At 45.2% G+C, this 263,092-nt stretch overlaps 1 protein-coding gene across 1 annotated transcript; it reads right to left on the bottom strand.

The window, feature by feature from the left end:
* Positions 1 to 36,129: 36,129 nt before the first annotated feature.
* Positions 36,130 to 231,262, bottom strand: Prkch (protein kinase C eta). Its single transcript, XM_021178757.3, has 14 exons — positions 230,431 to 231,262; positions 164,625 to 164,688; positions 122,655 to 122,805; positions 121,379 to 121,413; positions 118,081 to 118,169; positions 116,347 to 116,476; positions 114,106 to 114,233; positions 111,801 to 111,944; positions 111,470 to 111,643; positions 92,888 to 93,042; positions 55,356 to 55,494; positions 54,665 to 54,853; positions 38,023 to 38,166; positions 36,130 to 36,642 (listed from the first exon to the last, which is right to left on the bottom strand). The coding sequence occupies exons 1-14, from the start codon at positions 230,791 to 230,793 to the stop codon at positions 36,496 to 36,498; spliced, it is 2,052 nt and encodes a 683-aa protein (XP_021034416.1). The 5' UTR covers positions 230,794 to 231,262; the 3' UTR covers positions 36,130 to 36,495.
* Between the last annotated feature and the right edge of the window lie 31,830 nt (positions 231,263 to 263,092).

The following is a 263,092-nucleotide window of genomic DNA, read 5'->3' as shown; positions in this document are numbered from 1 at the left end:
TGCTCAGTCTGGTGTTTGGCTGCATGCATCTGCATCTGTATTGGCCAGGCTCTGGTGGAGCCTCTCAGGAGACAGCTATATCAGGCTCCTGTCAGCAGGCGCTTCTTGGCATCAGCAATAGTGTCTGGGTTTGGTGTCTGCAGATGGGATGGATCCCTAGGTGGGGCCGTCTCCGGCAGCTTTAAGGGACCTGGGAGATAAAGTTAAGGCAGTGGTTGCCAGGATGAAGGTCTGAGTTCAACCCTCAGCAACCACATTTAATCTGGGCACGATGGCACAAACCAACTGGGAGACAGGGACGGGGGATCCTTAGGCTCACTGGCTGGCCAGACTACTAGTCAGTCAATGAGCCACAGGCCAAGGAGAGACCCTGCTTGAAGAAAACAAAATAATCATTACAAAAGACACCTGATACTGATATCTGACATCTCTACATATGTGAGCTCATATATAAACATCTGGACACATACACAGCAGCCTTGAGAGGCCCCTTCCTCATCTGTTTCTACTCTCCCATCAGCTTCCTTTCCTACTCGTATTTCTTGTATTCTTCCTTGGACCCTCCTTCCTTTACAATCTGGTCCTCCCATTGGCCCTTTTCTCTACCCCATTCAACTCTCCACCTCAGCCTGAACCTTTGGCCCCTCGGCCTATTTCCTCCTTCAATTCCCTGCTTGATGACTAACTAAGCTTCCCCAGTGTCTTAGTGGAACCCAGTTGGCTCCTCAACCTTGGAGCAGCTGTTCTCAGCATTTATCAGGGGATTTCTGGTTACAGTTACATCTCGATCGATTTATGATGTTTGGGAGTATGTTTGATTGTGGTGGGCATATGGCTCATGCCCTTCATCTTCCCTACCACAGGATAAGCTACCCGGGGTATAGGCCACACCTACAGGGCGTGGTTTTGACTACTTTCTTAGGACCCGGAACTTGGATCCAGAGGGTGACTTCCCAGAATCCCATAGGCTACCATGATATATGCAAGGCTTAATCACCTGAGGAGAATCTCAGGAGAGCCTCGGGTGATCTTTTCACTGTGCTCCTCCCTCAAGATAGCAGCAACCTCAGCCCTCAGAAAGGGTCAGGAGCCAGTCTCTGGCAGCACAGCTACCACCTTATGCTTAGCCGCTTGGTCCCGACTCTAAGCTCCTTAGCCACAAAACACTGATCCTAGAATATTTTTCTTTCCACAGCTGGATGTTTTCCAGCCTCTCTGACTGCTTGAGCGCTCAGCTCATTCTCAGTGAGGGGTGAGAGTTAATCTCTAATGCTCTCATCAGACACCCCTGACTCTCCACAGAGCAAAGCCAAAGTCATGGCAAAACACACTTTTATTTTTAAGGGAAGGATATTGGAATAAGTATCATGCTACCACCTTGAATAGAACCAGATTAACAGATATGTACAGATTTGGGGTAATATCCAAGATAGGAACTTGAGGGAGGAAAAACAAGGTTTTCAAAACCTGCAAGGATATAAAGCAAGAGGCTGCTCGGACAACCTTACATGCTGAACATACTTGCTGTGAATAGCAGGGTGAAAAGGCTATTTACTGTGCTCTTCTGGGAAAGAGTTCTCAATATTTAACCTTTATAAACTGTTTCAATTAGTCCAACTAGTTACAAAGTTACACTTGGTTTTTATTACAGTCAGTAAACAATATTTTTGCAAAAGGAATTTGAGATCGCCATTTCCTGCCATTTAATAATGTCTTTCCTGTCTCCTTGAAGAGAAAAAAAAAATGCTCCCACTTCACTCTCAAAAACACGGTCTTTAAATGCAGCTTAATGTATGGGTTCTCTCTTTCCATTTTAACCTGTCATTTTCAATTTTTTTTTTTTTTAAATCGGACAGCACTTTAGATCTCTCACAAGCTCTGTACTGATGCCACCCTGGGGAAAGGAGAGATGTGAAGATCCTTCAATCGATGGGAAACAGTTCCCCGAGGAATGGTTGAGGAACAGTCAGTCAGTCAACGTGTTCCATCTGTGTATAGAGAGGGCTCCCAACCAGGTCGTGCGTTGGATGTCAGCACCAGACACTAAGAAGACTATGATTCTAGACAAATACTCAAGGGCAGGCAGTTGCTCTAGGACCCCTGGTTTGCTCCCATTGCCCTGGGAAGTGGAGACGCATGCGTGTGGGAATTAGATTTCTAGAGCTTATGCTTAGCAGGGATACCAGCTAGGGCTTGGGTCAGATGCTAATCATCTGACAATAGCCATCAGCAAACACAGGCGTAAATACGATAATTTATTTTTCTTTCATTTAATCAAGTAAAACTGTAGGCAAGCATTCCAAAGCTATCGAGCATTCGCTGTCTTTGCTTCACAGATGTTAGCTTGTAGCTTTGGGGGTGAGGGTGGTGGTGGTTGCAATTTGGTGCCAGAAACCTAGCCATTCTGACAGCACTCCAAGCAGGAAGCAGGAAGCAAGAACAAGGGGGGAAAGATGGAGGAAAAACCCCACACACGCAGTCTAAACCCCTCTTAAGCATCTCTCAAGTTTAATCTTGTGCCTTGTGCTTCCACCTTCTGAGCCACAGTTGCCTGAGAGAACACAAGGAAAAGAGAATGTTGTAGTTATTCATCTCCCTTCACCACATCAACTCAGGGTTACCTTAGGAAGATAGCAGAGAACAGGTGGGCAACCTGCCGGGGGCTCCCAACCCTGCACATTTCACCAGTACTTAGGAATTAAATAGCATAGTATTTGTAACCCTCAAATACATCTTTTCTTTGAAAGGCTTCCTGAGGTAAAGTTGGAAGTTAGCCTTTTTTTTTTTTTAATGTAGGAATCACATAATATACACTTCACACCTAAATTCTAACAACGGGCAGGAATGTGTGCCTAAGTGTGTGTGTGTGTGTGTGTGTGTGTGTGTGTGTGTGTGTGTGTGTGTGTGTGTGTGTGCATGTGTGAGATGTGAGATACCGATTCTTCAGCAATCCCTGGTTAGAGGACAAAGGCAGAGCTGTGTTACTATGACCCCAGCTCATGCTTCTAGCCTCAGAGTGTCTGCCATCATCTCTCCCTTCCTTCACTCACTGGTGACTTCTTGCATCTCTCTGGAAATAGAACAGGAGGATTCTGGGTGACAGTTGTCTGTGTTTAACCTCCCATGGCATCCTAGTAGCTAGTCATACTCCGTAGAAAGCTTTGGAAAAGTTCCTCTTTGGAGCCTGAGAACATCTGTGATCTTAGAATAGTTGTCATTATAAGAGAGACCCCCTCTCCCCGATCTTATGAGAATCAGCCCTATGCAAAATTCAGACTAACAAAGATCAATGTGCTGGAGAGGATGCTGTCTATTGCATCAAGATAATTCCCTTGATAAAGCAAGTCATGCCAGGCTGCCTTAATACAGCTGCACTTAGAATGATTTAAATTCTTACACATTCCATTTACATGAAATTTATAGGGATCCATTTATTAAACGAAGTGCAGATACTCCCATGCAATTCTGGGATCCTCGTGTTGCCAGGAAATTATTGCTGAGCTGACCCTCTCCTTTGTATTTCCTTCTTCCAAATTTTCCTCCCTAAGGAGGAAATTTTTTGAACCCTATTATAGGAAGAACATTACTGAACACCATTCAATTATCACAATAAAAACAAGTGAACTTTAACGTTACTGGAAGCTTCCACGAACTACTAGCATCCCTTTTTCTGTGCTGGAAAAGTACAAGTCTCCCTCTCCCCATCACCAAAGCATTTTTAAAACTTACAGAGAGCTGAGAATCCCCAGTTAAGGCATTGGCCACCTGCCAGGGCCGAATGCTAATGATATCATGGAACTTAGAGCTGAAGGAAGAGGCAGCGCTGGGCGTCAGCCATTCATGGCTGGCCTTGGCGGTTCCTGGACAAGTTATCCCAGTGGCTATGATTAATGATGTGCTTCTGACCAGGCTGCCAGTGACAGGACATAAAATTGCTGGCAAAAAACTGGGCAGAAATCAGGGAGGGAGAAGACAGCGGTGGGGGTGGTGTGTGTGGGGGGTGGGGGCTGAGAGTCCCAGAAAACCCTGGAGAGAAGAAAGTGAGATGAATATGTCCGAGCCACTTTGCAGAAACTTAAAACCATGTGTGGCTATGCAACGGAACATCTAAGGATGCTAGGGACCAAAGATACACAGCATGCTGGACTGAAGCAGAGTGGGGAATCCAAGCATTTCAACAAGGTTGGGAGTGGTTTTTGAGAGGATACTGGAGCCTGCTGGAAGTTTACATTGCAGGAGCCCGGCCTGGTGAGGTCTGTCCTGACTCACCCTCACAAGGCTGGAGTTCACGGTCACTGCTTGGAAATGTTGACATTTCCTTTTAAAGGAATAGAATGTAGAGTCCGGATTCAGGAATGCCCAGAGATCCTGTCTGAGCTCTTCTATACAGTCTTTCTTCCCCTTTATCTTTCAACAGGACTGAGCTGGGACAGCCATGTGGCAGTTGTAGAGATAGAAGACAAGACCCCAAGTCTCAGAGTGGGTCAAGTGCAGGGCTGGCATCTGTGTGTAGCCATCTACTGGTCTCGCCTTCCTTCCCAATTCCCTGTTCAGTTATCTCTATCCTATATCTGTTAGCTGGGGATATATTATGAGCATTTTTCAAAGCTCCTTATGTGATTTTAAACTGTGGATAAAGATTGGTTGCATTTAGGAAGGACACCAAATGCTGGCGCTCAAACTTCACTATCTTTTGCTAGTATGTTACCTGGGGTGGGGGTGGGAGGATGCCTTCTCCAGTTCACTGTGGTTCAGGCCACTCACTGTAAGTTATAGATGGTCCTGTGGAGTTACAGTTGCCAGGTGAAGAACCAGCCAAATATGAATTTCAGGAAAGGGACCATAACTTTTAGACTTATCTGGATTTAACCTGGCGTATATAGGAGTGAAATAATTAGAGACTCTGTCTCAAACAAGACAGAAGGTGAGGCTTCCACACTCCTGCCAATGCACACACATGCACAGACTTAAACACAGAGATATATACACACAGACATACACAGACACACATATACTACATACACACAGACACATACTCACAGACACACATAGATACATATTTATATATATATACACACAGACACATACAGCACATACACACAGACATACAAACACACACATAGTCACACATATATACAGACAGACACACACACACACACACACACATACACAGAAAGGAAAGAAAAGCATGAAGCCCAGACTGGAGGCTGTATTATTTCACTAGGGCTGTCATAGCCAAGAATCATAGGCTAAGTAGCTTAGACAACATTGGGTTGTTTATTATTTTGGTGCTAGGGATAGACCTTAGGGACCTGCACAAGCCAGATGAGAGCTTTACCACTGACCTATGTACCCAGCCTCCCAAAACTTTTCCTCACAATTCTGAAAGCTGGATGCCAGTGGGAGTGAGGTAGGACAGACCTCTCTTCTAGGTCTGCAGACAGCAGCCTCTCTCATCCACCTCTCCCCCTGCCTCACAGTTTTTGTTCTGTAGGTATCTAGGTCCCAACTGCATCTTCCTATAAGGACAGTAACCTTGGGACCATCTATGTGGCCCCATTTTACCTTCATTACTTCCCTCAAGACCCCATCGCCAAATTCCATGCCGCCTTCAGAGACATGGGAGGTATAGGTGTCCACACATGAACACCAGAAAGAAGCAATGCACCCTGTGATTGAAGCTGTTACAATTCCAAAAGATGCTGTGCCTGTGAGTAAGAGCATTGGCAAAGAAACCGGGGAAGAGGAAATCCTAGATCACTAAAGAGCCAGAATTGGAAGGACAGGGAACTGTACTAGGCATGGCAAATAAAGAAAGGAAAAAATGGGTTCTGAGCATAGAGTGGCTCGCTAATATCTCTGTTCCCATCTCTGAGTCCTTCCTATAGCATAAGTACCTACTCACAATGTAGAGTTGAATTAAACTCTTTTCAGAGATAGAAGCACAAACAGCACAGTTATTACATATTTCCCATTTCATTAGCAGAATGTCTGCTGGGCTATGTATTGGGATGAGTGGCTGTGTTTGCTTCACTGATCTTCATATTTGGAGGGAGATACTGGGTCTTACGGGAATAAAGGGCTTGTCTGTTTCATCTCCACGCTGGTTCCAGAGGGCAGAGATCTGGTAGTTTCCAAGAACAAAGGTTCGTGAACAGTCTCATTCTGGAGAAGTGGCTTGAATAGACTTGGCTCTTTAAGAGGCTGTGGTCTTCAGGACCTATAAAGACACATTAAAAATCATTTCATTAAAGATATTCCAGGACCAGTGAAATGGCTCAGGAGTAAAGCCACCTGTTCTGCAAGTCTGATGATCCAGGTTTTATTACCAGACAACATGATAAGAGAGAACCAATTCCTGAAAGTTGTCCTCAGACATCTACAGGGGTTCTATAGCATGGGTGTGTCTGTGCGCATGTGTGCGCTTGCACACAGCAACAGTAACAGTAATAATGACCAACCCCAGTCACAGCCAAGACAGCCAGATTAGCCAATACTGTCTGGGAATTAGAATCCTAGTCAAATTTGGTCTGCATGAAAAAATTCACTAAGTGGTATAAGTAGAAGAAAAATGTAACCAAAGAACTTCATGATCAACTGCTTTTAGTCCTATAGACTCTAGAAAGCAGATAACTGTACAAAGAGAAACGTCCATGACTGCCGGAGTTGGGACTCAGGACCTCTCAGCTATTTTCAGTCTGCAACTGGACAGCCATGGTATAAAGAGGGTGTTGTGGTAACTCCCTAAAATTCTGCCCAAACTATCACATGCAAGGACCCATCTTTGCTGAAGTGTGCAGAATTCTTGTTGATACAAGTGTGCCTTCAGTGCTAAAAGCAATAAATTCCTTCTGGTCTAGCTACAAAAGAAAATCATTTGAGAGAACTTGGATCCTGTTCCCTTTGTCTCCCAAGGGTTGATGCATTGCTCAAGCCCTTGGCTTCTCCATCAGTTAAGGATGCTGGCCAAAATGCAAGCATTGTCTGCCATTTTTTACCCCGTTTGTGTTTTTAATCTCTTCCATAGCTTCTTTCCACTCACACTTACAGTATAGCTCTTTCTAGTGACCTCTTTCCCCTACTCATCAATTCAAAATTCTTAATATTCAGCTTCATTGTACAGACAGAGGTTTTGCTAGGGTTCTCTGTTCAAGTAATAGCCTTTAAAAAGCAGAACAGAAGTGGATTCCCTGGGACTCCTACCATGTTCTCTGGTTATAGCAGCTGGTGAGGAACTGGTCCTAAATTATACATAGAACCAGCTGCCACTGGACCTAGTATTAAAACAATTTTTTAGGCAATGTTCCAAGCTTACTAATGTGCTCTGGAGTTGACATCTTTTCTCCTGGTATTGAATATATCCCACTACAGTTGGAGTCCTTGTCATACACCTCTTAAAACACCTTCTTGACAAAAATGTCCCACATCATTCCTTCCTTATGTCCACGACCCTTTGCTATGTCGCTATAGGGAGCCTGGCCATGTGGCCTGCTCTGCTCTCTAGATGTTATCAGAAGGGATACCGTGCCATTTCCAAACCCTAGTGTTAAGAAGTCTCGTGAATTGATGTTCTCTCTCCAAGGAGAGTTCAGATGCCACGTGGACACACACAAGCCTGCCTGCCAGATGATGAAAGACAACCTGTGAACCTCATTGCCTCAGTGGACAGCCAGTCATTGCCTCCATGAAGGGCTCTGGAGCTGACTCATAGCTAGCCACGCATGAAAAACACCTGACGTCCAGAAGAAGTGGACCTACACTCAATTGAATGGAAGAACCACAAGCTCAATACACGGCTACCATTTTAAGCAACCAAGTTCTGGGATGGCTTGTTCCACAGACATTGGACCATTGAAAATGTTCAGATGCTTGAAGAATGTAAGGGATTTCTAATCAATCAATAACTTCTCCAATTGTTTTTTGGATACAATTTGATGTTGTAAAAACCATAGCACTAGGAGATAAAACAGAAATCTAAGGCTGGGTGACTGGATCATAGAGGCACGTCCTCACAAGTGACAAATCCACTGTTCACAGCGTGAGCAGCGCATAGGGGCTCAGGGAGCTGGGACTTACAGGAGACTTAACAAGCTCTGATTGAGGCTGCACATGAAAGCTCACCTCTGCTTGAGGCTGATGGTGGGAGTGGCTGGCCTTACTGCTGCTTCTTGCAGTGGTGTGGTAAAGGGGTTTTCATGTTCTTAAGTCAGGCACTCTCCTTTATTGCACTACTGACCCTCAGTCTTCACTTCTTAATCAACTAGGCAGAATCCGGTGGTGTGGCGCCTACTGCGCTTTCTTCTTTTCTGTGTAAGACAAACTCTTGCCTGGTTTCCCACAGAGCACCTCAGCTCATTTCTTTTCTTTTTTTTCCTCTTAAATGATCCTAACTCTTCTCAACCCTTAGTGCTAGAGACAACCTTAGATTTGGTTAGGAACTCTTCCTTCTTCACCCCTGCAGCGACACCCATTAAACAACATCTGCAATCAAGTGTGCCTAACATGCAGCCCACAGGCTGCCTGCTCTCAAGATTGCTATAAAAGTTGCCAACTACGTTTAAAGATAAAAGGTCATACTGCAAAGCCAAAAGCTGGTATGCCAATGACGTCCAACTGCAGTTTTGAGCTCAGAAGTGCTTCTAAATTCCAAATTTCCAATTTTAAAACAAGTAGTGACACATTAAATACAGACATTAAATGAGATTGTTGAGTGTAAAACAAAGTAAAACTTGAGATATTTGAAATAAAATTAGAGTTATTTAAATAAAAAGTTTCAGTAGATAGGATAAACTATATTCAATCATACACGACTTTAATGACATTGAAAGTAAGAGCTGGGGGATTTGCCTCAAAATAGCCCAAGAAAGATACAGAGCAGTTAAAATATGAAAAGCTAAGGGATATAAGTTGATTGCTCATATATGGAAAAATAACATTTCTGAAGTGGAAAATTATGAGGAATCATATTTGAAGCAAGAAAGAACAGAGGCTTTCGTGATTGTAAGGATATAATCTCTGGGCCGAAGCAACACTTTGATCTGTAAGCAGACTTAGTAAGGAGAACGGGCCTGCCCAGCTGCAGAGAGTGCCAAACTGCAGAGCAGCAACACGGAAAAGAACAAAGCCATGCGTTCTCCAAGAAGTAGGGATGAGAAGAGACTTCTCATCACCATAGTGGAGTGTCAAGACTCCCTCCAAGATGCTATAGGCTGGTATTTACCCAGTAGAAAAATGGGCTGAAGGCAGGAGCCACAAAAACACAATAATGAATTACTGTGCTGTAACGGTCGCAGACATATGGGTGTAATGCTGACTGCATGCCTTGTAATTTGTTTGTAGTTGAAAATTTACAAAGAGGCTGTAGACACAGCTCAGGGGTAGAGCATGAGCCATGGGTTAGGAGCTTAAAAAGAAGATAAAAATTGAAGCTCTCTGCAGCAGCTGTCATATGACAAGGGAACCATTTGCACAATTAGAGGCAGAAATTCTGAATAACTTATATCTTTGTTAGACAAGTTTGTGATTATATGTGTTAAAAGGAAACATTACAAAAATCAATGATTAAAGTGCAGATTAAAATTCTATGGCTATAAGAAAGCCCACAATAAAGCAAGCATTTAAGCTACAATTACTACAATAATCAGCCGGTTAATGTTTATTTGCTAAAAGCCGCTCTTGGAGAGATCCTAGAAAGACCCAGCTCTGTGTTCCTCACAGGCTCAAACAAACTAAAGAGGACACTCAGTAGAAAGAGATATAAAAAATGAATCAGGTAAATAATACAAAAAGCAAGCTTGGAATGGCAATATTTTTAGCAGACCAAGTAGAATTCAAGGCAAAAAACAAAAACAAAAACAAAAACAAAAACAAAAAATGCTGCAAAGACACAGAGAAACCATCACACAGAGATGTAGTATTCAAGAACCATACATACAGAAGAGCCTAATTGTGAAAACTAATAGTCAAAGCCAAGGGGATTCTAAGGAAATCCAACCAAGCCACACTTCATGAATGCATGACCAAGAATAGGTAAAATGACATTTTATTAAGAATTTGGAAGGTTTGACTGACAAGTCTATATCTGTCGATCGATAATCTTTCTTCTGAAGTCACAGAGGTTTCAGTAAGGGTGAAAGAGCTGACTGGGGGAAAATGCAAGTAAATCTAAACTAATAATGAAACCTTGTCTCAAAAAAACTGTTAAAAAATAGTAACAAAAGCAATAATATTTGGGGGGGTGGCAGGAAGCAATGAAATAATGAGTTTGATAGTTCATGTGTTAAGGACTAATTCCCAACAGAACTGATGAAGTCTTCAGATGTGGGGTTGCTGAGACAACTCCCTCTGTCAAGTGCTTGCTTTTCAAGCACAAACACCTGAGTTCTATCAGCAGCGCTCACTCACCTGACTGCTTAACCTTAAGGAGGACACGCAGGTTGAAGAACCCCAGAGATAGCTGGATAACTGGTCTAGCCTGGGAACGTTCCGGACCAGTGACATACTGCTTCTAAAAAATGGTGAACAGCTCCTAGGGTATGACATCTGAGGTTATTCTCTGGGCTCTAATACACACACACACACACACACACACACACACACACACACTTTAAATGACAACAGAATTGCCTCCTGTCATAAACTTCAAGAACATATTAGGAAGAACATAGGATACTTTTTGGATAACTGATAAAGTCTGAACTGAAGTATGCCCAGGAAGTGAACATTTGCATTGTTAGAAAACACGCTAAAATATGATCCCCTCAGAGGATGCTCAAATGATATCAGAAGGGGAGGAAGAGGGGTCATGGGAGAGGAAGAGGAGGGGCAGAAAGGAAGCAATCTGGAGAGACATAAGGAAAATATGGAAAACTGTTATTCCAGAAATGGTAAATCTGGGTAAAGGGTATACAAGAGATTTCTAAAAAAAAAAAGAATATTCTTGAAATTTTGTAGATCTGAAGGCTTTATTTTTCCTTCTCAAAATAAGAAGTTTGAAAAAAGACAATACACTGTAAGCAGCAGGTAAAGCTGAAAGAGGGTGCATTTAAAGCTGAAAGGAGGCTCATTTTCCAAGTTCCCTTGCCCTACCGGAGCCCTTGTTAGCAAGGATTAGAGAAACCAGAAGTCCATTGTTCGAGAAAATGCTTGCTCTCCAGAACAGCATTGCTGACCACCTTGCCCGCCACACCTTGTTTGACACAGCACCTGGCTGGAGCCAGGACCATTTGTTACAGATTGCCGAGGGGATAAACATAGACCAGTGACTACTGAATGATGTCATGCAATTGTTTTAAATAACCGAACCCAGAACAGCCGTGTGGACTGCATTCCAAATAGGTCATAAAGCCATATTTAAGGCACTCTGGCCTTGGGATTTTGTAACACACTGTTTTAGCGTCTCTCCCCATGCACCATAATTCAAAACAGAGACACCTAATCTCCTTTTAAATGTTTCCTGAGAAAGCTACCTCTTGACTTTAGTGCTAAAGCATCAACACGGCCCTGAGATTGTTTCCAGACCTCCCATGCTCTATGCAGCAAGGTCCCTGGTAAAGGACAAGGGCCGGAATGCACATGAACTAGGGTGGCATTGCCAGGGATAGATTGTGCATGGGGTGTTGTTAATGAATGGAGAGAGCATCTGAAAGGGTGGGTTGGATATTATATGGGGACCTGGCTCATTATGCATCAGATTCACTTTGGAGGCCCTTTCCTGGCTTCTCAGACGTATAGTCTTGTGTCTGGCAAAGTCGCAGCAACCTTGAGTTGATGGCATAAATAACATATTGACAGTGAAAAGGAGACAAGAAAATTCGGCTGCTTCTAGAAGATAGCATAGCTGAGATTCTTAGTGACATCTCTGTGTCTTCACTCGTGACAAAGTCTATTTTACTTAAAATTGCGCAGGAAGAGACTGGGGAGATAAAGCCGATAAAAGTTTTGCTCTGCAAGCACGAGGCCTGTATTCACCTGCTGGCTGCTGCATAAAAAGCTGGGCATGATGTCAAAGTTTGTAATTTCAGCCCCTGGGTGTTCCGGTGGATCCCTGGCAATCATGGGCCTGCCAGCCTAATCTACTCGGAGAGACCTAAGCCTGTGAGAAATGGAAATTCTATCTCAAAATACAAGGTGAATGGCTCCTGAGGAGTACCACTCCCAAGGTTGATCTCTGGGCTCCACATACAGGTATGCACACACCTGCACACATACACACACACACACACACACATGTAAACACACACACGTAAACACACACACAAATGCTCACATGCAGTTTATAAGGAAGACGAAATCCAACTAATTCTGAAAGCTCATTTGCCATAGAGGGACTCAGGAGCTGCCTGTACATCCCTAAATCACCCACACTCTCTAGAAAGATAATCACTCGATGAGGGGTCCAGGCTTGATCCCCTTTCATGTGACCAAACCCCTATCATCATCTCTTCCCAAAGAAAGCCTTTCTTGACTGGAAGAATGAGGTTGGGAGTTCCTAATTTACCAGACACCACTGCGATTACGTTTTCCAGTTATTGGTGTTTCTTGATTACCAACTTTGAAAGAAAAAGAAGATACCAGACATGATGGTGTATGACCTTAATCACAGCACTCAGGTGGCTGAGGCAGGAGGATTGTGAAATCCTGTCTCAAATGAAAAAGAGAAAAAATCTCCACTGGACAGAGTATCTCGTGAGAGCAGAGGGAGCCATAGATGGGGAGGTTTTTCAGGCAATGGAAGATTGATCTTTGTTTGCTTTCAGTTCTGTCTTTTTAGGTTACCTCAGACATGCCAGTCAGCTCGTGAGAGTGCCAGGAGCACAGAAGAATTTATTGTCAGGAAGGTCCTCGTGCCTTGAAACAGGACCCAAAGGGCCTGGCTTCTGTCCCTGATGACTTTTGGTGGCAGAGAGCCACAGTCACAGTCAGAGCACACTTGCTCATAGGTGTTTTTCGGGTCTTCCAAAGCTGGGTAGGTAGGCAGGCTAATGCTCTTAGCGGAGCTGGTGTTAGTGTGCATTGCAGCATGATCCCAGAAGTCAGAACAGACTTCTCCCGACTCCAGCAGGAAGTGCAGGCTGTGAAGACAACTAAGGAAGCAAATAAGGCCAGAATGTCTGCAGAAACTCATGGGTGGGCCCCACCACACAGCTGGCTTTCTCCATTCCCTTGGCCTACTCAGACCAGCCCGCACACACGCTTAGTTTGGCCTATAACTTTTGTTTGTTTCCTTCAGGGAGGGTAGAGAAAATGGTAGGGAAACACTATTTTACTTAATAACACGGTCATTATGCTTTATCCTATTTTAAAACTGCACAGTTCATCCACGTACCGCACAGTAAATACGTTTCACAGTAACCGTGTCCTGTGAGAGCGTAGTGTTAATACTGTCCTTATTCTACAAACAAGGGAAAGGAGGACAGAGAAGTCCGGTGGTCACTCTGTCAGCTGTTGACAGATGGTTGGCCAGCCAGTGACCAAAATAAAAGAAGATACATTCTTTTATTTTCCATTACACTTGAGATTAGATATAGACTCTGCTTTTTAATGAACATGTCCTCGGACCCAAACAAGCAGTCTGGGCTAATGCGCAGGTGCAGAACAGAGTAGGCAGTCTGTTGGTGCACAGAAAGGAAGAAAGCTACAGAGTACAGCAAGATGACTCTAGTAACAGCTCATCATTCACAGTCGCTAACGGAACGGATTTCAAAATGATACATACAGGAGTGATGCACATGGCTGATGAGTCTGATATAATCCTACACAATGTCTATACACATGGAAGTGCCACCTTGTACCCAGAGGCACAAGCCTGTCACCTAAAATGAGATTACATTTTAAATCAAGGCAGCACATTAATGCTTGATCTGTGCATTCTCCGTAGTATATGTGTATATATAATTTCTGTTCAAATGTAGATTTATATTCGTGTAGGTAAGTTCTGGAAGCATTTATTTACATATTCATTGGAATCTCTTTGCTGGTGGGAGGCTAACCTTTCCTAGGAAGAATTTTAAGCCAGTATAGCTCACCTCTCAAGGCTGGGCAGCATTTTGCATGAAGAGCAGATTTAATGGGAGTACCACACTGAAGCCCTGGAATGAGAGGGCGAGTTTGGCAGCTGTCAGGAAAGATCAACTCGGAGTGGGAAGTGGGTTGAAGGGAGGAGCTCTGTCTGAAAGGACAAAGCTGGACATGTAGGTCCCATTTGCTGACCTGCTTCTCTCCCAGGGAGTGCCCATAAAGCCTCCCGTGCCCGGTCATGTCATCCTCAGAAAGAAGGACTGTGCTACCTCTGGCACAGTCTCATTTCTGACTCAAGTACAACACCAAGGCCTGAAATATCCCTGCTCAGATGTGTGCTTCCAGCAGCTTGCCTGAGCACTCCAGGAATTCCCTTCAAATTCACAAGGATCAGGAAGCCTGTCTCTCATTTCTCTAGAGGGCTGAGGAAAACCCAGGCACCCCTGGTCAATGGTGCAAAATTCTATAAAGCAAGTCAAACTAACAAGCCACTGTTTCTTAGAGAAAAAGCTGTTGAGGACTAATGTATCTTTAGGGGCTACCTTGGAGAGGGTCATATCCATACCTGTTTCAAGTCTCCAAGTCGTTCCAGGAAAAAGCAAGGTGGGGAAATGTGTAGGAAAGTTGTTACCATCTACCAGGGACGTTGATGGCTCCGAGGAACCAAATTTGTCTAGACATGCTATTCAAATAAGGACTCACTTTCTCCTCAGAGAGTTTCTGACCAACTCGGAAGCCGATGCTGGGAACTTCACCAAGAGAATAAACACGAATCCTCAGGAAGAGGACAGTACACTGCCCTTCTCTTCCCTTCATGGCCCATATAGAGGCCCCTGACTCCATTCTAAAAAAAAGCACCTGTGTTCAGAAGACCCGAAAGCTATCCTAGCTACAACAGCTGACGAGCCCAATGACCTTGGGCTAATTATTTGATTTAGGATCGGGTTCCTATGACCTAATTGATGTAAGTCTGTCTGGGCATGGGGCTATGTGGGCTGTAACCTGAAGGAGATTTTTTTTTCATTAAGAGAGGAGGCAAGATGCTGAGAGCCCAGACCTGAATGTCTGAGTGGTGAGTCTGCTTTCAGTGGCTCTTGGGAAACAACACCTACTTGGCCTGAATGATAAAAGCTGAGTTTGAGTGGCCATTAGATCATGCAATGGGAGAATGGGGGGACATTTTAGTAACAACGCCTTTGTTCATCATTTTCTCACCATGACAGTCTTCTGGAAAGAAACTTAGTATTCTCATTGTCGTCTCTTATTAAAATGGCATTCCATGGTCCTAACAGAAAAGCCCCAACCCTCAGCTCTGCCCCTGCGTTCCCATGACGCCCACCACGGCCCCTTCCCCAGATGCTTGCTTGGCTTTCTCCTTGTCATGTAGCCACACGGACTTCATTGTCACATGTCCTCCAGTGAACAAGCTCTTTGTATCTCAAGCACATCTTGACTCTTTCCTTTTTAGTTCCCCTTCAATGCTCATCTTAAACCCGACTCCCTCTGAGAAGGCCCTACATTCCTCTCTTCAACCCTACTGGATCAGATATGGACTCATTTCATTCTTGCAGAGCATTCTGCTCCTTTTCTTTATGGCTTTGGTTGATAGTCACATATTTACTAATACCCGTTGGGTTAATACCAGTCTTTCCCACTGGGTTATAGGCAGTCGATATTGTATCTAAGGCCCGTTACAGTGCCTGGCACACAGCAGACGATGATCTCGGGGACCTCAGAAGGAGGAAGCTGAGGTGAAGCAGATAGTTCCGGCATCTAGAACACTGTTCCCCTTCATACTTACAAGCCCTATTTGTCAGTGACCATGGACATTGCAGGGAGCCAGACTGCTTTAGAGAAGCATTCACATCTGTGAACCAGAGGCGTGCATTCTTTCCGTTACTTTTGGTTGACAACATTGGGAGAATTTGAGAAGAGATGAGCCCCTGGACTGTCCTGGTTTCTTTTGCTAAGAACAGAATGCATTTGGTTTGAATGCATTCCACTGGCCGCACCGTCTCTGAGAACTGCGCAGAGGAAATTGAGAGAGTTCATGTGTGGGGATTCGGGTCTGGCAGTGGCATCCAACCAATGCAAGCAGATACTTAAGAAATATGCTGACACTGGGGCTTTGTCTCCTCAGTGCACTAGAGACACACACACACAATTCTCTGCTTTGAAAAACAAAGCATTCATATGGAGCCAAGAATGTTCTGGAATCAACAGTCCTAAGCCTTCTGCACTCAGTTGAAGAGGTCCTTGGGCTCAGATGGATGAACAGGGGTTACTGCCCAGGTCAAGCCAGCTGGCCTGGGCCAAGCACCTACTGTGTGTGACAGGAACTTGGGAGACGCCTGCAGAAGCTGAATGTATTGAGCCTCTGATTAACTGTGCAGACAGCAAGTCTGAACCTTAGTGAGCAGTTCCAGGTGTCACGAAGAGAAAGAGTGTGAAGTCGGGGTGGGTGGGCAGTTCCCAAGTGATAATCTCCTCTGCATTAAGAGTGATGCCTTTGAGCAGGGACTATTCGAGAAATCTTCCTAATGTTATGAGTCTTAGCCGAGTTGAAGCTTGGGATGCCTCAACTACCAAGTGACTGCACTTGGGCAAATATGGAGCCCTGTATGAATATACTGCTCAAGCTCCGAATAAGGAGATCCGGTTAGGTTTTCCATTCTAACTGCACGTTGCTTCACTGTACAGAATCTATGACTCTCAGATGATCTCACTAATCTAGGATGCTAATGGAATGGTCAATAAAATGGTCACTTTATTTTACCCACTGAATCTAGCCCCCATTCCAATATTATAATTTATATTTGACTTCTCATGTAATTATCTTTTCTGATGTCTGAATCAGTCTTCACTGAAACACAAGCTCTCCTGAATTTTAAGCAGCTCTGTCCATTTAGCTGCTGTTCACCTAAGTAAAACTTCCAGGATGAAAGGCACAGGACACGTATGTGCCAGCTTAGAGACTAGGAAGGAAGCAGAACGGACTTCAGCTAATAACGGGCTCTCTTTTAAGGTCAACCATTTCCCCCAGGAAAGCCTGTTTCTCTGAGCAAAGGCAAAACTACAAAAGATCAAGGGTATCTTCCCAAGGCTACAAACAGAGCAGCAAACACCTTGAAGTTTGTCTGCCTTCCAACCTCTTGAAAGCAACAAAGTGCCCACATTGTGTCTTCTATATGAAAGCCAAGTATCTCTATTCTCATCCACAGAAATCCCAGTATTTGTAGACATCGGGTCCCCATCTCAGCAGGTGTCACCCAGCTTTTCTTCCCCGGAAGGGTTTTCCCGTGCATCTCCTGTCTTTTGCCTGTTCCCTCTGGAAGTCACTATTTTGAGCTTGCCTCCTCTGTAGTCACCAAACCTTCACTTGCACATGCTGGTGCAGACAGGTGAGACTGTGCACAGGGCAGACGGACTCAGAGGCCTCAGCCTTCCTCTATTTTGTCCTTGGGAACTGATCCCAGCAGCACTGAGGTCAGTCACCTCTAAAGCTAAACTGTGCTGTGTTCTAGGAGTAGACACGTCTTCCTAGGAGCTGAAGTAACCGAAGAGTAACATTCAATAGAGCTAACTTGGAACAAATGGCTGGGGCTTCTAGCTGAAGGGAGTGCTGGTCCTGATTGTGATCACAGCCGCCATCTTTGAAAGCACACTGGTGGAGGGAATTTGGTCCCTGCTCTGCTTTTCCCAGAGGCTAGCAGAGGACATCTGAGACTAGTATTAACCAGGATCCGCAGATTTGGGAGAGACCTTCCAAATCATAACTTAATCAGCATTTTTAAAGATCATGTTGAGGTTTAGATCTTTCATATTTCTTTTTACTTACCATTTATTATTATTACTATTATTATTATTGATAAGGTCTTGTTGTATAGCCTAGACTGTCCCTAAATTCCCAAGATTAGGACCGGTATCTCCACCAATATCCTGGTAATGCTGATGCCCAACCCCTTTCTGAAAAGGTTGAAAAGTAATGACTGCTTTATGATCTCCCACTGAGCAATCACTTTATTAAATCAAGGTGGGCCAGTTAGTGTCCTTTGTTAACATTGTTTCTTGCATGAACACTCACCAGGGCCTCTCTGTAGTTGTCCATTGCCCATTGTTCAAGAAGTTCATTTCATCAAGACTGCACTAGTGAGCCTCTGCAGCTCCTGTGCTCCAGCCAGGTAGCTATGAGCGGACTGGAGTGGAGAATTCCCTCTGGTGGAGGGGTATCTGAAGAGGGTAGGAAGTATTGCAGTAGCAGCAGCAGCAGCAGCTTTGCTTCCTACTTTAGTCCATCCTGGCCAAGCTTTGTGGGAAAGCTATGGAAAAAGAGCAGCATCAAAGAGCATTCCACTTTGCTCTTTCCCTGTTGAGGGACACCCCATACTGGTACAAGTCTTTACAGGATCATTTCCCTCTTGAGAATAAGGGGGAGACTGGTTAACGGAAAAAAGGAGAGGAACGGCTAACACTGGCGTGTGAGGACTGGAAAATGGAGACACCTTGGAGACGTGTTGCAGGCCCACAAGGATCTCCTCCCCCACAAGGGGAGCTGGAGAGGTGGTGGACACTAACACAAGGGTCTGTGGTGTAAGCCAGTGATCTCCACAGTTGTGATTTTTCTTAGAGGAGCCAACGGATTTCAAAAGATTCTCACAGAATCCATAATTCATATTTATTCTGTCTCTGTCTTTCTCCCTCCCTCTTTCTCTCTGTCTTCCTGTCTCTGTCTCTCTTTTCGTCTCTCTCCCTCCCCCCCCATCTCCCTCTCTCCCACCCTCTCCCCGCTACTCTGACTTTCTAGGGTCGTTTGTAACCTAGGCTGACTTTATATTTACAAAGTACCTGAGGATGATCTTACACCTCTGATCGCCCTGCCTCCTCTCTTCTGAGAGGTAGGATTGCAGATATATGCTACCATGTCCAGTTTACATGATTCTGAGGATCCAACCTGGGACTTCCTGCATGCTGGGCAAGCACTCTACCAAAAGGAGTGACACCATCAGCCTCAGCGCCGTTTTCAATTAGGATGGTCTTCAAGTCGTTCCCAGAGTGGATCTTCAGAGTTCTAAGCTTCTAGATAGTATATATCAAGTGCAAGCTACACAATTCAGAGGGACAGCAATCACTTAGAAAGTCACTTTCTACAAGAGGCAAAAGGGACTCAGCTCCCAACAGGTCCCTTCTACACACAAGCTGAGCTGTTTTAAATCACATGATTCGCCTTAAAGCCCAGCAGTTAGAAAGCTGGATCCATCTGAGACCCCAGGCCTCCTGATACTCGAAGGGAGGGCAGGTCTGCACGGGGAGAAGCCACTTCCACCCAGCAATTGCCTGGGAAAAGTAAGACATTTGTAGCTACAGCGCCAGGAGCTCAGCTGGTTATTTCTAGCTTGCTGAATGTCAAAAATTCAGGCTGCTTCTCTCAGCAGCCTCCACTTGTCAGACCAAATCAAGGCATCAGCTTGTCAAACAGCCAAATCAGCTGCCCCAAGCACCAGCCTGGAGGCGCCCGTCTAGCCTCTTGCAGTGCACCTGACCCTGGCCCTCACAGTGCACCTGACCCAGTGGAGCTCAGCGCTCTGCTTGCTGTAAGGCCTCTGCCCACGCTCCTGGGGCGCGGCTACCACCTGCAGCCCGGTGCTTGAGCACAGTCTGAAGCGAAGTCTTCAAGTCTTCGCTGGCTTGTGCAACGGTCTGGGTTTTCCCCGTGCTGGGGCCAGCTGGCAGTCTGCCCCGAGAGAATGTGACCATGGGAGCTGGGCTCTGATACTGAGCTCTGACCCCGGTGAACAGATTAATCTATCTTTCCTTCTCTGGTCTCTTTTGGAATCGCTTGGAACCTTCCTTTTTGCTTTCCCTTGTTTTCTGAGAATGGCTCTCACACCCCAACTCCAGTTCTTCCCCAGATCCAAATCACCCAGCAGGTTTGTTTCTCTGTACAAACAGAAGCAATCCCAAGGGCTACTGAAACTGGAACACTATAAGCTGACAGCCCCCTCAGGAGGCTGATGGGTGGAGAACAGACCACGTTTTTCCTGTGTTAATTCGGTAATTCGATGGTCATGGGGGACTTTGCTAGGTACTATGGGGCTTCCCAGCTGGGGAGAGGGCGGAGGCTGGGCTGTCAGGGAATGAATTTTGCAGGCAGAGGGTTTGAGGGTTCTAGGAGAAACAAAAACAAACAAACAAACAAAACCAGCATCTTGTAAGGCCTGGGAAGAAGTCCGGTGCAAGAGATGAGCTGGGGAGGAGGCCAAAGGGGAGCTCTTGAGCCAGAGGGAGTGTTGACTGATCTGAAGTGATGCAGGGCTTTGAAGGGAAGTGACCGGTGGGCTTCTAGAGGTGTGCTTTTCTAGAAGGGACTGGAGGGAGGATTCCAGGAGGTCCCAGCAGAGAGGCATCCACTCACTTGAAGGCAGCAACCTTCTCAAGGGCATGTGCCCTGTTGTCCAGTGACGATTCAAACCATCCGGTTCCCTTCCGTTCACTCTCGCCCTTGCCCTGATGCCGGATTAGGACTCTTCACCTGACTGCTCTTGGTTTGGCCCCTGGCATTGCATTGATCTTTGCAAGCTTGCAGGTAACAGGCGAGGTTGACTGCACTTTCAAGAATTCATTTGCCCATTGACTCAATAAATATTTATGAAGTGTTTGTGTAGGGCCAGGTGCTGTGCTAGTCATCGCAGGCTACAAAAGAGAGAGAGCACACGTGTTTACCGATTCCAGTATTTGTTTGGCAGTTCCCAACTTAAAATTGCATGAGGATTACCTGGAAATATATATATATATATACATATATATATGTATGTATGTATATATATACACACACATATGTGTGTATACACACACACATATATATGTATATATGTGTGTGTGTATATATATATATATATATATATATATAATTTTTTAAACAATATAGCTGACTGGGCTACTCCCCAGTTTGACTGAATCTGAACGTTTGACAGTATGCTATTGGAAACTTACACTGCATCATTAAAACTCTGCTTCAGGTAATTTTATTGGGTCAGAACCACCCATGCTTAGAGGAATGCTATTTACTTTCCTTTTGCAGAGCAGTTAAGAGAGAACAAACCTGGAGTCTGGCCACCCTCTGAGGGACCCCAGGCAGGGTCAATCCTGTTGAATCACACCTGGAGGTCTTCCTGGAGCTGGAGGATTTCCATTCCTTGTTTAAGACTAATTCTCCAAACTGATTAAGTATTTCTCAGATGAGAATGAGCTGAGCTGTGGACCAGTACTGTGAACACACACACACACACACACACACACACACACACACACACACATTCAGGCAGTATCTGATCTGGAGGAGCCCAGCTCAGATCGACCTGTGTAGTTGAGCATAACCAGCGAGGAGAACAATTAGGCAGCCTGAGCTACATGAAGCCTCCAGACTAGGGCTAACCAACCTCAGAGGCTTAACAATGTTTTTCAGACTGCTCCCCTCATAGAGTAGGAAGCAGAGAGCCCATGAGGCAAGTGACTTGTCCCTCTGATTTCCTGGCTCGGCTCGTGGAGCTTAGGAGAGAGTCAAGATTCTGTCAAGTTCACAGCCTGACTGGGAGAGGGGGTTTCTCAAACTTTAGCTGTCAACCCAATTGCTTGGCGGGGTAGGCAAGCACAGATTGGCTGGTCCCAGTCGGGAGACACAGCCTGAGTAGGTTGGAATGGAGTCTGACAGTTTACCTGTCTAATGTTTCCACGTGTGGTGATGAGGGATGCCGGGTGGGCCACACCTCAACAACCAAAAGTGGATGAGGATGCACAGTGAGCACAGGCAGGCTGGGGAGAGGACAAGGTTAAGGGCAGCGGTTCTCAACCTTCCTAATGCTGTGACTCTTTAATACAGCTCCTCCTGCCGGGATGACCCCCAGCCATAAAAGTATCTTTACTGATACTTCATAGCTGTCATTTTGCTACTCTTAAGAATCATAATATCTGTGTTTTCTGGTGGTCTTAGGTGACCCCTGCAAAAGGATCGGTCGACCCCAAAGGAGTCACAATCCACGGGTTGAGAACAGCTGGTTAAGGAGACACTGGTGTCGTCTTTTCAGAGGTTCTCTGTCTCCTCAAATCTGTGCTTGCCTACCCCGCCAAGCAACTGGGTTGGCAGCTAAGGTTTGAGAAACCCCCTCTCCCAGTCAGGCTGTGGACTTGACAGAATCCTGACTTTCTCCTAAGCTCCGAGCCAGGAAATCAGAGGGAGACTCGGGGAGGCAGCGGCATCGTCGTCTCTGCGCATGCACCCCTGCCAAGACACTTGCTGCACGGGCTCTCTGCTTCCTACTCTATAAGGGGAGCAGTCTGAAAAACATTGTTAAGCCTCCGAGGTTGCTTCCATCTCTCTCCTCTGACCTTGGACTTCTTAGATGTTTCCTCATAGCATATATAAAATGTGGGCTCTGGCCCATAACCGAGGCCAAAGTTAGCGCTTGCAGGGACTTCTTTGGAGTTGGCATTAAGAGGAAGTCAGAGTCAGTCCCTCAGCTCGCACTCTTTGTCTTTATGTCCCCTGTTCAAACTGCAGCAGGACAGGTAGAGCAGACCAGCAGTTCCAGGGGAGCACAAACGGCTGCCTCATCACGAGATCAACCTACAAGCTCCTCAGACCTTTCTGGCTCTGCAGGTACAGGGTGGAGTCGCAGTGAACCAAGCGCCAACGTTGCCGTCCCATCTGTGGAGATTTCCACCTACTTTTACTGTTTTGAACTCCAGACAAGAGAGTTACCAGCCACATGATTTTCTATACTAAAAGCTGGAAAATATTTCCAAGAGCCCCAGGTAGAGCCTGGGGCCTAGAGGCTCCTCCTCCCCAGCCCTTATCTACTCCCGTGTGTGCTTAGAATATCTGCAAGTCATCTCTGCATCCCTTCCAGTAAAGCCTGTACGTGGCTGGCACAGGGAACTCTCCCTGGAGAGGAGATGGGTGAGGCAGTGGACACACTTCCTGAAGCCGCAAGAAAGAGGAGGCTGCTGATTCACCAGCAGCTGCTTCCTGGACTTACAATGCCGGGCTGCACTGAAGAGTATTTTTCCAAGGTGATATGAACTGTTACAACATTCCTGCTGGTCCCCATCGGACTTTCCTGTAAGTCAAACCAGAAAGTTGCCCAAACCAGCATTCCTGAGCAGCTGAGCCAGGATTCCAGACACAATGTTCCCAGCATGCCTTTAGATCCCTCTTGGAAGCAGGAGTTCATCTCTTTCTGAGCCTCTGCATGTCATCAGCCAGGGCCAGGGGGTTGTTGGGCAGGCCACAAGAGTCATTAGGAATCGGTATGTGGCATTAAGTCAGCTGGGAAACACAGGCCTTTACAGATTCCCTTAACAGGAGGGTCAGCTGAGAAAGGAGCAAGTCCCACGTGTCACTAAGATGCTTTCTCTGTTCCTACTCTGCCCTTGACTCTTGTCTGACATAAAAAGCTGCTGTGACCTATACCTGACCTTCTCGGAGCTATGGCACTGGTTTGGAAGTGCCTGTGTTTTATCTAGGTATCTATGTGTCTCCGTGCAGAGAGTATGCTGTCTCTGTAGGATAGTGGTTTTCCTTTAGAATGGAAAACCTCATGGAAGGCAGTGAGAAATGTGCAGGGGAGCAAGGACAAATTCCAGATTTTTCCCGTTCAGTGATGCCCTACCCCATAAAAAATGAACATTGAAAAATAAACAGACTCATAAAAGCAGTTCTAAAATGCTTTTGTTCTTGAGACATGGTCTCATGTAGCCCAGGTTAGCCTTGAGCAGACTATGTGGACAAAGGTGCTCTTGAACTTCTGATCATCCTGCCTCCACTCCTGCAGGGCTGGGATTCTAGGCATGCATTTTAATAGCCAGTTTTATTCAGTGCTAGGGATCAAACCCAAGGTCTTTGTTCATGATAGACAACTAGGCTACACCACAGTTCCTGGTTCTAGGACATTATTATTTCCTAGCAAATAAAAAACTAGTGGGAGTGGAGGATTCTGGGAATAAAGCAAGAGATAGGGGCCTGCTCTTAGACACATTACTTGGACTCTACACTACTCTACTATAAAGTGGAAAATGACCTCTTTCATCTCTCTCTCCTCTCTCTCTCCCTCTCCTTCCTTCCTTCCCTCCCCCCGGCCCCCTGTCCTTGATTGATGCTTTTGGTATCTTCAGCCAGAGAAATCCTAAGCTAAGAGGCCCTACTTTGGGAGATGTCAAGAAGACTCATCGGGTAAAGGTGCCTGTTTTCAAGCCTGAAGACCTGAGTTCGATACTGGTGTCCACATGGTATAAGGAGACAACAGATTCCTGGAAGATGCTCTCTGACTTTTACACCTGAGGGAGATATGGTACACACACACACACACACACACACACACACACACACACTTTTTTTTTTTAAAGAAATGAAACTTCTAAAAAAAAAGACCCTACTTATAAAATGAATTCCTTAGTCATGCTAAAAACAACTGAAATTTGTAATGAGAGTTAGAGGTTTACAAGTCGTTCTATTTTTCTCTTCACAGTCTTATCAGGTGGGTGATAATATCCCCACTCCTCAGATATTAAGCACTGTTGGTCTCAAGTGTTTTGTAGAAGAGACATTCGATATATTGTACCATTTAACTGATGAGGGTGAAGGTTGGGAACAGTGCAGGGTGAATATCCATGTCTCCTGGCCCCCAAGTTCACAGTCTTTATAGCCCATAGCGTGCACTTGGCAGCTGCTGCTGGCGGTCCCTGAAATCAAGGCCATCTCCAGAAGCACGTCGTGGGAATTCTAGCTGGGTGCTAACACTCTGAGAAGGCAGCAGGGAGGTTGGTTGAGCCCGTGACTCTGCAGAGCTTATCCACAGCACATGGTGCTCCTCATAGGGCCTGGTCTGGTGCTTTAATGGGGTGCAAGATGAACAGAGAAGCCCCCTTAGGCCATGTCTTACCTTGAGGAGGGTGGTAAAAACTTTAACTCTCTCCTCCCCACCCTTTCCTACCGGGCCATTTCCTCAATGCTTCATCTGAGACTTCATTCCAAACAGATGTGTATCTTACCTCTGAGAACGCTTCCCCTTTAACTGTAATTGTGTTGAGAATTGCATCTGTAAGCATTATATTTACATCATCCTACCTTTCCCTCTCCTCCTGGCAACTCTTCCCATGTACGTGCACACACACATACCTACCTCACTGAGTCCATTTAGTGTTCCTCTTATGTAGGTGGATGTTTGGGGTTGACCACTTGGAACTGGAAAACCCATGTCCAGGAGTTTTATCCCTGGAGAAAACTTAGAAGTTTTCTCTTAGAAGACATTGATCACCGGTAACTCTTCATCCGCCTTGTGAAATCTGCCTCAGCCTCACTAGCATCTCAACGGGTGTTGTCAATATGCAGGTATTAAAGGCAGCCATTATTGTTGAGATTTATGGATGTAGCAACACTGTCATGTTCAAAAGACCCAGTCTAGCAGCAGACATCCTGGTCCCTCCGGTTCTTACACTCTTTCTGTTCCCTCTTCTGCAATGTTTCTTGAGTCTTAGGTATAAGATTGCATTGTAGATATACTTACTGGGCAAGGCACCGCTAAAGCCACTAATGCCCTGTACTTGACCGTGGTGCATCTCTGTAATGGTCCCCATTGGCTGCAGAAGGAAGCGTCTCCAGTACAGGCTGGGAACCACACATACAATACCCAATACCTTGCTAATTTTCTTCACCAACTCTTTGCATCGGGTCTAAGTTGTAGCTGCAAATGTAGACCACGGGCAACGCTCCCGACGCTGCTCCCCACTTCTCTTCACACTCTGCCATCTTTGACTTTGTTTCATCCTTGTTCTCTGGGAGATCAAGAAAACTCTGTGATTCAAAGGTATGCTCTTTGTTTCTGGTACTTGTTGAAATGTGCACCCAAGAGAGGGAGTTTAGTTTAGTAAGTGACTAGGGCATTATCTCATTTGGTCCTCAACAGTGTTCTCACAGGTGGTTAGTACTTTTACTTTATACACAAGGAAACTAAGGTCCCCAGTGGTTTCAGTATCCAGTCTCCCCCAGGCCCCACTGGCAACAGCTGGTAGAAAGCAGAGCCTGGCTAAACCCATTTCTGCTTGGAATGTAAATGGATTTTACTGGACCGTAGCTCCTCTGTTCACTGCTAGTCATCCGAGCAAAATTTTCTCACTACTTGATGACTTCCAGAGATGTGCTGTTGGGCTTTCTGAAGTAATCACGATAATAAAGGGCCTCATTTTTAGTACTTGCCCATTTCTGTAGTACAAATATTCCCACCGCCACCGACTTTAAACTAGCATTGAATTCACTAGACATCGACGATGGAGAAGATGTGGAACTAACCCATGTGGACCAGCCCAGAAAACCACTGGAAAATGGAGCAAGTGCACACATCGAACCTTTAATACTAAAAACCATGCTTCCCTTCAATCCCAGAAAAGGACTTTCTTTTAACACACGCCTCCCCAAACAGATCTTTACCCTGGAGTTCTGCACGGGTAGGAAGGTGCTTAACTTTTATTCCTAGAAGTCAAACACCACAAGTAACAAACAAATGGGCGTGGACCTCCGGAGTTTCCTAGCATCCATAGAAGGCTAATTCTGTAAACAGAATCCCAAACGACATCTCCTTCACCCTGGGGGCTGAGAGCCCTGGCCGTGTACTTGATTTCCTTGCTGAGAATTAAGTATATACTTGCTGAGCTCCTTCTCAGAGCTGAGCCCAGACTCATGACTGTGTGGTACAGTGTAGCAGCAGGGTTTGGGCATGCGGCCAGTGGAAACATGATGTGGAGCCAACTCCAGGCTCGCCTGGGTCGACAGTGCAATTGTGGTATGTGCTTGCAAAAGCCTATTTCAGACTGTGGCATGCTAGTTTCTAAAGGTTGGGAAAGGGTTCCTATCCACCATTCTCACCCAGAATACAGACGGCACATGCCTTCCGATGACAAACTCCTTGTGTCAGAAGGATGCCCATCAGACATTTGGGTATCTCTGTGAAAATACTCAATTTTTGAATGAACACAAGTTCCATTACCCTTATTGTATCCTGATGTGTCCCAGTTCTAAATCCAGGATTTGTATAATTAAGCTAGCGTCTTTTTATATAGCAGGCAGTACAGTATAGTGTGTTGAGCAGCTTTCTATTAACAGGATGAGCACCCCGAGATCAATCAAGTCCTAAGAGGAAAAGCTTATTTTTATTCATATTTTCAGAAGCTCCAGCCCATATTTTCTTGGCCAGCTGCTTTGTGTTGTATATCACAGCCAAAGCACATGATAGAGGAATCCTGGAAGCAAGGAGCAATGAGAGATGGGAAGGAACTAGAATCCCGATGTCCCCATAAGAGCATCTTATTAATGATCTAGCTTCCTCTCATGGGTCTCACCTCCTTACCTCCCAATGGCACCAACTTGGGGACAAACTCATTGACACATGGGTCTGTGGGGGAGCATTCAAAATTCAAACCACAACGCCAGGCCGAGTGGTCCAGGAATGTAGTAGCAGCATCTCAAGAGGAAAGGTGGGAGGACCACAAGCTTGGGCCATATCGTAAGACTCTGTCTCCATGATGACGACAACAGAAAGGTCCAAAACACAGCAGCCAGATAATGTTACAGGAACAAAAGTTGGTCAGGGTCTCTGTAGCATTAAAAAATAATAATAACAACAATAGCAATGATTCCTAGCTCATTGAAAATACACTCCAAGGGGTGTCTGTGGGCTCCTGTTAATCACTCAGGAGTCCAGTGTCATCTCTCGTCATTACTACTCACTAAGGAAAAAGACCCTCTGCCAGCATGGAATTATTCCCTTTTGCAGCCATTTTTAACACCATTCTGCTCTCTAGATGTCACCTAAGGACTATCCTGAAACTTCCCCCACACAGATGACCCTGAGACACCAGAGGGGCCACTTGCTATTTTAGACTTTAAGGTGGTAGGAATGTGATGCACACTCAATGGAAACTGTAATTGGAATTTTGGATTTTGATCTTTTCACAAGCTAGCAGTGTGTAGCATGACATTGTCTTTTGATGCTGAGCCATGGCAGTGAGCAGCACTTGTTAGCCATGTGGCCCGCCAGTCAGTGCTTTACAGAGTATGAGCTGTGATGGCCAATAGGTTAGGTGGCTTAAAGGCTCTTTAGACTTAGGATATTTTCATTCTACAATGGACTTACTGGTGACCAGCCCCTTCCTAAGTCAAGCATTTTTAGGTGGTTGTGACATCAGCTGGCTTCTCCTCTGTGGCTCTCCCTAGGTACCGCTCACTTACATTTTGTGCCTTTTGCTCCTGCCGTCAACCAGATCACTTTCCTGGATCATGATGCATCGTTGTCTTCCTCCACTGTGGTACCTAGCATGGAATTCACTTTTCTAGACATAGTCAAACCAAAGCAATGTTCAGCGGGCTCTGCCGTGGGGCTCACGTGAGACACGATACTTGCCCCTCGGGGGATGGTGTGCTTGTTTTTACTGGGTACCCACAGATTCCTATTGCGTTTTCATTACATCTCACATTTGTAGCAACAATGACTATCTTCTGCTTGTTGTATACGTATAATTTAGAAACAGACAAATATTAGTGATATTTACTGATTATATTTTTGCTCTAATTATCTTGTTTGTGCTCTCAAGTCTTAAGGTTACCATCTTCTTGGAACACAGGGCCCCCAATGGGGAAGCTAGAGAAAGCACCCAAGGAGCTGAAGGGGTCTGCAACCCTATAGGAGGAACAACAATATGAACCAACCAGTACCCCCGAGCTCGTGTCTCTAGTTGCATATGTAGCAGAAGATGGCCCAGTCGGGCATCACAGGGAAGAGAGGCCCCTTGGTATTGCAACTTTATATGCCCCAGTACAGAGGAATGCCAGGGCCAAGAAGCGGGAGTGGGTGGGTAGGGGAGCAGGGCAGAGGGAGGGTATAGGGAACTTTTGGGATAGCATTTGAAATATATATAAAGAAAATATCTAATAAAAAGAAATAAATAAAAAATAAGTGAATATATATATATATATATATATATATAAAGAAAAAAGGTTACCATATTAGTTTTTTTCCAGCGCAGACTATAATCTGCATTTGTATCTGAAAAAGCTAGTTAAGTTAGGACAAGATGGAAGCAGTAATGTAAATGAAGCTGCCTTGCTGTCGAGTAGGTTTAGGTAAAGAATTTAAGTTGGAGGCTGAAGGTGTGACTCGGTGGTGAAGAGCACTCGCTGCTCTTACAGAACATTGTTCAGTTCCCAGCATCCATATGGGGTGGCTCACAGGTAACTCCAGCTCCTGGGAAAGGCATTGCTCTCTTCTGGCCTCTGTAGACAGCTGCACACATATGGAAATAAATACATGCAGACACATGCCCATAAATAAAAAGAACATATAAGCTTAAAAAATATGTTTAATGAATGGCTCTCTAGGCTCACTGGCTCTTATATCAGAATCTCCTGGAAGAATATGTGTAGTTTGGAAACAAAGTAGTACTTTATTATGCCGCTTCCTTTTTGTGTTTAGTTATTGTTATAACTTAAAGCAGCAAGTGTCTGGAAAGGGGCTGGCATGAGCTTGCTCTCCCGAGGTGCTTTACTAGAATAAAGGGCCAGATGACACTGACCTGGGCAAGCATGAAAAGACACAGGGCATCATGCCATAGGCAGCATTCTCAGGCCTTCAATGATAAGAGAGTGCATCCTTTTCAAATCCCTAAACGGAGCCTCCTCACCATGGGCATCCTGAAGGGAAAGGTTTTCAAATCCCTGCGACAAAGTGGGTTTCTTATTCTTAGAGGTTTCCCAAGTGAGTGACAGACAGGCTGCTAAGGGCATGGACGGTAAACTTGTCTAAAAGGGGAAAGGATGTAAACCATTGTTCAACATGTTTTCTTGGCATCAACTCTGTGTTAGAGAGAGAGAGAGAGAGAGAGAGAGAGAGAGAGAGAGAGAGAGAGAGAGAGAGAGAGAGAGAATGGAGAAGATTGTAATCTAACAGTTATGATACTGAAGGCTTGAAGTCTCAAGTAAGATTAAAGGAAGGATTAAAATTGTCTTAATCCAAGGAGAGCAGGGCTGTGTTGGGCCTGAAGGATCACTGTCTCGGACTGATCTTTACCTGTTAACTGACACACCCTGACACACCCTGGGTACCGTTGCTCTTTTAACCCACATATGCCACAAGGAAACGAGCTGAGACTTGATTACTTAAGTTATTAGAATTCAACTAGAGAAAATATACCACCTCTCCTTGATCAACCAGTCCAGGAATCATCAAAGAAGGGAGAAATGAGCTAGGGTCAGTGACATGTCCCAGTGGGATCAGGTGTCTGGTGCCAGGCCTGATGGCCGGAGTCTGAGCCTCCAAACCCACATGGTGGAAGGAGAAAACCAACCTCCCCAAGCCATTCTGTGACTGCCACACTTGCACCATGGAATGCATCATACCCACCTCCCCACCACAATGACAGAATACATGAATGTAACTTCTGGAAGCCTCGATAGCCTTCCTCCCCCTGATCAACATCCTTCCAGTGTTTCAGTAACTAACACTGCTGAAACAATTCTCATCTCACAAATTCTTACCAACATTCGTCTGAATGCCTCCTAGCACCCTGTCTCCGGGCTACAGTTCAGCTTATCAGCGAATACCTCACCTTTTTCTTTTTCTTTTTTTTTTTCCTTAGCTTTTTAATTATTTTATTTAAAGATATATACTCAAAATTTGGTCTCTTAAAACTTTTGTTCTATCTGAAGCCATGGGATATAATTTGATTGAAAGAGAGTAAGCCTTATTTTTTTTTCCATTTTTTTATTAGGTATTTAGCTCATTTACATTTCCAATGCTATACCAAAAGTCCCCCATACCCCTCCACACTCCCCTACCCACCCACTCCCCCTTTTTGGCCCTGGCGTTCCCCTGTACTAGGGCATATAAAGTTTGCAAGTCCAATGGGTCTTTCTTTCAAGTGATGGCCTATTAGGCCATCTTTTGATACATATGCAGCTAGAGACAAGAGCTCTGGGGTACTGGTTAGTTCATCATGTTGTTCCAACTATAGAGTTGCAGTTCCCTTTAGTTCCTTGGGTGCTTTCTCTAGCTCCTCCATTGGGGGCCCTGTGATCCATTCCATAGCTGACTGTGAGCATCCACTTCTGTGTTTGCTAGGCCCTGGCATAGTCTCACAAGAGACAGCTATATCTGGGTCCTTTCAGCAAAATCTTGCTAGTGTATGCAATGGTGTCTATGCCAGGGCCTAGCAAACACCATTGCATACACCTCACCTTTTTCAATGGCAAGAGCCTTCTCTTAGAGCAGTGAGTCTCAACCTTCCTAATGCTGCAACCCTTTAACACAGTTCTTCAAGGTGCGGTGACTTCCAATCATGACGTTATTTTTGTTGCAACTTCATAATTGTAATTTTGCTACTGTTATGAATTGTAATATAAACATCTGATCTTCAGGATATCTTATATGTGACCCCTGTCAAAGGGCTGTTTGACACACCCCCCCCCAAAGAGGTTGTGACCCACAAGTTGAGAACTGCTGCCATAGAGGAAGGGCGAGCACCCTGGAGTCCTTTCTCTTCTGGCAACAGCTCTGCTTGCATCTGCTGCTGAGGGAGCCTGTCACCCTCTTCCCTTTAGCGCATGGGTAAGCACGAGGAATAGGAAAAGCAGCTGGCTAAGGGGTGCTGGTGAGTACGTGGCTATGGGAATGAGTGATTCGTGTGTGTCTAAAAAAGAATCTTGAGTCCGAGAGAGCACAGGGCTCATGTGGAGATGAGATAAAGCATAAAGATTGCCCAGAGGTGGACAAAGAGCAAATCTGACTGGGGTTTCAATGGATGACAGGGACGTTATCAGTCAGGGTAGAGAGGCCCATTGAGCACAGCCACCCACTTACTCTTAGCCAGCAGAGCACAAGGCTGGAAAACCTTGAGAGCTTATTCAGGGTATTTTTGGCACTGTCCGGTCAAATGACTGCTAGACTGTCCCTGGTTTCTAAATTTGAAATGTCTCTATAAAGTTTGTCTCACTTCTGGCAACCCACTTGAACACGTCCACACTTGGTCCTAACACAACCTTCCCTTTGTCTCACCCAAATTCTTCTAGCTGCGGTTCAAGCCACTGGAAGAATGAAGTCTCTGTCGGGTAATAACCACTTTGGTGGCATAAGACAGACAACTGTGGGGATCTGGAAGAGCTATGACATGTGGCAGGGGACATCTAGGGCTGTTTTTTCAGAAGAATCTATAGGCCTGTGGAGGCTCTTTTTACCACAATACATCTCCAGAGAGCTTGCTTTAAAGAGAAGAGAGTAGAGGTTCTGCCATGGCTTTAGGTCCTTGAGCATAGCCTAACCATAGGAGTTACTGACATCCTGGGTATCTTGGCTTCTGGTGGCACAGCATGCTGCATGTGCCCAGGATGTGTGTGGTCCTTGTGCTAATTGGTCAGAAGTGAACTAAATGAATCTTGTAGCTAAACCTAAAAGGACAACAGAATTCCTATCATGTTGGAGAGAAAAGCCACTTAGGAAGACCATGGGGAATTCTTGGCCTGGTTGTTTTAGATCAAGTTGTATTTTACACTTAAAACTCATCCATATTTGGCTTCTGGGCTTGACTTGAAACTCCCCAGAAGGTTTAGTCAACTGAGGAGGTTCTGGGGCCAAGCAGAAGAGTTGAATCCTCTTAAGTTGTTGCTGGCTTAGCATCTGTATGAGATGGGCATGAAGTATGTGGGGGTCTGTCCTGCCCACTGTCTGATGGACCTCCTAAGCTCCACAGAGCGGCTGGTAGTGATGATAGCTAACACAGAGCACATCCCATGTCCTGTACTAACTAGATGCTTTCCATCTGCCCCTGAGGCAGTAACACAAGGCAGGCAGCCACTGTCACTTGTGTCATTTGTACTTCACTGACAAGAACACTAAAACTGAGGAACAACTTCCTCTGCTTAAGAACACTGGGTGAGTGTGGGCTCCTCCCATATGTGTGTACCCCACTAAGCATGCTCTCTCAACTTGGGGGCCTCTTGCCTCACACAGCTGAGAGAAGTGGCTTTCCTAGATAGTCTATGCTGGGGCAGGAGCCCATAGGGTGATAACAGAGGCAGACATACATGGGAAAGGTGGCTGACTTTTCTGAGCTCCAGAGGAATCTTCAGAATAAGCACACAAATGATTTTAAGTCATGTTGATTGGAAAACTGGCTCTGAAAGCCAAGTGTGGGGGAGAAGAGAGGAGGAGACAGGAGAAGAGAAAGACAACTGACCAGGACTAGGGGTGGGGTGGATATAGGATGAAGCCCAGGGGCACCCTCAGCTTTGGTTTGAATCCAATACAGGGAGAAAGGAAGACAACGGAGTTCTGTTCACAGCTGTGCTCTGGTTTGTTCCCGCCAACCTGCAACCCAGCCCAGAGGAACCTGTGACCACAGGGCTCATTTCCAGGAGAACCTGTGACGAGCAGACTCATTTCCTGAAATGTCTGACTTGGATCAGACTCTTATCTTCAGATGATATGAAAGGAAGAATTATATGACCCAGCGTGCCCACAAAGCCAGGGCATCACAGCCTCTGCTTGCTGTAAGTCAACACTGCCAGATGAAGCAATCCGGATAGCCAAGACTAAATAAAGGGAAAGGTCTTGGCTGCTGGCTTGGGAAATGGTGAAGGATAAATGTGTGTCTGGAATATTGAAGTCACTGCACACCCGATGAAAACCAACACGTGGCAGACACAGTGTTTCCTGCTCTTCTCCTTGCAAGCAAGTCACACGGGATTCGTGGCTATAAATGTGCAGCTGCCACCACCATATGCCTGGTGGCTGTACACACCTACCTGCTTCTCACAGCAGCTGTGGCTTTTGCTCCAGCCCAGTCAGTGAGAAGGAGGCTTGGAGTTACCAAAAGACAGACAGACCTTGGGAGGAGGAAGAAAGGATTGTAAACTCTTAGGCTCAGAGGTTAGCCTAGGGGATGCGAGTGGAGTTTATGGGACCCAGTGGGACCCAGACTATTTCCTCTCTCTCTCCTTTTCTGGACGATGAGGAAACTGAAGTCACTATTGCGTCACCTGGGTCTGCCCCAGTTCCCTGAATCGGGTGAGAAGCACCGCCCTTGATTGCAGATTGAGCCATCTCCCCATCAGATCTATAGTTCTGCACAGGGGCGAGGATGACAGGGCTGAGGATGACTAAGGCCTTCCTGCAGACTGGCAGCTTATTTCCTGCTCCTGTGAACCCCAGACTACACCCTTTTAACTACTCTCAGAACCCCACAAAGGTTAGGGAAATAGGATTGATTTTAAATGGAAAGCCTTATGCATTTGGGCTAAAAGCAAGGATTCTGGAAATAAAATGGCTTGGGTCCTATCTTGGCCCTAATGCTTTTGTTGTGTGACTTTGGACAAGCTATTTAAAAAAAAAAAAAAAAAAAAACTCCGTGCCTCAGTTTCTCCATCTGTATAATGAAAATGGGAGTACACAATTCATAGGAGCATTGAATAAGTAAATGTGCTTAAAATTTGTGCGACTGATTTTAAAACAAGCATAATGATCAAGAATTCCCAAGTCAGAAAGAATTCCAATCTTTCCCAGCAGACTGAGGGGTTAGAATGTAAAGCTCCAGGCTTTATATCTAGGTCCACCCCTTATCAAGACCAAGACTTTTGCAAACCAATAACCGCAAGTTCTTGCAGGCTGTAAGATGCACCGTATTTACTCCTGCCTGCCACACAGACACGGCATCACGAGCTTCTGACCTATGCCAGACAAATCTTCAGGAAGGCCGATAGCTTTCCTATTAATGCAGAAATATCATTTTCACCCTGGAATGCCCAAAAGAACTGATGATGGAGACTGTGGTACTGCTCAGCTATCTCCTAATTCCTCTAGGCCACTGGCATCTTTAGGGATACCACAATCTGGCCAATCAAATGGCAAGAGAGGTTGCATATGTTCCTCTGAGGAGGTGGTTAAGAAGCAAACGAGGACCTCCCCCATCTTTTCTTCTTGCTCCGTGGACCTTAGGAATTCTACTTTCTTGGTGGCACAGTTAGAAGATAGAGAGGGCCATGGGCATGTACTGTATGTGAAGGATAGTGAATGTTTTGAAGAGCTACTAAGATTCCGAGGATCAGCCTGCTGCAGCAATACCCAGAAGTCACTGCTCCGATTCAGAGTATAGACATGGATGAATGAGACTGACCACGCCCTCCTCAGGGATACAAAATGCTCTGCCAATGCATCCTCTCAGGAGTTTGCCTACAGTCCTGAGTTCTAATAACTGTGAAAAGCTTTTTAGTTTGATTAGAAACCTATCCACCAAGTCAGGGAGAGGACAAATCACTCTTCTCACAAAATTTCCTTTTGCTACAAAATGCCTTTATTTTCAGCCAGATAAAAGTTTTCAACTGTATATATGGTTACACACGAAAAGGTACACCTTTGTCATCAGCCTTGTTTGCAAGGCCCCTTGTTAATTATTAATGTGTCTAACAAACAACCTTCTTTGTCTCCGAAAACGTAACTTAAATAAACTGACTGCCAATGGATCCGCCACACACACATGTTCATGGATGGGAACCAATGAGTCAGCCTGAGATGAAGTATGTGCGGGTGATTCGATTCTACCAGTCAGCGGGTGGCATGCAACGGAAGCCTGCCTGCTGACCGCATGACTGTGGTGGTGGCCCTTCTATGAACAGGAGACAAAGAAGACAGACCTATGCAATGTGGAGAGGCCTTTCACAAAACGTGAACACCATTGGGTGGACCCCAGGATTGGTAAAAGCGTCATGACTCTACTGTGTACGCTACTGAAGATTATGGCACCTTTTTATTTGACACTCAATAAATATCTAGTTACTGAAAGGAAGTGGAAGAGACTCAAGACACTGATGGTTGCCGTGGTGTCCAACCTCCGCTCTCAACTCTGGGTTTAGGTTGGGAGCTTAAAGAACGCCCATCTGCAGTTTCTTCAAAGCGCATACTTCTACTTAGAATGGCGTTCTTTTCCCTAGAGAGACTTCTTCATCAGCATTTAATCTTTTGCAGACTGAAATATTGGCTTAAAGAAGAGTGTAGAGTGCTCCACAGAAAGTAGCCTTGTCTCTTGAAGTTTAAAAAAAAAAAAAAAAGAAGCCTGTTTGGCTTATAATCCCTAGGATCTCCTGTATCCTTCCCAGCATCTCTTCCTTTGGCTTCTGGTCTTTCCTCCTAGCCTGAAAGAGCCCTGGGGACTCATGGGTTGAGCAGTGCACATCTTTGTAACATCTTATCTCAGTATCGATTACTGAAATGTACCATGGCTCCCAGGGACTTGAGAGAGCAGCTCTCTTGAGGCTCCGCCCTTCGCAGAGTTGTGAACATTTGCTCCATGAAGGTGAAGCTGGTGTTCTAAGGCAGATGCTAGGGAATTCCCACAGAAGAAATTACTGGAGAAATCCACCTTCCCCTTTGGTTCTGAGTCCCCATAAGGCTACAGTTGCAATTCCGGTGACACATAGGAAAAGTTTCTAAACTCATCCTGGTTAATCATAGGAAGATGTCCCTCATCAATCGGAGTTAAGACGGGCTCTTCTTTTATAAAGTCTGGGTCAAAATTGCTGACATCTTCTCGGGATTTCTGTTAAAGAAAAATGAAAACTGTGGTCAGCTTGCATGTGCTTGGGGCTTTGCTCTCTTGCATGGATGGGACTCAGCCCATTCTCAAGAGTTCGGAGATCTGGCCTGCATCCTTGGTCAAGAGCAGTATTTCTGACTCTGATATCCGTGATTGAGCGATGCTTCATGGCCACTCCACCACGTGTATTACTATGGCCTTTGCTAACTGCCAAGTTACTCATCCCATGCCCTGCCCTCTAGTCACTGTGCCCTGGAAGTGGGACAGCCTTGAACTGTGAGGCTCAAGAGTTAACGTGGCCACCCAGACTTGCTTATTACCCTCTTGCCCATTAGCCTCCATTTCACTGAGGTGTGGTTTCCCAGCAGACCTTGCTGAGGGGCACACCCACTCAACATCTGGCCAGAGGTTGAGTAAACTCATGCTCAGCCCACTTAGTGTTTGCACACATTTTGCACATGTGAGAAGAGGTTCTCGGGTTGTTTTACGACGGTGATGCCAGGCTTAGAGCAAAAGTGCATAACCTGTTACTGGTCAGAAACAATACACCCCACTGGGCTGGAGCTGGTGGGATCCCTCTGGCTGCTGGACATCCAAGGTTTAATAAGCTGGCACAGACTAAGCTCACTCTGTTTAAAAGAACTGGGTAAATGAAATCTTTATAAGCATACTAAGGAGGTCTGTTTCTTTCTTTTTCATCTTTGTGAGAGATCCCACTTCTCTTATCGGATTCAAGGACGCTTCTCCTCCACCTTGTCTCAGACCTTGTCTCCTCCCAATAGTCTTGATCTATTTTTAGCCTGCCTTCTCTGGAACCCTTGATGCTTATAAGTACAGCTTGGTTCGAAGACTGTGAGGTGGGCCTCTCTCAAGCTTGGTGGCTTAGATTGCTACCATTGTTGTCCTCTGCATTTCTCCAAAGGGGCTCGGCCTGTCTGGCCTGAGTCCTCTATCACTGTAGAAGTGACAAGCTGTGCAGGTCAAGAAGCCAGGCTCAGTGAAGGAGCACCTAGCATCTTCTCTACTATCTTAGGGCTTGGGAGAGGCACAAATGGTGCCCCAAGAACAGGAGAAAACTGGCTAGGAATAATGACATTAATTAGTTAAATTCTTCTAGGGATTCTTAAAGCAGCTTACGTGTATTAGCTACTGGGAAATTTTAATTTGGTTTCAGGGAGGGTAGAGCTAGCACAAGTGAGAGGTGAAAACTTTGTGATAAATAGTCAACACATGGAGAGACATTGTCTCAGGGACAACCAGCCCATCTCTCTGTGCAGCAAGGGCCAGCCAACCTTGACTCTGTCATTCCATAGGCGACACCAGCTTTTCCTTGGACTTTGGTCATCTGAAGAAAAGGGGAGGATCTATTACAGTGGCACTCACGATTCTAGGTCGGAAAGGCGGCTCTAGCTGGCGATGGTTCAACTGGGCCCAGTCGATTTCCTTAAAGAAAGGGTGTCTCAGGATCTCATGCTCGCCTCCCTGAGTCAGGCTGCCCAAGCGCATAGTGGGGTTCTTGGTCATGAACTATGAGGGTGTAAGAGAGAGAGAGAGACCGTTATTCATTCATTCATTCATTCATTCATTCATTCATTCATATGCAGCCGTCTCACAGGACAGCAGGCACCAGCCCTGGCAAAGGACCTCCTGGGAGGTTTTCTGGCTGCTCTTGCTTCCCTAGCTGGATTTTCCATCCTGGGCAGTATGAATCATGCCTTAATGTCGAGACTGCCTGAGTGGATTTTTGGCCTTCCCCACTGCCATTTCAGGCATGGCCACTAAAAGAAGGCTGGAGGGTCCAATTTTCTTTTCTGTAAATACTCAGTATTTTTCTTTCCTCTCTAGAGAAAGGCAACTCCTTGTGAACCAGTGCGCCTTTCCCTGGCAAGGCAGCTGTGGACAGCAGGTAGAGTCTGACTAGGGCTGCTTTTAGGAACAGCTGGGACATTGTTCTGTCCGCTGCACAGCTGGCCAGGGTTCCTGCCTGCTCCTGAAACCACAGAGAAGAGTGGAAGCCATTGTTGTTGACATCTCTATAAAACGTCAGCAGGGGCGAAACACCCTAGAAACTTCTGTGCCCAGCTTTAGGAGGAATGAAAGTTGGTTGCTTGTCTTTCTGTGGCTGAGCTATTAGAGTTTGAGATGAACCTTTTCTGCTATCAAGATGCCCCTCTTGCAGCTTGGAATCCGTTTCTGGAGTGAGAACGTGTGACTGACTACACAGGCCAAAGCTAAAACAAAATCCCAATATTCAAGTGCTGTTCATATACAAATATTCCATCTTCATGTAGATTGGAAGACACTGCTTGTGCTCAGCTCCTAAGGCATTTTGAGCTAACTCCCCATTTTATAAGCAGACTCCATGTTTTGATCATTTCCCAATGAAGGGCTCAGGATAATTCACTTTTTAGGGCCAGAATAATCACTTTAATTTCAAATGATTTTCCATTAAAAAAAAAAAAGCTAAATGTGAATAAAGAGATGTGTTTGGGTTGGGCATGGTGGTATCACCTGTCTGTGATCCCTTTTGGAGGCTGAGGCAGGAGAATGGTGAATGCTAAGTCAGCCTGGGCTGTGATGTAAGGCCTTGTCTCAAAAAACAAAGCAATAAAACCAGGTAACAGCATCGTGGCTATGGTTTAGTGGGAGAGTGCTTACCTAGCACAGAGAGGTGCTGAATTCTATCCCAGAATCATGGGAAACCAACAAAGCAAAAAGGTTACTGTGGTTATAAGTAAATCAAGTTACTTTAAGTTTCTTTGTGCTTCTTCCAAGCTGAAACCCAGGGCCATGTGTGACAGAGATGAGTACCCTACCTCTAAGCCACACCTCCGGACTCGAAATCAAGTTATCGGTAAAGAGACTAATGACAACTTTTGACAGTCACCAAATATCCTTTCCAAGTTTGACTTGTGAACACAAAACCAAAGTAATTCTGTGTTTATGGAAACTGTTTGGAGCTGAATTTACTGTGAACTTTTAATGATTTTTTTTTTCAAAGTCAATCTCGTTGCTGATGAAGACACAGAAGACAGTGACACCTGGGTCACGCCAGGAAGCCAGAGCTATGAAGGCCTAAGGGTTGGGTCATCCGAGAAGGGTCATGCCAAAGGAAAAGACAGTGACACGTCTCAGCAAACAGCAATCCCATGGTATCTACTTTACAAAACGTTTAAAAAATGTCAAAGGGGAATCAGGAAGAATGAAGACTCTGAAGGGATTTAATGGCTTCTTCCTTTCTACAAGTGACAAACAAGTAGTCTCTAGCATCCTGGATTTGAGAGTAGGACTCAAAATAAAATAAGCATTCAAACAGACACAGGTCCAATCACAGCTGTTTATACCCCAGCTATTAACTGTAAGGTATAATCCCTGATGGATGGGGATCTGCAATTTTAAGAACATTAACAACTAATAATGAAATTGGAAAAAAAAGAAAAGAAAACTTGAGAAAAAAAAAGGACCATAGAAAAGACCCAGATGGCTTGTGGGAAACTCCGAGATCTGCCAGGGATGGGAGCAGAGGATTTCTTGTGAATGTGTGGTTGTAACTTGTTCCTGTAGGAAAGAGGGACAGCACCGGACTCCAGATGCCTGTGTGGCAGAAACATTGTTGTCTGACGCTGCTCATTTTTCCCTGCCCCTGCCCCTGCCCCTGAGCATCACGGGGCAGAAGCATTGCCTTAGGTGGAACAGACAAATCACAGTGATGACTTTTCAGAAGAGCACACTTCTAGAACTGGACCAGGATGAGTCACGATTGGTAGACACTTCCTCTTGAGGTTCTGGTCAAACTCTTTGAGTAACCTTGATTTAATGTTTTTAAAGATCTATTTCATCTCTAATTATGTGCATGTGTGTTTATCTCTGCGTGGTTAAGTGTTCATGAGTTCAGGAGCCAGCGGAGGTCAGAGGCATCAGATACCCCGGAGCTACAGTTACAGGTGGTTGTGGGCAGCCTACATAGGTGCTGTGAACACGGGTACACACTCTTAACTGCTGAGCCATCTCTCCAGCGCCAGAACCTTGGTTTTTTAACACCTAGGCTTGAGCTTTTTAGATACAATCACCTTCCACATAATAAGAAGATCTGGACAACCCAGTCTGATAAGAGTAACTCTCACCTATCATCCAAGAAGTTTCTCTTTTGCAATGATAGAGACTATTCTAAAGGTCCACAACTGGTCAAAATATAGAGATCGACTATCCATGCCCAGTATCCAACCCCAGTGCATCCACAATACAACCCCTGAACAGAAGGCTCAGGGACAATCATGGAAGAGGAGACAGAAAGAGTGTAAGAATCCGACGAGTAGGATGCCTGCTACAAGACAGTTTCTTCTAGACAGGCATTGTCTAAACCAGACAGGCATAGTAACAATACCACCTGACATGCCAAAGGGGTGGAAATTCACAAGGCCTCACCTATAGATGAGAGATATAGGCAGACAATGGCTGCACAGGGAGGAAAAATGATTATTCACCAGAGATGAGAATCCCTTATACAACCCTAACCCTAACCCTAACCTAACCCTACCCTAACCCTAACCCTAACCCTAACCCTAACCCTAACCCTAACCCTAACCCAATACACATGTACATGAGACAGAACTAAATGGACCAAATAGGCACTTTGTGTGTATGTGTGTGTAACAATATTAATTTTAAAAAGTCATAAATGTGAGTGGGAATGTGGGGGCTATGGGAGGATTTGGAGGTGGAAAGGAAGGGATTAAAATGATGCAAACATGACACTTAAAAATTATTAAAAAACAATTCCAATTAAGTTAAAAGAGGACAAGCCTCTATTCCACTTACAAAGTCTATATAGGATCTAGTGAATGCAAGGCAGTGCACTAAACTTGGGAGTGTGCAGGTAACAAAGGTATTACCATTGCATCAAGGGGTAAGTCTTTGATGCAAACTATGACACACAACAGGATGTGCTGGAAAGAAACATGTAAATCACTGTGAGAGTCTGGAGGATGATCGAGTAAACAGCACTGGGGCAGGCCAGTGAGTGTCATGGAGGAGCTGGCGTTTGATGAAATGAAGTAGGATCCATGTAGGAAGAAGACAATCATGCCTGTCCCATCGTCAGTACACAAGCTCGGATACATATGAGCACCTGGGGTACCAAACAGAAGGACAGAAGGACATATAGTTGGGACAGCTGCCACATGAAGATGGTAGGGCAAGTGTGTGGACAGTGAGCCTGACCTACCCAACGTGTGTGAGGAGGCAGGAAGAGCGGCCACAGTACCATGAATAAGTAAGGAACTGAGGAAGGGAGCACAGTCAGATGGGAGTAGGGAGCACAGTCAGAGGCTGAGACAGCTGAAATGACAGGCAACTTCAGAAACTACAGTGCTGTAATGAAGAGGAAGGGAGAGTTGGAAACAAGTGCCAGAAGGTTTTAAAGAATAAATAAGCCTAGGACTAAGTGAACTGGTAGAGTCTAAGGTCAGAGCATCTTCTCAGGCTGTCTGATGGAGACGTGCAAGGGAGTACCAGAGTCAGGTCTTCCAGCATGAACGGCAGCATTAACAGTAGTAGCCAGGGCAACAAATACAAAAACAAGTATTCCTTAAGATTATGCAAACAGTCAGAATCAAAATGGAGTCACTTGTGTCAAACCTTAACAAAGCTGGGAGATTGTGAAGGATGGGAGGCACACATGGACATCTGATGTCAAGAACTGTGACAGAAGACTCTGCTAGAAGCACATCTCTTTGCGCACAGGCCACCACGACCTTATACAGAAAACACTTCTGCAAGGCTGTCTGCCCAACAAGTGCTTCTAGTTTTGTTAACATCCTTGCTATTGATTATAAAGCCTGTGGTTGCGGTTTATGTAATGCTCCTCATTTGGCCTTCAAGAATTCCCCCTTAGTGTCACCCTCCCACAATATGCTCATGGTTTACATATTGGCATGCATAACATCACTGCCATGCCAGATCCTGACTAAGCATATGAATCTTTGGAGAACCTCTGTTTATTGTTTGGTTTAATTAAGGGTTTTAACATCTTGCCAAATCTGAATGATTGACATGCTCGGTTTTGTATCTGAGATATAAAGCACCCACACAGAGACAACTAAGCCTGTCTCCATGGGGTGCAGGCTGGGGTTAGATCTCTTAGTGATATGTGGGGGTAAAGGGTGGAAGCTGGGAAGGCAGGCAAGAAAATAATTTCAATTATTTATCATTTAGAGATGATAATTCATTTAACATACTCATTTAAATGCGGAATTATGTGAAGGCCACATTTGGATATGGGATACCTTCAACACTAAGTTTTTACTCCTTCAGAGGAGTGGCCTTGGTTTGATCAGTGATGGGCTCGGGATTCCCATGTGGCCATGGCATCCCCGGGTGGCCATATATATGGCCACCCCCTATTGTCTCGCGTGGGGCTGGCATTACTTGTCAACTTTCATGGCTTCTGAACTCTGGAATAGAGGAAGAAGAAATTTCTACCTGGGCATGATGACTTGTACCAATTCCTAGCACTCAGGAGGCCTAGGCAGGAGGACAGTCCCAAGTTTGAGGCTAACCTGGGCTACCAAATACCAATAAGGCTCTGAGAGAGAGAGAGTGGGGGGAAGGTATATGTATGTGTGTGTGTGGAATCTAAGGACAGGAGACAGAAACTAGACACAAAAAAGCCAGAAGCTCTAGAGGGTTGACTGTGAAGACAGGAACCACTGTAAGGAGGAGGTGATGGGGTGGCATTAAGGGATAAGACTTTGGGGGGGGGAGTGGATCACAGCCCCTATGTAACTACTCTCTCCAAACATGCAGAGCTGGAGAGTTAAGAAGATGCTATCAGTCCTGGGTCTACCATGGGTCACAGCACACATTCTGCAGGAGGAATAGCTGGAGACTGGAGGGGTTGCTATCCTGGCCTGCAAACAGTTGTCACTGGAAACCCTGGTCCTCTGCTGTGACAGCCCAAATGCTTTTTGCAGAATATGTCCTCAATTTGTCCATGTCTCTAATGGACTCAAATGTTAACTCAAGTGAACAGTCCACATCTAAGGTCATTCTTAAAATATACCTTACCTCCACTGACCTCTCTGACAAAGGTCCAAACAGAAAAGCTTGCCAAGAAGGCAAAGCATGTGGCTGTGGGAGACTCTCTGATCAGGCACATCTACCGAAGGAAGTAGATGGTTCATAGGGCCAACAAAAGCACTTGATAAGCTGGGGAGAGGAAGGGAGGGGCCTAGGAGACCTGGTTGCATCCCAAATGTGAGTCTCACTACAGAGGGAGAGCAGGAAGGAGAGAGGTGGGTGGCTCAGACCCAGCCTGCACCCCACAAGGAAAGCTGATGTAGAGGAAAGCTGAAGGAACCAGAAGCCCACCTGGCTCTGAGACTGGGAGGCTCCCAGGCCATGGACAAATCCACAGGGAGGGCGGCACCATAGTGAGGTGTATTGGATGATGCTGGTCAGGTTTGTTAAAGCATGTCCCGAGAGAACACCCGCAGAGCAGGAAGGCTACCTAAAGCAGGCTGAATACACACACGTATGTGGAGGTGTGAGTGTGCAAGCTGTTCTACACGACAGAGCTTAAACTCCCCTGTATGATGATGAGTCCCGAGACAACAGGATCCACTTTGAAATCTAAGCAGTGTCAAGAATTATTCATCCTCTTTCAAAATGCCTGACTTCTTAGGAAGAGGACTAGTTACATAAACGGAGCAATTAGACAATAAGGTTTTCTCCCAGGAGTCAGAAAACACTGTGCCTTCTGGTTAATAGTTGGATCTGGCTGTTGGGCAAACAGAATGACCTTCTCCTTTCATTTCATTTCAGACCTTAAACAAAAGGCAGACAGACTTGGCAGCTCTTGCTGCCAGGCCAGAAAGGAAGGAAATCGAGCCACAAGACTCTCCTATCAGTATTCCAGGGAGCCACTCCAAAACGGGACGAAGGCATCTCATGGCTCTAAAGAGAGTTCTAGGGAAGGAAGACAGAGAAAGAACACAGGATTCAAAACAGAGGCTGGCTCTCTGCTGAGACGGCCAACCTCATTATGGTTACATAGCCTGAAGGCCACCCAGAGGCTGACAAAATGTGCCCTGTGGGTGTACACTGCAGGCACATGCCTTCTGCTTCTGGCCCTAGAAGAGTCTGACCCAGTTGGGAAGTATGGCTGCCAACTTTGTCATTTCACTTCCCTTCATGGTGGTGAAGCGGCATGGGGACATACAATGTGGAATGACCTGTGCCCAAACCACTCTCCACCTCAGAGCTGTGGTCACAGAGGAACAGGCTGCGTGTGCGAGTTTGCAGACAAGGAGTCAGGAGAGAGCACAGACACTAAGGTGACCTGGTGTTGATGTTAGCTTTGCACAGGACAAGGCAGAGGCAGATGTCTGCCTGAGATGAAGCTGATGACAATCCACAGAGAAGGATGAGAGACAGAAGGATGGAGAGGACACAGAATGGACTCTCAGGATGTCTCTGGGGAAGCCGGCTCCAGCGCTTAAAGAGTAGGCTTTCACGCTGGCTGCAGGTGCTGCTATAGAATACCGGGTGAGCCAGAAGGGAGTCACTCTGGCTTGCTCACATTGGACCTGCACGGGTTTTACTAGCAAGACTGGGACTACCAATTCACAGATATATGGTGAAGGACAGCCCTGCCAGGTGTCCATACTTGTTTAGGAAAGGGCAGCTGCAGGAGGGGAGAGCATGGAGAAAAGAAAGCAGAGTTGCTGCATTGCTATTGCTTAGAGAGTGGCAGACATTTTTATACAGGCGTACTAGCATTTTTACTACACCTGGCAATGAGTTAAATGCTTCAAGTTCATAACACCATAACCCCTAGAACACCTGTAGTTATTATCCCTATCTTATGGATTATTGTAGAGGAAATCTCTTATATACCGAATGGCTGCATCACTTGTCAATTAAAAACAAACAAACAAACAACAAGCTTGTGGCCTATAGGAAAGGGTAGAATAGAAGGTGGGACATCTGGTGGGCAGAAGGATTCTGGGATAGAGTCAGGCCTGGGAGGAGTTACCAGGGTACACAGTGGAGGACAGAAGCAGGGGACTGAGCGAAGGTAACCAGCCACGTGGCAGAGCTTAGAATAGAATAACAGGATGATCAATTTATGAGCCCGTCGAGGAACAGCCAAAGCTTATGACCAAGGTATTTGTAAATATAACTTGAGTCTCAAAGTCATTATTTGGGGAGCTTGGGTATGGGAAGGAAAACTCTCACTTTTACCGTTGTAAAACCGAGGAAGAGGCCCATTTGTAATCTGTCCATATGGTCTGGGAGTGGTAGAGTGGGGAATTCATAACCAGGCACACGTGACACCAGAAACCTTTGCTCTTGATACTGTTGCACCTCTTCTGGAGGCAACCAGAGGTCTCCCATGGATTCCGGATTGGAGAGGAGTGTGTGGATTGGTAGGAATCATGGCCTAACCCTTGAACATCACCAATGACAATTGACAAGACTTGGTATGTGACCTCTCTGGGTCCACATGGCACTCTCTCACTGCTACTGATGAAGTAGCTGAGGTGTGTACCATGAGTAGGTAGGATGAGAGAGGAAAGCAAAGCCATTGCTTTTCTACGAACCTGACGCATCTTTGAGTCTGAACACCTGATTTTATTACAAGCTACAGAAGGCTGATGTGTTAGAAGTGAAAAAGTTTGTGCTCATGCTTTCAAACACTGAAGGCTGTTGCCCAGTCAGGCAGCTTAGGTGGGAGACGTAAACACATTCAGGGGGATGGAGGAGGGAACTTATCATAAGGAAAGGCAAAATAAGTTCTTAAAGACAGATACACCCCCTTTCTCTTTTCTTCCTCCCCTTCCCTTCCTTCTTTGCCATTAAATGATGGAAGAGCTTTTGCTGGGAACGGAACTTTCACTAGAGATGTCTGAAGCAGAACTGGATGGGAAGCAAGGCTTGTATCCTATGGTTGGTGTCAATATTAAAGTCCATAACCTTCACCTTTCTTCCTACATTTGTCACTGGCATTCTGGAAGAAAGGAGCTGGCACTGTGAACCTGAGTATATATCCTCAGCTGCAAATGCTATTTTCTCTTTGGGTGAGACCTTTATTTTATCAAGAAAGAAAGAAAGAAAGAAAGAAAGAAAGAAAGAAAGAAGGAAGGAAGGAAGGAAGGAAGGAAGGAAGGAAGGAAGGAAGGAAGGAAGGGAAGGAAGGAAGAGAAAAAAAGAGCAAGCACTCTGATACAGCAAAATTCCCCAACCTTGCGGCTGAAGGAATGGGTCCCCGAGGTAACGCCTTGCCTGGCTGGTTACAACTGACTGGCCTACCAGGATTTTCGGTGAACAATCCCCAGAGGCACAGTGCACTCTGTTTCATTTTTCTGTTATCAAAATCCAGTACAATCAGTGCCCTGTGTCCTTCCTGTCCCAACTACAGGGCAGGAACTGTGCTTGATCTGCAGCAGAATGTTGGCTGTGCCCCCAGCCTGCGATGGCCATCGGAACCCAGCAGCCTCTGCATGCACACTGCTGATCCCTCGGGGTGGCCAGCCCTCTGCCTGGCCTGTGTTTCATAAACACAGCTTTTCCTGAACCCCAGGCCACCTTGGGAACTTCACTCAGGCCATGTGTAGGGTGGGACAAATATAGGTCAGAGGTGTCTCAAATGGAATCCCAAGTCATGTGTTTGTACTTAAGTCTACTATCCATGTTGGCCAATGCTCCAGGAGCCAGGGTCAAACATGGTGACCCCTGAGGCAGATTCTACCGCTCCCGGGTAGCTTTCTTATATTTTTATTAGAATTTTTTCATTCAACATATTTGATCATATTCTTCTCCTCCCCCAACTCTTCTCAGCCACCTCCCCATCTCCTACCCACTCACTTTCAGGTTCTTTATCTTTCAAGTGTGCAAGAAAGAGGAGGCTCCCTGATGCTGCTATCCCAAGTCACACAAACGTTTCTGTTTGGATGTCATCCTTAAGAGTTGCTACTGTAAAGAAGACAGTGTTTGAGGAGGCTTTTCTGTCAGTACTCTCCTTGATTGTGTGTGTGTGTGTGTGTGTGTGTGTGTGTAAAATCTTTGGTATCCAAACCACAGCTAACAATCAACTGCAAAAAAAAAAAAAAAAAAAAAAAAAAATGAGCTCTTTGGTAGCTGGCAAAGAATGTGTACAAGAGAAGATTCCTGCTTCCGTTCAGGATTTTCCCATCTTAGAAAGTGCTTCTGAGTGGAGAGGCCGGCTCAGGAAAGTCACATAGAGTCTGCACTCTCATGTCCCGGAACCTTTGATAGGTTTAGTTTCCTAGTTGGACACCTGGAGGTGGAGATTAAAGAGACCAGTGGTGTGAAAAATCCAGCTGAAAACAAGAGGGAGACAGGAAATCCTTCACACAACTTCCTGCAAATACAATCCAAGAAGCCCTGTTCTCAGGAAATGAACGTTCTAGGAAGAAGAAGGAAGATCCCACCAGAAGCTGCCCTGAGAGGCTGCAGACAGATCATTTCCTCCTTTAGAAACTCCAGTCCTGAAGAAGGGCTTGTCTGTCTGCACACTAACCACCTCTCTTTGTGGGTAGCCATTTTTAGGATGTTCTGTTCCCCATAACAGTATTTGAAAACTCACCCTGGTGGCCTGGGACTGGAATCCCTGTAAGCTGTTAGCCCCACCTTCCCTCCTTCTCCTCTCCTGGCTGATCTCCTTTTAGCCACCCCCTTGAGCTGTCCAACCTCCATCAAGAGAGGCGTGGGAAAGGGAGATGGTAACTGTCCCTGCTCTCCAGACAGCTTCCTGTCCATAGACAGGGCCTCAATCATGGCTGGGGAGGGCACCAGAATTCACAGTGGTTCTCCTCTTTGTAGCAGGGGCCAGCAGGGATTCAGCACACAAAGCATGGGTGGTGAAATCTGATCATTTTCAGTGACAGATAAACCCACATGTGTACATACGCTGTCATTTCTGCAAAGCTCAGGAACAAAAGCTCTTGATAAGCTCCTGCCGATGCCAAGACTATAATGCTTCCAGAACTGGTAAGAGGTGACTCAGGAGAAGCTAAGTCCTTTCAGCACTTAGCTAACACCTGTGTGAGCTCAGCGGCAAGATGCTGACCTCATCGGAGTTAGTTAGCATGCAGCCAGGAGATCCCTCACAGGTGCTGACTCTGTACCTCTGAGCTGGGCAACCTCCCTTCTAAGTTCTGGGGCTCCTTGAGGACATCCTCCAGCCTTCCTTTGTGGAGGTAAATAAGAAAATCTCAGGTACACCTTCAAAGTTCAAGGCAAACTATGCATTTTTGCATATATATCATGATTATTGGCATTTTAGCACAGATCAGAGCAAGCGTAGGTAACGTGGTGACCATGGAAGACAATATTTGTTTCAAACGCAAGGACAAACTTCAACAACAGCAGCACTCTGGAAAGCCTCTATCTGTTTTGTTTTGTTTTGTTTTTATAAAAATGAGTATTGTTGGACATCTCCTGTTAACTTTGTAAGCTGCCATCTGTTTTAATAATCTATTTGTTGAGGGAGGGGGTGGAAGAAGATGTTAGGGGCATGCATGTGTATTTAACAGATATGTTTTTAATTTATTACATTCACTTGTGTGTGTGTGTGTGTGTGTGCGTTGGTGTGTGTGTATGTGTAAGCACATGTGTATACCACAGTGGTGTGTGTAGAGGTCAGAGAATAACTAATGAGACTTGGTTCTCTCTTCCCAATGTGTAGGTCCTGGGGTGTTGACCTCAGGTCATCAGGCTTGAAGGCAAGCGTCTTTACTGGTTAAGCCATCTCACAAGCCCAATGGATACAGTTTAAACAAAACAATACGAAATGAGGAGGCCAAAGGGGCGAGAGGCAACTGTGTTCCCATCGTTGCTTTTACCGCAGGGATCAGTGGTCATTTTTGGTTTATTCTCAAGTAGATTTTCTGGCTACAGTCTGTGTCTTCTATTTCTCCAGCATGGATTCTGTGCTTCCCAAGAGATGTTCCTACAGGGAAGTCCACTGCCCTAGTCCCATATCTGTATTAAACATTGAGATGACATACACGAGGGTCTCAAATGCCTACCATTTGAGGGTGGCCAAGGTTGGAAGGGAGTAAAAGAGACAGCAATGAGAAGAGACAGGGCAGGAATTGATGTTGGGTTGCAAGCCAGGAGAGGCTGAGACCTGTTCTGCCAACCATTCACTCTCAAAGAAACGATGAGCAAGGACTGTCCCTTCTCCACCCTGAAGTCATGAGAGTCACTGACTCTAATATGAAACACTGGCTGAGGTCTTTAACAATTCCCTGGTACTCACACAAATGAGATGTGAAGTTTCCACACATGGAGAATAATACTAATAATAACTCCCATTTTTAAAAGAGGGGATTCAAACTACCTTTTATTTTGAAGTAAATATGGCAAGTAAAAATATTTAGTGGACACTAATTCCAGGAACGCCCTTGAAAGAAAGGAAGAAAGAAAGAAAGAAAGAAAGAAAGAAAGAAAGAAAGAAAGAAAGAAAGAAAGAAAGGAAGGAAGGAAGGAAGGAAGGAAGGAAGGAAGGAAGGAAGGAAGAAAGAAAGATCATCAGGGAATCCCAGGAAGCCATAAGAAGATTGACCCTCAATAGAATGGGAGATGTTCTAAAGAGACTCACGTGTCTGTCTCACAATCTGACTATCAGACTATAGAAACAATGCACTCCCAAAGAAATGGGAATTTCCCCAGCAATCTCATGCTGGGAGAAAGAAAGGGCACCAGCCAGAGCAGGGTTGTAACTGCTTGTCAGACCACCTTAGAGAATGAAGCCAGTACAGTGGTGGGTCAGTGGTTGGCAGGACCATACCTTGAGCTGGGACTATTTAGAGGTTCTTGACCCTCTAAATAGTTTGGGGCTTACGATAGGAAACCAGTCACAGAAACAGAACAGGACCTAAGACTCTAAGGCTAGAGTGCACTCACATCCTTCTAACACATGACATCCTTGGTCAGCCTCATTATTCTTCTACAAACCAGAGATTTAGAGAAACTTGCTCTTTAGGATTTTCATCCCTGAACTTCTGTGTTTATTTTTCAACAGGATCACTCTATGAAGCTCTGGCTAGCCTAGAACTCATATAAATCAGTCTGGCCTTGACCTTACAGTGGTCCTCCTGTCTCTGCCTCCAGAATGCTAGGATGCTAGGATTACAGGTATGGACACCAATCCCAGCCTTCCTGATTAGCATTTCCTAATTCTTCACAGTTTTTGGTTTTTGTTTTTGATACCTTCCCCATGCAAACACTTCAGCCCTCTGTAAAGTCTAGCCCAGTGTGGTGGTTTGGATGTGCTTGGCCTAGGGAGTGGCACTATTTGGAGATATGGCCTTGTTGGAGGAGGTGTGGCCTTGGTGGAAGAAGTGTGTTACTGTTAGGGTAGGCTTTGAGATGCTCCTCCTTGCTGCCTAAGGACAGTCTGCTCCTGGCTTCCTTTGAACGAAGATGTAAAACTCTCAGCTCTTCCTGCATCATGTCTGCCTGGATGCTGTCACGCTCCCATCTTGATGACAATGGACTGAACCTCTGAACCTTTAAGCCAGCCCCAATTAAATGTTGTCCTTATAAGAGTTGCCTTGGTCATGGTGTCTGTTCACAGCAGTAACACCCTAACTAAGACACCCAGTATTCTCAATTGTAGCATTTACATTTCTCACTTTCAGGCATGAAGACTAAAATATGCAAAATTGCCTCAGAAATTCTCCCGGTGAATTTTTTTATAGTAATTTTTGTCTGGCAACTTTCAAGTGCTTTTGCGGTTACTTTGACGTCAGATTCTTTGAAGGTGTGACTAGGAGTACGCTTGCTGTGTGCCTGGTGTGACTAGGAGTACGCTTGCTGTGTGCCTGGAAGGTTTCCATATTGTACTGAATTCAGCCCCAGCAGGAACCCTGTGGGCTCCATTTCACTGGCTCTATTTTACACTTGTGGGATCAGAGACTCACAAAGGGAAAGAGATTCCCCAAGGCCACCTCATCCAAAGGAACAGCAGGGAAGCAGGCCTGGTCTCCTGCTTCTTCCTACAGAGATGACATCCCAAGGAGGGAATAGATTTGATCTAAGGTGCTGCCTACAGCCAAATGAGGAGCTGGTGTTAGAGAGAAGCCAGAGAGGGAGTGACAGTGATGGGATGCACAGGCCTTCTGCAGGCCATGGATCTGCATGGAGAAGGGACAGCCCAGTCTGCACTGAAGCTGGTCACAAGATCACTGGGGTCTCTTTCCTGTCAGAAGGAGTCTGTGGAGATGTCCCTGCATGACAAAGGCTGGTTACTGAAAACACTTGCAGTCTACTTACACTGAGTTTTTCTTCTGAAGGAGAAACTGTCTTAATAATTCCACGAGACTCTCGGCCTCGCTCAGTGTGTGTGTGTGTGGGGGGGGGGGGGGGTGTCCAGATGCCCCCCCCCCGTCATGTGACTTTTGTCTCCTGCCTTTGGTGGTAGCATAGTGGTCTTTATAGTTTGAACTAGCAATTTGTTGCACTACAAATGCTGAGGTATTTCTTTTATTAAGTAATAAAAATGTCAAAGCAGCTGCAGTAATCAGACATGACACCTACGCCACAAAAAGCCATTAGTATGTGGATGGTGGCTGCTGTAGGTCACCAGGCCCAGAATGCCTTGGGAATCACAAGGATTCTGGGTCACAGCATTGGGAAAGTAACAGTGCAAAGCAGGCTTAGCTGTGCAGCACGGCAAAGCTGTCTCCCCACAGCTTGTTATCAAGGTTAGCTGCCTCCTGCCTCCGTGTGACCATTTCCTCCCAGGAAGTTAAGGAACTCCATGCAGTGCCAGGTGGGGGGATACCCAGGGGGACCCCCATCTGCTCAGAGGAGAAGGGGAAGGGAAGGAGAGAAGAACTATGGGAGGGGGTGTCAAGGAGGGGGACAGTGAGCAGGATGTAAAGTGAATAAGTAAATAAATTTTTTAAAAAAGAAGCTGAAAATGAGTGGCAATAAGGTATCTAAATAACAAGGAAGGAAGGAAGGAAGGAAGGAAGGAAGGAAGGAAGGAAGGAAGGAAGGAAGGAACTTCATGGCATAGGCTGCAGACATAAGCTCTTCTCGCTCACATTTTACTGATAAAATTACAAAAGCCACATTCTTTCTTCCCTCACTCTAAATTTTCTAACTATTTAAATAAATTGTTTTCATGAAAATTAAGCTGGCCTGGAGACATCTGGTAGAAACTCAAAGCATTTTATTTTTACTTCTCTGTGACGTTAGTGTTTTCTCGATTTTGGTGACTATTGACTCCTGAGCTCCTAGACGCAGGAGCTGTGATGCACATGGACAATATGTGATTGGGTGAGAAGTGAGAGGCTTTCTAGGAGGCGTCTGCTAGGGGTGGTGCAGCAGATTTTCAAGGACAATCATATCTTCAGGACCAGTATAGAGGCCCTGCATAGTAATGCTTATAAGTCTGGAGAGTCATGGAGGGGACAAGACTTTCCTATGGCAGATAATATTTATCAAACCCATACAAAGGGCATCTATGTCACAAAAGAAAAGGGCAGAGGGATTGCAGCAACCAGACCCAGGATTCAGTGGACGCCAGGCCTTCAGGAGATGGGAAGTTCCAAAAGTGGACGACTGTGGTGGTGCCTTCTGGGAAGAGCAGACATACGCATGCCAGGTACCACAAGGGGCTACCTTGAGCCCCTCAACCTGAGATGGGAGCCTCCTCAGCCCAGCATCCCTGTTGTGCCAATCGCTACTGATTGGTTCCAGGAGCTCTGCTTACGGGAGCAGTGGTGACTTTTCTGATATGGAAGCGGAAGACCAGAGGACCAGACTGAACTTAACAGCATAGGTCCTGCTTTCTCCTTCTCCTGTTGTTGCTTCACGCACTAATGACTTCCCTTCCTGCAGCTCACTGTGAATCTACGTCTGTGTCCTGTGTGCAGAGTGTAAGCAGGTGATGTGTTCAGCCTGGCATAGCAGCAGTAAGCCACCTCTCCACACTGATGGTTGTCCCTTCCTCATCATCCCTTCCTCGGTCATCTCTCTGTTCAATCCTGCAGCCTGGGGGGAAATTCCCATCCACTATTTAATACTAAGCTACAACCTCATTCTTCTGTCTTTTCATTAAGCATTTGCATGCTGGAGTGTAATTTCTTGCACAACTGTGTAATTGATCAGTATCCTAAAGATGAGTGAAAAGTAATGGAGAAAATAAAGTCCTGGAACCTTAAAAAAAAACAAAGAAAGAAAATGAAAGGAATAGAAGTTGAGGATTATACTCATGTAAGAGAAGTTCACATACACCTCATAGATGTTATTCAACAGAGGGTGGCGTGTCCTAATTTTCGCTAAAGCATATACTTTAAATTCATTTTTATATCTCCTCTGCATACAGTAGATACCAATGTGAATTTTGAACTCAACCAATGTGGTTACAGAACCATACCGACTGTTTTATTTTCAATCTAAGAACATTAAATCCATGTTCTTTCTTACTTCAAAGTAAGGTATGGGACATGGTAACTTGACTGTATTAACAACAGAAGACAACTTTCTCACAGTGACACCTTATTGAGTTATACCAAAAACATAAGCTTGACATTTGGTCCTGCATAAAAAGCTGACATGGTAGCCTAGGGAGGTTTTGATGAGCCCTCTCCTCTTTCAGCACTGAGAGGAAGTCCTCTCTTTTGGACATTGTCAACAGAAACAAAACTGATATCACAAGCGGTGACTGACTCTCCCTTGACCCGTATGTGGCCTGACTACATGATGGGGGTTTCTCATCTCACTTAGACTCAATCTATAAGTCTAGAAATACTTGACTTTTCCCAATGACTCCCTTTCTGCCAGTTGATGCTGCAGACATCCCAGAAATAACAATGGTGTAAGAGGAAAACAGCCTAAGAGAAATTCTTGATTCTTCAGACAAATTTTAGTTGGTGGTGGCCCACCATACTAACAGAAGACATTTAAGAAAGACACAGGAGGCCTACGAGGCGAGCTCATCTGTAACAGGCTGGAAGCGGAAGTGGGTTGGGTAGGTCAGACTCACAGACTTGAGGATCCCTGTGGCATCTTCGTGGAGCCAGGTGGGGTAAACGACTTCATCATTCAGTATGGCCTCAAAAAGGTCATCTTCATTCTCAGCCTCAAAGGGCGCATGTCCGCAGAGCATCTCATAAAGCAACACGCCCATGGCCCACCAGTCTACTGCAGGTCCATACAGCATCTCCTGAAGGATCTGTACAGAGAGGGCGGTGTGAGAGGTGCCAAAGCACAAGTCCCGCTTGCTGACATGCGTGTTTTGTTCATCTCTACAGTGTGTGTGCTAGGTGACTTCTCTGCTAAGTGCCCAGCATGACACATATATATTGAAACAGCAATGCCTTGGAAATATCTGATGTGGAGGGGAGAGCACACTAGGTGTATTCGTCCGTAGGGAAGAGATACAACCACTTTCTTTAGATTTGCTACAGGGGCTAGAATTAAATCACCAAGTAGAGATTAAAGGACAGTGAGCCGTGAACGAACCAATCACACAATTTGTGCGATTCACACTATCTCTCAAACTCTGATTTAGACCAATTCTCGACGTTTTCAGTTGCCATTCGTTCAATGAGCTGTATGTGAGCCTGGAAGTAGTAGTGTAGGTGCAGCCCATGGAGCTATGGCACATGATAACCCCTGGCCATATTTCTATTCAGGGCTAAGCAGAGCTAGCCACACCTAGCAGGTACACTCACCTCCGGGGCAATGTAGTCAGGTGTGCCGCAGAAGGTGGCTGTGGTGACCCCATTACAAATCCCCTCCTTGCACATTCCAAAGTCGGCCAGTTTACAGTGACCTTCGTGGTCCAATAGCACATTGTCCAGTTTCAAGTCTCTGAAAGAAACCAGGTACAGCATGTGATAGGCAGTCAGACCACAGTGGTCACGTGGGCTTCCTAAACATATTCAAATGTTTCTGCGCAAACTTCTTTGGGCTATTGGGATTAAAACACAAAAAGTGTACACCAGCTCTCAGAACTTGCTTCAAGGGACCCTAGAAGATGAGTCTCCATGAATAGTCTAACCACATAGAAGAAAGAGGTCCTTGGTTCGAGGGCAAACTGTGACTTTTCTAGGCTTTCCAGGTACTTTGTATGCATACGAAATCCACCTACCAACACTCCATTTTCCATGTTAGTAGCCATTTATGCCCATCAGAGTTCATTCAGAGAGCATTCGAGGAACAAGCGGCAGCTGTGTGTCAGGGACTGTGACAACCATTCAGAGTTTGCCGGATCATAGCCAGGTGTGGTGCACACCTGTAATGCCCATTCTCAGAAGGAAAAGGCAGAACAGTTCTGAGATGGAAGCTAGACTAGGTGATACAGCGAATTCACTGCAGCCGGGGCTACAGAGTAAGATCATGTATGTCTCAAAGGAATCTCCTCAAGGATCTCAGACAGTAACCGGAGCACGGATAATGTGATAGACCCTCAGCTCCATGCAGACAGGAATCTGCTTATCTTGGTTCACTAGTATGCCTAGCATTGGGTCCTTAATACACATACCAGAGTAGGGGAGAGAGGGAAGGAGAGAGGAAGGGACAGAGAGAGCATGTCCATTGCTCTGTAATATCAGGGACACACCAGAATTCAAAACTCAGTATTGTGAGAGAAACAAGTCAGAAAATGAATTTCTTCCAACAGGAGGGAGGGAAAGCTTCGTGGTGGAAGGCACGGAGCCAGAGTATCCCTGGCCCAGAGGAGGATGTGAGAAGGTTGTGGTGGCAGGCAAGGATGGATTGAATCAAACAGGTGCCCAGTGGCAGGCAAGGAGGTATGGATGTGCAAGTGGACTCAGACCATACACCAGAGTGGAGCCCGCACAGGAACACAGAGCTGTGAAAAAAAAAAAAAAACACCACAGGGCTCTGAAGCTATGGCAGCCTAGTGCCACTTTCAAAGGAATTTTGATATTTAATTCCTATCTCCGAGGAAAGCAGCAGCCTAGCAAGATACACAAGGCTCCCTGCAGAACAGGGATATCAGCGAGGGGCACTGCAATGTCTGGGAGAGGCTGACACCTTAACTGGGTGGCAGTGGAGGAGCAGCCATTGGGGGGGTCGGTGGAGGAAGGGCAGAGAAAGCAGAGGTGTGAAGTGCAATCAGCAAGGGCCAAACAGCAAGGGCCTCAGATGAGGTGACCTGGAGAGACAGCAGGAAGACACCTCTCAGGTTCTGTCTTAGAGGTAGTGGGTCAGGAAAATGAGACAGGAGTGGAAACAAGGTCTGTGTGAGTCTGAAAGGTCTAGGTACTGGGCATCTCAGACAAAGGCTCTTTCCACCCCTCCCCCAACATCTTAGAGAAGTTAATGGAAGGAAGTGGATTGTTTGGCAAAACCAAACCAAAACCACTTTAGTATAGTCAGGCACACACATCTCATCTGCATCTCACCTGCTGATTGACAACGGTTATCAGCAAGCCAAAGGCAATAGTGTCCTAACACAACTTCTGGTATGGGCTCTAACATCCAGCTGCCAATCACTAGACACAGCCTGGACACTGTTACCAAGGAAGGCTGAAATGAGCTCAGGGTGGGAAGGAGTCCTATCAATCATCACAGGTTCCACCCACCCAGGCATAGCCAAGAGCATGCAGGAGATGTCTGCTTCCGTTTTTAAGGGAATGATGTGCTCAGAGGCAAACCACAGTTCTATCATAGGAAGAAGGTAGCATATTACGTGGGGATGCTGGGTGACCTGGAGATTCCCAACAGCTGGAGATAGGTAGCTAACTGCCAATTAGAGCGACTTCTCTAGCTTTGGGACACGTGGTTGGGAGCCGAGAAGCTCCCCTCACCATAGTGTCTTTAAGTATATAACTCTAATCGCTGGTCAAAATGCATGGCTCTGTTTCCCTATCCTTGGTCTGAGTACAAAAGGCTACTGGGCTGTGAGGACCAAGGGAAAGGCTGGTTTCTATCCAGCTCAGCTCATGTTGTGGTTGAGGAGGGAGGAGAATACAGAACCGCCACAGCCACCTGTGGTTGGTTCCCTGTGAGTTGGCACAACCCGTTGTTACATCTTACAACGAAGCTGTTGTGTCTTACAACAGTGGTTACTGGATATTGCCCAGAAATGAAAAATGAAGGCCCATTTTCCAAGAATGTTTTGTGGGCAGTGTAGTAGAACTTTCTTGGCACAGGCCTTCCTTCTGCTCCTGGGTTCTTGACGGCTGTCTCCAGGGTCAGGGACATGAGACCCAAGTATGCTGAGTGCCTTGTGCCACATAGAAAGATGAGCTTCCTCTGTCTCTAAGCCTGTTCCACCTAGCAATCTCCTTCCACAGAAGCCACTCTTTTCAGTGGGTTGTGATTATGGATGTCACCTCCTCCTGGTCCTCCAATTCCTGAGACATGAGCACAAAAACTGCATACTGGACTCCCAGGAGCACTATGGGGTATGGGGAGTGAGGACTGGTGTAATTTTGTCACACAAGGAGGCCATGGTCTACAATGGTTTCTGGCACAGGAGGCCCCCTCTAATACCTGTGACCTGGCTCCTGTGGGATCCATGATGAAATTCTAGGGAAACATCCACTGGCTGACAAGAGATCTGAGAGGCTGTCAGTAGAGGAGTCAGCAAGACTACAGGAACTGGCCTGCAGGGCCGGCCTTATCCATACTATGCCCCAGCCCAGCAGTGCAGGCCTGTGTGGGCCTGAGCTCAGAACACTCTTACATTTCCAAACAAGGTTATTGGGTTTCTGAGCTTTGCTGAAGCCGTTATGCCTGCCCAAGTCTCAGAAAGGATCTTGGGCAACAGCGACAAGTGCTGACAGAGCCCCGCAACGAACGGTCTTTCCAGTCTTGCTGATTGCTCAAAAGGGCAAGTGACTAACACCCCAGGTAGGAGGCTTCTTGCTCATTACTCAGCAGCTGTCATGGGCAGCAGGATTGTTTAAGGAGAGAAAAGTGCTAGGTCATCAGTTTGCCAGCCCTCTATGGCAATCTCCTCTGCACGGCAGAGTCTTGGGACAGCTCTTGGGCGGCACACCTGAGCAGCACAGGAGACATGACTCATTCTGGTCATACGATGCCTGAGGCCACAGAGGCACGTTACACAGCTTGAACTTGACTTTTCAGTCTAATTTTAGGCCTTCTCAGGACAGTGTGTGTCCTGGAAAAAAAAAAGGCTGGAGTGGCTTTCTATATGCTAATAACTCAAAAAAAAAAAATCTCACACTGGGATTCCAAGACCATTCAATTAGTAGCATAATATAAAATCAGGCTATTAGCTCTGCCTTGAGCTCAAACATCTCATGCCTCCACTAGGAAGTCTGCCTTGGTACCCTAAAGCAGGCACACTCGTGTTGACTCTGCCTTTAGAATACTCAGTGCAGACTTTCATGGTAGCACCCCTGCACTGCCTTCTAGAAGACTCTGGCGTGCACCTTCCTTTTCTTTTGCAAGGCCTGCACCTTATTCCTTTCCAGGTTTAGTTCAGTCTCGGCAGCAGGTACCCAAGAGAGAAACGGATAGATTTCAGATACCTCATGCTGGTGGTGGCCCTGCACAACTCAGAGCCTGACTTATTTTTAGAAGAAGGAACGATGTTCCACAGAATTCACCGAGACCCTTGTTCTGACGTGAGCCAGCTACACGGCCGTGCATCACACACTTTGACACAAAGTCCAGAGGGAAAATAAGAAACCTGAAACGCAAGTTCAAATTCTTCTCTTTGAAACCGGAGAAAGGAAACTGATCTGGAAGGGGAATCTCAGGGCCAGGAGGGCCAAGCAAAGCCAGTGTCTCTCCGCTGGCTCCCATCCAGAAGGAAGAGTTGAGCATAAGAAAGCAGATAAACAGACCACCATGGCCAGTCTCCACACCAGGGGAGGGTCCACCATGAGAGGACCATGTAAAAACTATCATGCTATGCTCTCTGACTTGGCGCTTGCAAACTGCAGAGGTCAGGTTTGGGGCTCTGGAGTTTTTCCTCCGCTTCGGAAGCCGGCCTATGACACAACAGCCAAACACAACACGGCTACCTGATGAAGATTACAAGTTCACACAGGACAGAGGCTGAGATCCTAAGATGCCAAACACAAGGCCAGCTCAGCAGTCATTAGCTCAGTGAGCACTGGTATTTAATAGCTAAGGCCTTTGTCTGGCAAGCAAAGGCAGAGTTATTTTATCCCCTCAGCTCGCCTGAAAGGTGCATTGTTCTTGCTGGGTGCGCAGGGTTACTTAAAATGCCCACAGGAGTTTCAGAGAGAATTCCCAAGCTGTTGAGGACAAAGAAGATTCAGAACTTGGATTTATTTTGTTTCCACCCTGAGCTGCCCCCTGAGAAATAAAACGGAATGGAGTGGAGCCCTGCTTTAGTGCACCAAACTCAGCCGTTCCTCCAAAAGAAATAAAGGGAGGGAGATGGGAACGGGCTCGGTGAATTAGAAAGGATCCAGGAGGCTAGTCACAGGCAGGGTGTATTCACTGTCTACAGCGTGCTGTCTCCATTTATGGATGAAATTGTCAACTACAGTCAGAAGTATCGGTGATTGCACAAGCCCAGGCCCCTCACTTATCAGCAGACCCATCCCGTCCTGGCTACACATCTTCCCACTCCCCCGCTGACCCATCTCTTTTCATATTATTTGGAAACAAATCCAACACAGGAATGCAATTCATCTGTGCTCTATTATCTGAATCAAAAGAAGATCATTTAATTAAAAAAAAAAAAAAACATTGGGCCAGTTATCTTAAAATAGCTGATAGTCAATTATCCATCAACGCTCTGCCTTTTGTTGCCTCTGTGTGTGTGTGTGTGTGTGTGTGTGTGTGAGAGAGAGAGAGAGAGAGAGAGAGAGAGAGAGAGAGAGAGAGAGAGAGATATCTTGGGCCTGAAAAGGTGTTTTGTGGATAATCAAAATAAAAGTGTTGTCCGTAACAACACAAATTAAATGCTCTGTGTTTTATACATGCTGACTAATTTTATACTCAATACTACCTTTTGAAGCCAGATTGCTACATCGTAGTTTTACCCCATGATCCTCTAGCTAGCCAGGGACAAGAACAGAACTGGACCTCAGGATCACTTCCTTCTATGCAATGGGGTTGCTGGCCTCCTCCCAGGTGATGGTCCTCGAGAAGACTTCACTTATTGAAATTATGAGCCTTCTGAGAGACTAGATCAATATCCTGAGATAACGAAGTTTTATTTACACCAGTGTAAAATGTGCCATTAACATTCTGCAGACACACCTCGGTCTTTGGCTTGTGCACTGGGAAAGAGTTCAATGGATTTCAGGTCACCCAAGCTCGAGGGCACACAGCAGTATTCTCTTACTGTTCAATATTCAGAGGATGATTTGGTGCCCTCTTCTGAGGAGGAGAGGCTGACATGCAGATGTTAACAGCTGGCGTTGCCAAGAGCATGATTTTGCATTATTATCTTAATTTCAAAACAAAGCTAGTTAGGGTTGGCTGAGTTTTGAGTGTCTGGCTTTATATTTGAAAAAAAAAATTAAAGTTAGATGATCGTGTTAACTTGGCGAGTGCTTTTTAAAACATCACTGAAATATCAAAAGAGCAAAACTTTAGTTTCATCCTGTATTAGATAGGAGGGCCTGTCATGTCTCATCCAATATCAGATGCTGGTTCCTTCAGCCACTCAACAAATCTCTGAGCACTGACCAGTGGCCAAGCAACATGCAAGGGGCTCTGAAGACAAGAACAAGCAAAGAGCCCGACTCTCCCCAAGTCTGATGAGAGGCAGACAATCAGATAACCAGTAGCTAAGGCTCTAATTGCAAAGTGTGATGTGAGCTGAAAACCCGGAAGTGTGGGAGAGAAGGAGTGGGACGAGGGACTCTGCTGAGCTGCGAAGGTTATTAACCAAGTGAGGAGAGACACACGACCAGCCATCAGGGAAGTGCTCAGCTGCTTCATATAATTAAATAAAGACTCGTATGCCTGGGGTCTTGGGAAGAGACTGGGCAAGAAGGAACCAAGAGATCCAGAAAACAGATGAGGTAGGGTCCAGAGAAGATTTGAATTCTTGCCCAAGGGAGAAGAGAGACTATACAAAGCCTGACACAGAACTTGGGGTCATGGCATTGGTGATTTTGTAATCTCATATTTGGATTAGTCTCACGCTTGGGTTGGGAGAGGGGAGGGGGGTAGGGGGAGAAAACCTGAAGAGATCAGTAAGAAAAGGTTTGGGGTGTTGAAAGGAAAGGAAGTAATGATGGTGTGGGTTACGGTTGGGGTGGTAGGCACAGAGAGCTGAGTAAGCTTCGAACCCTGCATACTGAGATGAGAAATGGCTTTTGTACCAGAGAGATATGAGTTAAATGCAGAGAGATGGCATAAGGTTCTGACTCACAGAATTTGTTTCTGGAAATGTGTTTGTTTGTTTGTTTTAGACCCCAAAGTAGAAATGTTTAATGGCATCGAAATACACATGGGTAATAGCTGGAGGAAAGAGTTTGCCACTATCTCCGATGGAGCGGATGAACTCAGCCAGAGAGAGGCATGAAGTAAGAGAATCTAGGAGAGCTACAGAACGCACTCTTATTGGGGGGAATGCCTGGGTTTTCACACTGAGATCACTGATAGTGAGAGGTTAGAGCTAGCAGGAGGAGGGCCTTGGAGGGCACATTAGGATGCCATCAGTGGTGGTGGCACACATCGATAATCCTCTCACTTGGGATGCTGTAACAGGAAGAATGTCTGGAATTTGAGGCCAGCCTCAAAAAACAAAAGCAACACATCACACACACACACACACACACAAATGAACAAACTAATTCAAAACAACAAACAGATTTACAGATCTACATTCACAGGCACTCAGTCGGTCTCCAGCTGGGCTCTCAGACTCGCTGCACGCTGTTCCTGTTCAGAGTTACCCTAAACCAACAGACTTGACTTCACAAAGATGTTTGCTACTCCATCTTGTTCAATAACAATGCTTGGAAGCAAGCTAATTTATTGTGTAGCATTTTTTTTACATAATTTTGTGAAAAATCAACAAAGTGTTACAAGACTTAAAATGTAGAGAAATACTTATAGTGGAATTTTTATGCCCTTTGAAAATAATGTTTGTGATTATGAAATAGTTCTATTGCTGAAAAGTCCTGGGGAAAGGCTGATGGTGTCCTATTCCTGCAGTCTCTTCCCTCTCAGGCTTCCTTAATGTAGTACCATGAAGTGGCCTGGTTTTCCCATCATCAAATGTCTGGGAGGGATTCACACAGCCCTGGGTCTGCCTCATGATCTACAGAGAAACCACAGTGGAACTTGTCTCTTCTCTCTAGGCATTTCAACTATTCAAATTTTATTTTATTTATCTTTGCTTCTTAAAACTGTGGTGCCAAGGACACCATTTAAACACTTGCAGAGTATTCTAAATAATACTCTCAGACATGATATGTTCAAGTAGAAAAGTTTAAATGTGTATCTAAGGGCTGCTTGTAGTTTTCTTGCTTATCCACATTTTACTCATTTTAGAACTTGAGCTGTTTAACCTTTGGGATTATTTTAAGATGTTCTTTACATGTTGTGGAGAGCGATACATGGTTACACAGCCTTATACTTCTGTCTAGTTTGTCTTTACGTTTGTGCATGATAACTTTCCCATTTTTATGCAGTCTATGAGCATCTCATTCGTAGCTTCTGGGCTGTGTAAAATATTTACAGCCTGATGTAAGTGTGAGAACAGGATATAAAATTACACTTTCAACAATCTCTTAATTATGTTAGGATGTGGGCGTCAAAGGAAGGAAGAAAGGACCTGAGAGGCAGGGGACAATAAGAGAGAAGGGTTAAGACCTATTCCCTACTCTCAAGAAGGTGTGCTTCCCTTTATTCTAAGTTTCTTACAGGGCTCTGTATTACTGCCTCAGCACATCCTGTCCCTCATCTTCTTCTCTCCCTTCTGAGCTATTGAGCTCTGTGTTTCTAGTACAGGAGTAAAGGAAGTACAACTACCATCAGGGATGTTAAAGGCCTCTCTGGGAAAAGACTGCAAAGGAATATTAAGAAAGTTGTTATTTCTTTAGAGGACGTGAAGTTTTGTGGTTCATGGAATTCCAAACCTCTTATCATACACTCATTCTTTTACCACCGGCATTGCCTGGTGCCCACAGTACACAACCTCATTGGGTGCTGACTTTTAATAACTCCACAATGTGTCCTGCAGCCTGAACCAAATACAATGTCATGACTGAGGCCCCCCAGGATCAACAGTCCTAGTCACAAGGTCCCGTGCTCATCCTGGTGTTTTTAGGTTCCGTCTATGTGAACATCTCCTGAGAGCGAGAACCTGAGACCTGGACAAGCATCACCATGAGCGCACAGCTCCTTCTCTAGTGGATGACATTAGACACTCGCACCAGCCCTGGTTCTCTTCCTCCTGCCCCTTCCGACCTCTTTCTAACAGCTGCATGGGATGGGAACTTATGAAAATGACTTCTCTGTGAGTCCGGTTTCTACGCCTTCTTTTAAACAGGGCCAGGGATTCAGAAATGAATTCCTACAGATCCAGTGTTGGTCTCCGTCCAGTCCTGAGAGTCTGACATCGCTGACAGGCAGGCAACGTGTCACCACCTTTACCACTGGGTACACAGGGAACCGACTTAAGCTTGATCATACGATGGGGAAGTTTCCCCCACACCCTGTCTCAGAGTAGGAAAAGGCAATCATAAAAACAAATACAAAAGGACATGAGCTTTATAAACATCTATTATCTATTAGGATAGATAATAAAGGAGCCGTCGGGTGGACAGTTGAGACTTATAAAATGTTTTTAGCATTTGACATTCCTCCACCCCCAAGTCCCCTAGGGCCGAACCAACACAAAATTATTTAGTAGCTCTTTACAGTACTAGTATTCTGTACTTGCCAGGAAAACCTCCTTCTCCACTCTCTTTGCCAAGATGCCTCTTACATGACACCTGGCAGTGTTTAAGTTGTAGATATGCTCAGTGAGATGCAGAGTGGCAGGTCAGGGGCTCAGGCAGATCTGGAAGGTAACTCACCATGAATGGCAATGGGCCTCCTGGCTGCTAGGCCTAGCTCTAACAACATAGAAGAGCAGGACTGTTATCGTGCTTGGGTTTGCTAGGCTAGGGAGGATCCAGAGGCTCCCAAGCCCCAATTCCTCGCGCTTTCCTTGCATGGAAAGCCAAGCGCAGCTGATTCACAGAAACCCACATTTGTATGGCTCTACCTCCTGGCCACAGAAATTCAAGAAAGAAAGAAAAACTCTTACAGTGAATTTCCCAAAAGACAGGACACAAACAGAATGGAAAAACCTGGGGTGCAGGGATTCTGAGAGTCTAAGGAGAGGACAGTACGGAGAGGACCTGTTACCAGGAGAGTATGGAAGGCTGCTTGCAAGGCTGGTACACAAAGATGGCTGAAAGAATGATTTCTATTGAGGTAGAATCAGAACTAGGCTCCTCTAGTTAATAAAACGCTCCTAATTCTAAATCAAAGCCTTTAGCATAGGGATGAGCAGGGGCAGGGATACGGGGCTTGTCCAGTTCACACTGGAAACCCAGCATCTATACTGAGAAAAGCATCCATAGAGTGAACTCTATGGCTAGGCATGGTTGGAAGACTGAAACCAGAGGATCATAACTTCAAAGCTTGTCAGCACTACAAAGCAAATTCAAGGTCAGCCTAGGCACCTTAATAAGACCCTGCCTCCAATAGAAAAGCAGAAGAAGGTCAGAGATGCAGCTCAGTGGTAGAGTGCTTACCTAGCATGTGCAGGACCCTGAGGGATTCCATCCCCAGTACTGAAAATAAGACAAGATAATGTGTGTACGTGTGTGTGCTCCTGTTCACATGAGTGGATATGTGTGGAGGCCAGCCATTGTCATCCTCAGTGTCAACCTCTCTCCAGGAGCTTTGTTCTATTGAGACAAGGTCTCTCACTGGTGCCTCCTGACTCTACCTCTCCCTGAACAGATATTACAAGCACAAGCCAACAATACATCTGGCTATTTCTGTGGGAATGGGAGGAATTGAACCCAGGCACACATGCTTGCACAGCAGACCCATTACCAACTGAGCTCAGGCCTAACAAAAACTACAAGTGTCGGAGAGTATACCAGCTCTATAGGCAAATGCTAGCATTAGCAGTACTACCAATTTTATTACCAAGGGGGCAGACCCTGTGGCTTTCCTGGCAGTTGGAAGGAGCCACATAATTGGGCTGCTGATAAAAGAACATAGATATATACGTAGGATGTACAACATGAGATCTACAGCTAATGAAAATGTATTGGACTGGGTAGGGCATTGTTCAAGAACCAGATGTTGCTGGAGAGATGGCTCAGCGGTTAAGAGCACTGACTGTTCTTCCAGAGGTCCTGGGTTCAATTCCCAGCAACCACATGGTGGCTCACAACCATCTGTCATGGGATCCAATGTCCTCTTCTGGTATGTCTGAAGATAGCTACAGTGTATTCATATAAATAAAATTAAAAAAAAATCTTAAAAAAAAAAAAGAACTAGATGTTAGCTGCTCTTATTTTTAAAAGTTAATTTCTGGATACTGTATGATAATATGACCCACTGCAAGTATTTTACTGTCTATCGGCATCCTACAACAGCCTGTTGTTAAGTATCAAATACACACAATCAAATTTACTTAAAAATAGATAAGTGAAGGGCGAGGTGATATCTTGGCCTGCCCCCCACCCCCAGCTTGTTCCTTCCAACAGACGCATGGGGCTTGTCCTAGAGGACATTCAGCTGATGGAAATGGCCAGGGTAAGGAGTCTCTTCAGCTAAGAAAAAGCAAACAGAGAAAGCACAGCCTTTTTCTGTCTAGTCATGTTGCCTTTTATGGTGTGAAAAGGGATGAATGTCTCGTGAGAAGAGAGGAAAGTCTACAGGGCTAGTTCTCGGGGGGAATGTACTGGCTGCGGCTGGCAATGGGTTAAACACAGCCCTTTGTCAGCATTGGTACTGGCTTATATAACAGAGGGAAGGAAGGAAGGGCATCCTTCCAACCTGCACCACACTTAACTTGGCTTCAACAGGTCTCTTCTGGTTCTAGGTTATCCCCATCAAACTAAGCCTGCAGCATCCAAACAGAAGTCTGAAACACCCAAGAGGAAATATGTCGTTCAGGGCCATTCCCACATCCTGGGAATTAATCACCTCACAGTTTAATTCTGGATTATAGTCAGTATTCCTTTGTCCTCTGTGTTTTGCCTAAAAATAAAAAGTCTTCCTTACTCTAAGTAGATTATACACTCCAAGGACACCTTGGAGTGTCTCTTTTTCTCAGGTCATCTATAGAATATGGATACACTCGGGGGTGGGGGGAGACACATTTAAGACGTTGACTAACGGTGGTTCCCCCATCAAAAGCAAAATGCATAGAAGACATTGAATTTTCCCCCAAGAAATTCCCTCCAGGAAACATTTTCTGAGTCACTCTGTTTCCAGCACTTGCTTTTGCAAAGAGCCCAGTTTTCCCAAAAGAGCCAGTTAGTTCTTTAAATATCTGAATTTTTATATGTGGGGATACTACTCAAAGAATGTGTCCAGTTCTGTCAAAAACACTCTTGTCAAAACAATGTGGTCAATGCCTATACTTGAGCTGTCCTGATTTCCCCGATCTCAGAAGCACGAAAATCAGAGACCAGGGGAAGTTTTACTTCTTAGCTTACATCTTAGCTTTGGTGCAGAGTACACTGCCTGCCTCTAGGCGGGCAAAGAGATCTTTTGAAAAAAGAAGTAATGCCTTTCTTTCCTGTACGTTGGAAAAACCTTCACCCAGCAACGACAGGTATTTGAGCCTGGTCAGTCTCCTCAGTAGTTCAATTTCTCTTTAAAATACCAAGGCTGCGAGGCTGTAATCTAAATAGTCAATCCCCAGAGTGCCAGCAAGTCACCTATACAGAGACACGACTGGTCCATGTGTATAATGAGAAAGGCGACACCTTTGCACAACACAAGGTTCAATCGACCATTACCACAGGGAGCATTCGTCTTTGACATCTTCTCCCTGTGTGCAGTGAGTTTTGGTTGTTTACACCCCACTTCATGTTTTAGTGCATAACACAATGGGCTTTATCATATTTTCACACTTAAATCTTTGGCCTTGCTCCTTCTGTCCTCTCCCTTCCCAGCAGTTCCCTTCCACCCCCTGAAATAGTCTCCCCTTCTTGCATACCATACATACATATGCCATACATATACACACATGGTTAAGTCTAGATTCCACATGTAAGAGAAAATGTGGCAGTTGTCTCTTCTACCCTGTTATCTTCTTTTCTTCCTTCTTCCCACAAGATGTCTCTCTCACCAATAACCCCTCTTATACTCTCACATATTAATGTTTATATTTAAATCTAGATTCTGCACATGAGAGGAACCATGATACTTATTTTTCTGAGTCAGGCTTATTTAGGTTAATGTGTCCATTTCCGGCTTCGCCGATTCTTCTGTAAATGGCAGCATTTCACTCCCCGCCCACCACACCTGAGTAATACTCTACTGTGTGGACGGGCCGTGTTTTCTTCAACTGCTCATCCATCCATGACTACCCAGGCTGGCTCGTTGTCTGGGCCATGTGAGTCACATACTGACTTAGTGTCCCGCAGATGTTTACCAGGAGACGTACAGCTGGGTCACATGGCAGCTCTATTTTAAGTTTAGCTGAAAGATTTTCTGATTGCCATCGTGGCTATACCAGCCCATTTTTCTACCAGCTATGGCTCCTCTCTCCCCGTGTTCTCACCACCATTTGTTGACATTTATTTTCTTGATGGTGGCTGTTCTGACTGCTGGATGATGGGATCAGCTCAATGTCATGTTATTTGCATTTCCCTGATGACAAAGATTTTTTTCAAGTAATATTTATTTTCCCCTTCTCTTCCCCGACCCTCCCTTCCTCTCTACTAACTTCCTTCCTCCCCTCTCTCCCTCCCTCCCTCCCTCTCTCCCTCTCTCTCTCCCTCCCTCCCTCCCTCCCTCCCTCCCTCCCTCCCTCCCTCCCTCAGGGTTTCATGTGACCCAGGCTAGCCTCAAATCCACTATACACAGCTGAGAATGACTTTGCAGCCCAGAGCTTCTTGCATACTAGACAAACACTCTATCAACTGAGCTACCTCACTCAACTCATTAGCTCTCTTATTGACTGAATGATATGAAGGCTTGGTGTGCTTAATTTTTTAGAGTGTTTTGTAGATCCCAGACATTAATCTCTTACCATGTTACAGGCAAAGATAATCTTCCACTTTGTAAGATGTTTCTTGTTCTCCTGACAGTTTCTTTCTATACAAAAGTTTTTAATTTCATGGGATCCCACATGTCAATTCTTGTAATTATTTCTCAAGCTATTTGAGCAGGGATATATTTTACATTCCCTGGGAAGCAGGGTCCAAGTTGATGATGTGTGTATCTGACTAAAGATGGAATCCTGTGCCAGGCAGACAGGACAAGGGCAAAATCTCACAGCTGGAAGTTGTAAGGTTTGGAGGGAAGTGAGTGGGCATTCTGCAGGAGTAAAGCGACTGTAACTAAGGAGTAAAGCGACTGTGCTAATGGGAGTATCGAAGCAGTGCTGAGTCTAGCCTGAAGAAGAGAACTTGGTCTCATCATCCAGATGTGGGTTGATTATTATATACAGAGGTGCTATAGGGGATTTGCATCGTCCTCACACAATGTGTACACCCTGAACCACAGTTCCTCCGACATGCCTCGAGATCCCTCTCTTTACACGTCGACTCATTGTGGTCCCAGCTGCTCTTAGCTTGGTTCCTCTTGCAAATTCAAGTTTTCGTTTTCCTATAAACTCAAATCTATCTCCTCTTGGAAGACTTCCAAAATGGCCAAACTCAGTGGCATCACTCTTAACGCAGAGGAGATTACTGCGTAGGAACTGCCCACTCACCCCAGCTTCACACTCTTTCTCTTCACGACACCGGGAACTGCTTGCTACATGGGCCTTGTCTGTCTGCAAACACGGTGAGTGACTTCCTATGCTCTGCTACTGCAGGTGTCCCCCAAGTTCCTGCCACACACAGTAGGTGCTTGGCCTAGGCCAGATGGCTGGACCTGGAGAGTGATCTCTAAGTAGCAGATCTCCACTTATCCATCTGAGCCCAAAGATCTCTTCAGTCCAGGGAGGGAGGCTGAGGACTGTTGACCCAGGACATTCTTGGCTCTGTGTGAATGCCTTGTTTTTAAAAAGAAAGTTTCGTTTTGTTTTTGTGTGCAGTGCATTAAGGAGACAAAGCCCCAATGTCAGCGTATTTCAGAAATGGTTGAACGCCATTAGCCAGCCACAATACCGTTGTCCACATGAACACTGAGACAGAATTATGAAGCATTAAAAAAGGAATTAAAGTCTCCATTCCGGTTGGTGTGGTGCCCAGATTGCACTTGGCTCATCCTGAGCTGTTGGATGTCAGCTGGTTAGCACCAGGTGACCTCTCCTTTTAGGTGGAGTAAGAGGCCCAAGGACAAGGCAGGACTTCGCTGGCTTCTCTGACTGAGACTGGAGAGCTTTATTCCCACTCTACAGAAATAATAGTCTCCAAAGTTCAAGCACACACTTTTCGGGGAGTGTACTGCACGATACTTCTAGTATTTGCACATCCCACAGTGACCAAATCAAGTTAACCTCTAACACCTAATCCTTATCACCTGCCCTCTGTGCCTAATTGATTTAGGACACAAATCACTTTAGGACAGCAGATACCACCAGGACAAACTCAAAGGAACAATGAACCCCAGGCCTTTCAAAGGCTACCTCCTTTGTTATGTGTCGCTTGGTCTTTGCTGTTTAGACACCCAGGTACGTCCTAACATGTTAGTGTTTTCAATTGTGTGCTCTCACACAACTGATGTTTGTGTTTCTTTACCAGGAAAAGCCAAAAGAAGGCATGGGGTCTGAAGAGGGGGCAGAAGTTCCAAAATTCCATCTTAGGCTGTTCTTATGAGATTTCTCTTTTTAATCTCCCTAATGAGACTGCCTCTCTCTCTTATTTCTGTCTTTTTCATTTGGGGGTCCCTCTGGTGCCTAATACATGTAGGCTCCCATCAATAGCCATTCTTCTCTCTCAGGAATGATTTAACTTAAGACGCCAGGTGAGGCTGGATTAGGGGAGGTGTGGAAACTGCTAGAAAGCTGGGTGGACTCACACTGTTAAGTCACCTGACAGCAAGTATATTGTCAAGCTGCCATTGCTTTCTGGGGTCTCTTCCTTTGGTGATGGTCTACGAGACGGACACCATCCCAGGAATCTTCTAAGGCCATATCCTCAAGCCTTTCTCACTCCAGACATCAATACTTCATTACCAGTGTCTACAGCCAACTCAGTATCAAGAGACCAGATCTTTGTTCTTTTAAAAGAAGGGTATTAAAATTCCATCACACTGCCTAAACAGGATTAATGTGAATTTAACTGGTTCTTGCTGGATGCAGTGAACTCTTGGAGTGGCTCCTATTACTGAGACATGGACCATGGCAGAGGGCAGAGAGAAGCCAGACAGGCCATAGAGGGCAGCACCAGGGGAGACCAATCAGAGTGGGTGGGTTTTATGTAGTGTAAAGTTTCATGATAGCCAAGGGACAAAACATTTGCCCTGAGGTAGAAATCAGAGGATCTGGCCAAAGCTCTGCCACATCTCTGGGCCAGTTCCTCACCTGGAAAATGAAGGATGGTCTCCCCTCCCACTTCTCATCTCCAGCTAATCATTAAGGATTGAGTTATCCTCAGCTACACTTAGAATCAGATACTCTCTCTCCACTGAGTCTCCATGCCCCCATTTAGCCCCATCATGTCTCTTCTGCCTCACTCCTTCTTTATGCTCTGCCAGTTGTTTGTTTGTTTGTTTGTTTAAAATACAGTTCTGACCTTCTCCTCAAACATCTGAGACTAAAAGCAGCTCCCAGATGGCTTTGGAGTTCACAGTCCCCTACCACCAGCCACAGCAGTCACTCTGGCCTTGTCTTTATCTCTAAGGCTCTATGATCTGATCTCAGTGACCTTGAAGAGGAGCACGCCCAGCCTCCTGGGAGCCCTCTGTCCTATCATGTGTTGTCCTCGACAAGGAGCCTTACTCAAACATGTGGGCCATGGATTGTCTGCAAGCTTTCTGGCCAGTGGTGAGATAAGGGCAACAAGGAGAGTATAGGGACTTTTGCAACTATTTGCCAGTGATAGATAGCTATTTGACCTAATATTTTATTATTTTAAATCTCTCTCTCTCTTCCCCCCCCCCCCGCTGTGTGTGTGTGTGTGTGTGTGTGTGTGTGTGTGTGGCTGTGTGCAGAGGAGGGCAGGCACCCACAGAAACCAGATGAGTCAGATTCCCCTGGAGCTGGAATTACAGACAACTGTGAGCCTTCTGACATGGGTTCTGGGAATCAAACTTACATCCTCTGGAAGAGCAGTGTGTGCTCTTAACTGTCAAGTCATCTCTCCAGCCCTTAGCTTCTGTTTAATTCATCATTTTGAGGTTTCATTTTCCTAGGAATTTACTTATATCTTACAAAAAGTACTAACGTGAGCCGGGCGTGGTGGCGCACGCCTTTAATCCCAGCACTCGGGAGGCAGAGGCAGGCGGATTTCTGAGTTCGAGGCCAGCCTGGTCTACAAAGTGAGTTCCAGGACACAGGACAGCCAGGGCTACACAGAGAAACCCTGTCTCAAAAAACCAAAAAAAAAAAAGTACTAACGCTAAATGGCTTGCAGGAAAAAAAAAGCCCACCGTAAAAGGGTTCTGGCTTAGCCTCCTTTCCGTTTCTCTCCTGGATGACAAATTCCATCTTCACAGTTGCTACTGCTTCTGAGGCCTCTTGTACCCTTCGTACTACAAGCCTCTCCTCTTAGCACTAACATGTCTGCTGCATTTCTTCTCCTTTCTCAAACTTACTTTTCAGCGCTCTAGTCCCCAAACAAGTCGCTGGCTTAGGCAAGCTGAACAGGTGTTAATTTTCTTATTCCCAAATTCGTTCGCACTCCCTTTCCATGCCCCTAAAGTGTGAAGTCCTTACAGCCTCCCTTTCCATGCCCCTAAAGTGTGAAGTCCTTACAGCCTCCCTTTCCATGCCCCGTAAGTGTGAAGTCCTTACAGCCTGGATACTTTCCCTAGCATCCCACTAGTGTTCTCTGCACAGTGGTACTGAGGGGAAGAAATGGTCTGAGCACTCTCTGTATCTGCTGGCAAATATCCCTTCTGCACCCATCCAGACGCACTGTTCTCTCTCTGGCTCAGGCTGGTTCTCCAGTTAATGTAAGAAAAATCGAGCTTGTACATACAACCACCAGTGACGAATGTGTGTGCCCGGTGATTAACCATCCTCTCGGCAATGCGCTATTAGGACCAGACAAGACAAATTGCCCCTGTGCATCCTGCATAAAATTAAAAGGTCAGTTCAGGAAGAAAAGGAGTAATGAGAGCCCTGGGTCCTTCATCAAGATGAAAGGCTCATTTGATGAAATTCGCTATTGCATTTCATGGAAAACTCCAGAGTGATGGAACAGTACATCGAAAACCATTTAGAAGCACAGAAAATCCTTTAAGCCCAAACCAAAGAACACGATTCCCAGCATATGGAATTAATTTCTGGTTCAAAGTTAATAAATTAATTCCCTTGGGAATCAGCTAGTTTCCTAACTTTTCCAGAGAAGCCCTCTGGGGAACAAAACTGCAGAAGGTTGGCCTTGGATTCCTCTCTAGATTCCCCTACGAGATGACAGGAAAATGACTTGTGCTTTAGAATTCTGTCTTTAAGAAGAGGCCATGGGGGTCTGAGGAGATGACTCGGTCATCGGTCAAGGGTCTGTGCGTAAGCATACGCCCCTGAGCTTGGATCCTTAGTGCCCAGTTTATAAAAGCTGGGCAGATGTCTGTGACCCCAGTGCTGTCAGGCTGGAGCAGAGATAGATAGGTGGATCTCTGGTGCTCACTGGCTGTACAGCTAAGCAGAATCAGAGAGCTTCGGGTTCAGATAAGGGAGTGAGATCTTATCTCAAACAAAATAAAATAAAATATAAAATATAAAATAAAATAAAATAAAATAAAATAAAGGGCTAGCAAGATTGTTCAGAGGATAAACGTGCTCAAGCCTAATGATAGGAGTCCAGTCCCCGAACCCATGTAAAGATGGAAGGAGAGCATTGCCCTCTGACCCCCACACATACTCTATGGCACGCGCGCCTACATATGCACACTCCATGTTCATACACAATGATACTTTTGATTTTAAAAATAAGGTCATGCCGGGCGTGGTGGCGCACGCCTTTGGTCCCAGCGCTCGGGAGGCAGAGGCAGGCGGATTTCTGGGTTCGAGGCCAGCCTGGTCTACGGAGTGAGTTCCAGGACAGCCAGGGCTGCGCAGGGAGACCCTGTCTCGAAAAACCAAAAAAAAAAAAAAAATAAGGTCATGCTCACACATAATAACATTTTTTAATTTAAAAAATAAGATGGAGAGTTATTTAGGAAGCTACACTCGCCCCCACCCCCCAGCTACCTGTTAACTTCTGGCATCTAAACACACACACACACACACCACAAAAAAACACACGGCACCAGATCACCAGCCCACAGACAGAATAAATTCTAGGAGATCCTCTCTCAGAGCTCTTGCAAGGCTTCCTGCCCATAGTCAGGAAGGTCAGAACACTTACACTTCACAGATAGTCAAGACCAAAAACAAACCCAAACAAAACAAACAAAAAACCCAAAACCCACCCCACCCCACCCCACCCCACCCCACCCCAAAAAGGAAAGAGACTCAGTTTCTTACTCAAGCCAACTCTGAATCTCTCATTCTGAACTATTTCACAGGCAAAGAGCACTGCCTGGCTGGCTTAGGAAACCAACATGGTGGTGCCCCACCCACACAGTTTGCTGTGTTTCACTGAGGTGCGTTGTCATTCTGATGTCCCTGGACTGGCCTGGATCCTGCTGACACAAGGTGATCTGGGTCAGGTGGCACATTCCTGGCCAGAAAGGTGTTGCTGTCACCGGTCCTCACCCCTGTAACTTTCCACCCATGCAAAGAAGGTCAGAAATGCCAGATGAAGCCGGGCCAGGTCTGTATGGGCAGATGATCATGTGCCAGGACAGGGACATGCCTTCTTTTCTGTAAGAAACATTTCTAGCGTCTCAACCAACACATACAGGGGAGGCAGTGAGCCTCTGTAGCTAAGCCACGAGGAATCCAGGCCAGCTTCCAAGCCATTGTTCTGGGGAAATCCTTTCTTCTCTATGCAGTCACCAGGGCAAGAAGTTTCCCCAACCCTGCCCGGCCCAAAGAAGGAAGGACCTGAGGGTACCCAAGGTTCCTCCTGCTCTGGGTTGCTGTGGCTTGTTCCTGCTTGAATCTTGGCTGCCTAGAACCTGGTTGTGATTGGATGAACCACAAGGGCAGAGAGCACCACTTTCTCTGCTCTACCAGCAGGCACAACGATGAACAATTGCTGAACAAAGACAGCTATTCGCAAGGATGATGGTCACCTGCCTAGCATTGGCTTTCAGGAGCACATGGCAGCCACAAGTGTGACAGTTCCGAATCTTAACCCAACAGAGATAGATCACCAGCAAACCCAGCTGGTCTGGGGAAGGGGGTGATGCTATGACCTGGCAGGACTGGGGGGTATAGGTCCACCTGAGTCACGAAACCAAGGGCAGATGAGAGATCCCTGTGGTGACTAAGGAAGCAACCAAGCAAAATAATCCTATGTAAGTCTCTAACCACTTCTAAGTGTCTTTTAAGCAGGTCCACCTCCCTGCCCTCCCTGGAAGGGTGGGCGGTTCCCTAGGAGGCTCTGTTCTTGGTTCTTGCCTACATCAACTTCCATCATCCCTGCTAGACCACACGGTGCCTTTGTGAAAATCTGAGAAAGGCACCTCTGTCTCTCTCAAGTCATGCAGCAGTCGCCTGCTGGAAGACTGGAAGCCATTTTGCACATATAAGCTGAGCATGCAGAGGTGACAGTCCCCAGGCTGTCCTGTTCAGGATCCTCCCTCCCACGCATACTCACCTTTGCCCTCTACCTGTGGAATTCAATCCCATGAGTTTAAACATCACTTGGACAGATGGCTCTTGAACCTCTACCCTGGCTCCTCTCTTGGGAGATGCCAGTCTGTATTTCTAACTGCATTCTGGGCATAGCTACTAGGGCTGTCTTGACTTCTTAGACTTTGAAAGACTGAAAGTAAAAAGTCACCCCTTTGCTGTGGTGACTTGGGGGGTGGGGAAAGTTAAAAGCTCATCTCATCACTGGAAATCTTGGGCCATCTTTCATGTCTATGGGGTCTACCATCCATGTTCTGTCCACTTTTGCTTCACTGCGTTACCAATTCCATCCCTCTTCTCTTCCCACTGGCTTGCTTGGAGAATTGTTTCCTGCCTGGCCCATGACCAAAAATTCTGAAATCTTGGTTTCTGGGCTGGCCCCTGTTGGTCTGTTCCTCAAACATCTGATGGCTTCCACTGACAGAAAAGGAAAACTGAAACCTTGTAGCTTCATCTCAAAACTGCCCTTGCCCCCACCTCAGCTTCCCTCAGATGTCACTTCATCCCAGCCATTTCCCAGGCTCCGATCCTGGTCACATGGAATCTTCACAATTTCTTAGTTTCCATGCCTCTATCCTTCCTGTTCTAACCTATCTGGCAGGTGCGTCCTACATTGACACAGGTTCAAGAGGTGTTCCTTCCTCAAGGCCTCCCCATCAAAATGACTGCCTTTTCTGTGCTCCTGTTGTGTTGCCTACATTAAGCCTTTAAGGCATCATCGTGTATGTGTGCGCGTGTGCGTGCACACACACACACATACGGTTCAAAGCCCCAACAGACAAATTCTTGTGAAAATGTCTCCTATCTCATTTGTTTTGAGTTTCAAAAGCAAACACAGTAGACAGCAGGTGCTCAGGGCTTATTCGTCCTCATAATGGAATGGTGGAGAAACTTCCTTCATGGTTAAACTAGACCATGACTGACTAGACCATAGCCTAGTCTGCATCTGTGTGAGGCATCGGCCAAGCAGGGGCAAATGAGTACAGTGTCGTGTGCACAGCCTGGGGTGACGGGTCCAAACCAAGCATACACTTAAACCACAAACAATGTATTTATTCCATAACTCACAGCCCACCTCAAATACAGTAAGTGGAAACTCTATGTCCTGGTCCCTCGGAAGAGGACCAGTCAGGGGGCATCTTTCTAGAGTCTCTTCTGTCTCTACATGGCTCTGCAGACCGTGCATTGGCACAGCCTACGTCCCATGCTATAAAGGTCCTCATTTGTAATAATATATCCATACGGTAACCTTTAAGCAAGACAAGTTAACTGTTACCAGTATTTTCATCTTTACCTCTGTAACATGGGAAAAACTAAGCCCGCTTTTATCTTAGATCAAATACCCCAGTTCCTGGGAAGGAAATGACCCTGAATACAAAACAAGCCCACCAAGCAGAAGCAGGGGGGGTGGGGGACTCAGGCAGAGTGGCTTCCCAGAGGCAACAACAGAGGCTGCCAGACGCAGCTAGCAGCTTCCAGCTTCCTCCTGCACACACAAGACTGATGTCTCACAGAAAGAAGTGTGCACATCCACCGATCAGACACGCTACTGACTAGAGTCTACCCTCTCTTTCTCTTCCACTGTTGCTTGGGTCTTGATGATGTCAGTGGCCAGTCTACTCTCCATCACTGTATCCCGAGAGGAGACATTGCTACCTAGGTAGACTTGTATTGCTACCTAGGAAACATGACTCCAACCTGAGCTGCTCTTGCCCTTCTGCTTCACCCCTCTCCTTTAGTGCCTCAGAAATAGGGAAGTTCAAAAGGTTGTGTCAGCTGTCAGTGCTGTTATACGGAATAAGTTAAAAACCATCAGCACTGGCGATTCTTGGAACCAGAGACACTGGTGTTTCAACACATTCCTCTTTCCAATAACTGTTAAAAGACGAAGAACCAAAGAGGAGACTTCTTTTTTTAAGTTATTGGGGTATGATTGACCCCAAAAGATGCAAATACTTAGCACATACAATTTGGTATGCTTGGTTATGTACCCATCCATGTAGTCATCACTACAACTGATGTATTAAACACCCATTATCTCCAAAATTGCTACACTTCCCCTCCTTCTGTGCTCAGAGTACTCAACACAAAATGAGTCCTCGTAAGCAAACTAAGAAACCATCACACCTTGTTTGTTAGAAATCCTCGTGCTGTAGGGTGGACTTCTGGAATTTATTTCTCTCTCATTACTTGAACTCTGAGCACTTTGTTCAGCACCTCCCTCTAGATGCTGGCACCCACAAGGCTACTCTGCTTCTATGGGCCTGACTCTTTGGGATCACACAGTTAAATGAAATCATGCTCTTTGTCCTCCTTTGTCCAGCTTGCCTGAATTAGTGCCATATCCCTTAGGACCATCTTTACCGCTATAAAGGACAGCACTTCCCTCCTCTTAAAAAGCTAAGTCATGTTCCAAGGCAAATTCCCTTCATCCATTGGTTGATGGACATTTAGGTTATTTCAATATTTTGGTTGACATGAATGCTGCTATGATACACGGAAGGGTCCAAATGTTTTAGTCTGTCCTTTGTTGTTATAACAGAACACCCAAGGCTAGGACAATGTATAAAAGAAAAGCATTTATTCAGCTTGTGATTATGAAGCTGAAAGTCTAAGACTGGACAGACACATGTGGCAAGGTCCCTGTGCTACCAGGGCACAGCAGAAAGGCCAAGGCAGATGCCAGGTGCAGAAGACACAGAGAACAAGGGACCACTGTGTGTCCCTGCAACAACGAATTCAGTCTGTTAAGAACTCTATCAACCTCTCTTTATGTCCTAACGGCCTCCCCTGTCTCTTTGAGACAAGGTCTTACTGTGTAACCCTGGCCAGACTAGCGCTCACTGCGTAGATCAGCCACCTTAGAACTCATTCACCTCTGTCTCCTGAGTGCCAGGATTCAAGGTGTGTGTGCCACACCTAGCCTAATCATTTCTTAGAGTCTTTCAACACTGTTACATCAGACACTGAATTCCAAGACAGGTTTTGGAGGGGGACAAATTACATCCACATAGCAGGAGGGTGACTGTTTCTTATGCTGTGCAGAGCCCATTAGTCGGTTGTAGTCTTTTCTCTATTTGTTTGTTTATTTCTGGTGTAACAGGAAAGAAGACCTTAGCAGGGAAATGTAGGCAGTGCACAGGAGGGAGAGAGAGAGAGAGAGAGAGAGAGAGAGAAAGAGAGAGAGAGAGAGGATGTGTGTGATCTCCAAAAAGAACAGAGGCAGTAGTTCCACTTGAACACCAGTACTTTGTAAGAGGCCTCTCAGAAAGCCTCCACCAGTAGGAACTGTGTTACTACTATTTCATCAACTGCCTATTGAGGAAGAGCCACTGTGTGAAGGATGGAAGGATTCCCCTTATATCTTCTTTCCTCTTAGTCTGGGAATAGGGGATGTCAGCCAGTTAACAAAGCCTTCTCTCTTCTTCATAGGGGCTGTGAAGAAGATGGAATCCACATCTCTGTGAGTTTGCTGACAGTGAAAATAAGCTTCCTGGGAGGGTGGTGGGGGCACAGACTGGCTAGGGAGACATGGAAGAAGAGCTTTCCTGGAGAAGGTTCACCTAGGAATTGCAAACTTAGCTGGAGCAGGGGTAGCACTTCGGGCTAGCAAACCAAGTGGACAGGGACAATGCTCCCCTTGGCCTAGGCTGGGGTATATGAAGCCACTCCCACGCATAGAAATGCCGTGAGGAAAGACAGGATCCTACTGTTTCCCCAAGTGCTCAGATTACCCACTGGTTCTCCTTGAGCAGTCTTTCTGCCCAGACATAGAGGGAAAGAGAGTTCAATGTTTCCAACCAGGTGGAAAACACTCAGTACACTGGAAAATTCTAGCACTGCCCCAGTTTCTCCCTCAGAGATCTACTGAAATTCAAAAAATTATTACATTTATTTATTTATTTATTTATTTATTTATTTATTTATTTATTGTGTGTGCCTATGCATATACCCATGTGCACTGGGCATGCCCCCTCGTAGATAGTGTCCTTATCAAGGGCACTGCAGAAGGAGTGCTCACAGGCTGCTTCATTCCTATACACCAGAAAAAAACTCCAAGACATCAATAGACCCGCATCTTGATCCTAAACTTCCCGCACTTTAGACTTGTGAGAAGGAAGCGTCCGTTGTGTATACATCAGACCATGGTATTTTATTATAGCAGTCTGAGCCGGCTAAGAAATACTTTAGACGTTAAATAATGAAAAGCATGGAGGGTTTTTTTTTTTTTTTTTTGTCTTTCTCTTCTTCTCTTTTAGCTCGAGGAAACAAAGTTGCAAACAAGAAAGTTTCTTTCTACTTTAGTCATTACTTTACTTCTTTATGGTTTTATACAAGGATTTATATCCTTGGGGAGATGACCTATCTTGGTCACGGGTATATTCCCAAGTACACAGTAGGTTTCAGTGAATACTGTTGAATGGATGGGTGGATGAATAGATAAATAAATGAATTCAAAGTTACAAGCACAGATAAATGTATACCTCGTGCAAATAAAGACAAGCCTCTGCACCTGTGGATTTATAGCCATGGGTCATAACACTCAGGAACAAGAGTTCTGTCTGGAATGAACACGGATAGACTTTTCCCCTGGTATTTCTCTTAGAAATACCATGTAGAGATGGATTTAAAGTAAATGGGAGGATCTGTATGGGTTAGATGCAAATACTCTATGCATGGGACTTAATACTGATCTCCCCCAGAAAGGGACTGAACCTACCACTCATGGACTGGGGAAGGACAGTCTAAGAGAGAGATACCGAGGGGAGTTTCCCCGGGATCCCCCATCCCACATCTGAAAGAATCCTTTTCCCTTTGGCTTTGTATCTTGGGGAGGAGAGTAGAAGACAGGCACCTCTTCATAGGTGGTGGCAAATGTTCTATCTAAACCCTCTGAGAGTGAACTGGGGACTCCCGAGATAAACAACAGCACAGGGACTGAGCTGTCCCTGCCCTGGATAAGCTCTGCCACACTCTTCCAAAACTAGAAGCACTGCTCAATTCTTCTATTGAATAGACTGGTGTGTTAGCTATGCCTTATCTTGAGCTCTGACACATTTTTATCCTTACAAAACACAGTACTGTGAGCCTCTAACAGTAAGTCTTATGTTTCAGAATTAAGAAAGCCAAGGTCATAGGCTAAGGTATAGTTCAGAGGGGGAGCACACTCTTAGTACTCGTGAGGTCTCAGGTTTGAATCCCAGCACCTGAACTACAGAGATAAAGCCACAAAGTCTAGCACGGGACGCCCCTCCTGGCCGATGACTCTGACAATATCCCTGACGCTGAGCCCAACTTTCCCTCTTTCTTGTTATAAAACCAGAATATCAACACAGACAGTCACCGTGGCAGACTGAAGGAAGCTGGGCAGCCCTCAGACACACTGGGCGGCAAACACACAGCCATCATGCCTCACACTCAGCCTCCCGGCCATAAAACATTCCAGTTTTCCCAAGCCTGCTGCCAGGGCTGAGATGCCAGGAAATGCTGGGAACCTGGCCTGTGAGGACAAACTTCCTAGTTTACAGGAATAAGCTGTGGAGAACAGGGTTTTACTTCTTAAATGCTGCTGGAACCCAACAGCACACGCAGGCTTCTTGGGGTGGCCAGGGATCTGCAGGGGGAGAAACAAAGACCTCACAGAGGTCTCCAGCCTGTGGGCACCTTCCTGGCAGAGGTGGAGGACCTCAGCTAACGTCTCTGACTTATTTCTGCTCTGTTATTTTTTAGCCTTCTGAATTACACAACCTGATTCTCGCAGAGGGGAAAGAAGAGCTGTGAACACGCCCATCCGTAAACCAGTCAGAAGGGAACTCGGACAGCCTTTGGCAGGTTTGAACCTGTTCACAGAGGAGACAGTAAACCCTCAGTGCTCCTTAGGCCAACCCTGTGTTCCCTAGATTCAGTATCTCAAGGAAGTGAAGGACCCCACAGCACTCTCAGGTACAATTCATGCTTGTCAACATTTTCCTAGCTTTGGAAGCTGACTCCACGCCAGTGTCTCTCTCAACCCCAGCTGGGTACGACTTTTTCTTTAAATAAAGGCCTGCTTTTCTGCCCGTGTGTTGTCTCCTTTCCTGATTTCTGACTGTCTCTTGTCTGTCTCTCTTCTTTTAATCAATATAAGAGCTCTGGGTCCCTCGGGAAGGACTCCATAGCAGGACCTGACTCTCTAAAGAAAGAATTTTGTGGTCCAGTGTCACCTGCCTCCTCCACTCCTCGCTCCCATTTCTTTGTCAAGAGAGTGCTAAAATCTTCACCGGGTGACTTGGGAGGGGCAAATATCTTACTCTGGAATCATGTGGAATTGTTATCCCCTTCCTTGCTTCACTGAAAACTCTGGGGCAGGGCTGGGCCTCCAGACTGCCCCCACCTTTCCTCAGAAAACAGGAGCTAGCTCTTGATTATCTTCCCTTGACAGGATTTGGTTTTGCTGTCTCATCAACAGAGGTGTTCCACTGCTGCACGCCACTGCCCACCACGGGGAAGTGCATACTATTCTGAAGCCCAGTTAGTGACAGCGATCGATGCGTCTCCTCCCCACGTGGAAGACAGCTTTGTTGCTATGCTGCTAAGATAAGATTTTTTATAACCCTGCTGCAGAATCTGAAAACCCCTGCAGTTTCTCCAACACAAACAGCAAAATTCTTCCAGTGCTCCAATACTGTGAGACCCTTCGGAGAAAAGGAGGGGGGCTTGCCTCACATTTTTGTAAAGGTTTAGGTTGCATCTCTCTAGAGACAGAGGAACAATTCTGTACACGTAGGACAGGCCACCGTTTGCTTTTCAACAACATTCAGACACAGCCTGTACAAGCACAGAACACTACTGGGAGCACTCGCAGGCACGAGGAAAAGGGACTAAGGGGCCCGACAGGAATACGAAGGAGTATTAGCTCTCACAGTATTCCCAGTGCAGCAGCTAACAATTGCTCTTTTTTGGCCATGTCTGTGCATAATGTACTTATAACGTTATACTAAAACAGTTAATTTTTTAAGGGTGGGGACAGGACTGACACATGCTTGGCAATGGTTCTACCTCTGAGACAGACTCCTAATCCTTAAAAAAAAAAAAATCTCTTTTAATTGTAAGGCAGGGCCTCCTTCTGTTATCTAGGCTAGCTTTGAACTCACCCTGTAGCCAGGGGCTAGCCTCACATTTGCACCCTTCCTGTTTCAGCCTCCTGGGCAGCTGGGTTTACCAGCCTGCACCTCTAGGCCTGGCTGAAGCCCGCTCTCTCTGGCTCTCTGATCAATAGAGACACCGTGGTGCTATCAATCTTACACACACACACACATTGAGTTCTGATGGACGAATGCAGACAGAGGTAAAACAGAAATGAAGAAATGTCACTATGTCCCGTGCCAACAACTAAAGAATACATGATACTGAATGAAAATGAGCAGGTAAGAAACAGGCAAGGATGCAGCCTTCAATCATCAAGACAGTGGGAAGCAATGTGAGGGCTTTCTGTCTGCCTTCCCTGGACACGCCCAAACCATGCCCAGCTCCTCCTTCCCTGGCTTTATCCCGAATGTGCTCCAAGAGACATTCACATAAAACCTCCTTCTTAGACCGGCTCTTCTTTTTTGCTCAAAGGCCCCTATTTGGAGAAGTTTTTTTCTTGATTCTCCCTGTGAAATCAACGCCGTCAATTTTACCCTCAGTTATCCAACATCTTCTTCATAGAATTTGTCATTCCATACTTTTGGCTTGTCTGCTTGAGCTAGAGTGTAAGCTCCCTGAGAGGAAGAGGGACTTGTTTATTTTATTTCTTATATTTCTCCAGGGCTTAGAGCCTTAATGTGGAACACCGGAGATACTTCAGAAGCATCAGGCATGAGCAAGCACCCATCTTGAGGCCAGGGCTCATCTTTATCCTCCTTTGATCCCCAGGAATCAGACACAAAGCTGAGTAGAGGGGGCCATTCAGACATTTGTTGAGCTGTCCAGCTCAATTGCCTTTGACAAATGGTGGCATTCAGCCAGTACAGAAAGGTCAACCTGCTGCATTTTTATTGCTCAGCAGATAAATCCAAGTTGTCGCTAACTACAATGAAAAACAGGTTTTGTGGTCAATTTGGTAGGAAAAAAGAGCCAAACTGGTGGTCTGATTTCATTAGCCAGGGAAACCGATTAGCACATTTATCAATGAATTACAAATAACCACAGCTTTCGTTGACACTAAAGCCAGGCACAGACGTGGCATGCCAGGACGGCCACTCTGATGTGATGACTGAATGAAGTGTACAAAACAATTAGGTATCCTGGGGCTTGGGTTTTGCTCTGACACTAAGTTGGATCCTTTGTGAAAAAAAGGCATTACTGGGGTTAAGTCTTCAGGATTCTCAGTCTACCTAAGGTCTAGAAAGACCCCTGCATCTCCCCTCAAATTAACCACTTCAAATTTTGTTTCACTTCACTAGAGGGGGTAAACAAAGAAACAAACCAAGAGTCCAACTCTTCTTTCTGAGACAAGATTAGAGAGTCAGGGTCTCTCACAACCTGACCCGAGGCCCAACAGCCTTGCCCAAAAACTCACCTCAAAGGTTTGTAACAAATATAGGATAAGAAGAGAAATAATCATTGCTCCAAAGGAAAACTGAAATACAAATAATTCGGGAGAAAGAAAACAAAAACCAAAAACCACACCTGCTCTTCAAAGGGCTGAATTTAATAAGATAAGACCCCATCTGTCCGAAGAACCTCATCTCAGCTGCAGTGTCCTAAGCCTAATTCCAACCTCCTAAGTTGAAGGAATTGAGATCACCTGATGACTGACTGGAATGTGAAAAGGAATGTCCTCATGATGAGGCTGCCAGACTACAGGCTTCCATTTCACCCTACAGAAACACTGGCTCTAAGTGTGTGGATAGTGGGTTAAAAAAGGCTTGGAGCCTTCAACAATTTGCCCAGGTATCCAGAACCAGGATTGGATCCGCTGGCCAGGTTCACAGAAAATCACTCAAATTATTAGCAGAAAGAATACAGAAAGAAGGCCCACAAAAACCTTCCAATTGGAATTTGTCCTGCCTAAAGGAGGTCCAGGGAAATTGGAATTTGTCCTGCCTAAAGGAGGTCCAGGGAAATTGGAATTTGTCCTGCCTAAAGGAGGTCCAGGGAAATTGGAATTTGTCCTGCCTAAAGGAGGTTCAGAGACAGGGATGGAGAAGAGTCTGAGGGAGTAGCCAGCTAATAGCTGGCCCAACTTGAGACCTATCCCATGAGCACGAACCAATCCCTGACACTATTGTTGGTGCTTTGTTGTGCTTTCATACAGGAGCCCAGCATACGTATCCTCTGAGAGACTAACAGACTAACAGACACAGGTGCAGACACCCACAGTTAAGACATTGGACAGAGCTCAAGGAATCTTGTGGAGGAGTGGGGGGAAGAAGGATTGAAGGACCCAGAGGGGATAGGAACTCTGAAGAAAGACCAAGAATCAACTAACCTGGACCCTTGGGGTCTCTCAGAGTCTGAACCACCAACCAAAGGGCATATATAGGCTGGACCGAGGCCCTTTGCACATATGAAGCAGAAGTGCAATTTGATTTTCATGTGTGGTCCCTGACTCTATTGCATGCTTATGGATCCTGTTTTCCTAACTGGGTGCCTAATCTCCTCTCAGAGGAGAAGGGGAGGAGTAGAGGGGACGGGGAGCTGTGAGCTGGGGGAGGGGGACTGGAAGGCGAGGGGACTGCAGTAGGGATATAAAGTGAATAAATTAATTAATGGTGAAAAAGAATACATGGACTGTCTCAACGTTACAATAAAAGTTAGGTCAGCATTAAGCTCTCAGCAGGAAGAGTGTAACTGCCTCAGATAGAAACCTACTTAGGTCACAAGACTGTAACTGGCTCAGACAGAAACCCCGTGAGTTGCCACCCACCGTGCACATGTCCACATAGGCCACTACCTCCTGACACGATGCAAGATGAAAATGTACTCCTGTCACACAGACTGCTCAGTGTAAACCCCCTGGGAGAGACAGTGTCCATACTTTTTCTCACCTCATAACTATGGTCTCCCTTCTTGACAACAAGAGGCTGGAGTTTAGCTGGAGCTGATCCCTTGAAACATTACACTGCATTTCTCAGTCTTTATTGCAGCTGGGGCAGTCATATAGCCAACTTCCAGCAAACTCCATGATATACATTATGTATACCTCCAAGAAGGGAGCATACCCAGTTTAGAACAGCACCCTTCAGCCCTTCTGACTACCTGGATTTGAATTCAGAGCAGTCCCAGGACTCTTAGCTAGTATTGTAGACTAAGAGATGGCCATGAAGGTGTCAGAACTGGATAGTCAGAGCTCCGGGTCCCACAGGAGTCTGTGGAACTTCTGGGGCAGAGCTGGGCTGACCCTGAGTTTTTACAAGACAATCATGTTTCTATATGGCTTAAGTAATTGGCATTTTTAGGCTTCCTATGACTGGTAATGGTGCCAAATCCTAAATGATGCAGAAGCCAAACATTCCAAGCCGTTTACAGTTTCATTCCTGCTGTCTCCAAGGGACCCTGTCTTCCCCTGCATCTCAACCTTTAGGTTTTGGTACTACCACAATTCATGTACATTAGTTTCTACCTATCTGGTCACCATCTATCTTTTTGCTTCTTTGCTTGGCTCTCTTGTGGTCCCTTTCCACAGCCACAAAGCTATCCTTATCCTTGTTCAGTTGTAACGGTCCACACTCACCTCAGATGTCGCTTCCTCCATGAAGTCTGCCTGAATGTCTCACGTTGAATGGCCATTCCCTATATTCTCAAGATACCTTGGGTATTCTGTGAAGGCAAATGCAACTGCCCCCCAACAGACACATGCCAGTGCATGGACCACTTGGTCTCTAGCTGGTAGCATTATCTTGAGGGACTGTGGGACCTTTGGGAAAATGGCCTAGCTTACAAAAGTGGCTCACCAGAGGTGAGTATCGATGGCCACAGCTCTCTGCTCCCTAATCTGCCTGCCACAACATGAACAAGCCATGGGGCAAGCTACCACCACCCAGATGAAGCTGCCATGAATTCCACCATGCCTCCTCCACCACGATGGCCAAAAATTAACCATGAACTAGACAAATTCTTCCCCTCTCTGAGTTCTTTTTGTGAGGTATTTTGAGAGTGTAATATGAAATGGAACTGACATACTGGGCATGTTCCAGTTTTGGGTTCCACCTGCTACTAGTGGTCTGTGGATTGTCTATCTCACCCTACAGACAAAGCTGCAAAGGAGAGAACCCTACCACACTCATGGCAGAGCCAACCCTTCTCACACGGTGCATGGCACACTGTGTTCCTGACCTGCTCTTGCTGTGACTAGATTTTCCCTTGATGAAATGGAGCCCCAATGAATGCCTCAGAGCACCTGATTAACTCATCAATGAGCAGGAAGTTAAAAATTAATCCTGTTTTCAGTTTCTGGACATGGGGCTACAAACTGCAGACAAACCATCCTGACAGAGCCTCTGCTATGTGAAGCAATTTGCTGGTTGCATGTTTGAGACCTGAGTTTCCTCACCTGTAAAAACAAAGCTGGCCTTAGGTAATCTTTGGGGTGTCTCCCGTTTCTAAAATGGAAAAATCCTATTGTTGGGTATCATGGATGCAAGAAACACACAGTGACTGGTTGGTTCCTCCAGGGATTGGCAACATGACCAGCTTACCTAACTCTCAAATAAATTATTTATGAGGTATGTCTAATAAAATTTTAAAGTCATCAGATGACTCTGGGATAATGGAGTGTTAACTGTGAGAAAATATGCCTCACTGGTTCCAACCATACATCCCTTAAAAGCCTTAGAACTCACCACTCTTCCTGATACTGGGCATCTACAGTTGCTGTTCTTTTGGCCTTAAAGATACTTTTCTTCTCTCCTCACTAGTGACATAAGCCTAAGAGTTACTTCCTAAGAAGCTCTTCCATCTCTCCCTAGCCAGACCCTTCGCCCTGGGGAAATTCTCGACCATGACACTACATTTCCCTGCGTCCCGGCATTGGACAGACTTGATTGGCAACTGCCTCCATCACTGTACTGTGTTCTCCACCAGGGGATATTATTGGTTTTGTTCAACGTTACATCTGTCCTTGGCTATGAGACGATGGTTACTGAACACAAAGTGGTCTCTAAGGGTTGCTCAGGGGAAGTGAAAAGGCCAGGTGTTTTCTTGTGGGAAAGGGGAGACTGAGTACAGGCAGTATGTCAGGTAAGTCCACTTAGCTGGAAACCTTGAGTTCTCCATACGTTTTTGGAAAAAGAATACGGAACATTGGTCACTGTCTGGTGACAATGGAGGAGTAGTCTCTGAATGAGCAAAGTAGGGCAAGAAGGGAGTCAGGATTATGACTAAAATGTTCTGGGGAGGGCTCAGAGCCAAAATTTCCCGTGGAAGTTACTCACACTCTGAGCACCTCTGTGTCTGGTCCTTTCTGAATGACAGATGGCAACAGGTGGCCATCCTTGCTGTGTAGCAAGTGAAGAAGGAATGAAACTGCTTCTCAGTGGAAAGAATGACGCCATTGGAAGACAAAGTGTTAATTAACAGGGCTACTGAGTTTGACTCTTACCTTTCTTCAAAGAGATTCTTCTGATTGAAGGCAGAGGAAAAAATGCAAATATGGAAATGCAGCCTAAAACAGGTGAGGTAAGACTACAAAACTCCAGGGCTCAAATGAGAGATATCTGGGGAGTTTGCAAGTTGGCTCATAAAGGATGGTGAGGAGAAAGGGAGGCCCAGGAGATGGGAACCAGAGACATTGACCCAGTTTTCCAGAAGGAGAACTGCAGAGCAGAATGACTCAGGCATGAAACATCTGCCATAGATCCAACACAGAACTGATTTGCAAGCAAATTCCTAGTGAATCTCTAGCCAAGGAAGCAACATTCCTCAGAGTGATCTCACCAAGGGTTTGCTGAGCAAAGCCACACCCAACTAAGTTCAGAGCACATAAGTATCTGAACCAACCAGGCTGCAATACCCCTGATCCTGCTCTTGAGAAAAGAGGTAAGCAATGTGTGAGAAGTTTATCTTCACGGAGAGTCAGCTGCTGTATTCAGGGTCTAGTTTAACATAACCGTCCCTATAGGGATAGAGTTAACCTCACTGAACTGTAAGTTTAGGAACAAGTTGGGAATAACAAGCTCTGTTAGAGTGCTTGTCCAGGGACAGATGTTCACACTCTTATGAGCTAAAAATAAAAAAGACAAACAAGGCAGAAGCAGGTTTTTCTGAAGAGAAATCAAAGGTGATTTTCAGGAAAGGTCAAAATTTAATACCATACTCTGTGAGTGTAAGAGAAGTCAGCATGCCAGGTCTGGATGTTGGCCTCTGTAGGCTGGTTCACATCTGGAAAATGGGACAGTGAAGTACCAGCCCTTCAGGAGTGAACACTGATTGCAGTCTACCAAGGGCTGCAAAAGACTTGATACAATCAGGCTCTCACATGGTAGAATGGGTGTTGAGATATACTCGGTGTTTGAGTGAAACTTGGTCAGCAGGCATCAGGATCTAAACTGCTGTAATTCCTCTTTACCCAATAGATCACAAATACATTCCATACTTGGTTAGAGACATCAAAGCAAGTGTGTGACATAGGGCTGAGTGGTTTGCAGTTGAAATGTTAAGAGATGGCTGAATTCTCCTTTAATGCAGTTTATGGAGCAGGATAGAAAAAGGTTCCTGTGCTGCTTGCTAGAAGTGCTCTGTATGCCTTTTTATTTTTCTGGCTTTTCTGTTTGATTTTGGAAAAGCATCCATGTTACATAGAGAGTATTAATGCACCATCTGGGTCCCTGGTAACCAGAATGTTTTTCTCCTCTGTCAAAGCTGACTCCATGACTGTCTGCTGACTCCATGACTGCCTGCTGATTCCATGACTGCCTGCTGATTCCATGACTGCCTGCTGACTCCATGACTGCCTGCTGATTCCATGACTGCCTGCTGACTCCATGACTGCCTGCTGATTCCATGACTGCCTGCTGATTCCATGACTGCCTGCTGATTCCATGACTGCCTGCTGATTCCATGACTGCCTGCTGATTCCATGACTGCCTGCTGATTCCATGACTGCCTGCTGATTCCATGACTGCCTGCTGATTCCATGACTGCCTGCTGATTCCATGACTGCCTGCTGATTCCATGACTGCCTTCTCTCTAGCTCACTTTGGTTTTGATGTCAGGGCTCTGGCCAGCAACAGTCTCTACACCAAAAGCACAAGAGCAGAGCCTTCTGCAGCTGAGTCTCCCAGGACATAGGCTTTGTTCTCTCTGCACAAAAGCTATAAAACACAGAAGTATGGCCAGCCTGTCTTCTGATCTCCCCCATGGATTTAGTCAATGGAAAGAGAGAAATTCATGCTGGAGAGAGTTCTTCCCCTTTTCTCTGAGATCCTACTTGGTGAGGACTTGCCAATGGTATCATCTTTATGACTTGCTGAACAAGAAGCCACACACACCTAGGAGGTTAAAGCCTCCTAAACCAACCAACTATCCAACCAACAATTTTATTTAGACAGCTCAGAGGAATCTTCTAGAGAGAGCATTTTAGTTCTTATAAAGGCCATCTTGGGACACACATGATAAACAGAGCTGTCTCAAGTTCCTCAGTTGATTATTAGATTCCTGCATGCATCTAATCCACACTCTCTGTAACTCAGATACGCCCTCGACTGTGGATGAATTCCAAGCACTTGGCTTTCAGAGCCTCACCCTTAAGACTCTGGTCCCAGTCAGGAGCCTGATGGAATTAAAAGTGTCCCATTAAACAAATCCACAGAACAAAAATAGCACTTTAATCTATCCTGATTAAGAGTTCTCCCTTCAAAGTCAGATATATATCAGTTAGACTACGAACATGGGGAATGTGAATTCAAGAGTAAGTGAAATAAATGAAAATCAGAATTGAATTGAAAATTAGAATTGTGCCACAGGTAGAAGAAACTGAAAGGAAGCTTCAGGAAGTGGATCAATGCCGCCTCACCGGAAACACCATCGACTGCAATGACGATGTTCTGTAGAACAACATTCACAGAGCAGACGGAAGTATGGCGTTCAACCTAGAGGAGCAAGCTTGCCCTTGCATCAGTGCAGGGTTCTGAGGAGAAAGAGGCCCGAAGGAGTCAGGCCACGTGAGCCTTTAAGACTCACTCCTCATCCCCCTCTGCCTTCATTTTCATGGTTAAAAGTTATCTCAACACCATAAGGAGAATAAGATACCAGCCCTCCAGTTTTCAAGTTTCTCCTGAACAGAGAAGGCAGCAGAACCGTTCGTTAGACAGGGTTTGAGCTTTCAGTTCTCTAGCTATTAGCAGCCTGGATAGTACATCTCCCTAAGAATTATTTATCTAATCAATGGCGATAACCATGATGTTAAGGAGAATTCGGAGGGCAAATGTAGGTAAAGTGTTGATCTTGGAACGTGTATACAATTCAGTTATTGTGGGGCTGATAATAATTAGCTTGATTTATAATGGAAGTCATTCCAAGTAGTGAGGTCACTGTTCTTAAAATGTTAATGTGGTAAGAGTCTCTCTTTGGGGTATGCAGGGTAGAGACGGGCAACTCACAGATAGTAAATTTCAGACAGAAAATTCTTTGTTTTAGTACTTAGGATTGTACCATAAAACAGAGACTTATGTTTTACAGTGTAGGGTAATACAGCAAGAACTGTATTACCAGAGAAAAACAAGTGTATTGCTGGGTTCACTTCTGTTGCTGTGATAAAATGAACAAACACCAACTTAGGGGAGAAAGGATTATTTTAGCACACAAGGTTAGGTTTCAGTTCATCTCTTACTGTTCTGTTGCTGTGAAGAGATTCTGTAGAAAGCATTCAATTGGGGACTTGCTTACAGTTTCAGGGGGTGAATTCATAGCAGGAAGCCCGGTAGATATGTCCCTAGAGCAGTAGCTGAGAACTTACATCCTGATCCAGACAAGAGGAAGAGAGACAGACAGAGAGACAGAGACACAGAGAGAGGCAGAGAAAGACACAAAGAGACACAGTGACAGAGAGAGAGACTGGCCAGGTGTGGGTTTCTAAATGGTCAAAGCTTATCCCCACAGACACACATTCTCCAAGGCCACACCTAAGCAATTCCATCAACCAACCAGGAACCATTCGAATACCTGAGCCCACAGGGGCTATTCTCCTTCAAAGCACCACAGGCTCACCAGAGCAGGGAAGATGAGGTAACAGGAACTTGAAACTTCTAATCCCTCACACCCACAGTCAAGAGCAAGGGAAATGGATGCATACAGGCTAATCTCACTTTCATACAAGCTTAGCTCACCTTCTCCTCTTTTGTAACATCTGGGGCCCAAATTCAGAGAATAGCACCACACACATTCAAGCCAGGCCTTCCCACATCAATTAACATGACTGAGACAATTCCCCACAGACATGCCCAACACTAACCTGATCTACACAATATTTCATTGACAGTCCCTTTTAAGGTGGCTCTTGTGATTGTGTCAGGCTGATCATAAAAACTAGTCATCACATGTGGCAACTAGGGTATTAATATAATTTACAGAGTGGGAGGACTATGGCTACAGGTGAACAGAAAATGTCATCAAGAGGACACCAGGACACTTGCTAGCCATTCTGTTCACACACGGTCCACCATCTCTCTGATTAATGCTTCACCAGATATCCCTTGAGAACACCAATCGGATTTTGAGTCCACTCAAATTACAGCCTATTGAGATCAAAGGATTGTGTCGTGACATGTAACCAAATACTGTTGAGGCTACACATGAGAAACATTGTCTGCCCCATTCCTAGGCGTAGCTGTGGCCAGGCAAACCCACCTCATCTGACCTTGGTGTCATTACAGCTACTATCAGCAACAGTTAAGACACAGACCTTGGCTCAGTCGCCAGCTCTTAAAATAGAATGAGTCCACCACATTAGCCAACTCACTTCAAATGTTAGACTGGGAAGAGGAGAACATTAATGACTCCAGCACTTTCCAGGGCTTGGCTACTGCAGCAAATGCTGGCTGAACCAATCCATAAATATTAATCTCTCTGGAATCCAGACTGCACATTTTAGTTTGGAGACAAGAGTTCATCTCTGTGATAACTCTAATGAATTCTTGGGCTTTCTGTGAATTTCAATGCTAAACACTTGAGTCAATGATCACGAGAAATGAAAGGCTGGGCTAAGTGAGGAGCCAGGTTGGGGGGGGGGGTGACTCAAAAGAGGCGCCCGGGGTGAAAACTCACCTATAGATGATACCTTTCTCATGTAGGAACATGAGTGCAGAAATGATCTCCGCGGCGTAGAAACGAGCACGGGCTTCATCGAAACGACGGGACTTTTGGATGTGGAACATCAGGTCGCCTCCGTTCACAAACTCCATGACAAAGAATAGACGGTCCTAAATGAAACGTGTGGGAATGGATTAGACTCTCATTGCTCACCAGCATCATTCTCCTTGAAGAGACGTAGTCCAAGAAGCATGCAGAGTGCTATGTGGGAGCAGAGGTTAGCCCCGTGTGGGGTCAGGTCTGTGATCTCTTAGGGAGGGTGGCATGGAAATCTCTTTAAGGTAGTTCCATACAACCTTGACTTTCTACGTCTCTAACCATCAAGAGACCTTGGTTCTCATTCCAGCCTGACATGTTAAGGGAGGAGAGCATGGGCATTAAGTCCTAGGCAAGTGTCTTCAGTGGTACACACGGGGTTAATCCCAGAGGAGAGGGCACTTGAGAGGGCTCTCCATTCCTCCCAAATGAGCAGAAAACATAGAACAGGTAAACCACTTTAGACAACTCAGACAAATGGAAGTCCAACTGACAGTGTCTGGTAGAAAGTCCTCTGGTCCATCAAAAGACCATGAGTTAGAAGTGGATGCAAAACACACCGGTGGCTTCCACCTGCAGTGACTCTCACCAGGCAGGGAAATGAACTCCTAACAAGCTCCCTCTGCAGAAACCCAGGGACCATGAACACAGTGCATCAAGAACTCACAGATGGTCAGACTGTTTAATGACAGAAAGGTCCATTCAGCAAGCCACTGCCCTGAGACACACAGGGTAAAGGCTTATGCTTACAGACATCTAGCATCAGTGGATTTCCTCACTTCTTTCACTGAGCACTGAATGGGGTGCTGGGGACCCAACAAAGAGCCCCCCACACACACACACACACAGAGCAGATCGGTTCCATCCTAGAAAGGCTGGCACAAGGAACATGGGTCCTTAAAATATAAACAGCAAGTCTAAACCTTCTGGTAAAGCAATAAGGAAGCAGTAGAGGGAATGGGATATCTGACACCTGCATGAGGTTTAGGGAGGTGCCTGATCTCAAGACCTGCAGGTGAGGACCATCCTTCACTGTCAGCGCTGCCCTTTCTGGGGGAGGGAATGTGTGTGGTCACTGTGTGGGCAAACTGGTATTTTGTCAAAGGATGCATACAAGCAAGAACCCACCTTAGAGTTTGAAATGTTACCAGTTTTGCTAGGGGGAGTGGGGGCGCAGATGGACTGAACTATGCTGGGGAGTCTGGCTTTGACTCACTTTCAGGTGCACCACTGCTGCATTATAAAGTTGATCTCTATCAGGGCAGTGCAACCCATAACCCCTCCTACTTCCTGTAGTAAGTAAAACCTCAACAGAAGGGGAGGGAATCAACCCTGTATGTATGTATGTGTATATATATCTCCTTCAGAGTCGATGCTGTTCTTTCTGGGGATGGGAATGTGGGAATGTGGGTGGTCACTATGTGGGCAAGCTGACATTTTATCAAAGGATGTATGTAAGCAAGAATCCACCTTTTCTTGGAGTTTGAAATTGTATATATATAATATGTGCTAGAAGCATGAATTGATTTCAGAGAGAAAACATAATGGCAAAGTTCATAATAACAAAAGACTATCACCAACTCAACTTTTCAGGTCACCCCATAGCCCAAGGGAAAACAATACAAATATAGCAGGCTTTGTGACTAAGCAAAAGGCCCTCATTTGAGTTCAACTGGCAAAGGGAGGGGTAGAATTGGGTGAATGGCTTCACATGAGCAATGGCTGACCTATATTCTATGGGCTGGAGTCTGGTGGGTGGGGCACATTAGCAAATGGCTCCGATGGCAGGTGAGCACTCCAGAGACAGCTAGCAGAGCAATACAGGCTTGGGAAGTTGTTATGCTAATGTAGAACTCAACTGGAGGGGTAGCTCCAGGGTGTGAGGAAGGTGTGATAGAAAAGCCACCCTGCAGCATCCCTGAATAAGTAGCACAGCCTCACACTTCATGATCCAGACTGTCACCTTCATGGAAGCAGTCAGCCACTCAAATCCCCATTTAAGTGAACACCCCTTACTGGAAGTCAGCCCATAGGTAAGTGGCCATTCTGAAGCTGCTGTCAGCGTCCTTGGCAAGAGTTTCCACGGCAGCAGTGGTCATGAGAGGATAAGGACATTTAGAAGGAATTCTCTTTCACATACAATATCTTTTTCATATCCCAAATTCTGAAAGGCCAGACCCTGGTCTAAACTGCAGGTGTGAAGCTAGAATATGCTGCCTTCAGGTCTTCTCTTTCCCCTCCATCTTAGCTCTTGCTATAGCCCTGGTGTGTGTGGGGGGGGTTGGGGGGGCAGATCTCGACCTACAGAATCTAGCACTTTCTCCTCTGCTCTATCTGGAGAGAAATGGGATATTCAGACTTAAAACTAAGGATGTTTTGTTCAATGTTCTTCCTTCTTTCCATCCAGAGTCTCACTTCTACTATGGGCCTGGCACCAAACTAGAATACTGGGTACCATTCACAGCCCCTCAGCTGCTACCAGCACTTAAGTCAAAGAGAAAGGAAAATCAAGATAGAGGAGAGGCAACCGGGATGAAATGAAGACAAGATCTAGCTTATGAAAGTCATGTGACCAGGTACAAGCTAGAATTATGTTTATAAATCAGCAACATGTTTTTATTTTTATTTTTAATTGCAAAGAAACTTCTAGAGACCTGAACGTTTATTGACCCTGTTCTAAAATGTCGGCTAAAAGGGTGTCTTAGTTTGGGTTTTATTGCTGGGAAGAGACACCATGACCAAGGCAACTGTCTGGCTTACAGTTTCAGAGGTTCAGTCCATTATCATTATGGTGTGAAGCATGGCAATGTCTAGGCAGGCAGACTCGGTGCTGGAGAAGGAGCTGAGAGTGCTACATCTTGGCAGCTAGGAGGAGAGCCCCAAAGCCCCCCTTCTGACGGTTACTTGCCCAGTCCACACTACTGTGAAATAAGATGAAACCCTTTGGGGGAATCCTGTGTTATTAGGGAGGGACTGTATAATGGATTAAGGTGGCTGTGATCTACTTTTAGGGCAGGGAGGGCTCCGCTAATCCTACCTTGGCAGAGTCAGCCAGGGGATTCTCTCTGTACTTAAAATCTGTATACACAACCATTTCAGGACTCCTAACATCCAGTTTCCTAGAAGCGGAGCCCAAGTATCTGCTGAGCGTCACCTGTGGCTTTGGCTCTTTGAAGGCAGATTTGCCCTGGCCTGTGTAGTAGGAAACCCAATGTCCAGGAGACTGGTTGAGCTTCAGTTTCAAAGCCAAGCCCTTTGTCTGTCTGGTGTGCCTCTCTCTGGTCTCTGATTCAACTAACCACAAATGCCAGCCGTCAGCAAGGAACGATGAACACCTGGGGGAATAAAAGCAACTCAGAAATCCCTCGGTCCCCACGCCCTGTATTAGTTACAGGCACAGAGTTCAAGGAGCTGGTGCATGGCAATAATACAATTCCTGTCGTCACATGCCTTGGTTCCTGTCACCCACTGCCTGTGTCAGCTTTCTGCCCTGGCTCTCTGGCAACAGGAGATAAACATAGCCCCTGAGCGGGAGACACTTCTCAACATTCTCATTCTAGGTGGCTCCTGGGAGTTGAAACTGACACCCAGCTAGATGAGGCAAGGCCTGGCTATGTAGCAGAGCTCCACTAAGATGGGACAAGTGACAAAATGATTCTATGACTGCAGGAAGACCACCTTCGGAGGTATCTGTTCAGGGCCACGCAGACAACTGCTGTGTCTCCAGCCCACGACTGACTGGAACAAGGCTACGTTTCCTGAGTCTCTTTCCCAGAACATTCAAACTGAGATAAAGAATTTTAATCCAGTCTGAGCTGTGAGTTAGAACATGACTCTGAGAGCTGAAGCTGTCTCTGGCAGGAATACATGAAATTCTTTAGTGTAACAGAATGGTGCATGGATGGATGGATGGATAGATAGATGGACAGACAGATAGGTAAATGCAAGGTTAAGAATGAAGCAGGAAATATAGAGTGGAGCAGAAATAAGACCAGGGAGTGGGTTTAGAAGACCTCACCAAGGTACCTTGTGTCAATTCCTAGCTTCTGGTACCACCATGCCTCTCATATTTGTGAATCTTTATCATTAGTTCCTTTCTTGTATAGCCTCAGGTAAGTTTTCTGTTACTTCCAGGAAATTTTTAAGTAAAATACATACAATTTTTTAAGGAGGGAGGAGCTTCCTGATTTAAAATCTAGGGCAAACTGCCTACAGGAACAGTGATCGTGGGATCATAAACAGAAGCAAGGGGCCGCAGAGTGCCAGGCCCTTTCAATAGAATCCTAACAAACAGAACTTATTAGGAGATGATAAAGAAGACATTGTGCCCAGTCCCAAGTCCTTGGTATCTCTGTGATAATGCCTGACCTTTGGACCCAAAATTCTCAATAGGTACAGGCAGCTTCTGTTGAACTTTATTCAAATTTTCTCTCTCTTCCTTTCTCTTTTTCCCTTCATCTCTTCCCTTCCCTTCTTTCAACTCACCTTGCAAAATGGAGGCGTCAAAATGACTAAATTCAAGTACTAACTCTGTTAAGCCAAGAGTTTTGACCAGTATTTGGCCTACAGAAAGTGCTCAAAACGAGATAGCAACTATCATTATTATCACCCCCTTTGCATAATTCTCAGCCAACATGGCCCCAGGACTAGAACTGCAGCCCATCCAACAGTAACCCATTATATACAACACACAAGGGCCGGCAGACACACACACACACACACACACACACACACACACACACACACACACACATGGGGAGGAGGACAAGGAGAGAGACAGACACACATACACACAGAGACGCACACATAACACACGCATACATAGGGAGAGACGGAGAGACAGACGTAGACAGATAGACACACATATATGCACAGACACAGACACACAGACAGACAGCCCTGGCTACATAGCCAGTTTAAAGCCAACCCAAAGTCTAGCAGGTCCAAGGAAATAAAAGTCCCCCTAGCTCCACGCCCAGCTGTTGAGCGACAGAAGCATTTCCTAATGCCACATGGCAATGACCTTGACCAGGTAAGGACTTTTCATTCTAGGAAGTATTTTTTAAGAGTCACAAAACTGTTGATAACCAAAATTATACCAAGCCAGCACTCAGTTCCAGTCAGCTTCCCAGTTCTCTAACACTGAATAAAGAGTCTGATTCTCAGCCTTCTGGATTTTTAAACATTATTCTTGCAAAACAAACGGGCTGCCTGGCTGACCGCAACACGCCAGCGTGGTAGGTCTCTTTCCCTCTGTAGCACTTACTCACCCTTACAGCCACACTAAGAAGGAGTTTTCTTTGTTTAAAACTAGACTACATCATCATTTTGATTTACAAATAATGTTTCATTGGCAGACATGTTGTTTTGGGAATGAAACGTTTTTGAATAAGAAACAGTCACGGCACATTGGCCACAGCGAAGATGGAGAAAAACAAAATCAAAGAACAGCAATTACATTTACGGTTATGAATAATTTAGATAGTGACTCGAGGCGCTGTTGAACTGGAAGGCCTATCTATGCTCATCAGACTCCAAGAGCTGCAGGGAAGTGTTTCTGTATGAATAACAAGCCCCATATTGAAAGCTGCAGAGTGCTATTAAGAGCCTCTGGAAACAGACAGCACAGCGCTGAATGTCTCCTAGGCCTCGCTCTTTCGTTATTTTTCGCTGACCACGTTGTCAGCTGGGTTAACAGACAGAGAGTTCGCATCAACAGGAAGCAGTTACTGACGTCAAAGAGGTCATGGTGGAAAGCACCCTTGTGAGGAAATTTGATTGCACCATGCCTGAACTGGAAACCACTTGAATTTAACCACATTAAGAATGATTGCAAAGGTTTCACAGCAGAAACAGTGAGATGGAGTCTAATGGTTTTGTTTTTCATCATTCTGCACACCCCATAAGATGTTCATTCAGTCACCTAGCAACCCTTGGGTCAAGCCTGGGGTCGAGGTATACCTGGTGTGGACAGACTCATCTTTGGTAAGGTTCTTAGGTCTCCAACGTTGCAAACAAAGGTTTAGGAACTTGGACTCTGAACCTGGAGGAATTCACAACCCCCCAAGGCAAGTGTGCACTGGTGGCCAGAGCTTGTTACAGCCTTGTCTTATAATGAATCCTGACCAGCCTATGTACCAGACAAGGGAAACAACTTGACAGGATCTAGGATCACCTAGATGACAAATTTGTGAGCAAATTTCTAGAATAAGTTAATTGGCATGGAAAGACCCTAAACATGGGTGCCACCATCCTGTGGGGTGGGGTTCCCCAACTGTATAAAAAAGGAGGGAGCAAGCTGAGTCCTAGTGTTCATCTCTGTCCCCTGATCATGGATGTGACCTAACCAGCTGCTTCTAGCTCCAAAACAAACCCTTCCCTAAGTCACCTTCATCAGGTTGTTCATCACAGCAAGTGAGGGAGACAATAATGTCCCTCACGTGATGAAGGGTTGGTAGAAACATATTAGAAAAGCTCTTCTGGGAGAGGACACTGTTAATTCTGTAGTAAAACTCCAGATGGTGGTTGGAGCAGAGAGATTGGCCCTGTAGTCGCTGCCAAAAACCCCACCACTTTCTGCCCAATCCAAGACAAGTTCTTTGGTGACCTGACTCCCTAGTAGTTGAGTCTCCTCTTGTGAATGCGCTTCTATGTCTTTTGTCTACCTGCTCGCCACCCACCCATCTCTGCCCTCCTGCGGACCTCCCTTTGTAGCCCTCCTCTTCTCTGTCTCCACAGACAGGCATCGAAGGATTTTGTATTCCAGCTTCTATCAGATCAAAAGGCCATGGAGCCCCACTCTCCTACCTGATCTGTTTTCTGGATTGCCCCCAATGAAGGCCTTTACAGTCCACGCCAATCCACTCCTGAGATCACGGCCCTGGACCAGGAGGTCAAAAGTTGCTGACTCAGCCTTCTCACCTACTCATCTGCCTCCTTCCTCTCCAGACAGTAACCTGAAGGCTTTCTAGAGTGAATGTCTTAGGCTGTTCTCCAGTTGGAGGGCTTTTACTGACACCTTGAACATCCACAGTTATGGCTAAACTCCTTAGCAAAGGTGTGAGACTGCTTCTTCAGCCTCTGCGTTTCCTCTCCTATCTCCTGCTGCATCTGGCCGTCTAGGTTTTCAGTGTCCCAGTGATTTGTTCTGTGATCTGGCACTGCCGTCTTGTGTCATAGACCACGGCCTCTCCCATAACCAAAGACCTCCTTTTAGCCCCGCAGGTCAGGGTGGAGACAGCCCTTCCTCTGTGAAGACTGTTCAAGCCCCTTCAAGATCATCTCCTGCCTTTTCCTATCACACTGTGATACTTTTAACTTCAGGTAGTTAAGATGTGGGCCCGCTATTTTCTTTTTGTATAGATTTTTAGTTCCTAGTCGTTAATTAGCCCCCATACACTAAACTGAAAACAGAAAGCGAGCTCAAAAATAACATTCTGTCTTGAAGCAACATGTCTGTCTGGGCTGATGGGATCTGCTCTCACATTCAGAGACCTCTTGGTCTTGAAGATATGGTTTACAATACCACAATTTGTTAAAAGGCAGGGTCTTACTGTGTAGACCTAGCTGGCCTTGAACAGACAGCACAAAGATCCACCTGCCTTTGCCTAAAGCCTGTATGCTCAGCCTCCATGTATGGCTGTTTTAAAGTGAGATGATGTTCCCATATATGGAAAACAAAAAGAAAAACTACAAGCTTTCTCAAAGCACACTCATGTTATCACTTGCAGATATTTCCATACCAGTTGGGAAATGCTTCCAAAGGTTTGATCATCCATTTCTGAAATCTAACCTTGTATACCCTGTACAGGAAAGTTGGGGTTCCAACTCGCAGCGGGCCTCCCTGAGGCTTTCCAACAGTGGAGGCAGTGGCTTTCATAAAAAAAAAACAAAAACAAAAACAAACAAACAAACAAACACCAGTTCGATGTGTTGTTGATTAAGTGAAAAGATGATTATTAAATATCAAAACAAGAGAAGCTATACATGCCTCCTACTCTGTGTTTGACACAATCCACTTAAAATACATTTAGTGAACTCATACTTGGCTCCTTGGAGCCCTCTGCCTTGTTGTGCAGCAGAACTCCAGGCTAAAGAGAGCCAGCGGGGTATGAGCCAGGTCCTCACCCACACTGAACAAACCCTACACCCTTGCTGTCACCCAGTTCAGGAGCCATGTAAGTCCCAGTAAGTGCCACAGAGCAGACACTGACAGTACTGACAGCCTTTCCAGATCATACACATGCTTTTTATATTTTATAAAACATTTTATATATTTTTGTGTATGTTCACATGTGTGTGGGCAGGCGCATGCCGCGGAGCACATGTGGAGGTCAAAGGGTAACTTTGGAGTCAGGTCTCCCCTTCTACCATGTGGGTTCCAGGACTCAGGTAGCTGGGCTTAGTGGTCAGTACCTTTACCCACTGAGCCATCTTGCTGGTTCATATACACTCTTACAAGGGCCCACTTCACTTTCCCTGTGAGAAACAGTCCTCTAGCCTGTGAGGCTAGACACTGAGGACATCACTGGACAGTCACACAGGGCCACAGCTTCCAGCCAAGGCAGATTCCTCAGGGAATACATGGTAAGTCAAGAGCACAACAGATACTGAATGAGTCGATACCTAGGATGCTGCTACAATGCACAGGGCAGTCCTCTAAGAGAGGTGTATCCCACCGTGTGTTAAAAGAGGGCCTATGACATGGCGCTGTGCGAGCATTTTATTTATGGTTCACTACAACCATAACAGCTCACCGGCCCTGAGATGGGTGATGCAATAGGGGTGATATTCTGTGCCGTGTGGAAAGGAACTTTCTCTGCAGATCTGTCCTAAAGCCCTAATAAAGAGGAGTTAGTCGGGTGAATGGCAGGCCCACATTTTATAGGCTTCCAGAAGAGAAATGTAGGCCAACTCTGCCTTATGGGCTGCCTGCATCTCCTGACCTAACCCTAAGCAGCTTTCACCAGCAGTAGATGGATGTTGGCTTAGACGGTGTGGACAGTGGCTCATCCCTACTCCATGTCTCCTCAGAGAAAACCAAAGAGAGCATAGTTCTGTGTTCCCCAGGGAGGGAGGGAGTTGACAGGGCAGCAAAATGCCACAGTAGCTTTCCAAGGAGCGCTGCAAAGAAAGGGAAGGGAAGGTGGCTGATTGGCACTCCTGTTTTGACGGGGAATTATATTCTACATCATTTTAACATTTAAGATGTCATACACCTTGAGGATGAAATGAAGAGACGCTGGGAAGAGTTCCAACACCCCCTTCCCAGGTCCTGAGAGATCCACGCAGAGCTGGGGAGGGATGAGTTCACAATATAGTGGGCTCTTCTGTTGAAGAGCAGGAAGAGTCCTGCAAGCAGGAAGCCTCCCATAGATCAGAGGCAGAAACACCCTGGGTGGCCCTCCAGGGACCAGGGGCGGTACTGACTGACAGCAGAAAGCAGGAAAGGGAGTCTAACAAAAGAGCAGTACAACAGGGTCTTGATGGCTCATGAGGTTACTTGGGAGTGTGCAGGGAGGTAGACAAATGTCCCTGTTTCCTGGAACAGGAGATGCTAGTGCGAGGGGAACACACAAACATGGAGGTGAGCAGGCAAGCAAGCTAGGGCTGCTACGCCTCCTATTCGGCCTCCTGACTTAGGCCTGTCAATTACTCAATCAATACAGCACCAATCACCAGCTGGAAGTGATGTGGGGTTTGGATCATGCCTTCCTAATAATCTTCGGCAGATACCAAATTCATTCTACCCTACATAAATAAGAGTGCATTGGACACACAGATATAGCTTTAAGACCAGCTCCCTATACGCCTTCCCAAGCATGTGGCTTTTCTGAGCCTGACCTAAGTAGAAATCCAAGAACAACCTCTGAGGAATGACTGGTCACTTGCTGAGTCTACCCACATAGGACAGCTTCAGGCCTACAGATTCCTAGAGCAGCTACACAGGGTAGAGCCTGCTCTTCTTTGTCCCCTGCTGTCTTCTCAGGGCGGGCTTCATGTCACAGACACTCCATATTACATGGGCTGAGTGAATGAATGCTTTCCTGCCTTCTAATGTAAGCTAAGCCTTGCAACAAGGCTGTTTCTACTTATGACCGGCACTGGCTATTTCTGGGGCCCATGAGAAACAGTCATAACCCAGTTCTAACCAGTGATGAAGTATTAACAAGAAACTCAAGTATTTCAAAACTAGAACACATGAGAACCCATGGTTGCTACCCAAGAAAGTCTGGTTTTTACAACTGCATAACTGTCTACAGGGTGGGGTCAACTCACTCCACCTACAGACTTACAGCCTCAGATCCTCCCTGGATAACCATGTCTGTCAAGGTGAGTGCTTACCCAACCTCCCAGAGACTACCTGCAGGCACTGCAAAAACTACAGTGTTAGTTGGTTGGGGACTGAAGTTCTGCAGAAAGCCCAGCACATGGATTGGAGCTTCCACAGGATCCGGACTTCACACACTTAGTACATGAATTCAACTTCTCACTGTCACTTCATGAGTGCCAGTCTTCCTTTAGAACAAGAAGGACAGGGATTTCACCAGACTCCCCCCTTTTCAGCTAAAGTAGTGGAAGTCTTGGTATTTGAACTTGAAAGGGCAGAGGATTGGCAACTTGACCCACTGTAGTGAACAAACTGTAACTACGCAATCACCAGCTCCAACACTACCAGTCACTGTGAGCACACATGGCTGAGGCTAACCCTGGTGAAGACTGGGGACTTCAAAGGAAATGACACCCGGTGCCACAAAACATCTGTCCAGATGTAAAAGTACAGGGGCTGCTTACCCTCCAGGATGTCAGCGGTGGTGACAGCTGTAAACAAGCCAATTATAGTTAAACAACCTCGAGGACAACAGTTTTAACTCTAGACACACCTAGTAGCCTATGGACCAATCCAGACACCGGGGCACAGGAACAGTTTCACCTTCTGACTCCCCCACCCACCCAACCCCATTCATAATCAAGACCCTGTGGCCCAGTAGCCCAAGAGATCAGAACCCAAATCCTGTGCCTGGAGATGGTCCTCTGAACACCATCCCCAGGGATTGTGGGTTGAAGAAGTAAGCCCACACAACTTGGTCCAGACATCTGAATCTCACCCGCAGACCTATGTCCATAGCTACCAGCCTGAGAGAAAGATGGAGCATGCTGACAGGCTGGAAGCAAACAGAGCTGGAGAACACCAATGCCATGTTCTAGTCTGTTTTCTATTTCCATCTGAGCCAAAGGCAAACGAGAACAAATGACCCAGAAGCAGACCACATGGCATGAGAAGTAGTCGTTGCTCAAGGAAAGGAGGAAACCTAGTTCCAGAGAGGGCAGAGGAAAATATCCTTGGGTGTTTCAGAAAGGGACAGAAAACACATATGGTGCACAAGAACAATTCTTTCTAACAACCCCTTTCTTTTCAGATGTATATACTGCACAGAGGGGAGATTGCTTGCTACAATGTAACAGACATGGCATAGAACGGCATAACCCAGGCAAGAAGCCACATCCTTTCAGGTAGCCCCTTGCTGTGTGATCCAGGATAGATTGTTTACCCTCTCTGGAGCTCAGCTGTGCAAACTGCTCCAAGGAGGATGCAAATATCTTCACCTTCTGGGATTGTTTGGAGTACTGCAAGACATTTTGCCCAACAGGTATTTATCAGATAGCAGTGTGCACTTTCTGGGGCAGCAAGAACGAGTAAAGCATCCAGAGTGCACTTCGGTGAACTTCCAGCTTCTGCACCTGCCCAGACTGCAGAACGGACACATTCAGACTCCAACAATGATCAACCAGGCACACTGATGCTAGCAGAGGCCTCTGCAGACAGACCATCATCTCCTTTGTCTTCTCCTCTTCTCTCCTAGCCTGCAGCCTTGGGGGTCTCTTCTCCTTGACCAGGATGGCAGAGTATCAGAGCACAGGGAGCAGATGGCATGATAGGAGCCGAGTGTGCCTCCTTCCCAATCCAGCTGATGGTAGCACCTCAAGATGCACTTGGGACTGGCCATGCTGCCTGAAACTCAGTATATTGTGGACTGTGGGCTGTGGCTAATCTGCCCCTGCCCTGTGTATGCAGCCCCCTCCCCACGAGGAACTCCTTCTAGAGGCTCTTTGCTCAGTAGGGAGAAAGGAGGGTTTTTTTTTTGTTTTGTTTTGTTTTTGTTTTTTTGTTTTTTGTTTTGGACTGGAGATGCCTAACTAGGCAAAATAAGAAATAAGGAACTTCTTAAAGACACCAAGTGCTGGGAAAGCCAGAGCCCGAACTTTAACTCAAGGTTCCCTTTTTATTACCTGCCCCAAAGTGGGTGGTGGTGGTGGAATAATAACTCCTTTCTCACCTCTACATATTCTGCTTTACTAATAACTAATATGATAACAAGGGAGAGAAAAATACAGAGGAAGCAACACTCTCTTGCCCTTGTGTTACCAAGTGATTTCCCTGACATCCTTAGTGTCTGCTGAGAGCATCCTGTGCCTGTGTGCACAGATTCTGAACAATCTCGCCTTCCGAAATTGAGGCTGGGCTTTGCTGCTGCTCCTCCGCCAGGCCAGCGAGGAGCAGCAGATCCCTCCAGCCTGTCTCGAGCTCCATCTTCAGGACTGACCTAGGAAGTCTAGCAGCCCAGGCTCTGAGGAAACCTACGGCAAGGGGCCAGTCCTGTCCTTCCTGTCCCCGGGAGCCTCTGTGGTCTAAGCAGAGGTAAACAGAGTTGAATCCCTAAGGAGTGAGGAGGGACCTCGGTGCAGCCCTCTTCTAGGTTTTGGACACAGGATGTCCTGTGTTTTTGAAGCGGAAAGCTTGCTCAGGTAAACTGGGTCTCTGAACAAAGACTGGGGCATCTGACCAATATTGACTCTGCCACTCCCCCCACCCCTTCCCAGGAGGCTGCTTTCTGTCTTTGCTCCTTTCTCCCTCCTCCAGCCTCTCCCTCTGGCCAGCCTCTTACCCCCACCTATCTGCCTCTCTGAAGCTCAGTTCTCTCTGCCTGGCCTCAGCTGAAAGCTCTTCCCACTCAAGCGGGAAGCCCGTGGAAGGGAAATGGCAGGCCTCCATTCCAGGCCATAAATGCCAAAAGGCAGATAGCCCCTACTGAAGATGAAAGGACCCGGAAGCAAAGTCAGCTTCAAAGCACCGAGGAGAACAGCATGTACTAGATTTGTGACACGGGTCCCTTGTAGCCAAGTGTTCCTTAGCTAAATAACGCCTTATTCTCGCTACCTCTGTTGTTTAAAACAACAAAACAAAACACGCATTTGAAAACTGTGTACCAGCCCAGCGACTCAGCTACTGTCCTGATGAGATCTTTATCATCATTTCTGGCTGGTGCATTTGTGGGGAATGGAGAGCCAGTTTGTCGTCTTGGCCAGAACTTGATATGGATACAAAGTATTCATCTTTGTAAGTACTGTATCCTTTCCTGGAACCTTCTAGTTGTACGGTTTCTTAAAAGTGCTGGGCTTGAGGGAGTGTTTTATTATTTCCATGTTTCTCTGAACTACAGACAAAGCAAAGATAATAACCGAGTCTATCTTACCGAGTGACAACATGCCATTAATCATACATGCCAGGTGCTCATGACACTGTCTGATATCCAATACTTTTGAGTTTTGTTTTTATTTTTAAAATGAGCCAGTGGGTCTGGACCTCCTGGACTCTACCTCTCATGGCCTGTCTGGGACTCCAGGTCTGTGCCGTTACACCTGAAAGAACACCCTCTTCAATTAGTACATTAAGTGTTTTTTTTCCCTTTGCTGAAATGAAAGCTCGGGTTGTTTCAACTTAACTCAGATGATAAGAAAATAAATAACTCCAAAATTTAAAACAAAGAAAAAGATCTAAATAGATATTTCTCAAAACAAGAAGTATAAATGGTCAATAGATACATTTAAGAGAAATGATGGCCACTAAGCATCAGAGAAATGCAAACTGAAGCCACCCCAAGGTACTGGCTTTTTTCCTGCTAGAGCTGCTATTGAAAGGATGAAAGGAATTGATCTCCGGCAACACAGGAAGGAAAGAAGGCCCATCCATCTGTGTGCACAGACACTGGGCCTGTGAGTCCGTCAACCACCGCCCCAATCCGTATGGAGACGCCTCAAAAGTTAAGATGGAATATGCGTATGATCCAACCAACAGTTCCACAAGCTCAGTTTATATCCAAGAAGTCTGAAGTCAGAAGCAAGATGACTGAAAAGAGAACTGCACGCCCTGTTCACTGCAACATTATCATGGGATGGCTGAATGGCCAGAGACATGGATGGATGGACCCAGAAAATGTGGGGTGGATACACAATGAGCCATCGTTCAACCTTAAGTCGGGAGGAAATTTTGTCATGTGTGGCAACACAGATGGATCTGGAGAAGATTAAGTGAAATAAACCAGGCATAGAAAATCAAATCTAAAGAACTCCCAGGAGCAGAGAGAACAAGGATGGGTGCCAGGGCTGAGGGTAGGAGCTAGGGAGCTGTCAATCAAAGACTATCAGCAATGGACCAACAATATATATCTTTAAGATTTAAGCATTTTTAAAAAACATTTATTTATTCATTTATTTGTGTGTGTGTGTGCCTTTATATGTGAATGCATGCATGCCACAGCAGATACATGGCAATCAAAGGACAACTTTAGGGACTCGGTTCTTTTCTTCCACTCTGTAGGTCCCAGGGATCAAATTCATCAGGCCATTAGGCTCCGAGGCAAGTGCCATTACCCACCACCCCTCACCAGCCCAAATCAAGCATCTTTACATACAACATCTACCGTATTATTGTATTGTGTCTGTTGGCTACACAATGAAAATAAAACCAGCAGACCTAACAGCTTTTACAGGTGAAGATAAAGACTATTACTCACAAAGTGTTGGAATTCCTGACGCTATCAGAAGGTTTGCGATTTCTCACTTATTTCTAACAGTAACATTTAAGGAGAGACGTGGGCCGAAGAGTTTAGGGATTCTTAAACCTATGCAGAAAACTTGATAAAGTATCTAGTATTTGAAAATTGCTTATTGTTTTTTTTTTTTTTTTTTTTTGGTAGGAACAGAAGGAGCTCCTGAACTCCCACTTTATGGTTTGTGGGGGAGGGGAGGGGCTCTGGAACGCTTGCCCTTGCTTGGTGTGGGGAAGTGGGTTCATCACGAAACAGCCTTAGTTTTTAAAAAAGAATTGTTATTCCTTGAAAATTCCATAGACGTGTGCAATGCATTTTAACAATATCTGTTTCCCATTCCCTCTTACCAGGCCCCTCAATATATTTTTCTTCTAGCTTCAAATCCCCCTCCCCAATAATCCATTAACTCCAGCAGTGTGCCCATATGGACATGGCTGTGGTGTCATCCGCCGAGGCTCGGGCAGCAAGGCTGCGGACCTGACCTGTGAGTGGCCTCTTTACCTTCCCACTGGATCCTCACAGAGGTGACCAGGACTTGGAGAAAAGCAGAAAGGGCTTTTACAACAGACTCAGCATTCAGACCTAGGGCCACCGAAGAGAACTTGAGTGGACAGTCCCAAGGGCAATGTTTTTCCATCTCTCCAGGCAGATGCTTCAGTAGCTGATGTGAGACTGCATATGACCCATGGCTCAGAGTCAGCCTGGCCTATACCAGAACCCTGTCTCCAACACTACCAAGCCAAGAGGACCTTAGTGAACTCCTCCCATCTCTGGGCTTCAGCAATAGGGATTCCACAGGGCCAGACATGAGGGAGTTCACGTTACTGAACAAGAACTCTCCCAGTGAAATGTCATTTGCCAGGCCATTTGGGGAAAACTCCAGTGCCCTAACTAGATGAGCTACTCAGAGGACAGAAGGCCACAGTTAGCACCCGACTCCTCACTTGAGGGGCCATGGCTTGCAGAGTCAAGTAGCTAGAGCCATCCAAGTTTACCATTCCTCGTAGTGACTAGCATTTCCAGTCCTTTATAGCCAGCTTTACAGTGGACAGAGGTAGACACGGAGGATATTTCCAGATGGAAGGATAACGCTTGAGTCCCATAATCCACAGAGTGAAATGAAGACCCTGTCTCCACCTGGCCATGTGAAGAACTCATTTGCTTCTTGGTCCCCATCACTCCTTTCACCCTCTAACCTGAAGGTCGGAGCATTCCCCTCCCCTCCTTCTTTGTTTGGGAGACAGCACTGTAACCCACAACCTTTAAAAATGCTCCAGACCGCCACTGCTCTGGTGGTGAGAAATCAAGGCCACTTTGCAGTCACGACTGCCACCCTGTGGCCAAACATCAGACCTTCAATAGAAGGGGGGGGGGGGACAAAAACAAAAACAAAAACAAAAAAAACAAAAAACAAAAACAACCACCAGGGATGCTAATGAAAACTTCAGCTGCTAAGTCCTAGGAATCTCTATGCCCACTGAAACTTTATTACTGCACAGGGTCACTGCGCAGATTAAATAGGACAGTACACAAAAAGCTGTCAGAACAGTGCCTAGAAGGCAGACCATAAAATGTCAGCCTCCATGTTAACTACCACAGAGGTAAGCACCATTGGACTCGGTCCAAATCTTAAATGCTCCAGTTTCCTGAGCAATACTACCTCCAACAATACGCCACGTAGAAATGCTCTATAAACATGCAAAGATGAAAGTACACGGGGACTTGTGGCAAGATGGGTTGAAATAAAAAAACAGGTAATTAACCACATACCCACCCCCACACACATACACACACACACGTATGTACACACAGAGACAAGGGATAGATGGATAGATAGATAGATAGATAGATAGATAGATAGATAGAGTCTAAATATACAGCCTTGGCTGCCTGATTGGCCTTGAAACCACAGAGGTTTGCTTGCCTGCCCCTGAAGCCCAAGAACTGGGATTAATAGCATAATCCACTGTGCTTGGCACAATATGTTCTTAATACAGAATACTCTACAGCTATTAAAAATCAAGCAGCTAAATGTATACCAATATGAGAAAACCTCCAAGATTTAACTGTTACTATGTTTTTTAATATGAGTGCCATCATAGTCGAAGTGCAGTCTTGTTTGCGTTTTTATTTCTCTAATTATTTTGTGTGTATGGGTGTTCTACTTCCATTTATATCTGTGCACTACATGCATGCCTGGTACCTGGCAGAAGCCACAAGAGGGCATCGGCATCCCTGGGAGTGGAGTTACAGACCATGTTAGGCACCGTGTGGCTACTGAGAATTGAACCTGAGTCCTCTGGGAGAGCAACCAGTGCTCTCAACTGCTGAGCAATCTCTGCAGGACTTCCCAGATTTTGTGTTTTTTTAAAGGGTGGTGTGCATCACCCTTTTATGCATCAAAAAACTCCTTGAAAGGCTTCCTGTGACAGAGAGAACAGACACGTGGAGGATGCACATGCTGTCAACTAAAGAAGCTGGCTTTCTGTGATTAAACCTGGCCCGTCATTTCTCTACATCAGTTTCTTCCCAGGTTTTCTGCTGCATTCCACAGCCTGGTCTTTGAAGTTACAGTCCTGTGCAGTCACAGTCAAGACCGCCTCAGCTTTAGCATCTCACTGAGCTTCATTCACAATGGATGCTCCGCCTCAGCCCAGCTCTGTGGAGCTGTTTACCCACTGTGGGAAGCATTCTCTTTGCCAGCAATATCGAAGTCTCACCTTCGCCTCAGCTTAGCTCCATCTTGGTGAGCTATCTCCTCTCCCAGCTCCTGCTGCTAAAAAAGATGACCTAATAGACCACGGAAGAAGAGAGGCCCATGATATCCCATGACCTCTGTTTTGGATGCTATCCTGTGAAAGTGTGAATGTGTAAAAGTTCATCAAATACTGTGAGCCACCAAGTAGAAGACACGTCTAGTGGCCCTGGGCCACAGATCCAACCCCAGTGATCACCACCAGACTTTACACTTGTCCTATTGAACCAAGAGCGCCATGATTTTTGTTTAAACTCTCATTAGCTCAGCATTCTACAGACTGCAACAAAAGGCATCCTAGATTGCTACTCTTAACCCATTGAATCCCAAGACTAGTGAAGGCACCAGGCAGAGGAACTTTATGGACAGGAACAAGATCTTGGGATGAATCAAACCAAGGTGCTCTTTCTGGGTCCTTCTAGATCCACTTCTCGACTCCCTTCATTCAGGTTCAAGGTGGTCCAGAACTTATGACAAGAACCATAGCCAAATTCGCCAAGATAACTTATGACATGGACTCTACCCTCAGACTTCTGTAACCTCTCCACTGCAGGAAACTTATATATGAAGACCTTTTCAATATCGGGGACTACAGCCCTCGAGGTGAGCCTTTCATGGGACAGCATGAAGGAAGGGGTTAATGTATTAGCTCCTATCACGTGTGCCCAGGTTGTCAGACACGGCAATGCCTTGAGGGCCGATTCCAGGCAACTCCGTGACATCTTCAACACCTCACTAATATCTCCTCTCTCTGTGAGACAAGAGGCTGTGAGGTGGGGAGCACCATCATAGTCACTGGGGTAGAGGGGGGAGCACCTGTCATACTCATAGTGGGGAGTACCCAGCCATACTCACTGGAGTCTGAAAGCAGCAGAAGAGCTGGGTGAGGAAGGGGTGGTTGCGGGCCAAGGACAGGATCCTCTTCTCAGTCATGGTGCACTCTACATCATCATCCTGCAGAATCACGTCCTTCTTCAGCACCTTCACGGCGTACAGTTCTCCTGTCTCCTTTATCCTGGCAAGCATCACCTAGAGCAAAGCAGGAGGGAGCATGAGGGAGACCTGAGGCTTGAGAGCGTGGGTACACGTGAGAAGGTCTGGTGTCCACCCACATACATGTACGCCAACAGCACGCATACACAGCATGCTTGTTACTTCAATCCAGCCGGCCAAAGCCCAGACTCACCTTCCCGAAGCTCCCCTTCCCCAACACTCGGATGAACTCAAAGTTGTCGATGCCGAATCTGCTGGAAGAGTTAACACCGATCCCATTTCCTTCTTTGGAGCCCTCCTTTCCCTGCCGTCTTAGTGTCGACCTGGAAATGAGTTTCTGCAAGGAGGAGGAATGTAGAAATGACGCTGTGAGCTCAAGGTGGGTATGGATGGGGAGACCTCCCTCTGCAAGCAGCCTGTCTCCACCCAGCATGTGGAGAGGCCAGTCCTGGGCAGATGTCCCGCTTCTTTAACTGAAAACTATCTCGCCATCCACTTCTGGTCTGTATGCACGGCCGTGTGGAGAATATGCCCAAGCTTGTGCATAAATGAAGATGCCAAGGCCTTAGGCTTGTCACTGTGGTTTCTGCTGCAATGGCTTCACCACAGAGAAGTCAATTCTAGGGGAGTCACCTAGTGACCACTTCACGCAAAAGGTGGTTTTCATGCTTGCTCAGAGTCTCGGCAGCAGGACCAGAATATGTTTTTTAATATAAAAATTTAAATTATACAAATAAAATCAATGTGAAATAGAAAAGACAGTAATTATAAGTAAATGTTAAGTACCTAAAATCCCAGCAGCCTTCTCTTAGTGTATATATATATATATATATATATTTAAAACAATGTACAAAGATAAACATTTTCATACTAAATTTTAAAATATGACTAAATTATTGTCTTACTGTACACAGTATTATTTTTAAATGGTCACAATGACTTTTTACATCTTTAAATTTTTTTGAGAATGTGAGGCTACTTCTAAAAATATTTGTTTTTATTATTTTTAAGTGTGTGTGTGTGCTTGTGTGTGTGTGTGTGTGTGTGTGTGTGTGTGTGTGCATTTTGTATGTGCATCTGCAGATGTGTGCCAGAGTCATGGAGGCCAGAAGAAGGTTTTAGATCCCCTGGAGTTGAAGGTAGGTGGCTGTGAACTGCCTGACATAGATGCTAAAAACTGGACTCTCAAGAGCAGAATGCTCTCCTAACTGCTGAGCCATCTTTCCAGTCCCCAGGAGGCTGTCATTGTTTAACTGTGTTTGCCTTTGAGGTGCTGTGACTGGACCCCATGCTTCACTCATGCCAGACAAGCACTATACCACCAAGCTGCTCCCCAACTCTAAGAAGATGAATTCTGGAGTTCTTGATGTATCTGGTTAAAAATGATGTGTCTAGACTTTAGGCCCTAGAGAGACTTACAAGCAATGCTGAAAACAAGCCAAAACTACTCCACAACCTGAGCCTCCAAGGATCTTATATATTTATGCCACAAAACAGGCATAACATAAAATGGCTTATATTTAAAAATACAGCAGTTTTTATAGCTCTCCCTCCAAATCTACTGTAGACTTTTCAAAGACAGAAAAGTGGTCCCAGCTCGAATTTTACTTCCTTAACCTGCACTCTTGGTTAGAGCTAAAACCTCAAAGCCAGAGTCCCCCAATCCTTTTTTTAACCCATTTTCCCCTTTGATTACTTATAATTCTATCTTTTTAATGATGTGCTGTCAGCAGGTAGATCTGTTTCCCCCACTATTAAATACCATAACACTAAAGATACTTGATGTTAAAGAGAAGGAGGCACTGCCCATTCTGGGACTGTCACATAGCCTGGCTCCAGATGTCACAGCCATCCAGACATGGCTGCTTCCCAGCCTCCAACCAAGGATGTGGGCGAGAAAGACAACACTAAGAACTAGGAAGCAGCAGCCAAGGCTCTGATGGACAGCATCAGCTGGACGTCACTTGGGGAAGTTGCAGGACAAAACACAGCCAGGGCAAGAAAACCACTCCACCCACTCCCAAGCATCCCGAGGAATGGGGGTATCTGCTGCAGAAAGCAGGAGATGAACTCACAACCCTGGACACATGCTTCAGTCTAGGGAAGTGGAGAACTCCAGGCACTGGCACCTTCAATCCCATTGGAGATAAAGAAGCGGAGGCCGGTGGCTTCTGACCAGCTGTCCCGATTGGCCACCAGCCAGGGGCGTACCCTAGGCATCTGGATTCTGAGATTGTTGCCAGACCAGATTGATAGGAAGCTGATTTTAAGGGGAGGTGGGGGTGAGTCCTTTCTCTTGCTTCATGATATACATGCATGCTCACTGTTTCGAGCCCTAACTGTGTAGACTCTAGTTTGGGAGACAAATGCCTTTTTTAAAGCACAGCAGACTTGTTCACTGTATTTGCTGAGATTATGTCCCCCTAGACTCTCATTTGAGCTCATTGCACTGGAATAACTTGCAACCTTCAATACACAGCCAGAGGCAAAGGGCTCACCGAGGTTGGAGAAATATTTCCAGGTTGGAGACCCATCCCTGCCAGGGTCTTGGCAAGCTCCACGGCATTCACCCCGCAGTTTGGGGCCACGTTCGCCTGACACCGAATATGTACATTCATCTTACATACTAGAGGGAAGAGAACAGAATCCAGGTTCACAAACGTGCTTGCAGGGAACATCGGTAGCCTAAGGACTATGACAGAAGAACGATACGGGCAGCTGGCAGTGTGATCTCACAAGATTAAACTCGCACTTAGAACAAGTCCTGGCATTTTCCCTGCTTCTGATTAGTGCAGAGGCAGAAATGCTAGAGCATGAAAGAAAAGCAGGCTTCAAATAATAGATTTTGACTCTCTTCACCGTGGCTTGAGAGGATAGACTCATCTAAATCACACGTAACAGTTGCCTTGGCAGCAAGACACGATACAGAGATGAAGATGCTCATCACAGAGACCATCACGGGGCGGTTAGATAACAAAGGATCATGCTAACTGACTGCACTCCCTCTTGCCATAAATAAAGGCAGCAGTCTCCAGGCTGCAGCTTGGTCATTGTTCAAACAAGGTGGAAATGGGTTTCTGAAGGGTTTGTGCACCTTCTTTCCGGGTACTGCTGTGGTTGGGTGGTACTCCTAGCCCACAAAGAACATCCGGTAGGGCTGTGGTTCTAACTGTTTTATAGGGAAGAAAAAAAAATAGCAAAGTTTGAAGTGTTTGAAGGTCAGGGTAAATGACATTTGGAGAAGGGAGCAAAGCAAGCTACATTTCTTGTTATCTGTGAAGCTCCTGGGACAATGACAGCTCCCAGGCTTAATCGGCAGACATAAGTTACTATCATGTTTCTTGAAGTGGGTCCTGCTGACGGAAGGCCTGGCTGAAGCCTTGTGCAATAAATGTCTCTTCGATGGAGCCACTCCTCTTCAGAGGCACAGAACAACCTAGACGTTATGGGGATTGCATTTGTCCTTTGGAAAGCTTTCTTTATGAAAAAGGACACCGCGTGAAGCAGAGAGAGGCCCTGATGCTTAAGCTCCTTTAGCTTCATGGGAAATCGACTGGTACAGAGAGATGCAAACGACAAAGGCCTTTTAGAAAAGCCCTGTGGCAATAAAACCAAAAGTTAGAGGAGTCAAGTCACTGCAGGTCTGCTGCTCTGGGGTACCCGGGAACAGAGGACTGCAGGTGATCCCTATGTATGGATCTGTACCCTAGCCAGAAATACAGGAAAACGGAAGTGGCTCACTCCCCATGAGAGCCTGAGACCAGTAGCAAGCAACACCTCAGGCAAAGCCGCTGCTTCACTTAAGCTTGCTGCTGCTTCAGGTGAATGAAAAATGGTGCCACAGGGCCAGAGAGATGGGCTGTTTGTGCTGGTTTTCTTCTTACTCGGTACCCCAGGCTGCTCTGGGCCTCACTATGTAGACCGACCCTTGGTGCTGGAATTAGAGACATGAGTCACTACACCTTGCCAGGATTTGGTCCCTTTTGCTGACAGACAGTTTGACTGTCCCAGACAGCCAACTAAAGTTGTCATCCTAGTGTATGTCTCATAAGGCTTCAGGTGCACCCCAGATAATCACATACTCATGGAAAATGACTCCCGGCCAATAGCTCCACAACCCCTAACAAACCAGGTGCTGGCCTTCACCCCCTCAGAGCCTTTGAAAAGGCAAGAGCTCCAAACAGCACCGTGTGCAGTTGGTGAGGTGCCAGCCACCATCAAAGCTTCAACTCTCGCTCTTTGCCCTACCAGCTTCTTCAGTCACACCACAGGACTCTTGCAGACAACCCACGCAGCTCCTGCTAATGTGACAGCTCAACTGCTCCCTACTTCTGATGAGAGCCAGTTCTCACTTAGAACCCAAACCTTCTCTTCTGGTCATTCAGCTATACCTCCTCCCACCTGTGCTCTCTCTCTCTCTCTCTCTTTTTCTCTCTCTCTCTGAGAACCCATTTTCAAAGCCCTCTTTTCAAATGCCTCTTAAAAACATACTCAGCAACAAGTAGCTAACAACTAGCACAGTAGATCTTTAGATGTAACTTCTAATTTAATCTATATTATTATAGGGAACTGACACACTTCTCTTTACCTGTACTCCAGCCCAACCAGTGATGCTTAAATAACACAACTCAGGTATTGATATGTAAACCATCAGCCCCAGGTCACATAAGCCCACAGAGCTTCAAAGGCTTATAGTACAATGCTGTCACAGAGAGAAGGAGGAAGCCAGCGATCCTTACTTTTACACTGAAGTCCTTGTCGCATTATCCCCCAGAGCAGAGAGCCACAGTGGTCACAGAACGTGGGCACCTTGTAATTGTGAACGTTGAACTTGTGTGGGATGTTGATGCCAAACCGCTGTTCTGCAATCTGGGGGAAGAGGAGGATAGGTCAACTCTCTCAGCAATGTCTTTTGTGATGACCGGAGTGGGAAATGACAAGGGTTATGGTGACACCCGTGCTGGGTATATTATTATACCATGCAGAACTGTCCTGCTATTTGGATCTTAGCACACTTTGTTGATGAATAAGACAGGACTAAGATACAAGATATAGGTATATGATGGACCATTCACCATTTGGAGAAAGAAGGAGAAGTTATCATTTCCTTCATCTTTTATATTCGGATCAAAATGCTCTCTGCGTCATGCCATGGTGACCCTGCAGTGGCCACCTCACTCAGCCCCTCTAGCCTCTGGCATTTGCTTATAGACAATGTGAGTGCCAATGTAATGGTCTCTTATGTGTCATCTCTCATGTACCCCCTTGCCATATGCTCTCTGGTCAGCCTTACAAATTGAAGCAAAAACTACAGGTGCAGCATGAGAAAGGGTAAGACAATGACTGCTCCTCTCTGGACTTTCCTGGCCTCTTTCCTTTACGAGCTCTAGTTCATATCTCTCTGTGTGTTTCACTATCATGCATGCTTATGTCATGAGTCCCCAAGTTGGGCTTTCCCAAGCATCTGCAAGTCCACTAAGTTTCAACAACACCCCCCTTGTTTTCTCACTCTTGAGTTTAGAACATCTGCCCATCCCAGGGAAACGCAACGGAAGCTTAAACACATTTCCCTGGAGTCCCTACAAGGCTGAAGGAGGCCCAGTGTCTCTTTGCTTAGCAAGCATTATGTACAGTTGACATACTTGTCAATTCAATTTAACTGCTGCTAATACACACGAGTGAGGCCCAGATGTTTCAGACTGATACACAGGGGCTGTGGATCAGGCCTGGGCTGACAAGGATCACTAGTGGAGGCAGGCCTCAGCATTGGAAAAGCCAGATGCTGTATAACAAGCCCAGGCCTCTTTACCCCAACTAGAGTCCTCTCACTAGAACAATGCAAGTGGTGTCTACAGCTTTGATCAGCTGAACACTGACTGCGTCCTTGCAAGGTGTTATGCTCTGAATGCTAAATAAGTCTCACAAGCTTGTGTTCAGAATTCAGGGGTCCCCAGTCAGTAGTGCCACTGAGCATGGCTACAGAGTCACTGAGAGGTGGGATCTAGCTTTTTAAAAGTCCATTCTTAGTGGCCAAATTTTGCAGGTCATACCCCACCCTAAGTCTTGGGCTCAGCTTCTTCTTCGCCCTGCTATGAACTGTTCTGCTCTGTACAGCTCTCTCCATTCTGACAGTCTGAAGCATCTAAAACCATGAGACAAAGTAACCCTTTTCTCCTGTTAGTACAGGTTACTATGGATAGTTATGGGTTACTATGGGTAGTTATGGGTTACTATCCATATACTATGTTAGTATGGGTAGTTATGGGGAGGCATTCTGTGGAAGTGAGGCAAAGTTACCATTAGGCAAAGTGAGGTCAGACTGCCAAAGAACAGAAATACAAATTCCAGCAGCACTGTTGTGGGTCCTAAGGACTATGGGAGGGCTGTGGGGAGAGGTGAGTAGGGAAGAGTAGGGAGAGAGAGAGCGCACACAGAGGGAATTGTGCTTAGTCAGCAAACCAGCACTCACTTACCTTGGCATCCACTTTGTTAATATTGTTTTGGCAAGTGCAGGCTGTAACAATTAGATGATGGCAGCGTTTATGGACGACGCAGGTGCACACTGGGAAATTAAATCCAGCAATTACACATTTATCAGAGCCTTCCAGGACAGCCAGTTGCAGCAGTCAATGAAAGCTGCCCATGCCAGAAACTTGGCTTGGATGTCTGGCCACATCCTGGCAGCCAGTGCCCTCATCCTTCCTGCATCTACTGACACCATCCTAACAAGACCTTTGTTTACATCCAAGCTGTCTGACATCTTGTCCTAAGCTGTCCTCCCCTTCCTGACTGCGTCCCATCCTTCAGAGGAATCTTTTCACAGTATGACCCTGGTCATATCTGTCCATGCCTGAACACTTCCAGTGGTTTCTCATGTCCATCAACAGTGTTCAAACCCAGCACGATTCCAAATGTATGGCCTTTCTCTGCCTCTCTGACATAGGCTACTCACCTGGTAACTGCATGCTTATGACAAGATAAAACTTAGTATATCTTAGTATATAAGAATATCTCACCCCAAACTGCCTCTCCTTCTCTGATTTCCTACAGCCCCTCAGACCGACTCCTACTTCAAATCTTCCACATGTGGCTGGGGCCTGCCCGGAATTCCCTGAATGATGCTGGGGGCTGAGGGGGCAGTTGAATAAACACTTGCAGAACGGTTCAACCAGATTTATTTAGAATATTTAGAACTCTGACAATATGCTTTCCCGTTTGCAGCCCTATAAGGGTGTCGTAGTGTATATGGAATGAGCAAGAAGCTGGATGTGGTGGCACGTGAATTTAATCCCAGCACTCGGGAGGCAGAGGCAGGTGGAGATCTGTGAGTTCAAGGTGTGTGTGTGTGTGTGTGTGTGTGTGTGTGTGTGTGTGTGTGTGTGTGTGTGTTGCGCGCGCGCAAGACAACGCTGACTCTCCCCTGCCACCTAGTGGGATCCAGGATTCAGCCTCAGGTTCTCGGGCTGCACAGGAACGGCCTCCTGCCTGCTGAGCCACTGGCCGGCCAGACAGCATGAGTCTTGTGCTTTCTGTATGTTTCTTGTTTGTTACAGTAGGTTTAAGGTCCAGCGGGTGTTCTCTGCTGGTGAATGTTCCACGTGAGCTTAGGAGGAATGTGTTGTCTGTTGCTGCAGGCTGGTGCTTCCCATGAACGTCAGCTTGATCACACTGTGACAGCTCTGTTTAGATCAACCAAAGCCTAACTGCTCCTCTGCCTGGCCTGGCCGAGGCCAGCAATGATCGACAGAGCAGCTATGACAGTAGGCCTGTCTACTTCCCTTGTGGTCCAAGGGCCTTGTTCTCACGTGCTTCCCTGCCCACTGTTAGGTATGTACATGCCATCCACATTCATGTCTGTCTGAAGAACTGGCCCGGTTACTACTACACACACAGTGGCCTTCTTAGCTCTGGCCGTTTCCTCTGCCTCATGCCTGATTAGTCGGAAACACCACCCTGTGCTTCTGATGAGGGTGGGCCCGCATACTTCTCTCCTACCAGACATTTGGTTTTATGTTCTTCGGTGAAATGTAAACAAAGCTTTCTCATGCCTCCTAGCTCATGTCCTTTCCTGTTCTTTAAAGAACAGGTGCCCCACCAGAAGTCAGCCATCAGATGTCTCAGCGACATGCTGAGAGGAAAAACAACACAACAGACTTACCCTTAAGTCATACATTTGAATCTGTCAATCGGACCCTTGTGTATCTAGAGCTTCTCAATCTATATAAGAATGTATACGATGGATATATCACTAGAGAGCATACCCCTATATTAATTAGACAGGTCCAGGCTGAAACTGTTATCAACCTACCTTGTGAGCTAGCTTCTCACTTGGGACTGAATTCACATTGATAGGCCCATTACAATTGCTATGCTTGCTCTCTCTAACTTTGAGAATTCAGTGGAAATTTTCATACATAAAAGTAAAGCTTAGACTCAAGCATATGTCTCAGTCAGTTCTCCTAAGTATGTGGGGGGGGGGACCCACATTGCATTGCTTCCTCCAAAACAGAAAGAGGATTTTCCTTATTTACATGTGGACCGGCTCTGTAGAATACATGGCACTGCTACCAGTCATCTGCAGAGTGAAAGTCAAGATGCCCAGTACTACAGGTACAGACTGACCAAACTCAGGGCAACAGGAAGAGAACCCCACGGAAGGCCATGGGGACCCAGCCCACACCCCTACATAGAAGGAGGCTGCTTTCACACTTTGAATTTATTTAATTTTAAGTCCTCAAGAATGATACTAAGTTGATTTTACCTTAGAATTCTGAAAATGTATTTAATTGTAGATTTTTTTCTTACATTCATTCATTCATTGAGTTAGGGATCAAGACCATGGCCTGGTACATGCTACTAACTCATTTTAAAAATGAATTTAATTAAAAAAAACACACTGAGGACTTTTTACTTTATTTTTTTTAAATATTATTTATCCAATATATAGGAGTACATTGTAGCTGTCTTCAGACACACCAGAAGAGGGCATCAGATCCCATTAAAGATGGTTGTGAGCTGTCATGTGGTCGCTGGGAATTGAACTCAGGACCTCTAGAAGAACAGTCAGTTCTTGCTCTTAACAGTCAGTAATTGCTCTTAACCGCTGAGCCATTTATTTTATGTTTATGGTGCTTGGCCTGTGTGTATTTTTTGCCATAAGCATATAGTACCCCTGGAGGCCAGAAGAGGGCATCATATCCTCTAAACTTGCACAGTATAAGCAGCCATGTGGGTGCTCACGACTGAACCCCTACAACCTATGCAAAAACAAGTGCTCTTAACCAGGGAACCAACTCTCCAGACCCTCGGTTTTTTGTTTTGTTTTATTTCTGAAACCAGAAAGCTAAAAAGATAAAGCTAATTTGGAGAAGAGCATCCATTCCCTATGCAGGTGACATGAACACAGCATGTGACATCTCATCTTGTCAACAGTGCAATGTAAAAACCAAGACTTTTATCTCCAAGACTCAAGGGTGTGCTCACCCTTGTATACCTTGGACTCCTTCTTAGCTCTCTCAAGTTACTGAAGAGCGAACTTTAAGCTGCAAGGCTCTTCTGGGTGTTCTGACTTTAGAAATGAACAGATTCCCTCTATACTGTCAAATATGTCCAGGGTCTGGTAAGAACTAGAGTCTGCCATACGGGCGCCATGCGTCTTACGGAGAGTTATCATGGTATTGATAGGAGGCAGCCTGGCCTGTCTTCTGTTGGTATTGTCATATTTTCACAAAGAAGCACAATTAAACACGGTTGTAAACATGTTTTTCTTACCTTGGCATTGATAACCCTGTTTCCCAAATACTCCCCTGTTCAAGACAAAAGGGAGAAAAATTACTGTCAGTCAAATGGTTCAGTAATAACATCTATAATTATAGTTCTCTAGAAGAAGTATGTTCCCTGGTCCCTTATGAAAAACATCTCTTCGGGGAAGAGGCAAGGACAGTGTGATGTTCTGAGCCCTTGTTTATTACCAGGAGGCACAAAGAACACCAGCTGATGGATTAGACCGCTCCTGGTGATATAAACAGGAGGTGATGAGGGTTCCCGTTCCTCCTACCTTCAGCTGTCTCCTAAATCCTTAGTGAAAAGCAACTCAGCGCCTCCATTCACACACACACACACACACACACACACACACACACACACACACACTGCAGCTACCTGGCTCCAGCACTCTCCCTTGTCTTATCTCTACATCTCCCGCTGAAATCCACAGGGGGGCAGACGTGGTGCCACCATCTCCTTTCTGCTCATGGCTTGATTTATGACTCACCCTGATGTGTTCTATGGTAGTGTGTGTGTGTGTGTGTGTGTGTGTGTGTGTGTGTGTGTGTGTGTGTTGGGGGTCGGGAGTTGTAATTCTGTCTACAAATGCCATAAGTATGCTTAACCTTGACTCTCTTTGAAAGTAATTATTGCTTACATTTATTTTCTGCTATAGACTTGCCACTGCTTGTTCAGGCTTACTTCTTGTAAGACATTGCCCCAAGTCTTTAGAATTTCTCAACCTTTAATTACATTAGTTCCTAACTGCTGAAGGTGAGATGGTGGTAGAGGACCACTGGACGCCATGGCCTTCCTCCGGATGCCATATGTCTGGACACCACTGAGAACTAGGCTTTCTCACCACGATTATTCCTCATAACCGATCACACGATCCATGCCTTCCTCAAAGCATTAATAACTTCCTCAAAATTAATTTTCCTTTCTCCTCAGCCAGGTTTTCTAATTTATCAATTGATTGGCTCCTCTCTCTCTCTGATTCATGCTCTTTCATCTATTAGCATCTTCAATAAAGTAACTAGTATATGAAATAATATCTAACATTTGGGTCAGTGAATTGTTTAGTTTTGCTATTATTTTAGTAGGGGGTTTAAACCTGTTAAAAGAGGATCAATGTATCGAATAGGAGGCAAAAGTCAGATCTGAAGAATCGTATCCATTATGTTTTCTCCTGAAACCACACATAAGCCAAAGAAGCCTCTAACAGCAAGACCAGGGATGGAGGTGGGAGTGGCGTGGGGTGAGGGTAAACAGGCCGTCTCACCAGATGAACTCTCGGCAATGAGAGCAGTAGGTGGGCTGCCTCAGGTACGTGGCCATGAACTTATGTCCGTTCACTTGATGGACTCGTCTTCGCATAGCCCTTTGGCGCTTCCTGGTAAAATGCTTGAAGATGCGGTCTCTCTGGAGAGTGGCTGCGTGTTACAAGAGAGGAAAACATGGGCTGAGGATATGACTCAAAAAGTCCTCACCACACGATCATCAGGACCAGAGTTCAAATCCCCTTAAATAGCTTGGATGTAACACAGGGCTGTAGTCTGAGCTCTGGAGGAACTTGTGTAGAGACAGGAGGAACTTTGGGGTTCCTGGCAAACCAATTTAGTCTTCACTTCTGCCAACCTTACAACCTGGATGATGGGGTTGCCCAAACACAGTCGGCACAGACCCTCCCATGTTAGTCTGGATTAGGTAAACGTGGGTGGGTTCTGATTTATAAAAACAGTGGCTCCTAACTGAAGTCCTTGCAAACTGTGCAGCATCTAAGGACAGTGGATGTTTTCCATGCCATTATACTAGGCTTTCCCCAGCACGTGCAGAAATGTGACGATTAAAGCCAGCTTACGTTCCCAGGATGCTTCTGAAATAAATCACTGGTATAAAGAACATGTAAGAACCTATGTGAGAATAAATTAATAATTTTATAATCTAGACTAGAGTCAGTAAAAAAATTAATAATTTTATAATCTAGACTGACAGACAGTAACTGAGCAGCTGTATAGAGTGCAGAGCCATGCTTCAATATATCTGTCTATTCCTGAGGAGCTGCTCAACATAGCATGAACAGATCACCCATCATCTTGAACAGTTATCATTTCTTCATGATGGGAACATTCCAAACCCTTTCTTACAGCTACGTGATTAATATCATACAAGATTATTAACTACATCACCCTCTGTGTAGCAAAACACAAGAGTTTGCTATCTGGCTGTAACTGTTCTCAGTATCTAAAATGATTTTACTTAGGGTGTCTATTAGTGTGATAAAACACCATGACAAAGAAAGCAACTTGGGAAGAAAATGGTTTACTTCAGCTAACAACTCTATCCCTGAGGGGAGCCAGGACGGGAACTCAAACACTAGAAAAACCTGGAGGCAGGAGCTGAAGCGGAGGCCATGGAGGGATGATGCTTACTGGCTTGCTTCTCATGACTTGCTCGGTCTGCTTTCTTATACCATCTAAAACCACTTGTCTAGGAATGGCCCTACCCACAATGGGCTGGGCCCTCCCACATCAATCATTAATCAAAAAAAAAAAAATGCTCTAGAAACTTGCCTTACGGAGGCATTGTTTTTTTTTCAATTATGATTCCCTCTTCTTCAATATGTCTAGGTTTGTGTCAGTGACAAAACCCAATTGAGTCAATCACAAATAAATGTTATTGAGGAATTATAGAAACATAAGAAAGCATAGAAAATATTATACTCCTATGATGGAAGAAGGGTAGCCAACCCCTCAGGCTTTAAAAAATGAACAGATTCACAATTAGATATATAAAGTTCTGCTTGGCAAAGCACACAAAGAGTTGATAGAAACAAACTGAAGAGAAAGGGGGTTTGCAATACAAGGGAGAGGGTTACTACATAAGACATGTAGAAATCAGCCTGTCATAGTGGAACAGGCCTGAAATCTAGCTAATTGGGAGCTTGAGCCAGGAAGGTCACAAGTTCAAGACCAGCCTAGGGTATTTGGTGAATTCAAACCTAATCTGGGCTGTTTAGTGAGATCCTGTTTCCAGATAAAAAGTTTAAAAGAGATACAACTTGATGGGAAAGCACCTGGATAGAACACCCTAGACCCTAGGGAATGAAGAGGCGGGGAGGGAGGAGAGGAGGGAGGGAGGGAGGAACTCGAAGGACCCAATAAGGAAAACAAGTGAACAATCTCATAAAAATAAGGCTGAGATTATAAAAGACAATTTTAAAACTTCGCAGATAGCCAGTAAACATGTCAAGGTATCAAATCCTATGTTAAGACAGTCACTTAAGAACAAAACTAAATCATACTCTAACTCCTAAATTCATAAATATGAAGAGACTTGTGTGTGCACGCAGACAGTGGTTGGTGGGAGGATAAACTGGGATCCTGAATGTCCAGGACTTATGGTATGTTCTCAGTACAAAGCCTCAGCACTCCCATGTACCGAGCAGGCAGCACTGCCTTCCTAGCTCTGTCCAGGAAGGGGCAACAAAGAGCACATTCAAAACACTCAGCAAGAAGCATCAATCCATAGCACTAAAGATGGAAGCTATTTCAGAGATATTTGGCAGTGAGGACTAATATCTTTCAAAGTGTAAATGTGTATTTTCTTACATTCAGCAATGCACTTGAAGGATCTTTGGTTTTATATAAAAATATGCCAGTAAGCAAGAACATACAGTCTATCCAGGTATACGTACTGCAATCTGTTCCAGGAGAAGCTGGGTCAGCTAAGTACTATGTACACCCATGGCTCCAGTGTGCAGGAGGCTGAAGCAGGAGGATGAGCCCAGAGCACTGAGGACTATCTGGGTAACAAAGCGAGACCCTCAATTTTAAAAGTTCTTACATTGACAATAATCTAGATGCACTTGGAAGCAAAGGGGACACTACTACCCATGAGTGTGGGTCAGCACATCCAAGTTTCTTATATTCACGCATGGAAATGGCATAAGGAAACCCCGTTTCATACGCTAACATGCACTAATAAAAGGCAGAGGGGAAGTAGGGTCTATATTAGGAAGCCCAAAGAATATGCAAGAAGAGCCCAAGTGAATCTGGATAAAAAGCCATTGAACCCAGAGGCCCAGACACAGGTAAAAATTACAGCTGTTTTTGGTGTTGTAATACCTAATTCACTTCTCTCTCGTGTCTTCTGTCTCAAGGAGATAAAACAGAGTGCTGTCCTGCGCCCTGTGAGGACAATGCGTTATAGACTCAATATTTCTGCCAGGTTCTGCATCTCCATCTACAATGTTGGGCAATGGCTACACGAGGACAGAGTCACCCCACTGCCCTTCCCTTCCCCATGACGCTACCAAAAGTCTCTCAGGAACCCCTAGTGAACAGGCTCCAAGGTTCCCCGGGTGGCAGATGATAACTGTGAGGCTTAGGCACCGCCACTTGTGTGATCATCAGCCTGAGACACTGCTCAGGGGTGGCCAAAGCAGGATGAGCATTGAATTGCTAAACACTTACCATACCTACACACAAATTAAATTCTCTGTAGGAGTCTAATTACCGAGAACCTATTCATTTACTCCTTTAATACTACAAAGATGGGCTAAAAGGTCAGCTTGCCTGCATTTTTAATATTTCATGAATTAAATCCTTTTTGCTTGCTCAGTGGCAGTCTGCAGAGCGGTAGCATGAACTCTGAACTTTCTAGATTCCTTCTAAACCAGGAAATCCAAATCTGTTGCTGTCCTCTATGCTGCTCCGGTCTCCCATCCTCCCCAGAATACCTCTGTGTTTTCCAGCTAGACTCATCTTTATCCTACCTGCTTCAGAACTCAGCAGCCTTCACCAAATCCTCAGGCAGGTAAAATGCTCTCTAGCTGCATCACAGCAGCCTCATCTAAGCGTCAGCCCCGTGAGCCAGGCTTCTCTGCAGGTCCTGAACACACAGGGACTCTGCCTGCAGGCCACTCACCCTTTCCTGTATCCTTTCCTATGTGCACCTTTCTGTTTCAAAAGCAAATGTGCATGTGTACACACACAGACACACACACACATGCATGCCCCACATACACACCCGGGAATCCGCAAGACATCTGGACACAAAACTTTGGGGTTTGTGTTACCCTCAGTGACATCCTCTTGACTGATGCTATGAACAGGAAGGGGAGAGGGAACTCTCCCACTGCAGACCTGCAGAGCTTCCTCATTGCTTGGCCTGGTTTTCTGTTTACTTAGGTCAGAATTTAAAGGGCTATAAAAGACTACCTAATCATGACTGCGGCTCACGCCACCTGGGCTTTGAGAAATCTTTCAAATCATATTTCAGTCAGACACGTTGGGCAACCCCAACATGCTTTGCAGCTAAAACTTGCATCACAAGCTCTGCTTGGCTCCCAAGTGCCCAGGGCCTCTTAAATAAATAGGAAGTTGGCTCCAAGCCCCTGGCTAGGAAATGCACATTCCAGTCTCCAGGGGTCAGCAGCCTTGCAGCCCTGATATGTCCCTCCAGGAGCTGACCGAGAGCAGCCATTACCTGGATAGGGTGCAGGGCAAGTCTGTCAATGTCATGAAAAGGAACCTTGACAAGATTTCAGTGTCGCAAACCTGACTGCTAATCTGCATACGGCTTTGAGAACTGCCCGGTGCTCATGCCTAGGAACTACCATGTAATCCCCACGGTTAGGGATCATTTGCAAAAAGCTGTTGTGCACTAAAATTTATGTCACGTGAGGCTCCACCGAGGCAACGTGGAGCTCTGATCTCTCTTTAAATCAGCTTTAACTTTACCTCAAAAAAGGTAACGTCGGCGCCCTCAGAAGTTGTTTGTCTCACTAAGCTGATGTGAGGTTTTATTTGAAAAATGCTTTGGGCGCGTTCTGCCAAGGGGCGAGAGCAATGCTCACGGTTCCTAACTTTCTTTCTCTGTGTGCTCTTCGTTCTCGGAGTTTCCTGATATCTCTGGGAAGTAATACATTTTCTGGAAACTCAGAAACTAACAGGAAGGTTAAGTGGGGTCAAGCAGTCAGTGACATCAGAGAAGAGGCCAGATTCTGGTTTCTGCTGTCAAACTACAGAGTGACACCAACCCATGAACCCATGTCTGTCTCTCTCTCTCTCTTTCTCTCTCTCTCTCTCATTCTATTGAGAAAGTTGTTTTTACCACTTGTAGTAGATGGGAGAAAACAATCATGAGCAAAATAAACCAGGAAACCCTAAGGTTGGCCAATTAACCAAGTTACTAATCCTGACAAAATCAAATGCCCCATATGCTCCCACGACACATCTCAGGAAGGGGATGGGACAAAACAGGAGCATTTTCCTCCATGTCACTACACTCACAGAATAAGCCACTGTCTGATTACAAGGCTCTTTACAGGAAACATGATGCACACGAAGATGGGTGATCCTTGCTTAAAGCAATGCTGGTATGAACAGAGACAGGCTAGATGTGTGCAAAGCACACACTTAAGTGAGTCTTTACAAGTATACACCACCCGTGGGTGGGAGCCTTCGGCAGGAGGTGAGTAAAGAAGGAATCATGGGAGATGCATATATTGTCCTCCCGTGTGCTGTATAAAGGTGCTGCTGAGTCTAACAATTGCTTGGAGGAGAGAGATGCGAATTTGCTGAATTAAGATAGTGTCCAAGTTCCAGGAACTTCCGTCACTGCCAATGCCCAACATGGCACGGAAGTCTATGCCTTTTTAAACGGCAGCAAAGCCCCAGCAGAGGTACTGAAAAGCACAGAATCTTCTAAGTCATCCAAAGGAGTTTAACTGTAAGACCCACAGCAACTTCCAGATTCAGATGACACCATTCGACTCCTTGTCTAACGCTGGCTCTCTGGAAGCTGCATCCAGGTCTCCAAAGGATCCGCCTCCCTCCGAGGAAGACTGATCGATCCATACAAAGACCCACCAGGCTGAGAGCCGGACAGGTCAGCTACCAGTGCAAAGGAAGGGTGGAGAAGCAGCTAGCTTGTTACTGGACTGTCTCTCCTGAGTTGCACTGGTGAGGGGACTCGCTGTCATCGAAGCATTCCTTGGTAGCAGGAGGTAGGTCAGAACTTAACTAACTGTGGCAATCCGAAACGGCACCAAAGTTCTATTAAGAGCCATGAGGGTAACCTCTCACCAGGGTTGAGAAGACACCCTTACCTCCTATCTCCTCCTCCTCATCTCCTTTCCTTCCTCACTTCAGGGATCTAACACAACTCCAAAGTACATGCCTCTCAGGACTTGTAGAAGAAGCTCTGCTCCACCCTCACCCCCGGTTACTCTCATTGTACAGGTCTCAGTCTCCTTCATGGGAGATCAGACTTCTGGGCTTTCTGGATGGCCATTCATCTCTGTAGCAACTCATACTTGCTCCGTTCCCTTGGCTTCTCACAGTTGCTTAGAGACTGATGATCCCCAAATGTACACTCTAGCTACATCTTCTCTGTGGCTACTTAGCATCCCTCACTATATCTCTAAGTTGCATAAAACTTGACATTTATCAGACTGAACTTCCCTCAACACTGTCACTGTCCTCAGCAGTAACAGTTCCTTTATCCTTGGAGTCATCCAAAGATTCCGGGTGATATCTTGAGAGCCTTTGTTGGCTGTTTGCTTGTTCTTGCTCTGTTCTGTCAGTATCTACCATCATAGGCACAAAGCTGGAGACCAGGACTTAAATGGCAAGTGCCATCAGCCCTGTACTTTCCAAACACTCAAATTCAAGCAACCTCAGATCAAGAAGGCTTTCTTGCATGCATCTCTATTGAACAAGCACACACTCTTGCAACATAGCGTAACAAGTACATCGTATTTGCATTGTATTTAATATTATGATTAATCTAGAGATTATTTAAAATATACATGAGATGCAAATACTATGCATTTCATATACAGAGACTTAGTTGTTACCTCGACTTTGATATCTGTGAGGAATCCTAAAGCCAATAACCTCTTGCAAGTATCAAGAGGCAACTGGAGGTCACTTGGGAAAGAATTCCCAGAACAAGAGAAGATGGCAGGAACAAGATACAGAAGGAAAGGAAACCCACAAAGTATGCACTACTAACAGGTTTCCATGCTGGGCATCTGAGACTCCACACGTTGTGGGGAATCACAATGTAAAAGCAAAGCTTGAGGAGGGGTGAAGAAATTAGGTTTCTGTCCTCTGGCTGGCACATGCCATTGGAAGTTCACTAACTTACCAGCAGTTCCAGTTTCTTTCTGGTAAAAGGGAATATATCCAGAAAATCCAGGAACAAATTGCTAGCTTACTCTTCATTTCTTTATATTTTTCTATTACATAAATTATATATTCATATAGATGTTCATGTATGTTCATATATATATTCATATATATATATATATATATATATCACAGGTATATGATATATGGTCATATATTCACACATACATATATGTGGTATATTATATATACATATGGTATATGTGCATATATTATATATATAATTTATGTGCATATTCTATATGCTTCTTTAAACTCTTTGTGAAATGGACTTTAACTAGAATATTTTCCCAATGATAACTTTCAATGACTATGATACACAACACATTTGTGCTTCTGCACAAATGATTGAACCATATACATTACCTTCTGTCTTTTATTACCAAGTGTAAGAATCCTACGGTTCTTGTCATAAAAAAATGTTGAAATTTCCTACCTTCTTATTGTGATTCTATAAATACTTCATTTTCCCTGAATTGATTTCACCCATAAGTAAATGTGCCATGACCCCTTCTCTGGCCTTCCTATTTGAAAAAGAAAATTATTCACTGGATTACCACTAGGTTTCCGAATGACATGGGAAAGTTTCTCTTCCATCAAGCCTGGAATTTAGGGGCACTTCTCACTGTTACTCTCAGTATTATTTTATCTAGAAAGTTCTCAAAATAGCCTAGTACGTCATCTTGGACTCAAGTTAGATTACCCTTTGCTGGTTTTATTTGCTCAAAATGTAAACATTTTTCAATTATCTGGGTATTTTTCTTGTCTTTTGTTACAAAACTTCACTGAGAGAAGATGACCCTTCACAAACTCCTGTCCTGACAACTTTTTAAACATCGTAGAGAAGTGAAGCACGCTTTGTTCACTGTTGCTGTTCTGGTTTAGAAAGCTATCACTACGGGAAATGCACACAATTCAGAGACTATATTAAAAAAATTACCCTAAAGCCAGGCTTGGTGGCACACATCTTTAATCCCCGCACTAGGGAGGCAGAGGCAGGCCAGCCTGATCTACATAGTGAATTCCAGGACAGCCAGAGCTACATAGTGAGATACTGTCTTAAAAGTGGGGTGGGAGGTTGTCTAAACAACACCTGTAAGGTTGGAGATTCCCAGCACCCACACAGTGGCTTCCAGCCTCCTGTAAGCCCTATTACAAGGGATCTCATGTCCCCTTCTGCCTATACAGAGATCAGGCACACTCTAGACAGACACATGTGTAGGCAAACATAAAATGAAAACAGATAAAGATATAAAATTAAAAAAGAAATGAAGTCATCCTAATCCTTACTATACAAACAGCCACCAAATGCCTTCGCAAACATGCCAAATACATACATGACATAGACACAGTCTTAAATTAATGTTGTCATGCATGCCCTGAAGTGCTGCTCTAACTGCTTTTTAGCCCTCGCCCCAATCTCCACATTTTTCTTTAATGGCTAGTATTAATACTGAAGCTACCACAGACCCATCATCTCTTATACAACAAATACATATCGCAATTGACATGACTGAGAGTCTGAGCACAGCTCTCCCCATGGAAGCTAGGCTTCTCTTGCCTAGAATCTGTTTTTCTCTTTTACTTGAAGCTTGGGGACTTGCTCCACCCCCACCTCAGCCTCTAACCCCAGGTTGGTCTTCCTTCCTCACACACAAAAAAGATTCTTACACAAACAAAGTATCCAACCCAAATCTTTTCCAGATAAACATGTGTTTCCTGCCCGTTCGTTTGGCTTATTCCATTTCCCTTTCAGTCCCCCCCCACCCCCTCCCGCACCCCTCTCCTTTTCCACTGGTGGCTTCCTAAGGTCCTTTCTGAGCTCCCAAGTTTTGGGCAGAGGATTTAGATAACCCTACTGGGCATGAGCCATGGAGACAGCTGCCAAGTCACTTCCTTCTCCAGTTCCACTGCTGGAAATTCCACTTCCCCAACTTCACTGCCTCCCATGGCTGACCCACCATGACTTAAAAAAAAAAAGAAAAAAAAAAACCTACCCTGTTCACTGGAATCAAACTGATACAAAGCCTTACATTGAAAGTAAGGTGATAGTGATCACAGTCAACTCCCTGCAACACTCGTGAGAGATTTAAACATGAGTTACTGTCTTCTTCTTTTCTTCTTCTTCTTCTTCTTCTTCTTCTTCTTCTTCTTCTTCTTCTTCTTCTTCTTCTTCTTCTTCTTCTTCTTCGTAATTAAAAAAAAAGAATAGGCAAAGAGACGCTTCCTTTAATCCAATGTCATTTATATTATTTGGTCACTCCCTCTCAGAGGCTAAAAAAAATACCTTAGGAAGCCACCAGTGGAAAAGGAGAGGGGTGCGGGAGGGGGTGGGGGGGGACTGAAAGGGAAAGCATACATCTTGGCTGCCAAACTGGGGCTTTTGCTTTCACTTAACAATTAGATTATTCCTTGAATTAAACAATAACTAAATTAAGTTTAAAAGATTTTAAGAATTAAGCATGCTTGTATTTTGGGTTTGTGGTATAAGTAAAGGTTTGACGGGGACATTTAACTTCTAATGAAAATAGGTGTTTGGATGAAATTCCCTCCTCTGTGTTCTTTATTCGGTGCTACCAGAAATGGATCCAACTCAAGTTCATTGAAAAGGGTCTTTCTCTATTATTACCTTAACTTAATCTATGGCACTGAGTAGGAGCTTTGAGAACTTCAGCTCTCATGGCATCTGAAGGGGCTGCACAAGCTGACAAAGGAGAAAAGCAGTCAGTCGTCCTACTTACCTGTAAAGCCTATGACAGTGCAGCAAGATAGACCCAGAGGTGCAGTAGTAGCACCTTGGGCTCAAGCAACAGCTGCCTAAATTGAACTTAAGTAAGGTCCAAGGGAACTCATGCCTAGTCCTCAACCTAGCCAGCTACCCAAGGCTGGAGAGGTCATTGACCCCAGAGCAGAGCGGGGATATACTACATCCTATTTGGAAAAACAACCAATGCAAGAGACATGAAGCACCTTATATGCTCAAAGCTCAAGACCACCTACAAGTGTAAGAAGAGGTTAGTGTGGGTGGGCCCAACTCACTGGCAGCAGGGCTACCCTTGGGCAGGCTGTACAGGATAGTATAAGAAAGCAGACTGGGCAAGCCTTGAGGACCAAGCCAGTAAGCAACACTCCTTCATGGCCTCTGCTTCAGTCCCTGTCTCTGGGTTACTGCTTTGAGTTCCTGCCCTGACTTCCCTGGATGAAATAATCCTTTCCTCCCCAAGTTGCTTTTGGTCATGGTGTTTTATCATAGCAAGAGAAACCCTAATCCCATTGGATAAAAGGACAAACGTTGAGAGACCTGGTATGAAGTTACAACGTTGAACAGAGGCAATACTCTGGACAAAGCTATCTTGTGGGCATAAGGAACCCTATACAAGTCCCTTGTTGCCTCTGAGCTGAGTTACCAGTAGAGTTCCCTAGAAACCGAAAAGGCTGAGCTAAGTGATTGGTGGGGTTTTTTTTTTGGTGTTCTTTTTTTCCTCATTCCTACGAGTCTGTGTAACTAGTGAAACTAGCTTCAAAGAATGAGGGTGAAGTAAAGATGACCTTCACTCTGTAAACACTTCAAAATGAGGAAGAGGGTCCTCAAAGATCCATGCGCCTTAAAAATGGTAATCCAAAATGATAAATATGTAGGTAGATATAAACAAAGATAGAGAAAGGAAGCAATGATAGCTAACAAGACTTCAAAAGACAAAATATTTACAACCAAACACTTGCATATAAGCCAGGAGAAAGAGGCAGGCTAACTAAGCCCATTCCACTGCTCTACGTGGGGCCTGCAGTACTGAACTTTAGACTTCATTGCAGACATGTCAGGATTCCATGCATGACCTCTTACAGAGAGCTTCTCTTCTACAAACCAGCAGAGACAAGGGGAATGGAATTAGTAAAACATACTGGCAGGAAGATTCTTGATCTAACTCAAAGCAAAACACTAAGCACAAGACATGCAGAGCACCTGAATACCTGAAAATACTACTATGATGGACCGGATGTGACCGCATAATGGACACAGGCGGTTTCACCAGAAGGATATATTGGTATGGTATCTGTATTTACTGCATAGCAGGGGACAACATTTACTTATCATGTAAATAGTGTTTAGTGCAGAGGGTCTGAGAAGAGAGGGGTCGAGTACTGTCTCGGCGCCCACCTGGAACTCCCTGAAGAAGATGCTACGGATGCTGAGCTCACACGCTTTTTAGTTCCGAAGCGCACCACAGCTTGGCAGTTTCTAATTCAAGGAGATTTCCTTTCATTCCTCTAAGACAAGAATTGCCAGTTCATGGGGCAGATCTCTGCTTGCTCCCAGAGAAACCATGGCACTATCTTTCAGTGGCTTTACCTTTTTTTTTTTTTTTTCAACTTCGCTGTGATAAAGTCTAGCACGTCCCAGTCTCAGGAAGATTCGGTGTTGTGAATATCGTCATCGTCTTGTGTTACGGCACTGTCATAGCATGTTCTTAATTAGTACTTCCCTAATTCCTAGGCACATTGAGCATGTATTTAGTAGTTCTTCATCAGACAAAAATGTCTATTCAAGTCTAAAGAAGCAGTTCTCTTTCATTTGAACCGTAACTTCCGTGGGAACTTTTTTTTTTTTCTTAAAGAATCTAGTGGGTTTTTTTTTTCCTATTGAGAGAAGAAATATGTCATTACATTGGTTCCATAGAATTCAACTGAATACTCCCTGGCTAAGACACACAGACTGAACATAAAGGTAGCAGAAAAGGTATTTGAGCCAAAATATATAGAATAAGGTTGTTGGTTTTTTGTTTTTTGTTTTTTTTTTTTATAAAACTTCTCATTAAACAAGATAGCACAGCGTAAGATGTGACATTTCAATGTCTTAAAAAATAATCCAAATGACACCGATTCTTTCTCCATTCATAGTTCCAGCACACAAGCACAGCCTTTTCATTTTCCTGGCCTCTTTCGGATGAATCTTGTTAGCCTCATTATCAAGTTCCTAATTAATGGACACAGCCCTGACTGTAGCAACTGTCACTGTAGCTAGTCAACTGTGGCAGAGTCCAGGGGACACACATTCCAGGACCCCAGAGGCTCTGCAAGGAACAATTCTGGGTGTGACCACTTGCCTTTGTTCTGGAAGGAGGCACTAAGCTATTGTACAGACCGCCTTGAAAAAATATTCAACTTCATCTTTGATGACAGAGATCAAAACCAACAGAGGAACTCGAGCCCTCTGAATGTCAAGCATTTACAAACAGCCACCGTGTGCCGTGAGAAATGGAGTTGACTCGGTTCTCCAAGCTTCTATCTGAGCTGTCACTCAAAGCTTACAGACTTAATGTAAACAGAGTCACCCGATGCAAGGACACAGAGACGACGGTGCTCTTCCTGGCCCTCACTCTTGCCTTCAGTCTAGTATTTGTACTGAACAAGAAAATAGGAGCGGCTTCATGTGACCCACAAGGAATAGAGCTTTTTGTGTTTCCATCAATTCCCCAGACTAACTGGAAACTCCTGTAAAACTGGAGGGGTGGGTTCTAAAATAATTAAGAGATAATTCCATCTTGCTTTAGCTCTGCTCCCTTAAGAACCTTGTTTTAGTCAAATTTGGTGGCACAGACCTCCTTGAATCCCAGTTCCTAGGGCTGCTGGGGCAGGCGACCATGCCTGCCCCAAACTCTTGCACACATTCAGCTGCCTGTATATTTTGTGTGCCTTTTGTTCTTAAAGATTTTTTTTAAATGTCTTGCAGGTCAGAACTAAATTTTATGGTTTTGTATCCTCTCAATCTGCTATAATAAGCAAAAGTTCAAGGCCTGCCTGAGCAGTAGAGGGAGTTCAAGGCTAGCAGAGGCAGTTTAGCCAGACCTTATGTCCAAAAAGGTAAAAAGAAGGCTGGGAACACAGCTCGGTGGGAGAGAGCTCGCTTAGCCGGCATGAGACCCTGTGTTTAAAAGTAAAAAGAGAACAGTTTCAACCTTTGGCCTTGAATACCACAATGGGACATGAACCACCCCATTCAGGGTCCCTTGAAATATCTAAGCAATAAAAGGATGAAACCAGAGCTTCTGAAAGCTGGTCTGCCTCCTTCTCCAAAGAGGTTTAAAGGCACATAGAAAAAGCAAGGTAGAAAAGTGGGGGGGGGGGGGGGAGAGACATTTTTAACAACAATTTAGTCATGTAAGTAACCACTGACTCCCAGAACCACACCAGTAGGGACTGGACTATCTTCCATGAAATGTCTCCCTTATCCAAACTGAGACCTGCCTCTGAAAGAAAGACTTAGTGTGTCAGGGCCAACTTAGAGATGAACACAGATGTCAAAATTGCACTGATCATATATCAATCAACCTTTGGGAAGAGTCCGTCATAAACAGCACTGTCTGCTCAAATCAGAGCAAAGGTGGGTTCTGAGGTCCGGCGATAAAATGAGACTTCCAGAGGGAAGCTGCCTCTGCTCTCCACAAGGACCCGCACGTCCCCAACAAGGGCCTGCACGTCCCCACTTCCTCATCCACTTCCATCAGGATCGTGCCCTGACTCACCAGAAGGGAAAGAGTCCAATACTGTAACACAACAACTTTCCATGTTTTCTTCTGATAAAATTCCTCTGTTAACAAAGGTATGGATTGCTTCACACGACCACTGAAGAGAAGATATTCTGAACAGAAACGACTTTAAAATAAGCTACAGACTCTCCACCTAACAGGATGAGCGACAGGGGACTGTCACCCTTCCCTATCTGCAGCAAACACAAAACACAACTGGGCTCCACACAGAATAAACTGCTATGTGAAACAAAAGAGGCTTTCCCCGGTTGAAGGGCTATTCAGAGGAGACCCCTCATGCAAGGCAGTGTGGGTGAAGGGATCTGTCCAGTCTTGCTTCTACAGCTTCGGGTTGGTGCAATCTGTAAGCTTTATCTCAGCCATGCGCCTGGCAGCTTGAGAACTGTCATTAGAATCAGTAACTAAGGCGATTACAGTTTCGTCTGTTTGGATGTTTTCATGGAAGGTGCTGGCACAGACCGGCACAACAGGGACTGTGTCAGAGTGGCAGTGTGGGTGCATGCAGAGGCAGGGATATGTAAACCTTCCCTGAACAACAACTACAACAACACACAAATGAAACTATCCCAGTTGCTCCAAGGGCTGCTTTCTATTGGCCTGGGGGTCAAGGGTAGCCTCTCCAGAAAGAGGAGGACATGGGACTGCCTTAGATGAAAAAAAAAAATCACTCAGTTTTGCTAAGTTCCTGGACCTGGGATCAAGAATAATAGGCTTAAATTCCTAAATGTGGCATGTGTGGCCTTTCATTTAAGACCTGTGCCAGCTCCAATGAGAAGTCAAGGGGCTTAATGATTATTTGGTTCCCAGATGTTAGAAGCTGTTTGGGAAGGATTAGAAGGTGTGACCTTGTTGAAAGAGGTATGTCAGTGGGTGTGGGCTTTGATATCTCACTCTCCCATGCACATGTGTGCCTCTCTCTCTCTCTCTCTCTCTCTCTCTCTCTCTCTCTCTCTCTCTCTCTCTCTCTCTCTCTGCCTCATGGTCATGTCTTAACTCTCCCAGCTACTGCTCCAGCACCATGCCTACCTGCCTGCTGCCATGCTCCCCACCATAATGATCAAGGACTCTGTCATGGTTTATATATGCTTGGCCCAGGGAGAGGTACTATTAGAAGACATGGCCTTGTTGGAATAGGTATGTCACCATGGGCATGGAATTTAAGACCCTCATCTTAGCTGCCTGGGAGCCAGTATTCTGCTATTAGCCTTCATAGAAAGATGTAGATCTCTCAGCTCCTTCTGCACCATGTCTGCCGGTATACTGCCACATTGCTGCCTAACTAAGACAGACTCTAAGCCTCTGAAGCTGTAAGCCCCAAATAAACTGTTCTCTAAGTTGCTTCAATAACAGCATCTTATCACAGCGATAGAAAATTAACTAAGACAAGGAAGCTGTTTAGCTTCCAAACCTAGCCCAGCATCCCCTTCTAAAAGACAGCCTCAGACTTGTGGTGTGCACATTGCTTAATGCCCATCTCCTGCTGGGCTTCTACTTACCACACACTCACCTGCCATGGCTTCTCACCTTCCCAAAACTAAACCTCACAAAGCACTCCCTCACCCTCAGGCCTCTGCAGAGCTTCACAGCCCACCACACTCTCTCCAGCTCTTCCTGTGTCTCTCCTCAGTTCTAATGCTCTCCCGTGCTGAGGGAGTGCTCTGTGCAGCCTTTGCACTCTGTGTGTGTGCATTCAGTTACCTGTGTATTTCTGCCTTTAGCCCTGCAAGATGACAACACTCTTGCAGGCAAGACCTAAACGCTATGGGTTTGCATCCTCCCGACGACATCTGTGTCAGAGACTGTCCGACTACCATGAATAGTGTCTCTGTAGATTATACGTAAGTGCTATTAAAAACTATAAAATGCAATTTCAAGAGCTCTTATCTCATTCCTGTGTCCCTGGATGCTACACTCCAAAGGGACTTCTTGTTTCCTAAGGGCCATCCTGACAGGCCACAATGACGCTGAGAAGGAGCCTGCCACTGGAGCCATCTGTGAACCTTATACTCTAACACACTTTCACCCAGAGATGCAGGTACCTTCACACCAACACCCTTTGTAGCCTGGAAAACAAATGCTTGGTGCACACACACCTTGTCCATCAGAAATGTGTATGGAGTGTGAATAAGAGAAAGCACAGGAGCTCCTGTGAGTGTGTGCACATGCTCATGTGTGCACACACTTGTAAAGAGCAGGGCCTTCAATAAGCTCCCAGCTTACTGCAATGTGTCTGCCAGTGACCAGAGATTCTGAGACTCCACCTCTCAGTGAGCCCATTTGAGGTGTGACCAAGAATCTGCATGCTACGTCCTGAGAACCGGCGGTCCAGCAGGAAGGACACACAAGCCAGTAAACAGAAAAAGGACAAAAGCAACTGTCGTCTTATCTCCGGTCTATGTGGCCATTGTGCTAGGAGACATGAGAAGAAGCCCAAGAACTGTCCAGGAATCTTCAACATATTTGGAGTAGGTGATGCCTGAATTGGATCTAAAGTTTTGGGGTGTCAGTAGGAACAGGGTTTTTCAGCAACCTGCATCCTGCCAAACTCCTACAGCAAATGACTGCTTTTCAGGCCTTGGACAAAAATCTTCAAAACTGTGTATCTGCAGCAGGCCGTGTTATAATCAGACCTTATTGCTCACCCAGCCTGGCCAGCCCTGTAGTCCATATCAGCTCTGACCACTGCCATCCTTACCTCTCCTTACTCTCCCACCCTGCTTGCTAATTCAAGTGACCAACTTCAGAGAGGCCTCGGGGCTTGAGAACTTTCAGTCTGAGTGTGACTGACTGCCCTCCTCACAGCTCCCACAGAAGCAAGGCCACCACCCTCCTTAAGCAGCAGCAGCACACTGTCCTGTTCAGCCTAGAAGGGGGGGGGCAGAAAGATGCATGCCTGGTGTCCACAGTACACTCAGGCGGGAGTGAATGGGTGAGTGAATGAATCCATGTTTGTGTGAGGCAGTAAATGGGAGTGAGAGTGTAAAAGAGCCTAACACACTTAGGTCCTTACACGCCTTGTGCTCTGACCAGACTGGAGCATGTATGATAGACATGTAGGTATGAAGTTTTACAAGGAGCCAGCTTCTGGTTGGGACCAGAGAGAGAAGTGTAAGGCTTCCCAGGTCACAGGGAGGCCTGACAGATCTCTACAGCAAACTCCCCTATTGTCCAAGTGCTGGCAAGGTGAGGCCAAGGAAAGACCATTATGAAAAGGCTGGATAGGAATGACTAGGCAAGATCATGTGTAATTGTTTCCGTGTGTATTAGGTTAAGAAAAAAATGTAGGACTACCCTCTGCAACTACAACCAAATCCATTCACTCCTTGCTGCATTTTTGTTTGTGTGTTTGTGTTGTTATGTTTTGCTGTCTTTTAAGGTTTCACTATGTGGCACTGGCTGTCCTGGAACTTACAGTATAGACCAGGCTAGTCTCAAACACAAAGATCTACCTGCTTCCCCAGGGGTGGGGTTAATGGTGTGTCCCACCAAACCCAGCTGGATCTTTGATTTTTATACAAAGCCTCATTATGTAGCCTAGGCTGGGTTTAAACTTCCAGTCCTTCTGCCGAAGCCTCTCAAATTACGGGGTTATCCGCTACGCTCAGCTTCCAATTAACTTAGTAATGTCCAATCGTTGTGCTTCTATCAGTATCACCTAAAACTAACTACACATTTTGATAAGAAGTGACCGGTATGCAAAGCTCAGGAAATGGCATCCCTTACAGGGAACCATGGGAGAGAGATGTACCCTCAGAACGCTACTCCTTACACAGAAGACAGAGGTACCCCCTGGAACTCCACTCTTTCAACCGCTAGATGATGATGACTAAAAACTAACAGGAGCAGCGATAACCTTTGCTGAGTCTCCTTCAGTCCTCCTGGTTAGGTAACTCAACTCATAGCAACGATCCACACCCGAGATGTAAGCCAATCAAATGCCTTCAAAACTCAGACCAGGTTTGGTTTTATACCTGCAACCATCTCCCTCCATCAAGGGCCAGAAGGAAATGCAGTTGAAGGTGAGAGAGGTCAGGTCTTTTGCCTGTGTTCCAACCTAAGCTATGCATGTGAGCTTCTTTCTGGCAATCTAAGACAGCAGGAAGGGACTGCCAACACCGGCGGCATGCTATCTCTGGCTCTTCCAGGAATGGGAAGCCTGCCTCTGCGGGACCCAAGGGAGTGGGTTTCTCAGTAGAGCCACAGATGGCCACAGAGAGTCAGTCCTTGGTTCTCCATCTGCAGGCTAACTGCTGTGGTCATGTGGTCTTTCAGAACACCGAAACGCTGCCATCCGAACACGAGACCTTCACCTGCAGCCGGACCAATCATTAGCATGAGGGGCACATCCTTAAGACCCGCAGCAGCTGGCCACTGATTTAAGGTCGAGTTCATGCTGCCAAGTAGGGTTGGATTGAGTTTGCTTGGGAGACAGATTGACAGAGATGCTCTAAGCAGCCAATCCCCCCTCCCTTCCTCCTGTTCCCAGTCTGTCTTTTCCCAGTGACAAGTGGCTCACTTAGTGGAATTGGCTTTGGACTTTGCAAGGTCCAGTTTCTGTCTGGAGAAGAGACCATGACAATGTGCAGAGCAGGGGTGGAGAGGTGTGTGCCAAATTCCCAGAGTTCCCCCCTGAGACCCATGCTCAAAGGGGCTGGGAGAAAACAGCACCTAGCTTCACGAGCAGCAAGCAGTTCTCAACCTGTGGGTCACAACCCCCACAGGGGCTGCACATCAGATACCCTGCATATCAGATATTTATACCATGATTCATAACGCTACCAAAATTACAGTTATGAAGCAGCAATGAAATCGTTTTATGGTTGGGAGTCACCACAACTTGAGGAACTGTATTAAAGGGTTGAGAACCACTGCTCTAGACCTATCCCATACACACAAGGACGTGTTACTTGGTACAAAAACCCATGTTATGACTTTGGAACAACTCTGGTCCGATCTGAAATCTGGTGAGACTAATCAAAAGAGGCCACAAAAGACAGACCATCCATGGAACCCCGTGAGCAGAACTAGTTCTGCTAAGCCTCATAGGAGCTGGAGTTTGATGCCTCTAAGGGCCAACTGTATTCACATGTGTGTGGGAGCCATGTGTTTGAGGCTAGCATTCCTGGCAAAGCAGGGCAAACTGGGGGCTGGGGAGGGGGTTCGATGGGCAAGAGCACTAGCTGAGCAAGCGCAAGGACCTGAGTTTAAATACCTGGTACCCATTTAGTGACAAAAAGCAAGCTAGGGCCATGAACACCTGGAAGCCCAGGGCTGGGGAGGAGGGGAAGACAGGAGGCTCTCTGGAGCTTGCTGGCTGACAGCGTAACAGGAAAGCAGTTAAGTTCCAAGTTCAGCAAAACACAGGGTCTCAAGGGAATAAGGTGGAACACGATAGAGGCAGAAGCCCAAAGTCTTCATCTGGCCTTTGACGTGCACACGAGCTCACACAAATACCAAACACACACACACACACACACACACACACACACACACTGCATGCACAAGATGGGAAAGCAGGGTCAAGGCAAACTATGGTAGCTAAACCATAATGCTATGGAGCCTGGCAGACATCACCCAGCCACCTCCTTTTCCTTTATTAAGTCCACCCAGGTACACACACAAGCGTCTAATGTACAGAGGTTCAAGACCCCTATGCATCTTCCTAGTTCAGTTATTTTGCTTTGTTAGCAATAGGGTCTCTGGGTCCAGGTTTTAACAGTTGTAATCTTCTCTGCTCTGGGACACTCAGAGATCTCTAAACCACCCATCAGGGAACCCTGGGCAGAGCTCTCAGATGGGGGCCTAATCCCACCACTAATGCCTGGATTCCTTCCTTTTGAAAATCAGTCTCATGAACCATATTGTATTGGGCCTCAAGCAAGAACGACTTTGTAATTCCTCTGGGGACTTTTATCATATTTAGAGACATTTTTCTGATTGCCACAATAATAGCAGAGCATGCACAATAATAGCAGAGCATGCATGTGGCTGGCATCTAGTGGGCAGAGGCCAGGGAAGCTGGCAGGCAGCCCACTGTGCAGAGCACAGTCCCACCGGCAGTGAGCATAGAGAATGCGAGAAACCCCACAGCACTTGTGCTCTGGAGACCTTCCTTTGAGGGAAAAGGTATTTGTTGCTTAAAAATAAATGAAAACTTCTGCTCTAGGACCCCTGCATGAACTCCAAACTATTCAGCAAAGGGTTGGTCCTTTGTGAGGGGCTTTAAAGTGCAGAAATAGCACGGATTTTCACATCAGACGCTTGCTTTTAAAGACGAATCAAAAGCTGTTATAAAGAGCTAAGGGTCTGTCTTTTGTCCCGCTCAATTCACCACTGGTTGGGAGAATCAAGGGCCCTGCAGCCACCATGGAGCACACAGCAGCAAACCTCCAGCTGAGACCCCTTGAAAATCAGCCAGCGCAGAGAAAGCAGACAGGGGCAGCCTGTTTGTGCGGGTGGGAAGCCATGGGTGTGGCCTTCACAGAGCTCAATTCTCTGTCAGTCTGGCAGAGAGTCAGAAGTTAAATATATTGCTTCTTTTAGGAAGGAAGGTGAACAATGGCTTCTTCATTTGAAACCACAATGGGAAGTTAGGAAGGGGCGGAGCCTAATTCTCAAGATGGAACACTGCCTGAGCTGCAGTGTTAATGTCCTTGCTCTTCGGTCTCCAAGACACTTTTCCAGCCACTGCTATTTACTGTTTACTAACTCTAGTTAATCCCAGGGGTTAACTGGCACCTTTTGGTACCAAAAATAAACACACAAGAGGAATTTTGATTCTGGGGTCAAGGGGAGGGAATACAGCCAGCCTTCACCTTCACAAATGCTTCTTGCTGTCCTGAGGTTCTCTGAGGTACATCTTGGCACAAGGAAGTAACACTCAGCCACGGATAGGCTGGCCCTTCCAGATTGCACAGCTCCACAGCACATTCCTGTAAGCCCCCTTCATCTTCCATCCCTGGATTCTTCCATGGATCTCCAAGATCTGCATGTGCCGTCATTACCCATCACACTGAAACGTATTTAATGAACTCCCTCTGGAGACTGTGAGCGTTTGTGAGACAGGAATGCTGACACATCTGACTCTCTGTCATGAGGATAGAAGCTCATGCCCAGATCATGGGGAATAAAAGCCTGATCTGTCAGAGTATGATCTACTAAATCTATACTGCAGCCCGAGTCCTCTCCCACACTGTACGTGAAGGCTGCATTGTAAGAACACAAGCCCAGAAGTCACTTCAGTAAACAACAGTCAAAGAACAGGACAGACCTGTGCGGCTGTTAGGTCTTCCTCCAGGAAGCTTTCCATACGCGAAACAATCACAGGGTGGAGAAATTCAACAAACAGCTGCCTTTGAGGTGGCAGAAGGCACACTCTCCCTTTTCAAGTTTAATCAGCCCGTCAAACGGCCTTGACTTTACACATCCAGCCAAGAAGCACAGCTTCCACATCAGTCCTTAGAGGCGTGTATATGAAACTCACATACACACACTGCAGCCACAAAGCCCTTCCAACTAGATGCCAGCCACTGTGTCTGTCAAAACTGTGGTCCCTCTCCAGGCAGAGTAAGCATCACATGGCACACACAGAAGTAATTCACGTGGCTTTCTGCTTGAGTCCGTGAACTGTCTGAAAATACAAATACTGTCCCATTCATTGTTTTATTACCAGGACACAACTGGTGCCATAATATTGGCATATGGGAGTAGAATATTGAGTGGAAAATGATCTTGGCCTATAAGACACAAGATAACTGTTCACTTCCTCCTCAGCCTTTTTCCCCACTGGCCCCATTTTTTTTCCTTCCCTCCTCCCCTCCTCCAGAACTTGTGAGGCAGAGGGAGACCTTCTTATAAAAGTATCTGACTATCCCAGTCAATCAAGCATCAACGCATCTATTGCTTACACACTTTCCTAATTTCACACAACAACAACAACAACAACACCATCATGTGCATGAGTGTTTTGCTTGCATGCATTATCTCTGCACCATATGCATGCCTGGAGCACATGGAGACTGAAAGATGGCACCAGATCGCCTAGAGCTAGAGTTACAGACGATTGTGAGCTATGACGTGGGTGCTGGGAATCAACCCCAAGTCCTCTGGAAGAGCAGCCAGAGCTCTTATTCACTGAACCACCTCTCCAGCCTCACTCGGACCTCATTAATTTCCTTCCTCAATCCTCTGAATTCTGTTACTAGGTTGGGTATATTATTGGTAACAAAGAAAGATGCAAAGCAAAGTTCAATGCTTCTGTGGGGCTCTGGGGAATTTAGTGGTGGTCATCCTAATCAGAGAGTTCAAAGCCGAGAAGCCACTTTGTGTGGATTTGTTCCCTCGGCCTTAGGAATGAGGCACTTCCTATCCACTGAGAATGAGACATCAGGGAAGGCTGCCCAAGGGGGGAGTAATAAAGATTCTATTTGCTAAAGCACTGTGGGGTTCAGAGAGCCTGACGAAAACCCTTTCAAAGAAGCCCATGTATAAGGAAGAGGCTGGCTCCTGTAGAGGGTGAAGCCACCTGCAGAGATTAATAAAGGGTTTTAAATTCCAACACCTCATGTCCAACTATGATAGACATGAGAAGGGGAAAATGGAAGGAAGACAGAATTTCTGGGCAAACCCTAAACAGGGCATAGGAAGCTACTAGGTCCTTTTTAGTTTAAATGTAGTAGGATATTGGGTGGACTTTTCCTCTTGTCCCAGAATTTTAGGGCCCAGTACCCCACAATAAAGCTCTCAGAGCCTTCTCTTATGGGAACTTCTTAGAGATGAGAACACTTCCATTTCTGCTCCATGTCTTCAGAGTCAGAATACGCCAGAGGACAGAAGGGCTGTCAGTCCTAGAGGTAGGCAGAGCTTTGGAGGAGAAATTACTCTAAGAGGGAAACTCTAAGAGAATTCTTCCGGGGCAAGTGGGGAGGGAACAGAAGAAAAAAAATGTGGAGAGATGGTAAGGGGAACCGGATCTCAGGACAAGACCTCGTCCTCTTCTTCACTCCAAGCAGCTGAGCCAAGTTAGAGGCGGTGAGCTAAGAAAGTATCCACTTAATCTGAGGCAAATTTTCAAAATGCACAAGATTCAAGCTTAATAGTACGAACATATTTTAAAACTAAAGGTGAGTAACAGTGTGTGCTGGCAGAAGACTAGGTAAGCAAAATTATGGAGAGATAGTAGATATCTTTGGGTAAAGTTACAATTCTGGCACATAATACAATGTAGCTGACTTTTGGGTATACTATGTGGCGGGAAAAGAAGGCTGGAAAGAATGGAAAGATACTGTAAGATGGCGAGTATGTGAGGTGCTTAGCATAGTGAAAGTCTAAGACAAAAGGTTACATGGTGGCTGTCAGGGGACAGAGGAACTGGTGTTGAGCTGACACTCAGGTTCAATTTTGCAGTAGGACAAGGTCTCAGAATATGGACAGAGTGGTTGCATGCAGAGCGAATGAGCTCAATACCACTGAGCCCTACATTCATGAGGTGGTACCTTTCATGTTATGTGCATCCTACTGCAATCAGAATCATTTTTATTTTAAAGGAGGGTGATAGGAAAGTTATAAAGCTGACCCAGTATGGCGGTTAAGGGATCTGGTAGCCAAAGAGAAAGAAAGAGTTCGCACAGCACAGTCTAAAGCAAGTACTGTCAATAGAGCCATACAAACACCCTGAGTCTTTCCTGACTGATTCGAGATTACACACCCTCACTCCAGACCAACTCTCTTCCTCAGCATTTACCTGGCTGAAAATGGATGGATGAATGAAATCCCCAAATTCATAACCTCTGAGAGGACAATACAGCATGAACAGGGAGGAGAGCAGCGACTGCAGCAGCTTATTAAAGGGGAAATGACAGGAGCCATTGCTCCCTCGCCTTCTCTTGGTCTCCTTTAGACACATATCACCGTGTTAGGGAGGGGAGGGGTACAGGCACTCAACCAGCACCAACCTCAGCTTGCTATTAACTTTGCTGGGAATACAAAACATTGGGTGGGGAAATACTTGTGCTCAGTGTTGAAGCTTTGGCATCCCGGAAGGAAGCAATGACAGAAACAGGGCGACTAGGCGGAGTCTGAGGTGATGAAACCAAGGGTCACGGGGAGAACAGAATTGGAATGTGGTACCACAGAAGTTCCCTGAGCAAGGAGGCGGGGCAAGTCGTAAGACAGAGATGGGCAGAAATTGGGGAAGGAAACAGAAAAACTAGACAAGGACACAAAACAGTGTTTTGGGAGGGCAGAAGAGGGAGGAAGTTGGTAGGAGAGGGGGTCTGGGAGTGTGGGGGGATACTTTCATCCACCACATGCTGCATGTTATACTCAAATAAACATAGGGATGGGAAGATGTGTGCTTGCTAAGTGAAAGGATGAATGCAGGTAGGAGTGCGCAGTGCCTGACTAGAGCTAGGACTCAGGAGACCCAGGCCACAGGCACAGATGAAGGAGTGGAGAATAGAGTACATACAATCCATGGTCAGAGGAGAGCCGGTGGACTCTGAATGACAGGGGCGGGAGCTGAGATCTGACCCTTGAAGAACACTGACCAAAGGCGTAGACACCCGGAGATCTAAGCAAGAGAGAGCTATGGGGCTCCAGAAGGGCCCTCAAAATTCAGAGTGTAGATGTCAGAGGGCAGGACTCTGAGAGAGCAGGCGTGAAGAGCATCAGTGTCGTAAGATGGTGGGTGACGAGTGCTTCCTGGATCAGGCAGTAGCACTGTCCTCAGTGACCTCTTCAAGAGCTCCCAAGGGGATGGTTTGAGATGCAATTGGGGACTTTAAAAAAAAATCTTCCACATTTGCAAGTAACATTTTAAACATGGGGAATACAGTTATAAATGCGTTAACCATCCTGTCTGTCAATTCTATGGTCTGCATTCTGAGTCAGTTTCAAATTAATTGCTCTCAGTGTGGGTAATACCTTCTTGCTTCTTGGCCTGTTGAATTTTGATTGGATGCCAGACAATGTGAATTTTTGCCGACTGAGTGCTAGATGGCTTCAGCGTACATTTTCAGTTTCATCTGTGACCCAGTTAAGGTACTTGGAAATAGCTTGATACCATCAGATCTTGCTTTTAAGATTTGCTAGGTAGACTGGTGCAGATTCACTCAGGGCTAGTTATCCTCCACCAGGAAGGCAAGACCTGTCTACTTTCTGCATGCCCAGCCCTGTGCCCCAAAGCCTCTTTCCTCTGGTTTACAGTCTTAGTGGTAGGCATAGGTATTATTTCTGGTCCTGTGTGGGCACCAACAAAATCATTTCTGATCCTTTTAGATGAGTCCCCTGCCCCACCACCACCACCACCACCACCACCACCGCTCCTTGTCTCTGGCAGTTCTTCACTCTGCTCAATACTCAGAAACTCCAGGGGGTACTTCGTGAATCTCCACCTTCTGTGCAGGGATGTAGTTCAGCCCAGAAAGCAAAGTCTAGCATGCTCCAAGCTCAGCTTCAATGCCTAGGATTGCAAAAAGCTAGGTGTGGTGGCATACTCTGGTAATCCCAGCACTCGGGAGGTAGAAGTAATTCATTCTCATACTAAGCTGCATGGTGAATTAGAGGTCAGCTGCGGCTATGTGTGGGAATCTCTCAATAGATGGGAGTGGAAGGAGGGAGAGAAGGAGAGGGGATGGGTGGGAAGAGAAGAGGAGAGGTCTCTGGCATTCTCTCTCTCTCTCTCCCCTCCCCCAAAGTCTTACCCTTGTGTCCCTGAACAGAGGCACCCAGGTGCCACACCTTTCTTCTTCCTACAATCTGAAAACTCTCTCAGTGCAGGTTCATGGCCCCCGCTGGATAATGAATCAAGGCCCTACATCTGAATTTCTTTCCTTTTGTTCTGTTTGTGCTTCTGGGGCATCAAACCTACACCTAACACATTCCAGGCAAGCTGTGTGTCAACACCAACACAACTGCACACCTAGCTCAGGGAGGTTTCTTGGTTCTGTTTTCAGTTTTTCCAAACAGGGTTTTTCTCTGTGTAGGCCTGGCTGTGCTGGAACTCACTCTGTAGACCAGGCTGGCCTCAAATTCAGAGATCCACCTGCCTCTGCCTCCTGAATACTGGGATTAAAGGCCTGTCTCACCATCACAGTTCAAGGCATTTTTAATACATAAATTTCATATGTTTCCCATTTCTCTTGTCTGGTATCTAGTGTATTGAAAACCCATCTTTCATTTATTTTATCCATATTTTGTTATGTTCGAGCTGAGTAAATTCTATCCTTGTTACAAAATCTTGAGTAACTGTAAAAGCCCCCTTGAGTATTCCGAGGACTACCTATCCCACCAGCTTTAAAGGCCTGATAAATCCATGTGTTTTATTAGCTGGGAGTGGCCTCCTGAATTGATAACTCTCTAGTTTGACCCACTGATCATTCTGAAGTAAGAGATTCCACAAGATGTCTGTCTGTCTGTCTCTGTCTCTCTGTTTCTCTGTGGTGGGGGGGGGGGGGAGAAAGAAAGAGAAAATACTTACTCTATTTCCTACTACACAACCATTGACACCTGCAATGTTAGCTACTTGAGGTAGCACCGGATATGAGCAGAGCAATCCGTAAACCATGGGCATGAGGAAGGCAGCCCCGAGGGTGGCTCAGCTCCCTGCCCAGGAACGATACCCTCTGTCACATGGTTCTACATGTGTCTGAGAGGTCACTAGGATGCTGTCCCTGATGGGCTCTGCTGCTCTTTGCTTCAGGAGAGTTAGCTACCCAACTGACAGAAGAACGGAGAGATGGCACCCATCACATCCCATTTTCTTCCCTGTATCTTTGCTATCACTCTCCACTAAAATGTATCTATGTGGTCACGCAAGCTTCAGGACGCCACGTGGGTTAGAATTAGCCAAGTACACCAGTCATTGTCACAAGTGCAAGCTGGCAGAAGTAGTGAGGGTGAGGGTGACCACTAAGAGAGCCGGCCCTGATGGCTGCCCTCATCTGTGTCTTCCACAGCCAGAAGAAAAAGTCAGGCACACGGGCCACAGATGACTCTTTTCTTTGAACTAGCAAACAGAAACTCTTGGATAAAGAAAACATGGCCCCCAAGAATCCAATGGGGAGATGAAAGTCAACCTCCCCATACTCCACAAGCCAGAAATGGTGCTGTAAACAAGAAACCAATACCCTGAGATAGACTCCATTCTCTCCTGGCAGCAGGACTTCCCAGCAGCCCTTAATGAAAAGGGCCTTGAATACACATTTGTGAGATTTGTACACTGCAGCAAACGAGCCTCCATAGACCCACATATATTACCCTACACCCACATACCCACAAAGCACAGAGCAGATTAGAAAGAAACACACTTGTCAGGCATCTTTCCCCTTTTGCATGTAATAAAATTATAATTTTGCCTACAAAATTTGCATAGTGTATATTAATCAATTAGGCAAGTTCCGGATTCCTCAATGCGTTTTCACTTGAGCTTGTTACCACCTTTAATTTACAAAGGACCTGGGTGGTGGTTAAGCCCTAAACAAAACAAGCCAGCAAGCACACAAAACCAGCTTGAGGACTCAAGCTAAAGATGTTATCTGGTAATTCAAAGACAACAAAGCCTGTCAGGTTAAAACCACAAACACTCGGCATATTTTACCTTAAAAATGAGAATTAATTTAATAAAGGAGGACAAATATTTGGGGGAAAGACCAAAGGCCATAAAAAAAAAAAAAAAACTACAAAGAATGAGTCAATCTCATCTACTTGTGACCTAATAACCAAGTCAATGGCCACTCCCTTGGTCAGGTCTTATTCAATCTCTTAAGTCTTGTTTCTGGGACTTAGAAATGTCCTGTAAATATTGATGAATGTATTCATCTTAGGAGAGCAGGGAGAAGGTACACACTGTATTCCTTTATACTGACGGATGCAGCTAGTGTGGGGATGCTTTGCAGAGACCCCAAACAGCAACTCCCTGGGATGACAACTCTCTGGTTCTCTGATCACCTTAAAGCTAAAGTCTAAACACTCCCCTTCAGAACAGCACTGGGGATACCTACAGCTAGGGTTAGTCTATACCATTCAAAGTAGAGTTGCTCCCCAGAAGCCGGTCAGCAGCCCCTGGCATTAGCCAGACCTTAGGGCAGTGCCTCAAGAGAAGGAGAGATTCAAGTCTAATGGGTGGATCTAGAGGCAATATATATTCCAACTGTAGGGCTGAAAGCTGGCGAGGCAGCTGGAGAATGAACCTGCCTGCACCTTCCCCACCCCGCTCTGACATACATCCTGTGACATTCAGTTGCTGCCTAGAATTTGAAACAATGGCTGAGAAACAGGGTTTATGTCATCATATTATTTTCCAGTGCCTTTTTCATGATTCACCAAGAACCTAGAAGTAAATGGGTTATGGATTTCCTTACAAGTGGGTGGGGTCCACAGGCTGCATCAGACCCTAATGTAACACTGTGGGTGTGTGCTCCTGTGCATAATCTCCCGAAACCTTCGCAGCAATCCTAGGGGTGGGGATCATTAGGCCCCTTGTCCATACACAAGGTAACCATTGCTCAAAGTCACTCAGCTACCTGCGTGTGGCAGAACTGGTTTATCTGATCTAAAGCTAATGGCTTCTAGCCACCCACCCCACATATCTAGCGTAGTAGAGACACCCCCCACAACAGCCATCCATGGGTAGGGGGTTGTCATCATTATTAAGTAAAAGGCTGATAATTAGCTTGCTTGACCTGTTATACTGTGAGGATTGTTAATATGTCTAAAAGCAAACCCATTTTAAAAGGTCCACCTGAAAGCAGGACTTATTTTCTGCAAAAGAATGAAAGAGATTCCTTTATCACTTTTTCCCACCCAAAGCCCCTCAAAAGAGTAAAACTATATCCCGAGCTGTACGGGAGGCCACTTCTGTGCACCAAGCCAGCAAAGAGCAAGAATGTAGAAATGGAACGTTTCAAAGAACACGTGGGAGAGAGGTGTAGAAAAGACTGACAAACCAGATACTCCTGACTGTGACCCTTCTACAACACAGGCTGGGTGTCCCCTCAGCTCTCCCTACAGAGGGGAAGCTATCATCCCTACTAAGTTGTTTACAAAATGTTTTTGTTAAATAGTATGGCTCCCTTCCACTGTAAACTGCAGTCTTTATGAATCCTTCAAAAAGCCCAAGATGAGAGAGGATATTATCTGCTCTAGGCACTGCTGTATGCTCCTTTGGCTCAAGCATCCAGGAGATGAGATGAGGGTACCTAGCCAGTTATTTCCTCCCACAGAATAGACACTATCCACTTACATCTTAGTTAGAGTCAGAATGTTATCATAGACACCTAAACTCATGATCTAAGTACTCATTACCAAAATGTCTCCAACAGGGAGATTTAAATATGCAAATTACACAATCAGAGCCTAAAAAGGGGTCACTGAAGAACATGCTCTCAGTCTCCCTATCCTGGCCCACCATGTAAACTTCACCATTCCCCCTTTCTCAGTATGAGAGATATACCATAATAGTCTCTACCCAATAGGTGAGATCTTGTACTCGGTGCAGGAGGTCAGAAAACTGACAGAAAAGCACTCAGATCATAGCCAAGCCTAGACATGGCAAATCTGGGGCACTGGGCCCATCAACATGAAGGAAAAGATCAACACTGGAGCCAGAAACACTGACCTCCTGAGACAATCTTACAAACCTAACCTTCCCCAGGACAGTGACATTATCATGCTTTCAGATCAGGCCAGGAGGTACACGCTGAGATATTTGATCCATTCTGGCTTCTAAGAATTAGTACCTGGGTGCCATTGTAAACAGATCACTGACAAATACAGGGTGGAAAAAAAAACACTGTTGTTTTCAAGACAGAGTACCAATCGAGCCTGTTTTTAGAGGACGTACTATAAAAAGTGTGAGAGCAATTTTGACTGGAATCACTTAACGTTACCTTTTCCTGCCTGGTTCTGTTCCTTGTAGACTGTCTCTGGTCTAACCTTGGATAGAATCTGAGCCAGAACTCACACTCACATTTGGATTGCATCACTTTCAAGGCTGGACTGAGTCCCCACATCAGCACTGAGAGCTTGCAGGCATTTCCAGGGCTGTAAGCCAGCACAGTCAGTTCTTTCCCTCCACCATATGGGTCTCGGGGATTGAACTCAGGTCTTCAGGATTTACCCACTGAACCATCTGGCCAGTCCATGGTCAACTCTTAAAGGACCACACCAAAGCAATCCACTCCTCTCTGCATTTTCTCCTATGTGGTTTTTCAGCTGGCAACTCTCCCCATCGTCAACACCTTCCCTTGATCAAATGAGATGACATAGTTTACAATGGAGGCAGACAAAAAAGGCCAAGAATCAGCCAAGCAGATGCCTTGTTTGAACTGGGCTGCTTCTGTGTCTTCTTCAAAGATTAGGATTCAGTCTGAGGCCTGAGAGCCTATCCCCCCCCCCCAAATTTAAACAGAACCCATCACTTTGGAACAAGTTTTCCTCTTGTCCTCTTGACCATTTCATATTTTGGAAGTTCCTGTTTTCAGTGCTTGGTAAACTCTAAATTCTGTGCCAGAGGACTCAGAGGGTGATGGATACATTCATAGGTAAACTGTAAGCTTCATCAGAATGCAGGAAGAATTAAGCTGCTCAAAGGTACTGAGTCTCCCCACACCAGGCTCCTGCCTGTTTACAGCTGCAGAGCTTCAGGGGAAAGATGCGCCACCGGCATCTATTAAAGCTACACAACAAACGACGGCTCGCTCGGAGGTAAGAACGGAGGCTCCAGCCTCAATCTTCTGACCCGTGTTTTCGAACAGTGAGGTGCATAAATAAGTCATTTTTAATGAGCCATAACTCAAAACTAAATTACAGCTAATTACCCTGGGCAGTGCACAGACTTGTTACCTATCAGATTCACGCTCCATGCAAAGTGAACTTTGAGGGGTTAGGAAGCTGTAATAAAGTTAGTAGCTCGGAATGGTTAGACGGCTTCCGGTGTAGCTTGGAACAATGAAAAACCAGAACAGAATTTTCCGAACTTGAGAAAACTCTTGTTTTAGCAGCGTACGTGAAATCACGGTAAGCGGGGACACGTTCTGCCCTCTGGACCTCTACCCAAAGTTACAAGTGGATGTTCACGTGGCCCCATGGGAAGTTGCACCAACCATGCTGTAGTGAGCTACATTTAAGTGATATGGGAATTTTCTGGAAGATGGACGTAGGCATTAACAGAGTGCTGATCATGTGCCAACAACCAGGACACCCAAAGCATCGCAGGCCTCAGGCCTCCCCACATCCCCTCCCTACTGCAAGTCCCACTCAGTCGCCATATCCCTTCTAAGGACTTACACTTCTCATTCTCTGGCTCCCGTGTCACAGACCACTCCCTTCCTCCTTCCTTCAGTGGCTCAAATGATGCTCTGTGCCCTCCCTAGACACCTGAACAGAGAACCACATACACACAATCCCATCGCTGCTTCCAATGCCTTTCCACACAGTAAGGAAATTGCAGTATCTTAAAAAGTCTAATTGCTAGAGTCTGCCCACACACCAAAGTCTGAATGCTCTAAGAACAAAACAAGGCTATTATAAAGTATATTATGTATGTAAACACATATATCAATTACATAATTTTCTATGTAAGTACTCTGTGTATGGATGGATAGGTGGGAGGTGGGTAGACAGATGAACAGACCTACTCTTGATGAGTGGGATAGAGTAGTAGTCATTTAGAAGTATTGCTCAATCCCATGTACTATGCAGACAGCCAAATATAAATTCATAGAGGCAGCAACTGTATTCTCCTAAGTAAAATGAGCACTGAGGAGACATATATACATATATGCTATCTAAGGAAATCTACAGCACACGCACATACACACAGAGAGAGAGAGAGAGAGAAAGAGAGAGAGAGAGAGAGAGTTTTACAACCCTAGGCCACTACACCAATGTCCTGCTAGAGTCATCCAGCACTCAGTTGAGACCCCGAACACAAGTCTCAGAACCCATAAGGCAGTTATGATGCTGACGATCAGGATTAGAGGAGGAGGGGAGAGAGGGACATGGACTGTGTCCTTCTGCCCTCTGCCTGCCACTTGACACAAGGTGTTGCTTGGGAAACCTCAGAAAGAGAACATCGCATCCACACAACGAGCAGAGAAAAATGAAGAGCCTTCCGTTCCGTCTCGTTTCTTTGAACAAAATGAACAGAAAGCAAAGAACTCCTGGAGAGAACACTGAAATATAATTAGAAAAAAACGAAGAAATAATTTTTTTCTATCAAAAAAATTAAATAACTTTTGTTCTACTCAACTCTTTCTTTTCCACTGGAAGAATCTGACATTGGTGTAATTTCAGTATAGAAAGATTAGCCTGAAAACCCTCCTGAAACTAGCTGGACCTTTTTTTTTTTTTTCAAAGAGCTCTGTTTCCAAAGCAGTGTGCGGTTAACAGGCAGGTGGCCCATGCACACGCAGAGCAGGGTTCCGAGGTTTCGCAGGGCAGCTTGTTGCACTCACAGCCCTGACCACCTGCTCAGAAGTAACCAGGCTGTCTCCATCAGCCCTAGCTAGACAGTCAGCACTCTCCCTGTGACCAACCACCTGAAGCTTGGCATTGTTTTGGTATCATCACTTCCTGAGCTTATTTTTCTGAGAGCAGGCTTGTAAGGAACAACTGGTTGAAAATATGTATCTTATAGTAATAACAATAACAAAATGTTATAGTTTTTAAAAACGCAACAAGTTCGAGCCCACTCAAGGACACTGAAAGCAAACAAACAAACAAACACATACCAGGCAGAGAAACAAACATGACTAAATTAGCTTGTTGCTTACAGTATCTAAAATTTTAATAGTCCTCAATTGAACCTAAATGAACATCTGCCAAGGTCTTCTCCCACTAAATGGTGAGCTTTGGGGACAATAACCTAGAAATTATAAAAAAGTTTTTCTCTTTTCCGTTTGAGGACTCGTTTATACACTTTAAAGCTACTGGTGCTCTGAGAGTTTTGGGTTATAGAGATTTTACTAATATGACCACACTAGGGATTGAAACGTCAAAGTGTAAACATTTCTTCCTTGACTCAAGACTGTAATGAAGAAGCCATTCCATAGTAACATGGCATTTCAAAGGCAACTATGTACTGCAAAATGAAACAAATGATCACATTGTTTCATAATTTAAAAACTTAAATGATGCCTGACTTGAAAGCAGCAGCTTCCTTCTTCCCTCTCTTCCTGTACTTTATCCATGACGTTTTTTTCTAGTCAAAGAGTAGACAAAATCCAGCCTCACACAGAGAGGAGCTTAAAGAGGAAGCACTTTAACAGCCTCCACCAATTACGGCTATTCTTCTTTGATCCATCAAAACTCAACAAATGCTCCAATGTGGGAGATAAAGCCCTGGATACTTTTACACGAAAAAACCCACTGGTCAGTCTAACAATTTCAGCATGATTATGGTATTGGAATATCTTGTATTGGTCATTTTGAAAACTATGTGTTTACTGAATCCTGTAACTCTTCCAAAAGTTGATACATTTCATTACACAATTTCAAAATTCATGATTTTGAATTACTATAAACAACACATTCACAAAAAAAAAAAGGGCAGAGATAAATTTTCTAAAAGCCTAATTGTGGTGTAAAGGTTTTGTTTTGATGGCGGGCACCAAACATCTGCAATAGTCGCTTTGAAGTAACTGACTCAATCCACTCTTTATTTTTTTAGGAAAATATCTCACAAATTGCCAAGTTCCATTACTACAGTTTGCCTGTCACTCTTCCAAGGTAGAAAGCTGTTTCAGGCACAAAATGGCATGTTCATTAGGCCCCCAAGGGAATGTTGATCTTCATGTCAAAGGAGGAGCCCATAGGAAACCTTGCAAAAAGAAAGTATCACAAGATGGGAGACTGCAGAAGGTGGACCTATGCCACCACCAAAGCCAGTTCTCCTCGGGGTGGAGTAGAGAAAGAACACTATGGAATGCTGTGCTGGGGTGTTGATGTGCTCACTGAAGCTCATATGTGGAAAATGTAACCCTTGATGCAAGTGTTGGCATGTGGAGCTCAATAATAAGGTAACGGGAGCTCTGTCTTTCAATCAACTGTCATTATCAAGGCTGTTATCAAAGTAAGTCCCCTACCTCCTTGTATGATAATACTACCCTATTACAAAGCAGCAAGATGTCCCATTAGATGGAACCCCTCAACCTAGGCTTCCCTGTTCTGGACAGATGGATATTCTGAAAAGATCTTGGACTTGCTCTGACTGGAGTTCAGCTCTGACATTTATCTTACATTGGGTCAGAGGAAATGACTGTCCACAGACTGCCTCACCTTTTGCACACTGAGAACCACACTGGCCACACAAGTTTGTTGGAAGCAAATGGGCTAATGTTCAGGATGGCAGGGACTCCATGATTAAGAGGCCATCCTGACAGCAGAAGGAACGAGGCAGATCTGTGTTCTAATGTGAGTGTGGCACTTCCCGGTCCCCAGAAGATGCTCCACAAATATGCTAGATGCCATGGAGGAGAGATGCAAGTATCATCTCTTCCTTTCCTAGTTCCTCTACCCTGTTTTCACTTACCAGCCATTTCCAATGCCAATCACAAGGATTGCTCAGGCCTGCAAGAATTCTAAAGTATTCACTCATTCCTAAGACTAACGCAATACACAAGATGAATAAATTTTAAAGCTGATTAAAAAAAAAAAAAAGCTAAGTCAAGACATTCTCACAGGGCTTCAAAGGTGACAAAGAAACATTATAAATCAACTGCCAGCAGAGGTGACTGCTTTTCTTTTTAAAATGGCAGGTGCGAGAAGCATTAGCCAGAGTGTGAAACTGTGGGCTGCAGTTTTGCAACAGCCTCGTCTCGACTGCTTCTCTGTCCACATGGATGTGGCTGCAGGGTCTGAGCCCAGCTTCACAATCATGCAGCCGTGGTCTGAGACAGGAAGCATGAGGGGAACACTGAGGCAAACGCGCAGAAAGAAACAGGTCAAACCCTTACCGTGCACTCTAACTCGCTGCCTGCTGCAGAGGTTACTAACATCCAGGGTCTTCTCTGCATTGCCCCAGAGAAACAGATCAAGGAGACAGATGACACAAGATAAAACCACCACCCACCACCCGTTTCCCTAAGCAAGCTTCAAACTCACAGCTAACGAGTGTGTGTGTGTGTGTGTGTGTTGTCTTCTGGAGACATTCTGTCTTTATAAAGAACTATTATTATTATTATTTATTTTTATTGACTTGATTAGCTCAGAAAACTCTCTTAACAAGGAACTTCACAACCACAGAATGTTATGTAACTGTTAGGAGCTGATCCACCCATCACTCATGATGTATGAGAGTTTCCTGACAGATAGAAAGGAATTATCTTCCTCACTCTGTCCTACCTGCAGCTTTTGACTCACAACTTACGTGGGCATATTAAAAAACCTTTCTTGAGTCCTTTAGACATTTAAATTTTTAATATGCCTCTTTAGAATACATAAAAATCGAGAATTAAGAATAAAATAGCCTCCCCCAAAATACCATTCCCTAGCTTCAATTTTTAAAGCAAGAACAGTACATGTATTCATAGTTACAGCATGATTTTGGTGTCATAAAAGCAACCCAGATTCTGGCTTTTTGTTTAAAAGATAAATACTTTCTTTTTTTTTTTTCTTTTCATTTTTTCTTTTAGCTTTCTTACTAAAGACAACACCAAGAACATGCAAAATCAGACAAGGCAGCCTAAGAAACCCACGTCCAACATATAATTATTATGTAAATTCAACAGTCAATTCATGGAGACTGGGGAGTTGGCTCTGTTGATAAAGTGCTCATGGGTCATGATGAAGCCCTGAGTTCAGATCCCAGGCTCCAACCCACAAAGCCAGGTGTGGTGATGCACACACCAATCATCAGGAAGAGGTAGAAACAAGAACACGGGTGTTCACTGCCTAGGTGTAGTCTCACTGAATTGGTGAGCTCTAGGTTTGGTGAGACTCTAACTCAAAAAAGAAAGCAATAAAGGAAGACACTCAACACTAACCTCTAAACTCTACGAGTGTACACACACACACATGCACACACACACGCTCACACAAACACACACACACATGCTCACACACACACACAAACACACACACACATGCACACACACACACAAACACACACATAAACACACACACACACATGCTCACACAAAAATCAATCATTCGGCCAACCAATTCATAATTAACCCTATCCATAAAACACAGATGTTATATCATTTTGTTGGTAAATAGATGCTCACTTTATCTTAAACAGCCACCATGCCACAATCACACCTAAATAATGTTAACAATTCCATATAATCACCACCTATAAGAATGATCTATACCTTATACCTGGTTAAAATGTCTATTTTCTTGGCTCTTCTTTTCCTTCAAATTGGTCAAAGGATTCAAACCTCTCTTGCTATAAAACGTGCCCACTATGGATTTTGCTGATGTTATTACATGGTGGCATTTGAGATATTCTCCCATCCTCTGATCCCCATGGTTGGCTCTGGAAGCCTGGCTAGATTCAGACAAGCCTCCCTCCTCACTGGGCTTCCATCAGGTGACGCGCCGCGTGAAATGTTCACGCTATGGGCCAAACACCTGAGCCTGAGGAACCCTGAGTCCAGACAAATCCACATTCTCTCCAAATCATGTGACATCACTCTGTATTTTCCATTAACATTATAATATAGCAACATCTGCTTGACTTGTTCTCAAGTGAAAAGATAGCATACTTTATTTCTGGTTCCCTTCCAAATCAAGTGAGTATGCTTTTAATTTGATACCTTTCTGACCCTTCAACATTTTTTCCCTTGTCTCTGAGTGAGACTCAGCCCAACACAGTGATAATAACTAAGGTAGCCACAATGCCAGTGTCTAAGTCTATTAAGATCCAGGTCTGTTTCACCGCTGTCATAAATCCCAACTGGATTAGACCATGGACCCCAGGAATACTTGGCCAAAGAGGAGCAGAATGACATAAAACAGTCTTTTCAAAATAACCATGGGCCAGCCATGCCCCTGCCTCAGCACTTGGGAGTTCTGCTCCTGACCTTTCTCAATCGTGAGCTGTTTCTGCCCCAGGCCTGGGCTAGTGACTTCCACAAAGCAATGGTTTTTAGAGTTTTTCTGAATCTATCTTAACGAAGAGATCACTTTTACACCTCAGTGCAAACACTGCTTTATAAAGTCTTTTATGCTGCATTCTTTGTTCAATCTTCACTATCAAACATTCTCACGCCAGCCTGGAGTATGTTAGATGCTCTTCAGGAAGCTCCTTAACATACAGTAAGCATTCCAATATTGGTATTTCAGTAATGAGTATGTTAGTAAGACAAGTGCTCAGTAGGTAAATCTACAAGGGAGTTTGAGTTGATTTGACACACTCTAAGCTAAACATTAAGTGTTGGTAGTAGCTGTAGTTGGTAGTAGTTGGTTATAGTCCCACAGAGCTACAACATTGGTCAGGTCTGCCTCTCTACAGCTTCTCACTGGTCCCTCCAGCCATGTGTCTGCATTCTACCTGGCACTTAGAGCTTGGAATATTTGGTTAGAGTCTGGACTTTCATTTCAGGGTCAACTTGGATATCTCTTCCCAGACTTCTCACAAATACCTCAAATTCTCCTGTCCGAGTCTAAAGTCATTATCGTCCATGCAGTGTTTTGACCCTAGCCATAAGCCCACAGTACCATCCCAGCAACTCTCGAGAGTCCTATTTCCCCCCTGGTACTAAGTGGATCACCAAGTTCTATTGATTGTGCTTCCATGTATCTGTCAGTGCTACCATTCTTGTCTGGTCCTTTAGACTCCACCTTGGCTCAAACCCAGCAGTTTCCCCTTATAGTCTCCTAATGGCTCGCCACACTCTGAGCCCTTACAATCTAACACTCTCCTCCCAAGCCTTAAAACCAACTGACGCCAAGTCAGATCACGCTTCTCTCTGCTTAAGCTCCTCCCCAGGGGCTGGGAAGGTGGCTTCATTGGCAACGTGCTTGATGCACAAGCACGAAGAACGGCAAGTTCCATCCCCTTCACCCATGTTGTCTTTTGTTTGTTTGGTTGGTTTGTTTTGTTTTTAAAAAGCCTAACACAGTGGTGCATGCTGGGAATCCCTGATCTGGAGAAGCAGACAGAAGGATCCTTGGGCTTGCTGGCCAGCCAGTCTAGCTGACTAAGTGAGGTTCAGCTTGAGTAAGAGACTGTCTCACAAAAATAAGGTGGGGAGTGTTTGAAAAAGACACCCTACGTCGACCTCTGGCCTCCCCTTGCCTGTACACACACCCACACATGCATGCACATTATGCTGCACACACACAAGCAGAATTTTCCGTGGTCCCTCATCATCAACTCCAATTCTAGAAGTAGTGTGTACTCTGCGATTTACTAACTTGGCCGCCCTTCAGAGACTAAAAGACTGTGCTGTTTAACAGCTACGAATGGCACTGTCCAGTCCCAAGTCTCTTCTTATATCCTCCATTGGCATGCCTCCAGCCTCAGCTCCTCCACACTACCTGTGTCAAGCAACCCCTGTGGTAACATGAGGGGGGTGGCTGGGAGCAAGCCCAAGCCAGACACGTTCTCAAAGAGGCAGTCAGGCTCTTGCCACAGCTGTGGCTGGTGCCTCGGCTAGGAGAGGGGCAGAGGTGGGGGCAGGGGGAAGAAGAAGATTAGAGGAAGAGAGGAGGGGATGGAGAGAGGGAGAATGTGAATTCCATCCTCTGCATTGACAAGAGAACAGCATTTAGACTAAAACCACAAGTGAGCTGAAGCTGAGTCCCAGTCTAGAATCCCAACTGAAAAGACAATGCTCCCATACACACCACAGCTCTAAAGGTTACTAAATATAAGTCCCACACTTAGATGCCTCTGCTCCCAACATCCCAACATTAAAGTCTAGTTCTTGTGTGCAAAATAGATTATATATCATTTTTTAAAATATGCAAATGCACCTAGGGTGGAGCCCTAGGACCACGAGCACTGTTGGCACAGTGTCATTAGCCAATGAGCTCGTTGTCTTCCTCAGCAGCAGCTAGCTGGATTCTTACCGGAGTCAGAAAGAAGGACTGGCTGAGAGGGAGATAGAGTTGTCAAAGGTAAACTCAGCCTGTCACAAAGGGCCAGCTCCAAACAGAATACAGTTGCTATGACCTAAGAGAACTCACCCCCAAATGATCTGTCATTTCTCCCTTCTAATCACTAAGACTGAGAAATAAATACCAAGACAAGATCCAAGTGTTTTCCCACGTCAGCACAATTAAGGAAGATACATCTTAGAAACTCCTAGTCCAAGAGAGCTAGCGCACCCACAATGTCTGCAGCACAGTCAGATATGCCATAGCACACAGGACTGTAAGTGTCCCTGCAACATTGCAAGAAGATGAGAACCTCACCCACTCCTCTTCTGGCTTCTTTTCCAACTTCTGGGTTTTCCTGTACCACGGCCGGTATGTAGAATACCACATTAATTTTATTCCACTGAGCAAAGAGTAAATTCATCTGTCCCGGATTCTCCATGTCCAAGATAACAAGCAAAAGAAAGGTTTCTGCTCTCAAAGGAACTGTAACCAATTTGCAAGACATCAATGCTGAATATGCAAACAGTACATGCTTTAAAATCTCCTGAACTGTACTTGTGCAAGGGAGACCCAAGATGTCCTGAAAATGTGAAGCAAAATACTAAAAAGTTGAAAAGACTTAAAATCCTCAGGATTTTCGATGAATCACCAGATTGCCTTTGCTTGTTGAGTACGCATTGTGCCCCAGGACTGTGGAATTTGTCCTAAACGAAGCGAAACAGTCCCATTCTTGAAAAGTTCCATGGCTTTGGGGGGACCAGCTAGTGATGTAAGTACTTGCTAGAAAGATGAAGAGGAATGCGAGAAGACTTGTATGGAATACTCTCAGAAAGAAATAGCACTTGCCAGAATGTAACAGCCTCTCCTACCTTTTTTTTTTTTTTTTTTTTTTTTTTTTGGTTTTTCGAGACAGGGTTTCTCTTTATAGCCATGGCTGTCCTGGAACTCACTTTGTAGACCAGGCTGTCCTCGAACTCAGAAATCAGCCAGCCTCTGCCTCCCGAATTCTGGGATTAAAGGCGTGCACCACCACTGCCCAACTAAAAATTGGCTTCAAACTTTCTTTTTTTTTTTTTCTCCTACCATTTTTAAGAGCTGAGAGATGCCAGAACTAGAAAAAGCTTCATTTGATAAAGTCAACCAGTCAAATATCTACAGCTAAAGAGCCTCGTGCTTTTAAAGATTTGCCATGTTAAGAAAAGAAAAATATGATAATGATGGTGCATGCCTGTAACTCCAGCTACTCCACAGGCTGAAGCAGGAGGATGGCAAGGTCTTCCTCCTTAGAAAGGGTAGGTATAAGACCATGATTTAGGTCACAGTGGCCTCGGGATACCATGAGGGCATTTAAAAGGGCATAAGTGTATGAAATTGTCTAGTCACAGACGATATGATTACTATACAAGCATATGCAAAAGATGAAGAGGAATGCGAGGAATTCCATTTATTGGAAATAGTAGTGAATTTAGTAATTAAGCCATGGCATATAAAGCTAATGTACAAAACACAATTTCCATACACTAATTTTAAAATGAAATTCTCAAAATTCCATTTCCAACGTCACAAACCTTAAAGTAGTTAGCAATAAAAAAAATTTAAAGCACAAGCAAGCTCTATATTGAAAATTATACAATACCAATAATACTAATTATTCAAAGCCATTGTGTGGAGAGATGTGCCACGTGGAAGACACTTATGAATAAGCTGCCAATTCTGCTCAAACTGATCTAGACAGCCATCATCTCAAATTCAATTTAAAATCCAGAAGGTTCCTGTGTGGAAATGATAAGCCAATGCTAAAAAGGAAATCAAAATTCAAAATACTCTGACCAGCTAATTATAACCTTAAATTCTAAGGAAGCACGAGCAAAGGTAGTTTACATCTTACTGCAAATGGACAGTGGGCACGGCGTGTGCCACGACCCAAACACGCCCAAACATCAACATCCAGACTAGATAAGAGAGATGGGCCCACTCACGGGATCAACTGACTTCCAACAAAACTTCTGTGGTGGGCCAACAACAATGGGGAGCTTTTACTAGTGTCTGTGAATATATTCTGAATTCCTGCTATATCACAGACGTTAAGGTGACACACTGGCTTCAACATAAAACTGCAACATTAAAAAAAACAAAACAAGCAAACAAACAAAGAAAACAAAACAAATCTCTGTTACCCTCCATGATAGACCTCATAAAGAAGACACAAAATGGTCAAAGTATGGAAGATGATGCTGACACACTGGGCTTTATTGTAAATAAAATCTCCTAAATTTAAAAAAAAAAAAGGCTAAATTAAAAGCTTGGCAGGTTGAGGCAGAAAGGAAGATAAGTTTAAAGGTTTACCTGGACACTCAGTAAGATCCCATCTCAAAAAGAGAAGATGGGGAAGGGGCTATGCAAGAGCTGGGTGTAGAACACTTGCAGAGCACACACAAGACCCCAACGTAATTTCAGTTTTCAGGAGGAAGGAAAAGGGGGCAAGCAGAGAGGAAACTGAGACAAAGAGTTGTCGTTTGCATTTTTACAAAGGCCCTCCATTCATAAGTCATAAGAACTTCCATAAGTTGTATTAAAGGCAATTCCATCTAACTGGGGGGTTTGCGGTTGTCTCCATGGCAGAGTGACATGGAATATGATTGACAATAAAGGTGAAATACTGAGATACACTGATAAATGAATCCATAGGAAATGATGCTAAGACAAAGGCACTAGACCCCCCCCAAAAAAAAACACACTATAAAATTCCATTTACACAAACTTCTAGAATGGACAGAAATACTTCGTGGGAATGAGACTGTATTATACGGATTGCCTTGGGCCACAGGACTGACCAATAGGAAACACAGGCAGAGAACCTTCTGAAGAATTGGACTGCAGAGCTGAGTTATTGGGTTATTTGCTGAAATTCAAGTTATTCACATTTGATCTTTTGTTTCACCATGTATAATTTTTGCCTCGATTTTTCAAAAATGGCTTTTGGTTTGTGGGGGACAGTTTAGTAGCTGTCTGGCGAACACTAAAGCACAGAATTGGTTAAAGGATAAGAATAAAGTGGAGATTATGAAAAGGAGAACATGAACCGCAAATTTCTTTTGGGGGCGAACTAAAAGTCTGGCACAAGACTCTAGAGTACAATACAAGAAAGTGACTCCAAAGAAAGAAAACGATCCAGCAGTTTAGCTAGGATGACAACGGGTAAGAACCGAGCCGCAGTGGACATGATAACAAAATTAACCGATCCACAATAGACGCTAACTTGTGGATCTGAACCAGTAGCCTGCCGGGCCACAGAGCTCACTCAGCTCAAGTTACACTGTGGTTTTAAAGCATCTTTCAGGAAATGCTCCTGTTATAATTTCCATCGATAGACATTCCTCTTAATCATGTGCTGAAACTACACACACACACACACACACACACACACACCAGAAACCACTCACAACTTGCTCTTACCTTCAGTGAAACTCCCCGTTAGGGTTATTACCACAAACACTTTCCCCTCAGGCTCCAGATCCACCTAGAAAGAGAAAGAGAGAGAGAAAAGCACATTATATTTTAATATTGAATTACTTTTTGTGGCTCTTGAATAATTCTTTGCAAGGTGACCTAAATGCATAAATCACAGCCACACAAATCCAAATGTGTTTCACTGTACAGTAGAGACAAAGAAATAAGTGAAATCTTGAGGATCGAACGGTCAAGCTTGGAAACTATGTACTCAGAGGGCCCTTTCTCTCGAATTGCCTTCTCTCCCTCCTTTACCTTACTTGATGTGAGGCAAAAGCAAGCACATATTTGCTTTGTGCTTTGGAGCCACCGTATCTTACGTGCGTAGCTAGTGGGAGCCTCACATAACTAAACTACATGGCAAGTAAGTGAGCTGGAGGAACAATGTCAATGCATTGGCCCATTCAACTTCAAAGGCCTAGTTTCATGGAGTCAATTGTACAGAGTCTCTGTCTTTTGATACCCGTCTAGTCCATGACAAGGATTAGTTACTCTTGACTGCTCAACAGCCATTGAGGTTAGCCATCAGCTGAGGCGTCAAGACATGTACTCTAAAGACCCTCACACAGCAGGGTACCCAGAATGGAACTGCAGCATCCCCAGATACCTGAGCCGGCATATTCTAACCTCATCCCACAGGATGCTGAACTCTCTGTCCACCCACATTTCAAAATCCTGCAACATGAGATGCTTGTGGATTTAAATGCATGCATTTATGAATGTCCTCAAATAGATCTTTCAGATTCAGCTCATGGCTCCACTCCTGCCTCTGACCTTTCACCTACAGTAAGCCCATTTAAGTATAGACTAAGTGTAGCTAAGTATGACTTATGGGGCAGAATAGCACTTTAAATGAGCTGCAAATCTCATGCTACAACAGAGGACCCCTGCACTGAAGGACTGCCTGACTCTACTGAAGGTGGCCAGTCCTCCACCCCCAGAGTCTCCCTGTTCTCTGAGACTTGGGGGGAACAGCATGAGGCATTTCTGGCCTGGCTGCCATCAGAAAACTTAACAGTGCTACCCATTGCTTTTACTGTTCCTACAGTAAACATAGATCCCTCAAGGTGGCCTGGTCTTTCTCTTACTTCACTACCATATGTATTTTATTCTTAGATCACGCTCCAGTCAGACACCTTTCACAATGCAATGGGCTTTGTACTCTCCGAAGTCTTTACCTCTCTCTTGTGGCAGCCAGTTCTTAAACTCTGCCTTTCTCTGCACAGAATCTGTGTCCAGTAAGAATTCCACCTTATACATCACTCCCATGCTCAACTTAACCTGCTGGTGTCTCAGGATGAACGTTAACTTACAATGTCATGTCACCTACCTTGACGGCACTTGTGAACCTCTATTGAGTGGTTCTGAAAATAGTCTCTCTGGAGAGATGACTAAACAGGATGTCAGTGTCTAATTGTCTCCTCTCTCTGCCTTGACTTGTTTCAAGTCAAAAAGATATTATTTTTAAAAGCCACTCCCTCACTTTCAGCAAAGAGGCCTGACAAAGAACTCACACTCACAGCACAAACTGCTGCTAGTGCTGCTACAGCCACTGACAGCCTGCAGACAGACAGACTACCAGGCTACCTCTGCCATCCTACACCCACAACCAGCAAGTGAACCTTTGCCAACAATGCCCAGAGGGCCCACAAAGATAGGTACCTCATCTCAATGGGCTAGGAGTTCTCTGACAGATGCCAGGAAACCACACCACCCAGAATCAGATGCTCACACACATTGAATAGGCTTGCCTCCTCCTCATTCTCTAGCATTATGGGCATCATGAGAGGCCAGATTCAAGCCCCATCTTCAAGCTTTGTCCATGGGAAGCAGATGTGCTAAGACAGGGGACCTAAGTATGAGGTTTCAAATTGTAAGCCAAGACTTAATCACAGGTATGGGAAAAACAAGTAAATGGATTGTATATTGCAAGGGATTTTTTTAAATAAAATCAAACAGGACAGAAAGTATAAACACAAGTGTTAAAGAAGAGTACTGTTTTGTAAAACTTTGTGTGCACACATGTGCATATGGACACACATGCATACACGTAGATATGTAGGTCAGAGACCAACATGGGGAGCCTTCCTGCTTTCTACCTTATTATTTGAGACATGGAGCTCATACCTGACCAGTGAGCTCTAAGGACCTACCTGTCTGCCCACTACAGATGCACCAATTTTTATGGGGCGCTGAGGATCCAAACTCAGGGCGTCGTATTTGTGAGACAGGTAGGTACTTAACTGATTAAGCTATCCTCCCAAGCCCCAGTTTCATGACGTTTTGGCTTGCATTTTGATATGCATGTAAGATTTCAATGTAAAGGTGCATTCGTTTTAAATTAATTTACTTATTTACTTTGTATCTCAACCACAGTTTCCTCTCCCTCCTCCCCTCCCAGTCCTCCTCTCCCCATCCCCCTGTCCACTCCTCTTCTCTTTCTCTTCAGAAAAGGGGAAGCCTCCCATGGGTATCAACCTGCCTTGACAAATCAAGCTGCAGTAAGACTAGGTGCATTGTCTCCTACTGAGGCCAAAAGAGGCAACCCAGTAGGGAACGAATCCCAAAAGCAGACAACAGATTCAGAGACAGCCCCGGCTCCTGCTGTGAGGAGTCCCACGTGACGACCAAGCTGCACAATTGTTAAGTATGTACAAAGAGGCCTAGGTCAATCCCATGCATGCTCTCTGGTTGGCAGTTCAAGTCTCTCTGGGACCCTATGATCCCAGGTTAATTGATTCTATGGGTTTTCTTGTGGTGTCCTTAGCCCCTCTGTCTGCTACAGCCCTTCCTCCCCTCTTCTTCAGGATAAAGATGCTTTCTTTACTGTGTTATAGAGACATGTGAGATCATAGACCTAGAAAGACAGATGGGCTGTTGTCACTTAATTCCTGGTGTTTGCTTTGATGTCCCCACTGCTAGCTGACTGCCTACATCAACAACAGGCCCGCTTTATTACACTACTCCACAGGAAGCTCTTTCTCTCAGAGCAGAGATGTACTGAGATCAATAATTTCCACTCACTGACTCTAGCTCTGTCCACCACAGTTTTAATGGAAACTGTCTCTCTAGACCATGAGACATACTGCAACACCTAGAGCAGCTCTTGATCTTTGGTCCAAACATTCGGCTGGGACCCCCACCCAAATTACAGGCTGCACATGTGACCTAGGGTTAATCAATCGAAGCACAAGTCCCTACCACCGGATTGATGGACTGTGATGTTTAGCAATGCCACCTTGACAGAATTGAGAATCTCTAAAGAGAAGAAGCCTATAGAGTAATATCTAGACCAAGTTGAGAAGAGCCACCATAAATGTCGGCAACACCATAAAGTTGGCTGATGTCCTGCACCAAAGGAAGAGGAGAAAGGAAATTGAGAACCAATGTTCAACACTTTCTACCTCATGACTGCAGATACAATGGAACATGCTGCCTCAAGTTCTGGCTGCCATGCCTTCCCCACCACCATGGACTGTACCTCCAAACTGTGAACCTAAGTAACCCCTTCCTTCTTGAAGTTGGCCCTGTCAAGTATGTAACACAGCAACATGTAACTAATACATCAGCCTAGAACTGACACTGTCCCTGTATCCTGGCTATCAACACAATGGAACTCTCTCCTCTTGGTCATTGCTAATTCAAGTTTAAGCATAAAGTCTAAGTAGATACAATTAGGAATTCTTAGGTCTGCAAGAAAGAGACAAGGTCTCACTTCTGCTTAGCTTCATGCTAGGATGTCAACTTGAAGTATCTGGCACCCTTGATGTCTCACAAAACTAAAGGATGAGGCAAAAAAGCATGCGAAAGTGGACAAACAGAAAAGACCAAGATTTTATGATACCATTTCAACCTGCAACCCCCTGCCATGCTCTAGCCTCGTGCTTTCAATTATTCAAGCTCATAAACTCCTCCTTCATTATTCAGCTATGCTGAACAGGATGTTCTATCACTCATACACAACACTCTGACTCATGTAATAATAAAAAGAGAATAAACCAAAAACTCAACTACACATCCCTTGTGTATGCTATCTCCTACCATCTGATTTCTGCTTCACTCCGTCACTTAAATAGCTCCTTCAGATTCATCTCAGCCTCCCGTCAAATCCAAGGACTGGTCCATTTCCATCACCCAAAGACAAGTGTGTTCATCCCAGCTGATTTCTCTGTAGCATTTTTATCTTATTGGCAGTTTCCTTCCCCACCCCATCTCAGGACCACTGCTGCTGGATATCACTCTTTCGTGGCCCTCCCCATTCTTCTCCAGCTTTCGCAGGCTCCTAGAATGCAGTCACTCATGCTCTCTGTCTCTGCTTGTCTCTGTTTCCCTGTTTATCTAGCTAGCTAGCATCCATCCTCTATGTGTCCGTCTTGCTGTTCTTCAATCCTCTTTTCATTCCATTGGAAGATTCAGACCCATGATTTCCTGAGATGTTAAACTTTTGGGATGGAACAGAAAATGAGAAGATAATGCACCTCTAATAAGGGGTGGGCTGAAGATGAGAGGCAGAGTCAGATTTAGTTCCTATGTCACAACACAGATCTTTCCCCCAAAACCTATAGATGCCTTTCTGTGAACATGTGCATTTCAGGATCCACTTTCTTCCATCCCTTACGCCGTCATTCATCCAGCAGCCCACAGGAAAACCCAACGACGCTCACCATGAAGTCTCCCTTCTGATGCTCACCCTGCACCCAGTCCTTCCCCTCCCATCTCTCATTCTCTGATCTACTGATGAATAATACTTTATGACAGGTCATCTGCAGCAGGAATAAACTTCTCTGGTGAGGGTTAATTGATGCATTGATCTACTGGTATAGCAATGATTCACTGGGAGTCATTTATGGTTATGTCCATTTAGCAGGGTGACAATGGTAGGCTTTCTCTTAAAGCCCATGACATATCTAGCCATGGATTATTGGCTTCATTGATAATGTCAAGTATGAGTTCCATTTCTTGAAGGGGGTCTTAAATCCAACTTTTAAAAAGCGACTGATTGCTCCTATAACAGTCATGTTATTATTATATCAATGTGGTCGTATCTTGCTGTGAGGGTCATTACTGAAATTCTTCTAGGAGTTTTATGGTTTCTATCTTTTAAATTTAGGTCTTGGTCCATTGTAAATTAGTATTTACACAACTTCTGATGACGGAGTCCAACTTTACAGATTCAGGTGCCATGGTACCATTTGTTAAAAAGAACGTGCTAGAGTTGTTAATGGGTGGTTGAAATTGTATGCGTTTGGTGTAGTGGGCTGGCGAACACTGAAAGCTGGAAGGAGGCATAGAGTCCATGGCTGTGTGCTATACCAAGGAATCTAGACCATAATCAAGGAAGGGGATGTAACCATTAAAGGGTTAGAAGTGTGGAAGGCATGTGGTACTTTTAATTATTTTTTTAAACATATCCTCAGACAACAGTAAAAAGAGCTAAAAGTCCGTTGACAGAGGCCAGACATGAGCTGTCAGTAGTGGGGTGGATCATGAAAACAGGAAACTAATCATAAAAGACCACACATGTCTTATGATTCCATTCATACAAAACATTCAGATTAGGAAAACAGATAATGACAAGAATCCCCCTTTCTCCATAATCTCACCAGAATTTTTCTTTTAACACAACCATTCTTACTATAGAGAGATGATGTTTATCAAGACTGTAGCTTTGATAGGCATGTCCTCTGCAGCAGCACTCTGCATTCTGGCCATTCACACAGTCTCCTTTGAAAAGACACACACAGGTCATGGGCCCTTTTTAGAGTCAGATAAAATCTTTGGGTTTCTTATAAATTCTGTATCTCATCTCCTAGTCTGTGGGCCCTCTTCATGCTCTGTCTCCTTTGCAATTCACTGGCTTTTCAGTTTGGTGTAACCCTGTTTGTCAATTTCCGCTTTTGTTGGCTGTGATTTTGATTTGTGTGTCTCCTACAAAACCTCTGCCCAGAAAATTGTCCTGAAGCATTCCCCCTCTTATATTCCTCTAGTAGTCTGGAGACTTAAGTCTCTGACCCAAGTCAGAGTCTTCACTTTTAAATGTAATAGTACTGATTAGTTCATATTGTTTTTCCACCTATAGGGTTGCAGACCCCTTTAGCTCCTTGGGTACTTTCTCTAGCTCCTCCATTGGGGGTCCTGTGTTCCATCCAATAGATGACTGTGAGCATCCACTTGTGTATTTGCCAGGCACTGGCATAGCCTCACAAGAGACAGATATATCAGGGTCCTGTTAGCAAAATCTTGCTGTCATATGCAATAGTGTCTGGACTAACCGGTACCCCCAGAGCTCGTGTCTCTAGCTGCATATATAGCAGAAGATGGCCTAGTCAGCCATCGTTAGGAGGAGAGACCCTTGGTCTTGCAAAGACTATATGCCCCAGTACAGGGGAATGCCAGGGTCAGGAAGCAGGAGTGGGTGGGTTGGGGAGCAGGGCGTGGGGAGGGTACAGGGGACTTTTGGGATAGCATTTGAAATGTAAATGAAGAAAATATCTAATAATAAAAAAGAACATCTAAAATAAATAAATAGATAGGTAGGTAGGTAGGTAGGTAGGTAGATAGATAGATAGATACATAGATAGATAGATAGATAGATAGATAGATAGATAGATAGATAGATAGATAGATAGATGTAATAGTAGCATCTGCTTAGGTTTGGTCTGTTGCTATGCACTGTAATGCTAAATACTGGTCCCCAGGGTCTGATTGCTTCTAGGGATGAGAAAATCCTCACTTACACCAAGTGATGCTATGTATCTTTGCTCCTTACTTTAAAACTGTTGGTAGAATAAAGATGCCTACAGTGTACAGCTGAACGTAAGAGAGGTTGGTGGGGTTTCAGTTCCTGAGCTTGGGGCCTGAGGCAGGACCCTGAGGAGGAGGGAGAGAAGGTGGAGAGAGGAAGACACCATGGGGTAAGGGATCGTGAGAACTGGCCATGAGGGCTGGCCAGCTGGAGTAAGAGTGGCCCAGGAGGAACATAGCAAGTTATATCTTGGGGTTATTGACAAGGAAGTAGACAAAATAGCACAGAGGGTAGATATCTGCCCAGCTCTAGTGCTGTTGTGGCTTATTATAAACAGAAAGGTTTGTGTCTTTTATACGGGAACTAAATGATCTAAGGTGGGGTAGAAACCCCCATTAATTATTACCACAACAAGCATCAAAAGGTTTCTGACTTGAGGGAGGTCACATGTCTTCATCCTTTCCCTAACCAAAATACCCTCCAAAGAGTCTTTGCCTCTGACCCTTCTTCATCTTCTACCTATCAGAGTGTCGATCTGTGTGCTTTCTACTCTCAACCTCTTTATTTTCTCTACCTAATAGATAGCACTTTTAATCACTGAAGGTCGACTTAGTACCTAGTGTGTAACAGTCCTTGGGCACAGTGTCACGCAGCTCAAGGAGACCCACTATCCACCTCCATAGTAATCTGAAGAATCACGAAGAAGGAAGTTCATGAAGTTGTACCTACAGGGATTCGTGTTGCTTAAATACCTCACCTCCCTACCCAAACTTATCCTCTGAATCTGTTTGACAGCAATGCCAGAAGAGACTTGGGCTCTAAAACTAGATACATCTTCTCTTGGCTGTGTTTCTGGGCATGCCATTTAACATCTCTATACCAGAGATAGAAGAGATAGAAGGAGAAGTGTTAAGTACACAGACACCAAGACCCTACCAACACTGCAGACTGTAGTAGCTGGGGGAAATGGGAGGGGGTTGGGCTGGCGCTTTTCAAAACTCGGACACAACCAGACCTTGAAGCTACTACTATGAGTTAGTTGATCTCTTAGACCTCAGAGGAGTTTCTTGGTGTAGTCCTGGCTGTCCTGGAACTCACTTTGCATACAAGGCTGGCCTTACACTCAGAGATCCACCTGCCTCTGTCCCTTGGTGCTGGGATTAAAGGCATGCACTACCACACCCAGATCTCTGAGAACTTAATGGCTCTGATTCCATGCTAAGTTTTCAGTTAAGCACAGAATCACTGAATCTGCCATTTTTGTAACTTCCAGACTAAATATCCTGGAGCCACTATAGCTCAGCACACCCTGAGACTCCGTCTTCCTCACAGCACTGAAGCATCCGGTCCCCAGGGATACTTTGTCTCCCAGATGTGAGCAGTCTCCCCAACGCACCCAAGCAAGTATAGAATGTGTACACCTCCTATGCAAGGACCCTTTCCAAAGTGCCACTTCATCGGTCCCCCCACCCCACACACACACACACACCTTTCTGGGGCCTTCAGAATAAAACACCCTTCTCTATAGACTCTCAAGAGTGCACAGGCTCTCCTTGCGTTGCCTCTCGCTAACCTTCCCAAACCTTGCAAATTCCATCCTGCAAACCTGCAAAATCTTCAGGTCACACCCACCCCTTTCATCCTTGACACAGCTACACCTTGGCTCCTGCTGTGTGAGACTTGGGAATCACCCACCCATCCATCCATTCACACCTTCTCAGAAGCCTCGCAGTATGGGGCCATTCTGATTTCCCAGAGTAGGGTTGTAAGTGGGGCGGCCCACCAGGCACACCTGTGGAGGAGGGAACAGCCAGCAGAAAGAGGAAAGACCAGCTCTCTGGTTCCCACAGAGACCCTGACATCTACTCTGATCCCACTGATCTTAAATCTGGTCTCAACTACTATCTTAACACCTGTCCATACTCTTGAATAATTAAGAAATTTTCATACACCTGTCCATACTCTTGAATAATTACGAAGTGTTCATACATCCGTATCTCTGCACTTGCAACGAATCGTCAAGTCCCGTCCAGGGAGCTCCTGACACTTACATAATATCTAACATTTAAGATCTCGGTGTGGGGCTTCTACTTGGCCTTGATCCTTGTCTAAGTTTTGTTTATTTGTAAGCTAGTCAAAGATAAGCTGAAATTGTTCGTATTGCACACTCTGTTCTCCCAGGAGCTCAGCAAAAGTCCTTGAACCAAGTATCTACTCGACAAATATTGATTGTGTGTAATAAGATCAAAAGGAAGGCCACTTGACCTCACCTATATAATAGGAATGATAATCTTTATTGCAGGATAAAATACAAAGCTTTGTTTAAAACAAAAAAATAATAACAGGGCCAGCCAGATGACCTAGAGGGTAAAGGCACAAGATGACCTAGCCTAACAACAGGAATTTGATGGTCGCATCCACATGGTAGAAGGACAGCACCAGCTTTTGCAAGTTATCTTCTTACCTCTGCATGTGCGACACACGTGCACACTCGCGCACGCGCACACTCGCGCACGCGCACACTCGCGCACGCGCACACTAATAACAGTAACAGTGCTTCAGACACATTAGGGTACCCGGCCCACAGCTTTGTAATTACACTCAGCAGCATCCCCGTCCACGTCTGTGTCTCAGTGACGTCACTTTGCAGAAGTGACACGAGTCATTTTCACCACTGGCTCAACCTTCAATGGGGTGTTTTCTCAGAACCCTTCATCTAGCACTAATGTTCCGTGATTCTAAGCAGGCTTTAATAAAAGCCTGTGCATATGACTCCAGGGAAATGCTCATTTAATTAACTGATAATAACCTATAATCATTTCCTTTCACAAAAGGCATTAGAATTGATCACAGGCAGGAAACCGCCATCTCCGCAATGTTCATCCCGGCCTGAAGTAAGCAGAGAAACGTGGCCTGTTAAAAGGGAAAGGCTTTGATTTGACCAAAAGGTGTAGGGTGCCTGTGGGCTGCACAGGAAACATCTATGAGAAAAGGGTCCACATACCTTAAATTACGAGTTAGGTGGCCCTTTTCTATTGCTTTCTGGAGTCTGCACTTAGAGACAAAGGAACGTGACAAAGTATATCTTATCATTCTTCAAAGACGAAGCTATCAAGCTTATGATGACCATGCAGGTCCTTACAGGATCCTATCAGGGACCGGAAAGGAGATGGGCACCTGCATTCTGTAATAAAATAGGACAACTTCCTCTTGGCCTCCATCAATGTGCTACTAAATCCCTACCCCTCATTATCTCTCACCTTTACTGTCTGCAGGCTAAGCACCACCATACCCATTAAACAGATGGAAAGATGGAGTCCCAGTGGGGTTTCTGAACGAGCCAAGGCCATACAAGCATGGAAGGCTCAGTTAAGATTTCAATTCTGGGAAGATCCTCTGCTTTTGCCTTACCAGCCTCTCTCCATGGTACTCTAGCATAGGGCCCCACCGGTCTGTATGTTTGCTGCTCAACCCAATGCCAGCCTGCACATGAGGTTGCCACTTCACCGGCTCCCTGGAAGACCTAGCAAGATTTATGCCATCATCACCTGAGGTGCTTGTTACCCTCTTCCCACCCTGGCCTTGCCTCCTCAATGCCAAAAACAGTGGGAGAGGAGGCAACCTGACAGCCCTGTTCTGTGGCTCCTGATGGGAGCAGGAGCTAGGAAGAAGGAAGATCCCTGCTGGGATTTGTGAGATGTAGGGAGCAGTTCAGATACCGTGGTGTTTTCTTTCATTTTTAAACCAGTCGTACGGTTGATTTCAGGTAGCTTTTCAGCCTTGGGTCTCCTCCGTGTGCTTTCACCGCCTATGAGTCCAAGCACTGCGGAGACAACAGAAGTGCGCAGGCGCATAGTGTTTGCCTGGTCTGCCCCTTTTCTCTCTGAAACTTTCTGCTGGAGGGATGTGTTGTGTGCTTGCCACATGTGGGGCTGACTCGGGCCCCCCTGCCGCTAAATAGTGGTACCTGGACAGTCATTGCTTATGATGAAGCACCTCAAAGACTGGGTCAAGTTCTAAAGAATGCCATCTCCTCTCCTGGATCCAGAAATAGTGTCAGGTTGATACTCTGCTCCAGTTAGCCACCCTGAGAGCTCACTCCAGAGCACATGCTGAGGTGGGAGAGGGGAGCCTCACTTGCCTTAGGCACTCTCCTCCATGCTGCAGATCTCCTACAAAGATCACTTCTGCAGGAGCCCATCGCTTCTCCTTTCTGCTGGGTAGGGCCCTCCCAAATGAGATGAAAGAGGAAAGGGGTGTCTCTGTGGCCCTGGTGGAAGGCGACTGTACCTATGATTCCTCCTATTCCAGGGACTCACAGTGTACCCCTCTTTTATTAACCACCTTTATGGGTTCATGACTGGACCTCTCTTTCATTTTGTTTTGTTTTACAGAACTTGCTGCAGGAAAGAAGAAATATTAGACTAGGAAGAATCTAGATTCCTTTGCAGAACAGAAGTATCTTAGTCACCACGAAATAATTATTCTTTTGTTCCCTGGCCCACTCTAACAGTTTAAACTGACCAAGTTGGGTATTTTAAATTGATATAAATAATCCCAGAATTATTCTATACTATTGATTCTCATTGCCCATTTGTAATGGAGGAAGGAGGTGAAGGCCCAGAAAAATCAAGCAAGATTAAGTACAAACCATATAGAGAAAACTCTAAGCATTTCAAGGTACTTCACACGCCTCTCTGGTTAATGGCTCACCCACTGGACTATCTTTGGAAGACTTGATCCCAAGGCATATTACAAGCATCAAACCTAAGCATCTATCTCAATAGCTATTTTATGACATCTTTACTCCCTTTGATCTTCTAGAGGGAGAGATGAAAACCCTACAAGGGATGAGACCACGCCTAGAAATCCTGCCAGCTGTTTTCGAGGTGGATGGGGAGGAGCAGGCAGGAACAGTGCAGCGCTCAGGGTGCGGGGTGACGCATGGTTAAATGCAGGCTGTTCACGTGAGGTCAGAAACACAGGCTGAGGACCAATATGGTCTGATGACATACTAGAGGCTGGCCCTGACCCTGGGGTGACAGGGAGTACTGGGGGGCTTCAACCAACAAAGCCACAGCATCATCCTTACGTGTCAGACCTTTACATAAAGAAGGTATGGGAAGTAGACAGAAAATGGTGGTGACAGGCACGCATTAAAGAACTTTTCCAGTGTGCTAATCTGAATGAAGGAAGTCCACATCAAAATGGGAGTTTAGGAAGAAAGAATATCCAGGAGGGAGAATATCCAGCCAGATGTACCAGGTAAAGGGGATGCCATGTCTGGGATCAAGGACCAATTCTTAGTCCCAAACTGACTGAGTCACTGACTGAGCCAGAGGCTCCACAGGAACGAACGGGGCTAGAAAAAAAGAATTTGATTGCCTCTGTGAACTGAGAATCCACTAGGCTAACCTAAGCCACTCTGGAAGCTCGGGTGAAAGAGGAGAGACACAGATCACAACTGAGCAGGTGGCATCCACATGACAAGTGCTGCTCAGACCAAGAGAATCGAGTGCTCTGGGCCACCAGAATGTCTCCCTGAGAAGTGGCATCTACATTGAGACCCGAAGGCACGTTACAAGTGGAAGGTGAGGCCACTCTGAGTCGGTGGCCTGTGGAGAGAAGACAGAACCAGCTTGAGAGCAGGCAGTAGGGTGGGAGGCCAGAAGAACATTCACAGAGAATCGGAAACAGCTGCATCCAGGTGGCTTAGCCCACAATGAAGGCCAAGGAGAAACCTGGAGTTCTGCACCTGGTAAAATGATAGAGACAACTGGGCAGAGGGGCAGGTTGTCTACTAAACCATTACAGTCTAGAAATATAGATAATCTTGGAATAGTGTAATTAATGAAAACCATCTGACGAGAACAACGAGAGAAAAAGGTCAAAGGGATGTCACCTCAGGTTGAGTGACCCAGTCGAAAAGTCACTAAACAGTACCCCAGAGCCAATTTCATCAGACCGTCAATTTTTTTTTTGTAAATAAAGTTTTATTAAAACACAGTCATGCCTTTGTAAGTCTAAGATTATCTAACCAGAGCCATCATTATAGTCAGGGACCATATACAGTCAGGGACCATATGATGACAATTCATCAGGGACAGACTGCTGCTATGGCCATGGTCCTATCAGGTAATGTTGAAGCTAAGAGTTCCTATCAGTCAGTTATATCTTAGGGATGGTGATGTCTCTGCACATGGAATTATGGGTCTGTAGCAATACTGAGGTAAACAACCCCACTGAGCTGTCAGGGACAGAAGAGTGTAGCATGTGCAATTACGTCCTACACATAAAGCTTGATAACAGACAATGAGTACTGGCTTATAAATTCCTATAAGAATGCTTGTCATTATTTGAAAATACAGTCATACTTACCAAAAACAACCTCACTGTGCGGCAGTCTGCCATGTTACAGCTGCTGCATGGCTCACCCATTCGCAGGTCTCCTGATAGCATCAGGGCAGACTCAGTGAGGAACCTCACCACCAAGATCTGTGTTAAAACTGCCTTTTATGACCTTCTACGACAAAAAATGCAGAACGAGGAATTCCTCAGGATGTAGCCCATCATTAGGTAACATGGGACTACAGTGATGACAAAGATGATATGGTCCACCAAGCCAAAAATCTCTGCCCTTTACAGAAAACAAACAAAATGGAAGAAGAAGAAAAAACTTTTTGGAACACTTTCCATTAATCATGATGGTGCTCTGAGGGAAAGAGCAGGATTCAGAGGGAAGGAAATGAGTCTAAGTTTGGACACAGAACTCCTGAAATAGAAACAATTGGTAAGAAGTTAGAAATAAAGGCAAAATGCGGAGTGAAGATAAGGCTGGGCGACCACTTGGGAAAAGGTAACCCTTTACACACATCACACCCCTCAGGGGGGCGACAGGAAAGGAAGGGAAAACAGACACAGAAAGAAGGAAGAAGAGAGAACCAGAGGAGACCCTCGGGAGGTGGGAAGTCTGTGCTGAGCAACCTTGGAGAAAGTTCAATACAGGGAACCTCCAAGCGTCACAGTGGAGAGGGAAGATGACTTTAAAGGGACTGTTAGACATGGGAAGTGGAGGCAAAAGGGAGACTTCATTCATAATACCCACCTCATCTCCGTCAGGCCTGGGGAGGGGGAGGTTCCTTTATGCAGCAAGGAATATTAAACTGTGTAGTTTAATGATGTCAGAAGATAAATTTAGAAGTGCTGGGCTAAGGGTTTCTGACACCAGGTTAACAGTTGAAAAGTCAATTTCAAAAAAAAAAAAAAATTAGCCTAGCAAAAATCCTTAAGCAATGGTTTAAAGGCTAAGCCTGGGGGTAAGGGGAAAGGGCAGACTGGACTGTAGGAGACCAGAGTGAGTGCTGAATAGAAAACCGAGAGAACTGGGTGGCAAAGGGCAGGAGGCTTGAAAGAGCTCCAGTATCTGAAAGGTTAAAAGGTTTACCTGGAAGATTCTAAGAAGGGGAGCTAGTTTGGGGTGACTCTGGTTTTCAAATATACTGACTGTATTAGGAGATTGTTCCAGCAGAAATGCTTGCCCGAGAGAGAAATGAGGGTTGAAACCTAAAAGTAAGCCAGGCCGAAGGGAGAAAGATGTTAGAGCCATCCACAGGACAGCTGGGCTGCAAAACACTGAACTCAACAACAGACAAGGGATTCTACTAGTTTAAAGAACAATGGCTCGGGGACCATGAGAAAATGGGAGGGAGCAGGTCCCGCAGGAGAGAAAGAACGGTGTCTGCTGGGCTCTGTGTCTCCCATGGGTCACACACAATTCTTTCTCTTATCTTTACAGCCACCTTCAGAATGAAATCATGTGTCGTCTTCCGATGAGGCACAGCCATCCACAGGTGAGTGACTTAGTAGGTCGGTGGCAGGGTGAACTAGTTTGGATTTTAAGGCCTGGCTACCATCCCTACCACCCTGTGACTGGAACCCAAACATGTCTGTGACTTTTTACTAAACCTTGTCACTTAATGTTTTTCACACAGGAAGTTTCATCAAGTTTTCCTGTCTCGTTTATTTACTTGTTAATATCGACGTCGACCTGTATTGATAGAGCTAATGCTAGTACTTGTCAGAATCTGCACAACGTCACAGCACCGTGAAATAAATCGTAGTCGATTAAAACTAAATCTGGGAAGATCTGTGAGAGGAGTCAGTGAGTAAAGATGATTTCTACACAAGCCTGATGACCCGATTTGATCCCCAGCACCTACGTAAAGGTGGAATGAGACCGCCAACTCCTCATGATTCTGGGCTCCACATGAGTACCATAGAAGACACATAACACACTCACATGTATACACATGCACACACATATACCACACACACACACACACACACACACTTATGCTTTTTTTATAATTAAATTCAGGACATCAAGAGTCCCTGGGTAGAATACAGAAGGCAGAGTTCAAATGAAAACCAATTACTAAAATGTATGAACAGTGTCGCTGAAGCAAGGGAGGGGGCAGCCTGGCCTAAGCAACTTTAAGACACTGTGGAGACTCGGAGAAAAGCTGAGTGGGATGCAATGCAAGTTCTGAATGGTAGCTGGGGAGTTCTTTCTTGGGAAATACTTCTTGGCAGTTTAAGAAGTGAGTGGATGAAGGGTAATGAGAGCCAGGAAGAAGAGTCTCATCCAGACAAGGGGCAAAGGCTAGAAGGATCCATGAGGCACCACACTAGAGTTAGAGACATCAGTATGAACTCACAGTGAACACAAATCCATTGCAGATAGACACACACAGAAATTCTTAATACATGAGCACATAGACAAGGGTTAGGAGACATCAACTTCCTTAGTCTGTTAGTTGAGAAAACTTACAAGCAGGATTGCCCAATAACAAGAGGACACTTAGCATCCTGAACTTGACTTCTTTCTCCCTCCCTCCCTCCCTCCCTCCCTCCCTCCCTCCCTCCCTCCCTCCCTTCCTTCCTTCCTCCCTTCCATCCTTTCTTCCTCTTTCTTTTTCTTTCTTTCTTCCTCTTTCTTTTCTTTCTTTCTTTCTTTCTTTCTTTCTTTCTTTTTTCTTTCTCTCTTCCTTCCTCTTTCTTTCTTTCTCTCTGTCTCTCTTTCTTTCTTTCTTTCTTTCTTCTTTCTCTCTTCCTTCCTCTTTCTTTCTTTCTTCCTCTTTCTTTTCTTTCTTTCTTTCTTTCTTTCTTTCTTTCTTTCTTCTTTCTCTCTTCCTTCCTCTTTCTTTCTTTCTTTCTTTCTCTCTCTCTTTCTCTCTCTCTCTCTCTCTTTCTCTCTCTCTTTCTCTCTCTCTCTTTCTTTCTTTCTTTCTTTCTTTCTTTCTTTCTTTCTTTCTTTCTCTTTTTTTTGGTTGGTTGGTTGGTTGGTTTTGAGACAGGGTTTCTCTGTGTAGCCCCCAGCTGTCCTGGAACTCACTCTGTAGACTAGGCTGGCCTCGAACTCACAGAGATCTGCCTGCTTCTGCCTCCCGAGTGCTTGAATTAAAGGTGTATGCCACCACTACCTGTGGACCTAACTTGGTTTTGAACACCATTCTCCAATAAAAGAAACCAAGGCTTCTTGAAGAAATGGATGATTAAGATGGATCAAAAATAAGTCAACTTGAAGCGTCTGATAACCTGACCTCATCACTAGCACCTACACAAGGATGGAAGCAGAGAAAATAAACAAGTGCTTAAAAAACAAACTACACTCCCACAGTGAGGACAGCCATGCCACCGAGAGTCAAGGAAGCTGACTGGGAAAGCTCCCCAGGTCAACACTGGCAACGTGTAAGACTAAAAGTCTATAATGGTACAAATGGCTGAATAGGGGCTTGAGAGATGGCCTGCCAAGCATGAAAACTGGAGTTCAGATCCCTAGCAGCCACAAAGATGCCTGACGGGCATGGAGCACACCTGTAACCCCAGCATTCAAGAGCCAGAGACAGGGGATCCCCTGGAACCAGCTAACTCGGTAGAACTATATGAACTGGTGAGCTCAGGCCTTAAGGAGAGGTCTGCCTCAATATACAAGGTGGATGGAGGAAGACATGGTACACCGGTCTCTAGGTTCCACATGCATGTGTATCCACATGCACACTCATGCTTGTACTCACAGGTGACAGCACACTCACACATGCACATACGCACATATGCACACACAGACACACACACAAATGCTGACTGAATAAATAAGGGCACAAGATTAGAATTCTAAATAATTTATTCCTGAACACCCCCTCAAGGAAGTGAAGCAGAGTTTCCACAGCCTAAGTGTGGGCTGAGCATAGCGGCTTCCTTTCGAAGACTACAATATAGATGGGAGGGGTTAACTATAAGAAATGCCTGACAAACCTCAGCCAGGGGAGCAAGACTCCCATCAGTGACGACCTGTGTTCATTCACCATGTGTGTGTATGTATATACAGGGCAATACATTAACTAGCACACAGTGATGCCATCAGGTCTGTCACTCAGCACCTTCAGTCTTCCTTCCCAAACTCTAGATCCAAGAGAAACACCAGGCAAACCAAATCAAGTCACTGTACAAAATGCCTGGCTAGTATTTCCTAAGTTGGGAAGCACACCCAAACCAAGGAAAGTCTGAGAAACTGCAGTAACTCTCAGTTACTAGGGGGATTCTGACCCAGAAATAAGACATTAAAGTAAAATGTAAGAAGGCAGAGAAACTATAGAATTTAATTAGCACAAGTGCCATTAATGGTTCGTAGACTGTGAGGCACGCCACACAGGACACTAGTCCTTGAGGAAAGAGTTGGAGGGTATGGAACTCTGTGTGACCTCTGTAATTCCACATCTCTTCTAAAATGTGCATTTATGCAAGAGATGTGACTTTTAAAGGAAAACTGGCCCCATGGAGTTCTAAACCCAAGTAAATCTCAGAGGGATGTAATCTCTGTTTCTTATCAATTACTACAGATGTTCGGTCAATCTGGCTCCATCACCAAGTGGGTGAAAAGAAAGCCAGAGACAGCAATGCAAAGGGAAACCGGACCTTCCCAGATGGTGCAGGGCACACAGCTGCTGCTCCTGCTCCTGCCCAACTTCCCACAGCTGGCCAGGTGTCAGCACCCCAGGCAGAGCAAAGGTGCAAAGGTCACGGGAACTGCTAGCTACTTCACAGTTCTGAGAAGGGACGGCCTCAGGGAGAGCCCAACACATTTTTTCAAAATAACTTCCTTCTCAGAATTGTTCTCAGACAAGATTGGCGAAGTCCCCTCCCTAAGCTGAAAGCAGAAGAAAGGGCAAGACACACAGAGGAGGGGGAGAGGGAGATGTGAAGCAGGGCCCCGGGGAAGGGGGTGTGGGGGGAGGTGGCCAAGGGACATGGAGAGTCAAAAGCACAGCTACAAACCGCCAAGGGATATCTAACATCGGGAGTAACTTTTTGCAGCTAAGGCTGAGTAATATGAGTAACACCATGCACATGACACTATTTGATTTCTGCAAACTCGGTGGAAAACTCTGAACAAGAAAGTTTCCAACACAGCCTGGGCCTTTTATTCTTGTCCCCAACACTTAGGGATTAAGGACTGCCAAAACTTTGCCCAAACAGCGCCCCCCCCCAGATTCTCCCAGGAGAGATTAAGGATGAGGACCCCCTCCACCCCTCACCCCACTCCCCATCCCACCCCCCACCCCCACATCAAGCCTCAGAAACCAGCATCCCAGTTGACAAACTCCTCAGGTGACTCCCATGCCTACGGAGTCTGGCAACCACTGTGTAGTTTTCTTCTTCATGTTATCACCACCCCGCCCCTCTCTCCACCAACAGCCAAAGATGGTTCCTTGTGTGTGTGTGTGTATATACATATATATATATATATATGTATATATGTATATATATATATATATATATATATATATATATAGCTGTCTGTTCAGGGAAATATTCAGGTCAAATATCTCCACTCAGAAAGGCTGAGGACCAAAAGTATTTTAAATGCCAGGAGAGGTTTTTAGATATTGGGATATTTAATATACTTAATATATATAATTTTTAATATACTTAATGAGATGTTTTAGGTCTGGGACCCAAGTCTAAACATAAATGTTCCAGGCATACCTTGAAACATATGCCTGAAACATAGAGCCTGGGGTAATTTTGTACAAAATTTTGAGCACACCTGTATTTCAACTACAGCCCATCACATGAAACCAGGTGGAATCTTTTCAACTTGTGGAATCATGTTAGCATTCGACACACTTCAAATCTTAGAGAATTTTCAATTGGGGAGGGAGGGGAGAGAAACATATATAGAGAAAGATATATAATGATATATATGGAGAAATATGTTTTCCTGATATGATCTCTGTGACTTTTTAAAATAAGTTCTAGTCACAATTTTTTCTTTTCCATTCTTTCGCTAACTGCTTGCTATTAATAAACCAACACTTCAGAGGAAACCGTTGCCCGTAGTTAATCCAGCACTCTGAAACATTCAAGAGTTTAGTGTCAAGGTAAAACCCGAATGCTCTGGGAAAGAACGCTGTCAGAAGTAATATTTCCTAATAACCACTGAATTCCACAAAATAGACTCAACATCCAGGAGTCTATGTGATAAAATTACAGTAAACATGGGGAAATCAGAATGGGGGTAATGAAACAGGAGAACGAGTTAAAACATGAACAGTGTAAGCTGTGTTAAACCTGAGCCACAGATGTGATTTCTGAGTTCTGAAGCAAAGGGAGGGGGGAAACTGGAGTTAGCAACACGATTCACGTCAATCATGCCGACACCACGCCCATTTCTCAGAAGAAATATTTCTAAGGCCCTTCAGTCAAGGAAGGTGTTTCTAGTGCCGTGGTTCTCAGTGTATGCTTTCAGGGCCAACAGCATCATGGTTGGCACCTCCTGCAACAGAGTCAGAGCTCGAGGTGAGACCCACCCACCTGTGTAACAGACCCTGCAGCTAACAGTCATGCCTTGCTGTGTCTCCACACACCTTACACTGAGGGTGGTTACACCCCTGTTCAGAAACATCCCAACATGCCACACCAGGGGTTTTCCCCAGGGCATGATGAAGGCAAAGCTGATCTGCACAGCCTAGAAACGTGGGGCCTGGCAGACCGGGCAGGCTGTGTGATCCACGTCTCCCAAAGTCACATATCAGACTCGGTTCAGAACGTCTTCAGGATAATGGATAAACATGTCCATGAATGGACATTGCTCAACACTACCACCTGGGGAGTAAGTACCCATCAGCAAATACGGAGTGTCACTCTCAAAGGCTGCAAAACTGCTTCCATGAGTTTGTTGTAGTTGAAGGAAAACTACCAGTTATAATCAAACATCTTCCTGTCTTAAATTTAAAAAAAAAAGATAAAATCTGCACAAAGCCTTCCACAGAAGCTCTGCGGTTTTAGCTCCACAGTCCAGTAAGAGGATATAATTAGTACCAGCCCAGCTTTACAGATGAGAAACAACCACACGAGTGCACGGGTGCCAGAGGACTCATCGCCCTAAGTCCTCTGACCCTTGGCCCGGTTGTTCCTTTGACCTTAAGCATGAGTGTCTGCTGACCCACAGTAGAGCACAGGCCGCACTGTCCTCTGTCGCTTCTCTTACAGTTCAGCCGGGAGGAGTGTGCCTGTGTCAGGCATGAGACAGGATCTTGCAGATATCACAGAGCAGGCCTCTGCTTACTGAGAACACGCAGGCTCAAAGACCAGACCACCTTGGGATCCCGATTCTCTCTTTCTAGAGGAAGTGCTGGTGATGGGTAAGAAGAGGTTAGGGGTGGGCTCCAGGGTCCAAAATCTATAGCAGAAATTGCCTTAGAGATTGCTGTCATGCTCAGTGGCCCCAGGTAGCACGGGAAGACTGGGCCCAACCAAGGTAATACTTTTTTTTCATCTGACTTTTCTCCCTAGGCAATCCTGACTTGACAAACCATTTCATAAGATCCACACACACCTAGAAGCTCTTCCAAGCATCCCAGGTCAAGGGCCTGTTGTCTATCTGGGAAGACAATATTTATTGTCATTATAAGAAAGTTACAAACAGGCCATACATCATCTCTGGGATGTCACATTCTTTCTAGAATGACTCCAGGTCACAGGCCCTTCAACTAGGCCAGAGTTAAGGAGTTGGCATCTACACCCATTCATCCAACTATTCATCCAAGAAACATTTATCCGACGCCATTATGCTCCAGATACCATGCTGGGTGCCGAAAATAGGGAAATCTATTGGTGGAGGAGAGCAGAAGCAGGCTGGGTGCGCCCCTTGCACTGTGATCTCACCCATGTGACCTCACCCACGGTGAACCTCAGGGGTTGTTACGCCATAGCGGACATCTAATGCATGGGGTCTCTACCTCTCCCTTTGGGGCAGCAGCAGCTCCTACTGATTTTTTGGATCCCGTGTCCCTTGAAGACATTGTTATCTGAATAGTTTAGACTGGGGTAGAGGTGGACATTGGTCCTTTTGAGCATTAGCTAGTGGCTGATTCTATGCTTCTCCACAGATACAATTCACACTGTCTTCATCTTTCTGTCACTCTTCTCTTACTGCCATATCTTCTGCTGACTCTTTAAAAAACAAACAAACAAACAAACAAACAAAAACCTCTTCTTTTTAAAGTTTTTTTTAATGTAAATGAGAATACTGTAGCTGTCTTCATACACACCAGAAGAGGGCATCAGATCCCATTACAGACGGTTATGTGTCACCACATGGTTGCTAGGAATTGAATTCAGGACCTCTGGAAGAGCAGATACCACTGAGCCATCTCTCCAGCCCCTTCTTCTATCTCTTAAGCTCTAGCTCCATACTGAATGGAAGTGGAGGAAAGCCCTCACCATCCCAGAAGGGACATGGAAGTGGGGGAAAGCCCTCACTGTCCCAGAAGGGATGGGACCCATAGGAAAGCAGATATGTTCAAGAAAACAGGGTTCCTTACAGTCAGAAACATGGTTTCCCACACATCCCACACCACAGTAGAGTACCTTACTGCTATCTTAGAGCAGAGAAGATGCTAAGAGCAAAGTCCTGACAGGTATTCTCAGCAGCATCAAGGCCGGGGAGACCTAAGGACCTCTAGTCCAATTTCTGTCATCACTAAAGAAGCTGCAGGAGCCACAAGTACCTCAGAGCCTTTGGCACCTGAGGCAAGTATACACACACGCACATGCACACGCACACACACATATGCATGCAAGCATCACGAAACATGGGATGGAGAAGGGCATTGCTTGCATAAGGATTCGCATTGATTACCAAGTCTGGGTACAAGCTTCCTTGCCTGATGAACACCATTCAGATTCTCAAAACAATTGATGTAAGGTTTCAATGACTAGCTCCTATTTCCTCATGCCCGGGAAACAGTGAACTCTGACCTATTACTTCCAAAGTTACCTGATGCCAACCCGGGCTTCCCCTAAAGTGGTCATCTGTCAACCTACACTTAATCCCCACTGACCTTCCTGAAGGATGCCTGCGTCAAGAGGCAGAGTCACAGAATACTTTCCTCGAAGGTTTGGATTTTTTCTGTAGTGGCTCCTTACTCTCTGCGATCTTCTCTCAACAAAATAAAGAAATACAAGGGCTGGAGAGATGGCTCAGCGGTTAAGAGCACTGACTGCTCTCCTGAAGGTCCTGAGTTCAAACCCCAGCAACCACATAGTGGCTCACAACCATCCATAATGAGATCTGATGCCTTCTTCTGATGTGTCTGAAGACAGCTACAGTCTATTTACACACACTTAGGCCAGAGAGAACAGGGTTGACCAGAGTGAGTAGGACCAGCCAGAGAGAGAGCTGGGATTAAATTCCCAGCAACCACCAACCACATGATGGCTCACAGCCATCTGTACAGCTACAGTGTACTCATATACATAAAATAAATAAATAAACCTTTTTTAAAAAAGAAATACAAAAGGACACAAAGTCATGGAAATGATATTCCTAATGTAAACTTTGCTTAAAGTTTCTTCAGCTCTCATTAGGAAATGGGGGGTGCTAATATGTGCCCATGTGGTTGTTTTTACATCCTACTTGATAAACCTGAACAAAAGAAACAAAACTTTATTAAACTAAAACTCCACACACCCTCGAGGTGTGTGACTGTTACTCCCACACACGTCGGGAGGACCAGGCCTCATTTGCAAAGAGCTTTGCAATCAGATTTGTCGTCTGACAGAACAGGCGGTGGTAACACAGACCGCCTCCTCAAGGTTGAGAAATTGAGGCAAAAAGGCAAGGCAGAAGGTGCAGAACAAGGGTGTGGTGATGCCCAAGCTTTCGTCTGTTACTTTCCTCTGTACTGTTTTTATCCTTCAGACTTTACCGCTTTCTGTAAAGGCCTGCCCGCTGGCCCCTTGCATGTGTCTTCTGGTCCTATGATGCCTGCCTGCGTAAACCCTGTATGATCCCCTCCGTGGTTTTGTGCTTGCGTGCTGCTTCTGCAACTCAGTTGGAAGCTCTCTGAGAGCAAGAAACACAATTATTCTCTTATGTGTCCTCGCTACTTGATACATCATAGAAAATGATGACTCCATCACTTGTTTTACTCTTCACTTAGCAGACAAAGGGGGCCTCCAGTTTAAAGTAAAAGGGGAAACATGGAATGTGGCAAATGAGACTTTAAATGGAGCCGGGCGTGGTGGCGCACGCCTTTAGTCCCAGCACTCGGGAGGCAGAGGCAGGCGGATTTCTGAGTTCGAGGCCAGCCTGGTCTACAAAGTGAGTTCCAGGACAGCCAGGGCTACACAGAGAAACCCTGTCTCGAAAAAACAAAAACAAAAAAAAAAAAAAAAAAAAAAAAAAAAAAAAAAAAAAAAAAAAAAGAGACTTTAAATGGAAATACACGGAAATGCACAGAATTCAAGCCCATCTCCACTGCTTTCCGCAGACTGGGAAATGCTCAAGTCGGCTTTACAAGTGTTAGTTGTTTTTGTTACTACTCCATTATCTAGGGAAATGTATAACATGCACACCCCTTCCTACCCCTTTAAAGAAAGGAAAAGAGAGCTTTAAATGCATTGCCCAGCCCAGCATGGTGGCCCATGCCTTTAATCCCAGCAGTGGGTAAACAGGGTCAGGTTGATCTCTGAGTTCAAGACCAGCCTGGTCTACACAGAGAGTCTGTCTTGAAAACCCCAAAAGATGATGATCATGATGATGATGATCTTCGTGACAATGATGATGACGACGACAACGGTGATGATGACAATAAATACATTTCCCAGAGCCAATACACTAACTAAATTGCAAACAATGGAATGACTAAAAAGTAAAATACAAACAGATGAAATATTACCATAAATTATACCCACTGTCAAATCTCCTAAAAGAGTCAGGAACTCAGGCTTTTTTCCATCCTTAAACAAATGGGCAGGAGTCTTCCACAATGCCGCCCTATACCTGCCTCTGCATCCCACAGGACAGCTAAAGCACTTAGGCCTTATGGAGACATACTAGCCTAAAACATAATGTGAAGGAGAACAGAGGCCCTACTCCTGCCATTTTACCTGGTTCTGTCCTCCATCCACAGGCCTTCCCTGACAGGCCTCTTCTGCCATTTACCCCTGGCCACACCCAGGAGCATCTCTGTCCAGAAATCTACAACAATTAACAGCCTCCTGCCCTTCTATGACACCTGTTAGTCTGGGATGAGGGACTGTGTTCTGTGCTTCGGCACAAATAACTGAATTACATGCTGTAGCCACTGTTTTTGTTAGCCCTTTGGTACATTTTCTTCTTTTTTTAACATCCCTCCCACACACCCACTCTGCCCTAACTTCTCTCTCTTGTCTTGTCTCTCAACCACATCTAACTGGTCAAATGCTACCAAGAACCAATCTTATCTGTTGCCTCTGCTCAAATATACAAGCTCGAGCCACATACCTCACATACCTGGAGCCACTGTGTGTGTGTGTGTGTGTGTGTGTGTGTGTGTGTGTGTGTGTGTGTGTGTGAATATGTGCATACATGTGTCTGCGTGTTAGTGTGTCTCCGTGCATGCAGATGTGTGTATACGTGTGCACATGTATGAATGAGTACACACATGTTCATGTGTTCAAACAGTGAGGACAGGTATGTACACAGATGTGCACTTATACCCACAGAGGCCAGATGTCAACCTCAGGTGTCTTTCTTAGTTGATCCTCCCTGCCATTGTGTGTGTGTGGTTTTGTTTTTTTTTGTTTGTTTGTTTGTTTGTTTGTTTGTTTGTTTTGAGACAGGGCATTTACTTTCACCTGGAGTGTGTTAATTTGGTCAGACTGTTAGCCAACAAGCCTCAGGTTTCTACCTCCCCAGCAGTGAGTTCCACGCATGGACCACCACACCTGCTTTTTTTAAAATGTGGGTTCTTTGGATCAAACTCAAGTTTGTAATGTCCCCCATTCTGCTGGCTGTGCGTACCATCTTTCTAGCCCCAAACTTATAGTCCCAACTCTCCATTGGGTCTTAGCAGCTCTTCAGATCTCTTACACTTGGCTCATCTTGTCTTCCTCCTCCTTCCAGACTATCCAACTCCAGAAATTGTCTTCAAGACCTCAACTCCGTTATACTCTGCTATGAAACACTAAAGCTGACTTGGGGGTGGCCTATTCCAGGGGTTTTGTCCTTGTTCGAGTCATGTTTAGGCAGCCGTGACGGTAAGACTTATTGGTATAGCTTCTCTGACACTTCTGGGAGACACAATCTCACCAACAACTTCCTGTTCCTCTGGCTCCCACAGTCTTCCTGCCTCCTTGTCTGCAATGATCCCTGAGCCTTAGGTGCAAGAGTTGTGTTGTCAGGTGGGACTTGACTCCACAACTCTGCATTTTCATGGGCTGTCGTTTCCTGTAATGGTCTTTGTTACTGAGGTAAGCAACCTTGATGTGGGTGGAGACTACACTTCTCTGTGGGCATAAGGATAAGTATTTAGAATGTTGTTAGAAATTGTGCTGGCAAGTAAAGGGACAGCTGTAGGTTCTCCTCCAAGATCCATGACTTCACTAGCCCTCATAGGATGCCTGACTACGTTATCAGTACCAGGCATGATTTTCTTCTTGTTGGGTGTGCCTTACATTTGACTAGATAGCTGTTGGTTACCTCCTGCACCATCTTAAGGTTATCATGCCATGCAGGTCATTGTTGTGGTGACACCACAGCTGAGCACTGGCTGCTTCCATTCTTTGGAAGCCTATACGGCACCTTCTGACACCACGAAAGCCAGTCCTCAGGAAGGAGGCTTTCAGGTCAGATCCAATTCAGGTCCTCTGGACCCTGTGTCTGAAATGCATAGTGTCTTGAGCGAAAGGGACTTACCGTCCACTTCTAGGGGGGACAACAAGGGCAACAGCAATAGCTTATATTTTGAAAGACTCTTGGACAACCCTAACAACAACACAAAGGAGAGTTCCTCATGGTGGCACATGCCTTTAATTCTAGTAGTTCAGAGGCAGTGGCAGATGGATCTCTGTGTGTTTGAGGCCAGCCTGGTTTATATAGGAAGCTCCAGGCTAGACAAGGCCACGAAGTGAGACCATGTTTTAAATTAAAAGGAAAAAAAAGGGGGGGGCAGGCTTCCATGCCTCCTGCTTTTGAGGCAGCATTGTTAGCCCAGATGGGAAATTTTCACTTAAACTATGTAAATGTATATATCAACTTCTATGTGCTATAGATATTTTTAGGTAGTTAACAGTACGCTTCCTTGTGGGTTTTTTGGATACCCTATCACTGTTTTACCCTCATTTCTTCTTATTCTGTATTTCTCCCTCTGTTCCCACTAATTAGAACTTCCCTCCCCCATTTTCCCATAATGGGCCCGGGATCCATACAGAGGGTTCTCAAAAGAAGAAACAAAAATGGTTACAAAATATGAACAAAAAAAATCACCATCCCTAGCATTTAGAGAAATGCAAATCAAAACAACTTTGATATTTCATCTTAACTCGGTCAAAATGATAAAGATCAACAGAACAACCAACATCAAATGCTGGAGGATAAGGGTAGGGGTGGGGCACTCTCATTTGCTGTTGAAGGGATCCAAAACTGGTGCAGCCACTATGGAAATCACTGTGGGGAATTCTCAAAAAGCTAAAAACAAATCCACCAGAGAACCCAGCTTGACCTACACCCCAAGGAGGTGGTCCCAGTCCACAGGTGCTTGCTCAGGGTTGTTCTCCTCTCAAGAGCCAGGAAATGGGAACACACTAACGAAATGCCCTCCCAATGATGACTGGACAGTGAAAAGCTGGTGCCTATCCACTGCAGAGTACTATTCAGTTGTTAAATGAAGCCATGAACTCTGCAGGTAAATGGATGGAACTAGGAAAGATCATGTTAAATGAGGTAACCCAGACTCTGGAAGACAAGGGTCTCCTGTTCTTTCTTGTGGAGGCTCCTACAGATGTGAGTATATATCCTAGAGAAACCACAGAAATCTGAAAAGCAAAATGGGATCATTGCTGGAAGGGGACGTGGTAGGCACTAGAGAGGGAAATGGCAGGATACGAGTGGCTCTCTTCTCCTCATCAGGACCAGCCATCCTCATTATCCAGCACTCCAGCAAGCTGAGTGAGATTGTTTTGTGGGCAGCTTTGTTCTGATGCTCTTCTTTTCACAAGCGACAAGGGCTCTCTCTTGGCAATGTCCCTTAAGGACACTCTCACACCAAGGTGACACTGGCATCACCTGTGCAGAGGTTTTCATTCTAGGTGACCTGCTTCCCTGAAACTGACACTACTCCTCACTCATGCCCTCGCTCAGGGATTAGCCTAGTATCAAATGAAAGACGGCTATCAGTGGATTGTGGAGCTCCGACAAAACTTGTGTTCCGTGACACTGGCCCAAGTGGCACAGGCATTCAAGAGAAGAGGACCTCCCTTTTTCTTGTTAGGGTGGTTGCAAAGTGATCTTGAGAGAAATGCTTGACTATCCCACCTCCTCTGTGGCAGGCCACGCGAAACATGAGATGCACAAATATGTAATAATATGCATGAGCAACAAAAACCAAGCAGTCAAACGAAAATGAATCTGTGATTTCTCACAGGCATGGATAAATTCAGTGGCTGATGTTACCAGAACAGTAAAAACAATCAAGCAATCAAAGGTCTCATTGTCTTCTGAGCAATCCTCCGAGGGACAGGAGAGATGGCTTCACAGATGAGAGCATTACTACCACAAGCCAGACACTGAGCTTAATCCCAGGAGCACAAGGACAAAACTAGATGTGGCGGTGGCATCTATAATCCTAGCACCCATGCAAAACAGAAGGCAGAGACAGGGACATGCAGCCAGCCTGGAGTATTCAGTAGTAGCAACAGGCAAGACCCAGCCTTAACCCTGTGCAAGGTGGGAAGCAACGCCTGAAAGCTGACCTCTGACCTCCACAGATCTGCCTGTATCAGGAACACACAGCAAGCAAGTCAGTGTGCATGAGTGTGCATGAACACATAAACACACATGCACACACATACACACATACATCTTTGTTTTAAGTTAATCCTCTTAATACCCTAGTTTCCCCATTAACCTTGGCTTCTTTATTTTTTCCTAATTCAACAATTTATTTCCAAAAAGGTTTTGGTATGACAGCAGAGCCTTTTGAGCACATTCCACTTTTTTCTAATTAATTCCCTAAGAACACCACTTCTGAGACTATCTCACCTGTGTCCTTGTATTTTTCTAACACTGGGAAACTACACACAGTGAAACTCAAATATATAACCAAATATACACATCAACGTGATCAATGAACTTGATAAGTCTGTTCATTTTTAAAAAGCTCTTTATGAAAACGAGTCAACCTGCTTTGAGTTTTTGTCCAAACCCTAACTCCACAATCCCCGGCTAGCCTGCTTCTTCTCAAAGGGCACCGGGGTTATAAACTGAGCCCAAGAACGATGTTGGAAGTTTTAGACATATCATACAGAAAACTCCACCAATAAACTGTCTGAAACTCTGCAGTTTTTTGATAAACTAAACATTTAATGGTGGTCAGCAGCCCTCTTTGCCTATTATGAATATTATCTGGGATAAATAGCTTTTTCACTCATTCATAAACAGGTCATCTACCTACTCTGTCCCTCAATAAGGGGAACCCAACAACGGAACTTTTTACAGAAAGGTAACAAGTGGGAATTCTACACCTGTACCTGCAAGCTCTGCCCCTTCCCTTCCAAAGACACAAACAGGATAAAGCTAGGGACTCACCCTGGCAATGCTCTGAGTAGTCTGGGTAATGGGCCCACCAACTGGAGAAGAAATAGCTCTCTATAATCTAAAGAAGAGACTACCGGCTTTATAGTCTAAAATGAGCTGGAGAAGCCATCTAGGTGGGGATCATCTGTGGTCTCCCAGGGATGGTGATCTCGGAATCACACCCATGCTTCCCATGAGTGGCAATATAGGTATGCATGTGGGTGTGCCTGTGTGTGTGTGTGTGTGTGTGTGTGTGTGTGTGTGATGGGATGGATGGGTAGGTCTTCCATTCTTATGCTGAATGTTCCAATCCCTCCTGTCCCTCTCAGGCCCTGGGACCCAAGATACTTGGAGTGGGGGAAAAATGGCTGCCTACCAATGAAAGATTATGGCATGTCCATGACGCTGTTCAATTGCTACAGCAAGAACTTCCTGGTTCCAGTTGCAATAAGCCTTTGCTTGCTTCTTGATCCTCAGGCCCTGGAAGCCACCTAAGGCAACTGGGCAGGAAAGGAAGTTGAAGATTTTGCCTTTCTTTTGATGTTAATTTGTAAATAAATGTTTCAACAATACAAAATCATTTCATCCAAAGAAAACACACATGGATTTTTTTCAAAAGAAACGTAAATGTTTACTTCCAGGCATCATGTTAGCCTCTAAGTTTTTTTATGAGAATGTAAAACAGAGAGAAACGATTCTATTGGCTAGACTTGGGTTCCTCTCTTTTCCCTTCAAGCTGTATAAGAAAGCGGTTTCCAGGCAGACAATGCTACACGATGAACGCCATGATCACTACTCTCTGAACATTACAAAGACGTTCACAAGACATAGTGATATAATGCTATGCTCTATATACAATGATTTAGTAACTGTGTGGTGTTCCCAGGAAGGATTCTTATACCATGACTCCCTCTGTGGTATGGTGGTTGCAGAATTATCCATCAGGATTCTCGCATCCTAAGCTGCTGCTAACTGAACACTCTGCACTGAAGGAAAGTTTACCTCCATGACAGCCAGCTGGGCTCTCGCTACCCAGGAGCCGTTGAGGACTTTTGGTGGGGCTGCCCATTCGGAGGGACTGAGCTTCCATCTTGTTTCATTTTAATCCCATTCAAACTGAAATGGCTACATGTGGTCACAGTACTGAGCAATGTAGCTCTAAAATGTTCACTGCACTTGGGGGTTCATTGTTTACCTTTTAAAAATACAAAGTTAGGGCTTGGGTAGTCTTTCACAGAAATCAGTCTACTTCACATCTCACGTAAGTTCTGGGAAAGTGGTTCCTCCACGGTTTAACACCAGTTAGAAAAAAATCCACCTGTGGGACCTATCATGGAAGTTCTTATACAAATAGAACATGCTGACATTGCCAGAAGTTCTAAAATAGTGTCCTAAAGGGAAAAAAAGCTAAAAAGTAAGCTTACAATATTAAATATTTTGTTGTGCTTATGGATAACTCTCAGGGTCACACTGACATCACTGAATTGACAACTTCAGTGTCAGGCCTTAGAAGTGAAGAGGCAATAAGAGGAATATTAGAGTGACAACTTCAGTTATGGATGCCCTGAGCACAGCTCAAAACTCCTCAGACCCAGCCCTGCCTCAGAAACCAATGTCACCGAGAGGTTTGTCCATCATTGAACTCAGTAATCCACTTACTAAACATTTCATTGGTGCCTGCTACATGTCAATCATGAAGCTGGACATACTAAGTTAAGGAAGTCACTTTCTGGTCTTTTTTGGACTGAATTTGGGGGGTAAAGACATATAAACACATTATGATACAACATGGTAAATTTAAGCTGATCCCAGAGGGTAACAGATCTCCTCGGGAGGTGATCTGACCTCTCCTGGAGGGATCAGAGAGGAAGGAGGTAGCATCTGGACTGAGAGCTCAGAATGAGGAATTCGTATGGCGAAAGCAGGAAGGGGCATTCCAAACCCTGAGGCTCAGGAAGATGGGAAGCAGGCAGGAGAGCCTGGTGGGAAATGGGAAACAGGAAGTGTTGCTCAAGTACAAATCTGGAGTCAGGGAGTGGTAAGAAGAGAGGCTCAGATGGCACCACCTCAAGGAACTTGGTCTTTGGCGTCTGAAGGGAGACCTCAGAAATTTCCAGATCTAGGAGATAAACAGTCATTAGAATCTGCTAGCCCAGGAGACCGGATGGATGTGGGAGCTAAAGAAAACAGGTATTCGGGAGGACTCCCAGATTATTAGTTTTGATGAGTCCATGAGTGGCGCTAACTGGGACTGGACACAGCCAGAAGCCACTCAGGAACATCACACTCTTCTGACTCCGCCCTGTGCATTGAATACTTTATGGCTACCCCAGAAGACTCTTGTGAGGCAGACATTGTTACCTCAGACTCAAAAAGAAGCTGAGGGCAGAACAATGGGTCAAGGCTGCTGCCCGCTGACCTGAGAGTTTGATTCCTGAACCCACATCAAAGTGGAAGGAGAGAATGTTCTCCACAGATTTGTCCCCTGACCTACACGCATGTCACACACGACACACATACAACCCCACAGGCACAAATATCACACATAAGACACTAATAATAATTTAATTTTTTTCATGTAAGACACTGAAGCTTGGAAAATGAATGACTTGCTCAAGATCAAAACATCCAATAAGAGGGAGAAGCACAATTCAGATCCTTTTCTGATTCCAATGAGGTCTAAACACAGCAGACAAGGCAGGGCTGGGAGGAACAGTGGTACATCCAGACCTGGAGAGCACCAGAAACCTTTTCAGATATATACATGGTAACCAGCAGCTGGCTGGACTCCAGACTACAAAGCCAGGCCGAGGCGCGGGACACATCAGCCTGGGCGTGGCAACGAAGACCAAGGGAGCAGATGTAGGGAGAAGAAGAAAAACAACCCCCTGAACTAAACTCTAAAAATAAAAAGGATGGATGGACAAAGGATGAGAAGCCCGCTAAGGCAATGTAAGGCAGAGAAGCAACCAAAAAGAAGAAAACCACAGAGTGAGCCAAAGACTCTTTAAAGGCCAGCAGGAGGTAAACAGTGCTGAATGCTACCACAGCAGCCGATCATATCCACTGGGTTAGTTAGGCATCAGTACTGGGCCTGAGAAATGCAGACATGGCAAACACAGGCCACGGCAGAAGAAGACACACTGACTAATAGAGCGTGATCTAGGAGAAAGCAGAGCAGACGGGATAGCCCTGGCAAAGCAAGCAGCCGGTGACTGGGATTGTACTGAGGTTATAGGCACCAAACGGGCATGGGTGGTCATTCCACGCAACCATTCTTAAGTTTCTTAATAAAGTTGGATACAAAGTCATCTGTGAAGAGTCACTGAGGGAGAACAGTGGCCGAATGAAGAACAAAGAGGAGCAGAGAGCAGCAGTGCAGCCTGATAACCAGGTAAGGAGGGAGCAGTCTTGACTTCGGCATGCTGGCGTCAAGGATGGCGGGTGCGCTGGTATGTCACAGTGTCTGAGGTACTGACCGCAGTCAAGGATTCTCCATTTTACAGACTGCTCACCGCTGGCTGCCCACCGATACCTCCACTCTCCTCAGAGAAGGCTCCAGCCATAGAAACAAAGAATCCAGGAAGGTAACACCCTTCTCCACTGGAGATCTTCCTAGACAGCCCTAACAAGGACTAGCCCTGCAATACTCTGACGTTTGCTATGGGAGCCTCTGAGACAAAAAAAAAAAAAAAAATCAACTGACCCTCAAAACAAGTCAGGGGTGGGCTGGAACGAAGGCTCAGCGTGAAGGCACGTGCCCGTGAGTGGGACAGTTTAAGCTCAAACCTATACTGTGGGAGACAGCAACTCCTGTCAGTTGTCCTCTGATCTTCACAGGTACACAATAAATAAACAAATATAAATAAATAAATAAGTAAATAAATAAATAAATAAATGTGTTTGTGTGTGAAAGAGAGAGACAGAGAGAAACAGAGACAGAGAGACAGACAGAGACAAAGACAGAGAGCATGAAATACATCAGGAGGAACCGACAAATGGTCTGTGAAAGCCTTTCATACTGTACAGAAATTCATCATAGAAGAATCCTGGTTCCTAAAATGAGGCCAGCACTAAGTGTGAGGGAAATGGCTATAATCACCAGCGATCTGGAACATGAAGGGACACAAGGAGAAAATGGGCACCAGTCCCTCCTCCTTGGAAGGTCTACGGGACATCCACATGGAGACCAGCTAACGTGGAAATGCTTGACTACAGACTCCAGTTTCTCCCAGCCCCCCTAACAACCCGCCTCACAAGACTGCAGCCCACAGATCAGTGGAAATGTCAGGTCACACTCCTGTTCCATGCCCCTCAGCTGCCCTCCCGCTTCCTCTTTCACCCAGTATGAGCTGTCATCTTTCCATGAAGGAATGCCAAGCGCTCAGGCCCTCGGACTGGCACTTCCTGCTCTTCAGGTTCTCTGCATGCTTCAAAAGGGTGGCTAGCAATGTGCTACCGGAAAGACTGCCCTCCCCGCGGGCTTAGCTCCAGGTGTCCGCCCCTTGTGAGTCACCTGCCAGTTTCTATCCTATGGAACAAGATCTGTGATTTCAGGAGACTTCATCTAAGCACTATGGGCTGTAGACAGCCTCTCTCACAAGCGGCCCTTCTAAACTCAGACTGAGTCAGGCAAGTGTTTTTGATGACGCTCACCTAGATTTCCAGTTAGCAAAAAACAAAAACACGAAGGCAAACAAAAATTAAAATTATGATGTAGCAATACATTATAGTCATGTTGATCCTGAGCCGGCTGGTGGCAAGAAATGTATGTTGAAGCCACTCAAGAAACAGTTCATAAGTCAGAGGTTTTCAGCCTTAATTTTAAGTCCACAAAAATCTTCCCTGACAGTGTTAAAAATAAAAGGACCAGTTTGCGTCAAATTATTTAAACACCTAATTGATGATCATCTTTTAAAAGGGAAAGTTCTCCATTTGACTTAAGAAACTCAGTACATCATATATAAGAAAATGAATCGTCCATGTATCCTCCCTAGGTTTAAGCATCCCTCTTCCTTAGGAGTCAGTAGTGGACACACTACAGGACATCAGGACATCAGGACATCAATCTTTTCTTCTGAGTTAAGATTTTTAAAGGGTCGTGAAGACCAGAATAGGTCTAGCAAGGACATAGAAGAAATGGATTTGTCTAGTAAAAGAAAAAACAACAACCCCAGACAGATATCAAAAGGCAACAGTGGTGGGTGTTCAAGGCACGTGGTGTGAGTTGGCCAGTTGGAGTGACTCATAGATGATGGATTTACACAGAAAAGCCACATCTACAGCACGAAAAGAATTAGCTTCAGGTGAGCTGTTCTTCCTGTCTGGTCATAAGGCATCTCACGTCAGGTTGGAGTGGAGCTTTCTAGGGACCTCACTGTAAAGCAGGAAATGGGATAGCTAGAAAGAAGTTTTCTTTTCTGTTTACTATAAATCACATATGCAAAATTGATATTGTCGATCCCGATCCAGGCCACTGTTTGCCTCTAACCTTCTCAGCTTCTCAAACCAGGAATCACATTCAAATGCTTGTTTATTTAATTCATGGCCTACTGTATGCTATGCATGACATGCTGGGCACTGCAGGGACAAGTCAGAGACGTGTCTCCTCTCAGCCTTGAGAGTCTGATGAGGAAGGCAGAGCTAGGACAAGGGATCCCAGAACATGAAGGCCATGGGAGCTCCACTGGTAAAGTAGAAGTTAAGGGGAAATCAGATGACTGGAGGGGAAAGGAGGGGGTACCAGGACACTCAGACAGCTTGTGCATCTGGGTCCTAAAGTCCATCCCTGTATCTCCAGAACTCAGCACAAGGCAAATGCTCAGTAGGTGCTCGTGGAAGACTTCGTGTAGAAGTGCTTAACGGAGTCAGTCGATCTTTCTTAAGAAAACCACCCCAACCGCAAAAACCAAAGAGAACAGAAAAGGGAGAATTACAGGTTCAGGGAGGTGTTATTTGCAACACAGAGAAAGAATTGGGAGCAGCAGCCGAAAACACAGCAAGTTACATAAAAAAACGCCGTGTGAAATATGTACAGCCACCGTGCAAAACGGTGACATTAGTAACATAGCTAAGGTAACAGGTGGCTTCCATGAGAAGTATGGGAAAGTGTAAAAGCAGGCATGCTTCATATCCCTAAGTACCGACTTATAAAATTACACAACCAGCCAGCTCATTTATATTACAGACATAAAGTGTTCAGAGCCTCCCGATTTAAAATAATAATCCATTCAAATTCACAGAAAGCCCATCCAGCCCACCTTCACACACTGCAGACCCCTTTAGAAGTAGAGCACTGGGGCTGGAGAGATGGTTCAACAGCCAAGAGCCCTTGTTGCCCTTACAGAAAACCTGAGGTTGCCCCCCCCCCCCTGCTTACAACCACCTTTAACTCTAGTCCCAGAGGATCTGATGCCTTCTGCCCTCCAGAGGCAGCAGGCACACACACACAGTACAGATACATACAACCAGGCAAACACGCATATACATGAAATAAATAATCTTTAAAATCATTTCTAAAAATAAGTGCAACCTTATTCCAATAACATCTTACAGTTACTAATCTGACGGCAGTTGCAAGCTTCTTGCAGGCGACCCTGAATGGACCAGGTTATCCTAAGAACAAGCACAGAGAGGTTTCTAACAGCAGGAATCCCAAATGTAACAGGCTCGGCTAACAGTCAGCAAAGAGCGTCAAGAAGGAAGTGGTATATACATTTGAGAGATAGGCTTCTAATTTACTGTCAGACCTTTTTTTCCTAATACAATCAAGAAAGGTAAAATCCAATAAAATATAATTGCATTACAAAATTCTAAAAGTTGAGAAAATGGTCTTGATATTCTAAAATAAATACTACTACAGATTTATTAGATATAATTCTGCATAGTCTTTTTTGTTTTTGTTTTGTTTGTTGTTTGTTGTTGGGTTTTTTTTTGGTTGGTTGTTTTGTTTTGTTTTGTTTTGTTTTGTTTTGTTTTTGGCAGTGTCTTACTCTGTGGCCCTGGTTGGTCTGGAACTCTCTATGTAGACCAGCCTGGCCTTGAATTTGTAACAATTCTCCTGCTCTTGCTTCCTGGGTGCTAGGATAACCACAGGTTCCACCTCACCTGTTTTAAAAGGTCTCTGTTTATTTAGTCTGTCTGTGTCATACTGGAGAGTGAAGCTGTTACCCGGGCCATACGCCAGGTAGGTAACCAGCTGAGCTGTGTCTCATCCCTCCAATACCTCTTATATGTCCACTTTAACCATTTTTTGTTATTATGAAATTGCAGATTCTTATTGAAAAAAATATGTAGCTTGAAAAACATCAATGTCCCCATAATCCCATTCCACTTGTACAACTGGCCCCCAGTGGTTAAGGGGACCCATCTTCCCATCTTCCCAGGATGCATAGGGCCACACTCTCTTATCCACAGTGGTGAGACTCAATCAGTTCTAAAACCAAAACAGAATTTAAAGTACTGGTCAAAATATGTCCCCAAAGTGACAACTCATGATCTTTGTTCATGCCACTGAAAAGTGACATTCGTCTGTCACTGCAGAGATGTTAATGTTTTCAATTACAGGTGCCACCCCACTCTCCACCAGAGATGCTGTTATTAAAGTCAGTTAATTAACACCCGGCCAGATGCAAACTAAGGCAGCTCTAGCGCTCAGACACAGGGCTGACCCCAACAGTTTCAAATAATAATAATAATAAAAAAAACCGGGGCTGGTGAGATGGCTCAGTGGGTAAGAGCACCCGACTGCTCTTCCGAAGGTCCAGAGTTCAAATCCCAGCAACCACATGGTGGCTCACAACCATCCTTAACGAGATCTGGTGCCCTCTTCTGGAGTGTCTGAAGACAGCTACAGTGTACTTACATATAATAAATAAATAAATCAAAAAAAAAAAAAAAAAAAAAAAACCAACAACTTGGATTTGTACTAATGTTTCTCTTATTTTCATTTTTATTTTAGAAGTGGGTCAAAGCTTGCTTACTTCTCTTCAAGTATATCATTTATTAATGTATCAAGGGCATCTTTCCACATCAATTCACTATCTTCACAGCCACATGGGTTTAAGGGAACAAAAACAAAACAAAACCAGAAGAATAAGAAGCCCGACCTTAAGATGGAGATGAGAACATAATTTAAATAAAAGATTAGACTCACTGTAATGACTAAGAAGGAACGGATACCGCAGACCTCAGAGGTAGGAGAACCTTAGATAGTGGCCTGCTTCATCTCGTGGGGGACAGATACTGTGACTCCCAGAGATCCCAGAACCTCTTGGCAGCTGACCTAAGACTGCAGGAGCCCCATCTCCCAACTCCTGCCTCCATTCTGCTGCTGCTCTCGGACACTGTGGTCTGACAGCAAGGGCTACCGAGGGTGATTGTGAAAGATGCCACAACAGCTTTCTCTGTGAAGCAGCCATGTCTTACAGGCCAACGGTCTCCCAGACTTCCACAGCTAAACTGAAAGTAGAAGGAGAGGCCATCACCAATCATCTCGACTTGTGTTTAGGATACCTGAGAGCTACCCTTACAGGAGTGAACACTTCCATTGCTCATTATTCTGCCACCTGGCAAACAATCAATTCCGGAGAGTGCCCCCCAGGGTCTCCCTACCCCTCACTACCTCCACGCCCAGTAAGTTCACCCTAGCATGTCCCTCCCGTGAGCCAGTGTGTTTTCATTCACGTACACTAAGTCCCATGTACATTCAGAACATGGAAAGTCAAAGGGGACTCAGTGATGAGAGTCTCTGTGCCTGCCACTGTCCTGCCCAGGGCTGTGCTCTCCTCCCCAAGGCTTTCACACTCAGAAAGAGACGCAAGCAAGGCAACTGTACAAGACCTTAGCCCAAACTGCCATCCAGCAAAAGAAAGATTTATAAACACGGTCCACCAGAATCCAGCCTTTCTCGTCCCCTCTCCAAGACAGAGGGGGCAATCAGAGTGATGCGTCTCTGTTTCCATGTAACTCAGTTAGTTATCGGAGGTGGGGGGGGGGGCATCATCACTTAGTCAAGAACCATTTCCTGACGGCTTTGCCCCTTCCTAAACAAGCATGATGTAATGCGTGCAAACTGGCTGAAGGGATGGACCCTACCACGCCAAGCAAAGTGGTGCTGCAGCAAGCAGCAGGAGGAGGAAGAAGTAGTTCATTTCCTCAACTCATGCCACGTGAGAGAGAACTGGCTGGCACAAGGGGGGCCAAAAATAACCTATAGCCCTCACAGAAACTCTAGCCAGGCTCAGATCCCAAAGGCCAGATTCCAAACACTATGTGATTCAAAACCGTATCATCATTAGAGTTTACTAACATGTCTCTGGGGTAGCTGAGCACTGAAACAAGAGAAGGCATTTTAAAGTGTGACAACAACCCTTCTGATGTCCATATGTCCCTATCTTGTCCCATGAGCAAGAACTGGAAAACCTCCTTCTTATCACTTTCTGAGGCTCACCCCAACATGACCAAGCACCCTGAGCTCACAGGTGTAGACAGACACAGTGGCATCACCCACTGTACCTGGAGCCACAAAAGATGGTGCATTTAGGGGGCTGCCGGCGAGCCAGCAAGGGGAGTGGAATCCAGTTGCAGAAACGCTTCTTCCAGGGAATGAGATGCTCTGGGTTTCTTGAGCAGCATGGATCAGGTACACCAGCTGACCTCTACAAGGCAATCGGGGCTCATCTGGACAAACGCCTGCACACCTAAGGACCTGTCAGTTCCTGCCTCTGCAGTTTTGTGTGTACAGAAAGACAGAAAGGCGAGACAGGCAGACACATATGCTGGTGCTCTTCCAGATGAGTGGCAGCGAGCTGGTGGCCTTTGGACAGGTTAGCATCTCACCCTGAGCCCTGGAGAGGCTGCAGAAGAAGGAAGGAGAGGAAGAATGTGAGAATGGGAAAGGACACCATAGATGGAGTGGATCTGAAAGTAACAAGCCAGCATGCATAAGCATCGCACAAGTGCTGCCTACTGCTTGACCTATGCCTCCGCAGTGCCTGACACAAGCATTTGGGGCACATGTCAGATGCGATATTGTGTACCCTACAAAAGCTCTACACATCCTCATTTGTAAAACAGAGATAACAGTATCCACTGTAACAGGATTAGTGGGTGATAAAGATAACAAATGTTAAAGATGGGCACATAGTAGGTGCACAATGAGTACAGCAAGTAACATAAGACAGTGGAAAGGTCCCAGCTATGTACTTTTATTTTATGTATATATATATATATATATATATATATATATATATATATGTATATATATATATATATATATAATAAATATGTAAGTTCACTGTAGCTGTCTTCAGACACTCAAGAAGAGGGCATCAGATCTCATTACATATGGTTGTGATCCACCATATGGTTGCTGGGATTTGAACTCAGAACCTTCCAAAGAGCAGTAGGTGTTCTTAACTGCTGAGCCATCTCTCCAGCCCCCAGCTATGTTCTTACATTACCAGTTACCTTCACAAGATCATGCATCTCCAAGCACAGTTAGTGATGAACTTAGAGAAACACTAGAGGGCTCACAGCAGAAAACACACAGGAAATGGAATAAACATTCAAACTCTATAAAAGGCTGAGTAAACAAACTATTTCTTAGGGAGCTCAAGTATACACCTTTTAAAGAGCACAAAATGATCTGACACCTCTCAGGAAGACTGCATTTAAACTGGGTCCCAGCTTCAGAAGGAAACACTGTCAGTCAGCAACAGAAGGTAACAGAGACAAGAAATACTTAGTATCTGCTGTGGGCCAATCGCTGTGCTGGAAACCCAGAGGCAGAGGCTACTGAGGGACTGCGCCCTGACAAAGCTGCCAGTCACAAGAAAGGATGAGTAACTGGTTGTAAGAAATCTCACCCAAATACTGCAAAGCGGCCAAAGATCCCCTTGCTGGAGAAGCGTACTAAGATGGAGGAAGCAGAGGGACTGGTCCTAACTGAGCTGGAGGACGGTGAGCAAGAAGATGGAAAGGTCAAAAGTTGCATACCAGAGCTGGTGCCCAGCCCATCACCTCATTGGCCAACTACAATTAAAAAGCTGCCAATAAAACTTCTGCCCTTTTTATGGGGTCCATAAAGAACTGAAGAAGCTTCCCTCCATCTTAACCCAGTCTTCTGCATCCACGCCTGAGCATCAGAGACAGAGGCACTGTTGCTGTCCCCTCCTGACCGGATGTTATCAGGCCACCTCTCTTTCCAGACTCTGCATGTGGTTGAGATGCCCTGTTTCTCACCCACCCGACCCAATGTCTCTGGACATTCAGAATGTTCTTCCCACAACAGACCCCAACAGGCAGCCAGGAGCCTTGCCTCTTCCTGACTGTGACACATGGGAGATATGCCCTCCCCTGAGGACACAGCCTTGTAGGAGGCTCTAAGAAGGGATGGTGCTGACAGAACCAGAGGGCTGCCCATCGAATGAACTGCAGTGGGACCTTCTCTGAGGGAGGAACAGGAAGGACCTGGGCATTCCCCTGCGGGCTCCTTAGCTCTCTTGGCCTTAGATGAATCAGCTTGAGAAACAAGTGGAACACCCTCCTCCAAGGGCACACTAACTTCCTCCCCTCGGCCCACTGCCTCAGCCACGCTCATTAAAGAGGTCATTCACCTGTTCCCTGGAAACCTGGGTCCTCTCTTCCTTTCCATCCCAGCAAAAGTACCTGGCTCCTCCCTTGCTGACTGAATGAGCAACACTAGAGGCACAAAGCACTTTTCATGTCTGACACCTCAGATGTGCCAGTCTGTGCTGCTGGAGAGGTCATTAGTAGTATTGTTAAGCTTCTGGTATATAAATCAAGAAAGTAGCAAGGAGGCCTGGCTATAATGACAGGGACCCAGGTCAGGTGTCTTCTCTCTCATCGGTGCTTGGCACTAACCATTACTTCCAGGTCATTGAGCCTAAGCCAGAGTACAGCGCTCCACATAAATGCGGGTTTGGGGATAAACTATAGATGCTCTGACTGCATCGGCCCCAGAAATAGCAGAGGAAGCTGCCGTGAGGGCCACCGGGGGATTCCAGGACAACCAAAGGAGCCACAGAAGCATGCACTGGCCGTGGCATCCTCCAGAGCCCTGAAGAGAATCATAAAAGCATCACCACACACACTGACTGTTGAGAACCACAGCAGCCCATCCCCCCACCCTCCCCCATGGAAAGCAATGAAATAAAAATAAAACACATTTTGTAGTCACCCCAGGATTTATTTCCCCTTTCAGTCTGGCACAAAGGCAACCAGATGACATTTTCATCCACACTGCCAAACCAAAATCCCTCCCCCTCAGTTCCTCTTCCCATCCGCCCCTGGTCCTCAGGTCCTCATCGTCCGCCATCCTCACAAAGACACAACCAATCATCTGTGAACAGATTTCAAAGAAAGGAGCAGCCACAGAAAAGAGGCGGCTAAATTCCCAAGCCACTCCCAGACAATGCTGAAGATGACTCGTGGACACACAGCATCTACACCTCCAGCTAAGCTTCGGAAGGGGAGGTGACCAATGAAAAAAAGTCACTTAAACATGCACCTTCATAGCGGCTGATCAGGTGACATCTGGGGCTGCGGGAAGGCTTGAATCAAGCCCATGTTAACAGAACAGGTTCGTGAGCCACAGACAGACAGATGTAGAGCGTCTGCTTCTCACCGCTGTTGTTGAGAAAGCCCTCCTCCCGCACGTGTTCATCGTGGAGCTCTCCAATACACACAGATGTAAATCTCTGGGTCACCAAAATGGGCATGCATCTGCTTCTGCTATAAGACAAGCTCCCTTGAACTTCTTCATGTCCTGGCTAGCATAACACCAGATAGATACCTGCTCCAGCCAAGTGCTGAACCTAGACCGGGCTATATATAGTAAGGCAGAGCTGGGGTGTGGGTTTAGCATGTGCAAAGCCCTAGTTTTGGTCTCTAGCACCAAACAACAGCAGAAGTGATGAGCCTCTTGGCAAAGTAACAGTTCATTTTGAAATACTTCCAAAGAGAATAAAACATCTCAGGACTGCAGGTGGGGAAATTCCACACCACATCAAGTCACTGTTTTTGCTGCTTCCTCCAAGCTCCATTCAATGGTCCGTGCCAATAGTCAATCACGCCTACCTCTTCACTGTTTGATTGAAAAGAATAAAATCAAGCCAGAAGTGGTAACGCATACCTGTAATCCCACACTTGAGAAGCTAAGACATGAGCATGAACTAAGACAGAGGAGTTTGAAACTACTCAGGGCTACCAGTGAGCTCAAGGCCAGCCTACATTACATAGTGATACTTTGTCTCAAAAAAAAGTCTCCATAAATTAAAAATAGAAATATTGCTCAGAGTGGATGTGCATATCTTTAATCCCAGCACTGAGGAGGCAGAAGCAGGCAGATGGCTATGAGTTCAAGGCCAGCCTGATCTATATATGTCATTCTAGGCCAGTCAAGGCTATATAATGGGACTCTGTCTCAAAATGGAAAAAAAGAAAAAAAAAAAGAAAACAGAAAAGGTAAGAGAAAATAAAAAAGAACAGAAAAAAAGGGCAAGTAGGTACAATGTGCTGTGGCACAGTGGTAGGAGGTAAATCTCAAGTCAATATAATTTGCATTATACCCTCATTTACTGTTTTGAAATGTTAAGAAATCCTGGGTGCCACCGTGCCAAGCCTTTCTTGAACAAAGCAGGCGCATCAATCCCAGCACCTATCATCATTGTAGAGGCATACACAAGAGCATATACAGAACATATACAGAGCATATACGGAGCATATATGGTATCCTTCCTATCCAGGGAGCCATCCTACAAACTAACCCTGGAGTGTAACCTTAAAAGGCAAATATTCAGGCACTCCCTGTCTCAAAGTTATTCATCCTGCCCTGGAGCCAGACCTGGAGCAGGTAGAGCCAGCTCTGTCCTGGAGCAGGAATCTTTCCTTTTGTTTGTGTGGAGAGGGATTGAGAGAGAAGGGTGGGAAGCCCACACACACTCTAACCTGGAGCCCACTGGTTCTGCTAGACGAGTTAGCTAGTGAGCCTTCGCAATCTACTCGTCTCTGTCTCCGACTCAGGGTTACAGACACCAGCACACTTGGCTCTTAGGAGAGGACTGGGAACTCAAAACTTGAATCCTCATGCTCTCGGCAGGCATTTTATCCACCGAGCCATCTCTCCAGTCCTGAGGGCAAGAATCCTACCCGCCCTGGGCCTCAGCTACCCTGTGAAGAGGTGGTTTATAATATGACCTATAGGTCTCCAAGGAACCGTGAGGACCAGCTGAGTTAATGCATGTGAAGCACTTAGCCTGACACCTAATTAATCTTCCCCAAGAAGCTACCACCGTGGCCTCCCAACCCTCCCCCTCCATTCATCTCATCCCTCCTCCCTCCTGACACTGCAGGCCTCCAAGGCAGAGGCAGCCACACTCCCGGGATGCTGCTGCTCTTCAATATGCACAGTTTGCAGTGATTTCTCCACCCTGGTCCATTAATCTGTGGCTTGTCCTTACCCAAGTACTGAAAGGTGTGCTCTCTGCACCGAGAGAGGCTGCAATGGTATACTTCTCTCTCATCTCAGTCTAAGCGTACACAGCCCAGACAAACCAAGTACAACATGGCTGTGGAGATGCCTATAAGTGACTTAGGAAAGTCACAGACACCCCCCACCCCCAGGGGACTGTCACTGAACAAGACTCCTGGACGGACGTTTGAAGGGAGGCCATTTCTGTGTGAATAATGCAGCACATGCTACCCTGGAAATAGTGGACAGAGGGGAATGATTAGTTAGGAAACCGAATAGAAACGGGAACTGAGGGCACATGAGCAAAGCAGCTTCTGTGGTGACAGAAATAGAAAGTAGCCCTCTTAGCAAGCTTCATAAGGCCCCTGAAGTCGGAAACTGAGAAACCAGCCTGTGGGGCTGGACACACTGGAGTCTAGCCTCAGCCACTCTCCCCCCCACCCCCCACCCCCCGTGAGCTCAGAGCTATCCTATATTTAAAACAACAACTTAGTCCTGCACGACCACCAAGGTTCCTTCAGTTTGTACAGCTACCGATCTGGGCCTAGGAAAAGCAGACGGCCACACAAGCAGGCCTTGGGAGAAAGAAGACTCACCCCAGCAAAGGCCAGCAAATCAGGTCAGGGGTCGGTCGTAGCCTGTGACCATCTGAGCCATTTCATTCACAAACAAGCCCATGCTATGCGGACCCGCCAGCTGCCCCAGCTCTACCTACAGCTATGGGACGGTCCCACAGCAGACTCGGTGGCCTGAAAGGAACAGATCTGCTCACAGACAGCCACCAAGCACACACTCCATGACACTCCCTTGCTTTTTGTCTCTTAAATTATCATAATCATTAAGCACTTGAACAAATGAAGGGGGAGAGGGGGGGATGGGATAGTCAGGGGAGATTAAATTTGTCGCTAAAATCTGTTTTCAGTATGTCACGCCAGTGGTCAGGGTCCTTTCATAGGAGCACATGGCGCACAGTGAACCTCAGGCCTGCCTTCTGTACCAACATGGCTGAAAAAAATGCCAGGTATCATCTAGCTTAAATCTCATCCTGCTTCCCATGGGCTTGGTCACACTAGGTGACATTTATTTCCGTATCTTGCTACATATCCAGCCTCACACACAGTAACTGTGGATGTCATTAGATCTCTTAGCACCAAGAGAACTTAGGATCAGCCAGCTCACTGCCCGTGTGAGATCAAGCTGTTGCCCTTCTATCTTGAGCACTCAAGTTACCACCCTTCAATTACAGGTTCCACGGTATTGGAGTGGCATGTTCACCATTTCAGGGTGGGGGTGGAGCTTGCTAGAAAACACCACTGGAAATCAACATCCAACAGAGCATGCACTACAGCGTGCAGAACCTGTTTGGTATAATATCCAGGTTCTGGGAGCACAGAGCGCACACTTAACAACTGCCCATCAAGGTTCTGGACCTCAGAAAAGCCAACCGCCCCAACTACACTTTCTTACACAAGACTCACACCTAGAAAGCATTTGTTCTGAATATCCCAGATGAGTTTCTTGGTGTTAAAGACAATTCTACCCATTCCAGCTTGACCAACTTATAGACAAAACTCTTCTCTGTACACATATTTATGTTTCCACACAAAATTCTTTACATGTTTGCAGTGTGTCATGGGATGTTCTATAACAAAACATTGCTCAAAATATTGCCTAGTGACCAAAAGCGAGATTTTTACTTCTCGCATTAAGTTTGACGTAAGGCAAGGGTAGGAAGAAACCTGTTATCCACCCTGCAGTCTCTACTCCGCCTGTTAGCTTAGCCCAAGAACAAATGGAACTCTTTTCCTAACAGTTTAATCCCTTCATTGTTTGAGAGGATCACCTGGTAAGTCTCCTCTGTCCTGTCCAATGTCACATTTGTTGGTCATTGTCCTCGTTTGGTTCTTCCTGCTGTGGTAAACCCCCTGACAAAAACAACTGAGGGAGGGACCAGTGTGTCCCATCTGATGCTTCCCTGTCAGTTGGACACTGAGGGAAGTCAGTGCAGGAAGTAAGGCAGGAGTCTAGAGGCAGAACTGGAGGAATACTTCACTGGCTTGCTTCCCTGCTTGTTCAACTTGTTTTTTATACGACCCAGGACCACCTATCCATTTCATTCACAAATAAACCTATACTAAACAGACCTGCCAGCTGTCCCAGCTGTATCTACAGCTAATCAGACGGTCCCACAGCAGGCTCTGTGACCTGAAAGGAACAGGTCTGCTCTCCAGAAGCCTGGGCCCTCCCACACCAATCATTAATCAAGAAAATGTCCCCACAGACTTGTCCACAGACAATCTGATAGAGGCATTTTCTAAAGTGAGGTTTCCTCCTTTCTAGATGTACCCATGTCAAGTTTACCAGACCAACACAGGCTCCATTACCCCCACAGGCTTAGCCATAGAAAGACCTGCTCTCTTGCTTGGGTTACATTTGTTTGAAACTTGTTCATTTCTTAATTGAAGTTGCATTAAGCCCCTTCTCTTGGCAGTACTCTAGGCTCCAAGCCAGACCTTTGATTAATCAACCCCCAAACCAGGTCCTTTTGGCAAGTGTTTCACCTCAATTATTGATAAATAGGAAATCCAGGCACAGGGCCTCCGGCCTGCAGTGCCATCAGCTGGGAGGCTGAAGCAGGATGATAACAAGTTGTAGGCCAGTCTGCACATGAGAGAACCTACCAGAAAATGACAACCACCGCCACAACAAAGGGTTGACTAGAATCCAGGCCACCTCGTAAGCAGTAGGGAAAGGTGAAGGCAACAAATGCATAGAAAGAGAATCAGAGGAAAATAAAAAACTCACTGAGAACAATGTCTGATCCCCAAAGAAACAGGGACAAAAAATCACCTTCTCCATAGCTAACGATCCCTGGCTGGGTTGAAGATGATACCACAGGCGTCTTATGTGCCTTATGTGCCTTATGTGCCGTTTATAGTCACTGAGCGGGAAACATGAAGCCATCTTTCCAGATGCCAACTTTCAACGAACCAGTAAGGATTGCTCGTTATCAGTTCTCATGTAAACCCTAGGGTTCAAGACACCACAGTGGTCCCAGAAGCCACTGGAAAATTCACACCGAGGGATGGAAAGAACTGTTGCATTTTCAACGGGGATAGTGACACCTCCGCCCTGTGGGTTCTGTGCGCGGCCACCACAGTGACACAGACAAAGGGCAGAGTTCCTGTGGAAACACTTACAGTGCGATGCTTCTGATCAAGTCGGGTCTTTGAAGAAGAAAAAAAAAAAAAACACAAAGGCTCCGTTCGCCCCAACAGTAGGGAGTATTGAAGCCCAGTGGAAAGACAGGTCTGGAGCCAGTAATTCAGATTCCAACTAAGTCAAACATTGACTGCCCTTAGGCAGAGATAAAAAGAAAATCTCTCATTAACTGAGAGATAAAGCCCGAAGATAGGTGGGACACATTCTGGCATCTTCAGACCTCTAGAGCGGTGCTTACTGATCAACTCATCATCAAGGGTACCTCTCCCAGCCGTATCTAACGCTAGAAAATGACAAACCACAACCATCAACATCCTTATGAATAAGGAGAGTACCATATGATTCTTAAAATGTGATCCACCATCTTTCTCTGTGCACTGAATTAGTAGCTTATTGTCAGCAGGACCTTCTCTTGCAAATCAGTTTGGCAGTGCAGTTCAGAACAAATGGATACCTAGAACTCTCTCTCTCTGCCCATCCCATAAAGTACCAGAGCTGGACTACAGAGATAGGTATCAGGGTTTTTACAAGGATAGTCCCACAAGGGTATCCACATGTCTCCCAACTATCACAGAGACTTCTGCCAACTCCAGGGAAGGAAAAGAATCCTTTCTCATGGCCCCCTTCAAGGTGTCCAATCCAACTGACATCCCTTCAGCACAGTCTGTGGGGCAGCTGTGTCAGGGGCTTAAACATCTGCCTTCGTCAGGAAGCCAGTTTCCACCAACAGTCTGACCTAGGCACATTTACTTGCTGAAAGCACTCAGCTAGTATCTGCCTGGTGAAAAGAAAGACAGGAACAGGGGAAACTCCAGGTGACAAATTTAGATCATCAAGATGAAGAGGAGAGAAGGCGTGCACATCACCTTCAGCATGGTTAACACAGACCTACCCTGGAGACTGACTCTGGGACCCACTTCCTACAAGAAGTGCGCCCTGCATGCTCAGAGGTACAACTCCCTACTTCCCTACTGACACTTCTATCCTGAACTCAGTGATCACTGATGACATCATGAGTGGTTCTGCCCTCCAACCACAGGACAACAACCTCCCTGAGCTCCTCCAAAGAGCACCTGAGCTGTTCTCCTGTCATAGGAAAGCCTAAAGCTCGTGTTGAGATGTGTGTGCTCAGGCCTGTTTGTGGGTGTTACACAGACAGGGACATTACTTCTACAGACCCTCCTTCACCCCATCAGACATTACCCAAGTCCTCTCCCTCCTCCTCCAACAGTTACTAACGACGACGCAACTGAAGCAACGGGAGCAGAAGCAGGAAAAGCTCATTCATGTATGAACTTGGAAGCCAGGCAAGCAGGAGGAGGAAGAGACATGGTCGGAGCCAGCCTGTAGGGATCTTCCCCAGCAGCCTGAGGAAGGGAACAGGATCCGTTTAGAAGCCCTCCAGCCGAAAAGCTGTTAGTGTTGAGTCTTAGGAAGCTCCTTGGGGCGGCCCTGAGGAGTCATCTGAGACAGTAAATCTATCTTGTGAAGAAAGCTCTATAGCTATCTCAATAATCCATACAGGTGATAAGAATACCAAAAGGGATGATGCTGATGGAAAAGGGGAAATCACACAGCAAACCATTTGCAATCCAATTCGTCAGAATCCGTCAATAAATGAACTTGGGGGAAGACGGAAGGGAGAAGGAAACAGACACAATGGTACCCGGCTGACCGGAATGACGGTGAGCTCTGACAGGAAATGGACAGAGGAGCAGGGTGATCATGAGATGTGAGTGAGCGTTTAATTGTGAACTTGCTGGCTTGGAGATGTTTAGAGGAAGCCCAAGTGGTGGTGTGCAGAAGCACATTAGACCCTCAAGTGGTCCGCTCTTGTACGCGCCTCAGGTAGAAAAGTTGTGCGCCATAGTTTTTCCCTCTTCCTAATCCTGCTGTGGGAGGGGGAAGACCAAAGGAGACAGAGTAAAAAGCCCTTTGCCCTCTTTGAATCTGCTTATTGCTTGAAGCAGAGGTCACAGTCAGCAGGAAAGATGGGACGTGGGGCTTTTGAGTCCCTGGCACAAGAACAATACAGTGAAGAGTATAAAAGAAGGGAACACCATCTGGAGTGTGATGTCTGATGCATGGTGGAAGAGGTACAAAAGAAATAAAGAGAAAAACATCCCATCAGTAAGCACTGAAGAAACACAGAACCCAATGTACAAAGAGCCCAAAAGAGAAAGAAGTAGCCACCCAGATAAGTAACAAGCAACCTATGGGACACCATGGGTGCACCTGGGTTCAGCTGGAGCCAAGACCGTGTGCCTCAGCTTCGGGAAGGCTGAGTCCTGCGGGAATGGACTGGAGAGAAGGCTCCTTACAAGTAGTTTCTCTTTGGGAAAAAGGTGGAGAGACACTGTTGCCCACATCCGAAAGACAACAAGCCAGGTCTAGACAGGGCTGGGTCGCCTGGTCAGCTACAGCCAGGGAGGCTGTTTGGGAGGCCTGGGGATGCTTCGGATGACGGGAGAGGGAAGGCTCAGTCCAGAGAGAGCAAAGAGGAGATCTCACGAAGCAGCATGGAGGAAGGTGGCCCACCCCAGGACTGCCAGCATCTGAAATCAGGGCCACAGCAGAGGACAGTCTGTAGGTCTGTGAAGGTGCTCACTCTCCGGACACCAGCCTTCTCAGAACACTGGAGAATGTATTTGAGAGCTGGGGACCTAACACATTTCCCCCTTGTTGACTCTAGCTGTAACCTAGGACCTTCCTGAACGGCGGCCTGCCTAGGTGAGAGAAAGGTCAGGAAGTGAAAAGGCCTAAGCCTGAGGAGAGCTCACTGGTAGGCAAGGAGCTTGAACTTGAGGAAGACTGAAGTGATTATCAGGTTCCCTGGGACGGTTTCTTCCTTTCAACATGATCTCCACTGACATACCGCTCTTCAAAACTATGTCGGAGGGCTACTGGTGACAATTCTCAATGAGTAAAGACTCCTGCCACCAGGCATAACAACCTGGATTCAATCCCTGAGATCCATAGGATGGAAGGAGAGAATGGATTCCCACAGCTGTCATCTGCCGTGACACACAGGGCTCTACATGTGACTAACACACACATAAAAAATAAATACATGACTGTAAGTTTTAAAAATTTTTAAACAGTGACAACAGAAAGAATACTGATGTAAAGGGTCGTGTGATATCTTTACAGAAATGACTTTCCAGGATCATTATCCTTTTCTAATTTAAAACAAAATTGTGAGTCACAAGGAGTGAGGTACAGCTGTTCTCCCAGCACGCGGGAGGCTAAGACAGGACACCGGCTGTAAATGTGAGGCAAGTTTGGAAGTCACATAATCAGTATTGGGACAGCCAGTGCTATAGAGCAGGACTCTGCCTAAAAGAAGACTATGAAAAATTAATAAAAGTCAAAATGTTATATGCATAAGTCCTACAGAGCCAAATTATAACAAATGGATTCAAAAGTGACCCCTGAAACCCTCAGATCTGAAGGGAACTGCAAACCAGAGGACCAAGGCAGCAACATCAGGCTATCTCCTGAGAAAGGGGTAGCTCGGGGACACTGAGTTAAATGGCAGCCATCCCTTCACAGCCGTACCTCTGTGGACTCTGTTCCTCTCACAGGTGCCTGTTCTCACGAGGCCTCTTAGAACATTCTGTACATCTGATGCAGTGGACACGGCTAAGCCTCTCAACTTGTCCTCCTTTGAAATCTACATCCTATCACCCAAACTAAGTTATTAAGTTTTTATTGGAGGACCAGGAGTTTGGCAAATGATTCCTTGCACGTATTTACACAGCCAAAGGAACAAAATCCATCCTGAAATCATTCTCCGTGAACTATTCCTCTGGGACCTCACACGTGTCCCACCCACCCCCAAATGTTCTGCTATCTCCATCAGAAAGATACATCTCTAAAGGAAACCTGTCAGCTCTCAGGGTCAAATCAATGGTGCTTAAGTCCCCATTCTGACTCAAGAACTGAGAGCCATGAAGAATTTCTTCCCTCTACAACTCTCTGCTAAAACCTTACCACATAAGGGCAGGCACTTCACCAATGCAGAGATGAGCCTGAGGGTCCCGGCGTTGGCACAGAGAACACGGCTTGGGGCTGAAAATAGCAAGGTCATCATCAAAGCCAGGGCAAAGAGCCATACACACATTCTCATTCATTGCAGACATCTGCCCAGCAGCGCCACAGCAAATCAATATATCCACCTTCCAGGTACAGGGCCTGCATGACAAAGAGAAGAGGCCCAGCAGGAGCTCAAACAACACAAGCTCCACTGGTGGAGACTTCTGAGCAACTCCAACCCAGTGCAAACCTTACTGTGCAGGACTGCGGAGCAAATGGACTTTTGTTCTGAAAATTTTAAAGGAAGACAGCTCAGAAAATGCTAATGTAAAGCCAATTGAAGCCCCGAAGACCCAAAACAAGTGTCCAGACAGCAGACAAAAGTACAGATAATCCTATTTGGAATGAGGGCTAAAAGCATTTCAAGTTTTCTGAGAACCCAATCAGAACTCTTGACGCCCTTGATTTCATCCATAAACCCACATGCAAATGGTCCATTTTTTAAATGGGAGTTTTCCTTCTTGAAAGAGTGGCTGAACAATGCAACCCAATAAATATTAATTAGACTTCAGGCCTGAATCAACAGAAACATCTTTTATTGTCAATTGGGAGGGGCTCTTTACCCCTTAATTGCAACAATAAAAATGTTCAGGTCAGCTTTTCAAAGGACCCCTTCAGTCTTCTGCAGTGAAACACTGTAATTTTATTTCTTCCTGGTTTGTTGATTTTGCACTAACTCTGAGCCTTCGAAAGTCCACTACCGAATAGTTAAACCAAAAGATCCCACTGACAACTTTCCATCAACTCACTTTGGCCAGCTTTGTAGCTATGTATACCATGGAAACTTTGTTTTCCGCTCTTCCTTGAAAGATCTCTAAGTGGACAGTTGTGCAGAATTTACACCAAATCCCTAGGAACTCAGCTTTCTAGCTAGGGGCAGCTACAAGTAGCTAAGCAAAAGAAGAGCGCTGCACTCAAACTTTCCTTCTAACTCTTAAAATTTGGTGTAAATAAATGCCCTAGCATCACCTTGGGGAAAGGACCTGCGCCCTTAGCTTTATATGCAAGCACTGAGGATGCTGGGGTGGCCGTGGCTGTGGCTTTAACAATAAGCTTTGTTTTCTATGTTGGTGTCTATAACTGCAACAATGGTTTACATAAGTCCATCCAGAATTCTCCACGACCCTGTGAAGTAGGTACTGATAGGGATAGAAAGCTGAGGTTGGGGGGTGGGGAGAGGGCTCAGTGGTAAGGTTCCAGCCATAGATGCAAACATGAGGGTCTGAGTGTGAATCCCAGCACACAGGTAAAAAAGGCTGGGGTGTGGAAGTACACATATAATTCAAGGGCTGGGGGCCAGAAATTGAAGGCTCCATATCTCCCCCCAGACCAACCCAGCCAATCGGTGAGTTCCAGCTTCAGTGGGAGACTATGAGAGAGAGAGAGAGAGAGAGAGAGAGAGAGAGAGAGAAGATATCAAATTTTGGCCTCTTCTCTACAAAAAGGCCCACACATGCATGTTCATGTGCATGCACACACACACACACACACACACACACACACACACCACATACACACATATACATACAAACACCACATATATACAGATATATACAAACACACACACACAAACACCACATACAAACATAGAGACACAAAAAATACATCAAGAAAAAGAAAGGAAGAATGATGAACAAATGGGCAGACAGATGGACAGACAGGCAGACTAACTTGCAGGAGTTAGGCAGCTCTGCTGACAGGAGGCAAAACTAAGAGTGAACCTAGCATCTTGCTGAAATCCAACCATCACACTATGATGAACTGGTACAGACATGGTACGGAAGGCAGCTCTCGATTGAGCCCTTAAAGCTGTATCTGGGTGTTATTAGTCCACAACTGCAGATTCTGCGCGCCAAATTGTGAGACTTAGGCAAGTGCTCAGGTGCCTTTTTATACTCAGCACAGGCTAAATGAATGTTCGGGGGGTGGGGAGGGTGTCAGAAACATAAAGGGAAAAGTATTGCAAAATCAGCCTTATCTGAAACTATTTTAAATTGTCAAAATCTAATTCATAAAATTATAACCAACCAAGTAAGTGGATTTCCCAAAGTAAGCAAAAATAAACTGTATATAGTTTTCTTATTAAGAATCTTATTTATGTCAGTTAGTTAATTTTCACCTGTAAGTTTATATTTTGATTTAAAACAACCACCTGAGCACCCTATCAACAGCACCACTGCAATACAAGTGCCCCATCCCTTTAAATTATTAAAACCTTCCCTTAATACTCATGAGTTAACAGAAACAAGTGAGAAAATGTAAAAGCTAAAACACAGTTCAGACTCTGGTTTCTCGCTCCACCACCGCCACCGCTCTAGGCCTTCAGCCAGCGATCATCGGCCTGAAGCTGGCAGACAAAAGCAGATCCTCGGGTGTGATAAGCAGAAGTTTCTCTGATGTCATCTGAGGAACAACCACAAGGCTGCCCCTCCCCCGCCCTGAGAAACTTTCCCATGGCCACCTTGAAGCGCTGGTGCCCTAAACCCAATCTTCTGAGTGACTTTTGTTGGCCAGTGCGATTCTTTTCTGAATGTCACTGTCAACAAAGCATCCGCAGTTATTCTTTCTTGAGGGCCTACTGTGTGCTGGGCAGGTTTAAGGTATGACGTGACATCTGAGCCTGATTGGTCCTCCAGCGATGGAAGGGACTTGTTACTTGCCAGTGTTGAGATAGTACCCCTGAGCTGGCTGGCTCCCACTCCCCCCTCTTCCCACCATCCTGACCTGGGTCTCACACACCAGGCTGCTCTGTCTCTGCCTGAGCACCTTGCTATAACCTTCACACAGCTGTGTGTTTCTTATCACTGGTCATGACTGAGATGCCACCTTCTCTGTGCACTCCTCTGCAATTCTGGACAAAGCAGCTTTGACTCGCTTGCTTAATACCATCCTGTTTTAATCTCATTACAAATCTCTGTACAATTTGTTATATTCTCTTCATCACTTGCTTTCTTGTCTTTTAAGGTTTGAGTTTATTGTTTTTGTTTTTGTTTTGTTTGTTTGTTTTTGTTTGTTTTTGGACACACCGTCTCTTGTAGCCCAGACTGGCCTTGTATTGGCTATACAGCTGAAGATGACTTTGAATTCCCAACCCCTCTGCCTCTACTTCCCAAGGACTGGCATCACAGGCATGTACCACCATACCTAGTTTATTTATACTTGTGTTTGGCATCCAATCTGGGGCTACCTGCTTGCTAGATAAGCTTCTGCCAACTGAGTTCCCTTCCTCATTCTTTCTTTTATTGATCTCTCTGTGAAGGCGACAGCTCTGTGAGGTTGCAGTTCTGGGTTACATAGATGCTACTACATGGGCCCCTCTAGAACACACCTGGGCACACAGTAGTGCCTGACAAATACCTGTGACTGACTGGGCATTTACACTACCCCAGATCGGGGCGCCTACAGTGCAGATGGCCAGATTCTCACGTTATCCCCTACTAGCAGGGGGGGGCTCCCCAGGTGGTCTCCATTCAGATGATTTCACTTGCAACATCATCATGCTGAGTGAAAGGGACCCAAGCAAAAGGAGACCCCCCAACTCCAACAATAACTGCCACCATGTCAGTGACCTGTCTTACACTGACAGCCATCCGCCACAATGCTATTCCATCTCCCAAAGATGGCGAAGGGTTGGAGCAGAAGTTACAGAACAGACAAACCCTATTCCATCTCACAGGGGAATGTTTAGATCTGCAGAAGATACCAAACCAAGGTCACTCAATGGGGCCTAGTTTTGTTTTTTTCTTTCTTTTCGTCTGCTGCAAACCTCAAGGCTCCCTTTCAAATACAGAGGCTTTTGAACACACCTAAATAACATGGCCAAATGGTCCTAAAGCAAGCCAGGATCTACTATATTCCACCAGGGGCCAGAACTAAGAAAAAAACAAAAACAAAAAAAAAAAAACAAAAAACAAAAAAACAGAGCTTTTAAAACACCACCTTAAAATGCATAGCTTCTCTCTGTTTGTAACTGGCCAAGTGTCTCCTAAAGTTAATAGGAGGAAAGGTGTCTTCCAACACAAGGGACAAAGGCTAGAACCATTGCTGTGTGAGTTGTTAGGATTAACAAAAGCCTGAGCTTCAGTATTTTCAAGTATGACACTCTATATTATCCCAAGTCAGGAGTCAGGGGACCACTAATCCCAGAATATGGTCAGGGAAAAAAAAAAAAAAACACATGCATATTTTTCTAGAAACAGGTCCATAGTTTTTACCAGTCGGTGCACTGCAATGGTTTCTGAGCCGTCTGCTTAGCCTGAAGCCTGCTCTCAACAATTCCAGCCACCATGAAACACAGACAATCATGTCAACGTGTCCAGGAGACTCATAGCTGCTGAATAAATGAATGCATTTCCATTTAGAAAACTGTGCTAACACATACATGACGTGGAATCAGAGGCCACACCACAGGTAAGTGCTGCAGACATGCAGAAGTGGTGCTGTGCCTACACACTGGGTAAAGATGACTTTAAAAAAAAATGAAAATGCAGCCTGTGGTTTTTAGCTTGTGCAGAGAATGAAGCCTAGGTCTGAAATCAGGTTCACAGGGCCAGATAGAACAGGCTCACGCTGGCCTTGGCTTATTAATGTAATTATGAGAGGCTCGTGTTGACCGTGGCTCTGTACTCTGGCAAATTTCTCCAAGCACAAACCAAACACCACTGCTAACCCATTAAGTATTCTTCTACCTGTGAGGTCGAATGTGTACATGGGTAAAATGGAAAACCAAAGGACCTTTCCAAGAAGGCAGCAAACAGTAAATGTGCCTCTGATGAGTGGCCTGTGGGGGTCTTTCTACCACACTCTACCCTGGTCCCTTGATGGTCAGGGCTCTGAAGCAGACTGGCATCCTAACTGTGCCAGAACCTTTTGGATGGTACTCAGCAAAACTTCCTGCTTTACAAGATTCTCCAGCACAGCCTCGCAGGGCTATGATGGCCAGTACCCTTGGGCTCCCTCCTCCATCTAATTAAAACATCTGTCCTGCAAGTGATTTACTGTGTTGTCACCACCTAGGGTGGAGATATAAACTGGTGGCTACAGACACTTCAAGACTACAAAGCTTTAATTACCCTGCTAATGAGAATCTATCAAGAGCTTAAACAGTGGGATAGTCTCTCTCTCTTTGGCACGAGGTAAGAGGGGCATAACTTAGAACTGCTCCATAGAATGAGAAGTGCATTAGTGTAAATTAAGAACTACAACCACCTGGCTTGAAATGAGGCTTCACCATAATTACTTCAGTCTGATTTGATTTTTTAAGCCAAGGAAATAATGCCAACATCACTGTTGATGCCGGACAAGTCATTTGGACACAGGCTCAACCCTCTCCTAGCCTGAGCAATTTAGATTTGAGGCCAATTCAATTCGTAGGAGTCACTAACTCTAATGAGACATAACTCACACTGACTGCTTTACCAACCCAGTTATTCCCACAGGGAGGAAATGACGGTCACCTAAAGCAGGAAATGACATATAGAGTTGCTTACAGGATGGAGGCAGAGGCTATACAGATAGATGGAAGGGTCCTTAGGGATATCCTGGTGCAATACTTCCGTGATAAAGGCCAGAAAGCTGAAACTCTGATAAGTGGAGATTTGCCTGAGATCCCAGCTGATAGGGGACAAAGTCACCCATTCTCCTAACAGCACAGTCCTCAAATACGCTGTAAGCTGTAATCTACAAAGCAAAGCGGGGCTTACCTAATATATGCAAGCACTGGATCCAAACCTCAGCACTATAATAAAAAAAGATCCAAAGGGTCTTCTTCTAATGGGATAGGTCATACAACACTAATAGGTCATACAATACTAATTTCAGGTAAGAGTTCAGTCCCCAACATAATTACTGAGACATCTGCTTCTCTGCGTAGGACACTACAGATCTAAACTGGAATCCAAAGATCGATTAGTATACTTATAAATTAATGGATATCTTATATGTATACATAGTGTACAGATTTTTTGTTGGTGGTGGTGGTGGTTTGGTTTGGTTTTTCGAGACAGGGTTTCTCTGTGTAGCCCTAACTGTCCTGGAACTCACTTTGTAGACCAGACTGGCCTCAAACTCAGAAATCTGCCTGCCTCTGCCTCCTGAGTGCTAGGATTAAAGGCGTGCACCACCACGCCCGGTTCAGTATACAGATCTTAAATGTGCTTGTGTGTGTGTGTGTGTGTGTGTGTGTGTGTGTGTGTGTGTGTGTCACACTTCCTGTGAGCACAGCAACAATACTGCTTGGGCTGGAATTTTAGTTCCCACATCCTGAAAATGAAGGTATAGGCTATGGTGTCACCAGCTCCAACCCTCCTCCCAGGGTTGAGAAGGCCCTGAGTCAAAGGGTCTGCTTGCATAACCGGGAGCGGTGGAGACCGTGGCAAACTGGAGTGTCACAATACTAAATGGATCCTGGTTCAAGAAGATACAGAACTTGAGGTGCTGTGTGAGTCAAATACAAAGTTAACTGCTTTCTGCCATGGAAGTCACAAATATTCACAGGCTATTTACAGATATCAAAACTTAATTCCTTGCCATAGTTTCCAAAGCCTCTGGGGTAGGGAGCTCAGAGACCCAGGAAGGCCTTTCACCTGTGATGTCTCCTGGAGAGCATCATCAGGTCAGAAGTTCCTGTTCCTCTTGAGGAGGGATCTTTCCGTCATTTAAGCAAAGCAGGTCATCCATGGTTATCTGTGCAAGAGCATTATAAATCAGCTCCTCTTCTCTCCAGGAAAATGTCTGTATTTCCCCCCCCAAACGAGTTTCTTACCAATACCTGACGACCGGCCTCCATGCTGTAATTTCCTGGCTAGTTTTGTTTATGGGTTTTCCATCCCCAATTTATCTCCTCATTGGAACTATGAGACCTACAAAGGAACACGCTGTGTCTGTTTCACCTACGGACTCTCAAGGGTACAGCATCAAGCCCGGTCCATAGCTCACTCTTCCATGGTGGGCATGCCTAGCTGGGCATTTCAGATAGAAATGTGTCTATTACACCAGCTACCTCTAGACCGAAAGAGAAGAGGCTTAGTCACTTGGCTGCCGTATACTCTGAACTGCCACAGACCGGTTTCCCAGATGTCTGTGAGAGACAAGCCATTCACACTCCATTCCTTCAGGTTAGAGACGTTGTGGCCAAGAGGGATGGAAGGAGCAGCAAAGCAGAACTGGACAGGTCAGAGAAGGTTCTCTTGGCTGGATATCGTCTGTCAGGAAGCCTGCAGGTAGGAATGAGCACTATGCTTGGGTCTGTGGGGGAACTGGAAGGTTCTCACTCTGCAGCGTGTGGGCTAGAGCGCGGGGAGACGAATGTCTCAAGAGGAAACCAGCAGCAAAACAAAGGAGAACATCCCGAACCGAACTAGAGATTGTGGGTTTCTCTGATCAGGCCCGAGAAACCGAGGAGGAGTTTGTGGTTTCTCGGTGGCAACTGAGAAAGGCCACTCTGGGTGTTATAGCAGTAAGAGTAGAAAGCAGTCACTAGGCAGGCTCGTTCTTTTATTACATCCTAATAAAAGGGAACTTAGCCATCGATACACAATGAGGTATGTGATAGCCAACTGTTGCATAAAATAGAAAAAAAAAAAACTGTAGAAGACTTCAGGGACTTCCCTCCCTACCTGCTTGCTACCCACCTCCTAAAAATCCGTCCACTTCTGCCACCACAAGGTACCTTTTCAGATGCTCTCCAGACAGCCACACTGCACAAGGGGAGATGATTCAGACTCTACCCGTGCAGTTCTTGCTTATGCCTCCAGACTTAACCCAGGGCTCAAAAAATTTCAACTGAAGGGAATTACCAGGTGCTACCAATACAAAACCCATAGACTTTTAGAATGGATAAAGCCAGGGATGTTGCATCTATGTTAGTTTGCTTCCTATCGCTGTGATAAAGACCATGACTAAAAGCAACCAGAGGAACAAAGAATTCATTTCGTCTTGCAGGTCACAGTCCTTTATTGAGGAAAACTCAAGGCAGGAATCTGGAGGCAGGAACTGAGGCAGAGGCCATGGAGGAACTCTGTTGGCCTATCAATGTTTTATACAACTCACAAGCACCTGCCCAGGGGTGGCTGGGCCCTCCTGCCCCAGAAAACCAACAAGCCCACCACGCAGAGCATTTTCCATCTACTAATATATTTAATGGACATAAACATCCAAGCCAATCTTTCAAGGTCACGTGGGTATGCCACTGATCAACAGATACAGCACTGATGGCTTAGAAGATGAAAGGTTTAAAGAAAAAGATATTCTCCAAATACATATACTTTATTTGCCCCAACATCGCATAAAACTTCTTTCTTTGTTTGCTTGTTTGTTTTAACAGATATCTGGTGTCACATACCACAGACTCTTCGCAGGGCTGGGGTCAGAAGAATACCCTGCTCCCCAAGACCTTACACTCTACAGAAAGGAGATGTGAGGGCTAGCAGTGTAGCCCAGTGACGGGAGAGACTGGCTAGCATGGGTGAAGGCCCTGGGTTCAACCGCCAACACTGAAAACATAGGAGAGGTATAATAAAGAAGTCGATTAGCAAAGTGATCTCAGAGAGTGATGAGAGCAGAGGTGGGGAGGATGCATCTGGGGAGGCAGCTATCCATCCCAGCCATAACCTACATGACAAAGCAACCAGCCCTCCCAGAGCAAAATCCATCTCCTGACGAAACGGAAGGACTAGAGAGCTCATTCAGACGTCGGACCAGACCTCCCTAGAGAGTCTAAATCACACTCCCCTAAAACACTGCAAGCTAGTCAATGCTAGACGCTCCTTACAGCCGCCTCAGGGGGAACAAAAATCAATCACGAGAATTAATAACCATTACAAAGTACAAAAGAGAAGGAAGAGACCAAGTGATAGAAAATACAGAAGAAATTGGGTGTAAAAATCTCATGCCCTTGTGTCCAGCAATCAGGTCAAGAGACAGTCACTGGCTGCCCACAGGGCACCAGGCAGCTCCACCTGACAGGACTATCAAAGGGGTATCTCAGCAGAGAAACTGAGAGAGCTGCTCTCCAGGGCCACACAGAACGGAATGTCTTCGGGAGGTTGAACAGGAAAAGAGCCTGGGATCCCGCCAAGCAGGTCCTTCCTTCCTGAGGGGCGCCAAGGTCTTTCCATGACGCAGCCTCCAGCTCCTCTTGCCTCCTTCATGTCCTCTACACCCAGCCTCAAGTTTTAGACACCAGAGGAGTCAGAAAACAAGGGCAAATACCATGGGGGGTGGGGGGGTGGGGGACGGAAACAGTGCCTTGAGCGAACTCTGAATATTCTGGAGTCCAAGAAATTATACAAAACAAACAAGCTCCAGAAGAAGCAGAAAAAAGAATGATAATCTGGACAATGAAAGTGTCCAAAAATTAACTTAATACACTTCTTTATGGGGTTTTGGTTTTCTAGGCTCCTGCTCTGAGGGAGCAAGGCTGCTTCCCAGAGGGGGTGCCAGCTCAAATCTGTCTTCGTTAGCACTCATTTTACACTTTCAGCAAAATAAAGATGATAAACTTTGACTGTTTTTTCTACAGTCTTCTTGAAGCATGACTGAAATGTAACGTGAGGCACGTCTATAAAGTGAAAGCCTTGGTGAGCCCTTGGCGTGTCAGTGTAAGCCCATCATCGCTGTAAAAATAATAAATAATTCACCTGTCCCCAGAATGCCCCTGTGCCTCCATTACGTTCTATCTATCCCTCACTCCCAGACACCCACAAATGTGCTTCTTGTCACCAAGGCTTAATTTCATTTTCCAGAACTTTGCATAAATTGAATCCTACAATAATGCCCTTTGGGGGGAGGGCCACATAGCTGTGGCCAAGGCACAGGGCAGATCTCCTTTGAGATTTACCCACATTGCTGCATGCATCACTAATTCACGTGTTCTGACTGGTATGGCTACAACTCCATTTATTTACCCATTCCTGTTTGTTGCACACGAGTTTCTGGATTGGGAGCCATCACAGATGAAACCACTGTGGATGATCTTGCGCAGGTCGCATGGTGAATGGTTCGATCTTTCTTGGTAAACACACGGGTAGATAAATCACACAGTCAGCACGTGTTCGGTTTTCTGAGCGGACTGCAGCACTTGGCTTTCCTAACGGCTGTGTGGGACAGCTACAGCTGCACCCTTCCTACCCTGCACTTGGGACGGGCAGGGCACTGACTCTGGCCTTTCTATGGGGGATACAGTGATTCTGTTTTTAATCTGTATTTCCTAAGTGATTAGGATTATGGGGTCTACTTCAATATGCTATTTACCATAAAGGCATTTTATTCAAATGCTATGACCTGCTTTTAAATTGCACAAATAGGGTGTTTTCTCATTACTGTTGCGATTTTAGAGTTATTTTCTTTATTTGCGTTGCCAGCACTCTGCCTAACTTACATTATGCAGTTATCTGCTCTTAGACATTGGTGTGTGTTTTCATAATGCTGGGCATCTTTTAAGAAGTAATTTTTAAGGCTAGTGAGATGGCTCAGCAGTTAAGAACACTGACTGCTCCTCCGAAGGTCCTGAGTTCAAATCCCAGCAACCACATGGTGGCTCACAACCATCTGTAATCAACAGTACTTACATATAGTAATAAATAAATCTTTAAAAAAAACAAGTAATTTTTAAATCTGAAAAAGCCCAATCCTAATAATCTGGGCTTTGGGATAGCTATGTTTTCTTCCTTTATTATTTATTTATTTATTGGCCGAACTCAAAATTATTACGATTTTCTGCTATAATTTCTTACAGAAATCTTATAGTCTCTTCTTGCAATTCGAATTAACTTTGTGCATGGTGTGGGGTAGAAGCCAAAGCCTCCGCTTCTCCACAGGGCTACACAGCCCGGCCACTTGTTGAGAAGACGGACATGTTCCCCCACTGAACTAACTTCTGGGCTCTTTAGTCAAAATCTAACTAATGGTTCATGTGCAGATCTGTTTCTGGATTCTTCTGTTCCACTGGCCTACAGTAACACTACAATAAACTCTAAGATCAAATAGTGCACATCCTTCGATGTGCTCTTTTTAAAATTAATTCTCAGACCAATATAGGTCCTTTGTCTCTATCTCTATATAATTAGTATCTGTCTGTCAGTTTCTATGACTTCTGAACCTTCCTGAGATCCTGACTGAGACGGTGCTAAATCTATTGAATATTTTGGAAGAGCAGGGTTCTTAATAATTCAGAATCCTTCCAGCCATGAATACATCATAGTCTCCATTTCCTTGGCTCTGTATTTCAGCAATGTTTTTATCATTTCCACTGGAAAAGTCTCACATCTATTTTGTCTAATTCATCCAATTTCATCTTCAATTTTCTTACAAGTGATATATTAAAAATAATTTCCATTTTCAATAGTTCACTGCTAATGATTTAGAAACGCAGTTGATTTTTGTACACTAGTTATTAGTTTGGATCCTGCAAACCAGCTAAATTTGATTGTCGGTCTTCCTTTTTTTTTTTCTGTAAAGATGGTTTTACTTCTTCTTCTTCTGTGATCTACGAGCATTTTGTCTCTTGGAACTTCCTTGTTGCGCTCTTGGACAGTGTGGAAAGTAGAGGGAGCAGCACACTTGCCTTGTGCCTGAGCACAGCCTAGTATCACTCACTCTGTCACCAAGACGCTCCTGCAGATTAGCATAGACGGCCTCTGTGCTAGGAAGTTTCTCTCTGTTTCCAACTTGCTCAGAAACTTTATCCTGGATGGATTGTTCATTTTCTCAAATGCTTTTGATTTATCTATTGAGGTGATCATACAAGTCTTTATTTTGACCCTATGCACAAGAAGTGCGCACTGGCAGTTCTACAAACATTAAATCTGCCTTAGAGTCCTGGATATAGCCCTCACTTGGTTATGGTATACTCTCCACTTGCTAGGATGTTGAATTTAACTGACTAAAATTGAAAGCTTTTTGCATCATGAAGGATGATACTTGCCTACAGGTATTTTTGTCATGCTTTGTAATATCTTTGTTGTGTTTTGGTATTATTTCAAATAATGAAGTAATCTGTTTCATTGCCTTCTATTTTCTGAAAGAATCTGTACAAAGCAAGTAATAACTCATCTTTTAAGTATACAGTATATAAGTCATCACTAAAGCCATCTGGGACAGTGAGTTGCATTGGTGAAGACTTCGAACTATAAACTCAATTAGTTTAACGATCATAAAACTACTTAAGTTACTTGAGAAGAATTGGGCAGCTTCTGTCTTTTCGAGCTATGTGTGCATTTTGTCTGAGACACAGAGCTCACTGGCATAACATCGTTTGTAACACACCCGCATCCCCTTTGTACTGTAGGTAGGCTTTACAGCTCTATTCTCGCTCTTATTCCAAGCACAGGTAACCTGCATCGAGTCCCCTTATTCTTGGCTCCATTTGCTCTTCCGGTTCAAGGTGAAAATACAAATCTTCAACTTGAGGTCTTACCGATTTCGGTGTCTGGCATGATCCGTGTCGATTAAAGAAAAAAACTTTACCTGCATCCCATTCATTTATCTTGTATATACTGAATAAAGTGGGTGTGCAATTCATAAAAATGTAAGATGCTGGATTTGGCACCAGATATACATTTTGCTAAAACAGTTCTTTGCCTTTCTCCCACCACAGAACACCAACAAACTCATATTAAATCCAGAATAACTGGTTACCATCTTCATACTTGGAAAGTATCTGGGGCAATAAAGCGTAGAGAGGTTCAGGGTCTATTCTAATGAGAATAAAAAGGCTGCTTTATAATGAGCTCATGGTTACATCCCTTTCTTAGGCTCCAGCAGTTGCTGGATCTTTTTTTTTTTTTTAGGTCAGCAATTCGTAGTTCCACTGCAACCAGAATAGTCTTTACTCTTCCACTTGAACTGTGAACAAATTACGCATTTGAATTTGATACACAAATGCATTTCTACAGTCTATAAAAGATAATTTTGAAGAGTATTCTTAACAAGAAAACATTCTAGTCATACTCTCCTCGATTTCAAAACACTTACAACCATACACACACACACACACTGACAGACATACCATCTAAGTGAATATATAAATTTATGAGGAAATCACTGACATCATTTAAATGCTGGTCCTGTTCTACCATTAAATTTCCCAAAATTCCCCCAGTGGGCCCCATTAACATCTAGGCAGAGCATTAAGCAATATAGATCTTTGAACTTTAGTTCCCATTTAAATCTTCATTCATCCCCTGCAACAATAAACAGCTCCATGCCCTGCCTAGCTAACCCTACTCATAGCTCTCTTTTATCGTAGCCTCATGTCTAGGTCTTCCTTTATGCTCCATGTTCTCAAACCTAACTTTTTTCTGTCAGCTAGGAAGTCTCTAAGTACTGATGCTGGAGGCCCACGCCCAGAGGCTCCTATCTAGTCTATTTAAAAGTAGAGGTGTTTAAAAGCTCCCACGGGATTCAAATCTTCAAGCTAATCTCGCTGTCTCCAGCAGGACATGTTTATCATGGCTGATGACCATCCTGCACCACCACACTCCAGTATCTAATTCCTCTAGAGATTTGCCCAGCCTAACTCCTAACCAAACACTGATTCAGAATTCACATGCTCAGTTCAATTCCATGTCTGGAAATTCACAGACAGACGTGTAAACTTGTTCAGGGAAACTGAGGTAAAAGGTTTGTCCTAAGGTCAAGCCAGCCTGGGCTACTGTGTGAGACTCTGTCTCAAACCAACAACAAAGTTGACTTTTAACTGTATTCAATCAGTTCCCATCTAGCCCACTACTAAATTCCAGAAGAAGAAGAAGAAGAAGAAGAAGAAGAAGAAGAAGAAGAAGAAGAAGAAGAAGAAGAAGAAGAAGAAGAAAGGCCAAGGTGAAATTAACCCCATAATTTGAGAACTAAAGTTAAACAGTCATGGGTTGGTTTGGTTTTTTTTTTTTTTTTTAATTTCTATTTAAAAGGTGAATTTTTACAAGCCTTCTGTACTATTACAGAATATATGGTGAAATTAACAACACTCCAAAGTATAAAATACATATCTCCATGAATCTTTGTCACTATCCATCTGGTTCTGCCACTTGTGAATTTCAAACAGATTCTGAATAGCGATTCACCTCGGGTTCCAAGCCCACTCCTGCCAGAACTGAGACCATTATTAAACTCTAGAGTCTTTACCGCACACTACACTTTGCCAGACCACTTCGTTGTAATTATCATTTCTGTGTCTCAGAGTGAGCACAATAACCCCAGCATCACAAAGACAGCGTGAGGATTAAGACATATGGGCGTTCTGGCGCTGTGTGAGGTACTCGAGAAATTTACAGTAGAAATTTTATCTCCAGGGAACTATGGGAATGGCAGCTGCATATGAGAAGTTGCGGGCAGCTAAAGGTCAACGCAGAGGGAGGTCACCCAAACCTAAGAGGTGTCTTGGCCACCTCTTCTCAGAGGAATAGTTTGGAAGCACCCATACACTCCGGGCTGACTGAACTTAAGAGCAAACAGAGAAGTTTTAAACCTCTCCCCCCACCACTCCCGCCTCCACCCTCGCCCCCAATCCCCAAGGGAAAAGCTAAACAAAACTCCGCCAGGGTGCAAAGCCATGCACTCACTCTGATCCCTGCCAGTGCAGCTTTTGTACCTCTGGGATGTAATGGATGTGCATGCTGAAACACGTGTGCACGTCTGTGTGGCTGAACCAACATGCATCCATAAACACTATGAATAATACTCGCGAGAATGTATGGCTTTCTCCTAAGAAGTGTTTGAAGCACTTGATTCAAACCATATCCCTTTCATATCGCCCCTTCTCTGCTTTTCTTTATCTGAGAGTTGCGATTCCCAAACCCCCTACCCCGAGAGGAGGGGGATGGAACTCTGTATCACTATTGGGCTTCCCCTAAGTGCAAAGTCCAGGTCCACAAAGAGGACGGATTACCAGAGTCCCACCTGCGCCCGCATACACCCACGGCTGTCGCGTCAACAGTGCAGGCCACCTGGGAAAGGACCGAAGTCTAGAGGGAATTCCTTCCCCTGCAGGGCGATGAGGGAGCGGGACTCTGACGAGTTTTGAAAATTAAAAGGAGGGAAGGTCCAGCAGACATGGAGGAGCGAGGCGATCGCTACTTACCCAGCCCTCGAAGGTGTCCGAGGTGCCCGCCGTGCGCAACAGCTCCTGGAACTGCAGCGTGCAGTTGGCCACAAAGTGGTCATAACCCAGGGGCGTCTCGTGGAAGACGGCTAGCTCCAGGTGGCCGCCGTCGGTGACATTGGCGCAGAACTCCTCGTTGTAGGTGGGTTTGTTGGTCTTCTGCTTTGTGCTGGTCTGGCCCACGCGTACCTGGTCTACGCTCACCGTCAGGTAGGGGTCCAGCAGCTGGTGGCCCTTTTTGAAGAGCGAGTGCCGCAGGGACCAGCGGGTGGGCTGCAGCCCTACAGCCTCTCCGATGCGGACCCTCAGATAGCCATTGAACTTCATCGTGCCGGACGACATGCCGGCGCTGCTGCCGGAGCCCCGAGGGGGCCGCGCTGGCTGGCACTGGGGAACCCGGAGCCCGGGCTCAGGGCAGTCCTCTCCGCTGCCACGGGCGTGGAGGCAGCTCCGGGGAGAAGCAGCGCCCGAGCCCCCTGCGACCGGCCATTCCGCCTCCTCCGAGGGATCTTCCCCTCCCCTCCTTCCCTCCCGCCCTTTCTCCTGAGGTGGAAAGGAGGGGAGCCGGGCTCCGAGCCCTCGGCGGGCTGCTGGGCTCCCGATCGTCCTCCCGGAGCGCGCGGGGCTCGCCCCTTCTCCGGGGCCGGGCAGATAGTCTCCCCGGAGAGCAGGAGCGACTCGTCCGGCTAGCTCCAGCTTTGGCGTCTCTGCCCCCGCCTCCGCCAGCTCCTCCTGCCCCCGCCTCCGCGGACTCACGCTCTCCCCCACTCGGTGAGCTGAGAACCAGGAAGCAGCAGCGGCGGCAGCAGCAGCAGCAGCGGCAGCAGCAGCAGCCGCATCCCGGCCGGAGCCGCGCGCCGCCAGGCTCCAAATTCTCAGAAGCCGGGTGCGGGCTGCCACGCCTTCCGGACCCCGGGGGCGTGGCGCACCACGGGCAGTACGGCCTTGAGGGGTGGGTGCTTGGGTTACGCGGTGGAGGGGGCCCGCACTCCCCACCCACCCCAGGGGCGGTTCCCGCCAGGAGTGCTCGCTGATCCCTGCTCCTGGCGGCCGGGTTGGCGGTGCGTTTCGGGCTGGAGGCTGCCCTGAGGGGCTGGACAAAAAGAAAGGATTCCAGGCCCACCGCCAGCAAACACCTGAGGCGTGGGAGACAGCCGGGGAGAGAGTTGGCAGGACGGGTGGATGCGGAAAATCAGCAGCAGGGTGCTCCTACCTCCCACCCTAAGTAGTGGCCTGGAGACCCTGCCCGAGGGTGACAGAGCCCTAGCCAGAGGCGGGTGTTCGGTGGGGAAGGGGAGGTCCCTTTCCTAATCTTTACCGGAATGGGTCATCCCAGGTTCAGCTTAGACTCATCCTGTTTATGTGCCTTTTCTGCAGAGTAATTAGTTGTTTTGTTTGCGTATTTTTTTTTTTAATAGGGCAATGGTAATGATGGAAATCCTGTACTCCCTCCTCGGAGAGGTGTGTCACTGCACAAAGAGCAGGAAAGATTGGTTCTGCTGGCGACTGACAAGGCCAAGTTGTAATAAGTCCCTTCCTCCGCAAGAGGTGGTTTACTGGTCCACCTAGTCCTGCGTTATAAGGGCAGCAAAGTGTTCACATGCACCACCCTGACACACCGTGGCTTAGAGCTGCCTCTTCTAGGAACACTCTAGGTTGTTATTGTCAGAGTGGGCAGACCCTAAGTTTACCCATCTCATGACTTCTACAGGTTTTGTCTCCTAGGAACACCTTTTGGTCTAATCCATTCTACCATAAAGCTTGCTCCCTGAGGGCCAGCCGCAACCAAGATGTCTCCTATAAAGTCTAGGCCATTCTTAAGATGCTTAAGGACGCTCGCCATACTGGTTCTTACTGGACAGGTTGGTCGGTCGTCTGTCCCCTTTCTAGCACATGGTTTGGCTTGCTGAGAAGGTTCTGGGCAGTTTCTCATTAGGGAGTTGAGGCCTCACCAGTAACAGCTTCACACTATAGGATGGGATGGAGAACAATGGGCTGGCCGGAAGGGCCTCTCTTGGAAATACCAAGGCTTCCTGAAAGAGCGGGGCAAGGAAGTAGAGGGTCACTTCAGTTCAGGCAGAGCTCTCCAAAGTATGCTAGCAAACCGTTCGTAGAGGTAGAGTCGTCTGGGTGGAAGCAACCCTGACTTCTTCCCTAAAGAGCTGGACCTGGCTCCTCCAGAGAGCTGCCTGCCGCTCGCCTTAAGAACCACGAGGGCTCCAGACGTTGCCTCTGCAACTCCTTCCATGGATATTTTATTCCCTATTCTAGGGAGGAATGAAGTATCCATGCATTGGTCTTCCTTCTTGATTTTCTTGTGTTTTGGAAGTTGTATCTTGGATATTCTAGGTTTCTGGGCTAATATCCACTTATCAGTGAGTGCATATCAAGTGACTTCTTTTGTGATTGGGTTACCTCACTCAGGATGATATCCTCCACATCCATCCATTTGCCCAAGATTTTCATAAATTCATTGTTTTTAATAGCTAAGTAGTACTTCATTGTGTAAACGTACCACATTTTCTGTATCCATTCCTCTGTTGAGGGACATCTGGGTTCTTTCCAGATTCTGGCTATTATAAATAAGGCTGCTATGAACATAGCGGAGAATGTGTCCTTATTACATGTTGGAGCATCTTTGGGTATATGCCCAGGAGTGGTATTGCTGAGACAAAAGGACGGACCATCCAGAGACTGCCCCACCTGGGGGTCCATCCCATAATCAGCCACCAAACGCAGACACTATTGTATACACCAGCAAGATTTTGCTGAAAGGACCCTGATATAGCTGTCTCTTGTGAGGCTTCGCCAGTGCCTGGCAAATACAGAAGTGGATGCTCACAGTCATCTATAGGATGGAATACAGGGCCCCCAATATAGGAGCTAGAGAAAGCACCCAAGAGCTAAAGGGGTCTGCAACCCTATAGGTGGAACAGCAATATGAACTAATCAGTATCCCCGGAGCTCTTGTCTCTAGCTGCATATGTAGCAGAAGATGGCCTACTCAACTATCATTGGGAAGAGAGGCCCCTTGGTCTAGCAAACTTTATATGCCCCAGTACAGGGGAACGCCAGGGCCAAGAAGTGGGAGTGGGTGGGTAGAGGAGCAGGGTGGGGGCAGGGTATAGGGAACTTTCAGGATAGCATTTGAAATGTAAATGAGGAAAATATCTTTAAAAAATAAAATAAATATGTGGGAAAAAAAAAAAAAAGAACCATGAGGGCTGCTGTTCATCTCCAAAGGAAGAGGAGCTACACAGCTGACCTGGGGTTGAGGTTGAAGGAACACAGACATTTCACATTCACCCTACCAGGCACTGGGGTGGGCAGCGGCAGGACAGCCAAGTGCCTGATACTCCTGTAGGACCTAGAAACAACCAGCAGAAACATCACGTGTGGCAAGTGTTGGAAAAGAAAGGTCCAGGGGTCCTGACACACGTAATCCCTGTGGATGGGTAGAGATGAGTCCTCTGAGGAGGTAGGCAGCAGGGATGGGTCAGACTCTCAAAGAAGCAGCACAGTTTGACCTGTCTGGAGAAAAGACTGGGCAGCTGGGGACAGGAAAGATGAAAGTTAAGTGGGTAAGAGAATGCTGCATAGGTAGCCACACTGCCAGACTAAGGCTGGGGAGGAGACTCAAGAGAAAGCTATGGACATTTCCTATGAGCAATCTCAGCAGCCCAGGAAGCTGTTAAGCAGAGCCAAGGAAGGGTGAGATTTATGGATTTAAAAATATTTCTTGGGCCATGTGGCCAATCTATTGAAAAGAAGACACCTGGGTGGAGAGGGTACTGGGAGGAGACTGCTGTTAACTGGAATTTTCCTGGCGGTTAATAGAGATGAAGAGAAATAGGTTGATTTGAGAACCGTTAAGGAGGTAAAACTGGCAGGTTTTGGAGGCTGGATGGAAGGGAGGGAATGAGGAAGGCAAAGATGGAGCATGACTTGCAGAATACAGTGCAAGCAGCTGGGTCCATTGGGGAGCTGTTAAGGAGTTCCGAAACGGCGCTGGAGAAAAGATTTGTGGGAGGAGACAAAGAGTTCGATTTGAAACCTGTCGGGTTTGATGGATGCTTGATACATTTAAGTGGAAATCTGAAATCCGGCAATTGGCTAGGTGATTGTGACAATCCAAGGGACAGTCTGAGCTAAAGACATAAATTTAGGAGCCAAGGTATACAGATAGTAATGGAAGCCAGAATAGTGGGCGAAGCTCTGCTGTGGGAGAGAAAAAAAAAGAAAGACAAAGACGGTGCAGCATGAGATAAAAAGAACAAAGACAGAGCTACTCAGAAACCCTAGCATTTGTGGGTGGAGAGGGAGGCAGTGATGCCTAGAAGCAAGCATGAAAGGAAGAGAAAGGCCAAGAAGGTGCCACGCACAGGTATTGTGGCAGCCAAAGGATAAAGAGTTCAGGCAGAGAGGAGTGTTCAGCTAGGTCGGATGATGCTGAGATTACATAAGCACAGAGCGAAGGTGCCCTGTGGTTTCGGCAGTGGACAAGGCTTTGGGGCAGTAGATGACCATCCAGAGTGAGTTGAGCTGAAAAATGAAGAAGTAAAGAGTGTAAGATAAAAACACAAGGTTTGGTCATAACAAGGAGAATGTGCACTGAAGAAGAGGAGACAACACTGGGAGAGGCTCTCAGAGAGTGGGTAGCAGGGCAAGACAGGAGAGGCAGCACCCAGCCCTGAAAATGCTGGAGCAATAAAGGGATGGGCCTTGCTTTAAAAGAAGTATCTAGCTGAGCTCACGTGGTCACGTGTGCCTCTAGACCCAGCTCCTGGGAAGTCTGAGGTTGAAAGATGACCTAAACCCAAATTCAAGTCCAGCCTGGGCAACATAGCCAGACACCAGCTCCATGGTAAGAGAAATATCTATGTTTGTGTTTTAGTCTGCTTGCTAAAGCTGTCTGATTAAAGTCACACATGACAGCGAGATAGATTCCCAAAAAATGCCACAGGCAAAGTACAGGTCACCTCTGGTATCAGGCAAACTGTTTCCTAGGGCACTCACGTGCTTTCTTACCCTCTCTGCCCCTTTTGTCACATGCGGCCCCTTTTCTTTATCTCTTGCCCACATTTTTAGACAGGGTCTCTCTGTGTAGCTTGGAATGTCGCCATGCTGGTCTCAAACTTTCAGACATCCAGGGCTGTCTCAAAACAAAGAAATGATGATGAAGAAAAGGAGAAACCAGGAGCCGAAGGTATATATCTTTAATCCCAGCACTCGTGTGGCAAAGTCTGGTGGATCTGTGTATACCTGGCTATCTGGGGACTCTACGTAGAACAGGCTGGCCTCAGACTCACAGAGATCCACTTGCCTCTGCCTCCTGAGTGCTAAGATTAAAGGCATGAACCACTTGGCAGGCTTTTTCTTCTCTCATTGTTTTCCTGGTTTTCTCCTCCAGGAGCTGGCTCCTTCTGGACAACCAGAGAAGAAAGCCACTGGCAGCTCCAGATGATTCCCAGCTTAGCAGCCCTGGCAGAGCAAAGATTTCCTTACCAGCATCTTCAAGCCAAAATCCAGGAAGATGAGTGACTTCCAGGAGACATTAGACAGGCCCAAGGTCTCCATGGGGGAGGGCTATCTGTTAGCCCAAGCCTCACCTGTGAACAGCTTTTATCCAGATCTGGGCCTGTTGTAGAAGAAAGGCAGATGACCAAGAAGTCCTTTATGTCTCTGCATCCTTCCCAGCTCACTACACGTATGTTATACAATAAAGCAACCAATGAAAGGGGCAGATCTGTGCCATCACTTTGAAATCTGTGCTACTGACGCTTTGTAAACAAGTATCTTTTCCTAGTGTCTCTTAGCCACACACTAACTGAGCTTCTCTGTATGTGATTCCTAGCACATTTTTTGGGATGTCATTATCATCATCATCACCATCATAATCATCATCGTAATCAACCCAGCGCACTGGATTGACTGAATCACTGCCAATTTTCTGATTTCTTAAGGACCATTTCATGCAATGTTCATTCCACTTTTAAAATAGAATTGGAGGATGTAGCAAATGTCCCAGCCAGGTCAAAACTTACTTCTTGTTACTATGTCTCACACAGCCTTTGGGGAGCAATCTGACAGTGAACATCAAAGGACTCAGAGCTGGTCCTTACTCTGGAAACATCTAGTAACATGTGGATGTGTAAGTAAATCCTAGAGTAACATCTCAAGGGACTACTATGCACTTATTAAAAGTACATATCATTAACAGCAAAAAATCCAAAGTAAATAACATTTAAAACTAGACTATTAAATTTAAATATGTTATAAAGTACACAAGATTCATATAATAAAATGTTATGTTGCAAAATAAATAAAAACGGGTGTTAGATTGCTGGGCTTAGAAATAAATAATAGACTTACTTATCTCAAAAGGTTGTGGAGATAGCCAAATCACAAAAACCACGTGATCCATTGCTGGATGGAGGGTGTACTTTGGCCATGATATTGGCTGCCATATTATAATATATTGAGCATCCACCGTTGTAACGAGACGCTTGATAAACTTTATTTGTTTGATCCCCATGACAACAGTACAAGTTTTATTAGACTCAGTGCTTTACAAATAAGGGAATCCAGGGTCAAAAGATTTGTATGAATTTGATCATAGTTAATACATAGTTAAGCTGGGTTTGGCTCATTTCTTTTTTTAAAGCATGCATACCTAAGCCCATGCTGGAGTGATTCCAGTCCATAGTATGTTAGGAAAGTACTGCTGGTTCTGAGTAGAAGGCAAAGGAGGACACAGTGGTGTGCAGGGAGGGGGTCAACGCGGTTCTGTTCTGTCTCCATCTCTAAGCATGCAGAGGAACATCTAAATAGGAGGGGCCGTGATGTCCTACTTCCGAGTGTTCCAAAAAGAACAGAAAATGCTCGATACTTCACAGAAACTAAGATTTCTCAGAATAGAAAAATGACACCCATCTCATATGGAAAAGTGATACACATATTACAGGGACCGAGTAGAAAGACCCACACCTAGGCGTGTCATTGTGAAGCCTCTGAAGGGAACAGAGAATACAGGAAGTGCTTCAACCTCTTCAGAGGAAGAACTGAGGCAAAACAGAGACTGGGGAGAACAATAAGATCAGAGAGGTTTGTCAGCTCAGGATCCTGACACAAAAATCAGCTAGGGTATCTGTTAGGACAAACAGCCCCTGAGGAAAGAGGAAAGAAGGAAAGGATGTATAAAGGAAAAGCCATGTGTCCTCTGAAGACACAGGAAGAGGAGCCTTAAAACCCAAGTAAGACAGGTTCCCCAGACTGAGGACAGAACAGATCCTGAAAGCAATGTCCATAAAGTACAGGCAAGTTAGTGACTCTGTGTACTGTCTCCAGCCCAGTGATCAGGAGCAACAACCCCGTAAAACACTTCTGCCACTGCTTCCTAACAGGAAAATCAAGTGAGACTAAATATTTGATGTGCCTAAGAAAACAAATGCAAATCTCTCACACAATTAATTTACTTCTCTACGTAACTCACCCAGCTGAATCTACCCGGATCAGAGTGTTACAGTCAGGATCGTCTGCCTACGAGGTTGGGTGTCACTCCTAGCAAACCAGGACAGTCTGTTAACAAACAGACTCGTAAAGGCCTGATTATAGTTTTGTCAATTAAGAAAACACATTTCATATACAATAAAAAGATAAACTGTTTATGGGAGTCAAAACTAATTACATGAAGTCACCCCAAACTTCTTGTCTTCACGTGTATAATAACAACTGGAAATTAAACCAGGTCACGTGAGGCAAGAATCTTACTTTGGATTAAAATTTAAAACTTACTCTACGTCTTCGCTTTTAGCATTTTTTTCTTGGCGCATAAAAAAAGGCATTCAAGGAAGAAGCAAGGGAACACGGCTTAAAATAGTAGTCATATTTCTCTAAGCCTATTATTAATACTGCCCATGGTCAGCTTCTCCCATTCATCTGTCTGGTTTGGTTCTGATCCATTAGCAAGTCAAGTGGTTATTAACTACAAGTATCAACCAAGTTATTAGCTGGTGTCACTTATGTGAGAAACTTGGGAAAGGAAAATGCCAGCCTGGGACCCTCACCCTTCAGGGGTTTTTCTCTGGTCCATTAAGTGACTGTCCATATACTCACTCATTCCATTCTGGATAATGCTATCATACTTGGATTATTAAGGTCTTCCACAATTACCTTTAGGTCATTTAAAAGAACCTTCACACACAGATACAACACACACACACACAGAGAGAGAGAGAGAGAGAGAGAGAGAGAGAGAGAGAGAGAGAGAGAGAACCTTTGATTAAACCATTTATAGTGGTAGAATTTAATACACAAAATGCTTTTCATCAATTCAGATGATTGCACCATCAAAGCCACCTGAGGGTGAATGGGGAGAACATCTCTTGGATAAAGCCGCACCTGTTTTCTTACTATACTGAACATCTTACTTCTTTGGTGATACAGAATGAACAGAACAGCAGAACAAATGGTTCAGTTGACCAGAATCCTGGTTGGCAGAAGACTTGTATAAGTGCTGGATTGCTGTAAATTTGGAAGGGTGTACCCCTGAATGTGAGCAGGGGTTGTCACAGGTCATGAGTGGATTCAGAAAGCAGCCCATCCTAGTGGCAGGCGTTGATGCCCTACCGACCCTCACTGCCCTGCATGCTCCTTCTCCACTTGGAGTAGTGCCCGATTCGCAGAAAGCAACTTATAAAGTGTTTCTGTTGCTATGGGATCTTCTTATCTCTATTTTGTATTTTTTTTCCATAGTGAAAACTTTACCAGTATAATAAAGGGTTTGAGGTCGTATAAAAATTTCTAAAATTAGCTGGACGTGGTGGCGCACGCCTTTAATCCCATCACTTGGGAGGCAGAGGCAGGCGGATTTCTGAGTTCGAGGTCAGCCTGGTCTACAAAGTGTGAGTTCCAGGACAGCCAGGGCTATACAGAGAAACCCTGTCTTGAAAAACAAAACAACAACAACAAAAAAAATCACACAAATCACAGTAAAACCAGCTTTGATCATTTTAAATGTTAATCATTTCCTGTGTTCTCTCTGGTGAAACGTGAACTGTTTGTTTGTTTGTTTGTTTGGTGGTTAAAACCCAACTGAGCCCTGTTCCCAGAGCTTGTAGTTTGTAAGAATTTGTAACAGATTGAAACCCTGCCTGAGACCCAAATCATCTTTATCATGGAAGGAGGAGGAGGAGAAGGAAGAGGAAGAAGAAGAAGAAGAGGAAGAGGAGGAGGAGAACAACAGCAGCAGCAGCAACAACAACAACAGTCTATATAATTGGCCAAGACATACTTCTACATTGAAATCTTCCAAATCCCTGCTTCTCCGGTCTCCTCCCTTAGAACTCTCTCTTGGGTAGCTGAAGGATGGCTCAGTAGTTAAGAACACCTGCCAGAGAGAGGTGTACCTACTTCCAGAGGACACATGCTTCCAGTACCACACTGAATGGCTTCACCTCCAGAGAATCACACACACACACACACACACACACACACACACACACACACACACACAAACAATCAAAGCTGGCCATGGAGACACAGGCTTTTAATCCCAGTACTCAGGAAGCAGAGGCAGTTGGATCTCTAGGGGTTCCTGACTAGCCTGGTCTAAGTAGTGAAATGTTGTCTAAAAAAAAAAAACAAAATAAGCAAACAAAAACCAACCAAAGAACCCTGAACAAACATAAATAAATAGATAAAATTCAGAATTAAGGCCTTTGTCCTTTAGGGTTTTGTGGGTAGTGACTCCCTTAGGGGTCGCATATCAGACACCCTGCATATCATTACAATTTATAACAGCAGCAAAATTATAGTTATGAATTATCAATGACATAACTTTATAATTGGGCTCACTACAACATGGGAAGCTGTCTTAAAGAGTGCTATGAGGGAATTTCTGACAACACTTTCAGAGTAGCGGGGGGAGTTAGATGACCCAGGAACTGGAGTCTCAGACAGTGTTTAACAAGCCAGCATGGTCCTTCGGAAGGCAATGGTGGTCGAACACGCGGGTTCACATCCTACAAAGTTGTTGGCCGTTGAACAAATCATACCTTTACATATGTGAGGAACTGGAGTTAATTTAAAGGAGGCAGCCTGTGGAAGTGCCCCATCAGAGCACTCTTTCCTTCAGCCCACCTCATCCTTGCCATAGCACGCTCCACACCACGTGCCCTTGGGTAAGAAAGACCAAGCCATAGTCCGAAAGCCGGTAAGAGACGGCAGAGGGAGGCTCTGAAATCTCCTACTCTCTTAGTCCAAACACACTCACCAATTGTGAGTCAAGGGCAAATCCCAGAAACAGCACACAGTGCAGTACCGGGACACAAAGGGAAAAGGACTCTGGCAAGTATCACAGAAAGGGACGCAGCAAGCTCAAGGACGACACGGCATGGGAATACAGAAGCTCCCAGCACGCTAAGACGAACCGAGGGCTTGATACTCAGAAAGGAAGCCCACAAAGGAATTTTACACGTTTCCCTGGGTTACTCTTTTTTTTTTTCCGGAGTCTGAACAACTGAAATCAGGAAACACCTGGGGTTGTTAACATTAGTTAGGAAATGACTTTAAAAACTTGGGCTCCGTTTGAGATAACGGGTGGCAGGCAGTGATACGGCTCCAGCGTCTATGATTCCATTAAAATGCACAAGCTGTTTCTCTTTATGTTATGTTCATAACAACTAAAGATTGTTGTGGTTTTTTTTTTAAGTTTTATATTTGTCTGGCATTTAGCTGCATGCTTGTCCATGTTTATAATTATATAAAGATGTTGCTATAACTGATGTGAAGATAAATGCATGGGATAATAGACTTAAGATAAAATATTTTTAATAATGGGGCTGGAGAGATGGCTTGGTGGTTCAGAGCACAGGGGACCTAGGTTCAGTTCCCAGAACCCACATGTTAGCTCACAGCTCCAGGTGATCCGACACCCCCATTCCAATGCACATGAAATAAAAACAAATAATTTAAGATATATATTTATACAGTATTTAAGAGGAAGATGAGTTAGAAAGTAAAATTAAGGGCACACAGAAAGGTGGATTGTGTGGGATCGCTTGCTAACAGAACACCAGACAGAACCTGTTTTAGCTCTAGGGAGCTGGGATGGGAAGGTGAGCCCTTGTGGGGCTGTTGGTTAAGCTTTCTCTGAGTTCTTGGGACGTGGAGCCCAAGTCCAGGTTCTACTCTCAAGTAAACCATTGACTAGCAGTCCTCATCGCCAATTGATTGCTATGAGCAACATTATGGCTTACATTGCTTGCATATGCTTGGTTAAACAGTGAGGGGAAACACACACATTACAATGCAATACTTTATATCAGTGTTCTTAGAAAAGTCAGTGCCAGGCAAGTTTGTTTCTTGCATTTTCCTTTGATACATCATTTAAATTATTAATTGTGGAAAAGGGTTATTTTTTTTGTTACCTTAAGGAAAGTAACAGATTGGCTTTTATGTTAGAAAATAAAGTCTACACAGCACATTTTGTCTTGAAATTTTATTGTGTTTCACTTTTTGAACACGAATGTGTTCCTGTATGTGCAGGTTCATGTGTGTATGTGTGTGTGTGTGTGGGTGTGGGTGACCAGAGGCTGACATTGGGTGTCTTCCCTCTATTGCTCTTCATGGTGGTTGGTTTGTCTGAGACAGGGCCTCTCACTGAACCAGGAACTTAAGGATTTAGCTCCACTGGCCAGCGAGCAAGCCCCAGAGACCCTCCTATCTCTTATTCCCACAGGGTGGTGGTTTGAATAAGAATGGTCTTCATAGGCTCCAAGGTTTGAATATTTGATCCCTAGTTGGTGAATCTATTTGAGAAGGATTGGGGGTGTGGCCTTGTTGGAGGAGGTGACACTGCGGGAGAGGACTTTGACATTTCCAGTTGTCTCTCTCTCTCTGCCTCCGGATCACACGTAAACTCTCAATCGCTGCTCTAGCACCATGCCTGCCTACTGGTGGCTACACCACCCACCATCATGGACATGGCCTCTCACCCTGTAGAATGGTGAGCCCTCAGATTAGGTGCTTTCTTTTATAAGTTGACCTGATTGTGGTGTTTGCCATAGCAACAGAAAAGTAACTAAGACATGTTATAGTTATGTATAGCAAAGCCTGGCTGTTCACACAGCTGCTGAAGGTCCAAATGCAGGGCATGATATTTACTAACTGAGCTATCCCCCCAGCCCCTGAACCTCAATTCTTAAATAGAATCATACTAGAATGCACACTGTCCCGTCCCCCCCCCCAATTCATGCTAAACTCTTGACAGATGTGTTCCAGTGTTTGGTTAAGTGAGTTTTAATAATAATAATCATTTATACAAATTAGTTGCAGTCATTTAAGTGAACTCCAGTAAACTACATTTTTCAATCCTAGAGTTGAACCCGAGGCCCACATATGCTAGGGAAACATTTGCCAGGGAGCTGATATTCCTTCCTATATCTGAAGTAATGCTTGTTAATGTCAGATTAAGGGCACCAAGTGAGGGCTGGAGAGATGGCTCAGCAGTTAAGAGCACTGACTGCTCTTCCAGAGGTCCTGAGTTCAATTCTCAGGACACATGGTGGCTCCCAACCATCTGTGGTGGGATCTGATGCCCTCTTCTGGCATGTCTGAAGACAGCTACAATGAACTCATATTCATAAATTAAATAAATCTTTAAAAAAATTTTTTTTAAAGTGAGACAGGAGTGAAATAAAGGCCTGTCAGGTCAGGGTGTGGCTCAGTGGTAGAATGTGTCTCAAGTATGCACTGGGCCTTTTATTAAATCCCCAGAATGTGTCAAACGGAGAGAAGGGAGCAAGAGAGGGTCAAGGGAGGGAAGAGCTAAGGGGGAAGTGATAACGAATGAGATAGAGGAAGATAAGAAAAAGTAGATAAGGAGAAAAGAGAGGCAGAAGATGGGGGGATAGGAAAGGGTGGAGGGGAGGAGAAGGAAGGGGGGGGGATTCCAGACTTCATGCGGTGAGGCAGGATCTTAAGTTTAAAGCTAGCCTGGGAAACATATGAAACTTTGCCTTCAAAACAAAACAAGAACAAAAAACCTGAACTAGAGCTACCCAGACAGGTAATTTTTAAAAGCCTAGTAAATATTATGAGAATTTGACAGTAATTCAATAGCCTGGTAGAGTAAACTTTGACAAATTTTATAAGAAAATCCAGTCATTATAACTCTTTTACAGTAATGTTCAGCAAATGGATTCTGGGCATGGTGGGGAGGGCCTGTAGAACCAATTACATGAGAAGCTGGAGCAAAATCCAGAAACTCCCAAGCAGAGTAAATACAAACACACAATAACACAGAAATGCCAACCCAATTATATCACTGTCGAAAGACTAAAACCCAAAGATGAAGTATAGTATTGAGATCAGAAAGAACAATTGCTTTCAGGGGAGGACAATATTATAAATGACAGTTTTCATCTCATTAGAAACGGGGGAAAGTGGATGGAATGGAATGGCTGTCGGCCCAGAATTCCATTCAGAAGTAAAAACAGGACTGGGGAGATGCTCGGAAGTTAGGCCCCTAGATCACATACTGCTTTCAGAGGACCCAAGTTCTGTTCCCAGCACCACATCAGGTGGCTCACAACGTCCCTAAACTCCTGAGTCATGGGACTCAGGGGGTCTGCACCTCTTCTGAGGGCACCTGCACGCATGCATGAGTGCATGCATAACACACATACACACACACATACACACACACATGTGCATGCACACACACACACATTATCACACACAGAGACTCGTGACAAGTGATACGAAGTGAAGAACCATAAAAGATAACTTTGGATAAATGATTCATAGTGAAACAGGAGAAAAATGAGTATTGGAAGACTATTTAGCATGACAGGAAATGCTAGCAGGGAGAAATCCAAGCCACAGAAATAAACAGCACCACAAATAACATTTTTCATATAAACATTTATAAATATGTATATTTAATACAACCAATTGTTTAAAGATAGTACACTGTAGGGGGTTTTGCTCATGAAGAAGTAAAATGTATGACAATAACAAAAAGAACAGAGTTAATAAAATTGTACTGTTTTAAAGTTCTTTTCAATTTTTTACATTTATTTAGTGTTGATTTGTCTGTGTGTCTGTCTGTCTGTGTGTGCACATGCACACACACCATAGTGCACACATGGGCAGCAGAGGACCCCCTGCAAATTGGTTCTCTCGGTTCCAGGCATCAAACTTACACCTTTAGGCTTGGAGACAAGTGCTTTATCTGTTGAGACACCTCATGAACCCCAGGTAAAATTCTCATATTTTACATAAACCAGTCCAATTGGTCCAATGTGCTATTAACTTAAATAGATTGACTAATTAAAATGGCTATCTAATTAACACTCTAGCCAAACATGACCACATTTATACTTAAATTGGTAGAAAATAAATGGAAATTTAAATTTCAGCTCTTTGGTGGTATTTGTTTCCAAGCTACTGAGATGAACTGTTATCTTGCAGTGTAAGATCAAGGAACTCTTTCTTCCCAAAGTTATTTTAGTCATGGTGTTTAACTACAGCAACAGAAACCCTGACTAAAACACACCCTTATAGAAAACTATCTCTCTCCTAGAAGCTACCAAATGGCAATTGTTCCTCAGCTATGGTGGCACTTTGTGCCCACTGGCACTGCCCTGCTGGTATCCTGTCTGTCTGTACACGTGGTAATATTTTTAGGATAAAAGAAGAGGAAATGACCCGGCGTGGTGGTGCATCCCTTTAATCCCAGCACTCAGGAGGCAGAGGCTGGTGGATTTTTGAGTTCGAGGTCAGCCTGGTCTACAAAGTGAGTTCCAGGACAGCCAGGGCTATACAGAGAAACCCTGCCTCGAAAAACAAAACAAAACAAAACAAAACGAGGAAATGAGAAAAGGAAAACATAAATGAAAACAAACAAAAAATGAATAGCAGGTGGTAAACAAGTCTAGCATAGTAATAATATATTAAATATAAATGAACTAAAATGAACTAAAGAAAAGGAAAAGATTACAAGGTTAGATAAAAATCAGGATTTGATTTAAAAAAAACAAAAACAAACAAACAAAAAACACGTTCCAAAGACTCAAAAGTGTTGAGAGTAAAAGGAGAAGGCAGATTATGCTAGTCTAAGAAACTAAGTATTGATAACCTTATCATCACACAGGATATATTTCAAACCAAAGACAATTGTTGAATTTGAAAAATGACATTCTTTAACGAAAAATGGTTGTGGTGTCCTAAAGATATAAAAGGTATAAATTAGTGTGTCACTGAATGCCTTTGTGCTGGTCAACTTGACACACAGTTGTAGTCATAAAACCTCAACTGAGAAAATGCCTCCATGAGATTGGGCCATAGGCAAGCCTGGCAGGCATTTTCTTAAATTGTGATTAATGGGCAGGGGCCAACCCATGTGGGTGGGGCCATCCTGAGCTGGTGGTCCTGGCTTTTATAAGAAACAAGCTGAGAAAGCCACGAGGAGCAAGCTAGCAAGCAGGACCCTTCCATGGCCTCTGCATCAGCTCCTGCCTCCAGGTTCCTGCCCTATTTGAGTTCCGGTCCTGACTTCCTCCAATTATCAAGAGTAATGTGAAATTGTAAGCCAAATAAAACCTTCTCTTCTCAAGTTACTTCAGTTATGGTGATTCATCACAGAAACAGTGACTCTAAGACAACAATCCTGAAGCAAAAAGAGAAAAAAGGAAACAAACAAAAGAAAAAGAAACTTAGACACAAGTACCAAAGTCCATATGATAGCTGAGCTATTTTAATACATCTCTATACTTTACACAGCTACACTGAAAAATGAATATAAATATAAATGGCTCAAATGGTTTTTAATTTTTTAATGTAATGTGTGAGAGTTTGCCTGCATGTTTGTATGTACACCATGTGCAGGCTTGGTGCCCATGGAGGCCAGAAGAGAGCATCAGATCCCTTGGAGCTGGGTCTACAGATGGTTGTGGTCCACCATGTCGGTGATAGGCACTGAGTCTGGGTCCTCTGTAAGAGCAGCCGGCGCTCTTATCCATTTATCCATCTCTCCAGCCCCAGTCTGAAACATTTCATAACCACTTCAACTTAATTAGCATGTTTAGTATACCTCATTGATCATCTGTGGAACAAATGCTGTTTTCGAGAGAATATGGGATGGTTACCAAAATCGCATGCTGGGACATAAATACAAAACTGAGGGAATGCATCTCTGAAATAGGATATATGTAAAGATAAAATATTGAAAAACTTCCTAAATATTTGAAAATTACCCAACATGATTATAACTCTTGAGGAAAAAAGTCACAAGTGATTTTGAAAAAAAAAAAAAACATCAAAATTTGGGATATAGATAACATATTGCTTAAAAGGAAATTTAAATATTTACACTTACATTGAAGAAAAATAATGCTTTTAAAGGGTAGAAAAAAGGAGCAAATTAAACCCAAAATAAGAAGAAAGGACATAATTAAGAGCAGAGAGTGATGAAATAGAAGACAGATAAAAGTCAGGTTAAAAAACTTGGCTCTTTGAAAGATTAGTAATATTTCCAACACTCCAGTAAAACTAGCCAGTATAATTCTTCTGGAACACCAAGAGGGTGCAAGCCCTCTTTGTTCTCTTCTCTAGCATATACATACATACATGCATGCATACATACATATATACACATGCACATACAAACAGACAGACAGACAGACACATGCACATACACACTTGCATGTAGTAGTTTGAAAGGAAATAGTCAAATAGAGTCATAGGGACTGACACTATCAGGAGCTGTGTTATCATTGGAGTAGGCGTGGCTTTGTTGGAGGAAGGGTGTCACTGAGGGAGGGCTTTGAGGTTTCAGAAACTCAAGCCAGGCCTAGTGGCTCACTATCTCTTCATGCTGCCTGCTGATCCAAATGTAAAACTCCAGCACCATGTCTGCCTGCATGTTGCCATGCTTCCCACCATGATGATAACAGACTAAACCTCTGAGACTGTAAGCCAGTCCTAATTAAATATTTTCGTTTATAAGAGCTACTGTGGTTATGGTGTCTCTTCACAGCAATAGAAACTCTAAGACAATGAATATATGTGTACACTCATACATACATGTACACGTATGTACATGCATGCATATATATACGTGCACACATATATATACACAATATATGCATACATAAGTACATGCCTACACATACATACATACACATGTGCACACATATGCCACATACCTTGCAGCCAGTGATACGTGAGCAAGTATAGAAATGAAGGTGGCTGTCAGCTTGTAAAGAGGAAAAAAAGCTTTGCTTGCCTTTAAAAAAAAAGGAAGGAGGAGGGAAGGCAAGAAAGAAAGAAGAAAAGTGCTGTGAGGATGAGAAAAAGCAATGACTTCAGGGCTCCAGGCAAAGATGCTGCAGTGGAGGAGGAGACTGGGAAGAAGGTGGTTAGTGGTGTAGACTTCCCTTTCATCACAGAGAGCAAGTGATCTACTGAAACATGTCTACAGGGTTTTATAAATGAGACCACAGCTTCTCTCCATCAGAACAAGGAAGAGTGTGGTGCTCTCATGCTCTCGGTGCTGCAGATGGGGGTCAGGATTTAGTGGCTGACTGCCTGGCCCAAGTCGAGCTCCCCTCATGGCTGGATAAGTTAAGAAATGTCTTTGTGGGGCTGGAAATATGGCTCAGCAGTTAAGAGTACTGACTGCTCTTCCGGAGGTTCTGAGTTCAAATCTCAACAACCACATGGTGGCTCACAACCATCTGTAATGAGATCGGATGCCCGTGTCTTGTATGTCTGAAGACAACAACAGGGTGTGTCTGAAGACAGCTACAGTGTACTTACATATAATAAATAAATAAATCTGAAAGAAAGAAAGAAAGAAAGAAAGAAAGAAAGAAAGAAAGAAAGAAAGAAAGAAAGAAAGAAAGAAAGAAAGAAAGAAAGAAAGAGGAAGGGAGGGAAGGGGAGGGAAAGGGAAAGGGAAAGGGAAGGAAAGGAAAGGAAAGGAAAGGAAAGGAAAGGAAAGGAAAGGAAAGGAAAGGAAAGGAAAGGAAAGGAAAGGAAAGGAAAGGAAAGGAAAGGAAAGGAAAGGAAAATGTCTTTGTATCTTGATTTTCTTGTCTCTACACTGGGAGTGTCAGTTGATAGCACCAGCTGCAAGGGGCCCTCTTGTAGAATGGGTTGATGATGCAAATTGCTTATAAAGCATGCCCTTGCACGCTGAAGTTTTTATGCTTGCTATAGAAGAATGGATTCAAGCACTTGGAGCTTTTTGAGGAGGCCTGTGTGCCTACCTGAAAGTCCAGCAAATGCGTCCAAAGACAGGTCTTGACACTCTCCAGTGATGGGGTAGTTGGTTTTTTTCTCTGAATAAATGTTTGAAGTTTTCAACCCTTCAATTTTAAATAAGTTTTTTTTAAAAGCATTGAAATGAAAGATTTGGGCCAGAACACCAAAACAAGACTTAAACCTTCAAATCAAGTGAAAACTTTATTCTGCCTTAACCTCAATTTGCTGCATGATTCTTAGAAATGGGAAAATTGTTCTGTGAACAGCAGCAGGGTGCAGCTGAGGGAGGACACAGTCCCCTCCCAGAGGCAGTGCACAGCCCGAGGGGAGGGTTCACAGGTTGTCCACAGAAGTTTCATGTTCTCGTTGGGTCCGTAGAAAGTGCCACAGCTGCCACAGATGTGGGCTCATCTCTGCATCAGCCAAGACAACTAACCTGGCTTATAAGGAGTGAGTAAGGAACTGGGAGTGTAGCTCGGTGGTAGGGCACTTGACTAGTGCGTGTAAGACCCTGTGTTCTCAGAACCACAAATGTAAACTAAAATATAACATAAAATACATTTAGTGAGTAGAATGGAGACTATGGGCTGGTGACAGTTTAGGCAGGTCTTCAGGCATGCAACAAGTATTTATTGAGCACCAACTGTAGGTAATACTAGGCTGAACTGGTAGAGGCAGGTAGGATAGATGTTATGATTCTAGTCAGAAGAATAAACAGACTACAAGGGTTGCAATCCAGTGTGAGATGGGTCCCAAGCACTTCTGAGAACCCACCCTAAGTAGAGACGGCTGTGCGAGGATCCTTCCCCTATAGGAAACGGAGGATGGGAAGAAGTAGGAATTGACAACCAATAGATACGTGCAGAGGCTGAAGAGAGCTGCCTGAGAGCACTGAAAGTCGTGTCCTACAACAGATTGTAGAGGCAGAAGAGACGGGGCCAGAGATAAAGGCTGGCCCAGGGCCAAGGGTAAGGAGGTTAGATCTGTCCTCAGGAAGGTAAGAGGCTATCGGGGATTCTCATCAGGTGCCAGACACAAGACATACATTATACCAGGATCACACTGGCTATAGTTGTAGTGGGGTTGTGAGACCAAAATCTAGCAGATGTTTGATCAATCATTATCCGAGTGTCCTAATCCATGGCCTGATAACACAGAGCGAATGCCAACAACTGGGGCATTGGAGAGCAGGTGGGCAGTGGGGTGGCAGACCTGGCATTGTGTATACTGGGGTGGGAGCAGAAGGCCCACCTTACCTCTCAGCTCTTACCTAAGGTGGCTGGGTGTTAAACACGGGCACTCACTCCCCAAGAGAGGGAGCGTGAGCTGGCCTTAGGCGCAGGAAGACTCATTTCAGATGATTTAACTTTCAAAATACCCAGGGACTTTCAAGTGGAAGATGCCAACACTCCAACTGAAGATACAGTGGGAAACATCAACACCGAAGCAGTTATGCCGTCCAGGCTGCAGGGGAGGCTGCCGAGAGAGAGCTGTGGAAGGAGAGGCCTTTCCTCGGTGCAGAGCTCTGGGGTGAAGGCTGGAGAGGAGACGGACAGGAAGACTGCTGGCATCATACGGCCGTGGTACCTAGGGGATGAAGTCTAAGGGAAGCCTCAGTACAGCAGCTTCCATTAACTGAATACTGGTGAGGGTAACGAAACGACCTCTGTGGCTAAAACCAACCAGTTTTCGTTTTCTTCGCCTCAGATCGTTGATAAATGAATTTGGACCCTCTTTGCATGTAGATGCTTTGAATGGCGATTAACCTCAGGAGGGCAAGATTTGGTTAAATTATCACAAACTATAAACCTCTGTAAAAATGTGTAAGTACGAGGCTCAGTAGGGAAGGGAAAGTGACAATGTCCCGTGAGGCTTGAAGAGGCGCTGCTCTAGTGTCACAAGGGAGATTTTCCACACAAGGGAACCTCATTTGAGACTGTGAGTTTGATCTGGATTTCCGTTCAATATGCCATGAAATACTGGAAATTTTCTATTAAGTTGTTTATATATTCATTGAAATAATAGCATGAATATGTTAACTATATATGAATAGAATAACACCCGTGACTCCTGGACAGACTAGAATTTCCAGCACTTTTCATATTTAGAAATGCATCGCGCCATCTAATGGTCACAAGCCATAAAAAGAAAGAGGAAGAAAAAAAAACTGATACAAGTAAAATCTAATACATTTCAAAGTTGTTCAGTTAACTGATTTTGTAAACAATAATTTTATCTCTTCCAAATTCACTGCCAAACTGGGCGGCAGATTGCCTCCACCCAGAGTATCTCTGTGGAGCATTTCAGGCTGAAGTATTTCCAAACATTTGTACATTTTTTTAATAAAAAAAATCATTCTAAATACCCTGGATAAAACAGAATGTTCATTTCATTTTTAAAAGTATTATTAAGTTAAAGAGTTCAATAGAAGCCTTATCTTGTTTTTTGTAAGATTAAAATGTGGCTCGTCTTCTATACAGACGGTAATTATTGCTGCCATTTGAGACATGGGGAGGGAGGGGTGACTGCGTGATTTAATGAAGCTTATCTCTGCTGACTCTGTTTTGGAAGGCGGCAGCCTGCGGCTTGGCTCTTCCACAGCTCAGTCCTGGGGTCAAAGAGATTTTTGATTGCTCACACAGGCCACTTAACCCAGGACACAAGTGAGAGGAGCCACAGCAACCCTGAGAAAAGGTGGGAAAGCCGTGGCTGCTCAGTCTTCCCAGGTCGGCCCTGAGGGGCAGCTTGCCTTGCTCCCCCAAGAACGGAACTCTAAACTTTGTCACCCAGCTCGGTGGCTTCCTCAGAACTTTCATCTCTATCCTTCTAACGCAGCTTGAATCAGACTCTAAACGAATTGAGAGCCCCAAATGAGAATTGATTTTAAAGTATATTGTTCTAGGAGGGCTACAAAAAAAGAGTAAAGGGGGTAGAATCTTACCATGATACGTTATACACATGTATGAAATTTTCCAGAGTAATAAAAATTACTAATTTTAATTTTAAAATTTAAACAATTTTTTTAAAAATTAAGTATACCATTTGACTCTCCTTCACAATATAGGTATATTGAACAACAAAAACCTCTATGATACGATGCTGATGTTCTTACTGGTTGTTTATCCTTGACTGTATTTGGAGAGTGCAGATCACTTATTGCCTAGCAGATCGCTTGTACACAATTGAAGATACATCTTGAATTAACGTCTAGGACTACCAGACTCGTGAGGGAGTTTCCATGATGGGAAGAAAACAAACAAACAAAAAATTAAACCAATAATAAAAAGAAGAAAAGGAGGGGTGGATGGGAGAGAAGGAGAAGGAACAGCAAAGAATTTGAGTTAGAAGGTAAGTTATTTATTGAGGATTTTGTCATTTACCCATTGAGTGTTAGAAATGATTTTCAAAAATTGGCAGAAATAGTGACAGCCACATTAAGCCATTGCTTTTTTTCTTCTCTAGGGGCTAGAATGTGTTTTACATGGAAGTGGGCAGCAGTACGGGCTGAGGTGGTGGGGTGGGAGACAGGGGGATAGGGTTGAGAACTGTGGCTGCATGCTGTGGAGACCACATGCTCACCACTGGGGCTTTCCTGGACTCAGCATACAGTGAGCTGCTGAGGTTAAACGTGAACTGTTGCTGTGGTCTATGTGTTTGGATACTCACGTCGTCTTCTACTACCAACTGTTTTGAAAAGTTGTGGAACCTCTAGGAGCCCAGCCACTGTCTTCTCTTTTCTTTTGGCTGCAGACACTACATAACCAGCCACCTTGAGGTCCTGTAGCCAGGCCTTCCCTTCATGAAGTTTTCCTTCAAACTGTGACGAAAGCAAGCCTTCCCTCCCTGAGATGCCTCCTGTCTACCATCTGATCACATACACAAGGACAGTAACAAATGCACATGCAGTGTCTTGCCTAAACCTCGCCAGCGCCCTTGAAGGGAGTTCTTGACCCTCTGTTGAGCAGCTTTGAAGAAACTAAAAAGGCTTTCCTTCCTTCTAGAGCTCAAGTCCCTTGAGGTCTATATTAGGCTGGTGTCTTAGGGTCTTATTGCTGTGAACAGACACCATGACCAAGACAACTCTTATAAGGACAACATTTAATTGGGGCTGACTTACAGATTCAGAGATTCAATCCATTATCACCAAGGTGGGAGCACGGCCATATCCAGGCAAGCATAGTGCAGGAGGAGCTGAGAGTTCTACATCTTCATCTGAAAGTCACTTGGAGAAGACTGATTTCCAGGCAGCTAGGATGAGGGTCTTAAAGCCCATGCTCATAGTGATACAGCTACTCCAACAGGGCCACACATACTCCAACCAGGCCATACCTCCTATTAGTGCCACTCCCCGGGCCAACCATATACAAACCCTCACAGCTGGAGATATAGTGCAGCTGAAGATGCATGCATGGATGCATGCGTGAATATGTGCATGGGTGCAGGAAGCACTTGAGTTGATCTTCAGCTCCATATAAAGCAGGGGTGGTGGTGCATACCTGTAATGCCAGCATCCAGGTGGCAGAGGCAGGAGGATCAGAAACTCAGAGATTAGCTCTGGCTACATAGTGCATTTAAGGCTAGCCTGGGATACAGAAGACCCTGTATCAGAGGGAAGAGGCTGAAACGGCTAAGTATCATCATAATTAAGCAGCTCCATTTTCTACCTGACTGAGAATGAACTGTCAGTAACACTGTGGCTTTCCCAGGGGAGGCTTTTATGTATGTATTCATTCATTCATCATTTTAATGTATGCATATGATGTGTGATGTGTATGTGCAGTGTATGTGTGCACATATGGGCATGTGTGTGCCACAGTGTGTATGTAGAAGTCAGGAGACTTTAGGAGTTGGTCCTCACCTCACCTTGTTTGAGGCAGGGCATCTTGTTCACTACCACACATGCCAGGCCATCGGGCCCTGGAGCTTCCAGGAATTCTGTCTCCGTCTCTCAACTCTTGGTAGTCATGTGCTACCGCATCCAACTTTATTTGAGATCTTGGAATCCAAACTCTGGTCTTCATGCTTGCACAGCGTGGCTTTTGTGTGTGTGTTGGGGAGGTGGGACTTCGGGGGAGGGGGGACATGGGTAAATCCCCTTCAGGGACTCCCAAGCAGGGGTTACTCTGTCCAGCAGGAGAGGTCTTTTTTTTTTTTTTCCCAAAGATTTATTGTTATATGTAAGTACACTGTAGCTGTCTTCAGATGCACCAGAAGAGGGCATCAGATCTCATTATGGGTGGTTGTGAGCCACCATGTGGTTGCTGGGACCTTCAGAAGCACAGTCACTGCTCTTACCCACTGAGCCATCTCACCAGTCCCAGGAGAGGTCTTTAAGGGTATCCCACCTTTCATCTTTTGTGAATTTTTCTTAAAACACAAAGGTCTTTGTTGTGTCCCCGGTTTGTGGAAGGAATTCTTGTTCATTGAGTTATTTCTAAGAACATACAGACAGACAGACAGACACTAAAAGGAGAAACTGCTGGTAGTGTGATCACATAAAGATAAATACTGACATGTTTGATATATTTCTTTGTGAGCCATCTTCTATGTTTATACACAGCCAAATGCTGTGTGACAACATGATCAAGATACAGACGTTCAGTAGGACAATTCAAGTACACAAAGCTGGGGGTGGCCACCTGGGGCTATGCAAAAAATTAAACTCACTATCAACATATCTTGACCTCCAAGGAAGGAGCTCTTCCGCTCAGCTAGCAGGTAGCTTCCAAGGCAGTTGTCTAGTTAAGGTTGTCCCAGGAGTGAGAGTGAACAGTCCAGAGGGAGCTTGCTGCGTGGATGGTGCCTTCAACATAGTGGACCACCAAAGGCGGACTGCTCTGTGGGTCAGACACGGAGAGATGCATGTGCCGATACTTGGCACATTCCAAAAACTGATCTAAGTAAAACATGGAAAAGATCGCCACCCACAAAGTCGCTTCTGAGAAAGAACTAGGACCTTAGCTAACTTAGAAAACTGGTTACATTTGTCCTTGTTTTTTTTTTTTTTTTTTTTTTGTCTCCAGGTGTTTGGGGAACCACAGTCATTTGGACCCTTTGGCCAGTGTTACCTGTTTCTACAGGCCAGCAGAGGGCGCTCTGTTGCCCCAATGTTGGGATAAAATACCAAGCATAGCCAGTGGTGGGGTAAGTAGACTAATGGGAGAGGAGCTATGGGGAAAGGAGGGGCTTCTTCCACTTCTGAAGGGGGACGGGGTGGGAGGGAGTTTTCGAGACCAGCCTTCCACACACCTGTTTTTTGTTCCTGTTGTGCTTGCTTTTGAGTCTGCCAGGCTGCTAGACTCTGGTGTGCTGCTGTTCCGGTCATGGTCATTTAGGATGGGGTGAAAAGGGCCAGTGAGACAAGTTTCTGTTTGGGGTGACTGCTGACAGGCTCTCTACAGTGGTGAGTGAGTGGGTCCACACAGTTATGACCAATCAGTCACTGGGGGTTTTGTCCTAACTTTATTATTTATATATAATACATATATGATGTGGATGTGTAATGTGCCCATGTGCGACCTCCCACTGACATCCTGTGAGGTCAGAAAGCGTTGCTTTGTATCTTATTCCGGTCACAACCTTCCAGTCTTACACTTTAGTACAGCTATAACAACCACACTCCACAGACATACAAATCACTCCTACCCAACTTCTGACTCAAAGCTTGAGACCTCAGTGACTTTGTAAATGGACAGGGAAGGTGTCTTGTTTAGCTCGGTGGTTTTTTTGTTTGTTTGTTTGTCTGTTTGTTTTGTTTTTGTTTTTAATAAGAAATTCCTCCTTCTTGATTGGACCGGAGTTTTGTCTACCCCATTTTTCCTACTCTATGGCCCTTTGATTCTCAATAATTTGCTAGTTCCTGAACTCTGGGGCCAGTGTTCTACATGAGGCTAGCCCCGGGCACAGATATCTCACCACTCATTACCACATCCTTCTCATTCTTGTGCAGAGATCTAGTGAGAAACATCTAAGGATGGCTGTGGCTCAATGGATCTTTCCACAGTCTTGGATTCTGGGGAATGAAGTCAGTTACAGGCCAAGATACATAAGCTCAAATATAGATTCCTCAGCCCCACCCCCACCCCGAGCCTCAGTGACTTATAAAAATCATGCATTTATTAAAATTGTGCTTCAAGGATATGGTGCTAACTCCAATGACAAGAAATAGAGAAATAAGCCTTCTCTGGTTTAGTTTTCACAAAGAAGGGCCAGTTCTAAACTTCTTCACACGTGCGCGTGCGCGAGCACACACACACACACACACACACACACACATACACACACACACCTCTTAGGTATAGTCTTATCTATGGGTGGCTTTACTGAGATTAGTTTATGGATTAAATAGGCAATTGGTTATATAAAAGAGTTAAAAGTATGCAGGCTAAAATCATTAAGGCTCCCATTGCATATTACCTTGTTAGAATACCAAATCGCTCTTTGTGAAGAACCCGAGCTTGCCAGACCTTCTATAGCCCACCTATGTGGAGATGGAGCCTTCTGTCCACCATATGCTTTTGTCGGATAACTCAGAATTAATAAGAACTTGTTAGGAGCTCCCTGGCTGGCTTGCTTATTAAACACATGGCTGCAGATTTAGCCGACCACACAGCAACACTGTGCCCCCAGAAGCCTATCAGGTTCTTAATCTTGGAACTCAGGGCTGCTCCCCAGTGTTTAATATCTTTGAAAAGTGGGGCTTAGGAAGGAGGCTTGGCAGTTAAGAGCACTTGCTGTTCGAGCAGAGGATCCAGATTTAGTTTCTAGAAGCCATATGGTGGGTGGCTCACAACTGACTATCTATACCTCCAGCCCCACAGAATGCAGTGTTTCTCCTCATGGGCACTAGAGATACATGTGACACACATTTATATATGCAGGAAAGACACCCATAAGTCATACACGTAAAACAAAAACAGATAAGTCTTCCTTAAAAGCTTTGAGAAGAATACTGCAGGCTCATCTAACCCTTGCCACGGATATGAGGACCAAGTGTGGATCATGGGACCTCAGTGGAATGGCCTCGTTTCTGACCACATACCATCCATTTCTTCTCTCTCTCTCTCTCGTTTGCAGAAATGGGGATTGTAATAGCACTTACTGCAGCTCTCTCAGTGTAGGAGGATGTTTAATTGTTTTCTTTTTTTAATACCTATATCACATCCTTTCAGAAAGAACTCCAAGGAGAAGGTTTTTCCTGGCTTTTGTAGCAGAAATTAGCACTCATCGGAGCTAGTGTTTTGTTTTGTTTTGTTTTGGGAATGCAGTAATCCGTCTTCCCTTTTCCCCCACTAGGCTGAGGAGGCACCCAGCAGCTATCACCACCAGAAAGGCCTGTCACCATCCAGCTCTGTCTTACTCTAACAATCAAGTGCCCTTGGCTTTCATTCTCGTGCCTGAAGCGTTTGTTGTTGCTCTATTGAGTTGTTTAAGGCCACCAGCAATCGTTCCAAAACTGAATACTCATAAGCAGTTTTAAATTACTTTAAGAAGAGGATCTGCCAAATCAGGGGAATCAGAGTGACACGGTCTAGATGCAAAAGGCAATAAGACATTGATCAGAGCTGGACTGGCCAGGAAACTCTTGTAGTGACAGCCTCTGGGGACGGGGCAGACACTGGGACCTGTTGGTCCAGAACCTCACGTGAACCTCAGGAAGTCACTGCTGGAGAGGATTTCTTACCGTGCAGGGCTGTAGGCAGTGATCCAGGGTGCAGCCAGAAGCCACATGCATCAGGATGGATGGAGGGCCACATCCATCGCACCCTGGAGTCCTGCCTGCAGGGACTGAGCATCCACTCTGACTACTCTCGGGTTAGCTGGGCCGTCAGTACTGCTGGGTCTGTGGGAGCTGGTCAGCGGGGGCCCTGGGCCACTTCTTCACCCTCCCAGAGTACATCCTACAGAGAACCCAAAGGGTTCAGGAGTTCACCAATGACTCCTACCTTTGACCCCTGACCTTTCTGGTCCACTCCCATCCTGCTTCTCACACTCTCAGATCCCCTTCTAAAGGGAGCCGGAACCCACCATTGCTGCCCTGTTCTAAAGGTCGCAGAACCCACCATCGCTTCCCAACGTGCTCTGTAGCAACTGCTCGCCTTTGTCAATGCTAAACTTGAGGCTCCAGGGTATTTTACTTATACAAAAAAATGTAAAAATAAAAGATTATCATCTTCTCATCTAGAAGGGACACAGTTTAATTCTGTAACACTCAAGCAGTTGTGTCTCTAGGTCTGAAAGAATCATTGGAGAATTTCAGGAGGAGGAAATCAGTATATTGAGTTTTCTCCATTCTAGCACCAAACAATCAGAAAGCAGTCAAGGCTCAGGAGAGAGAGGCAGGGAGAGTGTCAGAAGTTCAAGGCCGGATTAGGCTACAAGACAGAGAAGAAGGGGGAGAGAGGGTTGGGGAAATTGGGGAAGAAGAGTGGAGATAGTAGAGAGAGGACAGTTCACAGAAGAAACTAAAACTGTAAAGAACTATGAACAACCTACACAGAGAAGACAGACTCTCCTGAAAGACAGATCTGTGAAGATATCTACTGCTGGTTGAACCAATATCATCATAACACCAGGTGTTTTGAAATAATGTCGAGTGTATCTTCAATTAAAACACCAGCAGTATCTTTTAAACATTAAATAATCGAAGCCTATTTGAAATATTTGCTGTGTGTTTACTTGTGTATCCTCCCAGAAGTGTAAGAATGAGAAATTCCTCTTAGCAGGTCTTTGATAGCAATGTTGTTCTGTGGTTATTAAAGTAGCGCATAGCAGGAGAAGAATAGGCGAACTCATGAAGAAAAAAAGTAGTGTCTAGAAATGAATTAAATATATAAAAGTTTACTGTGGCAAAGAGATATCCTGAAGCCAGTGATGAAAAAATAGGCCATTTATGAATGCTATCAGGACAGTGACAGATTACTTAAACATTGAGTTGGAATTAAAGTCTCCCCCCAAATACTCAAAATGGCATATATATGTGTGTGTGTGTATACATATATGTGTATATATATTCATATATATTGTGTGTATATGTGTGTATAACAGTATATGTGTGTGTGTGTATATATATATATATATATATATATATATATATATATTCTGTTATATATATATATATACATATATACATACCAGAAGAGGGCATCAGATCCCATTACAGATGGTTGTGAGCCACCATGTGGGTGCGGGGAATTGAACTCAGAACCCCTGGACAATGCTCTTAACCACTGAGTTCCAACATTCCGTTTTTTAACCAAAGTTACTTACAAAATGCAAAAGTCTTAAGTATAGAAATTAAGGCCCTAAAAGTAGTAGACGGCACAGGGTTCCATTACCCTGGACTGGAGAACAGTTGTCTAACAGGCCCCCAAGGCAAAAGTAATGAAGACTTTTAAAAATTTGAAAGCAAACAACTTTAAATATCATGAGTGAAACATAAATGATAAAATGAAGCAATCTGTGACTAAAGTTAGCATCTCAAACCCTCGAGGAGTTATTCTATGTCAACAAAAAATAGGGCTACACACCCGTGGGAAGTTTAACACAATCCAAATGTTTCAGAAAGAACAACTGCTGGCTGAGCCATGCCCTCTCCCCACTAGACATGAAGCAGATGCAAAACTCTAGTGTGAGACACAATCCCCTGTCAACTTGGCAAAGATTTAAAAACAAATAATGACAATAATAAATGCTGCTGAGGGAAAGGGGCTGGGTTGGCTCAAGCATTGGAAAGATGGCCTTTCAGCCGGCAATTCTGTTTGTAGCTGTCAATTCTGATCAATAACTATGGACATGCAAGGATTTAGCTGCAGGAAAAGTCACCAAATGAATTATTTTTGGTCACTCACCTTGCCAAAATAACTGCAGAAGGACTGTGCTTCGGTATATGCAGGCAGCCTTTTGGTAAATGTTATTCGGTTAGGAAAAATTATATGGGAGGACTGAGACGTGGCTCAGGAGGTAAGAGCACTTCCTGCCTAGGTCTGAGAATCTGAGTCCATCCTGCATGATCCTTGTAAGAAAACTCGACTTGCACAACACATCTGTAGCAGATCCACTGCTTGGTTTCATGTGGCTCACTGTCACTGACTCTGTTGCCTGCCACTGTATCTTTTCCCCTAACTGGACTGCCTGGTTGGGCCTCCGTGGGAGAGGATACACCTAGTCCTGCTGGAGCTTGATGTCCTAGGGCAGGGTGGTATCCAAGGGGGGGTGGCTCCCCTCCTCCACCCCAGTTAACAGAGTATAACTTTGTCCTGATATTTACTTTATTCTATTTCAGATTCTGATAATGTTCTGAGATAGTATGCTACCTAGCCTTGCTGGCCTCTACCTGTCTGAGCCTTCCAAGTACTAGGATTACAGACGTGTGTCATAACTCTGGGTGTCACTGCACCCAGTTAAACTTCCTGAAAACTTAGAAAATGTTTAGTTCCTTTATTCCTGACACATAAGTAAGGAAATCCTAAAGTTTTCAATAGGTTCTGTCACTGAGTCAGGTTGTAGTCAGGAGGTGACGTCTTCTCTAAACTAGCAAGTTTCACTCCATCAAGAACAGTATGGCTAAGGAGACAGTCTCTGTCTGCAGATTGTCTGGCTCTATAGAGACTATTCTACTTTTTGCCCCCTTCCTATTTCCAGTCCTTGCCTTGGGTGCCGAGTCCCTCTTACCTGGTACCTAGGGACAGCCCATTTCAGTTTCGATTCAATTCTGTTTCCTCTTTCCAGAGGTAGATTTCCTGTCCTGATGCTGTCTCAAAACTTGCCCCTCCCTTATTTGGAGTCTCTCCTACCCATTCACCAAGCACTAATTCTCTATAGCTTGAGACCAGTGCCATCCTTGAGGGTTAATCTGCTGCCTTTAATTTGGCCATTCTATACTCAATACTTCTGTCATTTATGACCTACTGGGGCCTAGCTCAATCCCATTTTCACATTACACTGCCCCCTGCTGTTCAGCACACGCAACCGTACTCACTGTTACTGACCTCCACTGTTCACAGGAGACTGGCAACAAAGGGAAAAGAAGTTGTGTCTGTTTTGAAGCTCATTTGCTTCAGTGCTGGTTAACCGAAGCTTCTGCAGAACGGCCACTAGGGGGCACCGCCCCATAACTTTTGAAACAGGACGACTGCTGACTGCCAATTCTTAATGAAAATTGAAGTCCAGGCACACAGAAGTTTTAGAAACTTTTCTGAACACATGCTGTAATTTTACGAAGCAATTTAACTTGACCCTTTTAAAATAAAAGCTGCCCCGTGGGCAGAGCAATAGGCAGCCACCTTAAGCAGTATAAACCTATATAAGGGAACACCAATTAAAAACCCAGACTCCATTACTATAATATAAATAGTCATGAATTACATAAAATACAGGCAAGATCTTAGTCCAGCCAGACAAGTGAAGTTATTTTTACTTTAGCAAGAGAAATAGATATGCAAAGGTTGGTTTTAAAACAAAGGCTTTGCAAAAACAAAAAGTAAGAGCAGCTCAAACATTCTGGAATTCCTCGCATAAGAAGTACAATGGAATGACTGATTCTATTATCTCTGGGGCACAAAAAATTACCAACAATACTACAAACTAGTTCAAATTTGGAGCCTTTTGTGTTCTTTTAGGAAAAAAAATGTGCCAAGGCACTATAGGGTAGTGGTTGAAATACAGGACTCTAGAAACAAGTCGACCTTTGAACCCTCTCTTGCTTACCACTATGAGAACTTGGACACTGTTTCTGGGACTCCCTTAGGTAAAGTCCTGGTTCTGCATCCCTTCGTTGGGAATGATGACTGAACCCGCCTCATTGGTTGTGTTCTGAAGTTGATGATGTGCAAGAGACCCTCAATAAATGGTAGCTTTTTCATTCAGTGGGTGGTGGTAACGAAGGCCTTTTAAGGTGTTGTCTTAGCTGGGGTTACTATTGCTGTGATAACACACCATGACCAAATGCAGCGTGGGGAGGGAAGGGTTTATTTTGCTCACAGTTCCAAGTAACCGTTCCATCATCAAAAGCAGTGAGGGCAGGCACCTGGAGGCAGGAGCTAATACAGAGGCCATGGAGGGCGCTGCTTTCCGGCTTGCTGAACCTGCTTTCTTATAGAAAGACCCAGGACCACCAGCCAGGTATAGCACCACCTACAGAGAGCTGAGCTCTGTTAATTATGAGAATGCCCTGAAGGCTTACCTACAGCCAGGTCTTATGGAGGCATTTTCTTAATTGAGGTTCCCTCCTCTCCAATGACTTAAGCTTGCATTTTTCATTTGACTTTCATTTTAAGTACAGTTGTCACAAAACCAGTACAGATGACGAGGAACATCAATGTTACTCAGAAAGAGATATTAACTATCATTTTAAAAAGGTTTATTTATTTTTGTTCGGTGTGCTTTGGTGTTCTGACTGCATGCATGCCTGTATAAGGGTGTCAGGTCCCCAGGAACTGGAGTTACAGACAGCTGAGAACCGCCATGAGGTTGCTGAGGATGAACCCAGGCCCTCTGGAAGAGCAGCCGGTGCTCTTTCCTGCTAAGCCATCTCTCCAGCCCCCATCATTTTAGTAAACACAGTCACTCCGGTAAGCATTTACAAAGGTAGACAAGAATTAAGCTTGGCCATAGTCACACAGGCCTTCCCTCGCCTTAGGTAAAACCTGGACTTCCTTAATGCCGGGCCAGAGCCCTTCCCCCATATCATATGGCTCTTCCAGTATTCGACAGCTTACTAACAAGGCTAAATATATTCCGTGGCTAAAAATGGGGTTTTTTAGACAAACTTTTGCTGAAGTAGCAAAATGCACTGTGTGACGGTTTGAAAGAAGATTCTAGCACAGATGCTTAAGAGTTTGGGTTTTCCCAGGTGTGGTAGCACCAGCGCGTGAGAGGCAGAGGCAGGCAGATCGCTATAAATTCAAAGCCAGCCTCATCTACAGAGTGAGCTTTGGGACAGCCAAGGCTGTTTTATTTATTTATTTATTTATTTATTTTTATTTTGTTGTTGTTGTTTTTTCGAGACAGGGTTTCTCTGTATAGCTTTGGCTGTCCTGGAGCTCACTTTGTAGACCAGGCTGGCCTTGAACTCAGAAATCCGCCTGCCTCTGCCTCCCAAGAAACCCTGTTTTAAAGCAGCAGCAACAACAACAACAGAGTTTGAAATTTAAGCTCATTTCTTACTTTAGATAAGATATTTAGATATTTTACCTTTAGGAAATAATATAAAAGAAAATTACATGCAAAAAACATTCACTACCACATACCTTGGAATGCTGAAAAAGTAAAACTCCGTATGTTCAACAATAGGAGCACAATTAATGATGGCAGGCCTATGCCTATGCATTAAGGAACTACTGGGGAATGACCAAGAAGCCTGGGATTAACC

This window comes from Mus caroli, unplaced genomic scaffold (genome assembly GCF_978045245.1).
Source record: "Mus caroli unplaced genomic scaffold, Mus_caroli_1 scaffold_14, whole genome shotgun sequence".
Classification (NCBI taxonomy): Eukaryota; Metazoa; Chordata; class Mammalia; order Rodentia; family Muridae; genus Mus; species Mus caroli.
This window is presented reverse-complemented; position numbering and strand designations above follow the sequence as displayed.

Bases quoted from the DNA above. Each gene is read 5' to 3' on its own strand.
- Prkch (XM_021178757.3), bottom strand. From the start codon at position 230,793: ATGTCGTCCGGCACGATGAAGTTCAATGGCTATCTGAGGGTCCGCATC. The intron at 116,477-118,080 runs GTAAGTGAGTGC...CTCTTCCCCCAG, and splicing joins TTAACAAAGTGGATGCCAAG to ATTGCAGAACAGCGGTTTGG. The intron at 55,495-92,887 runs GTGAGTTTTCAC...GGTTTCTTTCAG, and splicing joins GAGAAAGGTATCATCTATAG to AGACTTGAAACTGGACAATG.